We start from the raw sequence: 255,468 nt of genomic DNA, 5'->3' as shown, positions 1-255,468 counted from the left end.
AGCACACCGCTCCAGCCCCTCCCCCAGCACACACACAGACCACTCCTCTTAATAAAGCACACCGCTCCAGGCCCTCCCCGTGCACACACACAGACCACTCCTCTTAATAAAGGACACCGCTCCAGCCCCTCCCCGTGCACACACACAGACCACTCCTCTTAATAAAGGACACCGCTCCAGGCCCTCCCCGTGCACACACACAGACCACTCCTCTTAATAAAGGACACCGCTCCAGCCCCTCCCCGTGCACACACACAGACCACTCCTCTTAATAAAGCACACCGCTCCAGCCCCTCCCCGTGCACACACACAGACCACTCCTCTTAATAAAGCACACCGCTCCAGCCCCTCCCCGTGCACACACACAGACCACTCCTCTTAATAAAGCACACCGCTCCAGCCCCTCCCCGTGCACACACACAGACCACTCCTCTTAATAAAGCACACCGCTCCAGCCCCTCCCCGTGCACACACACAGACCACTCCTCTTAATAAAGGACACCGCTCCAGGCCCTCCCCGTGCACACACACACAGACCACTCCTCTTAATAAAGCACACCGCTCCAGCCCCTCCCCGTGCACACACACACAGACCACTCCTCTTAATAAAGCACACCGCTCCAGCCCCTCCCCGTGCACACACACAGACCACTCCTCTTAATAAAGGACACCGCTCCAGGCCCTCCCCATGCACACACACAGACCACTCCTCTTAATAAAGCACACCGCTCCAGCCCCTCCCCGTGCACACACACAGACCACTCCTCTTAATAAAGCACACCGCTCCAGGCCCTCCCCGTGCACACACACAGACCACTCCTCTTAATAAAGGACACCGCTCCAGCCCCTCCCCGTGCACACACACAGACCACTCCTCTTAATAGTGCTTGGAGCTGCCTTTCACTCAGCTGCAGTTATTTATGATGTGGTTGTGTGGGTAACATCACACCCCAGTCCACTATAGCTTTGTGCTTTGTTGGAGCCACTCCTGTCTGGCTAGGGCTATTTCTACCTTCCTCCTCAACCCAACTGTGAAAATTGTGTCTTGTCAGATTTTGATTGTCACCTGAGGGGCAAAGAACTTGGGCCAGCTACACAGTCTCCTCCAATGTCATCCTTCAGGGGACACATGGAATCTATGCTTTGTACTTAATGACCCTGAAGGAAGGGAGAGGCCCAGAAATAAAGTAGCTGGATTGTTCCCAAGAAGACTTAGGCAAATTAAAAATATATGAAATGATCGTGTTCCTAACTCTGCAAAATAGAACCGTAGAGCTTTGCGCAGGCTTCATCTGAAAGCAGGTCTTTGGTGGAGTTGCTTTCTGCCTGGAACATGCAGCTGTGTGTTTGTGCTGGACCACAGGATTGAAAAATGATAATTGTGGAAAAAGAAAAAAGGGTTAAAAGGAAGCTTTGATAAAGAGTTTCTACAAAACATAACATCTAGAGACTTGTTGAAATACCATGAGGAGACTGTTCAGAACAAATCCTGACTTGCTCCATAGTGGTGAAACCTCAAAATGCACAGAAACATAATCCAACAAAAGGAATCTGATTTTAATTTGTGGAGCAAAAGCATAGGAAATGTTTCCTGAAAGCTCAATATGCATTCTCCTTACTGGTTATCTTGTGCCCTTCTGCCTTTTGTTTCTACCTGATCAAAGTTTTATTTCTGAGTGGAAAGTTTCTTCTATTTTAGGGAGGGGAGTTCTGGCTGTTGTAGTGGTTGTCTGAGATAAGAGGGTGAGGGAACATTTTCCTGTAACTCAAGCTCAAGGAGCTGGTCTATTAGTGGTGACTTTGGTTAGGATCCTTCAATTACAAAAATGAGTATTTTAAATGTAGGGAGCAGTGGTGGATAGCGTAATGATTATGCAAAGAGATTCTCATGCCTGGGGCACTAGAGTCCCATGTTCAATCCCCCACACCACCATAAGCCAGAGCTGAGTAGTGCTCTGGTGAGAGAGAGAGAGAGAGAGAGAGAAATTTAGGCAGTACTTTTCTTTCATCCAAAATACAATAATATCAAGGAGCAGATAACTACCCACAGAGAGCAGATGGGTGTGCCCATGGAGCTTCAGTGAGCTTGAGGCTCACACTGTGGGCACTGAGCCTGTGGCCCTGCCTTTCTGCCAGCCAGCCCTGTGTTTAGACCAGCACTCACTGTGTGGGGAACCACCAGTCACTAGTAATGTTATTGGCCAGAAAATCACCACCAACAACACCGTGACAGTGTCTCCCAGACTTCACAATCCTTTTCACATTCTGGTAGACAAGGCCAAATTGCAGTTGGACTTTATCCTGTAACTATTAGCCAATAACTAGCTATTTATCTCATTACAAAAACACTGGAAGCAGTCTACATTTTATAAATATCTGAATTCCTAGGAACAAGTAAGGTAAATTGACCTCTGAAGCAGTTGCAACATGGAATCCTTAACCCTCTGTGTGTGTGTGTCTCTCATCAAGGAAAAACACACCCAGTGATTTCATTGTAGCCGTGAGTGGAAAGATCAAAATGACAGCTCTTTCTATAATGTGCCAACTGACAGATGATTTTTCTCATCTACCCCTGGCTACAGGCACCTTGCAAAGTTGTGTGGTCTTTGCTCTGTAGGCTTGTGTGAATTCTGACAAGGTTTGGGCATAGACTAGTCAGATAAGATCCATTTGCTGTCCGGGAGGTGGTGCAGGATAGAGCTTTGAACTCTCAAGCGTAAGGTTCCGAGTTCGGTCCCTGGCAGCACATGTGTCAGAGTGTTGTCTAGTTCTTTCTCTCTCCTTCTATCTTCCTCATAAATAAATAAAATCTTTAAAAGAAGATTCATTTGCTCTGGGAAATGCAATTGTGAGAAATCTGAAAGTTTACACATAATTTTAATAGTAGCACAACTGCATATTTTAAAGTCACAGACAATTCTGAAATTAAAAACTTACTGACATTTCTACTGTCCCAAACAAGCAAAACAAACAGGAGTTAACAGATCTTGCCAGTCAGCTCTTGAATGTCTGTGATTAGTACCATATAAGAAAATCTTCAGAGATTTTGTCAGTACACATTTAGAGAATCTGAAACCTCAGTGTCTTATGGCAATGGGGACGACAACTTACTGTCTGTTGCCTCTCGGAGCCTGGGATCCCCAGTATTTTCCAGCCACACAGGACAGAGGGGCCAGTGGTGTGACCAGCAGTAGAGCCTCAAGTGTTGGGGCCTGCTTGGCCCTGATCTAGGCCCAGCAGACACTCCATAAGCATGGCTCGAGTTTTGCTGACGGTCACTAACTTCCTCAGAGTGACACAGCATTTCCTGTAGGCCGTGCCTAAATTCACCTCTGCCCTCCAGCTGATGATGCACTGATGCCACCTCACACCACCTCTAACGTCATCTCACCCTACCTTTCCATCCCTGCCTCTACCCCCTGCCTATAAAAAATGGCCTTTTCCTCAATAAAGCGAGTCACTGCCGTGACAGTACTCCCGACTTGGTGTGGTGTCTTTTCTCAAGTCTCTCCCTCCCACTCAGCCCCAGAAGGGGGGTCCGGTTGGTCCAGATCTCCCTCCTCGCGACTACCTGTCCGGGAGAACCCAACACTCAAGTACCTGAGGCCCTGGGTTCAACCCTCAGGTGTCCAGTGGGAGCAACCAAGACAAAGGACAAGTGCAGGCCATGGGATAGTCCCTCCCTCTTCCTGTCCTTCCTCCCCTCCTTCCTCCCTCTCTCCCTCCCTCCTCCCCTCCCTTACTCCCTCTCTCCCTCCCTCCTCCCCTCCTTCCTCCCTCTCTCCTTCCCTCCTCCCCCCTTACTCCCTCTCTCCCTCCCTCCTCCCCCCTTACTCCCTCTCTCCTCCCTCCTCCTCTCCTTACTCCCTCTCTCCCTCCCTCCTCCTCTCCTTCCTTCCCTCCCTTACTCCCTCTCTCCCTCCCTCCTCCCCTCCCTTACTCCCTCTCTCCCTCCCTCCTCCTCTCCTTTCTCCCTCTCTCCTTCCCTCCCTCCTCCCCTCCCTTACTCCCTCTCTCCCTCCCTCCTCCCCTCCCTTACTCCCTCTCTCCCTCCCTCCTCCCCTCCTTCCTCCCTCTCTCCTTCCCTCCTCCCCTCCTTCCTCCCTCTCTCCTTCCCTCCTCCCCCCTTACTCCCTCTCTCCCTCCCTCCTCCCCCCTTACTCCCTCTCTCCCTCCCTCCTCCTCTCCTTCCTTCCCTCCCTTCCTCCCTCTCTCCTTCCCTCCTCCCCCCCTTACTCCCTCCCTCACTGAGCCAGGACTGGGCCCAGGAGCTGGTCCCACAGTGAGGCTCCTGTACCCAGGAAACCTTAGCTCAGTCCCTGGGGGACATGTAAAGAATTCCAAGAAACGTGTCTGGGTGTTAGTTTCTGAATACTTTATTACACGTGCAAAGTAAGGACAGGAAAAGGAGAGAGGAATCCTGAGAGTCTTTGGGCCCAGAGACCCAGACAAACGCAAGGTCAAATCACCAGGACCAAAGGCTACAGCCCTGCTCACCTCACACTCCTCCCCTTCATAGGTGCAGAAGGGAAAATGGGAACCTTCAATTAAAACTCCGCTTTGCAGGTGTAGACTCAGTGAGGACACCTCTGTGCTAGAAGAACATCCCAGCTCCACGTGTGAGACTCAGAAAAGCAGTCCCGGGGCCCCTTCCTGAATGTTCCCTCAACAGCACACAGGAGATTACAGGACAGGAGGTGAGCTGGCAGGGAGGAACTGGGGGGGGCAGCTCACCCAGACTGGGCCTGCTTTGCCATGTGCAAAACCATGTTTGAGCCTGGGGCCACTGTACTGAAGGAAGATTTGCTGCTGTTCTCTCTCTTTCTCTGTCTCTCCCTCTCTGCCTCCCTCCCTCCCTCCCTCCATCCCTCTGCCTCTCCACCTCTCTCCCTCTCCAGTTCTCTCTCCCTCTTCTTCTCTGTCTCTAAAATAAATAATTGCTAATTAATAAAATGTTCAAACAGCAGGAGCTAATACTGAGCACACGTTATAAGGAAATCCTGATGGAGTGAGTGTCAAAGTCCACACGAGAAAGTAGCGCAGTGGAGGAAAGCAGGGTGGAGGCAGCCAGCCCCTTGAGCTGTGCAGTGCCCGCCAGCCAAGGAAGCGGAGAGCCCTGTGGGAGGAGGGGCCAAGCTGCCGGGACAGTGGGAGGAGTGTGAGGGCGCCTGAAGGATGCAAAGCCGCATGCTTCCTGTCCGCCACCTCTAATGCAGCTTGTCCAGAGCTGAGCAGCAGGGCAGGGCTCCTCAGAGGAAGAACGGGAAGTGGAGGAAGACAGGTTAGAGCTGGAGAAGAAAGAACCCAGTAAGGGCCAGGCGGGCTCTGGGCCAACTGCTCAGACATCTTTCTTCAAGGAGTCCTGGGTGATCTCACCTGCAGGAAAGGAGCTCAGGTGAGACTTGGGCAGGAGACAGTGAGTGTGGCCTAGGGTTCTGGGAGGGACCGCGGGGGGTGGGGAGGAGAAGGGCCCTGGTGCTTGATGGGGAGGACCTGGATGGAGGTGAGCACCGTCTGTAGACGCCGGTCATGGGGAGGTAGGTAAAAGCGAACCAAGAAGTGACTAAGAAAGGTACATAATTAATGCTAATTGGGTTACAGAGTTTCCAGCCACTCAAACTGAATGTAGGTTGAAAAACCCAAGAAAATACATCATAGGAAGAAAAAAGGGCGACAAAATTTTGCCAGCTGCAAAATTATAGAATATATACTACATATGACCTTATTTACCGTTTCTTTCACTACAATTTCTTTTCACCACGAAGTTCCACCCAATCACAGCAACTTTTATAATACTCTCACTCACTCTCCTTTGGGAAGAAAGACAGTTGTTCATGGAGCACACCTGATTTAGGGTCATTGTACTCTCTCTTTACTCAGTTTAACCACATAGCTGACATTTTTCTTCACATGGAATCTTAATTTTTTACTTCCTCAACCAATGTTTTATCTTATAAAGAAGCTACTTTTGACAGCGTACCCAATTTATATTATACTATGTTCCTTTTGCTATTTTAATTTCTTTTTGTTTGTATACTTATGAGGTAGTTCCTCTTCCCTCTCTTGGCAATAGAATATTAGCTCTATGAAAGCAATTGTTTCTCTTATTTACTGCAAACGAGCCAGAGATGACCCGAACTGCCCCTGCGGCTACAGACAGACTATGAGCCACATAGTCAACGACTGCCACCTCTCCAGATTCAAAGGAGGTCTCGAAACTTTACATCAGGCTCAACCTGACGCTGTTGACTGGCTACGGAAGAAGGGCAAACGCTAGAAGAAAATGGGGAGGTAGAGACTGCACCAATGTGTCCACAGCTTGTGAACCCTCCTTGAACTGGGTGGGTGGCAGGGCACTTCCAGCACAGTGGGGCAGATGATCAGAGAGCACTAGAAATAGACCAGACCCCGGAGGACAGAAGGGTCCACACTTAGCCAGTGCAGGGCCTTTGGGCTGATTTCCTTTTATAACTTTTCATGGTGGGAAAGACTCATAGGTGACTGATGAAAGTGTCACCCATTAAGATAGAGAACCCTGGGAGTCGGGTGGTAGCTCAGCATGGCGCCAAGCACAGGGACTGGCATAAGGATCCCGGTTCGAGTCCCTGGCTCCCCACCTGCAGGGGAGTCGCTTCACAGGCGGTGAAGCAGGTCTGCAGGTGTCTTTCTCTCCCCCTCTCTGTCTTCCCCTCCTCTCTCCATTTCTCTCTGTCCTATCCAACAATGATGACATCAATAACAACAACAATAATAACTACAATAATAAAACAACAAGGGCAACAAAAGGGAATAAATAAATAAAAATAAATATAAAAAATTAAAAAGATAGAGAACCCCGATGAGATGAATGAATTATTTGAAGCAAACAACGTGTCAAGGCTGAATCAGGGAGAAATGGGAAGCTTGAGCATCCCCCAACTTTTTTGAATTTCTTTATTGGGGGAATTAATGTTTTACAGTCAACAGTAAATACAACATTTCATACATGCATAACATTTCCCAGTTTTCCACATAACAATACAGCTTTTTTAAAAAACAAATTCTTTTTTAAATATTTATTTTCCCTTTTGTTGCCCTGTTTTTTTTTTTAATCATTATAGTTATTGTTCTTAATGTCATCATTGTTGGATAGGACAAAGAGAAATGGAGTGAGGAGGGAAAGAAAGAGGGGGAGAGAAAGACAGACACCTGTAGACCTGCTTCACTCCCCTGCAGGCGGCGGGGGGGGGGGGGGGGGGGTTGTTTTCAAACTGACTAGCGCTTGGCGCCACCTGCGCTTAACCCACTGCACTATCATCCGACTCCCACAGCTTTTTTAAAACTATTTTTTAACTAGGCTATAGTGAGTTTCATCAAACCTGCAAAGACGATATCTAACCTACTTGTTTTAAAAAATATTCCAAAAGATCAATGAAAGAAGGAATCCTTTCTAACACTTTTATGAGGACACCATTACCCTGATAACCCAAGTGGGTGGCAGTGTCACAAGAGAAAGAGAAGGACAAACCATCTCCAAAGCACTAAAGCCCTGCAGCAAAATCTTACAAACTAAATTTAACACATTGACAGGGCCACACACCATGGTTTAACATCTGCTAATGTGGGCCAGGCAGGGAGCACCTAGTGGGCTCACATTACCTGAGCAAGGCCTCCTGTCCCAGCCCCTGGCCCTGCATGTGGGGTGGGGTGGGGTGGAGTGGGGGAGCTTCACAAGTCATGAAGCAGGGCTGCCTGTGTCTCTCTGTCTCCCTCCCTATCCTTTCCCTCTTAATTTCAGTCTCTATAAAAATATAAATAAATCAAAGAAAGAAATACACAGAGAGAGAGAGCCACACACACACAATACAAAGATTTCCCAGGCTCCTAAAACTGACTTGTCCCCGGAGAAGGCTTCTAAGGGGCGTTCTCAAGCCCTGTCCACCTTAGAGGGTCCCCAGGAGTTGAGGGCAACCCCCAGCCGCCCACCTGCCTGGCTGTTCTGGCCCAAGGTTGTTCAGGTCTCCACAGGAGGGACCTCCAGGGGCCGCTGGAACCCCTGTGGCTTTTGGAGAAGAAAGCAGTGAATATGCAGGCCCTAGCCTGCTGGGGCTGGAACTCTAGGAGTAAGGCCACAGGGAAACTAAATCGCCCTGAGGGACCGGCTCTAAAGACACCCCCCCCCCCACCTTTCAGCACAAAGCACAGTCAGCCTCAGCAGGAGCTCTGCTTGCAGACTGCTTGCTCAATCAAAGCTGTTACAAGTACCAGCTGCCATTTAATTTAGTTTTGTAATTGGCTTACCATGACTCACAACATGAAGATATGTAGGAGAGTCTCATAAACGTATTTGCACACTCAACTCACAACACTCTCCACTGAAAATCAGTTGACATTACCTTGAGATCTAACCCTAATCCTGACCCCTAACCCTAACCCACTCCTAGTCCTTAACCCATAGCCCCTAATCCCTAACCCCTGACACCTAGCCCCTAACCCTAACTCTAGCTCTAACCCATAACCTTAACTCCTAACCCTGACTTTAACCCTAGACTTTAAAATTAACTAATTGATTTTTTTTTATTGCTACCAGGGTCATTGTTGGTGTTCCTGCATGAGGAATCCACTACTCCTGGAAGCCACCCCTCTTTTTTAAATGTATTTGATAGAACAGAAAGAAATTGAGAGATCGAGGGAGAGAAAGAGAAGAGAGACACTGTAGCCCTAAACTTCCCCCTGCAGGTGGGGCATGGGGACTTGAACCCAGGTCCTTGTTCTAGGTAATGTGTGTGCTCAGCCAGGTGCGTCACCACCCAGCCCCTCCCTACCCCTCTGTTTATCCTCACACTTCTTCTCCCAGTCCTCTCGGATAACTACCATAGTTCTCACAGTCTGAATCAAATTGATTCTTATTATCATTTTTTCCCAGTTTTTTCTGTTTTAGTTACTCATTTTCCACGTGTGACTGAAACCATCCTATAGCTGTCTTTCACTTTCTTACTCCATTTACGTCATCTCTAGTTCTGTTCACTTAGTCCTGAAAGACACCATGTCATCTTTTAAAGAGCAGAATAATATTCCACTAAGAGTATAACACACAATTTCTTTAACCATTTTTTCTCTGGATGGACATTTATACTGGTTCGGTTTCTTGGGTATTATGAATACTGCAGCTGTGGGCACAGAGGTGTTGTGCTGTTTTGAAATAGTGTTTCCAGATAGATCTAAGTCTCTCTGGGCTTTTGGATCACTGCCACAGCACCAGTCTCCATTTCTGTTTTCTTTTTTAATATTTATTTATTTATTCCCTTTTGTTGCCCTTGTTGTTTTATTGTTGTAGTTATTATTGATGTTGTCGTTGTTGGATAGGACAGAGAGAAATGGAGAGAGGAGGGGAAGACAGAGAGGGGGAGAGAAAGACAGACACCCGCAGACCTGCTTCACCGCCTGTGAAGCGACTCCCCTGCAGGTGGGGAGCCGGGGGCTCGAACCGGCATCCTGGTTCTTGTGCTTTGCGCCACGTGTGCTTAACCCGCTGCGCTCCCGCCGGACTCCCAGCAGTCTCCATTTCTACTGACTCCTCTAACTCCACATCATGGTGTCCTCTGTTATAAAGGTAGTGAAGAAAGTCTAGTCAGGACAATAACCTAATTTACAAAATAATATCAGTGGAAGCATATATAGAGTCTGGAAACTCTCCAAAAGGAAAAGGAGAGAAGTATGTGATCACCATATTTAAAACAAAACGAGAAGAGGAAATTTGCATGAATGCAGAGTTTTTCTGCTATTGGCCCGAAGTCCCTTCCTATGTGACTCTGCTGAAGGGACTTGCTTGGTTTCTGGGATAGAATGCAGGGCTTTGAGAGTCATCTTCAATGGAAATAAATCAATTCTGGAAACAGTATTTATCAGAATCTGTTACACTTCAAAATACTTATATACACACCTGACCTAAAACAGTTCAGTCATTTTTTAACATTTTATTTATAAAATGGAGATATTGACAAGACCATAGGATAAGAGGGGTACAGTTCCACACAATTCCCACCACCAGAGCTCCATGTCCCATCCACTTCCTTGAAAGCTTTCTTATTCTTTATCCCTCTGGGAGTATGGACCCAGGGTCACTATGGGATACAGAAGGTGGGAGCTCTGGCTTCTGTCACCGCTTCCCCGCTGGACATGGGTGTTGACAGGTGGATCCACACCCCCAGCCTGTGTGTCTCTTTCCCTAGTGGGGCAGGGCTCTGGGGAGGGGAGGCTCCAGGACACATGGGTGAGGGTGTCTGCCCAGGAAAGTCAGGATGGAATCATAGTAGCATCTGGAACCCGGTGGCTGAAAAAGCAGTAAGATATAAAGCAGAGCAAATTGTTAAATAATCAGGAACCTAAAGGCAAGAATAGAGCAGATGAGATTTGGGGTCTCCATTTTGGAAAAATCTAGGTCTATTTTAGGTCTATTTCACGGGGCCTATGACTTTAGTAGTTTTTGCCTGAACCTGACAGCTAGCATGCAGGTGGACCAAAGTATTATCTGGGGAGATGGTGTCAGAGTTGGAAAAAGGGCCAGAAAGCTGGATCAGGGAAAAGAGTAGCTCCTAAACATGGGAAAAGTGCTAAATATTGTATATAGTGTACATAAATATGTTAACTATAAACCCCATCGATTAGTTTTTCAGTTTTTTAATTATCTTTGTTTTATTTATTGGATAGAGACAGTCAGAAATTGAGAGAGAAGGGGGTGATAGAGACAGAGAGACAGAAAGATGCTGCAATACTTATTCACCATTTGCAAAGCATTCCTCCTGCAGGTGGGGACCGGGGGTTTGAACCCTGGTCCTTGCACATTATAACATGTGCGCTCAACCAAGTGCACCACTACCTGGCCCCTAAACATTTCACTTATTTTAAGAGAAAGTCTGTCCAGAGATGAATTCCCAGTGTGCTTCCAAAGACAGACTCTTTGATGCACTGGGCTGTGGGTGGGAGGAGGGAGCATTTGGGATGAAGTGGGCTGACCCGGGTGGAGGGTGTGTTGGGCCCTGCCAGGTGTCTCAGCATGTCTCCCTCTTGCTCTTCACCAAGACCTTTCTGGGTGATTCTCTGGGCACTTCCCCGCTAGAGGGTCTGCACGGATGCCTCCCCAGACTGCAGGGCACCCACTGCTACTGTTGCAGAAATCATCCCCAAACATGAGACCAGAGCAGGCTGTGGTGAATAGAGAGGTTTCATACACCGGTGGGCAAAAGATGTGGGTCTCTCCAGGAAGTTCTCGGCCCCAACAAAGGAACAGCACGTCTATAGTCACACAGCTTGGTTACAGAGAGTGCAGACACGGGCACACTGCAGGCACATGATCTTGGTTACAGAGAGAGTGCAGACACGGGCACACTGCAGGCACATGATCTTGGTTACAGAGAGAGTGCTGACACGGGCACACTGCAGGCACATGATCTTGGTTACAGAGAGAGTGCAGACACGGGCACACTGCAGGCACATGATCTTGGTTACAGAGAGAGTGCAGACACGGGCACACTGCAGGCACATGATCTTGGTTACAGAGAGAGTGCAGACACGGGCACACTGCAGGCACATGATCTTGGTTACAGAGAGAGTGCAGACACGGGCACACTGCAGGCACATGATCTTGGTTACAGAGAGAGTGCAGACGTGGGCACACTGCAGGCACATGATCTTGGTTACAGAGAGAGTGCAGACACGGGCACACTGCAGGCACATGATCTTGGTTACAGAGAGAGTGCAGACACGGGCACACTGCAGGCACATGATCTTGGTTACAGAGAGAGTGCAGACACGGGCACACTGCAGGCACATGATCTTGGTTACAGAGAGAGTGCAGACACGGGCACACTGCAGGCACATGATCTTGGGCCCTGGTGCTGGTTGGGCACAGGGGTCTTATCTCCCTGCCTAGGCTGGCTTCCTCCCTAGCTGTCCTGCTCAGCGATGCGGAGAGAGGAGGCAAGGCCGCTGCAGTCAGGAAGGCTGTGAGGCCCATCAGGCGCAGAGGAAACACAGACAGGCCATATGTCCCTACATCACAGAGGAAAAGCAAATCTCTGTGGGGCACATAGACTAAAATACCTACATAGGGTGGATCAGGGGAGTGTGCTCTCTGTTCATCTCTTTATCCATTTCACTACTATTCAGTCAGCGTTCACTAGAGCACACATCACCCTGCATGAGGACTTGGTTTCAAGAATATCTTAGCATGTGCAGGGGGGACGCCTCCTAAGTGGTGAAGCTGGTCTGCAGGTCTCTCTCTCCCCTCCCTCTCAATTTCTTTCTATCTGTATCCCCCCCCAAAACACAGTGAATGAAATAAATAAAAAGGAAGCTTTCCTTAGAGAGAGGTGTGTATCTTGTGATTGACATGAAAATAGGGTCACTGAGCACTGAAATAGGAGCACTGAGACCTGTCCTCTGCTCCTCTGACTCTAAATGGGAAAGTACCCCAAATTAATAACTACAGCCAGGGCACATCTTCCATTTGATTTTATTCTACTATTCTTGGTTTATTTCAAGAAAATGAGCATTTAACACTGGAGATTCAGTTGGGGGAGAGTGATGTTTGTATAAATAGCATCGTTTACAATGAGCCACACGTGAGTGCATTGGATCGGACATTTGGATAGTGACAAACCATTTGGTCTTGGGTGTCTTTTCTGCACTTTGAGTAGGGTGTGAACATAGTGATGGCAACCGCATGGCTTGCACTGGAATCTGGGGTGTGTGTTAGAGAGAGACAGAGAGACGGAGATAGAGAGAGAGCTCCATTGTGCAGACTTGGAGGAGTGTGACTTTCTCAGCTGGTGCTTCTCATCTGGGTGGTGTGACAAAAGAGATGCTTGTGAGTGAAATTTCAGGTGAGAAACTCAACCTGTGTATCGCTTAGCACAGTGTCAGGACTGGGGAGGGGTCTCGGCAGGGCTGTTTAGTGCTGTGGCTCCTTCCTCCCTTCCTCTCTCTCTCTCTGCTTCCTTCCTTCTTTCCTTTCGTTCTTCCTTCCTTTCTTTCTTTTCTTTTCCCCAAAGATAGAGAAGGAAGCTAGATGAAATGTGAATAAGGACTGAGATTAAATAGGGGAAGAGGAGACAACAAGGAGGTGGCAAGAGGAGGGAAAGGCAAGGGGGAGGAGAGATGTGGTAGTGAGAGGGAAAAAGTGAGGCGAGGAGAGGAAGAGGCGACAGAAAGAGAAGAGAAGGTGGGTGGAGGGGTGAGGAGGCGGTGGAGGGCAGCCAGGGCCAGGCCTGTTTTCCAACTCGCAGCATCTGTTGCAGGGCTGCCCCCAAACATTGTGAAAGGCCCTTTCTCGGTAATGTTTGCTCTCCGGTAATGTTTGCTCTCCGGGAGGGTGCAGTGGTTTGCACTTCTCCAGATAATTGGCTACTTTGTGGGTGCACTTTCCTATGTAAATCAGTCATGTGTTGGAGTTGGGAGGTAATGCAGACCAGACCAGTCTCAGAATGGAGCACATGGAAGTGGTTCTTCTATTTCTTTTATTTCTAAAGCCAGGTAAGAGTGAAAGGCTTTTAAAAAACTTGAATTGATGAATTTTTTTTTCTAGGATGCATTAAAAACCAGAAGTTTGATAAGATTTTATATAGTATGTGTATTTAGAATTTTGATTCCTGGGATTCCCCATGCAGAATCTTAATTTCAGATGAAAGAATTCTTCAAGAAATAATTTTAATTTCCTGTATCTGGGGGAAATAATGAATGGTTACCACAGAGTAAGGAATGAAGTTTATTTCAATTTAAAAAACAGATAATGTGGCCAAGGACCCCCAACGGTTGGTCATTGCTTGGTTGTCCATCTGACTAACTGAGATTGTTTCTGTTAATGTGACTTATTTTCCTTGCTCTAGATTTACATGGTGAAGTCTCTCTTTTATGACATCCTATTATTATTATTATTTTATTATTATTATTAACTTTATTTTTAGCCTCAAGGGTTATCACTGGGGCCCAGTGCCGGCAATACAAATCCACTGCTCCTGGGAACCATTTTTTCCAGTTTTATAGGACAGGACAGAGATAAATTGAGAGGGGAGGGGAGATAGAGAGGGAGAGAGACAGAGACACATGCAGACCTGCTTTGCCACTTGTCTGGTGACCCTCCTGCAGGTGTGGAGCCAGAGGCTCGAACCGGGACCCTTGCCTGGGTCCTTGTGCTTCATACTGTCTGCGCTTAACTGAGTGTGCTCCTGCCAGCCCCGATCCTGCTATTTTTTTAATTCGAGAGACACTTTTATAATTAATTTATTATGAGAGAGAGAAGAGAGGCTGACTGGAGCCTACCTCTGCTCTGACGTATGGCAGGGCTGAAGTAGTGTTGGCTCATATACAGCAAACATCCCGGGAACCTGTTCACACCTGGTGAGATGTCCCCAGACTGTACCCCTGCCCCTCAGTGTCAGCCCCTCCGCCCAGCCCACTGGGACCTCTCTACCTGTGGCCCCCACGCCCCTCAGTTCTGCGCTCAGAACGCAGTGATTTGTTTGGTCTTAGTCTCTCCTGCTGCTGTACACAGTGACGACACCCTGTGGGGCTGGCCACCTCCTCGTGGCCTATGTCACCCAGCATCCTGCGTAGCTCCCTCTGTGCTCTTCAGATGGTGCCATCTCTTCATTTGCTTTTTTTGAAATAATTCTTTTAAAAACATCAATTTATTTGGACAGAGGAAAATTGAGATGGGAATAGGAGGTAGAGAGAGAGAAAAAAAAAAGACCTTCTTTTTTTTTTCTCCCCCCTCCAGGGTTATTGCTGGGCTCGGTGCCTGCACCATGAATCCATTGCTCCTGGAGGCCATTTTTTTTCCCCCTTTTGTTGCCCTTGTTGTAGCTTCGTTGTGGTTATTATTATTGCCCGTGTTGACGCAATTCGTTGTTGGATAGGACAGAGAGAAATGGAGAGAGGAGGGGAAGACAGAGAAGGGGAGAGAAAGACAGACACCTGCAGACCTGCTTCACCGCCTGTGAAGCGACTCCCCTGCAGGTGGGGAGCCGGGGGCTCGAACCGGGATCCTTACACCGGTCCCTGCGCTTTACGCCACATGCGCTTAACCCACTGCGACACCTCCCGACCCCCCAAAAAAGACCTTCTTCACTGCAAGTGAAGCTCCCCACCTGAAGGTGGGGATCAGGACTTAAACCTGGGGCCCTGTGTATGGCAATGTGTACTCAGCCAGGTGTGCCACCACCCAGCACTATACTCACCCAGGTGTGCCACCACCCAGCACTGCACTCACCCAGGTGAGCCACCACCCAGCACTGCACTCACCCAGGTGAGCCACCACCCAGCACTGCACTCACCCGGGTGTGCCACCACCCAGCACTGCACTCACCCGGGTGTGCCACCACCCAGCACTGCACTCACCCGGGTGTGCCACCACCCAGCACTGCACTCACCCGGGTGTGCCACCACCCAGCACTGCACTCACCCGGGTGTGCCACCACCCAGCCCTGCACTCACCCGGGTGTGCCACCACCCAGCCCTGCACTCACCCGGGTGTGCCACCACCCAGCACCCCACCACCCACATCCGTCTCTCATTTCCTTTTTTGGAAATAAATCTCCTTACAAGTGTTTTATTATCTTTATGTATTTGATAGAGACAACCAGAAGTGGAGAGTAAGGGGATAGAGAGAGGGAGAGAGACAGAAACTCCTGAAGCCTTTATTCACCTCTTATGCAGCCTCCCCTGCAGGTGGGGACTGGGGACTTGAACTTGAGTCCTTCTGCATTGTAACATGTGTGCTCAATCAGATGCACCACCACCTGTCCCTGAAATAATTATTCTTTAAATATTTATTTGTTTGGACAGAGAGAAATTGAGAGGGGAGGCTAGGTGTGTGTGGGGGGGAGACATCTGGAGCCTTGCTTCAGTTCAAGTGAAGCTGCCCGCCTGAAGGTGGGGATTGGGGGCTTGAACCTGGGTCCTGTGCATGGCAATATGTGTGCTCAGCTGGGTGCACCCGAGCCCCCTTCTCTCCATTTCCTGTCGTGAATATAGCAATCTTCTCAGCCCACTTGTCTTCCACTGGGCTCCTAGGTGGTCTCCACGTGTCATCAATCATTATCCCGGCACATCCGTGAGCACTGGTCTTCTGGGGCAAATGACTCTGTACTATTTAGGACCCAGCAGTGGCTTTGGTGGGCACATGGTAGGTCTGCTTGGACCTTCTGGGGAGGCGGTGAGGGGATCACTGCACGCCGTGCTCCACGGAGGCTGCAGCAGACTGTGCTCCCGCCCGCGTGGACAGTGGCCCTTCATTCTGTGACCCTTGGTACTTGCCGCTTAATGTGGTGTGAGGGAACCGCATGCAAGTGGTTCTTCTGTTTCTTTTATTTCTAAAGCCAGGTAAGAGTGAAAGGCTTTTAAAAAACTTGAACTGATGAATTTCTTTTTCTAGAATGCATTAAAAACCAGAAGCTTGATAAGATTTTATATAGTGTGTGTATTTAGAATTTTGATTCCTGGGATTCCCCGTGTGTGTGTGCGCGCTTGGTACTATGTGTGCTTAACCAAGAGCACTACCACCCAGCCCCCAAAAGGGATGTTTTAAAAGAGTATTTAAGAGAACACTCCAGTAATTCAAATGTCCTGTACTATAGTTACTCAGGTAATACAAAAAAATCCCTTACTTCATGGACTCTTGTGACATTCTCTGTGGGCACAATCAAATGTCTCTAAGTAAGGTTTTAAAAGTCTTTAATTGTTTTTTTTGAAATATTCTCTTATTATTTTTTAACTTATTTATTATTGGATAGAAACAGAAATTGAGAGAGGAGAAGGAGACAATGGAGAAACACTGGCAGCCCTGCCTCACCACTCATAAAGCTCCCCTACAGGTGGGGACCAAGGGCCTGAACCTGGGTCCTTGTGCCCTGTGTTGTGAGCACTTAACCAGGTGTGCCACCATCTGACCCCCTTCAAAGTGTTTCTTTTTAAAAAAAATATTTATTTATTTATTTATTTATTTATGTATTCCCTTTTGTTGCCCTTGTTTTATTGTTGTAGTTATTATTGTTATTGTTATTGATGTTGTTGTTGGACAGGACAGAGAGAAATAGAGAGAGAAGGGAAAGGCAAGGAGGGGGAGAGAAAGACAGACACCTGCAGACCTGCTTCACCGCCTGTGAAGCGACTCCCCTGCAGGTGGGGAGCCGGGGGCTCGAACCGGGATCCTTACGCCGGTCCTTGCGCTTTGCGCCACATGCGCTTAACCCGCTGCACTACCGACCGACTCCCTCAAAGTATTTCTTTAGAATCATTTTACCATCAGCCTGCTTTCTTAGATTCAATCACTGTGTCCTCTCTACCTCTTATGATCTCACTAGGGAGATATAATGGAAAGCACATTGTTGTCATTTTTTCTCGAATCTCCACATCTGGAGATTCCAGCATTGATGAGACCTAATCTTGCTGTTGAAGCCACTGCTCTTACACAGAGTGCGGCAAGACTAAGGTGCTCAGGCCACTCTCCACTACACCCACACAAGAGCCCCTACACTTCTGGCACGTCCAGGGCACCTGCAGGATGTTAGCCGGGCTGGGGGTGGCTGAGTCTGAGCCCCTGAGCCTGTCCTCAGGGTGTGGACAGGGCCAGAGGTGAATGTACTCTGCAGGGTGAGACTCGCAGGACGGGGCAGGGCCAGCAGGCCTTTGCAGTCTCTGGTGCAGCTTGTCCTTCCTCTGCTATGAACCAGCCAGGAGCCTTCTGAGGTCAGGGCACCTTTAACCGCTACTTGCTGCCACAGCTACTGTTTGGATCTGAGCCACCAGAACAGCTGACCTGTGTGTTATCTGATGTCTCCCTGGACTCCAGTCCACACACTGACGGTGCAGGGGCCTCCTCCTGACCCCTTAGTGTGCTGTGCCCTCCCCTCTGTGTTTACCTGGGATCAGTGTCCCCACATGCCAAGGCAGAGTGTACTTCCTTGCGCTCTGTGCCCTGGGCTCAGTGTCCCCATATGCCAAGGGACCCCATCTGCTCTGTGCCCTGGGCTCAGTGTCCTCACATGCAAAGAGACCCCTTCTGCTCTGTGCCCTGGGCTCAGTGTCCTCACATGCAAAGAGACCCCTTCTGCTCTGTGCCCTGGGCTCAGTGTCCTCACATGCCAAGGGAACCCTTCTGCTCTGTGCCCTGGGCTCCGTGTCCCCATATGCCAAGGGACCCCATCTGCTCTGTGCCCTGGGCTCAGTGTCCTCACATGCAAAGAGACCCCTTCTGCTCTGTGCCCTGGGCTCAGTGTCCCCATATGCCAAGGGACCCCTTCTGCTCTGTGCCCTGGGCTCAGTGTCCCCATATGCCAAGGGACCCCTTCTGCTCTGTGTGCCCTGGGCTCAGTGTCCCCATATGCCAAGGGACCCCTTCTGCTCTGTGCCCTGGGCTCAGTGTCCCCATATGCCAAGGGACCCCTTCTGCTCTGTGCCCTGGGCTCAGTGGCTCCATATGCCAAGGGACCCCTTCTACACTGTGCCCTGGGCTCAGTGTCCCCATATGCCAAGGGACCCCTTCTGCTCTGTGCCCTGGGCTCAGTTTCGCCACATGCAAAGGGACCCCTTCTGCTTTGTGCCCTGGGCTCAGTGGCCCCATATGCCAAGGGACCCCTTCTGCTCTGTGCCCTGGGCTCAGTGTCCCCACATGCAAAGGGACCCCTTCTGCTCTGTGCCCTGGACTCAGTGTCCTCACATGCCAAGGGACCCCTTCTGCTCTGTGCCCTGGGCTCAGTGTCCCCATATGCCAAGGGACCCCTTCTGCTCTGTGCCCTGGGCTCAGTGTCCCCATATGCCAAGGGACCCCTTCTGCTCTGTGACCTGGGATCAGTGTCCTCACATGCAAAGGGTCCCCTTCTGCTCTGTGCCCTGGGCTCAGTGTCCCCACATGCAAAGGGACCCCTTCTGCTCTGTGCCCTGGGCTCAGTGTCCCCACATGCAAAGGGACCCCTTCTGCTCTGTGCCCTGGGCTCAGTGTCCTCACATGCCAAGGGACCCCTTCTGCTCTGTGCCCTGGGATCAGTGTCCTCACATGCAAAGGGTCCCCTTCTGCTCTGTGCCCTGGGCTCAGTGTCCCCACATGCAAAGGGACCCCTTCTGCTCTGTGCCCTGGGCTCAGTGTCCTCACATGCAAAGGGTCCCCTTCTGCTCTGTGCCTTGGGCTCAGTGTCCTCACAAGCCAAGGGACCCCTTCAGCTCTGGGCCCAGCCTAGGACCTCCTCCACCATTATGCATCAGGACCTGAACCCCTCACCTCCACCCCACCCCAGAGTCCTTTACTTTGGTGCAGTACACCAACTCCAGGCCAAGTTCTGCTTTGTGTTTTCCATTTTGTTCTTATTTCTCAATTTCTGTCCATATTCATCCTTCGCTTTCTGGCTGATATCACTTCACAGAATTCCTTCAAGTTCCATCCAAGATGAGGTGAAGGTACTTCATTATTCTTCACAGCTGAATAGTATTCCATTATGTATATAGACCATGACTTACTCAGCCACTCATCTGTTGTTGGACATCTGGGCTGCTTCCAGGTTTTTAAACATTTTTTTTATATTTATTATTTATTTATTTTCCCATTTTTTGCCCTTTTTTTTTTATTGTTGTTGTTGTAGTTATTATTGTTGTTGTTATTGATGTCATCATTGTTAGATAGGACAGAGAGAAATGGAGAGAGGAGGGGAAGACAGAGAGGGGGAGAGAAAGGGAGACACGTAGAGACGTGCTTCACCACTTGTGAAGTGACTCCCCTGCAGGTGGGGAGCGGGGGGGGGGGGGGGGCTCGAACCGCGATCCTTATGCAGGTCCTTGCGCATCGCGCCATGTGCGCTTAACCCGCTGTGCTATCACCTGACTCCCTGTTTCCAGGTTGTGGCTATTACAAATAGTGCTGCTATGAACACAGGTACACACAGATCTTTCTGGTTGGGTGTGTTGGGTTCCTTAGGATCTGTCCCCAGGAGAGGAACTGCAGGGTCACAGGGCAGGTCCCCTTCTAGCCTTCTGAGAGTCTCCAGGCTGCTCTCCACAGGGGCTGGACTCACTGACATGCCCACCAGCATGAAGGAGGGTTCCTTCACCCCTAGCTGATGCCTTCTATTCCAATTTCAGCACCACTAGAGCAAACGACTGTGGTCCAGGAGTGCTACTATGGCAATGGGCAGAACTATCGAGGCTCGATGGCCACCACCGTCACAGGACGGACGTGCCAGTGCTGGTCCTCCATGACGCCACACCAGCATCAGAGGACCCCGGAAAACTACCCAAACGCGTATGTCTTTGGGTTCAGTGGGAGAGAAGTGCGGTGAAGTGAGGTTTCCTCTCAGGAGGCTGAGGCTGGAGCCAAAGTCGTCAGACCAATCTCTGGGCTCTAGAGATGAGCCAACGGATGTCAGGCATCACATTTTGAGCAAAAGTGTGAAAGAGAAGAAATGAGAAGTTGTCTGTCTCTGCATAGTCTTGTGGAATTGAGGAGGGTGGGGAGGGTGTGAAGGATGGAGTCACAGTGGTGGAGAGCCCAGGAGTGAGTGCCTGAGAGCTTGGAAAGTGTTCTCACCTCAGACCTGATGGAGGCCAATGCCATCTTTTGAATCTGAACATGTGTCATCCAGTCTTCGGTCCCTAAAGTGATTCTCATTGTGTCAGAGAACATGTTTACGCCTCATCTGCATCTATGATGCTGACCCCTCTGTCCCCTGAGCAGACGGCATCACTGGCTACCTAACACTCACCCGAGAAGAGGACCAGAGAGAGTGCTCTTGCTTCGAAGAGAAGTGCTGGCAAGCCCCGCAGGAAGGCCTTTTATTTGTGATAAATGGTGGTTTAAAAGATTACAAGGCAACAGGCTATAGTTTCACACCACACTCATCACCAGAGTCCTTTGCCCAGCCTCACAACAATAACCACCATCCTTCTCGCAAAGTCTTAGAGACACTGCATTTGCTTCCAGTATTTTTCTGCAAATTCATGTGTCATCAGTTCTGTTAATGCCAAGTCTTTAATCTCTTTACTTATTTTGCTAAGTACAATCACTTCCAGTTTCAGCCATTTTGTCCCAAAGGACATAATGTCATCTTTTTTGATTGCAGAGTAGTATTCCATGGAGTCTATATCACATAACTTCTAGATCCAGTCCAATTATAATGGAATTTATCATAACTCTTAGAAGGAGCTTGTGAAAATACAAAGACCTGCTAAATACAGTATTCTAACTACCCCAGAGCCAAGCACTGTGTAAGAATAAGCAGTCAGTCCTTTGCTAGATCAAAGCCCGAGAGTACAGGGCATCCTGGCTACTCCCACCTCCCTGACCTCTCACGTGTGTGCACTTTGCAGGGGCCTCACACACAACTACTGCAGGAATCCCGACGGTGACCCAAGGCCTTGGTGCTACACCACAGACCCCACTGTGAGGTGGGAGGCCTGCAACCTGACCCAGTGCTCAGAACCTGAGCCCAGTGTCACAGTGTCTGCAGTGACGACCCTCAGCACCATGGCACCTGCTCCCCCCCCGCCAGGTGAGTGGACTGAGCAGAGACCTACCTCTGTGGGACTGGAGTGAAAGGAGATAAAGACTTTAGGGACATGGAGCCTGGGCTGCTGCAGGGTCTCATGCTGGTTGAAGCTGTGCGTGTGAGGGAGTCTGCATATGCTGGCAGGTTAACAAAACTCTTGGTTTGGGGCTAAAATGCATCAGGGGCTTCTTGGGATTTATCAACTCAGGGCTGTGAAGATGGGTGAATCTGAGGCTAGAAAGGTTGACATGAAACCAAACACACCCATCCAAAAAGATTTGTGTACACCTATGTTCATAACAGCACAATTTGTAATAGCCACAACCCGGAAGCAACCCAGGTGTCCAACAACTTGAGTGGTTAAGTAAGCTGTGGTCTAGACACAAATGGAATACTATGCAGAAGAATGATGGCCTTAGATGGAGCTTGAAGGAATCCTGTAAAGTGAGATCAGCCAGAAAGAGAAGGATGAATATGTACAGAAATTGAGAAATAAGAACAGAATGGAAAACAAAGCAGAACCTGGCCTGGAGTTGGTGTATTGCACCAAAGTAAAAGACTCTGGGGTGGGGCGGAGGTGAGGGGTTCAGGTCCTGGTGCATTATGGTGGAGGAGGTCCTAGGCTGGGCCAAGAGCAGAAGAGGGAGCTGTTGGCAGGAGAGGACACTGAACCCAGGGCACAGAGCCAAAGGGGACGATCTTTGGAGGGGTGTGGTGCAGGTAGGCAAGTGGTACATTATATAAAGGAAGCTCTCGCCTCCCCTTATGAAGAGCAGGAGGGTTGGGAGGCCACAAACAATCCCGGCTCCTCTCTGCTTCCTTCACCTCTGGGGTGGGGTCCGAACTCCTATCACTATGGCAGCTTGTCTGCCAGACAGCAGTCCAGGGCTCTGTGCCATGCCCAGGGAGACCGATTCTCCCCTATGTCTGCATGGAATGTAGGGGTTCTGTGACTTTACACTTTTCAGGACTCAAGATGGCAGTACTACGATGAGCACTAAATGTAGTCAAGTCCCTCTCCGTAGCTTCAGGTTCCTCCCCAGTGCCAGATGGCAGCTTCAACAATCACACTCCTGTCACTTTTGGCTAGACCCGAACTGTGTCCCATCTTTGTCCCCTTGAAGCTGAGACATCAGATGGCCCCATCCTGCTTGTGCATGCTGCGTTTTTGTGCATGGGGCACAGGGAGACTCCTTCCTGATGAATGCCCTGTGGGTGACATGTCTCATGTATCTGCCATGTTCTGTCTTTCAAGTGCACTTAGAAAAGAATACTAATACTTCCTATGCTGCAGCCACCGTGAAATTTAACTTCAGTTCATATCCCATAAAATCTAAAGTGTTGCACTGACCATATGTCTGCTCCTGATGCTGCCTTTCTCTTCTCCATCAGGAAAATGTCATTATTTGACTACATCTGAACTTTTTTGAGTTGAGTAAAAATTTCTAAATGATACTTAAAAAGAAATTTCAAAGATGTTCCTTAAATGTTTGATTTTTGAATACTTTCTTTGAACCACAACATTATTCTAAATATCTGATGATTCCTGTATCTGGCGCTCTTGGTATTGGTGATGTTCTCTAGTGCTTGGCTTTTTAGCAGTTTGATTGTGCTATGAGTTTATTTGAATTATTTATTTTTTTACTATTGGGTAGAGGTAGAGAGGGTGAGTGAAAAGGAGACATACGCATGCAAGCTTCATCAATGCAGAGCTTCCCTGCAGGAGGGGTCCAGAGGCTTGATCTCAGGTACCTGCGTGTGTGAGTCACTGCAAAACCCACTCATGCTCATTAGGCTGATGGGTGAAGCTGGCAGTTACACCGAACATTGTAAGATGCTTTTAGAAGACTGCAATAGCTTTTCTACTCTCCCGTCATTCCTATCTTGACTTCATTCTTCTTCTTTTTTAGTTTGCTTCTTTTGTTTTTCATCAGGGTTATAAGTGGTGCTTGATATCTAAATGAAGACTCCACTGCTCAGTGGTCATTTCTATTTTACTTTGATTTTTTAGTAGATATCAGGTGCACTACTACAAAAACACAAGTCTGTTGGCCTTTTCAGCTGCTCTAGTCCTTCATTGTCCACCTCCAGTGATCCATCAGACAGTGTAGACCCAATTCTGGAAGTCCCTTCTGCCTGGAAGTCTTACAGTAGGCATGGAGCCTGCTAGAGTTGCCTTTTGTGCAGGCACAGAGCCAGAGTGCTCAACTAGCTAACTCCCCAGGCCTTGTATGGAGTTTCTGCTGCCAGATCAGTGGCCTGAGTACCTCTTATGTCCAGGGGTAAGAGGCCAGTAGTTCCCTGACTTTCTGAAGCCACCACTGTCTTCTACCACAGAGCTGCCAGCATGGGCCTGGTGGCCAGAACTCAGGGCCTCTTCTGTGCATGGCTTCTGACCCGTGGTCCCGGTCACCTCCTGGCCCATTGTCTGAGCACCCAGCTGAGGGGACTCGACTTTGTTGGAAGTCCCAGCTGCATGGTGGAGAGCCCAGGCTGGCTCACTAATCACCAATTCATGTTGTTTTGCTGAGCCACTTTGTGTCTCCTCTTACTCCGTGGCTCTGCCTGTAGAAGCCCAGCCTCAGGGGTGTCCAACTGACTTCAAGGTGCTTGGGTTTGAGCCCACCTGACTTCCCGGGTCACGAGGCTTTTCCCCATGGAGTTTTCTCTTCTCCAGCCACATTGTAGTGCTTCCACGCATGCGCACGTACACACACACACACACACACACACACACACACACATGGTGGTGCGTTCTTTCCATGCCTTGACAGATTCCTTGTCATCTTGCGTCTCAGTCAAAACGGTGTCTGCCCAGTGATTTCTGCGTCTGCCCATCCCATAGCATCAGCTTCTGGAAAAGTCCGGTGGTCAGGGTCTCTGTCCATTGTCCTTTATGTCATGTTCCATTTTCTGCGGACAGACTGGATTTTTCACACATGGGCCCCTAGTCTCGACATATTGGGGTGCAGCGCCTAGGGCACCATGTCTCCATTGCATTCTGTGCCATTCTGTGTGAAAGCCTGTGGTACGTGATTCAGTCGCTCAGTTGACTGAAGACCTGGCTCCACACAGCAAGTTGAGTGCTCAGTGTATGCAGAGACCAGCAGACCTGGATGTACTTTGTGAACACCACAAAGGGGAACTCAGTGAGCGAGCGAGGGGATGATGGAGAGGGGATATTCTCCACTGGAAGGGGGCTTTCTTGAAGGTGTTCAGCAAGGAGACACCTTCTGACAAGAATTACCCGTACTGAAATGTCCAAACACAGGGTGAAGGGAAGACAAGAACCATGCTTCCAATGATTCTGCTTTCTGCTCAGGCTTCTCTGATTTCTATATGGGAAAGAGAGAGAGAGAGAACAGGAATGAGAGAGAGATATAGAGAGAAAGGAGAGAAAGGAAAAGATGAATGCTTTGTTGTGCTATGTTTCCTTCATGCAAACACAACGTCCTCACTTTCTGCCCTAACAGGTCAGTGCCTGGAAGGCACCGGTGAGAACTACAGGGGCAGCGTTGCTGTGACTGTCTCTGGGCACACCTGTCAGCGCTGGAGGGAACAGAGCCCTCACAGCCACAGTTGGACCCCGGAAAACTACCCCACCAAGTAGGTGTCCCCATGGTTCTACGTCCCAGCGTGAGGTGGTGATTGGGATGTTTATCCATTCTCTGGACGTAGCCTATCGCCTGTGGCCAAGACCTATCTGCAGACAGGAGACGAGAGCATGAGTTGGGGACAGCACAGTAGCACCCTGTGCCGCCACCGCTGGCCATGACCCCAGTACCCCTAGGTCTTTCATAGAAAAGTCAGTCCGCAGGACGGGCTTCTGCTCTCCTCACCAGGGAATGGCAGGAAGGAGTCCCGCCTGGCCTGCTTCTGCTTTGACAGGGGACACAGCAAACGAGTCATGATGTGGAAGGTTCTCTGAGCACACGCGAGGCACTCTTGACACACATGAATAGGGCCCATGGGTATCAGGTGACACTGACACAGCAGTGAGGCGTTGTGTCTCATGTGCACAGCCCAGCACGTTGTCCAGCTCAAAGCAACTTCCCTCCCTTTTGAGTCCAATGTCAGGGGACACCTGTGTGGGATGGTGGTAAGAAACCTGTTGAAGTTGCTCAGCTGAGGAAGAACCCACAGTTGTTGTGTCTTCAGCTCCATGAAGAAGTGCCCATTTCTGGTCCCATCCCCACACACCAGGCTGCTGAGGGCAGGGAGCACCATGACATCCCAAGAACCAGGCACCCAGTAGAGCTGATGGCTGTGTCAAGAAGCCAGCAGGGAGACCTGTTCCCTAGGCTTCTTGGCAAGCCCGAGTCCTGATGCCTTCCTTTTCAGGAATCTGGATGGAAACTACTGCCGTAACACTGGAGGAGAGGTTGCCCCTTGGTGCTATACCACCAACAGTGCCGTGAGGTGGGAATACTGCAGCATCCCCGCCTGTGAGTCCCCTACCCCTCCCACGGAGCAGCAAGTTGTCCCAGGTAAGGAAGGCCCTGAGACTCTCCCCAGGGCCACCCATGCTGTCTTGATGCTGCTCCTTCACTGGGCTGGTCTTTCTGGGGGAGCTCTCTTGATGTGTCCGCTGTGTTGTGAGCAGAACGTGGGCAGTTCCGGCTCACAGCTCTCTGGAGGTTGACGTGAGTTTCCCTGTTCAGAGAGACTCCTGGGCAGTGCTTCCTGTGCTCTTGTGCAGAATGTGTCTGTGATTTTGCCAGCTGGGGTGCTCAGGGAAGGTCACCGAGTGCAAATCTTCTAGAGCAGTTTGCTCCTTCTGTATCCACTGTGTCTGTCCTCCTGATCTGCTTTGTATTGGCTGGTGAGAAGGCTGTGCTGATGGCTACGTCTTAGCTGAGGCCTTGAGATTCTCTCTCTTTATTGTCTCTCTCTCTGTATGTCTGTGTGTGTGTGTGTGTGTGTGTGTGTGTGTGTGTGTCTATTTCTCTGTCCCTCTAACTCCCTTTCCAAGAAGGCTTGCACACAGTGTGATTGTGGCTGGCCACTGAGAAAACTGACATTTTCTTTGACAAGAAGCACCCCTTTTTTCATGACCGGACAAGGGCCTAGGTGTGGAAGAGAGGCAGGGAGGCTCTCCTGGGCCATGCCTTTTGTCTCTTCCCAGGCTTCATACTTTCCACCTTTGCAAAGATCTCCTTGTTCTGGTGTCCTCTCTCCCCACAGACATAACCATGTTGCTCTCCGACCCAACAGGTCAGTGCTTGGAAGGCACCGGTGAGAACTACAGGGGGAGCGTGGCTGTGACTGCCTCTGGGCACACCTGTCAGCAGTGGCGGGCACAGAGCCCTCACAGCCACAGCAGGACCCCAGAGAACTACCCCACCAAGTAGGTGCCCCCACGTTCTCCCTCACAGTCAGTCCCTTGTCCGTGGGATCTTTCCTCTAGAGTCATTGTATTCCTGTGACCTACAACCAAACCATCTGGCCTGGGACTGTGCAGACAGACAAAGTGGAACACAGCAGGAATCTGCAACAGCACTGTTTGTGAAAGTGCTTTGCCTTCTTATACCCCTCAGCTCCCTAGCAAACCCCAGCCCTGGATCCCCAATCATTTGTGATCAACGCCAGTCCCAGAGAGAACCCCGTTCTATTGAGGAGGGGTACCTGACACTGGGCCCTATCAGCGAGCTGTTTTATCAAGTGCCACAAGCAGTAGAGTGATGGAGCCTGGAGACACTCTGAATTTAGAGTGGCACACTTCCAGGACATTACTAGGACTCACGATGACCGTGAGGTGGGAGGAGTATGGAAATGTGACATTGTCTTTCCACAGCACAGCACAGCACAACACAGCACAGCACAGCACAGCGCAGCGCAGCACAGCACAGCACAGCGCAGAACAGCACAGTACAGCTCAGTACTCTAAGCAGCCCAGAATCACACTCTTCCCTTTGTGAGCCTAAATCTAGAGGTGACTCTGTGTCACCATTGTGTGAAATGTGCTGGAATTCCTCTGCTTAGGAAGACTGCGTGGGTATATGCTTCTGTCTTTGCACAGTATGTGCTGGAAATGGTGTGTTAGGGAACATGGTGCAATGAAGTCAACATCCACAGAGTGAGGAATGGTATTGAGATGGTAGATAAGAAAGAAGAAAGGAAACGGGAAAATGAAAAAGGCAAAAGCTGGTCGTGTTGTGTAACCCTCTCGGCAAACCTGATCACGGCCCCTCCGTCTTCAGAAATTTGGTTGGAAACTACTGCCGGAACCCTGATGGAGAAATTGCCCCATGGTGTTATACCACCAACAGTGCTGTGAGGTGGGAATACTGCAGCATCCCTGCCTGTGAGTCCTCAAGCCCACCCACAGAGCCCATGGTTGTCCCAGGTAAGAAGGGTTGTGAGATATTGCTGGTGGCCTGCAGTGCTCCCTGGAGGGCCAATCTTGCTGTCTTCACATTCCTACTCCTTCTTCTTCTCCTACTCCTTCTTCATCATCATCTTCTATTTCTTCTTCTTCTCTTCTTCTTCTTCTTCTTCTTCTTCTTCTTCTTCTTCTTCACCTTCTCAATCTCCTCTTCCTCCTCCTCTTCTTCCTCTTCCTCCTCTACCTTCTCTTCCTCCTCCTCCTCCTCCTCCTCCTCCTACTTCTTGTGTAGGATGGCCCTTTTAGAATCACTGTGTGGATTTGATGGTTCTGTTCTGGTCAAAGTAAGCGTTCCGGGCTTACCAACTTTCGTTGCTATTTGTTGATGTTGGCGTTATGGTTGAGAAGAGTTTCCTGGGGAATAGTTCACGTGCTCTTGGCAAGAACATATCTTCTGCTATTTTTTCTCTGCTGGGGTAAAGTTTTGGCTAGAACTTGGGTGCCAGCACACTGTAAGGTAATATGTTTGCCCCACTAGGAGTGACACTTCTGGGCCTCAACATCTTTTTTTCCATTGCAGCAAAGTCCAGTCCATAGTCAGCTTTACAGCTGCTCTAGTCCTTTGTTGTCCACCTCCAATGACCCATCAGATAGTATAGACCCAATTCTGGAAGTCCCTTTTGCCCGGAAGTCTCACAGTAGGCATGGAGCCTACTAGAGTTCCCTTTTGTGCAGGCACAGAGCCAGAGTGCTCAATTAGCTAACTCCCCAGGCCTTGCAGGGAGTTTCTGCTGCCAGATCAGTGACCTGAGTACCCCTTATGTCCTGGGGTAACAGGCCAGTGGTTTCCCCGATTTGAGCCCAGGCAGGCTCAAGGTCACCAGTTCATGTTGTTTTGCTGAGCCACTTTGTGTCTCCTCTTACTCCGTGGCTCTGCCTGTAGAAGCCTAGCCTCAGGGGTTTCCAACTGACTTCAGGGTGCTTGGGTTTTGTGCCTACCTGACTTCCCGGGTCACGAGGCTTTTCCCGATGGAGCTTTCTCTTCTCCAGCCACATTGTAGTGCTTCCACGCATGAGCACGTACACACACACACACACACACACACACACACACACACACACACACACATATCACAAAGACACACACACATCACAAAGACACACACACATATACACATTCATGGTGGTGCTTTCTTTCCATGCCTTGATCGAGTCTTTGTCATCTCTGCATCTCAGGCGAAGTGGGGTCTGCCCAGTGTTCTCTGCCTCTGCTCATCCCATCCCCTGCTAGAAGACTCCGGTGGTCAGGGTCTCTGTCCATTGTCCTTTATGTCATGTTCCATTTTCTGCGGACAGACTGGATTTTTCACACATGGGCCCCTAGTCTCGACATATTGGGGTGCAGCGCCTAGGGCACCATGTCTCCATTGCATTCTGTGCCATTCTGTGTGAAAGCCTGTGGTACGTGATTCAGTCGCTCAGTTGACTGAAGACCTGGCTCCACACAGCAAGTTGAGTGCTCAGTGTATGCAGAGACCAGCAGACCTGGATGTACTTTGTGAACACCACAAAGGGGAACTCAGTGAGCGAGCGAGGGGATGATGGAGAGGGGATATTCTCCACTGGAAGGGGGCTTTCTTGAAGGTGTTCAGCAAGGAGACACCTTCTGACAAGAATTACCCATACTGAAATGTCCAAACACAGGGTGAAGGGAAGACAAGAACCATGCTTCCAATGATTCTGCTTTCTGCTCAGGCTTCTCTGATTTCTATATGGGAAAGAGAGAGAGAGAGAACAGGAATGAGAGAGAGATATAGAGAGAAAGGAGAGAAAGGAAAAGATGAATGCTTTGTTGTGCTATGTTTCCTTCATGCAAACACAACGTCCTCACTTTCTGCCCTAACAGGTCAGTGCCTGGAAGGCACCGGTGAGAACTACAGGGGCAGCGTTGCTGTGACTGTCTCTGGGCACACCTGTCAGCGCTGGAGGGAACAGAGCCCTCACAGCCACAGTTGGACCCCGGAAAACTACCCCACCAAGTAGGTGTCCCCATGGTTCTACGTCCCAGCGTGAGGTGGTGATTGGGATGTTTATCCATTCCCTGGACGTAGCCTAGCGCCTGTGGCCAAGACCTATCTGCAGACAGGAGACTAGAGCATGAGTTGGGGACAGCACAGTAGCACCCTGTGCCGCCACCGCTGGCCATGACCCCAGTACCCCTAGGTCTTTCATAGAAAAGTCAGTCCGCAGGACGGGCTTCTGCTCTCCTCACCAGGGAATGGCAGGAAGGAGTCCCGCCTGGCCTGCTTCTGCTTTGACAGGGGACACAGCAAACGAGTCATGATGTGGAAGGTTCTCTGAGCACACGCGAGGCACTCTTGACACACATGAATAGGGCCCATGGGTATCAAGTGACACTGACACAGCAGTGAGGCGTTGTGTCTCATGTGCACAGCCCAGCACGTTGTCCAGCTCAAAGCAACTTCCCTCCCTTTTGAGTCCAATGTCAGGGGACACCTGTGTGGGATGGTGGTAAGAAACCTGTTGAAGTTGCTCAGCTGAGGAAGAACCCACAGTTGTTGTGTCTTCAGCTCCATGAAGAAGTGCCCATTTCTGGTCCCATCCCCACGCACCAGGCTGCTGAGGGCAGGGAGCACCATGACATCCCAAGAACCAGGCACCCAGTAGAGCTGATGGCTGTGTCAAGAAGCCAGCAGGGAGACCTGTTCCCTAGGCTTCTTGGCAAGCCCGAGTCCTGATGCCTTCCTTTTCAGGAATCTGGATGGAAACTACTGCCGTAACACTGGAGGAGAGGTTGCCCCTTGGTGCTATACCACCAACAGTGCCGTGAGGTGGGAATACTGCAGCATCCCCGCCTGTGAGTCCCCTACCCCTCCCACGGAGCAGCAAGTTGTCCCAGGTAAGGAAGGCCCTGAGACTCTCCCCAGGGCCACCCATGCTGTCTTGATGCTGCTCCTTCACTGGGCTGGTCTTTCTGGGGGAGCTCTCTTGATGTGTCCGCTGTGTTGTGAGCAGAACGTGGGCAGTTCCGGCTCACAGCTCTCTGGAGGTTGACGTGAGTTTCCCTGTTCAGAGAGACTCCTGGGCAGTGCTTCCTGTGCTCTTGTGCAGAATGTGTCTGTGATTTTGCCAGCTGGGGTGCTCAGGGAAGGTCACTGAGTGCAAATCTTCTAGAGCAGTTTGCTCCTTCTGTATCCACTGTGTCTGTCCTCCTGATCTGCTTTGTATTGGCTGGTGAGAAGGCTGTGCTGATGGCTACGTCTTAGCTGAGGCCTTGAGATTCTCTCTCTTTATTGTCTCTCTCTCTGTGTGTCTGTCTGTCTGTCTGTGTGTGTGTGTGTGTGTGTGTGTGTGTGTGTGTGTCTATTTCTCTGTCCCTCTAACTCCCTTTCCAAGAAGGCTTGCACACAGTGTGATTGTGGCTGGCCACTGAGAAAACTGACATTTTCTTTGACAAGAAGCACCCCTTTTTTCATGACCGGACAAGGGCCTAGGTGTGGAAGAGAGGCAGGGAGGCTCTCCTGGGCCATGCCTTTTGTCTCTTCCCAGGCTTCATACTTTCCACCTTTGCAAAGATCTCCTTGTTCTGGTGTCCTCTCTCCCCACAGACATAACCATGTTGCTCTCCGACCCAACAGATCAGTGCTTGGAAGGCACCGGTGAGAACTACAGGGGGAGCGTGGCTGTGACTGCCTCTGGGCACACCTGTCAGCAGTGGCGGGCACAGAGCCCTCACAGCCACAGCAGGACCCCAGAGAACTACCCCACCAAGTAGGTGCCCCCACGTTCTCCCTCACAGTCAGTCCCTTGTCCGTGGGATCTTTCCTCTAGAGTCATTGTATTCCTGTGACCTACAACCAAACCATCTGGCCTGGGACTGTGCAGACAGACAAAGTGGAACACAGCAGGAATCTGCAACAGCACTGTTTGTGAAAGTGCTTTGCCTTCTTACACCCCTCAGCTCCCTAGCAAACCCCAGCCCTGGATCCCCAATCATTTGTGATCAACGCCAGTCCCAGAGAGAACCCCGTTCTATTGAGGAGGGGTACCTGACACTGGGCCCTATCAGCGAGCTGTTTTATCAAGTGCCACAAGCAGTAGAGTGATGGAGCCTGGAGACACTCTGAATTTAGAGTGGCACACTTCCAGGACATTACTAGGACTCACGATGACCGTGAGGTGGGAGGAGTATGGAAATGTGACATTGTCTTTCCACAGCACAGCACAGCACAGCACAGCACAGCACAGCACAGCACAGCACAGCGCAGCACAGCACAGCACAGCGCAGAACAGCACAGTACAGCTCAGTACTCTAAGCAGCCCAGAATCACACTCTTCCCTTTGTGAGCCTAAATCTAGAGGTGACTCTGTGTCACCATTGTGTGAAATGTGCTGGAATTCCTCTGCTTAGGAAGACTGCGTGGGTATATGCTTCTGTCTTTGCACAGTATGTGCTGGAAATGGTGTGTTAGGGAACATGGTGCAATGAAGTCAACATCCACAGAGTGAGGAATGGTATTGAGATGGTAGATAAGAAAGAAGAAAGGAAACGGGAAAATGAAAAAGGCAAAAGCTGGTCGTGTTGTGTAACCCTCTCGGCAAACCTGATCACGGCCCCTCCGTCTTCAGAAATTTGGTTGGAAACTACTGCCGGAACCCTGATGGAGAAATTGCCCCATGGTGTTATACCACCAACAGTGCTGTGAGGTGGGAATACTGCAGCATCCCTGCCTGTGAGTCCTCAAGCCCACCCACAGAGCCCATGGTTGTCCCAGGTAAGAAGGGTTGTGAGATATTGCTGGTGGCCTGCAGTGCTCCCTGGAGGGCCAATCTTGCTGTCTTCACATTCCTACTCCTTCTTCTTCTCCTACTTCTTCTTCATCATCATCTTCTATTTCTTCTTCTTCTCTTCTTCTTCTTCTTCTTCTTCTTCTTCTTCTTCTTCTTCTTCTTCTTCTTCTTCTTCTTCACCTTCTCAATCTCCTCTTCCTCCTCCTCTTCTTCCTCTTCCTCCTCTACCTTCTCTTCCTCCTCCTCCTCCTCCTCCTCCTCCTCCTCCTCCTCCTCCTCCTCCTCCTACTTCTTGTGTAGGATGGCCCTTTTAGAATCACTGTGTGGATTTGATGGTTCTGTTCTGGTCAAAGTAAGCGTTCCGGGCTTACCAACTTTCGTTGCTATTTGTTGATGTTGGCGTTATGGTTGAGAAGAGTTTCCTGGGGAATAGTTCACGTGCTCTTGGCAAGAACATATCTTCTGCTATTTTTTCTCTGCTGGGGTAAAGTTTTGGCTAGAACTTGGGTGCCAGCACACTGTAAGGTAATATGTTTGCCCCACTAGGAGTGACACTTCTGGGCCTCAACATCTTTTTTTCCATTGCAGCAAAGTCCAGTCCATAGTCAGCTTTACAGCTGCTCTAGTCCTTTGTTGTCCACCTCCAATGACCCATCAGATAGTATAGACCCAATTCTGGAAGTCCCTTTTGCCCGGAAGTCTCACAGTAGGCATGGAGCCTACTAGAGTTCCCTTTTGTGCAGGCACAGAGCCAGAGTGCTCAATTAGCTAACTCCCCAGGCCTTGCAGGGAGTTTCTGCTGCCAGATCAGTGACCTGAGTACCCCTTATGTCCTGGGGTAACAGGCCAGTGGTTTCCCCGATTTGAGCCCAGGCAGGCTCAAGGTCACCAGTTCATGTTGTTTTGCTGAGCCACTTTGTGTCTCCTCTTACTCCGTGGCTCTGCCTGTAGAAGCCTAGCCTCAGGGGTTTCCAACTGACTTCAGGGTGCTTGGGTTTTGTGCCTACCTGACTTCCCGGGTCACGAGGCTTTTCCCGATGGAGCTTTCTCTTCTCCAGCCACATTGTAGTGCTTCCACGCATGAGCACGTACACACACACACACACACAAACACACATATCACAAAGACACACACACATCACAAAGACACACACACATATACACATTCATGGTGGTGCTTTCTTTCCATGCCTTGATCGAGTCTTTGTCATCTCTGCATCTCAGGCGAAGTGGGGTCTGCCCAGTGTTCTCTGCCTCTGCTCATCCCATCCCCTGCTAGAAGACTCCGGTGGTCAGGGTCTCTGTCCATTGTCCTTTATGTCATGTTCCATTTTCTGCGGACAGACTGGATTTTTCACACATGGGCCCCTAGTCTCGACATATTGGGGTGCAGCGCCTAGGGCACCATGTCTCCATTGCATTCTGTGCCATTCTGTGTGAAAGCCTGTGGTACGTGATTCAGTCGCTCAGTTGACTGAAGACCTGGCTCCACACAGCAAGTTGAGTGCTCAGTGTATGCAGAGACCAGCAGACCTGGATGTACTTTGTGAACACCACAAAGGGGAACTCAGTGAGCGAGCGAGGGGATGATGGAGAGGGGATATTCTCCACTGGAAGGGGGCTTTCTTGAAGGTGTTCAGCAAGGAGACACCTTCTGACAAGAATTACCCGTACTGAAATGTCCAAACACAGGGTGAAGGGAAGACAAGAACCATGCTTCCAATGATTCTGCTTTCTGCTCAGGCTTCTCTGATTTCTATATGGGAAAGAGAGAGAGAGAGAACAGGAATGAGAGAGAGATATAGAGAGAAAGGAGAGAAAGGAAAAGATGAATGCTTTGTTGTGCTATGTTTCCTTCATGCAAACACAACGTCCTCACTTTCTGCCCTAACAGGTCAGTGCCTGGAAGGCACCGGTGAGAACTACAGGGGCAGCGTTGCTGTGACTGTCTCTGGGCACACCTGTCAGCGCTGGAGGGAACAGAGCCCTCACAGCCACAGTTGGACCCCGGAAAACTACCCCACCAAGTAGGTGTCCCCATGGTTCTACGTCCCAGCGTGAGGTGGTGATTGGGATGTTTATCCATTCTCTGGACGTAGCCTATCGCCTGTGGCCAAGACCTATCTGCAGACAGGAGACGAGAGCATGAGTTGGGGACAGCACAGTAGCACCCTGTGCCGCCACCGCTGGCCATGACCCCAGTACCCCTAGGTCTTTCATAGAAAAGTCAGTCCGCAGGACGGGCTTCTGCTCTCCTCACCAGGGAATGGCAGGAAGGAGTCCCGCCTGGCCTGCTTCTGCTTTGACAGGGGACACAGCAAACGAGTCATGATGTGGAAGGTTCTCTGAGCACACGCGAGGCACTCTTGACACACATGAATAGGGCCCATGGGTATCAGGTGACACTGACACAGCAGTGAGGCGTTGTGTCTCATGTGCACATCCCAGCACGTTGTCCAGCTCAAAGCAACTTCCCTCCCTTTTGAGTCCAATGTCAGGGGACACCTGTGTGGGATGGTGGTAAGAAACCTGTTGAAGTTGCTCAGCTGAGGAAGAACCCACAGTTGTTGTGTCTTCAGCTCCATGAAGAAGTGCCCATTTCTGGTCCCATCCCCACACACCAGGCTGCTGAGGGCAGGGAGCACCATGACATCCCAAGAACCAGGCACCCAGTAGAGCTGATGGCTGTGTCAAGAAGCCAGCAGGGAGACCTGTTCCCTAGGCTTCTTGGCAAGCCCGAGTCCTGATGCCTTCCTTTTCAGGAATCTGGATGGAAACTACTGCCGTAACACTGGAGGAGAGGTTGCCCCTTGGTGCTATACCACCAACAGTGCCGTGAGGTGGGAATACTGCAGCATCCCCGCCTGTGAGTCCCCTACCCCTCCCACGGAGCAGCAAGTTGTCCCAGGTAAGGAAGGCCCTGAGACTCTCCCCAGGGCCACCCATGCTGTCTTGATGCTGCTCCTTCACTGGGCTGGTCTTTCTGGGGGAGCTCTCTTGATGTGTCCGCTGTGTTGTGAGCAGAACGTGGGCAGTTCCGGCTCACAGCTCTCTGGAGGTTGACGTGAGTTTCCCTGTTCAGAGAGACTCCTGGGCAGTGCTTCCTGTGCTCTTGTGCAGAATGTGTCTGTGATTTTGCCAGCTGGGGTGCTCAGGGAAGGTCACCGAGTGCAAATCTTCTAGAGCAGTTTGCTCCTTCTGTATCCACTGTGTCTGTCCTCCTGATCTGCTTTGTATTGGCTGGTGAGAAGGCTGTGCTGATGGGTACGTCTTAGCTGAGGCCTTGAGATTCTCTCTCTTTATTGTCTCTCTCTCTGTGTGTCTGTCTGTCTGTCTGTCTGTGTGTGTGTGTGTGTGTGTGTGTGTGTGTGTCTATTTCTTTGTCCCTCTAACTCCCTTTCCAAGAAGGCTTGCACACAGTGTGATTGTGGCTGGCCACTGAGAAAACTGACATTTTCTTTGACAAGAAGCACCCCTTTTTTCATGACCGGACAAGGGCCTAGGTGTGGAAGAGAGGCAGGGAGGCTCTCCTGGGCCATGCCTTTTGTCTCTTCCCAGGCTTCATACTTTCCACCTTTGCAAAGATCTCCTTGTTCTGGTGTCCTCTCTCCCCACAGACATAACCATGTTGCTCTCCGACCCAACAGGTCAGTGCTTGGAAGGCACCGGTGAGAACTACAGGGGGAGCGTGGCTGTGACTGCCTCTGGGCACACCTGTCAGCAGTGGCGGGCACAGAGCCCTCACAGCCACAGCAGGACCCCAGAGAACTACCCCACCAAGTAGGTGCCCCCACGTTCTCCCTCACAGTCAGTCCCTTGTCCGTGGGATCTTTCCTCTAGAGTCATTGTATTCCTGTGACCTACAACCAAACCATCTGGCCTGGGACTGTGCAGACAGACAAAGTGGAACACAGCAGGAATCTGCAACAGCACTGTTTGTGAAAGTGCTTTGCCTTCTTACACCCCTCAGCTCCCTAGCAAACCCCAGCCCTGGATCCCCAATCATTTGTGATCAACGCCAGTCCCAGAGAGAACCCCGTTCTATTGAGGAGGGGTACCTGACACTGGGCCCTATCAGCGAGCTGTTTTATCAAGTGCCACAAGCAGTAGAGTGATGGAGCCTGGAGACACTCTGAATTTAGAGTGGCACACTTCCAGGACATTACTAGGACTCACGATGACCGTGAGGTGGGAGGAGTATGGAAATGTGACATTGTCTTTCCACAGCACAGCACAGCACAGCACAGCACAGCACAGCACAGCACAGCACAGCGCAGCACAGCACAGCACAGCGCAGAACAGCACAGTACAGCTCAGTACTCTAAGCAGCCCAGAATCACACTCTTCCCTTTGTGAGCCTAAATCTAGAGGTGACTCTGTGTCACCATTGTGTGAAATGTGCTGGAATTCCTCTGCTTAGGAAGACTGCGTGGGTATATGCTTCTGTCTTTGCACAGTATGTGCTGGAAATGGTGTGTTAGGGAACATGGTGCAATGAAGTCAACATCCACAGAGTGAGGAATGGTATTGAGATGGTAGATAAGAAAGAAGAAAGGAAACGGGAAAATGAAAAAGGCAAAAGCTGGTCGTGTTGTGTAACCCTCTCGGCAAACCTGATCACGGCCCCTCCGTCTTCAGAAATTTGGTTGGAAACTACTGCCGGAACCCTGATGGAGAAATTGCCCCATGGTGTTATACCACCAACAGTGCTGTGAGGTGGGAATACTGCAGCATCCCTGCCTGTGAGTCCTTAAGCCCACCCACAGAGCCCATGGTTGTCCCAGGTAAGAAGGGTTGTGAGATATTGCTGGTGGCCTGCAGTGCTCCCTGGAGGGCCAATCTTGCTGTCTTCACATTCCTACTCCTTCTTCTTCTCCTACTCCTTCTTCATCATCATCTTCTATTTCTTCTTCTTCTCTTCTTCTTCTTCTTCTTCTTCTTCTTCTTCTTCTTCTTCTTCTTCTTCTTCTTCTTCCTCTTCTTCTTCTTCTTCTTCTTCTTCTTCGCCTTCTCAATCTCCTCTTCCTCCTCCTCTTCTTCCTCTTCCTCCTCTATCTTCTCTTCCTCCTCCTCCTCCTCCTCCTCCTACTTCTTGTGTAGGATGGCCCTTTTAGAATCACTGTGTGGATTTGATGGTTCTGTTCTGGTCAAAGTAAGCGTTCCGGGCTTACCAACTTTCGTTGCTATTTGTTGATGTTGGCGTTATGGCTGAGAAGAGTTTCCTGGGGAATAGTTCACGTGCTCTTGGCAAGAACATATCTTCTGCTATTTTTTCTCTGCTGGGGTAAAGTTTTGGCTAGAACTTGGGTGCCAGCACACTGTAAGGTAATATGTTTGCCCCACTAGGAGTGACACTTCTGGGCCTCAACATCTTTTTTTCCATTGCAGCAAAGTCCAGTCCATAGTCAGCTTTACAGCTGCTCTAGTCCTTTGTTGTCCACCTCCAATGACCCATCAGATAGTATAGACCCAATTCTGGAAGTCCCTTTTGCCCGGAAGTCTCACAGTAGGCATGGAGCCTACTAGAGTTCCCTTTTGTGCAGGCACAGAGCCAGAGTGCTCAATTAGCTAACTCCCCAGGCCTTGCAGGGAGTTTCTGCTGCCAGATCAGTGACCTGAGTACCCCTTATGTCCTGGGGTAACAGGCCAGTGGTTTCCCCGATTTGAGCCCAGGCAGGCTCAAGGTCACCAGTTCATGTTGTTTTGCTGAGCCACTTTGTGTCTCCTCTTACTCCGTGGCTCTGCCTGTAGAAGCCTAGCCTCAGGGGTTTCCAACTGACTTCAGGGTGCTTGGGTTTTGTGCCTACCTGACTTCCCGGGTCACGAGGCTTTTCCCGATGGAGCTTTCTCTTCTCCAGCCACATTGTAGTGCTTCCACGCATGAGCACGTACACACACACACACACACACACACACATATCACAAAGACACACACACATCACAAAGACACACACACATATACACATTCATGGTGGTGCTTTCTTTCCATGCCTTGATCGAGTCTTTGTCATCTCTGCATCTCAGGCGAAGTGGGGTCTGCCCAGTGTTCTCTGCCTCTGCTCATCCCATCCCCTGCTAGAAGACTCCGGTGGTCAGGGTCTCTGTCCATTGTCCTTTATGTCATGTTCCATTTTCTGCGGACAGACTGGATTTTTCACACATGGGCCCCTAGTCTCGACATATTGGGGTGCAGCGCCTAGGGCACCATGTCTCCATTGCATTCTGTGCCATTCTGTGTGAAAGCCTGTGGTACGTGATTCAGTCGCTCAGTTGACTGAAGACCTGGCTCCACACAGCAAGTTGAGTGCTCAGTGTATGCAGAGACCAGCAGACCTGGATGTACTTTGTGAACACCACAAAGGGGAACTCAGTGAGCGAGCGAGGGGATGATGGAGAGGGGATATTCTCCTCTGGAAGGGGGCTTTCTTGAAGGTGTTCAGCAAGGAGACACCTTCTGACAAGAATTACCCGTACTGAAATGTCCAAACACAGGGTGAAGGGAAGACAAGAACCATGCTTCCAATGATTCTGCTTTCTGCTCAGGCTTCTCTGATTTCTATATGGGAAAGAGAGAGAGAGAGAACAGGAATGAGAGAGAGATATAGAGAGAAAGGAGAGAAAGGAAAAGATGAATGCTTTGTTGTGCTATGTTTCCTTCATGCAAACACAACGTCCTCACTTTCTGCCCTAACAGGTCAGTGCCTGGAAGGCACCGGTGAGAACTACAGGGGCAGCGTTGCTGTGACTGTCTCTGGGCACACCTGTCAGCGCTGGAGGGAACAGAGCCCTCACAGCCACAGTTGGACCCCGGAAAACTACCCCACCAAGTAGGTGTCCCCATGGTTCTACGTCCCAGCGTGAGGTGGTGATTGGGATGTTTATCCATTCCCTGGACGTAGCCTAGCGCCTGTGGCCAAGACCTATCTGCAGACAGGAGACGAGAGCATGAGTTGGGGACAGCACAGTAGCACCCTGTGCCGCCACCGCTGGCCATGACCCCAGTACCCCTAGGTCTTTCATAGAAAAGTCAGTCCGCAGGACGGGCTTCTGCTCTCCTCACCAGGGAATGGCAGGAAGGAGTCCCGCCTGGCCTGCTTCTGCTTTGACAGGGGACACAGCAAACGAGTCATGATGTGGAAGGTTCTCTGAGCACACGCGAGGCACTCTTGACACACATGAATAGGGCCCATGGGTATCAAGTGACACTGACACAGCAGTGAGGCGTTGTGTCTCATGTGCACAGCCCAGCACGTTGTCCAGCTCAAAGCAACTTCCCTCCCTTTTGAGTCCAATGTCAGGGGACACCTGTGTGGGATGGTGGTAAGAAACCTGTTGAAGTTGCTCAGCTGAGGAAGAACCCACAGTTGTTGTGTCTTCAGCTCCATGAAGAAGTGCCCATTTCTGGTCCCATCCCCACGCACCAGGCTGCTGAGGGCAGGGAGCACCATGACATCCCAAGAACCAGGCACCCAGTAGAGCTGATGGCTGTGTCAAGAAGCCAGCAGGGAGACCTGTTCCCTAGGCTTCTTGGCAAGCCCGAGTCCTGATGCCTTCCTTTTCAGGAATCTGGATGGAAACTACTGCCGTAACACTGGAGGAGAGGTTGCCCCTTGGTGCTATACCACCAACAGTGCCGTGAGGTGGGAATACTGCAGCATCCCCGCCTGTGAGTCCCCTACCCCTCCCACGGAGCAGCAAGTTGTCCCAGGTAAGGAAGGCCCTGAGACTCTCCCCAGGGCCACCCATGCTGTCTTGATGCTGCTCCTTCACTGGGCTGGTCTTTCTGGGGGAGCTCTCTTGATGTGTCCGCTGTGTTGTGAGCAGAACGTGGGCAGTTCCGGCTCACAGCTCTCTGGAGGTTGACGTGAGTTTCCCTGTTCAGAGAGACTCCTGGGCAGTGCTTCCTGTGCTCTTGTGCAGAATGTGTCTGTGATTTTGCCAGCTGGGATGCTCAGGGAAGGTCACCGAGTGCAAATCTTCTAGAGCAGTTTGCTCCTTCTGTATCCACTGTGTCTGTCCTCCTGATCTGCTTTGTATTGGCTGGTGAGAAGGCTGTGCTGATGGGTACGTCTTAGCTGAGGCCTTGAGATTCTCTCTCTTTATTGTCTCTCTCTCTGTGTGTCTGTCTGTCTGTCTGTGTGTGTGTGTGTGTGTGTGTGTGTGTGTGTCTATTTCTCTGTCCCTCTAACTCCCTTTCCAAGAAGGCTTGCACACAGTGTGATTGTGGCTGGCCACTGAGAAAACTGACATTTTCTTTGACAAGAAGCACCCCTTTTTTCATGACCGGACAAGGGCCTAGGTGTGGAAGAGAGGCAGGGAGGCTCTCCTGGGCCATGCCTTTTGTCTCTTCCCAGGCTTCATACTTTCCACCTTTGCAAAGATCTCCTTGTTCTGGTGTCCTCTCTCCCCACAGACATAACCATGTTGCTCTCCGACCCAACAGGTCAGTGCTTGGAAGGCACCGGTGAGAACTACAGGGGGAGCGTGGCTGTGACTGCCTCTGGGCACACCTGTCAGCAGTGGCGGGCACAGAGCCCTCACAGCCACAGCAGGACCCCAGAGAACTACCCCACCAAGTAGGTGCCCCCACGTTCTCCCTCACAGTCAGTCCCTTGTCCGTGGGATCTTTCCTCTAGAGTCATTGTATTCCTGTGACCTACAACCAAACCATCTGGCCTGGGACTGTGCAGACAGACAAAGTGGAACACAGCAGGAATCTGCAACAGCACTGTTTGTGAAAGTGCTTTGCCTTCTTATACCCCTCAGCTCCCTAGCAATCCCCAGCCCTGGATCCCCAATCATTTGTGATCAACGCCAGTCCCAGAGAGAACCCCGTTCTATTGAGGAGGGGTACCTGACACTGGGCCCTATCAGCGAGCTGTTTTATCAAGTGCCACAAGCAGTAGAGTGATGGAGCCTGGAGACACTCTGAATTTAGAGTGGCACACTTCCAGGACATTACTAGGACTCACGATGACCGTGAGGTGGGAGGAGTATGGAAATGTGACATTGTCTTTCCACAGCACAGCACAGCACAGCACAGCACAGCACAGCACAGCACAGCGCAGCACAGCACAGCACAGCGCAGAACAGCACAGTACAGCTCAGTACTCTAAGCAGCCCAGAATCACACTCTTCCCTTTGTGAGCCTAAATCTAGAGGTGACTCTGTGTCACCATTGTGTGAAATGTGCTGGAATTCCTCTGCTTAGGAAGACTGCGTGGGTATATGCTTCTGTCTTTGCACAGTATGTGCTGGAAATGGTGTGTTAGGGAACATGGTGCAATGAAGTCAACATCCACAGAGTGAGGAATGGTATTGAGATGGTAGATAAGAAAGAAGAAAGGAAACGGGAAAATGAAAAAGGCAAAAGCTGGTCGTGTTGTGTAACCCTCTCGGCAAACCTGATCACGGCCCCTCCGTCTTCAGAAATTTGGTTGGAAACTACTGCCGGAACCCTGATGGAGAAATTGCCCCATGGTGTTATACCACCAACAGTGCTGTGAGGTGGGAATACTGCAGCATCCCTGCCTGTGAGTCCTTAAGCCCACCCACAGAGCCCATGGTTGTCCCAGGTAAGAAGGGTTGTGAGATATTGCTGGTGGCCTGCAGTGCTCCCTGGAGGGCCAATCTTGCTGTCTTCACATTCCTACTCCTTCTTCTTCTCCTACTCCTTCTTCATCATCATCTTCTATTTCTTCTTCTTCTCTTCTTCTTCTTCTTCTTCTTCTTCTTCTTCTTCTTCTTCTTCTTCTTCTTCTTCTTCTTCTTCTTCTTCCTCTTCTTCTTCTTCTTCTTCTTCTTCTTCGCCTTCTCAATCTCCTCTTCCTCCTCCTCTTCTTCCTCTTCCTCCTCTATCTTCTCTTCCTCCTCCTCCTCCTCCTCCTCCTACTTCTTGTGTAGGATGGCCCTTTTAGAATCACTGTGTGGATTTGATGGTTCTGTTCTGGTCAAAGTAAGCGTTCCGGGCTTACCAACTTTCGTTGCTATTTGTTGATGTTGGCGTTATGGCTGAGAAGAGTTTCCTGGGGAATAGTTCACGTGCTCTTGGCAAGAACATATCTTCTGCTATTTTTTCTCTGCTGGGGTAAAGTTTTGGCTAGAACTTGGGTGCCAGCACACTGTAAGGTAATATGTTTGCCCCACTAGGAGTGACACTTCTGGGCCTCAACATCTTTTTTTCCATTGCAGCAAAGTCCAGTCCATAGTCAGCTTTACAGCTGCTCTAGTCCTTTGTTGTCCACCTCCAATGACCCATCAGATAGTATAGACCCAATTCTGGAAGTCCCTTTTGCCCGGAAGTCTCACAGTAGGCATGGAGCCTACTAGAGTTCCCTTTTGTGCAGGCACAGAGCCAGAGTGCTCAATTAGCTAACTCCCCAGGCCTTGCAGGGAGTTTCTGCTGCCAGATCAGTGACCTGAGTACCCCTTATGTCCTGGGGTAACAGGCCAGTGGTTTCCCCGATTTGAGCCCAGGCAGGCTCAAGGTCACCAGTTCATGTTGTTTTGCTGAGCCACTTTGTGTCTCCTCTTACTCCGTGGCTCTGCCTGTAGAAGCCTAGCCTCAGGGGTTTCCAACTGACTTCAGGGTGCTTGGGTTTTGTGCCTACCTGACTTCCCGGGTCACGAGGCTTTTCCCGATGGAGCTTTCTCTTCTCCAGCCACATTGTAGTGCTTCCACGCATGAGCACGTACACACACACACACACACACACACACATATCACAAAGACACACACACATCACAAAGACACACACACATATACACATTCATGGTGGTGCTTTCTTTCCATGCCTTGATCGAGTCTTTGTCATCTCTGCATCTCAGGCCAAGTGGGGTCTGCCCAGTGTTCTCTGCCTCTGCTCATCCCATCCCCTGCTAGAAGACTCCGGTGGTCAGGGTCTCTGTCCATTGTCCTTTATGTCATGTTCCATTTTCTGCGGACAGACTGGATTTTTCACACATGGGCCCCTAGTCTCGACATATTGGGGTGCAGCGCCTAGGGCACCATGTCTCCATTGCATTCTGTGCCATTCTGTGTGAAAGCCTGTGGTACGTGATTCAGTCGCTCAGTTGACTGAAGACCTGGCTCCACACAGCAAGTTGAGTGCTCAGTGTATGCAGAGACCAGCAGACCTGGATGTACTTTGTGAACACCACAAAGGGGAACTCAGTGAGCGAGCGAGGGGATGATGGAGAGGGGATATTCTCCTCTGGAAGGGGGCTTTCTTGAAGGTGTTCAGCAAGGAGACACCTTCTGACAAGAATTACCCGTACTGAAATGTCCAAACACAGGGTGAAGGGAAGACAAGAACCATGCTTCCAATGATTCTGCTTTCTGCTCAGGCTTCTCTGATTTCTATATGGGAAAGAGAGAGAGAGAGAACAGGAATGAGAGAGAGATATAGAGAGAAAGGAGAGAAAGGAAAAGATGAATGCTTTGTTGTGCTATGTTTCCTTCATGCAAACACAACGTCCTCACTTTCTGCCCTAACAGGTCAGTGCCTGGAAGGCACCGGTGAGAACTACAGGGGCAGCGTTGCTGTGACTGTCTCTGGGCACACCTGTCAGCGCTGGAGGGAACAGAGCCCTCACAGCCACAGTTGGACCCCGGAAAACTACCCCACCAAGTAGGTGTCCCCATGGTTCTACGTCCCAGCGTGAGGTGGTGATTGGGATGTTTATCCATTCCCTGGACGTAGCCTAGCGCCTGTGGCCAAGACCTATCTGCAGACAGGAGACGAGAGCATGAGTTGGGGACAGCACAGTAGCACCCTGTGCCGCCACCGCTGGCCATGACCCCAGTACCCCTAGGTCTTTCATAGAAAAGTCAGTCCGCAGGACGGGCTTCTGCTCTCCTCACCAGGGAATGGCAGGAAGGAGTCCCGCCTGGCCTGCTTCTGCTTTGACAGGGGACACAGCAAACGAGTCATGATGTGGAAGGTTCTCTGAGCACACGCGAGGCACTCTTGACACACATGAATAGGGCCCATGGGTATCAAGTGACACTGACACAGCAGTGAGGCGTTGTGTCTCATGTGCACAGCCCAGCACGTTGTCCAGCTCAAAGCAACTTCCCTCCCTTTTGAGTCCAATGTCAGGGGACACCTGTGTGGGATGGTGGTAAGAAACCTGTTGAAGTTGCTCAGCTGAGGAAGAACCCACAGTTGTTGTGTCTTCAGCTCCATGAAGAAGTGCCCATTTCTGGTCCCATCCCCACGCACCAGGCTGCTGAGGGCAGGGAGCACCATGACATCCCAAGAACCAGGCACCCAGTAGAGCTGATGGCTGTGTCAAGAAGCCAGCAGGGAGACCTGTTCCCTAGGCTTCTTGGCAAGCCCGAGTCCTGATGCCTTCCTTTTCAGGAATCTGGATGGAAACTACTGCCGTAACACTGGAGGAGAGGTTGCCCCTTGGTGCTATACCACCAACAGTGCCGTGAGGTGGGAATACTGCAGCATCCCCGCCTGTGAGTCCCCTACCCCTCCCACGGAGCAGCAAGTTGTCCCAGGTAAGGAAGGCCCTGAGACTCTCCCCAGGGCCACCCATGCTGTCTTGATGCTGCTCCTTCACTGGGCTGGTCTTTCTGGGGGAGCTCTCTTGATGTGTCCGCTGTGTTGTGAGCAGAACGTGGGCAGTTCCGGCTCACAGCTCTCTGGAGGTTGACGTGAGTTTCCCTGTTCAGAGAGACTCCTGGGCAGTGCTTCCTGTGCTCTTGTGCAGAATGTGTCTGTGATTTTGCCAGCTGGGGTGCTCAGGGAAGGTCACTGAGTGCAAATCTTCTAGAGCAGTTTGCTCCTTCTGTATCCACTGTGTCTGTCCTCCTGATCTGCTTTGTATTGGCTGGTGAGAAGGCTGTGCTGATGGCTACGTCTTAGCTGAGGCCTTGAGATTCTCTCTCTTTATTGTCTCTCTCTCTGTGTGTCTGTCTGTCTGTGTGTGTGTGTGTGTGTGTGTGTGTGTGTGTGTCTATTTCTCTGTCCCTCTAACTCCCTTTCCAAGAAGGCTTGCACACAGTGTGATTGTGGCTGGCCACTGAGAAAACTGACATTTTCTTTGACAAGAAGCACCCCTTTTTTCATGACCGGACAAGGGCCTAGGTGTGGAAGAGAGGCAGGGAGGCTCTCCTGGGCCATGCCTTTTGTCTCTTCCCAGGCTTCATACTTTCCACCTTTGCAAAGATCTCCTTGTTCTGGTGTCCTCTCTCCCCACAGACATAACCATGTTGCTCTCCGACCCAACAGATCAGTGCTTGGAAGGCACCGGTGAGAACTACAGGGGGAGCGTGGCTGTGACTGCCTCTGGGCACACCTGTCAGCAGTGGCGGGCACAGAGCCCTCACAGCCACAGCAGGACCCCAGAGAACTACCCCACCAAGTAGGTGCCCCCACGTTCTCCCTCACAGTCAGTCCCTTGTCCGTGGGATCTTTCCTCTAGAGTCATTGTATTCCTGTGACCTACAACCAAACCATCTGGCCTGGGACTGTGCAGACAGACAAAGTGGAACACAGCAGGAATCTGCAACAGCACTGTTTGTGAAAGTGCTTTGCCTTCTTATACCCCTCAGCTCCCTAGCAAACCCCAGCCCTGGATCCCCAATCATTTGTGATCAACGCCAGTCCCAGAGAGAACCCCGTTCTATTGAGGAGGGGTACCTGACACTGGGCCCTATCAGCGAGCTGTTTTATCAAGTGCCACAAGCAGTAGAGTGATGGAGCCTGGAGACACTCTGAATTTAGAGTGGCACACTTCCAGGACATTACTAGGACTCACGATGACCGTGAGGTGGGAGGAGTATGGAAATGTGACATTGTCTTTCCACAGCACAGCACAGCACAGCACAGCACAGCACAGCACAGCACAGCACAGCACAGCGCAGCGCAGCGCAGCACAGCACAGCACAGCGCAGAACAGCACAGTACAGCTCAGTACTCTAAGCAGCCCAGAATCACACTCTTCCCTTTGTGAGCCTAAATCTAGAGGTGACTCTGTGTCACCATTGTGTGAAATGTGCTGGAATTCCTCTGCTTAGGAAGACTGCGTGGGTATATGCTTCTGTCTTTGCACAGTATGTGCTGGAAATGGTGTGTTAGGGAACATGGTGCAATGAAGTCAACATCCACAGAGTGAGGAATGGTATTGAGATGGTAGATAAGAAAGAAGAAAGGAAACGGGAAAATGAAAAAGGCAAAAGCTGGTCGTGTTGTGTAACCCTCTCGGCAAACCTGATCACGGCCCCTCCGTCTTCAGAAATTTGGTTGGAAACTACTGCCGGAACCCTGATGGAGAAATTGCCCCATGGTGTTATACCACCAACAGTGCTGTGAGGTGGGAATACTGCAGCATCCCTGCCTGTGAGTCCTCAAGCCCACCCACAGAGCCCATGGTTGTCCCAGGTAAGAAGGGTTGTGAGATATTGCTGGTGGCCTGCAGTGCTCCCTGGAGGGCCAATCTTGCTGTCTTCACATTCCTACTCCTTCTTCTTCTCCTACTCCTTCTTCATCATCATCTTCTATTTCTTCTTCTTCTCTTCTTCTTCTTCTTCTTCTTCTTCTTCTTCTTCTTCTTCTTCTTCTTCTTCTTCTTCTTCTTCACCTTCTCAATCTCCTCTTCCTCCTCCTCTTCTTCCTCTTCCTCCTCTACCTTCTCTTCCTCCTCCTCCTCCTCCTCCTCCTCCTCCTCCTCCTACTTCTTGTGTAGGATGGCCCTTTTAGAATCACTGTGTGGATTTGATGGTTCTGTTCTGGTCAAAGTAAGCGTTCCGGGCTTACCAACTTTCGTTGCTATTTGTTGATGTTGGCGTTATGGTTGAGAAGAGTTTCCTGGGGAATAGTTCACGTGCTCTTGGCAAGAACATATCTTCTGCTATTTTTTCTCTGCTGGGGTAAAGTTTTGGCTAGAACTTGGGTGCCAGCACACTGTAAGGTAATATGTTTGCCCCACTAGGAGTGACACTTCTGGGCCTCAACATCTTTTTTTCCATTGCAGCAAAGTCCAGTCCATAGTCAGCTTTACAGCTGCTCTAGTCCTTTGTTGTCCACCTCCAATGACCCATCAGATAGTATAGACCCAATTCTGGAAGTCCCTTTTGCCCGGAAGTCTCACAGTAGGCATGGAGCCTACTAGAGTTCCCTTTTGTGCAGGCACAGAGCCAGAGTGCTCAATTAGCTAACTCCCCAGGCCTTGCAGGGAGTTTCTGCTGCCAGATCAGTGACCTGAGTACCCCTTATGTCCTGGGGTAACAGGCCAGTGGTTTCCCCGATTTGAGCCCAGGCAGGCTCAAGGTCACCAGTTCATGTTGTTTTGCTGAGCCACTTTGTGTCTCCTCTTACTCCGTGGCTCTGCCTGTAGAAGCCTAGCCTCAGGGGTTTCCAACTGACTTCAGGGTGCTTGGGTTTTGTGCCTACCTGACTTCCCGGGTCACGAGGCTTTTCCCGATGGAGCTTTCTCTTCTCCAGCCACATTGTAGTGCTTCCACGCATGAGCACGTACACACACACACACACACACACACACACACACACACACACATATCACAAAGACACACACACATCACAAAGACACACACACATATACACATTCATGGTGGTGCTTTCTTTCCATGCCTTGATCGAGTCTTTGTCATCTCTGCATCTCAGGCGAAGTGGGGTCTGCCCAGTGTTCTCTGCCTCTGCTCATCCCATCCCCTGCTAGAAGACTCCGGTGGTCAGGGTCTCTGTCCATTGTCCTTTATGTCATGTTCCATTTTCTGCGGACAGACTGGATTTTTCACACATGGGCCCCTAGTCTCGACATATTGGGGTGCAGCGCCTAGGGCACCATGTCTCCATTGCATTCTGTGCCATTCTGTGTGAAAGCCTGTGGTACGTGATTCAGTCGCTCAGTTGACTGAAGACCTGGCTCCACACAGCAAGTTGAGTGCTCAGTGTATGCAGAGACCAGCAGACCTGGATGTACTTTGTGAACACCACAAAGGGGAACTCAGTGAGCGAGCGAGGGGATGATGGAGAGGGGATATTCTCCACTGGAAGGGGGCTTTCTTGAAGGTGTTCAGCAAGGAGACACCTTCTGACAAGAATTACCCGTACTGAAATGTCCAAACACAGGGTGAAGGGAAGACAAGAACCATGCTTCCAATGATTCTGCTTTCTGCTCAGGCTTCTCTGATTTCTATATGGGAAAGAGAGAGAGAGAGAACAGGAATGAGAGAGAGATATAGAGAGAAAGGAGAGAAAGGAAAAGATGAATGCTTTGTTGTGCTATGTTTCCTTCATGCAAACACAACGTCCTCACTTTCTGCCCTAACAGGTCAGTGCCTGGAAGGCACCGGTGAGAACTACAGGGGCAGCGTTGCTGTGACTGTCTCTGGGCACACCTGTCAGCGCTGGAGGGAACAGAGCCCTCACAGCCACAGTTGGACCCCGGAAAACTACCCCACCAAGTAGGTGTCCCCATGGTTCTACGTCCCAGCGTGAGGTGGTGATTGGGATGTTTATCCATTCCCTGGACGTAGCCTATCGCCTGTGGCCAAGACCTATCTGCAGACAGGAGACGAGAGCATGAGTTGGGGACAGCACAGTAGCACCCTGTGCCGCCACCGCTGGCCATGACCCCAGTACCCCTAGGTCTTTCATAGAAAAGTCAGTCCGCAGGACGGGCTTCTGCTCTCCTCACCAGGGAATGGCAGGAAGGAGTCCCGCCTGGCCTGCTTCTGCTTTGACAGGGGACACAGCAAACGAGTCATGATGTGGAAGGTTCTCTGAGCACACGCGAGGCACTCTTGACACACATGAATAGGGCCCATGGGTATCAAGTGACACTGACACAGCAGTGAGGCGTTGTGTCTCATGTGCACAGCCCAGCACGTTGTCCAGCTCAAAGCAACTTCCCTCCCTTTTGAGTCCAATGTCAGGGGACACCTGTGTGGGATGGTGGTAAGAAACCTGTTGAAGTTGCTCAGCTGAGGAAGAACCCACAGTTGTTGTGTCTTCAGCTCCATGAAGAAGTGCCCATTTCTGGTCCCATCCCCACACACCAGGCTGCTGAGGGCAGGGAGCACCATGACATCCCAAGAACCAGGCACCCAGTAGAGCTGATGGCTGTGTCAAGAAGCCAGCAGGGAGACCTGTTCCCTAGGCTTCTTGGCAAGCCCGAGTCCTGATGCCTTCCTTTTCAGGAATCTGGATGGAAACTACTGCCGTAACACTGGAGGAGAGGTTGCCCCTTGGTGCTATACCACCAACAGTGCCGTGAGGTGGGAATACTGCAGCATCCCCGCCTGTGAGTCCCCTACCCCTCCCACGGAGCAGCAAGTTGTCCCAGGTAAGGAAGGCCCTGAGACTCTCCCCAGGGCCACCCATGCTGTCTTGATGCTGCTCCTTCACTGGGCTGGTCTTTCTGGGGGAGCTCTCTTGATGTGTCCGCTGTGTTGTGAGCAGAACGTGGGCAGTTCCGGCTCACAGCTCTCTGGAGGTTGACGTGAGTTTCCCTGTTCAGAGAGACTCCTGGGCAGTGCTTCCTGTGCTCTTGTGCAGAATGTGTCCGTGATTTTGCCAGCTGGGGTGCTCAGGGAAGGTCACCGAGTGCAAATCTTCTAGAGCAGTTTGCTCCTTCTGTATCCACTGTGTCTGTCCTCCTGATCTGCTTTGTATTGGCTGGTGAGAAGGCTGTGCTGATGGCTACGTCTTAGCTGAGGCCTTGAGATTCTCTCTCTTTATTGTCTCTCTCTCTGTGTGTCTGTCTGTCTGTGTGTGTGTGTGTGTGTGTGTGTGTGTGTGTCTATTTCTCTGTCCCTCTAACTCCCTTTCCAAGAAGGCTTGCACACAGTGTGATTGTGGCTGGCCACTGAGAAAACTGACATTTTCTTTGACAAGAAGCACCCCTTTATTCATGACCGGACAAGGGCCTAGGTGTGGAAGAGAGGCAGGGAGGCTCTCCTGGGCCATGCCTTTTGTCTCTTCCCAGGCTTCATACTTTCCACCTTTGCAAAGATCTCCTTGTTCTGGTGTCCTCTCTCCCCACAGACATAACCATGTTGCTCTCCGACCCAACAGATCAGTGCTTGGAAGGCACCGGTGAGAACTACAGGGGGAGCGTGGCTGTGACTGCCTCTGGGCACACCTGTCAGCAGTGGCGGGCACAGAGCCCTCACAGCCACAGCAGGACCCCAGAGAACTACCCCACCAAGTAGGTGCCCCCACGTTCTCCCTCACAGTCAGTCCCTTGTCCGTGGGATCTTTCCTCTAGAGTCATTGTATTCCTGTGACCTACAACCAAACCATCTGGCCTGGGACTGTGCAGACAGACAAAGTGGAACACAGCAGGAATCTGCAACAGCACTGTTTGTGAAAGTGCTTTGCCTTCTTACACCCCTCAGCTCCCTAGCAAACCCCAGCCCTGGATCCCCAATCATTTGTGATCAACGCCAGTCCCAGAGAGAACCCCGTTCTATTGAGGAGGGGTACCTGACACTGGGCCCTATCAGCGAGCTGTTTTATCAAGTGCCACAAGCAGTAGAGTGATGGAGCCTGGAGACACTCTGAATTTAGAGTGGCACACTTCCAGGACATTACTAGGACTCACGATGACCGTGAGGTGGGAGGAGTATGGAAATGTGACATTGTCTTTCCACAGCACAGCACAGCACAGCACAGCACAGCACAGCACAGCACAGCACAGCACAGCGCAGCACAGCACAGCACAGCGCAGAACAGCACAGTACAGCTCAGTACTCTAAGCAGCCCAGAATCACACTCTTCCCTTTGTGAGCCTAAATCTAGAGGTGACTCTGTGTCACCATTGTGTGAAATGTGCTGGAATTCCTCTGCTTAGGAAGACTGCGTGGGTATATGCTTCTGTCTTTGCACAGTATGTGCTGGAAATGGTGTGTTAGGGAACATGGTGCAATGAAGTCAACATCCACAGAGTGAGGAATGGTATTGAGATGGTAGATAAGAAAGAAGAAAGGAAACGGGAAAATGAAAAAGGCAAAAGCTGGTCGTGTTGTGTAACCCTCTCGGCAAACCTGATCACGGCCCCTCCGTCTTCAGAAATTTGGTTGGAAACTACTGCCGGAACCCTGATGGAGAAATTGCCCCATGGTGTTATACCACCAACAGTGCTGTGAGGTGGGAATACTGCAGCATCCCTGCCTGTGAGTCCTCAAGCCCACCCACAGAGCCCATGGTTGTCCCAGGTAAGAAGGGTTGTGAGATATTGCTGGTGGCCTGCAGTGCTCCCTGGAGGGCCAATCTTGCTGTCTTCACATTCCTACTCCTTCTTCTTCTCCTACTCCTTCTTCATCATCATCTTCTATTTCTTCTTCTTCTCTTCTTCTTCTTCTTCTTCTTCTTCTTCTTCTTCTTCTTCTTCTTCTTCTTCTTCTTCACCTTCTCAATCTCCTCTTCCTCCTCCTCTTCTTCCTCTTCCTCCTCTACCTTCTCTTCCTCCTCCTCCTCCTCCTCCTCCTCCTACTTCTTGTGTAGGATGGCCCTTTTAGAATCACTGTGTGGATTTGATGGTTCTGTTCTGGTCAAAGTAAGCGTTCCGGGCTTACCAACTTTCGTTGCTATTTGTTGATGTTGGCGTTATGGTTGAGAAGAGTTTCCTGGGGAATAGTTCACGTGCTCTTGGCAAGAACATATCTTCTGCTATTTTTTCTCTGCTGGGGTAAAGTTTTGGCTAGAACTTGGGTGCCAGCACACTGTAAGGTAATATGTTTGCCCCACTAGGAGTGACACTTCTGGGCCTCAACATCTTTTTTTCCATTGCAGCAAAGTCCAGTCCATAGTCAGCTTTACAGCTGCTCTAGTCCTTTGTTGTCCACCTCCAATGACCCATCAGATAGTATAGACCCAATTCTGGAAGTCCCTTTTGCCCGGAAGTCTCACAGTAGGCATGGAGCCTACTAGAGTTCCCTTTTGTGCAGGCACAGAGCCAGAGTGCTCAATTAGCTAACTCCCCAGGCCTTGCAGGGAGTTTCTGCTGCCAGATCAGTGACCTGAGTACCCCTTATGTCCTGGGGTAACAGGCCAGTGGTTTCCCCGATTTGAGCCCAGGCAGGCTCAAGGTCACCAGTTCATGTTGTTTTGCTGAGCCACTTTGTGTCTCCTCTTACTCCGTGGCTCTGCCTGTAGAAGCCTAGCCTCAGGGGTTTCCAACTGACTTCAGGGTGCTTGGGTTTTGTGCCTACCTGACTTCCCGGGTCACGAGGCTTTTCCCGATGGAGCTTTCTCTTCTCCAGCCACATTGTAGTGCTTCCACGCATGAGCACGTACACACACACACACACACACACACACACACACACACACATATCACAAAGACACACACACATCACAAAGACACACACACATATACACATTCATGGTGGTGCTTTCTTTCCATGCCTTGATCGAGTCTTTGTCATCTCTGCATCTCAGGCGAAGTGGGGTCTGCCCAGTGTTCTCTGCCTCTGCTCATCCCATCCCCTGCTAGAAGACTCCGGTGGTCAGGGTCTCTGTCCATTGTCCTTTATGTCATGTTCCATTTTCTGCGGACAGACTGGATTTTTCACACATGGGCCCCTAGTCTCGACATATTGGGGTGCAGCGCCTAGGGCACCATGTCTCCATTGCATTCTGTGCCATTCTGTGTGAAAGCCTGTGGTACGTGATTCAGTCGCTCAGTTGACTGAAGACCTGGCTCCACACAGCAAGTTGAGTGCTCAGTGTATGCAGAGACCAGCAGACCTGGATGTACTTTGTGAACACCACAAAGGGGAACTCAGTGAGCGAGCGAGGGGATGATGGAGAGGGGATATTCTCCACTGGAAGGGGGCTTTCTTGAAGGTGTTCAGCAAGGAGACACCTTCTGACAAGAATTACCCGTACTGAAATGTCCAAACACAGGGTGAAGGGAAGACAAGAACCATGCTTCCAATGATTCTGCTTTCTGCTCAGGCTTCTCTGATTTCTATATGGGAAAGAGAGAGAGAGAGAACAGGAATGAGAGAGAGATATAGAGAGAAAGGAGAGAAAGGAAAAGATGAATGCTTTGTTGTGCTATGTTTCCTTCATGCAAACACAACGTCCTCACTTTCTGCCCTAACAGGTCAGTGCCTGGAAGGCACCGGTGAGAACTACAGGGGCAGCGTTGCTGTGACTGTCTCTGGGCACACCTGTCAGCGCTGGAGGGAACAGAGCCCTCACAGCCACAGTTGGACCCCGGAAAACTACCCCACCAAGTAGGTGTCCCCATGGTTCTACGTCCCAGCGTGAGGTGGTGATTGGGATGTTTATCCATTCCCTGGACGTAGCCTATCGCCTGTGGCCAAGACCTATCTGCAGACAGGAGACGAGAGCATGAGTTGGGGACAGCACAGTAGCACCCTGTGCCGCCACCGCTGGCCATGACCCCAGTACCCCTAGGTCTTTCATAGAAAAGTCAGTCCGCAGGACGGGCTTCTGCTCTCCTCACCAGGGAATGGCAGGAAGGAGTCCCACCTGGCCTGCTTCTGCTTTGACAGGGGACACAGCAAACGAGTCATGATGTGGAAGGTTCTCTGAGCACACGCGAGGCACTCTTGACACACATGAATAGGGCCCATGGGTATCAAGTGACACTGACACAGCAGTGAGGCGTTGTGTCTCATGTGCACAGCCCAGCACGTTGTCCAGCTCAAAGCAACTTCCCTCCCTTTTGAGTCCAATGTCAGGGGACACCTGTGTGGGATGGTGGTAAGAAACCTGTTGAAGTTGCTCAGCTGAGGAAGAACCCACAGTTGTTGTGTCTTCAGCTCCATGAAGAAGTGCCCATTTCTGGTCCCATCCCCACACACCAGGCTGCTGAGGGCAGGGAGCACCATGACATCCCAAGAACCAGGCACCCAGTAGAGCTGATGGCTGTGTCAAGAAGCCAGCAGGGAGACCTGTTCCCTAGGCTTCTTGGCAAGCCCGAGTCCTGATGCCTTCCTTTTCAGGAATCTGGATGGAAACTACTGCCGTAACACTGGAGGAGAGGTTGCCCCTTGGTGCTATACCACCAACAGTGCCGTGAGGTGGGAATACTGCAGCATCCCCGCCTGTGAGTCCCCTACCCCTCCCACGGAGCAGCAAGTTGTCCCAGGTAAGGAAGGCCCTGAGACTCTCCCCAGGGCCACCCATGCTGTCTTGATGCTGCTCCTTCACTGGGCTGGTCTTTCTGGGGGAGCTCTCTTGATGTGTCCGCTGTGTTGTGAGCAGAACGTGGGCAGTTCCGGCTCACAGCTCTCTGGAGGTTGACGTGAGTTTCCCTGTTCAGAGAGACTCCTGGGCAGTGCTTCCTGTGCTCTTGTGCAGAATGTGTCCGTGATTTTGCCAGCTGGGGTGCTCAGGGAAGGTCACCGAGTGCAAATCTTCTAGAGCAGTTTGCTCCTTCTGTATCCACTGTGTCTGTCCTCCTGATCTGCTTTGTATTGGCTGGTGAGAAGGCTGTGCTGATGGCTACGTCTTAGCTGAGGCCTTGAGATTCTCTCTCTTTATTGTCTCTCTCTCTGTGTGTCTGTCTGTCTGTGTGTGTGTGTGTGTGTGTGTGTGTGTGTGTCTATTTCTCTGTCCCTCTAACTCCCTTTCCAAGAAGGCTTGCACACAGTGTGATTGTGGCTGGCCACTGAGAAAACTGACATTTTCTTTGACAAGAAGCACCCCTTTATTCATGACCGGACAAGGGCCTAGGTGTGGAAGAGAGGCAGGGAGGCTCTCCTGGGCCATGCCTTTTGTCTCTTCCCAGGCTTCATACTTTCCACCTTTGCAAAGATCTCCTTGTTCTGGTGTCCTCTCTCCCCACAGACATAACCATGTTGCTCTCCGACCCAACAGATCAGTGCTTGGAAGGCACCGGTGAGAACTACAGGGGGAGCGTGGCTGTGACTGCCTCTGGGCACACCTGTCAGCAGTGGCGGGCACAGAGCCCTCACAGCCACAGCAGGACCCCAGAGAACTACCCCACCAAGTAGGTGCCCCCACGTTCTCCCTCACAGTCAGTCCCTTGTCCGTGGGATCTTTCCTCTAGAGTCATTGTATTCCTGTGACCTACAACCAAACCATCTGGCCTGGGACTGTGCAGACAGACAAAGTGGAACACAGCAGGAATCTGCAACAGCACTGTTTGTGAAAGTGCTTTGCCTTCTTACACCCCTCAGCTCCCTAGCAAACCCCAGCCCTGGATCCCCAATCATTTGTGATCAACGCCAGTCCCAGAGAGAACCCCGTTCTATTGAGGAGGGGTACCTGACACTGGGCCCTATCAGCGAGCTGTTTTATCAAGTGCCACAAGCAGTAGAGTGATGGAGCCTGGAGACACTCTGAATTTAGAGTGGCACACTTCCAGGACATTACTAGGACTCACGATGACCGTGAGGTGGGAGGAGTATGGAAATGTGACATTGTCTTTCCACAGCACAGCACAGCACAGCACAGCACAGCACAGCACAGCACAGCACAGCACAGCGCAGCACAGCACAGCACAGCGCAGAACAGCACAGTACAGCTCAGTACTCTAAGCAGCCCAGAATCACACTCTTCCCTTTGTGAGCCTAAATCTAGAGGTGACTCTGTGTCACCATTGTGTGAAATGTGCTGGAATTCCTCTGCTTAGGAAGACTGCGTGGGTATATGCTTCTGTCTTTGCACAGTATGTGCTGGAAATGGTGTGTTAGGGAACATGGTGCAATGAAGTCAACATCCACAGAGTGAGGAATGGTATTGAGATGGTAGATAAGAAAGAAGAAAGGAAACGGGAAAATGAAAAAGGCAAAAGCTGGTCGTGTTGTGTAACCCTCTCGGCAAACCTGATCACGGCCCCTCCGTCTTCAGAAATTTGGTTGGAAACTACTGCCGGAACCCTGATGGAGAAATTGCCCCATGGTGTTATACCACCAACAGTGCTGTGAGGTGGGAATACTGCAGCATCCCTGCCTGTGAGTCCTCAAGCCCACCCACAGAGCCCATGGTTGTCCCAGGTAAGAAGGGTTGTGAGATATTGCTGGTGGCCTGCAGTGCTCCCTGGAGGGCCAATCTTGCTGTCTTCACATTCCTACTCCTTCTTCTTCTCCTACTCCTTCTTCATCATCATCTTCTATTTCTTCTTCTTCTCTTCTTCTTCTTCTTCTTCTTCTTCTTCTTCTTCTTCTTCTTCTTCTTCTTCTTCACCTTCTCAATCTCCTCTTCCTCCTCCTCTTCTTCCTCTTCCTCCTCTACCTTCTCTTCCTCCTCCTCCTCCTCCTCCTCCTCCTCCTCCTACTTCTTGTGTAGGATGGCCCTTTTAGAATCACTGTGTGGATTTGATGGTTCTGTTCTGGTCAAAGTAAGCGTTCCGGGCTTACCAACTTTCGTTGCTATTTGTTGATGTTGGCGTTATGGTTGAGAAGAGTTTCCTGGGGAATAGTTCACGTGCTCTTGGCAAGAACATATCTTCTGCTATTTTTTCTCTGCTGGGGTAAAGTTTTGGCTAGAACTTGGGTGCCAGCACACTGTAAGGTAATATGTTTGCCCCACTAGGAGTGACACTTCTGGGCCTCAACATCTTTTTTTTCCATTGCAGCAAAGTCCAGTCCATAGTCAGCTTTACAGCTGCTCTAGTCCTTTGTTGTCCACCTCCAATGACCCATCAGATAGTATAGACCCAATTCTGGAAGTCCCTTTTGCCCGGAAGTCTCACAGTAGGCATGGAGCCTACTAGAGTTCCCTTTTGTGCAGGCACAGAGCCAGAGTGCTCAATTAGCTAACTCCCCAGGCCTTGCAGGGAGTTTCTGCTGCCAGATCAGTGACCTGAGTACCCCTTATGTCCTGGGGTAACAGGCCAGTGGTTTCCCCGATTTGAGCCCAGGCAGGCTCAAGGTCACCAGTTCATGTTGTTTTGCTGAGCCACTTTGTGTCTCCTCTTACTCCGTGGCTCTGCCTGTAGAAGCCTAGCCTCAGGGGTTTCCAACTGACTTCAGGGTGCTTGGGTTTTGTGCCTACCTGACTTCCCGGGTCACGAGGCTTTTCCCGATGGAGCTTTCTCTTCTCCAGCCACATTGTAGTGCTTCCACGCATGAGCACGTACACACACACACACACACACACACACACACACACACACACACACACACACACACACATCACAAAGACACACACACATCACAAAGACACACACACATATACACATTCATGGTGGTGCTTTCTTTCCATGCCTTGATCGAGTCTTTGTCATCTCTGCATCTCAGGCGAAGTGGGGTCTGCCCAGTGTTCTCTGCCTCTGCTCATCCCATCCCCTGCTAGAAGACTCCGGTGGTCAGGGTCTCTGTCCATTGTCCTTTATGTCATGTTCCATTTTCTGCGGACAGACTGGATTTTTCACACATGGGCCCCTAGTCTCGACATATTGGGGTGCAGCGCCTAGGGCACCATGTCTCCATTGCATTCTGTGCCATTCTGTGTGAAAGCCTGTGGTACGTGATTCAGTCGCTCAGTTGACTGAAGACCTGGCTCCACACAGCAAGTTGAGTGCTCAGTGTATGCAGAGACCAGCAGACCTGGATGTACTTTGTGAACACCACAAAGGGGAACTCAGTGAGCGAGCGAGGGGATGATGGAGAGGGGATATTCTCCACTGGAAGGGGGCTTTCTTGAAGGTGTTCAGCAAGGAGACACCTTCTGACAAGAATTACCCGTACTGAAATGTCCAAACACAGGGTGAAGGGAAGACAAGAACCATGCTTCCAATGATTCTGCTTTCTGCTCAGGCTTCTCTGATTTCTATATGGGAAAGAGAGAGAGAGAGAACAGGAATGAGAGAGAGATATAGAGAGAAAGGAGAGAAAGGAAAAGATGAATGCTTTGTTGTGCTATGTTTCCTTCATGCAAACACAACGTCCTCACTTTCTGCCCTAACAGGTCAGTGCCTGGAAGGCACCGGTGAGAACTACAGGGGCAGCGTTGCTGTGACTGTCTCTGAGCACACCTGTCAGCGCTGGAGGGAACAGAGCCCTCACAGCCACAGTTGGACCCCGGAAAACTACCCCACCAAGTAGGTGTCCCCATGGTTCTACGTCCCAGCGTGAGGTGGTGATTGGGATGTTTATCCATTCCCTGGACGTAGCCTATCGCCTGTGGCCAAGACCTATCTGCAGACAGGAGACGAGAGCATGAGTTGGGGACAGCACAGTAGCACCCTGTGCCGCCACCGCTGGCCATGACCCCAGTACCCCTAGGTCTTTCATAGAAAAGTCAGTCCGCAGGACGGGCTTCTGCTCTCCTCACCAGGGAATGGCAGGAAGGAGTCCCGCCTGGCCTGCTTCTGCTTTGACAGGGGACACAGCAAACGAGTCATGATGTGGAAGGTTCTCTGAGCACACGCGAGGCACTCTTGACACACATGAATAGGGCCCATGGTTATCAGGTGACACTGACACAGCAGTGAGGCGTTGTGTCTCATGTGCACATCCCAGCACGTTGTCCAGCTCAAAGCAACTTCCCTCCCTTTTGAGTCCAATGTCAGGGGACACCTGTGTGGGATGGTGGTAAGAAACCTGTTGAAGTTGCTCAGCTGAGGAAGAACCCACAGTTGTTGTGTCTTCAGCTCCATGAAGAAGTGCCCATTTCTGGTCCCATCCCCACACACCAGGCTGCTGAGGGCAGGGAGCACCATGACATCCCAAGAACCAGGCACCCAGTAGAGCTGATGGCTGTGTCAAGAAGCCAGCAGGGAGACCTGTTCCCTAGGCTTCTTGGCAAGCCCGAGTCCTGATGCCTTCCTTTTCAGGAATCTGGATGGAAACTACTGCCGTAACACTGGAGGAGAGGTTGCCCCTTGGTGCTATACCACCAACAGTGCCGTGAGGTGGGAATACTGCAGCATCCCCGCCTGTGAGTCCCCTACCCCTCCCACGGAGCAGCAAGTTGTCCCAGGTAAGGAAGGCCCTGAGACTCTCCCCAGGGCCACCCATGCTGTCTTGATGCTGCTCCTTCACTGGGCTGGTCTTTCTGGGGGAGCTCTCTTGATGTGTCCGCTGTGTTGTGAGCAGAACGTGGGCAGTTCCGGCTCACAGCTCTCTGGAGGTTGACGTGAGTTTCCCTGTTCAGAGAGACTCCTGGGCAGTGCTTCCTGTGCTCTTGTGCAGAATGTGTCCGTGATTTTGCCAGCTGGGGTGCTCAGGGAAGGTCACCGAGTGCAAATCTTCTAGAGCAGTTTGCTCCTTCTGTATCCACTGTGTCTGTCCTCCTGATCTGCTTTGTATTGGCTGGTGAGAAGGCTGTGCTGATGGGTACGTCTTAGCTGAGGCCTTGAGATTCTCTCTCTTTATTGTCTCTCTCTCTGTGTGTCTGTCTGTCTGTCTGTGTGTGTGTGTGTGTGTGTGTGTGTGTGTGTGTGTCTATTTCTTTGTCCCTCTAACTCCCTTTCCAAGAAGGCTTGCACACAGTGTGATTGTGGCTGGCCACTGAGAAAACTGACATTTTCTTTGACAAGAAGCACCCCTTTTTTCATGACCGGACAAGGGCCTAGGTGTGGAAGAGAGGCAGGGAGGCTCTCCTGGGCCATGCCTTTTGTCTCTTCCCAGGCTTCATACTTTCCACCTTTGCAAAGATCTCCTTGTTCTGGTGTCCTCTCTCCCCACAGACATAACCATGTTGCTCTCCGACCCAACAGGTCAGTGCTTGGAAGGCACCGGTGAGAACTACAGGGGGAGCGTGGCTGTGACTGCCTCTGGGCACACCTGTCAGCAGTGGCGGGCACAGAGCCCTCACAGCCACAGCAGGACCCCAGAGAACTACCCCACCAAGTAGGTGCCCCCACGTTCTCCCTCACAGTCAGTCCCTTGTCCGTGGGATCTTTCCTCTAGAGTCATTGTATTCCTGTGACCTACAACCAAACCATCTGGCCTGGGACTGTGCAGACAGACAAAGTGGAACACAGCAGGAATCTGCAACAGCACTGTTTGTGAAAGTGCTTTGCCTTCTTATACCCCTCAGCTCCCTAGCAAACCCCAGCCCTGGATCCCCAATCATTTGTGATCAACGCCAGTCCCAGAGAGAACCCCGTTCTATTGAGGAGGGGTACCTGACACTGGGCCCTATCAGCGAGCTGTTTTATCAAGTGCCACAAGCAGTAGAGTGATGGAGCCTGGAGACACTCTGAATTTAGAGTGGCACACTTCCAGGACATTACTAGGACTCACGATGACCGTGAGGTGGGAGGAGTATGGAAATGTGACATTGTCTTTCCACAGCACAGCACAGCACAGCACAGCACAGCACAGCACAGCACAGCACAGCACAGCGCAGCACAGCACAGCACAGCGCAGAACAGCACAGTACAGCTCAGTACTCTAAGCAGCCCAGAATCACACTCTTCCCTTTGTGAGCCTAAATCTAGAGGTGACTCTGTGTCACCATTGTGTGAAATGTGCTGGAATTCCTCTGCTTAGGAAGACTGCGTGGGTATATGCTTCTGTCTTTGCACAGTATGTGCTGGAAATGGTGTGTTAGGGAACATGGTGCAATGAAGTCAACATCCACAGAGTGAGGAATGGTATTGAGATGGTAGATAAGAAAGAAGAAAGGAAACGGGAAAATGAAAAAGGCAAAAGCTGGTCGTGTTGTGTAACCCTCTCGGCAAACCTGATCACGGCCCCTCCGTCTTCAGAAATTTGGTTGGAAACTACTGCCGGAACCCTGATGGAGAAATTGCCCCATGGTGTTATACCACCAACAGTGCTGTGAGGTGGGAATACTGCAGCATCCCTGCCTGTGAGTCCTTAAGCCCACCCACAGAGCCCATGGTTGTCCCAGGTAAGAAGGGTTGTGAGATATTGCTGGTGGCCTGCAGTGCTCCCTGGAGGGCCAATCTTGCTGTCTTCACATTCCTACTCCTTCTTCTTCTCCTACTCCTTCTTCATCATCATCTTCTATTTCTTCTTCTTCTCTTCTTCTTCTTCTTCTTCTTCTTCTTCCTCTTCTTCTTCTTCTTCTTCTTCTTCTTCGCCTTCTCAATCTCCTCTTCCTCCTCCTCTTCTTCCTCTTCCTCCTCTACCTTCTCTTCCTCCTCCTCCTCCTCCTCCTCCTACTTCTTGTGTAGGATGGCCCTTTTAGAATCACTGTGTGGATTTGATGGTTCTGTTCTGGTCAAAGTAAGCGTTCCGGGCTTACCAACTTTCGTTGCTATTTGTTGATGTTGGCGTTATGGTTGAGAAGAGTTTCCTGGGGAATAGTTCACGTGCTCTTGGCAAGAACATATCTTCTGCTATTTTTTCTCTGCTGGGGTAAAGTTTTGGCTAGAACTTGGGTGCCAGCACACTGTAAGGTAATATGTTTGCCCCACTAGGAGTGACACTTCTGGGCCTCAACATCTTTTTTTCCATTGCAGCAAAGTCCAGTCCATAGTCAGCTTTACAGCTGCTCTAGTCCTTTGTTGTCCACCTCCAATGACCCATCAGATAGTATAGACCCAATTCTGGAAGTCCCTTTTGCCCGGAAGTCTCACAGTAGGCATGGAGCCTACTAGAGTTCCCTTTTGTGCAGGCACAGAGCCAGAGTGCTCAATTAGCTAACTCCCCAGGCCTTGCAGGGAGTTTCTGCTGCCAGATCAGTGACCTGAGTACCCCTTATGTCCTGGGGTAACAGGCCAGTGGTTTCCCCGATTTGAGCCCAGGCAGGCTCAAGGTCACCAGTTCATGTTGTTTTGCTGAGCCACTTTGTGTCTCCTCTTACTCCGTGGCTCTGCCTGTAGAAGCCTAGCCTCAGGGGTTTCCAACTGACTTCAGGGTGCTTGGGTTTTGTGCCTACCTGACTTCCCGGGTCACGAGGCTTTTCCCGATGGAGCTTTCTCTTCTCCAGCCACATTGTAGTGCTTCCACGCATGAGCACGTACACACACACACACACACACACACACACACACACATATCACAAAGACACACACACATCACAAAGACACACACACATATACACATTCATGGTGGTGCTTTCTTTCCATGCCTTGATCGAGTCTTTGTCATCTCTGCATCTCAGGCGAAGTGGGGTCTGCCCAGTGTTCTCTGCCTCTGCTCATCCCATCCCCTGCTAGAAGACTCCGGTGGTCAGGGTCTCTGTCCATTGTCCTTTATGTCATGTTCCATTTTCTGCGGACAGACTGGATTTTTCACACATGGGCCCCTAGTCTCGACATATTGGGGTGCAGCGCCTAGGGCACCATGTCTCCATTGCATTCTGTGCCATTCTGTGTGAAAGCCTGTGGTACGTGATTCAGTCGCTCAGTTGACTGAAGACCTGGCTCCACACAGCAAGTTGAGTGCTCAGTGTATGCAGAGACCAGCAGACCTGGATGTACTTTGTGAACACCACAAAGGGGAACTCAGTGAGCGAGCGAGGGGATGATGGAGAGGGGATATTCTCCACTGGAAGGGGGCTTTCTTGAAGGTGTTCAGCAAGGAGACACCTTCTGACAAGAATTACCCGTACTGAAATGTCCAAACACAGGGTGAAGGGAAGACAAGAACCATGCTTCCAATGATTCTGCTTTCTGCTCAGGCTTCTCTGATTTCTATATGGGAAAGAGAGAGAGAGAGAACAGGAATGAGAGAGAGATATAGAGAGAAAGGAGAGAAAGGAAAAGATGAATGCTTTGTTGTGCTATGTTTCCTTCATGCAAACACAACGTCCTCACTTTCTGCCCTAACAGGTCAGTGCCTGGAAGGCACCGGTGAGAACTACAGGGGCAGCGTTGCTGTGACTGTCTCTGGGCACACCTGTCAGCGCTGGAGGGAACAGAGCCCTCACAGCCACAGTTGGACCCCGGAAAACTACCCCACCAAGTAGGTGTCCCCATGGTTCTACGTCCCAGCGTGAGGTGGTGATTGGGATGTTTATCCATTCTCTGGACGTAGCCTATCGCCTGTGGCCAAGACCTATCTGCAGACAGGAGACGAGAGCATGAGTTGGGGACAGCACAGTAGCACCCTGTGCCGCCACCGCTGGCCATGACCCCAGTACCCCTAGGTCTTTCATAGAAAAGTCAGTCCGCAGGACGGGCTTCTGCTCTCCTCACCAGGGAATGGCAGGAAGGAGTCCCGCCTGGCCTGCTTCTGCTTTGACAGGGGACACAGCAAACGAGTCATGATGTGGAAGGTTCTCTGAGCACACGCGAGGCACTCTTGACACACATGAATAGGGCCCATGGGTATCAAGTGACACTGACACAGCAGTGAGGCGTTGTGTCTCATGTGCACAGCCCAGCACGTTGTCCAGCTCAAAGCAACTTCCCTCCCTTTTGAGTCCAATGTCAGGGGACACCTGTGTGGGATGGTGGTAAGAAACCTGTTGAAGTTGCTCAGCTGAGGAAGAACCCACAGTTGTTGTGTCTTCAGCTCCATGAAGAAGTGCCCATTTCTGGTCCCATCCCCACACACCAGGCTGCTGAGGGCAGGGAGCACCATGACATCCCAAGAACCAGGCACCCAGTAGAGCTGATGGCTGTGTCAAGAAGCCAGCAGGGAGACCTGTTCCCTAGGCTTCTTGGCAAGCCCGAGTCCTGATGCCTTCCTTTTCAGGAATCTGGATGGAAACTACTGCCGTAACACTGGAGGAGAGGTTGCCCCTTGGTGCTATACCACCAACAGTGCCGTGAGGTGGGAATACTGCAGCATCCCCGCCTGTGAGTCCCCTACCCCTCCCACGGAGCAGCAAGTTGTCCCAGGTAAGGAAGGCCCTGAGACTCTCCCCAGGGCCACCCATGCTGTCTTGATGCTGCTCCTTCACTGGGCTGGTCTTTCTGGGGGAGCTCTCTTGATGTGTCCGCTGTGTTGTGAGCAGAACGTGGGCAGTTCCGGCTCACAGCTCTCTGGAGGTTGACGTGAGTTTCCCTGTTCAGAGAGACTCCTGGGCAGTGCTTCCTGTGCTCTTGTGCAGAATGTGTCCGTGATTTTGCCAGCTGGGGTGCTCAGGGAAGGTCACCGAGTGCAAATCTTCTAGAGCAGTTTGCTCCTTCTGTATCCACTGTGTCTGTCCTCCTGATCTGCTTTGTATTGGCTGGTGAGAAGGCTGTGCTGATGGGTACGTCTTAGCTGAGGCCTTGAGATTCTCTCTCTTTATTGTCTCTCTCTCTGTGTGTCTGTCTGTCTGTCTGTGTGTGTGTGTGTGTGTGTGTGTGTGTCTATTTCTCTGTCCCTCTAACTCCCTTTCCAAGAAGGCTTGCACACAGTGTGATTGTGGCTGGCCACTGAGAAAACTGACATTTTCTTTGACAAGAAGCACCCCTTTTTTCATGACCGGACAAGGGCCTAGGTGTGGAAGAGAGGCAGGGAGGCTCTCCTGGGCCATGCCTTTTGTCTCTTCCCAGGCTTCATACTTTCCACCTTTGCAAAGATCTCCTTGTTCTGGTGTCCTCTCTCCCCACAGACATAACCATGTTGCTCTCCGACCCAACAGGTCAGTGCTTGGAAGGCACCGGTGAGAACTACAGGGGGAGCGTGGCTGTGACTGCCTCTGGGCACACCTGTCAGCAGTGGCGGGCACAGAGCCCTCACAGCCACAGCAGGACCCCAGAGAACTACCCCACCAAGTAGGTGCCCCCACGTTCTCCCTCACAGTCAGTCCCTTGTCCGTGGGATCTTTCCTCTAGAGTCATTGTATTCCTGTGACCTACAACCAAACCATCTGGCCTGGGACTGTGCAGACAGACAAAGTGGAACACAGCAGGAATCTGCAACAGCACTGTTTGTGAAAGTGCTTTGCCTTCTTATACCCCTCAGCTCCCTAGCAAACCCCAGCCCTGGATCCCCAATCATTTGTGATCAACGCCAGTCCCAGAGAGAACCCCGTTCTATTGAGGAGGGGTACCTGACACTGGGCCCTATCAGCGAGCTGTTTTATCAAGTGCCACAAGCAGTAGAGTGATGGAGCCTGGAGACACTCTGAATTTAGAGTGGCACACTTCCAGGACATTACTAGGACTCACGATGACCGTGAGGTGGGAGGAGTATGGAAATGTGACATTGTCTTTCCACAGCACAGCACAGCACAGCACAGCACAGCACAGCACAGCACAGCACAGCACAGCACAGCACAGCGCAGCACAGCACAGCACAGCGCAGAACAGCACAGTACAGCTCAGTACTCTAAGCAGCCCAGAATCACACTCTTCCCTTTGTGAGCCTAAATCTAGAGGTGACTCTGTGTCACCATTGTGTGAAATGTGCTGGAATTCCTCTGCTTAGGAAGACTGCGTGGGTATATGCTTCTGTCTTTGCACAGTATGTGCTGGAAATGGTGTGTTAGGGAACATGGTGCAATGAAGTCAACATCCACAGAGTGAGGAATGGTATTGAGATGGTAGATAAGAAAGAAGAAAGGAAACGGGAAAATGAAAAAGGCAAAAGCTGGTCGTGTTGTGTAACCCTCTCGGCAAACCTGATCACGGCCCCTCCGTCTTCAGAAATTTGGTTGGAAACTACTGCCGGAACCCTGATGGAGAAATTGCCCCATGGTGTTATACCACCAACAGTGCTGTGAGGTGGGAATACTGCAGCATCCCTGCCTGTGAGTCCTCAAGCCCACCCACAGAGCCCATGGTTGTCCCAGGTAAGAAGGGTTGTGAGATATTGCTGGTGGCCTGCAGTGCTCCCTGGAGGGCCAATCTTGCTGTCTTCACATTCCTACTCCTTCTTCTTCTCCTACTCCTTCTTCATCATCATCTTCTATTTCTTCTTCTTCTCTTCTTCTTCTTCTTCTTCTTCTTCTTCTTCACCTTCTCAATCTCCTCTTCCTCCTCCTCTTCTTCCTCTTCCTCCTCTACCTTCTCTTCCTCCTCCTCCTCCTCCTCCTCCTCCTCCTCCTACTTCTTGTGTAGGATGGCCCTTTTAGAATCACTGTGTGGATTTGATGGTTCTGTTCTGGTCAAAGTAAGCGTTCCGGGCTTACCAACTTTCGTTGCTATTTGTTGATGTTGGCGTTATGGTTGAGAAGAGTTTCCTGGGGAATAGTTCACGTGCTCTTGGCAAGAACATATCTTCTGCTATTTTTTCTCTGCTGGGGTAAAGTTTTGGCTAGAACTTGGGTGCCAGCACACTGTAAGGTAATATGTTTGCCCCACTAGGAGTGACACTTCTGGGCCTCAACATCTTTTTTTCCATTGCAGCAAAGTCCAGTCCATAGTCAGCTTTACAGCTGCTCTAGTCCTTTGTTGTCCACCTCCAATGACCCATCAGATAGTATAGACCCAATTCTGGAAGTCCCTTTTGCCCGGAAGTCTCACAGTAGGCATGGAGCCTACTAGAGTTCCCTTTTGTGCAGGCACAGAGCCAGAGTGCTCAATTAGCTAACTCCCCAGGCCTTGCAGGGAGTTTCTGCTGCCAGATCAGTGACCTGAGTACCCCTTATGTCCTGGGGTAACAGGCCAGTGGTTTCCCCGATTTGAGCCCAGGCAGGCTCAAGGTCACCAGTTCATGTTGTTTTGCTGAGCCACTTTGTGTCTCCTCTTACTCCGTGGCTCTGCCTGTAGAAGCCTAGCCTCAGGGGTTTCCAACTGACTTCAGGGTGCTTGGGTTTTGTGCCTACCTGACTTCCCGGGTCACGAGGCTTTTCCCGATGGAGCTTTCTCTTCTCCAGCCACATTGTAGTGCTTCCACGCATGAGCACGTACACACACACACACACACACACACACACACACACACACATATCACAAAGACACACACACATCACAAAGACACACACACATATACACATTCATGGTGGTGCTTTCTTTCCATGCCTTGATCGAGTCTTTGTCATCTCTGCATCTCAGGCGAAGTGGGGTCTGCCCAGTGTTCTCTGCCTCTGCTCATCCCATCCCCTGCTAGAAGACTCCGGTGGTCAGGGTCTCTGTCCATTGTCCTTTATGTCATGTTCCATTTTCTGCGGACAGACTGGATTTTTCACACATGGGCCCCTAGTCTCGACATATTGGGGTGCAGCGCCTAGGGCACCATGTCTCCATTGCATTCTGTGCCATTCTGTGTGAAAGCCTGTGGTACGTGATTCAGTCGCTCAGTTGACTGAAGACCTGGCTCCACACAGCAAGTTGAGTGCTCAGTGTATGCAGAGACCAGCAGACCTGGATGTACTTTGTGAACACCACAAAGGGGAACTCAGTGAGCGAGCGAGGGGATGATGGAGAGGGGATATTCTCCACTGGAAGGGGGCTTTCTTGAAGGTGTTCAGCAAGGAGACACCTTCTGACAAGAATTACCCGTACTGAAATGTCCAAACACAGGGTGAAGGGAAGACAAGAACCATGCTTCCAATGATTCTGCTTTCTGCTCAGGCTTCTCTGATTTCTATATGGGAAAGAGAGAGAGAGAGAACAGGAATGAGAGAGAGATATAGAGAGAAAGGAGAGAAAGGAAAAGATGAATGCTTTGTTGTGCTATGTTTCCTTCATGCAAACACAACGTCCTCACTTTCTGCCCTAACAGGTCAGTGCCTGGAAGGCACCGGTGAGAACTACAGGGGCAGCGTTGCTGTGACTGTCTCTGGGCACACCTGTCAGCGCTGGAGGGAACAGAGCCCTCACAGCCACAGTTGGACCCCGGAAAACTACCCCACCAAGTAGGTGTCCCCATGGTTCTACGTCCCAGCGTGAGGTGGTGATTGGGATGTTTATCCATTCCCTGGACGTAGCCTATCGCCTGTGGCCAAGACCTATCTGCAGACAGGAGACGAGAGCATGAGTTGGGGACAGCACAGTAGCACCCTGTGCCGCCACCGCTGGCCATGACCCCAGTACCCCTAGGTCTTTCATAGAAAAGTCAGTCCGCAGGACGGGCTTCTGCTCTCCTCACCAGGGAATGGCAGGAAGGAGTCCCGCCTGGCCTGCTTCTGCTTTGACAGGGGACACAGCAAACGAGTCATGATGTGGAAGGTTCTCTGAGCACACGCGAGGCACTCTTGACACACATGAATAGGGCCCATGGGTATCAAGTGACACTGACACAGCAGTGAGGCGTTGTGTCTCATGTGCACAGCCCAGCACGTTGTCCAGCTCAAAGCAACTTCCCTCCCTTTTGAGTCCAATGTCAGGGGACACCTGTGTGGGATGGTGGTAAGAAACCTGTTGAAGTTGCTCAGCTGAGGAAGAACCCACAGTTGTTGTGTCTTCAGCTCCATGAAGAAGTGCCCATTTCTGGTCCCATCCCCACACACCAGGCTGCTGAGGGCAGGGAGCACCATGACATCCCAAGAACCAGGCACCCAGTAGAGCTGATGGCTGTGTCAAGAAGCCAGCAGGGAGACCTGTTCCCTAGGCTTCTTGGCAAGCCCGAGTCCTGATGCCTTCCTTTTCAGGAATCTGGATGGAAACTACTGCCGTAACACTGGAGGAGAGGTTGCCCCTTGGTGCTATACCACCAACAGTGCCGTGAGGTGGGAATACTGCAGCATCCCCGCCTGTGAGTCCCCTACCCCTCCCACGGAGCAGCAAGTTGTCCCAGGTAAGGAAGGCCCTGAGACTCTCCCCAGGGCCACCCATGCTGTCTTGATGCTGCTCCTTCACTGGGCTGGTCTTTCTGGGGGAGCTCTCTTGATGTGTCCGCTGTGTTGTGAGCAGAACGTGGGCAGTTCCGGCTCACAGCTCTCTGGAGGTTGACGTGAGTTTCCCTGTTCAGAGAGACTCCTGGGCAGTGCTTCCTGTGCTCTTGTGCAGAATGTGTCCGTGATTTTGCCAGCTGGGGTGCTCAGGGAAGGTCACCGAGTGCAAATCTTCTAGAGCAGTTTGCTCCTTCTGTATCCACTGTGTCTGTCCTCCTGATCTGCTTTGTATTGGCTGGTGAGAAGGCTGTGCTGATGGCTACGTCTTAGCTGAGGCCTTGAGATTCTCTCTCTTTATTGTCTCTCTCTCTGTGTGTCTGTCTGTCTGTCTGTGTGTGTGTGTGTGTGTGTGTGTGTCTATTTCTCTGTCCCTCTAACTCCCTTTCCAAGAAGGCTTGCACACAGTGTGATTGTGGCTGGCCACTGAGAAAACTGACATTTTCTTTGACAAGAAGCACCCCTTTATTCATGACCGGACAAGGGCCTAGGTGTGGAAGAGAGGCAGGGAGGCTCTCCTGGGCCATGCCTTTTGTCTCTTCCCAGGCTTCATACTTTCCACCTTTGCAAAGATCTCCTTGTTCTGGTGTCCTCTCTCCCCACAGACATAACCATGTTGCTCTCCGACCCAACAGATCAGTGCTTGGAAGGCACCGGTGAGAACTACAGGGGGAGCGTGGCTGTGACTGCCTCTGGGCACACCTGTCAGCAGTGGCGGGCACAGAGCCCTCACAGCCACAGCAGGACCCCAGAGAACTACCCCACCAAGTAGGTGCCCCCACGTTCTCCCTCACAGTCAGTCCCTTGTCCGTGGGATCTTTCCTCTAGAGTCATTGTATTCCTGTGACCTACAACCAAACCATCTGGCCTGGGACTGTGCAGACAGACAAAGTGGAACACAGCAGGAATCTGCAACAGCACTGTTTGTGAAAGTGCTTTGCCTTCTTACACCCCTCAGCTCCCTAGCAAACCCCAGCCCTGGATCCCCAATCATTTGTGATCAACGCCAGTCCCAGAGAGAACCCCGTTCTATTGAGGAGGGGTACCTGACACTGGGCCCTATCAGCGAGCTGTTTTATCAAGTGCCACAAGCAGTAGAGTGATGGAGCCTGGAGACACTCTGAATTTAGAGTGGCACACTTCCAGGACATTACTAGGACTCACGATGACCGTGAGGTGGGAGGAGTATGGAAATGTGACATTGTCTTTCCACAGCACAGCACAGCACAGCACAGCACAGCACAGCACAGCACAGCACAGCACAGCGCAGCACAGCACAGCACAGCGCAGAACAGCACAGTACAGCTCAGTACTCTAAGCAGCCCAGAATCACACTCTTCCCTTTGTGAGCCTAAATCTAGAGGTGACTCTGTGTCACCATTGTGTGAAATGTGCTGGAATTCCTCTGCTTAGGAAGACTGCGTGGGTATATGCTTCTGTCTTTGCACAGTATGTGCTGGAAATGGTGTGTTAGGGAACATGGTGCAATGAAGTCAACATCCACAGAGTGAGGAATGGTATTGAGATGGTAGATAAGAAAGAAGAAAGGAAACGGGAAAATGAAAAAGGCAAAAGCTGGTCGTGTTGTGTAACCCTCTCGGCAAACCTGATCACGGCCCCTCCGTCTTCAGAAATTTGGTTGGAAACTACTGCCGGAACCCTGATGGAGAAATTGCCCCATGGTGTTATACCACCAACAGTGCTGTGAGGTGGGAATACTGCAGCATCCCTGCCTGTGAGTCCTCAAGCCCACCCACAGAGCCCATGGTTGTCCCAGGTAAGAAGGGTTGTGAGATATTGCTGGTGGCCTGCAGTGCTCCCTGGAGGGCCAATCTTGCTGTCTTCACATTCCTACTCCTTCTTCTTCTCCTACTCCTTCTTCATCATCATCTTCTATTTCTTCTTCTTCTCTTCTTCTTCTTCTTCTTCTTCTTCTTCTTCTTCTTCTTCTTCTTCTTCTTCTTCTTCTTCACCTTCTCAATCTCCTCTTCCTCCTCCTCTTCTTCCTCTTCCTCCTCTACCTTCTCTTCCTCCTCCTCCTCCTCCTCCTCCTCCTCCTCCTACTTCTTGTGTAGGATGGCCCTTTTAGAATCACTGTGTGGATTTGATGGTTCTGTTCTGGTCAAAGTAAGCGTTCCGGGCTTACCAACTTTCGTTGCTATTTGTTGATGTTGGCGTTATGGTTGAGAAGAGTTTCCTGGGGAATAGTTCACGTGCTCTTGGCAAGAACATATCTTCTGCTATTTTTTCTCTGCTGGGGTAAAGTTTTGGCTAGAACTTGGGTGCCAGCACACTGTAAGGTAATATGTTTGCCCCACTAGGAGTGACACTTCTGGGCCTCAACATCTTTTTTTCCATTGCAGCAAAGTCCAGTCCATAGTCAGCTTTACAGCTGCTCTAGTCCTTTGTTGTCCACCTCCAATGACCCATCAGATAGTATAGACCCAATTCTGGAAGTCCCTTTTGCCCGGAAGTCTCACAGTAGGCATGGAGCCTACTAGAGTTCCCTTTTGTGCAGGCACAGAGCCAGAGTGCTCAATTAGCTAACTCCCCAGGCCTTGCAGGGAGTTTCTGCTGCCAGATCAGTGACCTGAGTACCCCTTATGTCCTGGGGTAACAGGCCAGTGGTTTCCCCGATTTGAGCCCAGGCAGGCTCAAGGTCACCAGTTCATGTTGTTTTGCTGAGCCACTTTGTGTCTCCTCTTACTCCGTGGCTCTGCCTGTAGAAGCCTAGCCTCAGGGGTTTCCAACTGACTTCAGGGTGCTTGGGTTTTGTGCCTACCTGACTTCCTGGGTCACGAGGCTTTTCCCGATGGAGCTTTCTCTTCTCCAGCCACATTGTAGTGCTTCCACGCATGAGCACGTACACACACACACACACACACACACACACACACACACACACATATCACAAAGACACACACACATCACAAAGACACACACACATATACACATTCATGGTGGTGCTTTCTTTCCATGCCTTGATCGAGTCTTTGTCATCTCTGCATCTCAGGCGAAGTGGGGTCTGCCCAGTGTTCTCTGCCTCTGCTCATCCCATCCCCTGCTAGAAGACTCCGGTGGTCAGGGTCTCTGTCCATTGTCCTTTATGTCATGTTCCATTTTCTGCGGACAGACTGGATTTTTCACACATGGGCCCCTAGTCTCGACATATTGGGGTGCAGCGCCTAGGGCACCATGTCTCCATTGCATTCTGTGCCATTCTGTGTGAAAGCCTGTGGTACGTGATTCAGTCGCTCAGTTGACTGAAGACCTGGCTCCACACAGCAAGTTGAGTGCTCAGTGTATGCAGAGACCAGCAGACCTGGATGTACTTTGTGAACACCACAAAGGGGAACTCAGTGAGCGAGCGAGGGGATGATGGAGAGGGGATATTCTCCACTGGAAGGGGGCTTTCTTGAAGGTGTTCAGCAAGGAGACACCTTCTGACAAGAATTACCCGTACTGAAATGTCCAAACACAGGGTGAAGGGAAGACAAGAACCATGCTTCCAATGATTCTGCTTTCTGCTCAGGCTTCTCTGATTTCTATATGGGAAAGAGAGAGAGAGAGAACAGGAATGAGAGAGAGATATAGAGAGAAAGGAGAGAAAGGAAAAGATGAATGCTTTGTTGTGCTATGTTTCCTTCATGCAAACACAACGTCCTCACTTTCTGCCCTAACAGGTCAGTGCCTGGAAGGCACCGGTGAGAACTACAGGGGCAGCGTTGCTGTGACTGTCTCTGGGCACACCTGTCAGCGCTGGAGGGAACAGAGCCCTCACAGCCACAGTTGGACCCCGGAAAACTACCCCACCAAGTAGGTGTCCCCATGGTTCTACGTCCCAGCGTGAGGTGGTGATTGGGATGTTTATCCATTCTCTGGACGTAGCCTATCGCCTGTGGCCAAGACCTATCTGCAGACAGGAGACGAGAGCATGAGTTGGGGACAGCACAGTAGCACCCTGTGCCGCCACCGCTGGCCATGACCCCAGTACCCCTAGGTCTTTCATAGAAAAGTCAGTCCGCAGGACGGGCTTCTGCTCTCCTCACCAGGGAATGGCAGGAAGGAGTCCCGCCTGGCCTGCTTCTGCTTTGACAGGGGACACAGCAAACGAGTCATGATGTGGAAGGTTCTCTGAGCACACGCGAGGCACTCTTGACACACATGAATAGGGCCCATGGGTATCAGGTGACACTGACACAGCAGTGAGGCGTTGTGTCTCATGTGCACATCCCAGCACGTTGTCCAGCTCAAAGCAACTTCCCTCCCTTTTGAGTCCAATGTCAGGGGACACCTGTGTGGGATGGTGGTAAGAAACCTGTTGAAGTTGCTCAGCTGAGGAAGAACCCACAGTTGTTGTGTCTTCAGCTCCATGAAGAAGTGCCCATTTCTGGTCCCATCCCCACACACCAGGCTGCTGAGGGCAGGGAGCACCATGACATCCCAAGAACCAGGCACCCAGTAGAGCTGATGGCTGTGTCAAGAAGCCAGCAGGGAGACCTGTTCCCTAGGCTTCTTGGCAAGCCCGAGTCCTGATGCCTTCCTTTTCAGGAATCTGGATGGAAACTACTGCCGTAACACTGGAGGAGAGGTTGCCCCTTGGTGCTATACCACCAACAGTGCCGTGAGGTGGGAATACTGCAGCATCCCCGCCTGTGAGTCCCCTACCCCTCCCACGGAGCAGCAAGTTGTCCCAGGTAAGGAAGGCCCTGAGACTCTCCCCAGGGCCACCCATGCTGTCTTGATGCTGCTCCTTCACTGGGCTGGTCTTTCTGGGGGAGCTCTCTTGATGTGTCCGCTGTGTTGTGAGCAGAACGTGGGCAGTTCCGGCTCACAGCTCTCTGGAGGTTGACGTGAGTTTCCCTGTTCAGAGAGACTCCTGGGCAGTGCTTCCTGTGCTCTTGTGCAGAATGTGTCCGTGATTTTGCCAGCTGGGGTGCTCAGGGAAGGTCACCGAGTGCAAATCTTCTAGAGCAGTTTGCTCCTTCTGTATCCACTGTGTCTGTCCTCCTGATCTGCTTTGTATTGGCTGGTGAGAAGGCTGTGCTGATGGGTACGTCTTAGCTGAGGCCTTGAGATTCTCTCTCTTTATTGTCTCTCTCTCTGTGTGTCTGTCTGTCTGTCTGTGTGTGTGTGTGTGTGTGTGTGTGTCTATTTCTTTGTCCCTCTAACTCCCTTTCCAAGAAGGCTTGCACACAGTGTGATTGTGGCTGGCCACTGAGAAAACTGACATTTTCTTTGACAAGAAGCACCCCTTTTTTCATGACCGGACAAGGGCCTAGGTGTGGAAGAGAGGCAGGGAGGCTCTCCTGGGCCATGCCTTTTGTCTCTTCCCAGGCTTCATACTTTCCACCTTTGCAAAGATCTCCTTGTTCTGGTGTCCTCTCTCCCCACAGACATAACCATGTTGCTCTCCGACCCAACAGGTCAGTGCTTGGAAGGCACCGGTGAGAACTACAGGGGGAGCGTGGCTGTGACTGCCTCTGGGCACACCTGTCAGCAGTGGCGGGCACAGAGCCCTCACAGCCACAGCAGGACCCCAGAGAACTACCCCACCAAGTAGGTGCCCCCACGTTCTCCCTCACAGTCAGTCCCTTGTCCGTGGGATCTTTCCTCTAGAGTCATTGTATTCCTGTGACCTACAACCAAACCATCTGGCCTGGGACTGTGCAGACAGACAAAGTGGAACACAGCAGGAATCTGCAACAGCACTGTTTGTGAAAGTGCTTTGCCTTCTTATACCCCTCAGCTCCCTAGCAAACCCCAGCCCTGGATCCCCAATCATTTGTGATCAACGCCAGTCCCAGAGAGAACCCCGTTCTATTGAGGAGGGGTACCTGACACTGGGCCCTATCAGCGAGCTGTTTTATCAAGTGCCACAAGCAGTAGAGTGATGGAGCCTGGAGACACTCTGAATTTAGAGTGGCACACTTCCAGGACATTACTAGGACTCACGATGACCGTGAGGTGGGAGGAGTATGGAAATGTGACATTGTCTTTCCACAGCACAGCACAGCACAGCACAGCACAGCACAGCACAGCACAGCGCAGCACAGCACAGCACAGCGCAGAACAGCACAGTACAGCTCAGTACTCTAAGCAGCCCAGAATCACACTCTTCCCTTTGTGAGCCTAAATCTAGAGGTGACTCTGTGTCACCATTGTGTGAAATGTGCTGGAATTCCTCTGCTTAGGAAGACTGCGTGGGTATATGCTTCTGTCTTTGCACAGTATGTGCTGGAAATGGTGTGTTAGGGAACATGGTGCAATGAAGTCAACATCCACAGAGTGAGGAATGGTATTGAGATGGTAGATAAGAAAGAAGAAAGGAAACGGGAAAATGAAAAAGGCAAAAGCTGGTCGTGTTGTGTAACCCTCTCGGCAAACCTGATCACGGCCCCTCCGTCTTCAGAAATTTGGTTGGAAACTACTGCCGGAACCCTGATGGAGAAATTGCCCCATGGTGTTATACCACCAACAGTGCTGTGAGGTGGGAATACTGCAGCATCCCTGCCTGTGAGTCCTTAAGCCCACCCACAGAGCCCATGGTTGTCCCAGGTAAGAAGGGTTGTGAGATATTGCTGGTGGCCTGCAGTGCTCCCTGGAGGGCCAATCTTGCTGTCTTCACATTCCTACTCCTTCTTCTTCTCCTACTCCTTCTTCATCATCATCTTCTATTTCTTCTTCTTCTCTTCTTCTTCTTCTTCTTCTTCTTCTTCTTCTTCTTCTTCTTCTTCTTCTTCTTCTTCCTCTTCTTCTTCTTCTTCTTCTTCTTCTTCTTCGCCTTCTCAATCTCCTCTTCCTCCTCCTCTTCTTCCTCTTCCTCCTCTATCTTCTCTTCCTCCTCCTCCTCCTCCTCCTCCTACTTCTTGTGTAGGATGGCCCTTTTAGAATCACTGTGTGGATTTGATGGTTCTGTTCTGGTCAAAGTAAGCGTTCCGGGCTTACCAACTTTCGTTGCTATTTGTTGATGTTGGCGTTATGGTTGAGAAGAGTTTCCTGGGGAATAGTTCACGTGCTCTTGGCAAGAACATATCTTCTGCTATTTTTTCTCTGCTGGGGTAAAGTTTTGGCTAGAACTTGGGTGCCAGCACACTGTAAGGTAATATGTTTGCCCCACTAGGAGTGACACTTCTGGGCCTCAACATCTTTTTTTCCATTGCAGCAAAGTCCAGTCCATAGTCAGCTTTACAGCTGCTCTAGTCCTTTGTTGTCCACCTCCAATGACCCATCAGATAGTATAGACCCAATTCTGGAAGTCCCTTTTGCCCGGAAGTCTCACAGTAGGCATGGAGCCTACTAGAGTTCCCTTTTGTGCAGGCACAGAGCCAGAGTGCTCAATTAGCTAACTCCCCAGGCCTTGCAGGGAGTTTCTGCTGCCAGATCAGTGACCTGAGTACCCCTTATGTCCTGGGGTAACAGGCCAGTGGTTTCCCCGATTTGAGCCCAGGCAGGCTCAAGGTCACCAGTTCATGTTGTTTTGCTGAGCCACTTTGTGTCTCCTCTTACTCCGTGGCTCTGCCTGTAGAAGCCTAGCCTCAGGGGTTTCCAACTGACTTCAGGGTGCTTGGGTTTTGTGCCTACCTGACTTCCCGGGTCACGAGGCTTTTCCCGATGGAGCTTTCTCTTCTCCAGCCACATTGTAGTGCTTCCACGCATGAGCACGTACACACACACACACACACACACACACACACACACACACATATCACAAAGACACACACACATCACAAAGACACACACACATATACACATTCATGGTGGTGCTTTCTTTCCATGCCTTGATCGAGTCTTTGTCATCTCTGCATCTCAGGCGAAGTGGGGTCTGCCCAGTGTTCTCTGCCTCTGCTCATCCCATCCCCTGCTAGAAGACTCCGGTGGTCAGGGTCTCTGTCCATTGTCCTTTATGTCATGTTCCATTTTCTGCGGACAGACTGGATTTTTCACACATGGGCCCCTAGTCTCGACATATTGGGGTGCAGCGCCTAGGGCACCATGTCTCCATTGCATTCTGTGCCATTCTGTGTGAAAGCCTGTGGTACGTGATTCAGTCGCTCAGTTGACTGAAGACCTGGCTCCACACAGCAAGTTGAGTGCTCAGTGTATGCAGAGACCAGCAGACCTGGATGTACTTTGTGAACACCACAAAGGGGAACTCAGTGAGCGAGCGAGGGGATGATGGAGAGGGGATATTCTCCACTGGAAGGGGGCTTTCTTGAAGGTGTTCAGCAAGGAGACACCTTCTGACAAGAATTACCCGTACTGAAATGTCCAAACACAGGGTGAAGGGAAGACAAGAACCATGCTTCCAATGATTCTGCTTTCTGCTCAGGCTTCTCTGATTTCTATATGGGAAAGAGAGAGAGAGAGAACAGGAATGAGAGAGAGATATAGAGAGAAAGGAGAGAAAGGAAAAGATGAATGCTTTGTTGTGCTATGTTTCCTTCATGCAAACACAACGTCCTCACTTTCTGCCCTAACAGGTCAGTGCCTGGAAGGCACCGGTGAGAACTACAGGGGCAGCGTTGCTGTGACTGTCTCTGGGCACACCTGTCAGCGCTGGAGGGAACAGAGCCCTCACAGCCACAGTTGGACCCCGGAAAACTACCCCACCAAGTAGGTGTCCCCATGGTTCTACGTCCCAGCGTGAGGTGGTGATTGGGATGTTTATCCATTCCCTGGACGTAGCCTATCGCCTGTGGCCAAGACCTATCTGCAGACAGGAGACGAGAGCATGAGTTGGGGACAGCACAGTAGCACCCTGTGCCGCCACCGCTGGCCATGACCCCAGTACCCCTAGGTCTTTCATAGAAAAGTCAGTCCGCAGGACGGGCTTCTGCTCTCCTCACCAGGGAATGGCAGGAAGGAGTCCCGCCTGGCCTGCTTCTGCTTTGACAGGGGACACAGCAAACGAGTCATGATGTGGAAGGTTCTCTGAGCACACGCGAGGCACTCTTGACACACATGAATAGGGCCCATGGGTATCAAGTGACACTGACACAGCAGTGAGGCGTTGTGTCTCATGTGCACAGCCCAGCACGTTGTCCAGCTCAAAGCAACTTCCCTCCCTTTTGAGTCCAATGTCAGGGGACACCTGTGTGGGATGGTGGTAAGAAACCTGTTGAAGTTGCTCAGCTGAGGAAGAACCCACAGTTGTTGTGTCTTCAGCTCCATGAAGAAGTGCCCATTTCTGGTCCCATCCCCACACACCAGGCTGCTGAGGGCAGGGAGCACCATGACATCCCAAGAACCAGGCACCCAGTAGAGCTGATGGCTGTGTCAAGAAGCCAGCAGGGAGACCTGTTCCCTAGGCTTCTTGGCAAGCCCGAGTCCTGATGCCTTCCTTTTCAGGAATCTGGATGGAAACTACTGCCGTAACACTGGAGGAGAGGTTGCCCCTTGGTGCTATACCACCAACAGTGCCGTGAGGTGGGAATACTGCAGCATCCCCGCCTGTGAGTCCCCTACCCCTCCCACGGAGCAGCAAGTTGTCCCAGGTAAGGAAGGCCCTGAGACTCTCCCCAGGGCCACCCATGCTGTCTTGATGCTGCTCCTTCACTGGGCTGGTCTTTCTGGGGGAGCTCTCTTGATGTGTCCGCTGTGTTGTGAGCAGAACGTGGGCAGTTCCGGCTCACAGCTCTCTGGAGGTTGACGTGAGTTTCCCTGTTCAGAGAGACTCCTGGGCAGTGCTTCCTGTGCTCTTGTGCAGAATGTGTCCGTGATTTTGCCAGCTGGGGTGCTCAGGGAAGGTCACCGAGTGCAAATCTTCTAGAGCAGTTTGCTCCTTCTGTATCCACTGTGTCTGTCCTCCTGATCTGCTTTGTATTGGCTGGTGAGAAGGCTGTGCTGATGGCTACGTCTTAGCTGAGGCCTTGAGATTCTCTCTCTTTATTGTCTCTCTCTCTGTGTGTCTGTCTGTCTGTCTGTGTGTGTGTGTGTGTGTGTGTGTGTCTATTTCTCTGTCCCTCTAACTCCCTTTCCAAGAAGGCTTGCACACAGTGTGATTGTGGCTGGCCACTGAGAAAACTGACATTTTCTTTGACAAGAAGCACCCCTTTATTCATGACCGGACAAGGGCCTAGGTGTGGAAGAGAGGCAGGGAGGCTCTCCTGGGCCATGCCTTTTGTCTCTTCCCAGGCTTCATACTTTCCACCTTTGCAAAGATCTCCTTGTTCTGGTGTCCTCTCTCCCCACAGACATAACCATGTTGCTCTCCGACCCAACAGATCAGTGCTTGGAAGGCACCGGTGAGAACTACAGGGGGAGCGTGGCTGTGACTGCCTCTGGGCACACCTGTCAGCAGTGGCGGGCACAGAGCCCTCACAGCCACAGCAGGACCCCAGAGAACTACCCCACCAAGTAGGTGCCCCCACGTTCTCCCTCACAGTCAGTCCCTTGTCCGTGGGATCTTTCCTCTAGAGTCATTGTATTCCTGTGACCTACAACCAAACCATCTGGCCTGGGACTGTGCAGACAGACAAAGTGGAACACAGCAGGAATCTGCAACAGCACTGTTTGTGAAAGTGCTTTGCCTTCTTACACCCCTCAGCTCCCTAGCAAACCCCAGCCCTGGATCCCCAATCATTTGTGATCAACGCCAGTCCCAGAGAGAACCCCGTTCTATTGAGGAGGGGTACCTGACACTGGGCCCTATCAGCGAGCTGTTTTATCAAGTGCCACAAGCAGTAGAGTGATGGAGCCTGGAGACACTCTGAATTTAGAGTGGCACACTTCCAGGACATTACTAGGACTCACGATGACCGTGAGGTGGGAGGAGTATGGAAATGTGACATTGTCTTTCCACAGCACAGCACAGCACAGCACAGCACAGCACAGCACAGCACAGCGCAGCACAGCACAGCACAGCGCAGAACAGCACAGTACAGCTCAGTACTCTAAGCAGCCCAGAATCACACTCTTCCCTTTGTGAGCCTAAATCTAGAGGTGACTCTGTGTCACCATTGTGTGAAATGTGCTGGAATTCCTCTGCTTAGGAAGACTGCGTGGGTATATGCTTCTGTCTTTGCACAGTATGTGCTGGAAATGGTGTGTTAGGGAACATGGTGCAATGAAGTCAACATCCACAGAGTGAGGAATGGTATTGAGATGGTAGATAAGAAAGAAGAAAGGAAACGGGAAAATGAAAAAGGCAAAAGCTGGTCGTGTTGTGTAACCCTCTCGGCAAACCTGATCACGGCCCCTCCGTCTTCAGAAATTTGGTTGGAAACTACTGCCGGAACCCTGATGGAGAAATTGCCCCATGGTGTTATACCACCAACAGTGCTGTGAGGTGGGAATACTGCAGCATCCCTGCCTGTGAGTCCTCAAGCCCACCCACAGAGCCCATGGTTGTCCCAGGTAAGAAGGGTTGTGAGATATTGCTGGTGGCCTGCAGTGCTCCCTGGAGGGCCAATCTTGCTGTCTTCACATTCCTACTCCTTCTTCTTCTCCTACTCCTTCTTCATCATCATCTTCTATTTCTTCTTCTTCTCTTCTTCTTCTTCTTCTTCTTCTTCTTCTTCTTCTTCTTCTTCTTCTTCTTCTTCTTCTTCACCTTCTCAATCTCCTCTTCCTCCTCCTCTTCTTCCTCTTCCTCCTCTACCTTCTCTTCCTCCTCCTCCTCCTCCTCCTCCTCCTCCTCCTACTTCTTGTGTAGGATGGCCCTTTTAGAATCACTGTGTGGATTTGATGGTTCTGTTCTGGTCAAAGTAAGCGTTCCGGGCTTACCAACTTTCGTTGCTATTTGTTGATGTTGGCGTTATGGTTGAGAAGAGTTTCCTGGGGAATAGTTCACGTGCTCTTGGCAAGAACATATCTTCTGCTATTTTTTCTCTGCTGGGGTAAAGTTTTGGCTAGAACTTGGGTGCCAGCACACTGTAAGGTAATATGTTTGCCCCACTAGGAGTGACACTTCTGGGCCTCAACATCTTTTTTTCCATTGCAGCAAAGTCCAGTCCATAGTCAGCTTTACAGCTGCTCTAGTCCTTTGTTGTCCACCTCCAATGACCCATCAGATAGTATAGACCCAATTCTGGAAGTCCCTTTTGCCCGGAAGTCTCACAGTAGGCATGGAGCCTACTAGAGTTCCCTTTTGTGCAGGCACAGAGCCAGAGTGCTCAATTAGCTAACTCCCCAGGCCTTGCAGGGAGTTTCTGCTGCCAGATCAGTGACCTGAGTACCCCTTATGTCCTGGGGTAACAGGCCAGTGGTTTCCCCGATTTGAGCCCAGGCAGGCTCAAGGTCACCAGTTCATGTTGTTTTGCTGAGCCACTTTGTGTCTCCTCTTACTCCGTGGCTCTGCCTGTAGAAGCCTAGCCTCAGGGGTTTCCAACTGACTTCAGGGTGCTTGGGTTTTGTGCCTACCTGACTTCCTGGGTCACGAGGCTTTTCCCGATGGAGCTTTCTCTTCTCCAGCCACATTGTAGTGCTTCCACGCATGAGCACGTACACACACACACACACACACACACACACACACACACACATATCACAAAGACACACACACATCACAAAGACACACACACATATACACATTCATGGTGGTGCTTTCTTTCCATGCCTTGATCGAGTCTTTGTCATCTCTGCATCTCAGGCGAAGTGGGGTCTGCCCAGTGTTCTCTGCCTCTGCTCATCCCATCCCCTGCTAGAAGACTCCGGTGGTCAGGGTCTCTGTCCATTGTCCTTTATGTCATGTTCCATTTTCTGCGGACAGACTGGATTTTTCACACATGGGCCCCTAGTCTCGACATATTGGGGTGCAGCGCCTAGGGCACCATGTCTCCATTGCATTCTGTGCCATTCTGTGTGAAAGCCTGTGGTACGTGATTCAGTCGCTCAGTTGACTGAAGACCTGGCTCCACACAGCAAGTTGAGTGCTCAGTGTATGCAGAGACCAGCAGACCTGGATGTACTTTGTGAACACCACAAAGGGGAACTCAGTGAGCGAGCGAGGGGATGATGGAGAGGGGATATTCTCCACTGGAAGGGGGCTTTCTTGAAGGTGTTCAGCAAGGAGACACCTTCTGACAAGAATTACCCGTACTGAAATGTCCAAACACAGGGTGAAGGGAAGACAAGAACCATGCTTCCAATGATTCTGCTTTCTGCTCAGGCTTCTCTGATTTCTATATGGGAAAGAGAGAGAGAGAGAACAGGAATGAGAGAGAGATATAGAGAGAAAGGAGAGAAAGGAAAAGATGAATGCTTTGTTGTGCTATGTTTCCTTCATGCAAACACAACGTCCTCACTTTCTGCCCTAACAGGTCAGTGCCTGGAAGGCACCGGTGAGAACTACAGGGGCAGCGTTGCTGTGACTGTCTCTGGGCACACCTGTCAGCGCTGGAGGGAACAGAGCCCTCACAGCCACAGTTGGACCCCGGAAAACTACCCCACCAAGTAGGTGTCCCCATGGTTCTACGTCCCAGCGTGAGGTGGTGATTGGGATGTTTATCCATTCTCTGGACGTAGCCTATCGCCTGTGGCCAAGACCTATCTGCAGACAGGAGACGAGAGCATGAGTTGGGGACAGCACAGTAGCACCCTGTGCCGCCACCGCTGGCCATGACCCCAGTACCCCTAGGTCTTTCATAGAAAAGTCAGTCCGCAGGACGGGCTTCTGCTCTCCTCACCAGGGAATGGCAGGAAGGAGTCCCGCCTGGCCTGCTTCTGCTTTGACAGGGGACACAGCAAACGAGTCATGATGTGGAAGGTTCTCTGAGCACACGCGAGGCACTCTTGACACACATGAATAGGGCCCATGGGTATCAGGTGACACTGACACAGCAGTGAGGCGTTGTGTCTCATGTGCACATCCCAGCACGTTGTCCAGCTCAAAGCAACTTCCCTCCCTTTTGAGTCCAATGTCAGGGGACACCTGTGTGGGATGGTGGTAAGAAACCTGTTGAAGTTGCTCAGCTGAGGAAGAACCCACAGTTGTTGTGTCTTCAGCTCCATGAAGAAGTGCCCATTTCTGGTCCCATCCCCACACACCAGGCTGCTGAGGGCAGGGAGCACCATGACATCCCAAGAACCAGGCACCCAGTAGAGCTGATGGCTGTGTCAAGAAGCCAGCAGGGAGACCTGTTCCCTAGGCTTCTTGGCAAGCCCGAGTCCTGATGCCTTCCTTTTCAGGAATCTGGATGGAAACTACTGCCGTAACACTGGAGGAGAGGTTGCCCCTTGGTGCTATACCACCAACAGTGCCGTGAGGTGGGAATACTGCAGCATCCCCGCCTGTGAGTCCCCTACCCCTCCCACGGAGCAGCAAGTTGTCCCAGGTAAGGAAGGCCCTGAGACTCTCCCCAGGGCCACCCATGCTGTCTTGATGCTGCTCCTTCACTGGGCTGGTCTTTCTGGGGGAGCTCTCTTGATGTGTCCGCTGTGTTGTGAGCAGAACGTGGGCAGTTCCGGCTCACAGCTCTCTGGAGGTTGACGTGAGTTTCCCTGTTCAGAGAGACTCCTGGGCAGTGCTTCCTGTGCTCTTGTGCAGAATGTGTCCGTGATTTTGCCAGCTGGGGTGCTCAGGGAAGGTCACCGAGTGCAAATCTTCTAGAGCAGTTTGCTCCTTCTGTATCCACTGTGTCTGTCCTCCTGATCTGCTTTGTATTGGCTGGTGAGAAGGCTGTGCTGATGGGTACGTCTTAGCTGAGGCCTTGAGATTCTCTCTCTTTATTGTCTCTCTCTCTGTGTGTCTGTCTGTCTGTGTGTGTGTGTGTGTGTGTGTGTGTGTGTGTGTCTATTTCTCTGTCCCTCTAACTCCCTTTCCAAGAAGGCTTGCACACAGTGTGATTGTGGCTGGCCACTGAGAAAACTGACATTTTCTTTGACAAGAAGCACCCCTTTTTTCATGACCGGACAAGGGCCTAGGTGTGGAAGAGAGGCAGGGAGGCTCTCCTGGGCCATGCCTTTTGTCTCTTCCCAGGCTTCATACTTTCCACCTTTGCAAAGATCTCCTTGTTCTGGTGTCCTCTCTCCCCACAGACATAACCATGTTGCTCTCCGACCCAACAGGTCAGTGCTTGGAAGGCACCGGTGAGAACTACAGGGGGAGCGTGGCTGTGACTGCCTCTGGGCACACCTGTCAGCAGTGGCGGGCACAGAGCCCTCACAGCCACAGCAGGACCCCAGAGAACTACCCCACCAAGTAGGTGCCCCCACGTTCTCCCTCACAGTCAGTCCCTTGTCCGTGGGATCTTTCCTCTAGAGTCATTGTATTCCTGTGACCTACAACCAAACCATCTGGCCTGGGACTGTGCAGACAGACAAAGTGGAACACAGCAGGAATCTGCAACAGCACTGTTTGTGAAAGTGCTTTGCCTTCTTACACCCCTCAGCTCCCTAGCAAACCCCAGCCCTGGATCCCCAATCATTTGTGATCAACGCCAGTCCCAGAGAGAACCCCGTTCTATTGAGGAGGGGTACCTGACACTGGGCCCTATCAGCGAGCTGTTTTATCAAGTGCCACAAGCAGTAGAGTGATGGAGCCTGGAGACACTCTGAATTTAGAGTGGCACACTTCCAGGACATTACTAGGACTCACGATGACCGTGAGGTGGGAGGAGTATGGAAATGTGACATTGTCTTTCCACAGCACAGCACAGCACAGCACAGCACAGCACAGCACAGCACAGCGCAGCACAGCACAGCACAGCGCAGAACAGCACAGTACAGCTCAGTACTCTAAGCAGCCCAGAATCACACTCTTCCCTTTGTGAGCCTAAATCTAGAGGTGACTCTGTGTCACCATTGTGTGAAATGTGCTGGAATTCCTCTGCTTAGGAAGACTGCGTGGGTATATGCTTCTGTCTTTGCACAGTATGTGCTGGAAATGGTGTGTTAGGGAACATGGTGCAATGAAGTCAACATCCACAGAGTGAGGAATGGTATTGAGATGGTAGATAAGAAAGAAGAAAGGAAACGGGAAAATGAAAAAGGCAAAAGCTGGTCGTGTTGTGTAACCCTCTCGGCAAACCTGATCACGGCCCCTCCGTCTTCAGAAATTTGGTTGGAAACTACTGCCGGAACCCTGATGGAGAAATTGCCCCATGGTGTTATACCACCAACAGTGCTGTGAGGTGGGAATACTGCAGCATCCCTGCCTGTGAGTCCTTAAGCCCACCCACAGAGCCCATGGTTGTCCCAGGTAAGAAGGGTTGTGAGATATTGCTGGTGGCCTGCAGTGCTCCCTGGAGGGCCAATCTTGCTGTCTTCACATTCCTACTCCTTCTTCTTCTCCTACTCCTTCTTCATCATCATCTTCTATTTCTTCTTCTTCTCTTCTTCTTCTTCTTCTTCTTCTTCTTCTTCTTCTTCTTCTTCTTCTTCTTCTTCTTCTTCCTCTTCTTCTTCTTCTTCTTCTTCTTCTTCGCCTTCTCAATCTCCTCTTCCTCCTCCTCTTCTTCCTCTTCCTCCTCTACCTTCTCTTCCTCCTCCTCCTCCTCCTCCTCCTCCTACTTCTTGTGTAGGATGGCCCTTTTAGAATCACTGTGTGGATTTGATGGTTCTGTTCTGGTCAAAGTAAGCGTTCCGGGCTTACCAACTTTCGTTGCTATTTGTTGATGTTGGCGTTATGGCTGAGAAGAGTTTCCTGGGGAATAGTTCACGTGCTCTTGGCAAGAACATATCTTCTGCTATTTTTTCTCTGCTGGGGTAAAGTTTTGGCTAGAACTTGGGTGCCAGCACACTGTAAGGTAATATGTTTGCCCCACTAGGAGTGACACTTCTGGGCCTCAACATCTTTTTTTCCATTGCAGCAAAGTCCAGTCCATAGTCAGCTTTACAGCTGCTCTAGTCCTTTGTTGTCCACCTCCAATGACCCATCAGATAGTATAGACCCAATTCTGGAAGTCCCTTTTGCCCGGAAGTCTCACAGTAGGCATGGAGCCTACTAGAGTTCCCTTTTGTGCAGGCACAGAGCCAGAGTGCTCAATTAGCTAACTCCCCAGGCCTTGCAGGGAGTTTCTGCTGCCAGATCAGTGACCTGAGTACCCCTTATGTCCTGGGGTAACAGGCCAGTGGTTTCCCCGATTTGAGCCCAGGCAGGCTCAAGGTCACCAGTTCATGTTGTTTTGCTGAGCCACTTTGTGTCTCCTCTTACTCCGTGGCTCTGCCTGTAGAAGCCTAGCCTCAGGGGTTTCCAACTGACTTCAGGGTGCTTGGGTTTTGTGCCTACCTGACTTCCCGGGTCACGAGGCTTTTCCCGATGGAGCTTTCTCTTCTCCAGCCACATTGTAGTGCTTCCACGCATGAGCACGTACACACACACACACACACACACACACACACACACATATCACAAAGACACACACACATCACAAAGACACACACACATATACACATTCATGGTGGTGCTTTCTTTCCATGCCTTGATCGAGTCTTTGTCATCTCTGCATCTCAGGTGAAGTGGGGTCTGCCCAGTGTTCTCTGCCTCTGCTCATCCCATCCCCTGCTAGAAGACTCCGGTGGTCAGGGTCTCTGTCCATTGTCCTTTATGTCATGTTCCATTTTCTGCGGACAGACTGGATTTTTCACACATGGGCCCCTAGTCTCGACATATTGGGGTGCAGCGCCTAGGGCACCATGTCTCCATTGCATTCTGTGCCATTCTGTGTGAAAGCCTGTGGTACGTGATTCAGTCGCTCAGTTGACTGAAGACCTGGCTCCACACAGCAAGTTGAGTGCTCAGTGTATGCAGAGACCAGCAGACCTGGATGTACTTTGTGAACACCACAAAGGGGAACTCAGTGAGCGAGCGAGGGGATGATGGAGAGGGGATATTCTCCACTGGAAGGGGGCTTTCTTGAAGGTGTTCAGCAAGGAGACACCTTCTGACAAGAATTACCCGTACTGAAATGTCCAAACACAGGGTGAAGGGAAGACAAGAACCATGCTTCCAATGATTCTGCTTTCTGCTCAGGCTTCTCTGATTTCTATATGGGAAAGAGAGAGAGAGAGAACAGGAATGAGAGAGAGATATAGAGAGAAAGGAGAGAAAGGAAAAGATGAATGCTTTGTTGTGCTATGTTTCCTTCATGCAAACACAACGTCCTCACTTTCTGCCCTAACAGGTCAGTGCCTGGAAGGCACCGGTGAGAACTACAGGGGCAGCGTTGCTGTGACTGTCTCTGGGCACACCTGTCAGCGCTGGAGGGAACAGAGCCCTCACAGCCACAGTTGGACCCCGGAAAACTACCCCACCAAGTAGGTGTCCCCATGGTTCTACGTCCCAGCGTGAGGTGGTGATTGGGATGTTTATCCATTCTCTGGACGTAGCCTATCGCCTGTGGCCAAGACCTATCTGCAGACAGGAGACGAGAGCATGAGTTGGGGACAGCACAGTAGCACCCTGTGCCGCCACCGCTGGCCATGACCCCAGTACCCCTAGGTCTTTCATAGAAAAGTCAGTCCGCAGGACGGGCTTCTGCTCTCCTCACCAGGGAATGGCAGGAAGGAGTCCCGCCTGGCCTGCTTCTGCTTTGACAGGGGACACAGCAAACGAGTCATGATGTGGAAGGTTCTCTGAGCACACGCGAGGCACTCTTGACACACATGAATAGGGCCCATGGGTATCAAGTGACACTGACACAGCAGTGAGGCGTTGTGTCTCATGTGCACAGCCCAGCACGTTGTCCAGCTCAAAGCAACTTCCCTCCCTTTTGAGTCCAATGTCAGGGGACACCTGTGTGGGATGGTGGTAAGAAACCTGTTGAAGTTGCTCAGCTGAGGAAGAACCCACAGTTGTTGTGTCTTCAGCTCCATGAAGAAGTGCCCATTTCTGGTCCCATCCCCACACACCAGGCTGCTGAGGGCAGGGAGCACCATGACATCCCAAGAACCAGGCACCCAGTAGAGCTGATGGCTGTGTCAAGAAGCCAGCAGGGAGACCTGTTCCCTAGGCTTCTTGGCAAGCCCGAGTCCTGATGCCTTCCTTTTCAGGAATCTGGATGGAAACTACTGCCGTAACACTGGAGGAGAGGTTGCCCCTTGGTGCTATACCACCAACAGTGCCGTGAGGTGGGAATACTGCAGCATCCCCGCCTGTGAGTCCCCTACCCCTCCCACGGAGCAGCAAGTTGTCCCAGGTAAGGAAGGCCCTGAGACTCTCCCCAGGGCCACCCATGCTGTCTTGATGCTGCTCCTTCACTGGGCTGGTCTTTCTGGGGGAGCTCTCTTGATGTGTCCGCTGTGTTGTGAGCAGAACGTGGGCAGTTCCGGCTCACAGCTCTCTGGAGGTTGACGTGAGTTTCCCTGTTCAGAGAGACTCCTGGGCAGTGCTTCCTGTGCTCTTGTGCAGAATGTGTCTGTGATTTTGCCAGCTGGGATGCTCAGGGAAGGTCACCGAGTGCAAATCTTCTAGAGCAGTTTGCTCCTTCTGTATCCACTGTGTCTGTCCTCCTGATCTGCTTTGTATTGGCTGGTGAGAAGGCTGTGCTGATGGGTACGTCTTAGCTGAGGCCTTGAGATTCTCTCTCTTTATTGTCTCTCTCTCTGTGTGTCTGTCTGTCTGTGTGTGTGTGTGTGTGTGTGTGTGTGTGTGTGTCTATTTCTCTGTCCCTCTAACTCCCTTTCCAAGAAGGCTTGCACACAGTGTGATTGTGGCTGGCCACTGAGAAAACTGACATTTTCTTTGACAAGAAGCACCCCTTTTTTCATGACCGGACAAGGGCCTAGGTGTGGAAGAGAGGCAGGGAGGCTCTCCTGGGCCATGCCTTTTGTCTCTTCCCAGGCTTCATACTTTCCACCTTTGCAAAGATCTCCTTGTTCTGGTGTCCTCTCTCCCCACAGACATAACCATGTTGCTCTCCGACCCAACAGGTCAGTGCTTGGAAGGCACCGGTGAGAACTACAGGGGGAGCGTGGCTGTGACTGCCTCTGGGCACACCTGTCAGCAGTGGCGGGCACAGAGCCCTCACAGCCACAGCAGGACCCCAGAGAACTACCCCACCAAGTAGGTGCCCCCACGTTCTCCCTCACAGTCAGTCCCTTGTCCGTGGGATCTTTCCTCTAGAGTCATTGTATTCCTGTGACCTACAACCAAACCATCTGGCCTGGGACTGTGCAGACAGACAAAGTGGAACACAGCAGGAATCTGCAACAGCACTGTTTGTGAAAGTGCTTTGCCTTCTTATACCCCTCAGCTCCCTAGCAAACCCCAGCCCTGGATCCCCAATCATTTGTGATCAACGCCAGTCCCAGAGAGAACCCCGTTCTATTGAGGAGGGGTACCTGACACTGGGCCCTATCAGCGAGCTGTTTTATCAAGTGCCACAAGCAGTAGAGTGATGGAGCCTGGAGACACTCTGAATTTAGAGTGGCACACTTCCAGGACATTACTAGGACTCACGATGACCGTGAGGTGGGAGGAGTATGGAAATGTGACATTGTCTTTCCACAGCACAGCACAGCACAGCACAGCACAGCACAGCACAGCGCAGCACAGCATAGCACAGCGCAGAACAGCACAGTACAGCTCAGTACTCTAAGCAGCCCAGAATCACACTCTTCCCTTTGTGAGCCTAAATCTAGAGGTGACTCTGTGTCACCATTGTGTGAAATGTGCTGGAATTCCTCTGCTTAGGAAGACTGCGTGGGTATATGCTTCTGTCTTTGCACAGTATGGGCTGGAAATGGTGTGTTAGGGAACATGGTGCAATGAAGTCAACATCCACAGAGTGAGGAATGGTATTGAGATGGTAGATAAGAAAGAAGAAAGGAAACGGGAAAATGAAAAAGGCAAAAGCTGGTCGTGTTGTGTAACCCTCTCGGCAAACCTGATCACGGCCCCTCCGTCTTCAGAAATTTGGTTGGAAACTACTGCCGGAACCCTGATGGAGAAATTGCCCCATGGTGTTATACCACCAACAGTGCTGTGAGGTGGGAATACTGCAGCATCCCTGCCTGTGAGTCCTCAAGCCCACCCACAGAGCCCATGGTTGTCCCAGGTAAGAAGGGTTGTGAGATATTGCTGGTGGCCTGCAGTGCTCCCTGGAGGGCCAATCTTGCTGTCTTCACATTCCTACTCCTTCTTCTCCTACTCCTTCTTCATCATCATCTTCTATTTCTTCTTCTTCCCTTCTTCTTCTTCTTCTTCTTCTTCTTCTTCTTCTTCTTCTTCTTCTTCTTCTTCTTCTTCTTCTTCTTCTTCTTCTTCTTCTTCTTCGCCTTCTCAATCTCCTCTTCCTCCTCCTCTTCTTCCTCTTCCTCCTCTACCTTCTCTTCCTCCTCCTCCTCCTCCTCCTCCTCCTCCTACTTCTTGTGTAGGATGGCCCTTTTAGAATCACTGTGTGGATTTGATGGTTCTGTTCTGGTCAAAGTAAGCGTTCCGGGCTTACCAACTTTCGTTGCTATTTGTTGATGTTGGCGTTATGGTTGAGAAGAGTTTCCTGGGGAATAGTTCACGTGCTCTTGGCAAGAACATATCTTCTGCTATTTTTTCTCTGCTGGGGTAAAGTTTTGGCTAGAACTTGGGTGCCAGCACACTGTAAGGTAATATGTTTGCGCCACTAGGAGTGACACTTCTGGGCCTCAACATCTTTTTTTCCTTTGCAGCAAAGTCCAGTCCATAGTCAGCTTTACAGCTGCTCTAGTCCTTTGTTGTCCACCTCCAATGACCCATCAGATAGTATAGACCCAATTCTGGAAGTCCCTTTTGCCCGGAAGTCTCACAGTAGGCATGGAGCCTACTAGAGTTCCCTTTTGTGCAGGCACAGAGCCAGAGTGCTCAATTAGCTAACTCCCCAGGCCTTGCAGGGAGTTTGTGCTGCCAGATCAGTGACCTGAGTACCCCTTATGTCCTGGGGTAACAGGCCAGTGGTTTCCCCGACTTGAGCCCAGGCAGGCTCAAGGTCACCAGTTCATGTTGTTTTGCTGAGCCACTTTGTGTCTCCTCTTACTCCGTGGCTCTGCCTGTAGAAGCCTAGCCTCAGGGGTTTCCAACTGACTTCAAGGTGCTTGGGTTTTGTGCCCACCTGACTTCCCGGGTCACGAGGCTTTTCCCGATGGAGCTTTCTCTTCTCCAGCCACATTGTAGTGCTTCCACGCATGAGCACGTACACACACACACACACACACACACACACACACACACACACACATCACAAAGACACACACACATCACAAAGACACACACACATATACACATTCATGGTGGTGCTTTCTTTCCATGCCTTGATCGAGTCTTTGTCATCTCTGCATCTCAGGCGAAGTGGGGTCTGCCCAGTGTTCTCTGCCTCTGCTCATCCCATCCCCTGCTAGAAGACTCCGGTGGTCAGGGTCTCTGTCCATTGTCCTTTATGTCATGTTCCATTTTCTGCGGACAGACTGGATTTTTCACACATGGGCCCCTAGTCTCGACATATTGGGGTGCAGCGTCTAGGGCACCATGTCTCCATTGCATTCTGTGCCATTCTGTGTGAAAGCCTGTGGTACGTGATTCAGTCGCTCAGTTGACTGAAGACCTGGCTCCACACAGCAAGTTGAGTGCTCAGTGTATGCAGAGACCAGCAGACCTGGATGTACTTTGTGAACACCACAAAGGGGAACTCAGTGAGCGAGCGAGGGGATGATGGAGAGGGGATATTCTCCACTGGAAGGGGGCTTTCTTGAAGGTGTTCAGCAAGGAGACACCTTCTGACAAGAATTACCCGTACTGAAATGTCCAAACACAGGGTGAAGGGAAGACAAGAACCATGCTTCCAATGATTCTGCTTTCTGCTCAGGCTTCTCTGATTTCTATATGGGAAAGAGAGAGAGAGAGAACAGGAATGAGAGAGAGATATAGAGAGAAAGGAGAGAAAGGAAAAGATGAATGCTTTGTTGTGCTATGTTTCCTTCATGCAAACACAACGTCCTCACTTTCTGCCCTAACAGGTCAGTGCCTGGAAGGCACCGGTGAGAACTACAGGGGCAGCGTTGCTGTGACTGTCTCTGGGCACACCTGTCAGCGCTGGAGGGAACAGAGCCCTCACAGCCACAGTTGGACCCCAGAAAACTACCCCACCAAGTAGGTGTCCCCATAGTTCTACGTCCCAGCGTGAGGTGGTGATTGGGATGTTTATCCATTCCCTGGACGTAGCCTATCGCCTGTGGCCAAGACCTATCTGCAGACAGGAGACGAGAGCATGAGTTGGGGACAGCACAGTAGCACCCTGTGCCGCCACCGCTGGCCATGACCCCAGTACCCCTAGGTCTTTCATAGAAATGTCTGTCCGCAGGACGGGCTTCTGCTCTCCTCACTAGGGAATGGCAGGAAGGAGTCCCGCCTGGCCTGCTTCTGCTTTGACAGGGGACACAGCAAACGAGTCATGATGTGGAAGGTTCTCTGAGCACACGCGAGGCACTCTTGACACACATGAATAGGGCCCATGGGTATCAGGTGACACTGACACAGCAGTGAGGCATTGTGTCTCATGTGCACAGCCCAGCACGTTGTCCAGCTCAAAGCAACTTCCCTCCCTTTTGAGTCCAGTGTCAGGGGACACCTGTGTGGGATGGTGGTAAGAAACCTGTTGAAGCTGCTCAGCTGAGGAAGAACCCACAGTTGTTGTGTCTTCAGCTCCATGAAGAAGTGCCCATTTCTGGTCCCATCCCCACGCACCAGGCTGCTGAGGGCAGGGAGCACCATGACATCCCAAGAACCAGGCACCCAGTAGAGCTGATGGCTGTGTCAAGAAGCCAGCAGGGAGACCTGTTCCCTAGGCTTCTTGGCAAGCCCGAGTCCTGATGCCTTCCTTTTCAGGAATCTGGATGGAAACTACTGCCGTAACACTGGAGGAGAGGTTGCCCCTTGGTGCTATACCACCAACAGTGCCGTGAGGTGGGAATACTGCAGCATCCCCGCCTGTGAGTCCCCTACTCCTCCCACGGAACAGCAAGTTGTCCCAGGTAAGGAAGGCCCTGAGACTCTCCCCAGGGCCACCCATGCTGTCTTGATGCTGCTCCTTCACTGGGCTGGTCTTTCTGGGAGAGCTCTCTTGATGTGTCCGCTGTGTTGTGAGCAGAACGTGGGCAGTTCCGGCTCACAGCTCTCTGGAGGTTGACGTGAGTTTCCCTGTTCAGAGAGACTCCTGGGCAGTGCTTCCTGTGCTCTTGTGCAGAATGTGTCTGTGATTTTGCCAGCTGGGGTGCTCAGGGAAGGTCACCGAGTGCAAATCTTCTAGAGCAGTTTGCTCCTTCTGTATCCACTGTGTCTGTCCTCCTGATCTGCTTTGTATTGGCTGGTGAGAAGGCTGTGCTGATGACTACGTCTTAGCTGAGGCCTTGAGATTCTCTCTCTTTATTGTCTCTCTCACTGTGTGTCTGTCTGTCTGTCTGTGTGTGTGTGTGTGTGTGTGTGTGTGTCTATTTCTCTGTCCCTCTAACTCCCTTTCCAAGAAGGCTTGCACACAGTGTGATTGTGGCTGGCCACTGAGAAAACTGACATTTTCTTTGACAAGAAGCACCCCTTTTTTCATGACCGGACAAGGGCCTAGGTGTGGAAGAGAGGCAGGGAGGCTCTCCTGGGCCATGCCTTTTGTCTCTTCCCAGGCTTCATACTTTCCACCTTTGCAAAGATCTCCTTGTTCTGGTGTCCTCTCTCCCCACAGACATAACCATGTTGCTCTCCGACCCAACAGGTCAGTGCTTGGAAGGCACCGGTGAGAACTACAGGGGGAGCGTGGCTGTGACTGCCTCTGGGCACACCTGTCAGCAGTGGCGGGCACAGAGCCCTCACAGCCACAGCAGGACCCCAGAGAACTACCCCACCAAGTAGGTGCCCCCACGTTCTCCCTCACAGTCAGTCCCTTGTCCGTGGGATCTTTCCTCTAGAGTCATTGTATTCCTGTGACCTACAACCAAACCATCTGGCCTGGGACTGTGCAGACAGACAAAGTGGAACACAGCAGGAATCTGCAACAGCACTGTTTGTGAAAGTGCTTTGCCTTCTTACACCCCTCAGCTCCCTAGCAAACCCCAGCCCTGGATCCCCAATCATTTGTGATCAACGCCAGTCCCAGAGAGAACCCCGTTCTATTGAGGAGGGGTACCTGACACTGGGCCCTATCAGCGAGCTGTTTTATCAAGTGCCACAAGCAGTAGAGTGATGGAGCCTGGAGACACTCTGAATTTAGAGTGGCACACTTCCAGGACATTACTAGGACTCACGATGACCGTGAGGTGGGAGGAGTATGGAAATGTGACATTGTCTTTCCACAGCACAGCACAGCACAGCACAGCACAGCACAGCACAGCGCAGCACAGCGCAGAACAGCACAGTACAGCTCAGTACTCTAAGCAGCCCAGAATCACACTCTTCCCTTTGTGAGCCTAAATCTAGAGGTGACTCTGTGTCACCATTGTGTGAAATGTGCTGGAATTCCTCTGCTTAGGAAGACTGCGTGGGTATATGCTTCTGTCTTTGCACAGTATGTGCTGGAAATGGTGTGTTAGGGAACATGGTGCAATGAAGTCAACATCCACAGAGTGAGGAATGGTATTGAGATGGTAGATAAGAAAGAAGAAAGGAAACGGGAAAATGAAAAAGGCAAAAGCTGGTCGTGTTGTGTAACCCTCTCGGCAAACCTGATCACGGCCCCTCCGTCTTCAGAAATTTGGTTGGAAACTACTGCCGGAACCCTGATGGAGAAATTGCCCCATGGTGTTATACCACCAACAGTGCTGTGAGGTGGGAATACTGCAGCATCCCTGCCTGTGAGTCCTCAAGCCCACCCACAGAGCCCATGGTTGTCCCAGGTAAGAAGGGTTGTGAGATATTGCTGGTGGCCTGCAGTGCTCCCTGGAGGGCCAATCTTGCTGTCTTCACATTCCTACTCCTTCTTCTCCTACTCCTTCTTCATCATCATCTTCTATTTCTTCTTCTTCCCTTCTTCTTCTTCTTCTTCTTCTTCTTCTTCTTCTTCTTCTTCTTCTTCTTCTTCTTCTTCGCCTTCTCAATCTCCTCTTCCTCCTCCTCTTCTTCCTCTTCCTCCTCTACCTTCTCTTCCTCCTCCTCCTCCTCCTCCTCCTCCTCCTACTTCTTGTGTAGGATGGCCCTTTTAGAATCACTGTGTGGATTTGATGGTTCTGTTCTGGTCAAAGTAAGCGTTCCGGGCTTACCAACTTTCGTTGCTATTTGTTGATGTTGGCGTTATGGTTGAGAAGAGTTTCCTGGGGAATAGTTCACGTGCTCTTGGCAAGAACATATCTTCTGCTATTTTTTCTCTGCTGGGGTAAAGTTTTGGCTAGAACTTGGGTGCCAGCACACTGTAAGGTAATATGTTTGCGCCACTAGGAGTGACACTTCTGGGCCTCAACATCTTTTTTTCCTTTGCAGCAAAGTCCAGTCCATAGTCAGCTTTACAGCTGCTCTAGTCCTTTGTTGTCCACCTCCAATGACCCATCAGATAGTATAGACCCAATTCTGGAAGTCCCTTTTGCCCGGAAGTCTCACAGTAGGCATGGAGCCTACTAGAGTTCCCTTTTGTGCAGGCACAGAGCCAGAGTGCTCAATTAGCTAACTCCCCAGGCCTTGCAGGGAGTTTGTGCTGCCAGATCAGTGACCTGAGTACCCCTTATGTCCTGGGGTAACAGGCCAGTGGTTTCCCCGACTTGAGCCCAGGCAGGCTCAAGGTCACCAGTTCATGTTGTTTTGCTGAGCCACTTTGTGTCTCCTCTTACTCCGTGGCTCTGCCTGTAGAAGCCTAGCCTCAGGGGTTTCCAACTGACTTCAAGGTGCTTGGGTTTTGTGCCCACCTGACTTCCCGGGTCACGAGGCTTTTCCCGATGGAGCTTTCTCTTCTCCAGCCACATTGTAGTGCTTCCACGCATGAGCACGTACACACACACACACACACACACACACACACACACACACACACACATCACAAAGACACACACACATCACAAAGACACACACACATATACACATTCATGGTGGTGCTTTCTTTCCATGCCTTGATCGAGTCTTTGTCATCTCTGCATCTCAGGCGAAGTGGGGTCTGCCCAGTGTTCTCTGCCTCTGCTCATCCCATCCCCTGCTAGAAGACTCCGGTGGTCAGGGTCTCTGTCCATTGTCCTTTATGTCATGTTCCATTTTCTGCGGACAGACTGGATTTTTCACACATGGGCCCCTAGTCTCGACATATTGGGGTGCAGCGTCTAGGGCACCATGTCTCCATTGCATTCTGTGCCATTCTGTGTGAAAGCCTGTGGTACGTGATTCAGTCGCTCAGTTGACTGAAGACCTGGCTCCACACAGCAAGTTGAGTGCTCAGTGTATGCAGAGACCAGCAGACCTGGATGTACTTTGTGAACACCACAAAGGGGAACTCAGTGAGCGAGCGAGGGGATGATGGAGAGGGGATATTCTCCACTGGAAGGGGGCTTTCTTGAAGGTGTTCAGCAAGGAGACACCTTCTGACAAGAATTACCCGTACTGAAATGTCCAAACACAGGGTGAAGGGAAGACAAGAACCATGCTTCCAATGATTCTGCTTTCTGCTCAGGCTTCTCTGATTTCTATATGGGAAAGAGAGAGAGAGAGAACAGGAATGAGAGAGAGATATAGAGAGAAAGGAGAGAAAGGAAAAGATGAATGCTTTGTTGTGCTATGTTTCCTTCATGCAAACACAACGTCCTCACTTTCTGCCCTAACAGGTCAGTGCCTGGAAGGCACCGGTGAGAACTACAGGGGCAGCGTTGCTGTGACTGTCTCTGGGCACACCTGTCAGCGCTGGAGGGAACAGAGCCCTCACAGCCACAGTTGGACCCCAGAAAACTACCCCACCAAGTAGGTGTCCCCATAGTTCTACGTCCCAGCGTGAGGTGGTGATTGGGATGTTTATCCATTCCCTGGACGTAGCCTATCGCCTGTGGCCAAGACCTATCTGCAGACAGGAGACGAGAGCATGAGTTGGGGACAGCACAGTAGCACCCTGTGCCGCCACCGCTGGCCATGACCCCAGTACCCCTAGGTCTTTCATAGAAATGTCTGTCCGCAGGACGGGCTTCTGCTCTCCTCACTAGGGAATGGCAGGAAGGAGTCCCGCCTGGCCTGCTTCTGCTTTGACAGGGGACACAGCAAACGAGTCATGATGTGGAAGGTTCTCTGAGCACACGCGAGGCACTCTTGACACACATGAATAGGGCCCATGGGTATCAGGTGACACTGACACAGCAGTGAGGCATTGTGTCTCATGTGCACAGCCCAGCACGTTGTCCAGCTCAAAGCAACTTCCCTCCCTTTTGAGTCCAGTGTCAGGGGACACCTGTGTGGGATGGTGGTAAGAAACCTGTTGAAGCTGCTCAGCTGAGGAAGAACCCACAGTTGTTGTGTCTTCAGCTCCATGAAGAAGTGCCCATTTCTGGTCCCATCCCCACGCACCAGGCTGCTGAGGGCAGGGAGCACCATGACATCCCAAGAACCAGGCACCCAGTAGAGCTGATGGCTGTGTCAAGAAGCCAGCAGGGAGACCTGTTCCCTAGGCTTCTTGGCAAGCCCGAGTCCTGATGCCTTCCTTTTCAGGAATCTGGATGGAAACTACTGCCGTAACACTGGAGGAGAGGTTGCCCCTTGGTGCTATACCACCAACAGTGCCGTGAGGTGGGAATACTGCAGCATCCCCGCCTGTGAGTCCCCTACTCCTCCCACGGAACAGCAAGTTGTCCCAGGTAAGGAAGGCCCTGAGACTCTCCCCAGGGCCACCCATGCTGTCTTGATGCTGCTCCTTCACTGGGCTGGTCTTTCTGGGAGAGCTCTCTTGATGTGTCCGCTGTGTTGTGAGCAGAACGTGGGCAGTTCCGGCTCACAGCTCTCTGGAGGTTGACGTGAGTTTCCCTGTTCAGAGAGACTCCTGGGCAGTGCTTCCTGTGCTCTTGTGCAGAATGTGTCTGTGATTTTGCCAGCTGGGGTGCTCAGGGAAGGTCACCGAGTGCAAATCTTCTAGAGCAGTTTGCTCCTTCTGTATCCACTGTGTCTGTCCTCCTGATCTGCTTTGTATTGGCTGGTGAGAAGGCTGTGCTGATGGGTACGTCTTAGCTGAGGCCTTGAGATTCTCTCTCTTTATTGTCTCTCTCTCTGTGTGTCTGTCTGTCTGTGTGTGTGTGTGTGTGTGTGTGTGTGTGTGTGTCTATTTCTCTGTCCCTCTAACTCCCTTTCCAAGAAGGCTTGCACACAGTGTGATTGTGGCTGGCCACTGAGAAAACTGACATTTTCTTTGACAAGAAGCACCCCTTTTTTCATGACCGGACAAGGGCCTAGGTGTGGAAGAGAGGCAGGGAGGCTCTCCTGGGCCATGCCTTTTGTCTCTTCCCAGGCTTCATACTTTCCACCTTTGCAAAGATCTCCTTGTTCTGGTGTCCTCTCTCCCCACAGACATAACCATGTTGCTCTCCGACCCAACAGGTCAGTGCTTGGAAGGCACCGGTGAGAACTACAGGGGGAGCGTGGCTGTGACTGCCTCTGGGCACACCTGTCAGCAGTGGCGGGCACAGAGCCCTCACAGCCACAGCAGGACCCCAGAGAACTACCCCACCAAGTAGGTGCCCCCACGTTCTCCCTCACAGTCAGTCCCTTGTCCGTGGGATCTTTCCTCTAGAGTCATTGTATTCCTGTGACCTACAACCAAACCATCTGGCCTGGGACTGTGCAGACAGACAAAGTGGAACACAGCAGGAATCTGCAACAGCACTGTTTGTGAAAGTGCTTTGCCTTCTTATACCCCTCAGCTCCCTAGCAAACCCCAGCCCTGGATCCCCAATCATTTGTGATCAACGCCAGTCCCAGAGAGAACCCCGTTCTATTGAGGAGGGGTACCTGACACTGGGCCCTATCAGCGAGCTGTTTTATCAAGTGCCACAAGCAGTAGAGTGATGGAGCCTGGAGACACTCTGAATTTAGAGTGGCACACTTCCAGGACATTACTAGGACTCACGATGACCGTGAGGTGGGAGGAGTATGGAAATGTGACATTGTCTTTCCACAGCACAGCACAGCACAGCACAGCACAGCACAGCACAGCGCAGCACAGCATAGCACAGCGCAGAACAGCACAGTACAGCTCAGTACTCTAAGCAGCCCAGAATCACACTCTTCCCTTTGTGAGCCTAAATCTAGAGGTGACTCTGTGTCACCATTGTGTGAAATGTGCTGGAATTCCTCTGCTTAGGAAGACTGCGTGGGTATATGCTTCTGTCTTTGCACAGTATGGGCTGGAAATGGTGTGTTAGGGAACATGGTGCAATGAAGTCAACATCCACAGAGTGAGGAATGGTATTGAGATGGTAGATAAGAAAGAAGAAAGGAAACGGGAAAATGAAAAAGGCAAAAGCTGGTCGTGTTGTGTAACCCTCTCGGCAAACCTGATCACGGCCCCTCCGTCTTCAGAAATTTGGTTGGAAACTACTGCCGGAACCCTGATGGAGAAATTGCCCCATGGTGTTATACCACCAACAGTGCTGTGAGGTGGGAATACTGCAGCATCCCTGCCTGTGAGTCCTCAAGCCCACCCACAGAGCCCATGGTTGTCCCAGGTAAGAAGGGTTGTGAGATATTGCTGGTGGCCTGCAGTGCTCCCTGGAGGGCCAATCTTGCTGTCTTCACATTCCTACTCCTTCTTCTTCTCCTACTCCTTCTTCATCATCATCTTCTATTTCTTCTTCTTCCCTTCTTCTTCTTCTTCTTCTTCTTCTTCTTCTTCTTCTTCTTCTTCTTCTTCTTCTTCTTCTTCACCTTCTCAATCTCCTCTTGCTCCTCCTCTTCTTCCTCTTCCTCCTCTACCTTCTCTTCCTCCTCCTCCTCCTCCTCCTCCTCCTCCTCCTACTTCTTGTGTAGGATGGCCCTTTTAGAATCACTGTGTGGATTTGATGGTTCTGTTCTGGTCAAAGTAAGCGTTCCGGGCTTACCAACTTTCGTTGTTATTTGTTGATGTTGGCGTTATGGTTGAGAAGAGTTTCCTGGGGAATAGTTCACGTGCTCTTGGCAAGAACATATCTTCTGCTATTTTTTCTCTGCTGGGGTAAAGTTTTGGCTAGAACTTGGGTGCCAGCACACTGTAAGGTAATATGTTTGCGCCACTAGGAGTGACACTTCTGGGCCTCAACATCTTTTTTTCCTTTGCAGCAAAGTCCAGTCCATAGTCAGCTTTACAGCTGCTCTAGTCCTTTGTTGTCCACCTCCAATGACCGATCAGATAGTATAGACCCAATTCTGGAAGTCCCTATTGCCCGGAAGTCTCACAGTAGGCATGGAGCCTACTAGAGTTCCCTTTTGTGCAGGCACAGAGCCAGAGTGCTCAATTAGCTAACTCCCCAGACCTTGCTGGGAGTTTGTGCTGCCAGATCAGTGACCTGAGTACCCCTTATGTCCTGGGGTAACAGGCCAGTGGTTTCCCCGACTTGAGCCCAGGCAGGCTCAAGGTCACCAGTTCATGTTGTTTTGCTGAGCCACTTTGTGTCTCCTCTTACTCCGTGGCTCTGCCTGTAGAAGCCTAGCCTCAGGGGTTTCCAACTGACTTCAGGGTGCTTGGGTTTTGTGCCTACCTGACTTCCCGGGTCACGAGGCTTTTCCCGATGGAGCTTTCTCTTCTCCAGCCACATTGTAGTGCTTCCACGCATGAGCACGTACACACACACACACACACACACACACACACACACACACATATCACAAAGACACACACACATCACAAAGACACACACACATATACACATTCATGGTGGTGCTTTCTTTCCATGCCTTGATCGAGTCTTTGTCATCTCTGCATCTCAGGCGAAGTGGGGTCTGCCCAGTGTTCTCTGCCTCTGCTCATCCCATCCCCTGCTAGAAGACTCCGGTGGTCAGGGTCTCTGTCCATTGTCCTTTATGTCATGTTCCATTTTCTGCGGACAGACTGGATTTTTCACACATGGGCCCCTAGTCTCGACATATTGGGGTGCAGCGCCTAGGGCACCATGTCTCCATTGCATTCTGTGCCATTCTGTGTGAAAGCCTGTGGTACGTGATTCAGTCGCTCAGTTGACTGAAGACCTGGCTCCACACAGCAAGTTGAGTGCTCAGTGTATGCAGAGACCAGCAGACCTGGATGTACTTTGTGAACACCACAAAGGGGAACTCAGTGAGCGAGCGAGGGGATGATGGAGAGGGGATATTCTCCACTGGAAGGGGGCTTTCTTGAAGGTGTTCAGCAAGGAGACACCTTCTGACAAGAATTACCCGTACTGAAATGTCCAAACACAGGGTGAAGGGAAGACAAGAACCATGCTTCCAATGATTCTGCTTTCTGCTCAGGCTTCTCTGATTTCTATATGGGAAAGAGAGAGAGAGAGAACAGGAATGAGAGAGAGATATAGAGAGAAAGGAGAGAAAGGAAAAGATGAATGCTTTGTTGTGCTATGTTTCCTTCATGCAAACACAACGTCCTCACTTTCTGCCCTAACAGGTCAGTGCCTGGAAGGCACCGGTGAGAACTACAGGGGCAGCGTTGCTGTGACTGTCTCTGGGCACACCTGTCAGCGCTGGAGGGAACAGAGCCCTCACAGCCACAGTTGGACCCCAGAAAACTACCCCACCAAGTAGGTGTCCCCATAGTTCTACGTCCCAGCGTGAGGTGGTGATTGGGATGTTTATCCATTCCCTGGACGTAGCCTATCGCCTGTGGCCAAGACCTATCTGCAGACAGGAGACGAGAGCATGAGTTGGGGACAGCACAGTAGCACCCTGTGCCGCCACCGCTGGCCATGACCCCAGTACCCCTAGGTCTTTCATAGAAAAGTCAGTCCGCAGGACGGGCTTCTGCTCTCCTCACCAGGGAATGGCAGGAAGGAGTCCCACCTGGCCTGCTTCTGCTTTGACAGGGGACACAGCAAACGAGTCATGATGTGGAAGGTTCTCTGAGCACACGCGAGGCACTCTTGACACACATGAATAGGGCCCATGGGTATCAGGTGACACTGACACAGCAGTGAGGCATTGTGTCTCATGTGCACAGCCCAGCACGTTGTCCAGCTCAAAGCAACTTCCCTCCCTTTTGAGTCCAGTGTCAGGGGACACCTGTGTGGGATGGTGGTAAGAAACCTGTTGAAGTTTCTCAGTTGAGGAAGAACCCACAGTTGTTGTGTCTTCAGCTCCATGAAGAAGTGCCCTTTTCTGGTCCCATCCCCACGCACCAGGCTGCTGAGGGCAGGGAGCACCATGACATCCCAAGAACCAGGCACCCAGTAGAGCTGATGGCTGTGTCAAGAAGCCAGCAGGGAGACCTGTTCCCTAGGCTTCTTGGCAAGCCCGAGTCCTGATGCCTTCCTTTTCAGGAATCTGGATGGAAACTACTGCCGTAACACTGGAGGAGAGGTTGCCCCTTGGTGCTATACCACCAACAGTGCCGTGAGGTGGGAATACTGCAGCATCCCCGCCTGTGAGTCCCCTACCCCTCCCACGGAGCAGCAAGTTGTCCCAGGTAAGGAAGGCCCTGAGACTCTCCCCAGGGCCACCCATGCTGTCTTGATGCTGCTCCTTCACTGGGCTGGTCTTTCTGGGGGAGCTCTCTTGATGTGTCCGCTGTGTTGTGAGCAGAACGTGGGCGGTTCCGGCTCACAGCTCTCTGGAGGTTGACGTGAGTTTCCCTGTTCAGAGAGACTCCTGGGCAGTGCTTCCTGTGCTCTTGTGCAGAATGTGTCTGTGATTTTGCCAGCTGGGGTGCTCAGGGAAGGTCACCGAGTGCAAATCTTCTAGAGCAGTTTGCTCCTTCTGTATCCACTGTGTCTGTCCTCCTGATCTGCTTTGTATTGGCTGGTGAGAAGGCTGTGCTGATGGCTACGTCTTAGCTGAGGCCTTGAGATTCTCTCTCTTTATTGTCTCTCTCACTGTGTGTCTGTCTGTCTGTCTGTGTGTGTGTGTGTGTGTCTATTTCTCTGTCCCTCTAACTCCCTTTCCAAGAAGGCTTGCACACAGTGTGATTGTGGCTGGCCACTGAGAAAACTGACATTTTCTTTGACAAGAAGCACCCCTTTATTCATGACCGGACAAGGGCCTAGGTGTGGAAGAGAGGCAGGGAGGCTCTCCTGGGCCATGCCTTTTGTCTCTTCCCAGGCTTCATACTTTCCACCTTTGCAAAGATCTCCTTGTTCTGGTGTCCTCTCTCCCCACAGACATAACCATGTTGCTCTCCGACCCAACAGGTCAGTGCTTGGAAGGCACCGGTGAGAACTACAGGGGGAGCGTGGCTGTGACTGCCTCTGGGCACACCTGTCAGCAGTGGCGGGCACAGAGCCCTCACAACCACAGCAGGACCCCAGAGAACTACCCCACCAAGTAGGTGCCCCCACGTTCTCCCTCACAGTCAGTCCCTTGTCCGTGGGATCTTTCCTCTAGAGTCATTGTATTCCTGTGACCTACAACCAAACCATCTGGCCTGGGACTGTGCAGACAGACAAAGTGGAACACAGCAGGAATCTGCAACAGCACTGTTTGTGAAAGTGCTTTGCCTTCTTACACCCCTCAGCTCCCTAGCAAACCCCAGCCCTGGATCCCCAATCATTTGTGATCAACGCCAGTCCCAGAGAGAACCCCGTTCTATTGAGGAGGGGTACCTGACACTGGGCCCTATCAGCGAGCTGTTTTATCAAGTGCCACAAGCAGTAGAGTGATGGAGCCTGGAGACACTCTGAATTTAGAGTGGCACACTTCCAGGACATTACTAGGACTCACGATGACCGTGAGGTGGGAGGAGTATGGAAATGTGACATTGTCTTTCCACAGCACAGCACAGCACAGCACAGCACAGCACAGCACAGCACAGCGCAGCGCAGTGCAGCGCAGCACAGCACAGCACAGCGCAGAACAGCACAGTACAGCTCAGTACTCTAAGCAGCCCAGAATCACACTCTTGCCTTTGTGAGCCTAAGTCTAGAGGTGACTCTGTGTCACCTTTCTGTGAAATGTACTGGAATCTTCTGCTTAGGAAGGCTGCGTGGGTATTTGCTTCTGTCTTTGCACAGTATGTGCTGGAAATGGTGTTTTAGGGAACATGGTGCAATGAAGTCAACATCCACAGAGTGAGGAATGGTATTGAGATGGTAGATAAGAAAGAAGAAAGGAAACAGGAAAATGAAAAAGGCAAAAGCTGGTCGTGTTGTGTAACCCTCTCGGCAAACCTGATCACTGTCCCTCCGTCTTCAGAAATTTGGTTGGAAACTACTGCCGGAACCCTGATGGAGAAATTGCCCCATGGTGTTATACCACCAACAGTGCTGTGAGGTGGGAATACTGCAGCATCCCTGCCTGTGAGTCCTCAAGCCCACCCACAGAGCCCATGGTTGTCCCAGGTAAGAAGGGTTGTGAGATATTGCTGGTGGCCTGCAATGCTCCCTGGAGGGCCAATTTTGCTGTCTTCACTTTCCTACTCCTTCTCCTTCTCCTTCTTCATCATCATCTTCTATTTCTTCTTCTTCTCTTCTTCTTCTTCTTCTTCTTCTTCTTCTTCTTCTTCTTCTTCTTCTTCTTCTTCTTCTTTTATCCTCCTCCTCCTCCTCTTCCTCCTCTGCCTCCTCCTCCTCCTCCTCCTCCTCCTTTTCCTCCTCATCCTCCTCGTCCTCCTCCTTCTTCTTGTGTAGGATGGCCCTTTTAGAATCAATGTGTCGATTTGATGGTTCTGTTCTGGTCAAAGTAAACGCTCCGGGCTTACCAACTTTCGTTGCTATTTGTTGATGTTGGCGTTTTGGTTGAGAAGAGTTTCCTGGGGAATAGTTCACGTGCTCTTGGCAAGAACATATCTTCTGCTATTTTTTCTCTGCTGGGGTAAAGTTTTGGCTAGAACTTGGGTGCCAGCACACTGTAAGGTAATATGTTTGCCCCACTAGGAGTGACACTTCTGGGCCTCAACATCTTTTTTTCCTTTGCAGCAAAGTCCAGTCCATAGTCAGCTTTACAGCTGCTCTAGTCCTTTGTTGTCCACCTCCAATGACCCATCAGATAGTATAGACCCATTTCTGGAAGTCCCTTTTGCCCGGAAGTCTCACAGTAGGCATGGAGCCTACTAGAGTTCCCTTTTGTGCAGGCACAGAGCCAGAGTGCTCAATTAGCTAACTCCCTAGGCCTTGCAGGGAGTTTGTGCTGCCAGATCAGTGACCTGAGTACCCCTTATGTCCTGGGGTAACAGGCCAGTGGTTTCCCCGACTTGAGCCCAGGCAGGCTCAAGGTCACCAGTTCATGTTGTTTTGCTGAGCCACTTTGTGTCTCTTCTTACTCCGCGGCTCTGCCTGTAGAAGCCTAGCCTCAGGGGTTTCCAACTGACTTCAAGGTGCTTGGGTTTTGTGCCCACCTGACTTCCCGGGTCATGAGGCCTTTCCCCATGGAGCTTTCTCTTCTCCAGCCACATTGTAGTGCTTCCACGCATGCGCACGTACACACACACACACACACACACACATACACACACACACAAAAACACATCACAAAGACACACACACATCACAGAGACACACACACATATACTCATTCATGGTGGTGCTTTCTTTCCATGCCTTGATCGAGTCTTTGTCATCTCTGCATCTCAGGCGAAGTGGGGTCTGCCCAGTGTTCTCTGCCTCTGCTCATCCCATCCCCTGCTAGAAGACTCCGGTGGTCAGGATCTCTGTTTATTGTCCTTTTGTCATGTTCCATTTTCTCTGGACAGACTGGATTTTTCACACATGAGCCCGTAGTCTCAACATACTGGTGTGAGTGCCTGGGCACCGTGTCTCCATTGCATTCTGTGCCATTCTGTGTGAAAGCCTGTGGTACGTGATTCAGTCGCTCAGTTGACTGAAGACCCTGCTCCACACAGCAAGTTGAGTGCTCAGTGTATGCAGAGACCAGCAGACCTGGATGTACTATGTGAACACCACAAAGGGGAACTCAGTGAGCGAGCGAGGGGATGATGGAGAGGGGGTATTCTCCACTGGAAGGGGGCTTTCTTGAGAGGTGTTCGTGGGATGGAGACTTAGCAAAGAGACACCTTCTGACAAGAATTACCCCTACTACAATGTCCAAATCAGAGGGTGAAGGGAAGACAAGAACCATGCTTCCAATGATTCTGCTTTCTGCTCAGGCTTCTCTGATTTCTGCATGGGAAAGAGATAGAGAACGGGAATGAGAGAGAGAGAGAGAGAAGAAAGAAAAGAAAAGATGAATGCTTTGTTGCGCTATGTTCCTTCGTGCAAACACAACGTCCTCACTTTCTGCCCTAACAGGTCAGTGCCTGGAAGGCACTGGTGAGAACTACAGGGGCAGCGTAGCTGTGACTGTCTCTGGGTACACCTGTCAGCGCTGGAGGGAACAGAGCCCTCACAGCCACAGTTGGACCCCGGAAAACTACCCCACCAAGTAGGTGTCCCCATGGTTCTACGTCCCAGCGTGAAGTCGTGATTGGGACGTTTATCCTTTCCCTGGACGTAGCCTAGCACCTGTGGCCAAGGCCTATCTACAGCAAGGAGACGAGAGCATGAGTTGGGGACAGCACTGTAGCACCCTGTGCCGCCTTCGCTGGCCATGACCCCAGTACCCCCAGGTCTTTCATAGAAAAGTCTGTCCGCAGGACGGGCTTCTGCTCTCCTCACTAGGGAATGGCAGGAAGGAGTCCCGCCTGGCCTGCTTCTGCTTTGACAGGGGCCACAGCAATCGAGTCATGATGTGGAAGGTTCTCTGAGCACAGGCGAGGCACACTTGACACACAGGAATAGGGCCCATGGGTATCAGGTGGTACTGACACAGCAGTGAGGCGTTGTGTCTCATGTGCACAGCCCAACACATTGTCCAGCTCAAAGCAACTTCCCTCCCTTTTGAGTCCAACGTCAGGGGACACCTGTGTGGGATGGTGGTAAGAAACCTGTTGAAGCTGCTCATCTGAGGAAGAACCCACAGTTGTTGTGTCTTCAGCTCCATGTAGCAGTGCCCATTTCTGTTCCCATCCCCACGCACCAGGCTGCTGAGCGCAGGGAGCACCATGACATCCCCAAAACCAGGCACCCCGTAGAGCTGTTGGCTGTGTCAAGAAGCCAGCAGGGACACCTGTTCCCTAGGCTTCTTGGCAAGCCCAAGTCCTGATGCCTTCCTTTTCAGGAATCTGGATGGAAACTACTGCCGTAACACTGGAGGAGAGGTTGCCCCTTGGTGCTATACCACCAACAGTGCCGTGAGGTGGGAATACTGCAGCATCCCCGCCTGTGAGTCCCCTTCATCCTCAGAGCGTTTGGATCCCCCAGGTATGCAGCTTGTTGAAAGATTCCTTGTCATCCCAATGCTTTCTTCATGTTTTCCTAAAAGGAAATCACATTCTAGATCATTGATACTTTCATTCTGTTCTGATCATGCATAATTTTCTACGTTTTCTTTATTTCTAATATTATAATTTTATTCTTTTTTTCCACCCCAGGGTTGTTTTTGGGGCTCAGTGCATGCAGTATTTTTCCATGCTCCTGATGGCCGGTTTTTCCATTTCTGTTTTTGCTGCATAGGATAGAGAGAAGTTTTGAGAAGAGGGAAAGAGTGAGAGGGGAAGAGAAAGGTAGGCACCTGTAGACCTGCTTCACCACTTGTGAAGTGACCCCTCTGCAGGTGTGGAGCTGGGAGCTCTAACTGGGATACTTGCTCCAGTCCTTGTGTTTGCAGCAAGTGTGCTTAACCTGCTGTCCTACCGCCAGCCCGACTCCCACTATAAGTGTATTCTTTAATAAAAAATCTTGGAGATTTTTTATGCTTTAAGAAACTGCTGTCTTCTATTATTGTTATTGACTATTCCAGAAAGATTAACATGATTATTGCTCTGTGAACCATATATTGCTCTTTGAATTTCTGTCATCTTTTTTTTGATCCCTGAGAGAGGAGTCATCGTGGGACCATATTCCTCTCTGTTTAGTGCTTGCTTCATACATTCTGGACTTCTATATATAATAAGTTGTATAGAGGGTGCCGGCAGTGGCACAGTGGGATAAGCCAGATGGCTTGTGGTGTGAGGATGGGCGTAAGGACCTGGGTTTGAGCAGGTCTGTAGGTGTCTTTCTCTCCCTCTCTCTGTCTTCCCCTCCTCTCTTAATTTCTCTCTTTTCTATCCAGCAACAGTGACAGTAACAACAACAACAACAACAACAACAACAATTATAATAAACCAAAATCAGCAATGATGAACAAGGGCAACAAAAGGGGAAAAAATGGCCTCCTGGAACAGTCGATTCATAGTGCAGTCACTGAGCCCCAGTGATAACACTGGAGGCAAAAAAAAAACCAAACTACTGTGCATTCAGGAATAAACCACCAATTTCCTTATGTAGTTTTCTTTATCAATAGAAGCATTCCATATAGTGATGTCTACCTTTGCACATCTCTCCTTACATTGCCCTAGTATTACATATTATGACAGTGTTTACAAAGCTAAAATCTCTATGCTTGAAAACTTGAGGCTATCAGGGATGAATGCAATTTGAGTGTGGAGAAACTGGGAGCTCAACATGGTTTTTACCAAAATGGGACTTTCTAGAGTGTACGTTCCTACTTTTTTCATGGGTAAATATGCAGTTCCTATTATTCTGAATAGAATCGACTAGGAGATAGTGCAGGACAAACAACTGATGCTACTGAAGAACACTTAACAAAGTGAGGTGTATCTCAGAGAGATTCAGTCTGAACAGAAAGAGATGGTCATCATGTGCAGTCAGAGGTTCAAAAGTCCAAGTATTCACTCTTCCACACTCTTACTCATTAGATCAGTGTCTGGAAGAAAATGGTGCAAACTATCGAGGGAACATGGCTGTCACTGCATCTGGGCACATCTGCCAGCACTGGAGGAGACAGAGTCCTCACAAGCATGAGTACACAACAGAAAACTATCCCTCCAAGTGAGTTCTTCACAGGCCTCATTCCACTTCTTTTTTTAAAATTAATTGATTTATTATAAAATGGAAACACTGACAAAACCCTAGGATAAGACGGGTACAATTCCACACAGTTCCCACTGCCAGAACTCCGTATCCCATCCCCTCCCCTGATAGCTTTCCTATTCTTTATCCCTCTGGGATTATGGACCCAGGGTCATTATGGGATGCAGAAGGCAGAAGGTCTGACCTCTGGAATTGCTTCCCCACTGAACATGGGCATTGACAGGTCAATCCGTATTCCCAGTCTCTCTCTTTCCCTAATGGGGCAGTGCTACTCAGTGGGCAATTCCATGACCTTGGACATTGTTTCATGTAGCTTGAGAATGTCACACTCATGTTTTCTGCATGAAAACTGGTCAGTTCCTACCCGAAAGAACAGGAATACAGAATTGAATTTGTTAGACCACTGGGTCACCTTGCGGGAGTGTCCCCAAACAAGCTATATAATAATCTACTCATAGTGCATTATATCTAGATAATGCTCACTGATTAGTCACTACTCAGGTTTTCTTTCTTTTCCTTTCTTTTTTTCTTTATTCCTTTCTACCAGGATTATTGCTAGGGAACCAATTTTTTTCTTCTTTTTCTTTTCTTTTTCTTTCTATTATACTTGATAGGACAGAAAGAAATTGAGAGGGCATTGGACATGGAACTCTGGTGATAGGAACTGTGTGGAATTGTTCCCCAAGATCTTATCCCACAATCTTGTCAACCATTATTAAATCAAAAAAATAAATAGAAGATCATCAACAGTAAGAGAATAAATGAGACTGATGTAAAGATCTGTAAACTAGCTTTCTTGACAACCACAACATATAATAACTCCTTTTCAGGAATTTGGTTGGAAACTATTGCCGTAACCCCGATGGTGAAATAGCTCCATGGTGTTATACCACCAACAGTGCTGTGAGGTGGGAATACTGCAGCATCCCCGCCTGTGAGTCCCCTGCTGCATCCGCAGAACCATTTGTTGTCCCAGGTAAGAAGGAGCACGTGAGCTTCCTGAGCACCACCAATACCACCTTCACTTTTCTCCTGCAGTGGGATCACTCTTTAGAATAGCTCTGTTTTTACTTTCATTTAATGCTGATGAGACAAATGCTCTGTGATTTGACTGCTTTTTAGCTGGTTGATTGATGTCCTGATTCAGAAGATATTCCGGGATCTTTAATGGTCTTGGATGAATGTGTCTTCTGCTGCTGTCAGGTTGAGTGTTCCAGAGGTTTCATAGTTGAAGTTAACTGCGTTTTGTGTCCCTTCTGTTTTTCTCTGGATTTATGTTCTCTTTGTATTGATTCCTGGGAGAGAAGTATAAATATCTTAACTATAGCTGTGTGGTCATCTCTTTATTTTTGGTTTTGTGCATGTTTCCTGTATTCTGGAGCTCTGGTCAAATGCAGACATACTGAGGATGGCAGTGTCTTCAGGAGGAAACCACACTTTTCCTCATATGTAATGCCCTCCATTACTAGTGGAAATAGTCTTCCTTCTAAAGTCTGTTTTTGCAATCATTGCTCCCTTCCTCTGAATTAGTGCTAGTATACCATTAATGTCTTTGTAGACTTTTAAAAAAGTTTTTAAATTAATTAATTTATTTTCCCTTTTTTTGCTCTTTTTCTTTTTCATTGTTGTTGTAGTTATTATTGTTGTTATTGATGTTGTCATTGTTGTATAGGACAGAGAGAAATGGAGAGAGGAGGGGAAGACAGAGGGGGGAGAGAAAGATAGATACATGCAGACCTGCTTTACCGCCTGTGAAGCGACTCCCCTGCAGGTGGGGAGTCGGGGGCTCGAACCAGGATCCTTATGCTGGTCGGTCCTTGTGCTTTGTGCCACATGCGTTTAACCTGCTGTGCTACCGCTCAATTCCCTCTTTGTAGACTTTTAATGATGATTTCTAAGTCATTTTTGTTCAGTGGACTTGCTGGCCTAATTGAGGTTAAATCATCAACCAAGTTGTTATATTTGTCTTTGATTTGTGTTTCTCCCTCATTTTATGCTTAATTTATTATTATTATTATTATTATTATTATTATTATTATTATATTTTGCCTCCAGTTGCTGGTGCTCAGTGTTGACATTACAAATTCACTGCTTCTGGTGGCCTTTGTTTCTCTATTTTTAATAGGATTGAGAGAAATTGAGAGAGGATGGGGAGATACAGAGGAGGAGAGAAAGAGAGACACATGCAAACCTGCTTTACTGCTCATGAAGTGGACCCCTGCAGGTGTGGAGCAGGGAGCTCAAATCTGGGTCCTTGTGCTTGGTGATGTGCACGTTATTGGATGCACCACCACCTGCCCCTTATTTAATTATTTTTATACTTTGAAGTCTTTGTAGCTCCACTTTGTTCTGACAACCCTATATTGGGATTCAGAAGCTTCTCAGTCTTTCCATATCAGCATCTATTTCATTTTAACCATCTCATATCTTCAATAATATATTGATTTATGGAAGTCAGGTGGTAATGCAGTGGATTAAGTGCATGCAGTGTGAAGCACAAGGACTGGCGTAAGGATCTTGATTCGAGCTCCTGGCTTCCCACCTGCAGGGGAGTCGCTTTACAGTGAAGCAGGTCTTCAGGTGTCTGTCTTTTTCTCCCCCTCTCTGTCTTCCCCTCCTCTCTCCATTTCTCTCTGTCCTATCCAAGAATGACGACATCAATATCAACAACAATAAAAAACAAGAGCAACAAAAGGGAATAAATAAATATTTTAAAAAATATTAATTAATTAATTAATTTACAAAGAGGAAACACTGACAAAACCATAGGATAAGAGGAGTACAACTCCACACAATTCCTACCACCAGAACTCCATATCCCATCCCCTCCCTATTGTTTAACCCTCTGGGAGTATGGGCCCAGGGTCATTGTGGAATGCAGAAGATCTGGCTTCTGTAATTGCTTCCCTGCTCAACATGGGCATGGACAGGTAAATCCATACTCCCAGCCTGTCTCTCTCTTTCCCTAGTGGGGCAGGGTTCTGAGGAATCAGAACTCCAGGACACATTGGTGGGGTTGTCTGTCCAGGGAAGTCTGGTTGGCTTTATGTTAGCCTCTGAAACCTGGTGGTTGAAAAGAGAATTAACATGTAAAACCAAACAAATTGTTGACTAATCATGAACCTAAAGGCTGGAATAGTGCAGATGAAGAGTTGGGGGGGGGGGGGGCCTCTGTTTTGTAGATATCTAGTAGGCCTATTTTAGTTATATTCCAAAGAGCCCATGACTATACTAGTTTTTTTTCCCCATGAGCCTCAAATCTGATATGCAGATGGATCATTGTTATCATCTGGGGAGATGATGTCATGGCTGGAAAAAGGACCAGAAAGGTGGATCAGGGAAGAGAGTAGCTCCCAAATATGGGAAATGTATATAAATATTGACTGTTATTCCATAGAACCCACTGCAGTTCCTAGTTTTGCCCTCTTTCTCTTTCGTGTCCTGACCTGGAGAAGACCTGGAGAAGGGCTGGCGTGCATAGTGGGAGATGGCCATTTTGTTAGCTCCATGTGGCCTAAACCCACTGTGCTTCTCACCCAACTCTGGGGCATCTGCATCAATAAAGAATTGTATTACCACACCACCACGAGTTCCTCGTCTCTCTCTTTGGTTAACCTACCCCGGCATTTTGGCACCCAAAGTGAGGCTCGAACCCACGCCCCTGAGATTAAGAGTCTCATGCTCTACTGACTGAGCTAGCTGGGCTAGCTATGCACGCCAGCCCTTCTCCAGGTCGGGATGCGGAAAAGAAAGAGCGAAACCAGGAACAGCAGTGGGTTCTATGGGATAAAAATGGAATTGGCAAGTCAGGAACGGGATTGGCTAGGAAAGGTGGTGGAAAGAGGCAAAAGGCATGCTGGGAAGGTGGAAGCATCCTTAGCAACTATTGCGATGGTTTTAACTGAATTAGCAATACCCTGAGGGGATAACATGGTGGGGATCTTTCAGGCAAAACAATGATTATGTAAATAGACCATAGTGTCAGCAATGGAGCATGGGGAGGGGGCTGGTTTTAAGGTCTGACACAGGAAAGTGAGCCTGCCCTAGAGGTTCCAGGACTGGGGAAAATATAGACTCTATAGAGGAATCAGGAGGTTCCTGCTGTCTTAGGGTTTAAGAAGACAATAGATAGTTATTGCTGTAATCACATTATTTGGCAATTGGGTTAACTTTGAAATATCCCATTGTTAGGATTTGCTGTATCATACACAACATCACCATAATTTACATTCTTTGACATTATTTGAATATAGTTGTGCCGTATAGAGTAATGCCACTGGTTGCTTCTGTTCTCCCTCATCTAAGCTTTTCAGAGAGTCAACATATCAAATACTCAGCCTATGGTCTGTGCATTAAAAAGTTTGAGACATTCAATCAAATTTTCCCTCTCATATTAAATAAATAGTGATTTATATGACTACACATTAATAGGAGTGTACATAAGCACCATTCCCACCACCAAAAGACTGTGTCCTATCCCATTCTCACCCCTCCCATCCCCCCCTGCCCCATGAAGCCAAACATCCACCCTCACCCTCAACTCAGGGTTTTTACTGTGGTTCCTTAATCCAAATTCAGTCAAATCCTGCTTTGAGTTAATATATTGATTTTTAATACACAACTATTTTGTAATAAATAAATATATTTTGCTGCCACCATGGTTGTCACTAGGTTTCAGTGGCCTCATGGTGAATCTAATGCTCCCAGTAGTCATGTTTGCTGTCTTTCTATTTGATAGCACATAAGTTAAGAGAGATGGGGCATATGGAGAAGGGAAGGGAGAGACCTGCAGCCTTGCTTCACCACTTGTGAAGCTTCTCCCCTGTAGGTGGGGACTGGAGGCTTGAACCTGGGTCTTTGAACATGGTAACATGTGCGTTCAACTGCCTATATCACCATCTAGTTCCCTACACAAGATCATTCTCAGATGTATTTATAAATTTCTTTCCTTGAACTTTGTGCATGTTTCCTGTATTCTGGAGCTCTGATTAAGCTCCAAAAAGTATCACCTTTTCCCCTCTATCTGGTTTGTGCTTTCTTTAAAGTACTGAATGTTGATGGACATTCAGTCTTTTACTTTGTAAAGAACTGGATCCTGGGGTCAGGTGGTGGTGCACTAAGTTAAGCACACATAGTATGAAGCACAGGGACCTGAGCAAGGATCCCAGTTTAAGCCCCCGGTTCAAACACCCAGTTCCCATATACAGTGGTGAGGGGTGACTGGATGGTGAAGCAGGTCGGCAGGTGTCTGTCTTTCTCTCTCCCTTTCTATTTCCCCTTCCTCTCCCAATTTCTCTCTGTCCTATCCATTAAAAAAACTGACTCGTTAGGGTTTTAAATTATAGTTGACCATGGTTTGGGGCATGTGAAGTGGGTAGAGTCATGGTGATCTTGTTATCTATAACTACAAGATCCAAGAAAAGAGAAAAATTGATTATCTACTCCATTGTCACCAAGTATGGAGTTGTTTCTAAACCCTTCTTTGCAGACAGAGGCTCAAGAAAGTCATGCATACCTATATGGTGTGCGTTCATGTGTGTGTGTGTGAGAGAAAATAGTTTTCAAGTGGACAATTCTTAGGGAATGATGGAAAACAACAGAGGCTGATGACCCTAACCTTCATTGTCTTTCCCCATGCATCTGGGTGCCCTACATTAAAAGGGTTGATGTTGAAGAATTCATTCCCCTACTTGACTAACAGCCAACAAATTCTGACCCAATAGATCAATGTTTGGAGGGAAATGGTGAAGACTATCGAGGAAACATGTCAGTGACTGCATCTGGACACACCTGTCAGAGATGGAAGGAACAGACCCCTCACAAGCATAAGTACACCCCAGAAAGCTATCCCTCCAAGTAAGTCTCTCATGGGTCTCCTACTCTTCTGATGCATCCCACTGAGTCTGACTCTATTCCAGTCACCACAGGAACTTAGTATTCATGTAAAGGTAAATCAGCAGGCTTGTGGATGATTGCTTTATATTATTGGAAATAGGAACTTCTGATTGTTTTTCTTTCAGGAATCTGGCTGGAAACTACTGCCGTAACACTGGAGGAGAAGTTGCTCCATGGTGCTATACCACCAACAGTGCCGTGAGGTGGGAATACTGCAGCATCCCCGCCTGTGAGTCCTCTGCTGCATCCACAGAGCATCTGGTTGTCCCAGGTAAGAAGAGTTGTGTGTGTTTTCTTTTGGCCCCTGTTGCTGTCTTTACTTTTCTCCTTTAATGGGCTTACCTGCTAGAGTAAATTTCTTACTTTTTTAAATTTTATTTTTTTCTTTATTGGGGTATTCATGGTTTACAGTTGACAGTAGTTTATACATGAGTAACATTTCTCAGTTTTCCACCTAACAGTCTACCCCCCACCCCGGTAGATTTTTTTCCCCCACAGATCCTCCTCTGCTATCATGTTCCAGGACTTGAACATTTCACCCCACACCACAGAGTCTTTTACTTTGGTGCAGTACAGCAATTCAAGTCCAGATTCTGCTTTGTTTCCCACTTCTGTTATTATTTTTTCAACTTCTGTCTGTGAGTGAGATCATCTCATATTCATCCTTTTCTTTCTGGCTTATCTCACTTAACAAGATTCCTTTAAGCTCCATTCAAGATGAGGTGAAGATGAGGACCATCATTCTTAATAGCTGAGTACTTTTCCATTGTGTATATAGACCACAACTTACTCAGCCACTCATCTGTTGTTGGACACCTGAGGAGTTGCTTCCTGTTTTGGGCTATTATAAATTATGCTTCTATGAACACAGGTATACACAGATCTTTTTGGATGGTTGTGTTTGCTTCCTTAGGGTATATCCCAGAAGAGAAATTGTAGGGTGATAGAAGAGGGAAACTGAACCACTATACTTCACTACACAAAAAGTAAATTCTAAACGAATCAAGGACTTAGATGTTAGGCTAGAAACTATCAAATACTAACAGAAAAATATTGGCAGCACTCTTTTCCATCTAAATTTATAGGCTTCTTCAATTGCAAAGAAGACTTTAACAAAAGTAAATCAATGGGACTACATCAAATTAAGAAGCTTCTGTACAGCAAAAGAAATGACCACCCAAGCAAAGAGACTCCTTACAGAATGGGAGAAGATATTTGCATACCATACATCAGACAAGAGGCTAATAAATAAAATATATTAAAGAGCTCACCAAACTCAGCAACAATAAAAAACGATCCCATCCAAAAAATGGGAAGAAGATATGAACAGAATATTCACCAAAGAAGAAATCCAAAAGGCCAAAACACATATGAAGAAATGCTCCAAGTCATTGATTTTCAGAGAAATGTAAATAAATCCAACAATGATATATCATTACACCCCTGTGAGAATATCATACATCAGAAAGCACAGTAACATCAAATGCTAGAGAGGCTCTGGGGACAAAGGAGCCTCCTGCACTGCTGGTGGGAATGTCAGTTATTCCAACCCTTGTGGAGAGCAGTCTGGAGAACTCCCAGAAGGCTAGAAATGGAAGTTGAAATATTGACAAGACTATAGGATAAGAGGCATACATTTCCACACAGTTCCCACTACCAGAACTCCATATCCAATCCCCTCCCTTGATAGCTTTCTCATTCTTTATCCCTCTGGGAGTATGGACCCAGGATCATTGTAGGGAATGCAGAAAGTGGAAGGTCAGGGCATGGCAGTATGGAAGAACCTTTTTTTTTTTTTTATGCCAGGAACTTCTAAGCTCTAGCTTGTTGTGGTGCTGGGAACCTTTGGTGTCTCAGACAGGAAAAAAATTTTACATAACCACTACACTATCACTTCAGCCAAGAACTATGCTACTTACTTAATTTTTACCATATGTGAGTGAGAGATCAGTGAGGAGAAAGAAAGTCTGATTTACTCCACATTGCTGTGTGCGGAAGGGGCACACAGAAGGAAGAAGATATGGTCTTATAGACAGAGGTCCAAGGTTGTCAACTACTTTATGAAAAATTTCATTAATTTTCAAAACTCTCAAATCTGATTGGAAGAGTGGAAGATAAAGATGAAGATGAAAATGTTCCCTGCATCCTTTAGCCCTTGCCCCTTTCCTGACTTCTGTTCATTCTACCTTTGAATCAAGTCTTTATTGCACTTTCCCCATTCAAGTAGTAACTCCACTAATACTTGATTTAACAGATCAGTGCCTGGAGGGAAATGGTGAAAACTACCGAGGGAACATGTCAGTGACTATATCTGGGTATACTTGTCAGAACTGGAGAATGCAGACCCCTCATGGGCATGAATACACCCCAGAGAACTACCCCTCCAAGTAAGTCCCTCACAAATTGCATTCTCCGTCTGATAGTATGCAATGGGAAATCCTACTGATTTGCTTTATGTCAGTTATCATGAGAATATATCATTCATACATGTTGGGTGGAGACTGGACATATTGTAAGCAATGGAAGAGAAAACAGCAGTATACTTGCTACATCAAAGATTCACAAATTGAACTTCAGCACTAATAACAAATGCATCGTCTGTGATTGTTAGATATACCAACTCTCGGGTAATATGTCTAAATGCACAATTTTTGGATTGAGGGAAATCAGGAAATTGGTGTTGATAAAACCCCATTAAGTGCACATTCTGGGTATACTTCTAGAGGAGTTTCCATTCTATGGCTAAAGCACTTCTCTTCATGACTTGAATGCTTACACATGAAAGTCAAAGTTGGAAATCATCTGCTACCATCTTCTCAATGAAGGAGTCACTGTCCAACAATTTGAATGGCTTATTTTCTTGAGTCTTAAGCCATCATGAAAGATGCTTCAGGACTGAATCAAGAGATGGATATATGTCATATTTATATTTAAAAAATCATAATGGAAGTTTACTCTGCTTGCTTAACACTTCACCTGACATTCATTTTGAATAGCTGAATATAATGACTAGATCTGACTTCAATATCACCCTAAACAGTCTGCCAGTAGAATAGAGTTGAATAGCTATCAACATTAATGCAATAGTGTTAATATACAAATAAGTAAACAAGCATTTAACCATTTTTTTTTTACCTTCTTCAAATGCTGGCCTCATAATTATTTTCTTTTTTTAGAAATTTGGTTGGAAACTACTGCCGTAACACTGGAGGAGAAGTTGCTCCATGGTGCTATACCACCAACAGTGCCGTGAGGTGGGAATACTGCAGCATCCCTGCCTGTGAGTCCTCTGCTGCATCCACAGAGCATCTGGTTGTTGCAGGTACAAAAATCTATGAGAGCAGTCACTATCTTCCCTTTTCTGTTCTGTGATATCACCTGCTAGTGTAGCTTTGTTGATATTTAGTTTGTTCTCCTCAGACTATGTATTTTGTAGTTTTACCAGTTTTCAGTTGGTAAATTTGGCTTCCTCATTCACTAGGGGAAATCCTTTTATTTAATTTTATTTTACATTTATTTTACTATTTTTTATTATTTATAAAAAGGAATCACTGACAAAACCATAGGATAAGAGGAGTACAACTCCACACAATTCCTACCACCAGTACTCCGTATCCCATCCCCTCCCCTGATAGCTTTCCTATTCTTTAACCCTCTGGGAGTATGGACCCAATGTCATTGTGGGATGCAGAAGGTGGAAGGTCTGGCTTCTGTAATTGCTTCTCCGCTGAACATGGGCATTGACAGGTCAATCCATACTTCCAGCCTGTCTCTCTCTTTTCCTAGTGGGGTGGGGTTCTGAGGGATCAGAGCTCCAGGACACATTGGTGGGGTCATCTGTCCGGGGAAGTCTGGTTGGCATCATGCTAGCATCTGGAACCTGGTGGCTGAAAAGAGAGTTAACATGAAAAGCCAAACAAGTTGTTGACTAATCATCAAAGTTGTTCAAGTGCCCATCAGAGAAGAGTGAAATAGAAGAAAATCTGATGTTCCATCTAGCTGTTGCTCATGCCCAGTCATCTTTTTAAAAAAAAGAATTTATTTATGTATTACTGAGAAATATAGGGAGAGAGAGAGAGAGTGAGAGAGAGAGGGAGAGACAAAGAACCTGACATGACTGGTACATGTGCTGCAGGGACTGAACTTGGGATGTCATGCTTGAAAGGTCAATGCCTTACCCATTGCTCCACCTCCCGGACCACCCCAGGCATCTTCTTGTTGAAAAATCATTTGTTGTAATTTATTTTCCTTATTAAAATAACAATCCATAACCTTCTGACCCAACAGATCAGTGTCTGGAGGGAAATGGTGAAAACTATCGAGGTAGCATGGCTGTGACTGCATCAGGACACAGGTGTCAGCGCTGGAGGGAACAGAGACCTCACAAGCACAGTAGGACCCCAGAGAACTATCCCTCCAAGTAAGTCCCTACCTGTCTCCATATTGATCTCACAATATATAATCTGGAAATTTCACCAGCTAGCCTTTAATTCTGATAGCATAAGAACATAACATGGCCATATCCTACTCAAAGAGATGGAAATAGCACTAAACTAAAACATGCTAGAATATCTAATTTTTCAAACTTGTTTTCCCACAATGGCAGTGCCAGTATTCTTAGAAATTTTAGATTTACTTATTCTTGGGCTTCAACCCTAGCTTCCTATATCAGTAACTCTTGGAATAAACCCACAAGCAATCTTTCAGAAATCCCTCCATCAGACCTGGACAGGCATGCCAAGTTGGGTGCACATATTGTCATGCACAAGGTCTTGGGTTCAAGCCCCTGCTTTACACCTGCAGAGGGAAAATTCACCCATGGTGAAGCAGGTCTTCAGGTATCTACCTTTTTATCTCCCTCTCTACCTTCGCCTTCCATCTCAATTCCTCTCTGTCCTATCAAATAAAATAGAAATAAAGAAGATACCCATGCATTAAATGCACATTAAAATTCACACATTTTTCATTTCATGACTGGAACACTTGCTTTCCTTGGCTAGGGTGGACACTGAGAAAGAAAGAGTGTGGAAACTATCCATCACTTTTCTTTCTTTTTCTAAAGACATTATGACTTTTTGTGACACCTGCACTTAACCCACTGTGCTACCACCCAGCTACATTATGACTTTAAAAACACTTTTAATTTAGTTTTTATTATATTTATTGGATGGAGATAGCAAGAAGTTGAGAGGGAAGGGAGAGATAGAGAGGGAGAGAGACACCTGAAGACCTGCTTCACCACTCGTGAAGCTTTCCCCCTACATGTGGGCACGTGTCGGGCTGGCTTCGCGGGTGGAGACAGACGACCAGGGACTCATGGCTGAGCTGTAGGCAGTATCTCTTTATTCATGCAGGATGCAGCACAATCTAAGCCGAGCTAAACTAAACTAAAAACTGAAACTAAAACGAACAATCCTGTCCTTATATATACTTTCCAAGTAGTCTGTGAACAGGATGTGACGTAGAGAGGGTGGAGAGAAAAGTGACTGGTGAAAATCAGGGTGTGACAAGGAGAGGGGGCAGAGCAGGCGAGAATTCTACCACTGAACCACCAATGCCCTGGAGGGAGGGTGGTGCATAGTTAGTGATTTATGTAAATAGACCGCAGCTTTGAGTGGGATCAAACCAATCCCATACAGGCATACCGGTGCTTAGTTATGTAAATAGACTAGTGTTAAGCAGGGGGGATTAAACCAAATGAAACAGAAGGGGTTTTTAGAAGCAGAATTAGAAGCATACCAACAGGCACGGGGACTTGAACCTGGGTCCTTGTGCCCTGTAACATGTGTGTTCAACCAGGTGCGCCACTACCAGGTCCTCACTTTTCTAACATATAGGAAAGTACCACACACAGAGAAAATGAGTTTTATAATTCTAAACCATCAAATATTATGTTCCAAGATATTTTCACCATTTATGCCATCATTGTATTAAATCTCACAGAACTTGCGCTTCTCGCATATGACCCAACATGGCACCCAGTTTAGATGACTGTACAGTGTGGATGGGGTCTGGGCTCAGTGTTACCATGTGACTGCATGCCAACAGGAAAGATGTAACAGAGTTCTGAAACATCAAAATAACAAAGAATACTAATATACAGGTAGATAAGCAGGTACCTGATCACTTAATTTTAACCTCCAAAGATAGATTTATAATTACTTTCTTTTCAGAAATTTGATTGGAAACCTGTGTCGTAACCCTGATGGAGAAGTGGCCCCTTGGTGTTATACCACCAACAGTGCCGTGAGGTGGGAATACTGCAGCATCCCCGCCTGTGAGTCCTCTACTCCACCCACAGAGCCTCTTGATCTTGTAGGTAAGAAGGGTCATGAGAGCCTTCAAGGGCCCCCAAAGCTGCCTTCAATTTTCTCCTTCAATGAGATCACCTTCACAAACAGCTTTTTACTGCCATTCTTTTTATTCAGAATAAGGCTATATAATTTCAATATTTTTTTAATTTATTTTTTATTTAAGAAAGGATAAATTAACAAAACCATAGGGTAGGAGGGGTACAACTCCACACAATTCCCACCACCCAATCTCCATATCCCATCCCCTCCCCTGATAGCTTTCCCATTCTCTATACCTCTGGGGTGTGGGTTGCAGAAGGTGGAAGGTCTGGCTTCTGTAATTGCTTCCCCACTGAACATGGACTTTGACAGATCAGTCCATACTCCCAGTCTGCCTCTCTCTTTCCATAGTAGGGTGAGTCTCTGGGGAAGTGGAGCTCCAGGATGCATTCATGGAGTCTTCAGTCCACGGAAGCCTTAATTGGTTAAGTTCTTTTCTTTTTTTAAAAAAAATTTATTTATAAAATGGAAACACTGACAAAACTACAGGATAAGAGGTGTACAATTCTCATCACCAGAACTCTGTATCCCATCCCCTCCCCTAATAGTTTTCCTATTCTTTAACCCGCTGGGAATATGGATCCAGAGTCATTATAGGGTGTAGAAGGTGGAAAGTCTGGCTCCTGTAATTGCTTCCCTGCTGAGCGTGGGCATCTACAGATCAATCCATACTCCCAGTGGGGCAGGGCTCTGGGGAAGCAGGGCTCCAGGACACATTGGTGGGGTCATCTGCCCAGGGAGGTCCGGTTGGCATTAAGCTAGCATCCAGAACCTGGTGGCTGAAAAAAGAGCTAACATATAAAACCAAACAAATTGTTGACTAATCATGAACCTAAAGGCTGGAATATTGCAGATGGAGATTTGGGGGTCTCTGTTTTGGAAATAGCTAGTAGGTCTATTTTAGGTATATTCCAAAGGGCCCATGACATTATTAGTTTTTGCTTGAACCTGACATCTGATATGCAGGTGGACCCAAGTTATTGTCTGGGGAGATGATGTTATGGGTGGAAAGAGGGCTAGAAAGCTGGATCAGAGAATAGAGTAGCTCCCAAATATGGGATAAGTGTATAAATATTATTGGATGTAAACCCCATTGATTTGACCTGGGGCCCATATTCAGCTTCAGATCCTATGTAATGTCTGCATCCCTGTAGGTCCGAACATGCATTCTGTGGTCATGAGAAGGAATATCCCAAGTTGCACCTATTTCAGGACCCATCTTCCTCAGGTGGTAGATGGAGTATGTTACCCAACCTCCCTTCAGAGAATGGGACATTCTCTACCGTTATTGATCCACATTGAGGGCAAAACCTTATGAGGGCCCCCAAAGGGGTCCATTATGTTGTTCCTGATGGAGATGACCAGTGACAATGGAGAGAGGAATCTGTTAGAGGTCTAGGCCCATCATGTCTGTGTGGGAATCCCAGGACTCCTGGACTAGGGCCCCAGCTGATGGGGTGGCCTGATAGCAACTAAAGTCATCATTAAAGTGTGCCAGTCTCTTGCCCTTACTCAGCTTTTGTAGTCCCTACTTTGATAAGGTTAGCTTTGGAGTGACTGAGGGAAATATAATAGGAAGTAGGTGGGGAGGATATCTATGTTTAAGTAGAAACTATTTCATTAGGCACTCTATGGTGTCTTTTTAGGTCTTTATACTTGCTTGCTGCATATATTGACTCACTGCAGACTATTGTGCACTTTTGCTTTCAGGTATATATTTGCCCTAATTTATGGATACATGTGAACATCTGTCCTATCTCATGGGACCTGGTCTGTATCTAGGTTTTGAGGCTTTGTTATGAAGTGAACCACCAGAAATGGAATTAAGGTGTCCTCTGAGAAAGGAAAGGTCTCACTGGAGTAATGAGGCTGAAGGGTTGACATTCCCTGCCTGACATCTCTGGACACATTCCAAAGTGAAGCATGCTGAGCATTGAATAGGCTGGGATCAGAAGATGCAGTGTCAGTTGGTATGAATTGAGAGAAGTATGCAGGAAGGTGAGCTGCACCCTAGAGGTTCCAGGACTGGGGAAAATATGGGCTTTATAGAGGATGCGGGAGCTTCCTGCTCTTTGGGGGTTTAAGAAGGCAGTAGATAGTTATTGTTATAATCCAATTATTTGGCAGTTGGTTAACTTTGAAAATCCCATTGTTAGGATTTGTTGTATCATATACAACCTCACCAAAATTTATGACCTTTGATGTTATTTATATTTATCTGTATCTTATAAAGTATTGCCACCGGTTGCTTCTGTTCTCCAGGTCTAAGCTTTTAGGACAGTCAACATTTCAAAGACTCAGCCTATGGTCTGTGCATTAAAAACCTTGAGACATTCAATCAGTTTTTCCCCTCTCATATTAATTACATAGTTATTTATATGATTACAAGTTAATAGGATTGTACATAAACACCATTCCCACCACCAAAAGACTGTCCCGTCTGGTCCTCTCCCCCCCCTCCTCCCAGTGAAGCTGAACATCCACCCTCACCCTCCACCCAGAGATTTTTACTTTGGTGCCCTACTCCAAACTCACTCAGATCTTGCTTTGAGTTTCCCTCTTTGTTCTTCTTTCTCAACTTTTGTTTATGAGTGGGATCATCCCATACTTGTTTTTGTCTTTCTGACTTAGCTCACTTAATATAATTCCTTTTAGCTCCATCCAAGATGGGTCAGAGAGGGTGGGTTCATTGTTCTTAATAGCTGTGTAGTATTCCATTGTGTATATATACCACAGCTTTCTCAGCCATTCATCTGTTGTTGGTCACCTGGTTTGATTCCAGGTTTTAGCTATTATGAATTGTGCTGCTATGAAAATAGGTGTAAAATTTGTTTCTATAGTTCAGAATAGGGGGTTCTCTTGGATGGTCTTGCAAGTGATCTTAAAAAAAAAAGTGACTCCTGTTGTTATTTGGTAAATTGTTCCCGAAAGTTGTTAGGATGAAATAGTTAGTGCTATGTGCTCCTTTTCCATTTCTTTGGTGTTTTGTCACTTCTTTTTATCAATTTTTGAGAGCTGGATGGTGATGCCTTTACTTTAGGGCAGATTTACCTCTTTCTCTACTTGCTTCATATAACCTAGATTTCTACTTCAGGCATACATGAATGTTATGCTTTTGCAGAATAATTCACCCTTTCTACTCCCGTGTTTGTTCCTTGTGAGAAAACATCTATCTGAGCATGCCAGGCTTTTTGCCTACCACAGATCCACACAACCCATGGCCTAATTACACTGCAGGGTGAACAACTTCTGTTAACTTCTCAAATTCTGACAGATACCTATAGGGCCCAAATCCAACACCAGGTCAACTGCAATAGCATGATAAGTAACTAGAGGTGAATGAGAAGGGATGCGACTTATTGGCCCTTACAGCAATATATCTGCTAGGATCCCATTGGGGTGCTAGTTAGAAGAAATCTCGAAGTATTGTAAGCTTGGTAGAAGAGCTATGATGGCCATGCTATTTGTTGTCTCTGCCCTTCCAGGGATGTTTCTGTTTCCATTTTAGTTCCCTTTGTTATTGAACCAATTATGCCTTATGCTGACACTTCAAGCTATTTTGTAATTCCTTTGCTATATTATGTAACTAACCAATAAAAGACTAAGAACCCCAATGGTCAGGGACACACTATTTACCATCTTCGTAAAGGATAGCAAGGGTGTTAGCCACACTGACTTTACAAAGAACAAACTTTGAGTCTTTGTGCATTTATTTGATTGTGTGATTCTATGTGGAGATTGCAGTCATGGGGAATCACAGGTATAATGATCACTGTTCCTATTAGTGAAAATAGTCTACATTCTAGAACCTTTTCTGGCTCTTGTGAATATAGCCACTACTCCAGTGTTGTTGTTTTCACACAATAGCTGTTCCCCCCTTTTCATTTTTAATTTCTAAATTATTTAAAAATATTTTATTTTATTTTATTTATTTAGTATTGGATGGAAATAAAAGAAAATTGAGAGGGAAGGAGAGATAGAGAGGGAGAGAGACTGAGAGACACCTGCATCCCTGCTCACCACCTATGAAGCTTTCCCCCTGCAGATGGGGGCCAGGGGCTTGAACCTGGGTTCTTACACATTGTAATGTGTGCACTTAACCAGGTGTGCCACTGCTTGGCCCCTTAATTTCTAAATTCTATACATGTAATGAAATTTTTGAGCACTTGTTTGGAGGTTCTAGCAGGGGAGCACAGCTACTCGTATACCCTCGACCGAAGACCGGTCCGTCTCTATTCAGGGAAGGCTGTCCTCTTCGACCGAGCATGCAGCTTTGGGAGGGATGCACATGGAGCAGTGAGGGAGGAAGGGGACACCCACCTAGTCAGCCAGATCAGCCGAATCAACCCTGGCAATCAATGGGGTGACAGATGTCACAGCCAGATCACCCTCACATCCATAATGAAATTCTTGATCTAACCAGATTGAAATTGATCACCAATGTAGTTCTTCTACTTGTCCAAGAATCATCAGTATTCAAGTATTTAATTTTTATTGATTTAATAATGGTTCACAAGATTGTAGGAGAAGACAGGTACAATTCCATACAGTTCCTACCACCAGAGTTCCATATCCCATCCCCTCTATTGGAAGCTTTCCTATTCTTTATCCTTCTGGGAGTATGGACCCAGTATCTTTATGGGATGCAGAAGGTGGGAGTTCTGGTTTCTGTAACTGCTTCTCTGCTGGACATGGGTGTTGGCAGGTGGACCCACACCCCCTGCCTGTCTCTCTCTTTCCCTAGTGGGGCAGGGCCCTGGATAGGGGAGGTTCCAGGACACACTGGTAAGGTCATCTGCCCAGGGACATCAGGTTAGAATCATAGTTGCAACTGCAACTTGGTAGGTGAAAAAACAGTAAAATATAAAGAAGATATAAAGAAGACATAAAGAATAACTAATTGTTTAATTATTCTTTATATAAAGATATAAAGAAGAACTAATTGTTTAATCATCAGGTACCTAAAAGTAAGAATAAAGCAGATGGGATTTGGGGTCTCCATTTTGGAAAAAGCTAGTGGCTCTATTTTAGGTTTACTCCAAGGGGCCCATGACTTTACTAATTTTTGCCTGAGCCTGATAGCTAACATGCAGGTGGGCTAAAGGTATTGTCTGGGGACATGGTGTCAGAGTTGGAAATAGGACTAGAAAGCTGGAGAAGATAGAAGAAGCTAGAGCAGAGAGAAGCTCCCAAATATGGGAACGTATCTAAATATTGTCAATTGTATACCCCATCAATCTTATCTGGGACTCATATCTATTCATATTCATCCCATGAGATAGAGCACATGTGCATATGTATCCATAAGTTAGGGGAAAATATACACCTTAAAATAAAAGTGTACAGTAGTTTGCAGTGGCTCAATAAGTTGCAATAAGCAAGTACAAAGACCTAAAAAAAAAAAAGACACCATAAAGTACTTAATCAAATAGTTTCCACTTATACCTATATACCCTCCTCACCTACTGTGGGGCCTTGCATAAGCCGAGGTCAAGTGTGGCCCAGGACCCCTGGATGCCTGGGAGGTAAAGGCCTTCTGTCAGTCTCCCGGGGGTGTTTCGCCTCTATGGGTTGAGCAAGAGGGAACCTGCCAAATGGGGCCCAGCCCCCATGAGTCTCCTTCGGGCAGGGGCCCACATCTCCTCTGTGCTAGCTGGCAGTTTCACTTCCTCATTCTCCAAACTAGCTTGACCACTTACCCAACGGTTACTGAGAAGACCCTCACCATTTCTCTATCTCCTGCTGTCTTGACCATATAAGGTACCCCTTAACATTCCTGACCATATAAGGCTAGGCCATAGCCACCCTGTTCTTCCCCCACACCAACCTATAAAAACTCTTGCTTGAAAGACAATAAATGTACTACTCATAGGCAAATAGTGTCCTGGGGTGATCCTTGGCTTCGTCTCTTGGAAAGACCCCCAGTGTACTCACTCCTGCTGCCCTTGGTCTGGCCCCTTCAGCCCCCTCCTGTGATGCACAACAGAGTGGGTCAGCTGACTCAGCCAGACTAAGAAGCGGGGTCCTTGTCAGGACCCTGACAACCTACTACCTATTTCACTTCCCTCACTCAAAGTCCAACCATGTCAGATAAAAGGAAGGACGACAAATGCTGGATAAGGGCAAGAGACCAGCACACTTTAATGATGGCCCTTTTGGTCACTACCAGGTCACCCCATCATCGGGGCCCTAGTCAGGGAGTCCTGGGATTCCCACATAGATATGATGGGCCTAGACCTCTAATGGATCCTATTCTCCACCATCACTGGTCACTTCCAACAGGAACAACATCATAAACCCTCTGTGGGCTTCTATAGGACCTTGCCCTCATAGTGTAACACATCAATGGTAGTGACTGCCCCACTCTCTGAAGGGAGACTGGGTCAAATGCTCTGCCACTTGAGGAAGACGGGTCCTGAAATGAGTGTAGCCTAGAATTTTCCTAGTTATGACCATGGAAAGCAGCTCAGACCTATCGGGATGCAGAAATTACACAAGTATTTAATGTTAATGACTAGAGAAGAAGACAGATTGAAGTTACTCCCTACTTCCATTACCCTTTTCCAGGCCTCTGTGATGTCTACTTTTGAGAAAGTCTTCATTGTAATTTCTTTTCCCCATTTAAGTAATTAGCAAACACTTTTAACCCCACAGATCAGTGCCTGGAAGGCACAGGTGAAAACTACAGGGGGAACATGGCTGTGACTGCCTCTGGGCACACCTGTCAGCGCTGGAGGGAACAGAGTCCTCACAGCCACAGCAGGACCCCAGAGAACTATCCCACCAAGTAGGTCTCCTACGGGTCTTATTCCCATCTGGCACCACACAATGGAAAGTATCTCTGACTTAGCCCTCGATCTTGTTGTCATAGGAATGTAGAATCCATGATCCTAGGAGAAAAATCAAGCCTAATTGTAGGAAAGGGAAAGGAAATAGAAAATTGCTAGCACATGGCTATGCAGTGCAGTGCAGGCCACCCTCAGAACAGCAGTAGCAATGTAGTTACATCTTGTGCATCTGCTCATTCTTGAACTACAAATCCTAAAGTCATAACTACAGGGGTAGATTTATTCAGCAACATTTCCCCTAGAAATATTTATTCATTTTTCAGTTTTATTAATGACTTAACAGTATTTTGCAAAATTATATTTCAAAGGTATGATTCTCCACCCATACATGTTTAGTGTAAATCACCACATTCTACACCAAAGCACTTAGATCCCCCAGCCCACCAAATAACCATAGTTTCTCCAAAGTCCAAGAGCCATTGTGGGTAGCATTAGTTTTTATGAGTCCATTTGCTTTATCCATCTACATTTACATATGAGTTAAGCCATCCAGTAGTTGTGCTTAACCTCTCTATTTCACTTGGCATGGTCACTCCCTGCCCCTGTCCCATCACTTTATTCATAGTGATGCAATCTCATCTTTTTAAATTTCAGAATAGATAGTATTAAATTTATGTTCCAAAACTTCTTTATCCATTCATCTATCTCTCCTTGGGAATTTAGGCTTCTTACATAGCGTAGTTGTTATGACTAGTGGAACTGTGAACATGGGGGTGCATCTACCCTTCTGAGTTTGTGTTTTCGTGCCCTTGGATATATGCTCAAGTGGTATTATCCAAAATCATTTCTTAAAGCCCCCCACCTCCCACATAACACTAAACTTATAGTAAGGCTAAAGAAACTTTGATTTCAATGATTTCAAACTTAGAATGAAGACTCTTTTGGGCACTAAAGCAGGAAAAATATTCATCTCACTTGCAATATGTTACACAATGGGCACTACAGAAACAAAAACCTCTTTTTCTTGAGTCTATACCATCACGAGTATATTTAAAACATTTCTCTAGAAAATTACTGTGTACCACAACGCCTGGGAATTTTGTAGTATCCATTCTAATTGCTCAAATTTCCACATATTAATCATTTTTTAAAATTGCTGAGCACTGATTAGATATGGTACCACCTGGACCCTGAGTCAAGCTGTCAATGGAATTGGTTAAAAGAGAATGAGACAGAAATACAGTAAGGAATGTTACTACAAAGTAATAAGCAAGCACCTGACCCATGTACTTGATACCCTAGAAGTGAACTCACGTTCCCTCCCTCTTCAGGAATCTGGTTGGAAACTACTGCCGTAACCCCGATGGAGAAGTTGCCCCTTGGTGCTATACCACCAACAGTGCCATGAGGTGGGAATACTGCAGCATCCCCGCCTGTGAGTCCCCTACCCCTCCCACGGAGCATCTGGTTGTCCCAGGTAAGAAGGGTCATGAGAGTTTCCTGAAGACCATCATGCCATCTTCACCTTTTTCCTTCAGTAGAATTATCTTCTAGTGGTCTGGGAGGTGGTTTAGTGGATAAAGCACTGGACCCTCAAGCATGAGGGCCCAAGTTCAATACCCAGCAGCACATGTATGACCAGAGTGTACAGGTTCTTTTTCTCTTCCTATCTTTCTCATAAATAAATAAATAATCTAAAAAAAAATAAAAGAATTATTTTCTAGGGTAGGCTCATTAGGTTTACTGATGCTTTCATTATATTCTGGCCACAACATATGCTGTATAACTTCACTGACTTTTCTACTGGTTGAAATTGGTTTCAAAGTTCAGAAAAGGGTTGGGTCTTCTTTGGGGATTTTCCATCTATATGTGGCAAAGCTTTAGTGTTGTAAGGTGGACTGTTCCAGAAATAACAGATCCAATGATTTAGTGTTCTGTAGTTTATCTGTACTCTCCCTGGTGATTCTCATCTGTTATATTGATTTCTAAGAGCAGAGTGATAATATGTATAACCTTATATATTCACTTATGTTGATTTTTCTTTGATCAAGTGTGTACTTTACATACCTTGGAACTCTGATTTAGGCAGATAAACAGCTAGGCTGTTGCTTGTATTTTTTTAATTTTTAAAACATTTATTTATTCCCTTTTGTTGCCCTTGTTGTTTTATTGTTGTAGTTATTGATGTTGTTGTTGGATAGGAAAGAGAGAAGTGGAGAGAGGAGGGGAAGACAGAGAGGGGGAAAGAAGTCACTTGTGAAATGACTCCCAGACAGGTGGGGAGCCAGGGGCTCAAACCAGGATCTTTATTCCAGTCCTGCGCTTTGCACTTTGCTTTCCACTTCTTTGTATCTTTTTCAATTCCTTTGAGTAGTGACTCATAATTTCAGTATACAAGTCTTTCACTTCTTTGTTTAGGTTTATTCCTAGATATTTTATTGTTTTTGTTGCTATATAGATATTTTATTGTTTTTGTTGCTATAGTAAAAGGAATTGATTTCTGGATTTCATCTTCTTCTAACTTAGTGTTTGAATAGAGGAATGCCACTGACTTTTGAATGTTAATTTTGCTGACACTTTACTGTATTGCCTGAAGATTTCCAAAAGCTTCTTGCTGGATTCCTTAGGTTTTTCTATGTATATTATCATGTCACCTGCAAATACGAAGAGCTTTACTTCTCTTCCAATCTGTATGCCTTTAATTCCTTGCTCCTGCCTGATTGCTATGGAAAGAACTTCCAATACAATAATAATTGTGATAGTGGTCAGCCATGTCTAGTACCTGATCTGAGGAGAAATGCTTCCAGTTTTTCCCCATTGAGTATGATGTTGGCTGTAGGTTTGTTATATATATTCCACTATCTTCAGGATTTTTCCATCTTTTCCCATTTTTTGTAGTGTTTTGATCATAAAGGGATGTATTTTGTCAAAGGCTTTCTCTGCATCTATTGATATGACCATGTGGTTTTCGGTCTTGTTTTTATTGATGCTGTGGATCACATTAATTGATTTATGTATATTAAACCAACCTTGCATCCCTGGGATAAACCCCACTTGTTCATGATGAACAATCTTTTGAATATACTGCTGTATCTGGTTGGATAGAACTTTGTTCTATACTTTAACATCTATGTTCATCAGAGATATTAGTCTGCAGTTTTCTTTTCTGATTGTGTTCCTGTCTGCTTTTGGTATCAGAATGATGTTTGCTTCATAGAATCTGGGAGGGAGTATTCCAGTGTCTTCAATCTTCTGGAAGACTTTTAAAAGTAGAAGTATTAGTTCTTCTTTGAAGAATTTGTCAAATTCATTTGTAAAACCATCTGGTCCAGGACTTTTATTCTTGGGAAGGCTTTTTGTAACTATTTCAATTTTATTAGCTGTGATGGGCCTGTTCATATTATCTAATTTCTCTTTATTTAATTTTGAAAGTTCATAGGTATCTAGGAAATCATTCGTTTTCTCCAGGTTCTTTAGCTTGGTGGCATATGGTTGTTCATAGAATCCTTGCATGATATGTTGAATTTCTGTGGTGTCTGTTGTGATATCTCCTCTTTCATCTACAATCTGGTTCATTTGGGTCTTCTCCCTTTTTTGTTTTTTGAGTCTGGCTAAAGGTTTGTTGATTTTGTTCACTCTTTCAAAGAACCAACATTTACTTTCGTTGATCTTTGTATGCTTTTCTTATTTTCAATGTTATTTATTTCTGCCCTAACTTTAGTTATTTCTGTTCTTCTGATTGCTTTAGGGTTCCTTTGTTCTTCTCCTTCTAGGTCTTTAAGATGTGTAATCAGGCTGTTTATATGTGCTTTTTCTTGTTTCCTAATGTGTGCTTGTATGGCTATGAACTTCCCTCTCAGTACTGCCTTAGCTGTGTCCCAAATATTTTGATAGCTTGTGTCTTCATTTTCATTGAACTCTCAAAACATTTTGATTTCTTCCTTTATTTCCTCTTTGACCCAGTAGTTGTTAAGTAGTGTACTGTTGAGCATCCACATTTTGGGACTATTACTAATCTTCTGTTGATTGTTAAATGTTAGTTTAATTCCACTGTGGTCTGAGAAGATGATTGGGATGATTTCATTGCTTTTGAATTTTCTGATGCTGTCTTTATAGATTCAAGATCCCAGATTCAATCCTCAGCACTACAATAAGCCAGAACTGAACAGTGTTCTGGCAAGAAAAGAAAAAAAAAAGTTGGATCATGGATATGAGGATCAGAGACTTGGGAGATAAAAAAAAAAGTGTTAATTCCTGCCCTATGAGACTGAGAAAATGACTTTCTAACATAAGGTCCATGAACCTGGAGAAGATCCTCAGACATAATCTTTAACACAGAGCCAAAGCAAGTCAATGTATTCTGAATGGATCAACAGTTTTAAAATATTCAATTTAGAGGAGGAGGAGTGAGCAAAGACAGATGTATGCTTCTTGCTAGCATAGCTCTTTCCCAGGCATCATTGCCTTCTATCTTTGAAAAGGTCTTCACTGTGGTTTCTCTTTACATTTAAAGCAATAATCTTACAACTTTCTGCCCCAATAGAACAGTGCCTGGAGGGAAATGGTGAAAACTATCAAGGAAACATGGCCATAACTGTATCTGGACAGCCCTGTCAAGGCTGGAGGAAACAAACCCCTCACAGGCATGAGTACACCCCAGAGAACTACCCTTCCAAGTAAGTGCCCCACTGGCCTCCTTGTCTGTTCAACACCATGCAACAGGAAATCCCACTGACTTGCCTGGAGTTTTGTTATAATAGTAATGAGCATTTGTATATTATGTAATTAAAACTTATCATAGCCTAAAAGGGAAGGAAAACAGATTACTTAACTCACTACAACACAAGTTTGCGAAGTATGTTTTTCCATACAACATCATAAGCATCCTTGGGAATGTGTATACCTGCCCATTCTTGGGCCTTTGTCTACATATTCTAATTAGTAAATCTAGGAATAAGTCCCATTTATAATGTTACATAAGCCCCCACTAAAAGCACACTAAGGTTGATAACAATTCCATAGGAATAGGATACTTGTGTTCCATTTCTAGGATAAATACATGAAAGGGAGGAATAGTGTAGAAATTGCCTTTTCTTTCTATAATAACTCTCCTGCACAGAGTAAAGTATGATTTCTTGATTCTAAACTGTCATGCAATGTATTTTATGATGTGTCATCCATCTTCTAATTATGTGAAATGTAAGGGGTTAAGTTTTATTAATTAAAATGCTACCTGTAATTTGGTGTCATAATTGTTGAGTTTCAAATGGATCTGAATCCATTATCATGATGAACTAACAATGTCAATAGAATCATGACAAATTAAGACAATGATAATTGTTGATGCAAAGTCTATAATATCTGGCTCACTGATTTACCCTTCTTGGAAATCCAGACTCATGATCACTTCTTTTTTCAGGAATCTGTTTGGAAACTACTGCCGGAACCCTGATGGAGAAATTGCCCCATGGTGTTATACCACCAACAGTGCTGTGAGGTGGGAATACTGCAGCATCCCCACCTGTGAGTCCTCAAGCCCACCCACAGAGCCTATGATTATCCCAGGTAAGAAGAGTCATGAGAATTACCTGAGCAACACCAATGCTATCTTCACTTGTATCTTCCAGTGATACTGCTTTGTAAAATACCTTTGTTGATACTCTCTGGTCAGAAATCGTTATCATTTCAGTAATTTCCAGTTGTTTGAAGCTGGTATTATGATTCTTAAGATAATGATTTTATTTTAGAATATTCCAAGTGCTTTTAGCAAGATGATGTCTTCTGTTCTTGTCAGGTGGAGTACCCATCCCATACTGATCGTTCAGTGGCAGTAATGCAGTGGGGGCAAAAGCTTAAACTGGGGTCACATACATGGCAAAGCAGCACACTATCAGAGTCAACTATCTCACTCATCTGAGTTTTGTGCAAACTTTTAAGTATTGCTAGGCAATGGGCCACTTAGGACTGCTGTGTTAAGGAAGAAACCCCTCTATTTTTCTGATACAATATGTATGAATAAATAACTGTTTAATTGACCAAAATATATTTGATACTTTTAGGGATATTTTATAGAATCAGACTTCATTCTGGTGTCATCCTTCTATGAATAGCAATTCTTGAACCATCGTATATTTCACTATTGGGGGATGAAGAGCTCTGAAGATATCTACCCATGTCTCCACTCAGTTTTCTTGTTTCCTTACTGCTTTTCTGCCTGGTTGTTCTATCTGCCTGAGAGAGTGGGGAGTTAAAATCCCTACTGTCATGTGCTGCTAGTGGTGTACTTCTCCGGTGTCTCAGTAACTGCTTTGCCTGCTTTTCTGTCCCCTCATTTGGAGCATAGATATGTACTGTTGTGAGCTTCTCGTGGTTGACTGATCCAAGATGATATAGTTTCCAATAATCGTTTACTGTTTTAATTATTTTGTGCCCCGACCAGCAGGGCGGTGAACAGGGGCTAGGAACCCAATGAGACCTGAAATGATAGGGACACGAGACACGAAGAATGACAGCAAGACAGGTTTCTGATCAAGCTGCAAAATTTTATTGTGAACACAGGCATTATAAGGCTTTGGGGAAGGAGAGGGAATGCTGGAGGAGGGGGAGGGGGAGCAAGCTTCAAAGCAGAATGTTCCTTGCAACAAATGGTGGAAACCAAGCTGTGTGTTGACTCACTTATGTTGACTCACTTGATTACTGATAAATGGTTTACCTAAGGGGAAATGGCCTGCCCAGGGGGGAATTAACACTTGTCTTGAGGGGTTCCCGTTGTCTCAAAGCTTATCATCTATAAAGCAGAGAAATGGCTCCTGGCAATTTTGAAGTACATTGTAACAGATTTAAGTATGACTGACTCTGCTTTTATTCTTTATTCTTTGAGGGACATTGGCTTGTATGATGGTTTTTCTATCCTTTCACTTTGAGTCTGTTTCTTTCCTCCTGTCAGTATCATGTGGTTGGGTTATGCTTCTTAATCCACATTCTTATTCTGTGCCTTTTGATGGGTATCTTTAGACCATTAACATTTAATGAAACTTCATTTTTTAAATGTTTCAGTACCATTATTTTATGTGGGTCTTAGAGAGAGAGAGAGAGAGAGAGAGAGATGTGTGTGTGTGTGTGTGTGTGTGTGTGTGTGTGTGTGTGTGTGTTTGCTTTTATAAGAGTCCCTTTAGAATTTCCTGTAGAGGGATTTAGAATTTAGAATTCCCTGTAGTGGTGTGCCAGGTTAAGAATGCACATTAAGAACCTAGGTTTGAGCCCCAGGCCCCCCACCTGCAGTAGGGAAGTTTCCTGGGTGTGAGGGCAAGTGATGCAGATGTCTTTCTCCCTCTCTGTCTCTCCACTCTCATGTTATCTCTATTCCACTAAAAATAAAAAGGAAAAATGGCTTCCAGGACAGTATATTCATGGTGTAGGCACCAAGCCCCAGTGATAACCCTGGAAGCAATTGAAAAAAAAAAGACAGTGAGACATAAAGCAGAACAAATTGTTTAATAATCAGGAACCTAAAGGTAAGAATAGAGCAGATGGAACTAAGCATCTTTATGTGAGAAGAAACTAGGAAGTGTATTTTAGGGGCCCATGACTACTAATTTTTGCTAGAGCCTGACAGCTAACATGCGGATGGGCTGAAATTATAGTCTTGGAAGATGGTGTCAGAGTTGAGAATAGAACTAGAATGCTGAATTAGAGAAGAGAGTAGCTCCCAGATATAGGGAGAGTATATAATTACCATTAATTATAAACCCCATAGATCTGACCTAGGGCCTATATCTATTCACATTTAGCACAGGAGCCTGTGTGACGTCTGTATCCCTGTCAGTCTGAGTTCTTAGTCCATGGTCACAGCTGAGTAGAATGAATGCAACCTGATGTCTCTAGGCAGGGCATGCAAGGTCTGGTGCTTGCACTTAGGGGTTCATTGGCTTCAGAGTGCCAGCACAGGCTGGGTACCATCCTGCCGACTTCAGGTGGGGCATGTAGGGTCAGGAGGAGCACACTGTGGGGTTCAGTGGCTTGACAGGTCCTGGAACAAGCTAAACACAACCTGTCTGTCTTTAGGCAGGATGTTCAGGGTCTGGAAGGGTACATGAGGTAGTCCGACATCCCCATGGAGCCTGGTGTGGGCTGGACATGACCCAGATATCTCTTGGTGGGGCACATGGGGTCTGGTGGATGTGAGGGGCTTCTGGCATTCCAGAGGTTCCATTTGGGCTGGATGTCTCTAGGTGGAGGCTCTGTCTCAGGGTAGGGTTGTGGGTATGGTGGACTTGTGAGAGCAAATGGTGTTTGGCTGAGAAGTCTGGGTAGAGCACTCAGGTGGGAGACCACCAGAGTAGGTTTTCCAGAGATGCTGGGGGGATGTAGGCATGGAGAATAGGTGACCCAGAGAACTCAAAGGGTATTGAGACAGGAAAGCCTCCCACTGTTACTTCTATTGCTTAGTTTTGCAGAGAGACCAACGGGCTTCCCCTGTTATCAGTAGCCCTGAGTGATCCAAGGCCACTGAGCACTGTGAGGGAAGGAGCTGTGCCTTTCAGCTGTCTTTGTCTCTTCTCTTGTGTTCCGTGCACTTCTCCTCTGCTACCATCTCAAGGGTTACTCCTGTGTCACTTAGTTCATGTAGTTGGTGTAGCTGCAGCGTCTGTTGCCCCAGTTTCACAGAGAGTAATCCTGGCACTGCTAGGCAGTTGCCATTTTGGATCTTTTCTTATTTGTTATTATCAGAGTTCATTTTTAAATCCTTATTCCTAACTATGTGGACTTTCCCTTAAAGACATTTCTGTCCTTTCAGTGGCCTCTCTCTGTGTCTTTCTTGTTTGCCTTTAGCAAATAGACTACGTAGGTCACTTATTGTCTGTCACTCAGTGAATAATTGATTCCTTGCAAGGAGAGTAAGATAATATTTGTGGAAGAATCAAGAGCACATAGTGTGTGGAGGTGTGGGGGGTGCTTACTGACTCCTGCCCACCTGACTAAGTGAGTAAAAGAAGGAAGGAAGAAAGAAGTACCTATTTCACGAGCCTAGTTTTTGTGGGAATTCCTCAAGAGACATCTAAAACATGTAGTTGTAAGAATGTGGACTTCTTCTGAAAATAATTAACTATTTTCAAATGCCCAGTTCCGAGGAGTACTTGAAGACCAGATTCCTGCATTCAATACCTCTTCCCTGGAGTCTGTGTCTTCTGCCTTTGAAAAAGTCTTTATTGAGTTTTCTAATTCCTGTTCTAGCAATCTACTGTAGTAATACACTGACTTTCAACCCCACAGATCAGTGCTTGGAAGGCACCGGTGAGAACTACAGGGGCAGCGTAGCTGTGACTGTCTCTGGGCACACCTGTCAGCGCTGGAGGGAACAGAGCCCTCACAGCCACAGCAGGACCCCGGAGAACTACCCCACCAAGTAGGTTCCACATGGGTCTTCCACATGGGTCTTCCTTCTGTGTCTGACAGGAGTAAATCCTGTCACTTATTCTCAAAGTCTGTTATCATAAGGATATAGCATTCATGAATCCTGAAAATGAAGACAAGTCATGTCCAAGTAAGGCATAGGAAACCAAGAACTGAACTGAGTAGAAACCGGATTTGAAAAGTGAGGTTTCCCACAGCATCAACAAGATTCTCAGGAACATTTTTAGAATTTCCCATTCTTGAGCCCCACCTCATGCCACTAAGTTGGAAATTCTAACACACGGGACTGTGTTATTACAAGTCCCATACTCGTAATGCACACTGGTTAGGAGTACTTCTGTTCCAAGAGTGGGGTGCATATTCTCTGAGGCTGAATAACACTGAACAGACTCTGTTTGCAGATATGGCACAGTGACCACCAGAGCCATTTTCTTGAGTCTTAATCATCAAGGTATACATTGCAAGCTTCTATCTAAGAAAATAAAATACTATTAATTCCATGGAATCTCATGCCACCCTACTCCACATGCTCAGTTTTCACCTATCAGTTTCTGTTACTTGTGGTTATTGGCCAGATCTGGATTCAGCACCACCAGAGCCTGCATGCTAACCAAACAATATACATACCATGAATAAAACTAAAGCAAACAATGTAAAGATGAATAAGCAGCTGATCACTTCTTAAAAAATATTAATTTTTTAATTTATTCCCTTTTGTTGCCCTTGTTTTATTGTATTATTATTATCGTTGTGGTATTGATGTCATCGTTGTTGGGTAGGACAGAGAGAAATGGAGAGAGGAGGGGGAGACAGAGAGGGGGAGAGAAAGACAGACACCTGCAGACCTGCTTCTCCGCTTGTAAAGTGACTCCCTTGCAGGTGGGGAGTCGGCGCTCAAACCGGATCCTTAGGTGGGTCCTTGCACTTTGCGCCACGTGCACTTAACCCACTGTGCTACCGCCCGACTCCCAGCTCATCACTTTTTTAAGCCATCTTGGAAAAATAATTTGATTTTCAGGAATCTGTTTGGAAACTACTGCCGTAACCCTGATGGAGAAGTTGCCCCATGGTGTTATACCACCAACAGTGCCGTGAGGTGGGAATACTGCAAGATCCCATCTTGTAATTCCTCTTCTTCCCCCACAGAACCTTCAACTTCCCAAGGTAAGAAGAACATAAAAAATGCCTAATGACCCTCAGTGCTGCCTTCTCCTTCAGTGCAAGTTGCCTTCTGCAGTAGCTCTGTTGATTTCTTCCATTCTCGACTGGTCAGACTATGGGCTCTATGACTGATTTGTTATAAGTGAAGTTAGTCTCATGGTGCCGAAGAGATTATCCCATGGTATTTAGGTCTCTTATGTTGTTAGTTATCTTATGTCTGTGAAGATCAGTCAAGCCAAGTGACTTAGTGGTGTTTGGGCCTCTGTATACTGTTTTTGTGTGTTGGTGCCTAACTATAGATTGCTGAGAAAGGTATGCAGATGTCTCCAACTGTATCTCTTATGCTATTTGTTTCTTATTTTGCATGTCTTATGCATTATTCAGCTCTGCATTAATAAAGGGCACATTTAGTATTGTTTTGTCCTATTTTCTTTATGGAATGCCTATTCCTATTATTGGAAACATTTCTTGTCCTGAGTTTTTGCTAATGACAGCATGCTATTGTAGCTTTTGTGGACTGCTGATTGAGCTTTCAAAGCTCTTTTACCTCTAATGAAATTGGTAGCTTAATCAGGTTTGAATATAGCCAAGATAACTATTTCTACCTGCCCTATTTCAAATGTCTTTCTTCTTTACCCTTTTCTGCAATGTTATATTTATCAAATTTACCAGTATTTTATGAGCAGCATTTTCCCCCTTTTTTTAAATTAGGGGGTTAATGTTTTACAGTTGACGTTTGTAAATACAATAGTTTGTACATGCAGAACACTTCCCAGGTTTTCACATAACAGTACAACCCCCACTAGGTTCTCTGCCATCCTGTTCCAGGACCTGAACCCTCCCTTTTACTTTACTTTACTTTACTTTTAGTCTTTTACTTTAGTGCAGTACACCAACTTCACTCCAAGTTCTATTTAGTGTTTTCCTCAAACATGATTTCTTCAAGCTCCATCCAAGACGGCCTGAAAATGATGACATCACCATTTTTAATAGCTGAGTAGTATTCCATTGTGTATGGACACCACAACTTGATGAGCAGTACCTTTTAATGAGATGAGCAAATTTCTAATAATTTTAATATCTTCTCATAACTTAAAAAAAATTTTTTTTCATATTTATTTATTCCCTTTTGTTGCCCTTTTTTATTGTTGTAGTCATTGCTGTTGTTGTTGGATAGGACAGAGAGAAATGGAAAGAGGACGGGAAGACAGAGAGGGGGAGAGAAAGACAGACACCTGCAGACCTGCTTCACTGCCTGTGAAGCGACTCCCTTGCAGGTGGGGAGCCGGGGGCTCGAACCGGGATCCTTACGCCGGTCCTTGAGCTTTGTCTTCTCATAACTTTTACAATATTCATATTTGGGTCATACTGTGCTGTCAATTAATAATATCTGACTTGTTGTATCATATAAGAGATTATAATAGACCTTCTGTGTCATACTTTCATGAGAGTGTCCTATAACAGAAAACATTCACCTCTTCCTTGTTACAAATCTAAAAGGCAGTTATTCAAAATTTGTACTGAATGATCAGCCATGGGAAAATATATTCAAATGAAATTTATAATTGGTGTTTTAATGCTGTGTGCATTAATGAACATAAGAGAATTAATTAACTTTATTATTTATGTTGCTCTTCCATTTGTTTTTTGGATTACAATATTCATCCATTATCTATTCTGAGTGATATTTACCTTTAACCTTTTTAAAGCCATAAGTAAGTGTTTCTTGAGGGAGGTCTATGAAAGGAAAAGCCAACAGAGCTTCTTTCAGAAACTGTAGGTGTGATTGCTGATATGACATCGGTAGGTGATTTCTCTTGGCCCTAAAGAGTCATGATTGTGAAGAATGGGTGAGGTTTGGGCCTAAACTGAAATAAGTGATCATCATGTGGACGGGGAAGCTCCAAAGCACTCCATTCCTCTCTACTTCCTTGGCCTTGCTGTGAAGCTGTAAGACATGCAGATGTGTTTGGCAGGCAGCCATTGAATTCTCCGCCCCAGTGCTACAAGAGAGGGGTTCCTGTAATTTATCTTGACCAGTTTTGGACAATTTAAGTTGCTATGTTTACTAATGACTGAAAGGAGAACTCAGTTTTCTTCTAGTACAAGAACTACTGGACTCGTCCCTAATGCTGGAAAACCTTACCTGCTCAGGGAACACAGAGAACTCATGTTTGCTCTTTCCTATTGGCCAGAACTTGGTCTGTGTCCCATCTTGCTGTTTCTAGTAGACAAGATTGCAGCTTACCTAGTGTGCTCTCCTGTGTGCATTCCTTATCTTTGGTACATAACTGTGCAGAGATAAACCCTGGTCCTGGTCAGGACTGGGGACATAGCTCTTCAGCACATCCTCACTCCTTGCTACTGATGGTGCTTCAAATTTTTACTGTACTTGGAATACAATGCAAAAATTTACCACTAATAATCAGTTACTAATAAACTAGGCTTTCATTCATTCCTTCAACATTCCATACACACCTCTATAGATGGAACCCTCTTCCATTGTTGAGTGAGTTTCTTCATATTCACCATGTCTCTCAGAAATTTGTATCATTGGTATTTATAAGTGTGCTTGTGAAGTAACACATTTTGATGTCTATTATGTATGACTAGATGAACAAAGAGATATGAGAAACATCTAATCAGGGTTATTTTACTTCATGTCCTCATGAGATGGACTTATAGATAGGGTTTTAAAGTAAACTTAGACTGAAAAGGTTAGGAAAATTTTTACATCTCCTAAAATCATTGAAGAGTAGTATGTTCCATTCATACATCTTCCCCTTAATCCATGTGTGCGTTCTTAAAAAAAAGAGCATGTATTATAAATTTTCCTGCTAGTCAAGCACCAGACTTATCACCCTTTAACCCAACAGATCAATGCCTAAAGGGGAATGGTGAAAGCTATCAAGGAAACATATCTGTCACTGTATCAGGCTATACCTGTCAGCGCTGGAGGGAACAGACCCCACACAGACATGCTAGGACTCCAGATAACTACCCCTGCAAGTAAGTGCCCTCCTTTAAAAAGTTTAATTTATTTTCCCTTTTGTTGTCGTCGTTGTTGGATAGGACAGAGAGACATGGAGAGTGGAGGGGAAGACAGCGAGGGGAACAGAAAGACAGACACCTGCAGACCTGCTTCACTGCCTATGAAGTGACTCCCCTGCAGGTGGGGAGCTGGGGGCTAGAACCGGGATCCTTACGCCGGTCCTTGCACCTCGAGCCACCTGCACTTAACCCGCTACACTACCTCCTGACTTCCGTAAGTACCCTTCTTATGTCATTTCCTATCTGATACCAGAGAATGTGAAATCCTTTTGACTTTGCCTGTTTCATTTTACCTGTAGTAGTCTATGATTAAAGCACTCTTTTATTATTATTTTTATTACAGTGGGTTGCAAGGTATAGCTCTCTATCACACCCACCATCAAAATTCTGTGTCCCCACCCTCCCACTTCCCAAAGACCACCACCATAGTTCTTACAAGACTTAGATACTATTTGCTTGCTCTGTTTGTTTTCTTGCTTGCATGTTTTGGTAAGTTCATGAGCACTGGTTCCTTAGATTCTGTGTATGAGTCAGACTATCCAGTACTTGTCTTTCTTCTCTTTATTTATTTCACTAAGCAGAATCACCTCCAGCTCCATCCATTCTGTCTCAAAGGACACAATATCATCATTTTATTACTATTATTATTATTTCAGAGTAGTATTCCAAGGACTGTATATCTCCTAACTTCTTTAGCCAATCATCTGTCAATGGGCGTTTTGCCTGCACCCAGTCTTGTGCCACAGTGAATCATGGATGCATCTGTGAATATGGGGGAACCTCTCTCCCTTTGGATAAGTGTTGGCATGTCCTTTAGGTCAACAACTAAGTGGTATTAACGGGTCATAAAGTAATTCTGTTTTTATTTATCTAAGGACTTTCTATACCATCTTCCAGGGGCTGCAGTAGGTTCAACAGTAGTGTGGAAGAGTCCCTTTTTCTCCACAACTTCACCAGCACTTGCTACTTCCTGTTCTGTTGATGTAGCACATTCTCGCAGGTGTGAGGTGGAATCCCAGCACAGTCTTAGTCTGCATTTCTCTAATGAAAGGGAGCATTTCTTCATATGCATCGGGACCAGGTGTAACTGTTCCTTAGAAAGCTGCCCATTCAGTTATTTGGCCCACTTCTTAACTGGGTTATTTATTTTTTATTTTTATTTTTATTTTTTGTTGACCTGTACCAGTTCTTTACAGATGTTTGATAGCAATCATTTGTCTGATGTTGATGTTTAAGTATTTTCTCCCTGTTACTGGGTTCCCTGGTTATTCTTGTGTAGTTTGCTTTCAATGTTTAGAGGTCTTTAGTTTACATAGTCCCATTTATTTACTTGTTTTCATTTCACATGGACTTGAGTTTCCAAATATATGTTTGATGCTAATAACCTGAAAGTGCTTCACTGATATTTTATTGAATATGTTTTAGTGTTTTGATCTAACATCTAGATCTCTGATACATTTTGATTTGATTTTGGTGCATGGTGTTAATTGATGATCTTTCTTTCTTTCTTTCTTTCTTTCTTTCTTTCTTTCTTTCTTTCTTTCGCCTCTAGAGTCATTGCTGGGGCTCGGTGCCTGCACCATGAATCCACTGCTCTTGGAGGCTATTTTTTCCCTTTTGTTGCCCTAGTTTTTTTTTTTTACTTGTTGTGGTTATTATTATGGATGTTGTTATTGATGTTGTTTTTGGATTAGACAGAGAGAAATGGAGAGAGGATGGAAAGACAGAGGGGAAGAGGAAGATAGACACCTGTAGACCTGTGAAGTGACCCCCCCAGCAGGTGGGGAGCTGGGGACTCAAACCAGGATCCTTAAGCTGGTCCTTGCACTTGGCACCATGTGCATGTTGTGCTATTGCCCAACCCCTTCTAGTTTTATTTTTCTACATGTGGCCATCAAATTTCTCTAGAACCATTTGTTCAAGAGGTCATCTTTCCCCCATTGAATGGTTTTGGTCCCTTTGTCATATGCTAAGTGATTATATATGTGTGGGCTTATTTCTGGGCTAAAATGTTCTTACTGAAGCCTTGGAATGTCATGTTCAATGAAAGAAATTTAGCACTAGTTTTCTTATAAAACTGTTTCTCATGGGGAGTTCTTGCCAGCCCAGCAGTTTCTGACTATTCATAAATACGTTCAATTTGTAAGTTAATAAGACTTTCTCCAGATTTTCTAAATGAGAAACTTTGAGAGTGGGATGCATTCACAGTAATCTGTTTTGACTTACCTCCCATTCAAGTTAAGCTGAAGTGCTAGGATACTTCCAGGACTGGGCCAACTCCATTCCATACATTTGGTGGACACACACTGATGTAGGAATAGTGTGAAAATGTCGTGTGTACCTCCAATATATAGAACAGTGTTCAGCACAAAGCAATAGACCTGTGTTGTTAAGTCTCCGCAGAAAGAAAACATTTCAAAAATGTCCTCAGGAGAATCATCATATCATAACCCATGGAATTTTGCTTTGCTTATGTTTCCACTTTTTATACAGTTTTGAAAATTACTAACCACTGGTTATGTTAAAATATAGCATACCATAGCTTAAACGATATAGCGCTACAGTGTATTTTATAGTCACATCAACTTCATTTAAGAATAAGTTTGAATATAATAATAAACAGCCACCATTTTAGTTATTTAGCCTTTTTTGAGAACTATATTCATGATGCCTGTCATATGCTTTACATTGGTTTGTTCTAACCCTCCCCCGCCAAGAGAATTGGATCAGTCCAGTTAATTTCGCGGCCCGCTTGGCCCCGCCCCAAGGAACCCCGAGAGAGGGTTCCTGAGTTCGAGAGTGCCAGAGTTGGAGGGTTCCTGAGTTCCTGAGTTCGAGAGTTTCAGAGTTACAGAGTAAGAGGGAGTTCCTGAGTTCGAGAGTAAGAGAGAGAGTGCTTGCGCCGCCGCAAAGAGACAGCAGAGTTCTTTTTGGTGATTAGTTTGTCTTAGTTTATGAATCGTTGTTCCTGAATAAAGAAATACAGCTTCCCTGCCCAGCCGTTGTCTCCGCGTCTCTATTACCCGCCGTGAAGCAAGCCAGCCCGGCCAGAGCCTCCGAAATCTTAACAACAGATGCCTTCCTTTTCAGGAATCTGGTTGGAAACTACTGCCGTAACCCCGATGGAGAAGTTGCCCCTTGGTGCTATACCACCAACAGTGCCGTGAGGTGGGAATACTGCAGCATCCCCACCTGTGAGTCCCCTACCCCTCCCACGGAGCCTTTGGATTCCCCAGGTAAGTTAGGTGATGAGAGTTTCCTGTGGTTCTCCCATGCTCTCTTCACTTTTCTTCTTCAATGGTGTCACTTTATACCTTTGTTTACTTTCACTCTGCTGAGGCGAGAGCACATGCTCTATGGTTTCAGAAATACTCCCATCCTTGGGCTTCATGTGTGCTTAACCTGCTGCACTACTGCCCAGCCCCCCACCCCCAACAAAGGTGCTTTTATGGCTCAGAAGAAATCCCTCTAGAGACTATATTGTGCTGTTGGCAAGATATATCTTTTGATGAAGCCAGGTGGACAGCTACAGAAAGATCAGTGTGGTCTAGTCAGTTAATGTTATGTGAACCTTCTGTATCCTCTTTAGCTTTCTGTCTTCTGCATGTTGTATTTATGCCTGAGAGGAGTGACAGTGCCTCCAATTTTTTACTATGGGTTCACCTATTTCCTTGAGGTTTTGTGCTTTTTAAAAATGTATTCTGAAGTGCTTAGGTTAGCATACATATAGTTATAAAGGTTATGATTTCTCAAAGAAGTGATAATTTTATCCTACGTAATGTCTCATCTTACCTCTAGAAACATTCCTTGACCAGAAGTCAATTTTTCCTGATGTCTATTGCACCTCTGTTTTCAGTGCTATTTGTATATAATCTCTGCTTTCTCACCCTGTTAACTGAAATGTTTGACCATTTACATCTAATGAAAATATCATTCAATTAAAATTAACCACTAAGTTTTCTATTTCCACTATGTCAACTTAAAAATCACTTCAGTGTTCACTTTATTATTATTTATTTTTATTATTTTTATTGTTGTAGTTATTGTTGTTGTTATTGATGTCATCATTGTTAGATAGGACAGAGAGAAATGGAGAGAGGAGGGGAAGACAGAGAGGGAGAGAAAAAGATAGACACCTGCAGACCTGCTTCACCGCTTGTGAAGTGAGTCCCCTGCAGGTGGGGAGCGGGGGCTCGAACAGGGAGCTTGAACCGGGATCCTTATTCCGGTCCTTGCACTTTGCGTCATGTATGCTTAACCCGCTGTGCTACCATGTCGTGCTAGCTTCGCGGGCGGGAGAGAGAGATGACCAGGGACTCATGGCTGAGCTGGGAAGCAGTATCTCTTTATTGATGAGTGGAGATGAGGTTCAACAATCTAATCTCTTTTAATCACAACACAATTTTGTCCTGCATGTCTCTTGAGGCGGAAGAGTCAGGAACAAGAAGTACGTAGGATAGGGGGCAGGGAGAAGGGAAAAGTGTGAACCAGTGAGGATTAAACCAATGTCCTGGAGGCAGGGGAGTGCTTAGTTAAGAGTGGTTATGTAAATAGAATACATCGTAAGTAATACAAGCGAACCTAATGTGATGATCAAAACAGAAGGTCTTATAAGCAGGATTTAGAAGCATACCAACACTACTGGCTGACTCCCCATTGTTCACTTTTATGTCTTTGTTTTATTGATTTGGAATTTTATTGTATTTTATTGACATTAACCGCTTATAATTAAAACAATGCATTGTGTGTCTAGTCTTTATGCATGCTTACAGTATATGACTTTATTATTTATTTATTCACTTTTTTAGATAGGGACAGAGAAATTGAATAGGGAGGGGGAAACAGAGGGAAAGAAACAATTTTATTAGTGTGTGTGCTTAAGCAGATATGTCACTGCCTGGCCCTTCAGTGCATGTCTTTACATTCTGCCTCCATTATAATGGGATATTCTGATGTCCAATGTAACCTACAATGCTTTTCTATTAGATTAAGTAAGTGCAGCAAGTAAGTAGAAAGACCTTAAAAAGCCACCATAAAGTACTTAATCAAATATTTACTACTTAGGCCTAGATACCCTTATCTCTCATCCCCTAAACTTCCCTCAGTCACTTTAAGTCTAATCTTGTCAGATAAAGAATGAACCCTAAAGCCTGGATAAAGGCAAGAGACTGACATGCTCTATGTCGGCCTTTTTGGTCACTACCAGACCACCCCATCACCTGGTGCTCTAGTCAGGGAGTCCTTGGATGCTCACATAGATTGATGGGCCCAGACATCTAATAGATCCCTCTCTCCACCATCATTGGTCACTTCCTGCTGGGCTAGCTTCACGGGCATGAGAGAGACAACCAGGGACTCATGGCTGAGCTGGGATGCAGTTCAATCTTTATTGATGAGGAATTTAGTGCAAGCTATCTCTAATCACAATCCTGTCCCATATATATATATATGTCTCCTGAGGCGGAAGTGTCAGGTCAGAAGAGGATGTACGTAGGATAGGGGGTGGGGAGAAGGAAAAAGCGTGCAAACCAGTGGGGATTAAACCAGTGCGAACAAAACAATGATTATGTAAATAGACTACAACGTCAAGCAATGCAACAGAAGGGGTCTTAGAAGCAGACTTTAGAAGCAGACCAACAACTTCCATCAGAAACATTATCATCAGACTTCTTGTGGGGTCTCTCCAGGACCTTGCTCTCTGTGTAGAACAGCAATGGTAGAAACTTCCCCACTCTCCAAAGGAATGTTGGGTCAACCTACTATTCCACTTGTGGAAGATATCCTGAAATGAGTGCAGCCTAGAATGTTCCCATCTGTGATCATGGAATATGAGGCCAGACTATACGGGACTTCGAGGTCACACAGGCTCCTGTGCTAAATCTGAATGGATATGGGCACTGGGTCACATTGATGGGGTAAACAGTTAATGGTATTTGTATACTTTCCTTATATTTGGGAGTTGTTTGCTGTCCTATTCCAGATTTCTAGGCCTAGTCTCAACTGTGACACCATCTTCCCAGACAATACTTTTAGTCCGCCTGCATGTTAGCTACTGGGCTCAGGCAAAAATTACTAAAGTCATGGGCCCCTTGGAACATACCTAAAATAGACTTCCTGGCTTCTTCCCACACAAAGACCCCTAGATTATTCTGCTTTGTTCTTACCTTTGTGTTCCTGTTTAATAAACAATTTGCTCTGTTTTATATCTTACTGCCTTTCAGCCACCTAGCTACAGATGCTACCATGTTGCCATCCTGACTTCCTTGGGAAGATGACCTCATCAATGTGTCCTGGAACCCCACCTCTCCAAAGCTCTACCACATTAGGGAAAGACAGAATAGGCTGGGGCGGGGAGTGGGGGGATGAATCCATCTGCCAACATCTATGTCCAGCAGAGAAGACATTACAGAAGACAGAATTTCCACCTTCTGCACCCCATAAAGAGTGTTGGTTCATACTCTTAGAGGGATAAAGAATAAGGAAGCTTCCAATGGAGGGGATAGGATACAGAACTCTTGTGGTGGGAATTGTATGGAATGATACCCCTGTTATCTTATAGTCTTGTTAATCATTATTAAATCACTAATAAGAAATTAATAAACATTCTAGGGGCTGGGCAGTGGTGCACCTGATTAAGCATACACGTTACCATGTATAAGCATCTGGATTCAAGCCCCCAGTCCCCACTTGAAGGAGAGAAGACTCTGAAGTTGTGAAGCAGGGTTATAGATGTTTCTCTATCTCTCCCTCACGTCTCAATTTATCTTTGTCCTATCAAATACAGATTAATTAAACTGAATTAAATTAATAAGCATCCTATCTGGTGTCATATTTCTTTTATAAAATGTTTGGCGTTCCCAGAATGATGAAACCAGGACTTCAATAGAGCACTTCTACACACACACATACACACTTAAGAATTTCTAAAATTAGTAAGAAATAAAAGATAGAGTAACCATTATATCAATTTAGAAACTATACTACCAAGGGTGGGGGAGATATCATAACCCTTATGCAAACAGACACTCATGCCTGAGTGAGGCTCTGAGGTCCCAGGTTCAGTCTCCAAACACCGGCATCATCCAGAGGTGAGCAAAGCTTTGGTGGGGGGGAGGACATACTAACAGACTATTTATACAAATAAGAATCTAAAAAGAAAAAGAATAAACAACTTGACAAGTAATCCAAAATGTATGATTTGTAACATTTTCAGAATGTTTCAGGTCACCGGTTTGTCACCATCTCCATGACAAAACAAAGTCTATAGTTGCTCTGGATAAACAGAAATTTTCTGGGAGCTGGGGGGTGGGTAGCACAGCAGGCTAAGCACAGGTGGCACAAAGCACAAGGACCGGCGTAAGGATCCTGGTTTGAGCCCCGGCTCCCCACCTGCAGGGGAGTCACTTCACAGGCGGTGAAGCAGGTCTGCAGGTGTCTTTCTCTCCCCCCTCTGTCCCCTCCTCTCTCCATTTCTCTCTGTCCTATCCAACAACAACGACATCATCATCAACAACAATAAAAAACAAGGGCAACGAAAGGGAAAATAAATTAAAAAATAAATAAAACAGAAAATTTCTATTATTTTTATATATTTGTAAAGTGGGAAATATATTGTAGAGGGAGAAGTTATAGAAGTTACTGCCCAGAGACGGGAGTGGTTACAAGTGTGGCAGGAATGTTGGTGGAAGGACCACTCAGAGATGGGAATGGTTACAGGTGTGGCAGGAATGTTGGTGGAAGGACCACTCAGAGATGGGAATGGTTACAGGTGTGGCAGGAATGTTGGTGGAAGGACCACTCAGAGATGGGAGTGGTTACAGGTGTGGCAGGAATGTTGGTGGAAGGACCACTCAGAGATGGGAGTGGTTACAGGTGTGGCTTGGGAGGTGTAGGCAGGGTTTTGAGTTTATAGGCCAGAAACAGAGCACGTTTGGGCTTTCTCTCTCTCTTTGGCCCAGACGGCATTGTATAAGTCTTTCTCTACACTTACTCTTTCTCCTGGGACCACCATGTGACCATAAAGCTTGTGAGTCCTCTCTTTCTCTCTCTCTCTCTCCCTCTCTTTCCCATACATGTTTTCCTTTCAATAAAAGTTTAATTTACCTGAATAATCATGCTCTCTTATCAACTCACTGTTAAAATAAGACATGGCAAACTCTCAGAATGGGAACAGAGGCTGTCCTCTCTTAACCCTGTAACAAGACTTTAGAACATGTTGATAGCAGTAAGTGATGTACATTCATGTGTGTGCTCTTCAATTAAGCAATTCTTATGGGATACGTAAAGGTCCCCACGCTCCTTATAAGAACACATGACCAACTTGATTACAATAGACTTTCCCCAAGCCATGACTGAAGAATCCAAAGGCCAAGCCTTTCCCGCTACGAGACAAGTTCTCAAGATCTTCCCGCACAGTCATCACCGCCCAGCTATCATCCACATTGGTCTCCAGCTCCCACTGATTCTATGCTCGGAGAAACTAAGATGGAACTTTCGGAAAGCAAACTGGCGTCTGTTCAGTGATCTTACCAACAAATCTCTTCCTGCAATTCCAATTAACTCTATCCCCTCTGAAGATTCCTACAGGCGCTTCCGCCAAGCCATCTTCAAAGCAGCTTCCCAAGCCATTCCTCGTGGGAGACGTGCTAACTATACGCCTTGTCTTGATGCTGAATGCGAGCAACTACTAAAGCAGTATGATGAGTTGGGCGACCCAGATGTGGCTGACCATCTCATTGCCTCCCTGGATGCAGCACGCCAAGCCTGCTGGCAACAACTCACGGAAAGTCTGAACTTCACCCACTCAAGTAGGAAGGCCTGGAAGCTTCTTCACAGACTGGGTGCCGGTAGCCACCCCCCTTCCATCTCCCATCCTCCCATATCTCCAAACTCAGTGGCCAGTCACCTAACTCAAGTTGGACGTGCTAAGATCGACCCAGTCTGGAAAAGAGAAATTTCCCACAAGTGGTCATCCCACTTCCGGTTATCTTGTCCATCTCCAAAACTCTCTCCCTTTACACTGTCTGAACTGGAAGATGCTTTGAAGAGGGTTAAACCAGGAACAGCTGCTGGCTATGATAACATCACCCCAGAACTCATTCTTAACCTGGGTCCCGCGGCAAAGAAGTGGCTCGCTTCATTCCTGTCCCACATCTTGGAATCTGAGTCTATGCCCAAAGTTTGGCGTCGTGCGAAGATTATAGCGGTTTTGAAACCAAAGAAAGACCCAACACTGGCCGCCAGCTATAGACCAATTTCTCTCCTCTCCGTGTGTTACAAACTCCTTGAGAGGCTGCTTCTGTCACGTTATTTCTCATCTTACAGAGAAATTCCTATCACCCGCCCAAGCTGGTTTCCGCCCAGGAAGATCTACCTGCGAACAAGCCCTGGCCCTCTCAACTTACATTGAAAATGGATTCCAGAAGAATTTAAAGACAGGTGCTGTCTTTGTTGATCTCACAGCAGCCTATGGCACGGTCTGGCACCGTGGTCTCCTAGTCAAGATCTCAAGATGCCTGCCTCCATGGGTGGCCAACACTATATCGTTTCTCCTCCAAAACAGAAGATTCCAGGTGCATCTGGGTGACAAGTCTAGCAGATGGAGACCTGTCTCAAGTGGCCTCCCCCAGGGCTCTGTTCTGGCTCCTACGCTATTTAATATTTACATCAATGACCTCCCAGAAACTTCTTCAAGGAAGTTCATCTACGCCAATGACGTCTGCTGTGCAACTCAGGCATCCAAGTTCAACATCCTTGAGGAAACACTCACGAAAGACATGTCTCTGATATCTGATTACTGTAAAAAATGGCGACTAATCCCTAGCACTGCAAAAACGGTATCATCTGTTTTCCATCTACACCATGCCTCGGCCTCGCGTGAGCTTAATGTGCAGCTTGGCGGTACGAGAATCTGGCATGAAGCCCAGCCAGTCTATCTTGGAGTTACTCTCGATCACACTCTGTCATTTCACAAACATCTCATAAAAACTGCAGCAAAGGTGGGCGCGAGGAATCACATCATTGCAAGACTGGCCAGCTCCTCATGGGGCGCGAGCGCTTCCACACTACGATCATCATCTCTGGCATTATGCTATTCCACTGCAGAATACTGTGCCCCAGTATGGTTCCATAGCCCCCATGTCCACTTGGTCGATTCCAAATTATATTCCTCCATGAGGATAATTTCTGGAACCATCTGTTCCACCCTGGTTCCATGGCTGCCAGTTCTTAGCAACATCGCCCCGCCAGATATTCGTTGGGACGCGGCATCATCTAAGTTCATTTCCCACGTCTACGCTCGACCGGACCTGCCAATATACGCGGATATCTTCACCCACCCTGTCCAACGCTTGACGTCTCATCACCCAATCTGGTCCCCTATGCCTACACTGAACTTCTCTGTTCCAGTCTCTTGGAAACAGAGTTGGCAGTCAGCTGAGGTAAAGAACAAACACCTCATCACAGACCCCTGCGAGCGTCAACCCGGCTTTGACCTAGCACGTTATGATTGGGCCCTCCTCAATCGCTATCAAACAGGCCATGACTGGTGCGCCACTATGTTCCATCGCTGGGGAGCCAGAGACGACCCAAATTGCCCCTGCGGCTACAGACAGACTATGACCCACATAGTCAATGACTGCCACCTCTCCAGATTCAAAGGAGGTCTCGAAACTTTACATCAGGCTCAACCTGACGCTGTTGACTGGCTACGGAAGAAGGGCAAACGCTAGAAGAAGAACTGAAGAATCCTCTCTTTCCTGTCCTCCCCTCCCTGCTTGCCAGGTACACCTGGAACTTGTTATGCTATATATGCCTCACTGTCACCTACCTAGACACAGCTCTCTCACTTCTAAGAGTCATCCCTTACCAGCATTTCCCATAGTCTGTTCTTGTCTGTCAATCTCTCTGCATGATCTTTATACTATTTTACAATGTGAGACAATGAATCTGGGACCTCAGAGCCTTGAGCAGGACAGTCTTTGGACAGAACCACTCTGCCCCCCCTTTCCTACCTTCCTCTCTGTCTCTTTCTCCACTTTGTCCCTTTCTTGTTTAGGTACTTGGAGCCACTATGACAAAGCAAGAGTGTTGCTTAGACCCACCTTCTACCCCTCCCCTACTTCCTTCCTGTCAGGGAGTATTTGAGCATATTGATGAAGGGGCTGGCAAACTGGGAGCTCACCACTGGGCCAAATACATGAGGTTAGGAGGTCACCCAACCCCCAGGCTCCATGTAGGCTCTCTGAGTATCTCCTCAGGACCAAATCTTGTAGCAGATTTTCAGCTTCCTTTTGTTCTGAAGGAGCTAGGCCAGCAGGAGGGGGGGGTGGGGCTGTAAGTTTCTGCTGAAAGTCCTTTATTCTGTGAATGTAGTCAGACATCTTCACTGTGCCTTTCAGCAACACTCTAGTGAGTACCTGGAAAAAGCACAGGTGCCTTTTTGTGTACAGGCTTCAGAACTCCTTCCCTACCAGTGCTGGGGGTGCAGGACCAAAGCCCCCCCTGCACAGAAGTTCACAGCCAGTAACAAGACCTGAAAGAGGCCTGAGTGACACAGAGCTTCCTTCCAACTGAGACTCCTGAATGGCTCTGGGAAGCTTCCAGAATGTGATCTGTCCCCTGTGAGCACACAACTGAGATCTCCAGAGGCAACAGTAGCAGAGACATTAGCAGACCCAGAAGGCAATGGGCCTGGCTGCCTGTCTTTTACTAGGCCTTACAGTTTCATAAGAAACAAACAAACAAACAAAACAAAAACAAAAAAACAGCTCTACTTCCTAGAATTTCAGGGCCTTTGTTTTGGGATAACAGTTCATAGAGACAGACCATTGTTGTTATATTGGGTTGTTTAAAAAGAAATACTTTTGCTCTCAACTTTAATTTCTAGAATAATCAATAGTGTAGTTCTTATTAGAAATGTGAGAAACAAAATTAGATGTAGACAAGTCAGTTGAGCAAAGGAAAGCTTTAATCAGACAGATTATGACTGTTGCCAGCTATAGTAGCAGGGGATTGTGAGAGCCCTCCAGGTAAGCTGGAAAAGTTTTTATAGGGTCTTGGTTCAGGGTTATTTCTGGTGGAATGGGAACACTGGTTTTGAGAAAGTCTCTCAGATGTGTGTCCGATGCAGACAGGAGGAAGATTGAAATGCAGAATTCCAAGTAAGAATAAAATCCACAGTGGATGGATGGGCAGATCACAATCTGCATTTCAGCAAGCCTAGGTGATGCAGAGTGCAACCAGTGAGGTCGTAGCTTTCACTTTGTAACCAATCAAGTTGAATCTTTTGTCTTGTAGAATGTGACCAACCAGATTGTATCTTTCATTTTGTACTCACTTGCACCTTGGCAGCAGGACTGGGCGTGGAAACCTACCACTTTACATTTGCTGTTTGTGCCTTACCCTTGTACTTGCGCACACCTGTTAGTGCACCTTGTAACCAATCAAAATGTGCTTTTTCCAAGACCACCCTGTCACCAATCAGCTCATGCCATGCCCAGTTTGAAGGGGATATAAGCAGCCTTTTAAGTCGGTGCATACACTCTGACTCCAACGGCAGGCTGAAGTTTCTCCCTGCCTTCCACAGGCTCTCAGCCTTAGCCTCGTCCTTTGGAGCTGCTGCACCCTAGAGCTGTAATACTCGGAGCTGCACTGTGGATATTTCCCTAACAAGGTAAGTTCTCCCCGTATGCGTGAGGGGCCTGCATGGCCTTCAGCATGCATTTTCAGCCTGTTTGAGGGAGACAGGTTCTTCCCGTGGGGTCAGGACTCAGCAATGTTTCCTTCAGGTATGGCCTCTATCAGTCAGATCTCAGTAATGTTCTCAGAGATGCTAAAGAGCTTGAAGGAGTGTCGAGAGCAGAAATCTGCATTCTGGAGTCTGGGGTGGGAGGCTCAGTGGGCAGCACAAGGTGGCCAGACAGGTAGGCAGGCTCCTGTCCCAGAGTTTAGGGGGTGCACAGGAGTCACAGTGGGACAGTGTCTTCATAACTCCACGTGGGTTTCCTCACCCTGCTCAGTGTGGAGACTGTGGTAGCGAGTAATTTTGGGCAGAAGCTCTGGTGTGTGAACACCCAGTCGAGGTGGAAGGCTGGGAAGTGAATAGACCTTGGGTACTTTTATGTTCGCCCTTTGCCACCTGGACCTCTGCAAACAGACTCCTGCACCTTAGCTAACCCTCAGGGACGGGACCCCACCTAGAGCCTAGCACCCAAGCCTTCGCCATGGGAGCAGGGGATTTAACATTTAAAAAATATATATATATGTTTTGGTTATTACTGGGGTTTCACTATTTCAGACCTTTTTCTTTCAGGTGCATCACACCCACACACATACTCACTGGCCAAGGGAGAGAGGACAGAGAGCGAGGGAGCCCCCACAGAAAAGCCTGCCTCAGTGTCTTAGGGACTGGGCTTGAACACTCTGCACAGTGCTTTTACATTTATGAATGACACACTGGACTCAGGAAACTGCTGTTCTTTCCCCAAGGTGTTCCCCAGCTTGGCTCTTCCCATTCCCCTGCTTTCTGTCATTTTCTGGTAAGACTGGATTGGGAGTGGCATGGGGAGCTCAGCTGCATTCTGCTGAGTGTCCACAAGGCGGCAGCAAAGCCCATAGGTGACTGTAGAGATTTTGTGGAATGAGGAGAACTCAGGATTTGTGCCCCGTGGACAGCAAGGTTTGAATTGCACATAGACTCGCCCAGACCTCTGTCCTTTCCTGTGGGGTGGGGGGATCCCCCATTTGGCTTTGCAAGTGGATGGGGTTTCTCTCTCTGGGATGACGCTACTGGGAGCTTGTGAATCCCTGGGCTCAGCTGCATTCTGCTGAGTGTCCACACGGTGGCAGCAAAGCCCATAGTTGTGTGTAGAGACTTTGTGGAATGCTCAGGCTTTGTGCCCCGTGGATGCCAAGGTTTGAATTGCACATAGGATTCTCAGAACGTTTGTTCTTTTAAAAATTATTCATTGTGTTTATTTGTTATTGATGGACAGAAATTAAGAATTAAGGGGGAGAGAGAGAGAGGGAGACAGAGACACCTGCAGCTTGGTTTCACCACTCATGAAACTTTTCCCTGTAGTGGGGACCAGGGGCTTGAACCTGGGTCCTTGTGAAAAACATTTGTTAGTTTCTCTCGGGTGTGGGGATCCCCCATTTGGCTTTCCAAGTGGATGGGGTTTCTCTGTTGGTCTGGGAAGACCCCATTGAGAGCTTCTGAATGCCTGTGTTCAGATGCATTCTGCTGAGTGTCCACAAAAGGGCAGCACAGAGCAAGACTGAGCCTCATGAGTGGGGCCCTAAGAGCACTGGCCAAATGAAACTGCTGGCAGGGCTTCTGGGCGTGCCTAAGGAGCCTGGCCTATCAGAGTGCAGGCGGGCCTGTGGGCAGGCCTCCATGAGGAAGCTTGCCCATGAGAGCCCATAAAAGCAATCAGAGTCCTGTGGAAGAGCCTTGGTCACGGGCCTTATAGATGTTGTCCAATAAGCATGTAGAAAGAGCATTCTAGGTGGACCTTGAGCTTGCTGGCCAATCATCATCCAGGAGCACTGACCTTCCTGGGTGAAGCCAAGAAGCTCTGGCCAATGAGAGTCACAAAGGGCAAGCTGGCAGCGCCTCCAGCCCCTGGCTATATTGAGGGCGGGCAGGAGTTGCAGAGCTGGCCCTGGGGAATCTAGCCCCCTTCTGCTGAATGGCAGCAGGGTGCTGGAAAGAGTCCGAGTGCCTGGCAGTCACTCCATGACTCTAGCTAGACATTCTCTAGCTTTGCAACTAAAAGACTGGAATTTCTGCCCTCCCATGTATTCTGCTGCATGTCTCCAGGAAGCCAGCAAACCAGACAATTCAGGCGGTTGTTTCTAAGCACGTTTGGAGAATACAGGGTTCAGAATTCCTCCACAGTGCATTTGAACACGTGAATTGCACAGATTCAGCAAACATTACTTAGGCCTGTGAGGCATCAGGGACACTCTGGGGGCCAGCCAGAAGCTGACACAGTACTCAGGCCCTGGCACCAGTCCTGTACCAGCAAACAGGCCTTAGGATCAGCCATCAGGGCCAGTATAAGCCAGAGCTGAGCTTTGCTCTGTTCAAAATGGAGTAGAGAGAGAGAAGGAGGGGACACTTGCAGAAGAACATAGTGTTTATTTACTAATGAGAGTGCGGAGGGGGAGAGGGCCAGAGTATCATTCTGGTACATGGCTCGCAGATACAGTGCCAGAGATTAAAAACCAGGGGCATCCTGTTTCCTTTTATTTTTATTTTTTAGTTTTTATTCCACACAATTTCCGTCACTGGAACTCCATAGCCCATTCCCTCCCCTAATAGAGTTCCTATTCTTTAACCCTCTGGGAGCATGGACACAGAGTCAACTGTTTCCAATTGTTTATTTATAAAAAGGAAACACTGACAAAAACATAGGATAAGGGGGGGTACAACTCCACACAGTTCCCACCACTAGAGCTCCGTATCCCCTCCCCTCCCCTGACAGCTTTCCTATTCTCTATCCCTCTGGGAGTATGGACCCAGGGTCATTGTGGGATGCAGAAGGTGGAAGGTCTGGCTTCTGTAACTGCTTCCCCGCTGAACATGGGTGTGGGCAGGTGGATCCATACTCCCAGCCTGTCTCTCTCTTTCCCCAGTGGGGCAGGGCTCTGGGGAAGCGGAGATCCAGGACACATTGGTGGGGCCGTCTGTCCAGGGAAGTCTGGTTGGCATCATGCTAGCAGCTGGAATTCTAGCACTCACATGCTTGCTTGCTTTCTTCATTTAAACTAGCTATCAGGGTAATCACTCTCGCCCTGTGCCTCCATGATTCCAAATGCCCCTGCTGGATTCAGGAGAGGTATGTGTTGAGGGGTTGGGGTGGCTAGTGAGAGAGTGACAGACAACACAATCTGCTTCAGCAGTCGTGAAGCTTCTCCAGAGGCTTCCGTGAGTGTCTGCAGGGTGAGGGGTGGCTCTCTACCACGACCTAACACATTGTATGATGTGTGTTTTACACTGTGAGCCTTCTCCTGACCAGAGGCTTGAACCCAAGACTCTGTGCATGGGACCCTGTGTTCATATGGAGGAACTGGGGCCTCATATATGTGTAAGTTCACTCCTTTGGGTCACATTTAAAGAGTGTTTGTATGTAAATATGAGAGGAGTTTGCCAAGAGAAAGAACCAAAGCATCATTCTGGCACATGATATGGTGCATCAAACTCTGCAGGTCGGGACTTCAGCCCAATGTTCTAGCCGTTGTGCCACTCCTTGGGCCTCTGATGACTGTTCTCTCCAGAGGGAAAGACAGAGGGGAGAGTCTTTGCGCTGATGTCCCCTGGGACCACAGCATCTCCTCTGTGTGGCCAGAGCTGGGACCTGGGTGTTGAGCATGGCTGCATTCCTGGCTGATTTTTCTCTCGCCGTTCTGAGTCCTATAGTAGCTGCAAAGGGTTTATGATTTGGAGATATTACTAATTTATTTCTCAAAAAGCATTTTATTTTCAGTTACTATCAGAGTTTTAGAGGAAGCCTGGTGTGGTGCACCTAGTTAAACACACATGCTACCAAGTGAAAGTACCTGGGTTTGAGCCCCTGCTCCCTACCTACAAAGGCTTTGCTTCACAAGTGGTGAAGCAGGTTTGCAGGTGTCTACATTTCTTCCTACCTCCCCCTCTCAATTTCTGTCCTATCTAATAAAAATTAGGAAAAAAATAAAAACAAAAAGGCTGCCAGAAGCAGTAGATCCCTAGTGCTGGCACCAAGCCTCAACTGATAACCCTGGTGGCAAAAAAAAGTTTTAGATAGCAATAGGTAAACTGAGGTAGTCATAATGGAGTAGTACAGATAAAATGAGTGGGCTATATACATATGCAACGTGTTTGGATCTTAGATTTGTTTTGTTTTGTCAAAGCACTTCACACTTCTGACTTATGAGGGTGTGGGGGATTGACCAGAGAGCTCAGAGCCTCAAGCTTGAAAGTCTAACTGCATAATCATTCTATCTCTTACATACACCCTTAAAAACAAAATGTTAGCAGAATAGAAGGCCAAAGGAAAAAAAAAAAAACTTCCCAATACACGTAGCTGCATGAACTGATGCTATTATTTACACAAAACATAATTTCTAGTGACGTGACCTGGGCCAAACCCAGCAGTCTTCTATCCTGTTTCCACCTGGAAAGGTGATCAAAGCCGACCTCCCCAAGTGTCTCAGCTGGCTGGCTTTCTCCAGTGCTCCTCTTTGGAAACCAACTAAGCCAGAGTGTGTGTGTGTGGGGGGGGGCAGGGAGGGAAAAGGGTTGCTCAGCCATCGTGGTCAGTCCCCGCTGCCACCACCTTGTTCTGGCCAGTCCCCCAAATCATCTTTCTGACCCTGTGGTTTCAACCTCCACATCCTACTCTGTCTTTTGTTTTTTTCATTTTTTCTTCAACTTTAAGTCTGTCCCTAAACCATCGTCATCAAAACAAAATGAGTTGAGTTAAATTCTTAAAACATACTTTTACATTTTTAAGAAGTTCCTTTTTAAAAATTTTGATTTGACTGAGCAGGGTAATAGCCAGGAAGATAGAAAGACACCTGCAGCTCTGCCTTCAGTCAGAAACAAGGCCCAGGAAAGCAATAGCCCCTCAGCCCCTCTCCCTGTAGAGTCAGGGACACCTCACCTGCTTCCCAAGGACACACAGCCAGAGCTCAGAGCTTTGTGTGGTCTGTTTACATTTGGTGGCCCTTGGGACAGGGCCCCAGGGGGCTGGGAGAGCCTGTGGTCTGTGGGCACAGGTTAAGACCTCACAGCAGGGCATCCTCGCTGTCCTTGGCTTCACAGAGGCCTGGTTCCAGGCAGGGGTAGTGCTGGGAGGTCCTGAGCTTCCTCCTCCTGTCAGCCTGTAGGCAGAGGGCCAGGTGAGCCTTCAGTTCCTGCAGGCCTGTCACCTCTTCCAGGATGGTGGGAGTCATCTTCTGAGTCTCCTCGGTCCCCATAAAGTTTACCTCTCCAAGTCACCACGTGGGTCTTCATCCCAGTCACCATCCTGACCCAGAGCCCCTACCCAAGTGACAGGGAAGCTCCCAACACAACTCCCAGACAGCAGTCACAAGAGTACCCAATGCATACAGCCAGCCATTCCCCACAGGAGAGCTGTGAGGACCCCCCAACAGCCCTCTAGGGCCCCCAATTGAAAGCTCACAGCCTGGTCCTCATAATGGTCCTCACAAGAGGTTCCATTCTTTTCCTGGGTGGGCTGCACCCTGGTTTCCTGGGGGCTCTCCATTTCTGTATTGCTCACCAGGGCTGTAGCTCAGCATCTGAGACGCCCACCTGGGCTGGCAAAAGAGCTCACTGCATTGTGTGCTGCTTTGCCATGTGCACACTCCAGGCTCAAGCCCGGTTCCCACCATGTTGAGGAAGTTTTGGTGCTGTGGTCTGTGTCTGGTGCTGTGTCTACCAAAAAGAACACACCTCACCTAGAAGACACTGTTTTAGAGGTCGAGAGAGAGGAGAGATACCACAGCACCGCTCCACTGTTGAGGCTTTCTCTGTAAATGTTCTCATGCCTGGGGGCTCTGTCATGGGTCCTGCCTCTCACAACTGGGTGAGCTACCTTCCAGCTCCTGCCTTTTTTTTTTTTTAATCTTCACTGGCTTCTTCCTGACTCTTTAACCTCTTTTTAAATTTTTCTGTTATTTATGTATTCATTTATTAGATACAGAAACTGAAATGGAAAGAGATAGGGAGAGAGAAACACACCTGCAGATCTGTTTCACTGCTTGTGAAGTGAACCACCACTAGGCTCCCTCTTCCCTAACTTCTCAGTTAGAAAGTGACAGTGTGGGGCATGACACCAGAGTTCCAAAGCTTCCCCTATGTGATGACGTGGAGCTGGGTTCAAACCTGGGTTGCACATATGAAAAGCAGACACTATTCAAACTATTTTGCTGATCATACCTTCTTAAAAATAGTAATTAGAAACAAAAGTAAACTCCAAATGGATCAAGGACTTGGATGTTAGACCAGAAACTATCAAACTACTTAGAAGAAAACATTGGACTCTTCCCATCTAGGTTTCATAGGCATTTTCAGACTCAAGTCCAACTTCAAGGAAGACAAAAACCAGTGGGACTACATCAAATTGAAAAGCTTCTGCACAGCAAAAGAAATCACCACTCAAAGAGACCCCTCACAGAATGGGAGAAAATATTTACATGTCATACGTCAGACAAGAAGCTAATAACCAAAATGTAAAGAGCTCAAACTCATCAACAGAAAAAAAAATTGACTTCATCCAAAGGGGGAGGACATGAACTGAATATTTGAAGAGATGCAAAAGGCCAACAGACAGGGGAAAAAATGCTTCCAGTCATTGATTTTCAGAGAAATGCATATAAAGACAACCACTTCACCCCTGTGAGAATGTCACACATCAGAAACAATTACAAAAAATGCTGGAGAGGCTGTGGAGGCAAAGGACCCTCCTGCACTGCTGGTGGGAATGTCAATTGGCCCAAACCCTGTGGAGAACAGTCTGGAGAACTCAGAAGGCTAGAAGGGGACCTGCCCTATGATCCTGCAATTCCTCTCCTGGGGATAGATCCTGAGGAACCCAACACACTATTCCAAAGAGACCTGTGTATATGTATGTTCATAGCAGCACAATTTGTAACAGGCAAAACCTGGAAGTAACCCAGCTGTCCAACAACAGATGAGTGGCTGGCAAAGTTGTGGTCTATATGCATGTTGGAATACCACTCAGCTATTAAAAATGATTAAGCCACCCTCACCTCACCTTAAAACTGGAAGGAATCATGTTAAGTGAGATTAGCCAGGAAGAGGATGAATAGGGAGTAATCTCACTCATGGGCAATAGAGAAATAAATGAAGAGTAAACAAAGTAGACCTTGGACTTGGCACGATGTACTGAACCAAGTAAAGGAACTCTAGGGAGTGGGGGCTTTCAGGCCCTGGTACTGAGGGTGGAGGACCTAGGCTGGGGGTGAGTGTTTTGCAGAAAACTAATTTTACACATGGACCAACTGTATTTACTGTGAGCCATTAATTTCCAGTAGAAATTTTCAGGAAAAGTTATTAATGATTTGTTAGGAGTGGGAGATAGCTTATCCAGCAGAGTGCATGCTTAGCCATGTCAGGGCATCTGCTTGAGCCATGACACCACATGCGGAATACCAAGGCACTGAGGGCAGCTCCAGTGTTGGAGTGTCTCTATAATGGCATAGCTCAACTGCTTAGAAACCTACTGTGTCAAGCTGTGACACATCAAGTCCAGCCCCCAAAGCACCGGGGAAAGCTCTGGGACTATGTTATCTTTTCCCGTTGTTTTTCTCTCCATAGAAAAAACAATGCTGGCTCACAGCAGCAAAGCCCAGGTGATCAAAAGGTGTCAGTTGGGTAGCAGTGGAATCCTGCATGTGTGAGGTCACTTTGCTGAAAGAAAGCCGTCTCATGAGGGAGGGGAGAGCACTAGACATAGTCTGGGCTCATTGATGCAACTCCATTGCTCTGCCCACTGAGCCGGCACCCACTTTGAAGCACCGAGGACCACTTTGAAGCACACCCTTCCACCCCTCTGCTTCTCGGCCCCACCCCACCCCACCAGGCAAAGAGACCAATGGACTCATGCGCTGAATGCTCTGTGTTTATTGCTCCCTCATGGGATGTGGGGCAGGGCAGGCCTTTCCCAGACACTCAGCTTCTGAGTTCAAGGCCACAGCCTGTGTGGAAGGAAAACTGAACAGTGGAACCCCCAACACTTGCCCAGAAACCAACACTCCTTTTTTTTATAATGAAGTGCTGAGTCTGAGAACTTGAAGTCCCTTCCTGTGGTCAGGTGTGTGCAGAGAACGCCCATCTTCAGTATCTCCACCAGAACCTGTCCTCTTGACCCCAGGTGTACCAGTCTTCCCCCATCTCCAGCTGCGGCCTGAGCTGCTGCAGCTTGTCCAGCAGCTTCTGCATGGGTGCCGGGTTCTGCCAGACGCACAGCCTGGAGGCAGAGAGACCTGCTCCACCACTGGATTCTTTAGATTGCTCGCTTCTTAGAGAGACCCCCCGCAGCACTGCTCTGCCTTCCCAGAGCTGCCTGGCGCAACCCAGTGCCTCCCATGGGACCAGGGACACTCTTCTGGAGAGCTGGATCCCCATTCCCAGCCCCGCTTTCCTTACTGTTGAAGTAGCCAGAAGTGGAATGGTGGGGTTCCCTAGCAACTCTATCATTAGTATTTGGCTGGCAGCTGTTTTCCTTGTGTATGATCTTTCCAGGCTCGCCAGACCCAGGCACCTTCCCTCGGCCTGCACCCTGTGTGCTCAGCCTGCAACTCACAGCTGGGGAGGCCGCCCACTGAGCTGCTAGTGGCCTCCATGACACCTAGCCTCAGGCCACCAACCCTCAGGCACCCGAGGAAAAGCTGCTGCCTCCCACAGACAGGCCACACTCACCCCAGCCTCTGTAGGCTGCACGTGGAGCAGGCAAAGGCCTCACACAGCCTCTTCAGCCCAGCCTCTCCCAAGTCATTATGCAGCAGGTTCAGGCTGGTCAGGTGCTGGCTGTCTGCCAGGGCCTCGCAGCACTCAGCGGTCAGCCCACAGGCCTCCAAGCTGTGGGGACAGGGCAGTGTTGGTACAAAGGCCGCCAGCCTGTGGGAACAGGAGTCAACAGGAGCCCCCCACCAAGGCAACCCTGGTCCCTCCACCTGCAGCCTTGGGCTCTCACTGGGCTGCCTCAGAAGCAGATCTGGGCTTGCCTTGTGTGGTCCAGGATTGGGCCTGACCCGAACCACGGAAAGCTTCAGTTCTGTTATTTCTCGAAACACTACCTCTGCTTTTTATATTATTATTAATAAAAATATGAGGAGTCCTGGGCGCCAGCTCTCAAGTTTCTGGTTATAGAGAGAGAAACCAAAACTTTAAAAAAATGTCTTACAAACTTTTTTTTTTTTTTTTTTTTTTAAGATTGAGAGAAAGTGACAAAGGAGAACTACTAGCACACTGTCTGGCACATGTGCTGCCAGAGCCAAAGCTCAAGATCTCACCCCTGTAAGTCCATTGCCTTACTCACCTGGGTCACTAAAGGAACATTTATAAATTATTTTCCAGGGGACTGGGCAGTGGTGCACCATTAAGCATGCATCTTACCATGTGTAAGGACCTGGTTAGAGCCCCCACTCTCCACTGCAGGAGGGATGCTTCACAAGCAAGTCAACAGGTACTGCTCCCTCTCTATCTCCCCACTTTCTTCTCAATTTCTCTGTCACATCAAATACAAAATAGGAAGAAAGATAAAAATGGCCATGGGGAGCACTGGATTTGCATGCTGGCACTGAGATCCAGGAATTACAAAATCCTTGAGAAAGGGAGGGAGAGAGTGAGAGCAAGAGACACCAGGGTACCACTGAGCTCTGGGTCTGGTCGCATTGGAAGACTGAAGCTGAGACCTTTGGAGTCTGACATGCAAGTCAGTGCTCTCATGGTGGACCTATTTTCATTCCTAATGCAAGTCAGGACTGTAGTGACACATCACTCCACACCAGTGAGCATGACCTGTATCAAGAATCCACCAAAGTGCTCACACAAGTGTGGAGGAAACAGCATTTGTGCACTTGGGTGAAGATGCAGACTGACTGACACAGCCTTCAAGGAAGACAGATGGACACTTCTCAAAAAAACTGAAAATTGCACCACCATTCAGTACCACCATTTCACTCTTGGTGACTTATCTGAACAGAAACTCTGATCTGAAAAGGGACCTGCACACCTGTGTTCACTGTAGCATTAGTGACTCCATCTGAGACTAGTCAGCCAAGTACTGGGATGAGTGGGTTAGGAAGGTGTGGTCAACAGGCACGGGGGCTTTATTCAGCTCTAAGGAAAGCTGTGGCTCTGCATTTGCGGCAGCAGGGATGGAACTGGATTGGTAGTGCTAAATAAGTACCAGCTGGTTGCACTTATTTGGATTTTACAAACAGGAAGCAAAATAAAAATCAAGGCGACACAGCCTTGACTGCGGAACTGTAATGAGGTGGGGGAGGGCGAAGAGTAGAGGGCTTCAGTAGACAATGGCGGTTATGGGCATGGCATGGAGACACATTCAGAAGAGTCACAGAATTGTTATCTTTAAAGCACCCAGCCTTGTAAACCAGCTGGACTTTTGCAAAAAGTTAAAACCATGTGCTTTTTGGAGGCACTGAGTGGTTTGCAGCATGAGGTGGGAGTTCAGTTCCCAGAACTACATGTGCCAGAGTGATGCTCTGGTTCTCTCTCATCTCATCTCTCCACTCTATCCTAAGTGAGTGTTTAAAAATAGAGAACTTATTTTGGAAAAGCTAAACCAGTTCAAAACCACATTTGCAATGAGTCCCCAGGTGGTGCTGTGCCAGGGATGTTGGTGGTGACCTTGGTAGTGGTGGGTGGGCCTCCATTCTAGTGGGGAAGAATGGAAGAGGTAGAGAGAGCCTGAAGTCAGGGAATGAACAAAGGAATGGAGAAAGACTTGCTGAGAAAGGGACTCACCTAGAGCTGGAAAGCCCAGAAGAGACAAAGTGACAGGACAGGAAGGGTTGTCATGCGCTTGAGAAGCTGTGGGCGCTGCCCCGTGGGAGGAAGGATGTTGACACAGAAGCTAAGTAGATGGCCAAGAGTAGCCAGAGCCACTGGTCTGAGATGAGACGGAATGTTTGGGATCACAGTAAGGATTTTGGGTTTCTCCCAAGAGCCATGGAAAGCCTGCCACACAGAGAGGTACCTGGACCTATTACAGCCGAGTTCATGTATTGGGGGTGTGTGTTGAGTTATTGAGGGTGGACATTACCATTCTAGCACTAGGAAAGAGTGCACCAGATCAAGTAGGTAATGCTGTCTTAAAAAAAAAAAGGACTTGACTACAATTTAAAGTAGACGGTGGGCAGCCAGGGTCACAGCTCAGCTGGTGGAGCTCAGGACTTGCATCTAAGGCTCCTGGTGTGACCCCCCGCCCCCACACTGCAGACATTTGGTTAGTGCTCGGGCTATATAGTCACTTCTTCCCCTTCTCTCACGTGAAATACTCCAGTTAAGAGCAAGTGAGTGAAGCAGGTACTGAGTATCTAAAGTAGACTGGATTGCTAGTGGTGGCAGCAGGTCTATCAGTAGGGCTGGATCTATCAAGGAGATGGGGCACCAGAGAACAGGCAGTGGATCTGGAGCTAGGAGGGACCCAGAGTGACATTGGGTCTGGAGAGGGCCTGGGGTCTGCATTGTGAAGGCTCACCCCCCACCTTGCCTAGACTGAGGGAAGTGACCCAGGAACTTACCCAAGTCTCCTCAGTGAGCTGTGCTCCTGCCTCAGCCCCTTACACAGGGCTAGCACCCCAGCATCACCCAGTGCGTTGCCACCGAGATCCAGGCTCTTCAGGCGTTTGTTTTCTGTGATCACACAGGACAGTTTCTCGCAGCAAGCTTCAGTGAGATCACACCTCACCAGTCTGCAGGAGACAGAAAGGAGAGAGGGAGGACCTAAGCTTTTTGAGAGGACTGCAGGAGAAAAATGAATCACATTATGTACACTCGCCAAGTAGAGAATTCCCTCCTTTCCCAGTTTGTGAAGGACTTTCCTGTGAAGGCTGAGACCAGACCTCCTCTGTGGGCTCAGGGGAGGGCTGATAACAGTGGTGGGGAATCATCTGATGCAACAGCAAGTATCTTTGGAAAAAGAAATGGTCATGTCCTAACAGGTTTCCCACCTAGAGGTAGGATCAAGACCCTCCTTGAAGACAACAGAGACGAAGCTGGCCTCCCTGACAAAGGGGCAGTGCTGAGATGCAAGGACAGTAAGAGTCACGGAATTGCTAGTGCACTGGAGAACAGGACTTGTGAGATTGAGGCCTGGAGTTCTGTGCACCCAAAGTTGACATCAAGGTTCTGGCCTCCCCATACCTGTCTCTTGGCCATTCCACTGCCCCAAACCCCAACATGGGGAGAGGAAAGGCCCCAAACACAGCCACTTACTCAAGGTCCTGGAGGTGACAGCACGGTGTCTTCAGGGATGCACACAGAAGAGTCACCCCACCATCTCCCAAGGGGTTCACACTCAGGCTCAGATGTGTCAGGTGGCTTTTCCCCTGGAGAGCAATGGCAAGGAGGCCACAGGTGGTCTCATCCAAGTCACACTCATTGAGTCTGTGGGCAACACGGGCAGGCAGGTCAGGCTGCTTCTCCTCCATGACTGAGACTTCTGTGACCCTTTCCACTCCTTCTTTGGAAGGTTATGCTTCATTTAGGAAGGGCACTTGGAGAGCCAGCTCACTGAGGACACATGCTGAGCCGGTGAGCTCTGGATTTGATCCCCAGCACCAGCATGGGAGTTACCAACGTGTGGGAGGAAGCTCCAGGGCCACTTGGGCAGGTGCATAGCCTGGAGAATATTTACAACTATCATCTCTATCAGCCGTGGGTGTCAGTGTTCTGGGCTTTTCCAGACAGGAAGAGCAAGCCCGGCAGCAGCACCCACACTTCCTTCATATGCTGGGGACCAGGCTCAAGCCTGGGCTGCACATGGCAAAGCAACACACTATCCAAACGAGCCATTTTGCTGGCCCTTTTAAAAAAAATAAATTTAATTTTTATTAGTATTTATTTACTCGATAGGACAGAGAAAGTGAGAGAGGAGGAGGAGAGAGAGAGGGAGAATGAAGCAGGGACACCTGGAGCCCTACTCCACTGTTAGTGAAGCTCCTCCCACCCTGTAGGTTTGAGCCCCGGTCCTTGTTCATTGTAATGTGTGTGCTCAAATAGCTGTAACACAACCTGGCCTCCTACCCCTGCATTAAAAACTGCTTATTTAATAGGTAGAGCTGGAACATCACTCAGACACATACAAAACTGGGGAGCAAACCCATGACCCCACACATGAGAAATCACAGCATTACCCACTGTACCATTGCCCTGAATGCACTGGCCTTTGTTTGTGTCCTTTACTTAGCAATAGATAACAGCTCGCCCAACAGAATGCCTGCCTTACTAAATACGGTAGATAACAGCTCGGCCAACAAAATGCCTGCCTTACTAAATACGGTAGATAACAGCTCGCCCAACAGAATGCCTGCCTTACTAAATACAAGACCCTGGGCTAGAGTCCAGCACCACACAGGAAAGCCATGGACAGCAGAGGGAGCTCCATGGATGGTTCAGTCATGTTGTGGTGTCTCTTCTGTGTCTGGCTTCCACACCCCACCCCACTCTTTCTCTCTAGACAAAGTAAACATTGGTCCAAGCAGGCCACCCAACAGTATCACATATGGGTGAGGCCCTGACTCCCCCCATGGTGCCCCAGGACGACAGATTGGATATGGGTTGATAGGAGCATAGGACATGCATGCTTGAGGTCCTAGAGGTTGTGGCCAGAGTGGAGTTGTGCTCTGGTCTGTTTCATTGTCAAAAAACCAACCAATACAATTCTGAAATAAAGAATGTGTATGGAGTGGTGGCACATCCACTGAAGCACAACATCAATACCAGGTTCAAGCCCCCGGCCCCCACCTGCAGGAGGGAAGCTTTACAAGTGGTGAAGCTGTGATGCTGTTATCTCTGTCCCCATCTCCCCCTCTCCTCTCCATTTCTCTGTTCTGTCAATTAAAAGAAAGGGAATGGTCATCAGGAGCAGTGAATGCATCATGCAGGCACTGAGCTCCAGCAGTAACCCTTGTGGCAATAAACACGAATGGATAAATTAAGGAAAAAGTAGGCAGAACTGGCATTTTCCAGGCAGAAGTGGACTGAGGAGGGGATGGATACAGTCTCTTACTGGGTGACAGCCCTCAGACCCTTCCCCCTAGAGGAAAGGGTCCCACCCTTGGGGCAGTGGGCAGACTCACGTGAGCCTCTGCAGAGGGCAAGAGGGCAGACAGATGGACAGGCAGAGCAGGTTCATGCCATTGCTCCCCAGCTTGTTGTCAGACAGAGACAGGTGTGTCAGGCTGAGGTTTTTGGAGAGCCCAAAGGTGAGATCCTGGCAGGCAGAGGCTTGGAGGTCGCAGCTCCCCAAGCTGCAGGGAAAAGAGTGCAGGAAGAACTGAGGAGGGCTGGGGGATTTCTAAAGCATGTTTAAAGATTGCTTCATGTATTTATGATTGAGAGACGCGGGGAGTTGTATAGTCGACTAAGCAGTGAATTTGCAAGTATGACGTCTTGAATCCCACTCCTAGCATTTCACATGCTAGAGTGATGCTCTGGTTCTCTCAGTGAAAAATGAGAAAAATGAACAGTGACAAACAAGAGCACCACTCTGGTGTGTATGGTGCCAGGGACCTCATGCTTCCAGGTTCAGAGCCCTACACACTCCACACGCCTCTTTGGCCTCTTTTCCACCAGGACTTTTCTGGGACTGTGCACCTAGGAGATGCCGCCACTCCCTCCCAGCAGACTTTTCTCAGCTAGAGGGTGAGACACAGAAAGAAGAGATCACAGGATTTGTGAAGCTTCCCCCTTGCACAGTATTCCAGTGCGTGACCAAGGCCAGCCAGGGGCAGGAGCCTGGGAAAGTGTACTCTACCAGGCCAGTTCTCTTAGATCCATAGTTTTAAATGTCACTGAGGCTTTACACCTGCATGGTTTCAGTAGTTTTTTTTTGTTTTTTACTTTTAAAATTTGATAGAGACAGAAAGGAGTAGGGACACCATGCACCACTCCAATATTAATGGTGTTTCCCCAATGCCATGCACTGTGCCTCCATGTGGTGGATGTAACCCAGGTCCTCAGACATGATATAGCCCACACTCTATTAGGTGAGCCAACTCCGGGCTTCAAAACATGTTTTACACTAAAACATGTGGGCTGAGTGGTGTCACAGCTGGCTAGGCACATGTGTTACAGTAAAGGATCTGGGTTTAACCTCCCAGTCCCCATCTGCAGGAGGGAAACCTCTCCAGCATGAAACAGTGCTGCAGGTGTCTGTCTCTCTCCTCTAGCTCCTCTTCCCCTTTCAATTTCTAGCAATTCTATTCAGAGGTTCAGAGGTGCAACAACTTAGCGGTCTCCAGAGTACAGGATCTCATCATGAAAACCTGTGCCCATGACTACCACCCACTTGCCCCCGGCACTGTGTTCTCCTCTACCAGGCACTGCTTCTTTGGCCATCAGTTCCCAGTGCTACCTCCTGGATGTCTGTCTCCTGGACCTCACCCTGGGGCCTTTGCGCCGAGAGGCCACAAGTGTGCATTTTCTGCAGCCCATGCTAGTCCATCCTGGTGGATGTGACTTGGTGGAGCTGAGAGCCCTGTGGAGGGCCAGCTACTCACCCCAACCTCTGCAGGCAGCACTGTGAGGCCTGGAGGGAGGTGAACAACAGCTTCAGGCCCTTGGCCAACAGATTGTTTCCTGCCAGACTCAGAAAATGGAGGCTGGGGCTCCCGGTGATGACCTGAGAGATGAGGGAGCAGCAGTCTTCGGTCAGTCCGCAGCTATCCAGCCTGCAAGGACAGGAGAGGAGTGTGACCTTGTCTCCCTGCAGAGTTCCTCCCAACTCCTGGGTCTGGATCCTGGTAGGGTCAGTATCTCAGAATTCTTCCCATGGCACACCCCTCCCTTATTTTATGTTTATATCCATGAGGGAGCTGGTCGTACTTCACTGGTCACCCTCCTCTCCCATCTGTATCTAATTTGCAGCATCCTGGACATATATACTCGGGCGCGCGCGCACACACACACACACACACACACACACACACACACATGCACGCACTTGGTGTGCTGGGACCTGCATGTGTGTTAGCCCTGGGCAGCCTTCCATGGGCCATGCTTTCCTTTTTTATTTTAACCAGGTCACTACTGGGTACTGGCTCATGGTGATGCCAGGGATTGAACTTGGGAGTACAGAACCTCTGGCATCAAAGTTTTTGCTGAAACAGTATGCAGTCTCCCTGGGCCTCATTAATTCCAGAGGGAGAGGGAGGGGAGACACTCCATTACCAGCTCACCATTCCTGGTGATGGAGCTACCCTGGTGCTGTGATATTGGAACTCAAATCCAGGTTTTCATGTGGGGTAGGGCTATCTTCCAGCCACTGCACTGGGCTTCTAAACATGTGACTCTAAGGTTTGTTTACTTATAAGAGATAACACTGTGGCATGCTAGATTCCTGGGATCAAAATCAGGATCTCTTCATTAACCTTATACACAACCACTGGGTTACTTCCAAAGTCTATAGTTGGTTTTTTGGGGTGTGTGTGTGTGTGAAAAAAATAGATCCATCAAGCAAGATCTGTGTACACTTGTGTTCACAGCAGCACAGTCTGTAACAGCCTTAACTTGGAAGCAACCCAGGTGTCCAACAACAGATGAGTGGCTGAGAAAATTGTGATCTATACAATGGAATACTACTCAGCTATTAAAAATGATGAAATCACCTTCAGCTTATTTTGGATGGAGCTTGAAGTAGTGTTAAGTGAAATATGAGGTAAACCAGAAAAATAGGATAGGTATGGATGATCTAAGTCATGGGCAGAGCTTAAGACAAAAAAGGGGAAAGCATAAAGTATAGTTGGATTTTTGTTTGCACAGGTAAGCAAAACATTTATGTGGTTAAGAATTTTTATTATTCATTTTCCCAAACACTAAAATAACATAGCCTAGTAATTTAGTGCATGTTATAAACTAGTATTTACATTCTATATTGCAAAAATGAATGTCTTACTTCAGGAATCCTTAAACTGACTCAAGTGAGCTTTATCAAAGTTCTCTATAAAATGTACTGGAAATTGTGCTCTGGCTTCATTTAAATGTAAAAATCTTTCTCAAAAGTTTTAAAGAGATTTGTTTAAACACCCATATTACCAAGCACAAAGACCTGGGTTTGGGTCTCTGCTCCTCATCTGTAGGGAAGACACTTCATAAGCAGTGAAGCAGGTCTGCAGGTCCCTCTCTTTTCCCCTCCTCACTCAATTTCTGTCCTATCTAGTAAAAATTATAAGGAAAGAAAAGGAAAAAAAGGAAAAAATGGCCACTGGGGGCAGGGGATTTGTGGTGCTGGCACTGAGCCCCAGTGGTAACCCTGGTTGCAATAAAATTTTTGTTTATTATGAAAATAGGACATAAAGAGACATGCCAAAAATACGGCTCACTCTGGCATAAGCCGGTGCCAGGGGTTGAACTGGGCTTCCAAGCATGAAAGTCCTGTGCTCAGCTATGCAGCTACAGCTGTCTTCACTTTGAGTGCACTTCTTAGTGACATGAAGTGAGCCTCTCACTATGGTGCAAGCATACCCAGACTTCTCTTCCCAACTGTTATAGTCACAACTTGCTATCAACTCTTATTTCAAGAGGAAAACAGTAAGAAGAAACACCTCTCATGAAGGCAGCACACATTCTCACCACTGACCTCAAAGACTCCAGCACACAGCTAGGGTGTTTCAGTGCCTCACATGCCATCTGTACATCTTCATACAGCAGGGGAGTGCCTTGCAGGTCCAGGTGCTTAATGTTATGGTTAGAAATAAGTGTCATCCAGAGACAGTTGAGACCAAGGGGTATCTGGGCATACTTAAACCTATGGAGAAGTAATGAAAAAAATGGGTCAGTGGGCATGGAGGTGGATCTGTGCTGAGAAAACTGCTAGGTGTAAGGCTCTCATTTGCATCCCCGGCTCTGCATGCACCAGAGTTATGCTCCGTTTCTCTCTGGGTCCAGGGGTATTGCACAGAGGGTAATGCAAAAGACATTCATGCTCCGGGCCATTTATCTGAGATCCCAGATCAATCCCCAGCACCACAGTAAACCAGGGAAGAGCTGGTACACTGGGGATTGAACCCCAGGCCTCTGGGAACTCGCGCGTGCAATCTGCTAACTACTCTAATGGACTGAGCTATCCTCCTGGTCAAATCAAGTAAGTCTTCAAATGAAAATGCTGGAACTAACTTAAACTTTGAACAGTTGGGCCATTGGGCTGAGGAAGTGAAAAAGCATAGAGCTGAGAGCAAATTCGAGCCCTGGTTTTATCTCCAGCACTGCATTAAAACAAAGAGGGTATGACAGTGACACACCCAGTTGAGTGCTCACATTACCATGGACAAAGACCAGGAATGGAGCTTGGGGGGCAGTCCCAACATGCAGGGTCAAGTTCAGCAAAGCCATGGTGGTGTCTGTTTCTTCCTCCCTGTATATCACCTCCTCTCAATTTCTGTCCTGTCGATCAAGAAGAGAGGAAAAATGGCCACCAACAGAGAAGAAAAAAAAGGAGAAAGAGTGGCTGTGAAGTGGTCCAGTGGTAGAGCACAGAATGTGCATTTCTGAGGTATAAAGACTGAGCCCCAGCATGGATATGCCAGAGTGGCACAGTGTTCTCTCTCTCTCTCTCTCTCTCTCTCTCTCTCTCTCAATAAACTTTAAGAAAACATGGGTGAAGGAAATACTGTAGAAGTAGCATGTCAGCTTCATCCCCAAGATCCCAGAGGCTCCATGTTTAACCCCAGCACCCCCATACGCAAGAGACCAACAGTGCTCTGGTCTTTCTAGTGAAAATAAAATATTTTTAAAGGAAATATAAGTGAAAGACTGATGTCATTTATCTTTTTTTTTTTTTTTACAAGAGCATTGCTCAACACTGGCTTATAGTGGGTCTGGGAATTCAACGTGCTGCCTCCAGTGCCTCAAGAATGAAGCCTGTTTTGCTGCCCAAGGCACTATTCTCCTTGGCCCTACCTGTATCCTGTGCTTTCCTTGTCACTCTTATTTCTCACATTTGCACTCATTTCATTTCCAAAGTTTTAAAAGAGTCAGATAGCTGCACATGAAAGGAATATATATAGCTAGAAACTAGAGCACCATTCTGAGGAACAAACCAGGAGCCTAAAGCATGCAAGTCTCATGTTCTGCTAGATGAGATGCCACCCCCTTCCTGTGACTAGATGGGGGAAGGATGTGCAGTGACTGATGGAGAAGCTGAGCTGGGTGCAAACCTTAAGGTGAACCATGCATTCTTCAATGTTCTGGGGTCTCCAAGGCCCTTAAAAGCCAAGTTTAAGGCAACAATTCAGGAAAGAAGAGTGGGAGGGGAAGAAGACATTTGTGACCAAGTGGTATGGAGGAAAGAGTCGTAAGAACAGTCTCTGTTAAGTAGCACCAGAACACTTGCCTCCTGGGTGCCTGGCTCAGTATCCTGGCATCTGCACCAGACCTAGCAATGACTAGGCTTTCAAATATGTCACATTACTAGACCAACAGCAAGGAAGACTGTTTTGAAGGGCCCACGACTGGGCATACACTTTGATCTCTGCCACTTGTCAGAAAAGATCTTGTCTTGCATTCTCCTGTCCTAACCAACTCCTACTCATCCTTTAAGATCCAAAGTGAATGATCCTCTTCAGTGGCTCCTCCATTCAGTTTTCCATCACTGCTGGAAAAGTTCCACAGTAGCCATGACCCCAGGGGACCTGTGGGTGGAGGGGAGCCCTGCAGAGAACATGAGCCGGGGACCAAGTAGACTTACGTCAGTTTCTGGATCTTGCAGGTAGCCTGACACAGCTTTGCACAGAGGACCTTCATGGCCCCTTCTGTCAGGATGCTGCTGCTGAGGTCAAGTTGGTGGAGTTCTGAGTTGGTACCAAACATGGAGCAGAGCTTCTCCCAGGACTCAGCCACAGAGTTCTTTTGCAGCCTAGTGGTGAGAGAGATAAGCATGTCACTTCTGCAGGATGGACTTTACCTGAGAAAGGGCCCTACACATCAGAGGAAAAGAAGTGGGTCTTCAGGATTGAGTGTAGTCTAGCTGGTGAGACTGAGTCATTTTTACATGTATCACTTTGCAGGTTTTTCTTTCTGCATCCTCCTTCTGGAACATTCCATCTCCAAGGAGGTACTCTAAGGTGATGTGGGCTCACTAGCTCTGGAATCAGATTACACTGAAATTGGAGCCTTTTCTTACATTTAAAAAATAGTCAGAGGACTCTGGAAAACTGAAAGTAAGACTACCATACATTCTCTGGCATTTATCCCACTAGGTAGGGCACAAACTTATTGTATGTGAAGCTCTGGGCTCAAGATGCTGGTGATGCTCAAATGCTGGTGATGCACAGGAGTGCTATGGGTGGCACTGAGGGACTCCTGGGATGGGATAACCACTCTGCATTTATCTTTACCCACCTCAAAAAATAAAGACTGTTAAGTGCTTATTTTTCCTGGTATACAAAAACACATTATAATGCAGCAATCCCACTTCCGGGTCTAGTGCAATGACAGCTGAGATCAAGACCCAGAAAAGGCAGATCCAGGAATGGCCCAAGTGTCTGTCAACAGTATCCTATGCCTGTGAGGTGGCACAGTAGCTAAGAGTGATGGACTACCAAAGCCTGAGATCTCCAGTTGAACCCCTTGTGTCACATGTGCAAAAGTGATGCTCTGATTCTATCAATATTTTTAAAAATTTTCTCCAGGCCCAAGAAGTATCACAGTTGCTAGCACATTGAATTAAAAAATATGAGGTCCTGAGTTTGACCACAGGCAACCTATGTACCAGAGTGGTGCACTGGTTCCCTTTCAGTCATAATGAAGTCTTTAGAAAATAAAAAGTAAATTCTTTGCACATGTGAGATAGTCCTATGTAGTGAGTGGGGAGATAGTGCAGTGGTCACTTGCAGAATTCACATGTGTGAGGGCCTGAGTTTGATCTCATTGAATATGCCAGAGGGATGCTACAGTTCTCTATCACACAGTCTCAGTAAATAAAACCAGGTTCAGGCAGTGGTACACCTGGTTAAGAGCACACATTACAGTGTACAAGGACCTGGGCTCAAGCTTCTGGTGCCCAACCTGCAAGGGGAAAGCTTCATGAATGAAGCAGGGCTGCAGGTGTCTCTGTTGCTCTCTCTCTCTATCTCCCCTCCCTTTGAACACACACACACACACACACACACACACACACACACACACACACCTTGAACAGAGGAGTGCGCTCTACAGCACAACAACTTGCATTCAGAAGGTCCCATTTGATCCCTTTTCACTGTACATGCCAGGATGATTCTCTCCCTTGCCCTCTGCATATAATCTTTCTTAAAAAGTGCTGGGAGATAACTAGACCACCAACTGCAGGTCTGTGGTCAGAGGCCCCAGATTCAGTCCTTGGCACCACCTACTTAGAGCTGAACAGTAAAAGTACTGTTCAGCTGGTGCTCTGGTCACTGGTCTGTCTCTCTTTATGTACATATATAGAAAGATATAATATACGTCATGTATATGGTAGATAGATCTGAACAGATGTTCATGCTTGAGGCTCCAAAATCCCAGGTTCAGTTCCCAGCACTGCCATAAGCCAGAGCTGGACAGTGCTCTGGTCAGAAAAGAAACTTGTCTGGGGCCAGGGGGTGGCGCACCTGGTTGAGCACACCTGTTACAGTGCGCAAGGATCGGGGTTCGAGTCCCGGCTCCCCACCTGCAGGAGGGAAGCTTCATAAGTGGTAAAGTAGGGCTGCAGGTGTCTCTGTCTCTCTCTCCCTCTCTATCTTCCCCTTCCTCTCAATTTCTCTGTCCTAGCCAGTAATAAATAAAAATATTTAAAAAAAGAAAAGAAACTTGTCTACATAAGATGTAGAAACCGACTTTCTAAGGGAAGCACTGTGGCCTTGGGGCTCTCACCTTGAGATTCTGTTAGTCACGTCCAGGGGGTAGAACACCCTCACTTCCAGGCGGAGCTTGCTCAGGTGTGGGCAGTGCTGCAGACAAAAGGCCACCACGTGCAGGTCGGCTGGCAGCAAGAGGGTTTGCCACAGCTCCTGGAAGCCGCTCAGCGCTGAGCGCACGAAGTTGGGGTTCTGAGTCTCAAATAGGCAGTAGAAGGCTTCCAAGACGTCGGTGTGGGCGGCGGCCCTGTGGCCCAGCAGGGACACGCAGTGTTGCAGGTCCCAGCGCACCCTGGGGCTCAGGGGCCGGCCCAGCACAGTCTCCAGGGTCTGTGTCGCCTCCTCGTTCATGAGGCTGTACAGGAACCGCACCATGGGAAGCAGGTGGTCGACGTGGCAGTGAGGGTCCAGAGGCTGGGCGTTGACACCCAGAAGCTGCGGGTCGGGGTCTCTCAGCGGCTCCACCTCGTCCAGGACAAAGTGTAGGGCTGTGAGCAGCGGCTGCAGGCCAGGTGGGAAGGAAAAAGTGGAGACGCCCTCTGGGCTTCGCTGGGGCACGAGCACCTGGGTGCCCAGCAGGTCCTGAAGGTGTTCGGGGCTCAGCCCGCGTGCTTGCACCATCTCCCTGGGGAGCTCCAGGCGCCCGGCCTGCAGCCCCGCGGCCGCCAGCCTGCACAGCGCCACCAGCTTGGCCCCCTTGTCTGCGCTCAGGCGCTGCTGCTCCGACGCCCCCAGCCACAGCCTGCTCAGAGCCAGGCCTCTGCCCAGCCTCCAGAGGGCCTGTCTGGCCGGGGTCCATTCGCCCAGGCTCCAGATGGCTTGTGTGGCTGGAGTCTGTCCGCCCAGGGCCTGGTTCTGCGGGGCCCCCGGCACCTGGCTGGCTGGCGCACACTCAGCAGAGACCCCCTCCGCGGCGCCTGGCTCTGTCTGGGGCTGCTCTTCCAGCTGGCCAGCACACAGCTGCCCTGCCCACAGGAAGCGGGGCGCTTGTAGCCAGGGCCCGAGCGCCGGCAGGGCCCCGTCCCCCACGGTGAGCAGCAGTGAGCACTTGGGGAGCAGCGCCTTGCAGAGGAGCTCCCGCAGCAGCACCCACACCGGGACCCGCTCCGTCCAGTCGGTGCACATGCACCCTGCCCGGGCCTCCGCCTCTTCCCCCAGCGCATCCGCCAGGCCGTCCAGGCCGTCCACTACCAGCAGCATCAGCTCGGGCTGAGCCAGGATGTCCGGCAACGGGGCACCAGGCCACTCCGCACAGAGGAGCTCAGCCAGGCTGCTCTCCTCGCTGGGCTGCAGGGCCCCGAGGCGCAGGAGGAGCACGTAGGAGAACAGGTCCTGGTACAACTCGCCCTGCAGCCAGCACAGCTGCACCGCCCTGGCCAGCGCCCACTCCCCGCAGCTGGGCATCCCGTGCAGGACCACCGTGTGGGGCCGGAAACCGCTGAGCTCTGGGCTGAAGGCTGCAGCCAACACTTCCTTCTCTAGGATGTCGCAGGCAAGCTGTGTGAGGTCCTGCTGTCCCTCCAGTTTCGTGGCGAACTTACTCATCATGTGGATCTTGTACTGAGACTGCTTCTCCTCCAGACCTACATTCGGAAGGGAGCGCGAAAACCAGAAGAATGTCAGTTTCAGTAGAAAACAAAACCCACCGGTCTCCCAGATTCACGTACATTATAAGGCTGTTATAATCTGAACTGCCTGGTACTACAACAAAAATCCTGACAAGTGTCATCTTGAGCCCTCTTGTGGGCCTCTCCAGGACCTCGCCCTCACCAAAGCAGCAGTGGTGGTGGGGACTCCCCACTCCCTGAAGGGAGGCTGGTCAGCCTGCTCTGCCACTTGAGGAAGACGGGTCCTGAATGAGTGCAGGCTAGAATGTTCCCAGCTGTGACCATGGACTAGGAGCTCACACTGACAGGGACTCAGAGGTCACACAGGCTCCTGGGCTGAATATGAACACATGTGGACACTAGGTCAGGTTGATGGGGTAAACAGTTAATGGTATTTATACACTTTGTCCATATTTGGGAGTTACTCTCTGCCCCAATCCAGCTTTCTAATCCTATTCTCAACTCTGACACCATCTTCCCTGACAATACTTTTAGTCCACCAGCATGTTAGCTATTGGGCTCAGGCAAAAATTACTAAAGTCACAGGTCCCGTGGAACATACTTAAAATAGACCTCCTAGCTTCTTTCCATATGAAGACCCCCTAGTTTCATCTGCTCTAGTCCTACGTTTGGATTCCTGTTTAGTAAACAATTTTTCCTGCTTTATATTTTACTGCCTTTAAGCCACCAAGTTGCAGATGCTACTATGATTTCATCCTGAATTCCCTGGGTAGATGACCTTACCAATATGTCCCAAAGTCTCACCTCTCCGGAGCTCTACCCCACTAGGGAAAAATAGAAACCGGCTGGGGGGATGAATCCACCTGTCAATGTCCATGCTCAGCAGAGAATCAATTACAGAAACGAATCCTCCCACCTTTTGCACCCCGTAAAGAATTTTGGTCCACACTCCCAGAGGGACATGCAGGGAAGTTTCCAGTGCAGGGGAGGGGACACAACTCTGGTGGTGGGAACTGTATGGAATTGTGTCTCTTATCTTACAATCCTATTAATTGTTATTAAATCTCTAACAATGAGTTTAAACAATGACCAGTGGAGTAGAGTTAGGAGCCCAGACATCAGCCCCCATCCCTATTGACATCTAATTTTTGATAAGGGGCCCCAAAATATTAGGGAAAGATAAATCTCCAACAGATAGTGCTGGGAAAAGTGGGCTGAAAATTGAATGAAACTGAACTACTTCATTTCACCATGCACAAAAGTAAACTCCAAATGGATCAAGAATTTGCATATTAATCCAGAAACCATTAAATATTTAAATAAAAACATCTGCAGAACTCTTTTTGACTTATGTTTTACAACTGTATTCAGTGACTCAAATCCATTTGCAAGGAAAACAAAAATAAATGAGTGGACTACATCAAATTGAAAAGTTTCTACATAGCAAAGAATATACCAGTCAAATAGAAAGACTCCTTACAGAATAGGAAAGTATCTTTTTTATTAACATACAGTTAGTAACCAAAATATACAAATCGCTTAACAAACTGACCACCAACAACAGATAATCAAAAACAATCCCATCAAAGGTGGAGAAAGGATATGGACAGTATTCACTTAGGAAAAGATTCAGAAGACCAAGAGACATGAAAGAATGCTCAAGGTCACTGATCACTAGAGAAGTGCAAATAAAGACAATGAGATGCCACTTCACTCCTGTGAGAATGTCACACATCAGAAATGACTGACAACAAATGCTGGAGAGGTTGTGGGGACAAAGGACCATCCTTCCCTACTGATGGGAATGTAAATTGATCCAACCCCTGTGGAGAGCACTGTGGAGTACTCACAGAAGACCCAACCCCTATGGAGAGCACTGTGGAGTACTCACAGAAGATCCAACCCCTGTGGAGAGCACTGTGGAGTACTCACAGAAGATCCAACCCCTGTGGAGAGCACTGTGGAGTACTCACAGAAAATCCAACCCCTGTGAAGAGCACTGTGGAGTACTCTCAGAAGATCCAACCCCTGTGGAGAGCACTGTGGAGTACTCTCAGAAGATCCAACCCCTGTGGAGAGCACTGTGGAGTACTCTCAGAAGATCCAACCCCTGTGGAGAGCACTGTGGAGTACTCTCAGAAGATCCAACCCCTGTGGAGAGCACTGTGGAGTACTCTCAGAAGATCAACCCCTGTGGAGAGCACTGTGGAGTACTCTCAGAAGATCAACCCCTGTGGAGAGCACTGTGGAGTACTCTCAGAAGATCAACCCCTGTGGAGAGCACTGTGGAGTACTCTCAGAAGATCAACCCCTGTGGAGAGCACTGTGGAGTACTCACAGAAGATCAACCCCTGTGGAGAGCACTGTGGAGTACTCACAGAAGATCAACCTCCTGTGGAGAGCACTGTGGAGTACTCACAGAAGATCTAACCCCTGTGGAGAGCACTGTGGAGTACTCTCAGAAGATCCAACCCCTGTGGAGAGCACTGTGGAGAACTCTCAGAAGATCCAACCCCTGTGGAGAGCACTGTGGAGTACTCTCAGAAGATCCAACCCCTGTGGAGAGCACTGTGGAGAACTCTCAGAAGATCCAACCCCTGTGGAGAGCACTGTGGAGTACTCTCAGAAGATCAACCCCTGTGGAGAGTACTGTGGAGTACTCTCAGAAGATCCAATCCCTGTGGAAAGCACTGTGGAGTACTCTCAGAAGATCAACCCCTGTGGAGAGCACTGTGGAGTACTCTCAGAAGATCAACCCCTGTGGAGAGTACTGTGGAGTACTCTCAGAAGATCAATCCCTGTGGAGAGCACTGTGGAGAACTCTCAGAAGATCAATCCCTGTGGAGAGAGTACTGTGGAGAACTCTCAGAAGATCAACCCCTGTGGAGAGAGTACTGTGGAGAACTCTCAGAAGATCAACCCCTGTGGAGAGAGTACTGTGGAGTACTCTCAGAAGATCAACCCCTGTGGAAAGAGTACTGTGGAGTACTCTCAGAAGATCAACCCCTGTGGAGAGAGTACTGTGGAGCACTCTCAGAAGATCAACCCCTGTGGAGAGCACTGTGGAGTACTCTCAGAAGATCAATCCCTGTGGAGAGCACTGTGGAGAACTCTCAGAAGATCCAACCCCTGTGGAAAGCACTGTGGAGAACTCTCAGAAGGCTAGAAATAGACCTACCCTATGACCTGGCAATTTCCTTCCTGAGGATATATCCTAAGGACACAATCAATCAAAAAAGATCTGTATACTTGTGTTCATAGCAGCACAATTTGTAATAGTCCTGAACTTGGAAGCAACCCAGCTGTCCAACAATAGATGAGTGACTAAGAAAGTTGTAGCATATATAATGATGGACTGCTACTCAGCTATTAAGAATGATGAAGTTACCTCAGCCTGGAACCTCGGAACTTCAGACATGAAGGTCTGCTGTGCAAACTGTTGTGCTAGTCCCCCGCCTCCTGACCCTTTTTCTCTTGGTCTCTACATTATCCCAGGAAGGTAGAGAAGTATGGCTTCTAGGAAGTCATTCTAGGTATCCGCAGTCCTCTAGCTCAGAGTTTACAGCTCCAAATCCTGTCTTCTAAGTTTCCCTGGGTTTCCCAGAAGGTAGAGGCCTGCCTGCTGGGAGGCACTATATGTGAAACCCAGGTCTCCCCACCCAATGGGGGCATGATCAAGCCCTCCATTCTTCTCCCCTCAGATCTGCTCAAAGTCCCACTCACTTTTCATCTTCTCCCTGGCCACCTCAGTGAGCAATGACAGGTTCATCTGCTCCAAAATGCTGCTGGCTGTCGCCCAGACCAGTGATGCTGGGCACTGCTGGTGTAGGATAGAGGCCAGTTTCTCTGCGTGGGCATTCTGCACATCTTCCCATGTGAAGGTCTGTGGCAGCCTGAGGGCTGCCTTGCTCTCTCTGAGCAAGTGTTTGAAGGTCTGGAACTCTTCATGGCTCAGCTGCTGGAAGCACCACAGCATCCCACATCTGGAGAAGGGTGATGGCACTGCTTCCTTCATCATGAGACCAGGAGCAAGGATGGGACCAGGCTGGGAAGCAAATGGATCCTGTGGCAAAATTCAAAAAAATATCTGGGCATCTGGGCTGAGGAGACAACATAATGGTTATGCAAAAGCATTCCTATCTGATGTGCTAAAGGTCCTAATTTCAGTCACCAGCACTACCTTGAGCCAAAGCTAAGCAGTGGTCTGATTAAAAAAAAAATCTGAACACCTGAGAGACCCTCAGTGCCACAGTGGTTGAGCACAGTACTTTCATGCCCTAGTTCCTGGCACTATTCAGTACCAAGCCGAGTGGTGCTCACTCACCTGTAATTAAAAAAGAATCTGGGGGCTGGGAGCTAGCTCATAGCACACCATGTGTGAAATCTCAGTGCCACATGGGGCACCATGGGTAGCAATGCAGGAGCTCTATGGATGGTGAGGCAGTGCTTTGGTGAGGTTAACCTCACTTTCTTTTTTTAAAGATAGAAATAGAGACAGGAAGGCATTAAGAGTTAAGAAAAATCACAGCACAAAAGATTCCTTCAGTATGCCAGGGGATGGGCTTGAACCTCCATTGTACAATGGCAAAGCAGTGCACACTGTCCAGTTGCACTGTCATGTTGACTCTTAACTTTCAATAAAAACAACTACATTAAAAAATATCTGAGGTTGGCACATAGCTCACTTAGTGCATTTCCTTTGCCCCACTGGATGTGGGTAGTGTGAATGCAGTGATGTCTTTTCCTCACGCCCTCTCCTTCTCTCCGCCTGAAAGTTGGCCCAGATTGGTGAAGCCCTGATGAAAAAATGGGGAGATGATCAAATTCAAGTATTTCTCCCTCTTTCTTCAAAAGTCCCGAGAGGAGTTCAACTCAGCCCACTATCTTCCAGGGATTTGAAATCACCAGGCAGTTTGATATCACTTTCTTTTTTTTTACTCACCTCTTGTTTTTATGTTGTTAAGGATGTATTTTTATGAGAGGGAAGAGAAACCAGAGCACTGCTTAGGTTTGGTATATGCCAGTACCAGGTTAAGAACCTTGGAAGTCTTTAATTCTGTAAATTTATTTCACATGAGATAAGCCAGAACAGCTCAGGTATCAAACTCCAAGCATGCAAATCTGTGCTCTATCTGATAAGCAATTTCCCTAATAGGAAGGATCAAGGTATTGACAATTGTAGATTACTTTTGAATTTTTTTTCAAACCGAAGTACTTCTCTGGTCTGGCTATTGGTGATGTTAGAAATCAGATGTTGGCCCTCTCTCACAAGTGGTGTGTTCCACCTCTTCCTTCTACTTTCTGCTCTCTTTCTCTCTCACTGGCTATATGAGGAGAGATCCTGCTGTCTGTATGCCTGGTTCCCAAGTGCTTCCGATCTGGGGGAAGTCAAGTCCTCTTAGATTCCATGGCCTGACCCCTCCCTCCCCTCAGAGTTGAAGGGAAAGCCCACAGGTTGCAAAGCTTGCTCAGCCCTTGGGTGACTTTCAGGACAGCTGAGCCCCCTTATTCCTGATATGAATTCACAGAACCACAGAAAAGGGGTGCACAAAATCAAAAGAGAAATAATTGGAAGCAGTATCTAAGAAAAAACCTTGTCACTAGAAAATAAAACTTCTGGGAAAAGAATCCATAGCCCCAATAAAAGACAGGGTGGCTGCCTCCCATCTTGAACCCCTTTGGAAAGTATTGTACTTTACTCATCTGTAATTTTTATATGTTTCCTGCTGCCTTACAAAATAAAATAGGGGGCCACTCGGGCATCGGGATGGTGAGCCCTGTGCTCTGTAGCACTGTGTTGTAGCACTGAGAGCATCTCCCCTGCTTGATAAACTGATTTTCATAATGTTTCTCTAGACAGCCAAGCAGCAGCACACAGGACTTACATGCCAGAGGTACCAGGCCCTGGCACCATCATAACTAAAACTGAGGAGTTCATCAAGAAACCACACACGTGAAAATATACTCGGTAATCTTACAGTCTTGGAACTTACAATTAATCACTAATGAATGGGAAAGCCATGCCCGCCAATTCACACCCTACACAGATGTCTCTATACTCTGTACTCCACTCTATTGTGTATGTTCTTTCCTTCCTAAACCTTCATGACAACTTCTCAATCCAAAAGAGACCCTAGTGGCAGATGATAGGTTTAGCAGGCATGGACCCACAGACACTGTGCAGAGACATGCACAGGGAGTGGGAGATGGAGCTCACCTCCTCCCTAGAAAGGCTGGGGGAGACTTGGGAGAAAGGGCCAACAACCTTCACCAGGACTCTCCCAGCCCACAGACACTGTGCAGAGACATGCACAGGGAGTGGGAGATGGAGCTCACCTCCTCCCTAGAAAGGCTGGGGGAGACTTGGGAGAAAGGACCAACAGCCTTCACCAGGACTCTCCCAGCCCACAGACACTGTGCAGAGACATGCACAGGGAGTGGGAGATGGAGCTCAGCTCCTCCCTAGAAAGGCTGTGGGAGACTTGGGAGAAACGACCAACAGCCTTCACCAGGACTCTCCCAGCCCACCTGCCTCTGTGCCTCTCCACAGCTGCCCTGAATGTTCCAAAGACTCTGCAGGTTTCAGGCTCTGCAGCCTCTAGACCTATGATTAACTGGATTCAGTCCAAGGTGCCCTACCCCATCCCACATCATTGAACTCTCCTAGGACTTGCTTTTCTCCCTGTGAACAAGACAAAGACACACTCCCACAGACATATGCAGAGGTAAGCAGCACCTTCAGAAGCTGGGTAGGATTAATGTATTTTATCAAAGCATTATATAATTTTTGGCTTATAATGGTACCAGGGATTGGTGCAGGGACCTCAGAGCCTCAGGTACGAGTTGCTGTGTAAACCACGGTGCCCTCCCCATCCCATTGTCTTAGCATACTCCGAACCTGGACCAGATAAGGATGACCTGAGGGGGCACTGACCTGAACCCCCAAGCAACCAGACATAGAAAGCTGGATCTGTCTTCAAAATGGAGATTGATAAGTGGTGAAGCAGTGTGAAGGTCTCTGTCTTGCCTTTTCCTCTCAATTCTTTCTGTCTCTATCCAATAAATTAATAAAATACAATAAAAGCAGTAGTAGGATAACTCAGTATTTTGAACTTACTGTTGGTTTTAGAAATAGATGTTTAGATTCAAGCCCTGACCAGGACTGGAAAGACACAGAAGAAACAGGACATACTCACCACGGGATTCCTGGGCCACAGCCGCCAAGCCAGAGGTGGCTCCTGCAGGCTGCTTTGAGAGTGCCCGGACCTGTGACGTAGCAGCCACCCATTGGCCACCTACTAGAGGAGCAGCAGCTGACACCACACCTGTGCGCATGCTGGCTACTGGCCCACCTGAAACCTTGGAAGCCACAGGTGGTCCCTGGGTCCCTAGCCCCAGGCTCTCTCAGTTCCTTGTGGGGAGGTTGGCACACAGAAGCCAGTGCCCACTTGTGCTGGGGAGATTCACACTGGGTGTGTAAGACTTCAAGCAGAGGCTCTGAGACCCTAGGCTCTGTCCCTGGTGCTGCTCTGAACCAGTGCTGAACACTACTCTGCTAAAATAAAGTAAAATAATAAAGCAGTCTGGTTATAAGATAAATCATTTAAAAAAGGAAAAGAAGGGGCCGGTTGGTGGCACGCCTAGTTGAACGTGCATGATGCAGAACAGTCTGTTCTGCAGGAACAGAGCCTTGTAGGTCTCAGGCTCGGTGTTTGCAGCCCTGTGCCAGGCTACACCTCCCAAACAGAAAATTGGCTTGAAAGATGAGGGCCTCTGCCCTCAGCTCTCCCTGTCTCCTTCAGTGCATCTGTGAGCCTTCCCAATGTGAGTTAAACCATGATCTTCAAGTCTGAATTTCCTCACTGCACACTGTTCACTTTTTTAAAAAGGTATTTGTGGAGACTTGGCTATCAAGCTGCTTTGGCATATAGACTAAACTTTGCTTCATCCCATCAATACCTTTTAAAAGTATATTGCTGCATTTTAGGGGCTTTTGGTGCTGTGGTCTCTTCTAGTCCCTCTATCTGCCTGTCTGTATTTATATACAAAGAAAGAAATAAATAAAGATGAAAAAATATTTATCAAAGGAGGACCAGAGAAGCCAGAACAGCTATCAGATCTGGAAGGCACAGGGAGCCAAGCTAGGATCTCACCGAGGCAAGTTTTGCTGTCCACCACTGAGCCTGCTTCTTGTCTTCTATAGGTCATTCCAAAGATCTGAAATATCTATTACTTTCATTTTTGTTTATGATTATTAGTGGAGTACAGAATTGGCAGGTTACGATGCAGTTTCTCACTGCCCTGACCACCAAGGTTCTGTGTCCCCACCCTCCTGCTGCCCAAAAAGTAAATTATAGCCATAGTTTGTCCCCCCTTTTTTTGGGAAATCATGTTACTGATTGAAGGTGAGTGACAGGAAGGAGGGGAAGGTCCCCTACAAGCTTCATTCTGAGGGTCTTGGACTGTTAACTTAGAAGAATTACAAAAAGAGAATGTCATGTTTTAGGGAGTTGAGAATTTATTCAGAGAGAATGGAGATATTTGGGAGGAAAGTACATACCATAGAGGCATGTAGAATGAGAGAGAGAGAGAGAGAGAGAGAGAGAGAGAGAGAGAGGAGAAAAAGAAAAGTGGTGGCACACCTGGTGAACACATAAGTTACAACATGAAAGGACCTGGGTTCAAGCCCCCAGTCTCCACCTGCAGGGGGAAAGTTTCACAAGTGGTGAAGCAGGGCTGCAGGTGTCTCTCTTTCTTTCTATCTCCCCTCCTCTCAATTACTGGCTGTCTCCAATAAATAAAGATAATTTAAAGAAAAAGGAGAGAGAAGTGGTAAAGGGGGTTCAGATATCTTTTTCTCCCAGCCTTTATGATTGCTTCTGATGACCCAGAGACAAGGTGCTCTAGTCTTAGTTGTCAGATATGATGTCTACATCCATCTGCATTTTATGGCCTTACAATCAGAGAGGAGAGTTTAGTATAGTAGGGTTCTCTGGCTACTTTTGGCCATTTCCTTTTTGCTTTTTATATTTATTGATTGCCACCAAGGTTATCACTGGGGCTCAATACCTGCACTACAAATCTATGGACCCAGTGGCCACTTTTTCTACCTTATTTTGATTTCACAGGACAAAGAGAAATTGAGAGGAAAGGGGCAGATAGAGAGGGAGAAAGAGCAGACCTGATGCACAACTAGTGAAGCACCCCCCATGCATGTGGGGAGCAGGGGCTTGAGCTTGTGTCCTGATGCATGATGATGTGTGCTTAACTGGGTGCAACACTGCCTGTCCCCCTGAAACACAAGGATTTCTTGTGTTTTTAGATCCATCACACAACCTGGGTGATGTAGAGCAGGGGGGCAGGCATCAGGGCTGTGTCCTCCGTCCTATGAGATGCCAGGATGTAACCCAGAGCCTCCCACATGCAAGGCTTGTGCTCTGCCCAAGTCACCTCAGGGACTCAGATCCGAGTATCAGCTGGGCCTTGATTCAATCTCCCACCCCATGCTTAGTGCTCCTGAGAGCTGATAATAGTGTGAGGGTGAGGGAGGGACAGAGAGTGGGACACCACAGCACTGTCCCCTTTGGGTTGTAAGTTACAGGTTGCACCAGTGTTACCACCCTGCCTGCTCCTGAAATCCTGTTTTTTTAATTTTATCATTTATAAAAATATTTTATTTGTGTGGATAGAGACAGAAGTTGACAGAGGAGTTGTGGAGATAGGGAGACAGACACACAAACACCTGCAGCACTGATTCACTGCTTGTGAAGCTTTCCCCCTGCTGGTGGGGACCAGTGGCTTGAACCCATGTCCTTGAACATTTTAGCATGTGGTCTCAATTGGGTGTGCTACCTCCTGGCCCCTATTTTTTTTTTTTAACAGAACACTGCTCTGCTCTGGCTGATGGTGGTGCTAGGAATAGAGCCTGGAACTAAGAATCCTCAGCTATGAGGGTCTCTTTGCATAGCTACTGTGCTGTCTCCCCCACTCTGATGAGTCTCAGCAGGCCAGATTGACAAGACTCAATTCTCCTTAACACTCCTCCCCACCTGCTAGACATCTGCTTCCATGGTAGTGAAGCAGGTATGCAGGTGTATATCTTTTCCTCCTCCTTCTCTCTCTCTCTCTCTCTCTCCTCCCTCAATTGTTATCTATTATATTTAGTAAAAAGTAGAAAGAAAGAAAGAAAGAAAGAAAGAAAGAAAGAAAGAAAGAAAGAAAGAAAGAAAAAGGGAAAAAAGTTGCTGGGAGCAGAGGATGCAGTGCTGGCACCCAGCCCCAACAATAACCTGGTTGACAACAAAGAACACTATATATTTTCTTTGATCATAAGTTTTACATTAAATGTAAACTTGTTTTGAAATTCAAGGTCATAAAGAGTTATTACTGATAGAACTTATCACACTCCTTTCCCTCTTTTAAAAGTTTTTGGCATTACTTCATGCTGACTTTTTTTTCAGATAGAAAAAGAGAGAAAGGGATCTGGGTGGTGGTGCACCCAGTTAACACACATACTCCCAAGCTCGAGGACCCAATCAAGGACCCAGGTTGGAGCTCCTGCTCCCCACCTGCAGGAAGTCCACTTCAGGAGTGGAGAAGCAGGTCTGCAGGTGTCTATCTTTGTTTCTCTCTACCTACCCATCCCCTCTCAATTCCCCTCTGTTCTGATACAAATTAGAAAGGAAAGAAAAAGGCCTCTGAGAACAGTGGGTTTGTAGTGCTGGCACTGAACCCCAGTGATAACTCTGGTGGCAAAAAAAAGCACAAACACACAGTGCTGTAGCTTCACAGTGTGATGGGGACTGGGCTTGAACTGGGTGGTTCTGATGACAAGGCAAGTTTACTGTCCCAGTTAGCTACCCAGACAGCCCACATTTTATCCATTTTGAGTTAATGATATGCCATTTGTTTATGCCCTGATTTCATTTGTCTGTACTTTGCTAGTAAATTATCTGGTGAGATTGGAGGTAAGTAAACTACATCCACATGGATATTGCTTTCATTACCCAAATCATTGGCTATGAATGGAATTGGGTATTTTTTGTAATTAGTTCATTTTCATAAATTTCTGTACATACTGGTATTATAATACTTCAGTAGTTAATATTTTGTATTTGGAAATATCTCATGGCTTGATTTTGTTTTTTAAGATAGACTGTTGCAGATTATTCCATATTCAGAGTCTCTTATTTGGTGTAAATGTTTAGATCTCCTTATGTGTCTTTTAATCAGGAAACTGGAAAGTTTTGTAGCAATTATCTGGAATCAGCAGATATTAAATTATGTTCTGTGGGCATTTTTTTAATTTTATGAGCATGATAGCTTAACACTTATTTAGGGAACATGTGATTCCTTTATGAAATATTTCATAATTTTTAGTGTGTGAGGGAAGTGTATTGATGGTACAGTTATTTTACATTTGTGAAGTACAAAGTTTGATTCTTGGCACCATAAACATTACAGTGAAGCTCTTAAGTTATTCAATAGATTTTGTGATAAATACATACTTTTATTAACATTGTCTTTATTTTAAATGTGTACACTTTCACAAAATCATCTCTAGCTAGTTCACTCCAAATAATTTTGAATTTTTAGGAGGATATATAAGATGATGTGACAGTGGTCTGTAAATAGGCAGTGCTATGTTTTCTCTGTCTCCCTTTGTGTGTATGTGTAAGACTGTCATATCTTTCCTCAGTTCTTTGAATAGAATTTTGTCGGCTTTCTGGTGGGGTGATCTCCAGGAGAAAGATAATGGACTGGTTCTTTCTTGCTCATGCAAGGAATGACATGAAATAAAGACACAGGGGAAATTGCAGCGTGCTCAGATCTCATTTATTATCATGTAATCAAGAGTGTAAATAGAAAACCAAACAAAGAACATATTTCAAACATGTCAGGAATTACAAGTTTATTAAAGGTCAGCTTGCCCCTATGGTAGGGGGCTGGCATGACAGGGATCGATGAGATACATAAAGTTCAAGACAGTTATTCTCCATGATGCAGGCAACTTAATTATCCAAAGGTATTTGAGAGAAACATAGGGGTTAAGGCAGCAGGGTGAGATAGGGTAAAGATAACCAGAGCGTGGTAGGTATCAAAGCTATAAGGAAATAAAGTTTGGTGCTTCACTGACTGTTGTCAGGGAGGTGTGTGATGGAGTATGCTTTCTCTAGTGATCAGAAGTGGGGTGGTTGTGTGAACTCTGGGTGACTGTGAACTTTGAATGAACTGTAAGGCAGGCAACCATGTGGCCTGCAGTTAATGGAGAAGGGTATTGAAGTTTCTGTGTGCTTGAGAGTCAAAAAGGGAAGAACTCAGTCTGAGAGATGGTTTCTCCCCTTTGCTCACCTCGGTTGAGAGAGACTAACAAAAGGGTATCTTCTCAGACCTCCATCCAAGTATGGGAGGGAGTCCTCCCTAAGCTCTATCAAGCTTACACATAGCCCCAACAGAATTTCGTTTATATTTTATGGCATTATTCTTTGTGATAAATTTTCAATAAAAAAGCACAGAGTAGGCAGGTGGTGACACACTTGGTTGAGAACATGTTAGCATTTGCAAGGATCTGAGATTAACCCCCCCAGTCCTCATCTGCAGAGTGGAAAACTAGATGAGTGGTGAAGCAGTGTGCAGGTCTCTGACTTGCCTTTTCTCATTTTTGTGCTGTTTCTATTGAATAGATCAATCAATAAATACAATTTTGAAAAAGCAGTAGTAGGGAGACTTAGTATCTTGAACTTTCTATTGATTTCAGAAATAGATGTTTAGATTCAAGCCTTGAACATGTTATATATCAAATTGCATTAGGCTTTATTCAAATTTTTTAGGTGATTTTTAAAAATTAAAACAATTTTTCTGTATTGGGGGATTAATGTTTTACTGTTTAGTTTCTGTTTTTTTTTTCTCCTCCAGGGTTATTGCTGGGCTCGGTGCCTGCACCATGAATCCACCGCTCCTGGAGGCCATTTTCCCCCCTTTTTGTTGCCCTAGTTGTTGCAGCCTCGTTGCGGTTATTATTGCCGTTGTTGACGTTGCTCTGTTGTTGGATAGAACAGAGAGAAATGGAGAGAGGAGGGGGAAGACAGAGAGAGAGGGGGAGAGAAAGACAGACACCTGCAGACCTGCTTCACCGCCCATGAAGCGACTCCCCTGCAGGTGGGGAGCCGGGGGCTCGAACCGGGATCCTCACACTGGTCCCTGCGCTTTGCGCCACGTGCGCTTAACCCGCTGCGCCACCGCCCGACCCCCTGTTTAGTTTCTTAATGTGTATCAATTGATAAAATAACTTGTTTTCCTTTATAATTATTTATTTTGAAACTATTTTAGAATTATGATTTATTTTTCCTCCAGGATGATTGATGAGGCTTGGTGCCGGCACTACAAATCCACTGCTCCTGGTGGACACATTTAACAATTTTTAAAAATTAGACAGTACAGAGGAAAACAGAAAGGAAGGGGAGATATAGAGGGAGAGAAAAAGATAGGATCCTCTCTTCCCCTCCAAGTCACTCATGACAACGTAAGTGCCTCCACATGTTCCTCTCCTTTTCCTTCTCTCTCTCTCTCTCTCTCACTCTGGGCGCTGATGGAGCTGGAGCTCAAAGCCCTCTGATCTTCCTCCTGTCACTCCTCCCCTGCTGGGAGTCTGGATCAAGGTTGTTTGGGGGTACAGAAGGTAGGAGTTCTGGCTTCTGGAATTGCTTCTCCACTGAAGATTTCGATCCATACCCCCAGCCTGTTTCTACCTGCCCCTGGTGGGACAGATAGAAGAAAGCTAGAAAGTCCATTTTAGGCATGTTCGTGGGTGCACACAACTATGGTAATTTTGCTTGAATTTGGTAGCTAGCCTGAATTTGGATAAGAATATTGCCTGAAAGAATAGTGTCAGCATAGAGAAAAGGGCTAGAAAGTTGGATTAGGGTAGTGAGTATCTCCCATTCTTAAAAAAAGAAATTCTGTGCCTAAAATGAACTATTTCCCTCTATCCATTTGACCCAGGGCCCATATATATATATATATATATATATATATATATATATATATATATATATATAGTTCATATTTACATTTAGCACCAGAGTCTGTGTAATCTCTAAGTCCCTATTGGTCTGAGCTTGCAGCTCATGGTCACAACTGGGAACATTGCAGGCTGCACGTATTTCAGGACCAGTCTTTCTGGAGTGGCAAAGTAGGATACTCCAGCCTCCCTTTGGAGACTGGAGCCATCTCTAACATCATGGCTTTATGCTGAGGACAAGGTCCTCAGAGGGCCCACAAGATGCAATCCTTGATGGAAGTGACCAGTAGTGGTGGAGAGAGGGATCCCTTAAAGGTCTAGGCCCATAATATGTGTATAGGAAGCCAAGGATTCCCCAACTAGGGCCCCAGAAGATGAGGTGGTATGATATTGGGCCATTATTAAGTGGGCCAGTCTCTTTTGCTCATATCCAAATTTCGTAGTCTTCCCTTTATCTGATTATCTTAGACTTTGTCTCAGTTGTTTAGGCATTGAGTATCATTTGCTGAGCCCAGCCAGAATTTGTGTGTCCTTTTACTTACATTTAACTTTACCTCAGCAAACTTCTCCAGGGACAGGCTCTGTTCTCCAGGTTGAGGATTTTTTTCTCCTTGAGTGAGGTCTATTTTTTTAAAATATTTATTTATTCCCTTTTGTTGCCCTTGTTGCTTTATTGTTGTAGTTATTGATGTCATCACTGTTGGATAGGACAGAGAGAAATGGAGAAAGGAGGGGAAGACAGAGGGGGAGAGAAAGATAAGACACATGCGGACCTGCTTCACTGCTTGTGAAGTGACTCCCCTGCAGGTGGGGAGCCGGGGGCTCGAACCAGGATCCTTACGCTGGTCCTTGTGCTTTGTGCCACATGCACTTAACTTGCTTCCTTCCTTAATTCTTTTCATCTTTTCACCGGCACTGCTGAGTTGTGTCTTCTAGTGGTGTGGGAGATTCAACCTGGGTCCTTAGGAGAGGCAGGCATGGGATTTTGCAGAACCTTTAAGCCATTATCTCTCCAGCTCTATTATTTATTTAGAGTGAAATACAGAGTGAGAAAGGGAGAGGAGACAGACAGACAGACACCACTGCATCACTCCACCTTCCACTGAGTTCCCCTGGCCACCCAGCTGCTCTTTAAGGCTCAGCTCAGCTGTCCCCTCCTGCAGGAAGCCCTTCCTGACTGACTGCCAGTCTAGGTCAGGTTCCTCCTAGGCAGGGGAGCCAGCTGAGACACCCCAAATGCCTGGAGGGCTCTTAGTTGGAGGCAGGCATAACTCAATCTTTACTTGTTGACCTGTATGGTTACTGGATATTTTGTAGCACTAGCTAGCTAGCTAGGCCAAGTCTCTACCACTTAGGGGATGACTCCTTTTGGCCTCTAGCCACAGGTTTTTCTTCTTCAAATTCCACTGATGGGTGTCTTAGGCCCAGGCCCTAGTCTAGCTGGCATGTGGCCACAGGTTTTGCTGCTAATTCCGGGGAGGGTGGTAAAGCCAGTGGCGCCGGGGTCCCATGAGGGGGCTTCTGCATCCCGTGAGGGGACCCCCACTCTCTGGTGTGTTTGTCCACTGCCCCGTGGTCTCGGGGTCTTTCTCCTTTTCTGAGAAGCTTGTGGTCTGTATTTCTTCATTGAAAAGCACTTTCCATCCTTGTAAAGAGGGAAAAGGCTCTAGAGAAGCAACCAGACCCAGGAGGAGCAGGGATTGAACCTGAGATCACATACTCAAGACAACTGCACCATCTCCCCAACTTCTATATTATTATCATCATTACCATTAGCATTATTATTTTACCAGAGCACTGCTCAGCTCTGGCTGATGCTCAGTTCTGCTTTGAGGCATTGAACCTGGGACCTGAGAACCTCAGGCAGGAGAGTCTCTTTGCATCACCATCATGCTGTCTCCCTCGCCCACCATTATTTTTAAGCACAGTGATGCCCAGTATTTGAATATATAAAGCTTACACTAGGAATTGATGAATTCGTCTATTCAGATGCATTCTACGCTGTGTCCACAAGGCGGCAGCAAACACCACAATCCCGAGTTTCTAAGTGTTTTGTGGGAAGGAGAGCTCAGGTTTTGTTCACAGTGCATTTCATTTAAAAATTTATTTATTTATTTATTTATTTATATATTTATCTATTTACTTATTTATTATGAGACAGAGACAGAGAAGATGAGAGGCGAGGGGAGATAGGGAGAGAGACAGACACAGCCCTGCTTCACCACTTGTGATGCTTTCCCCCTGCAGGTGGGGAACAGGGGCTTGAACCTGGGTCCTTTTGCACTGCAGTGTGTGTATTTAGCCAGGTGTGCTGCTCCCTGACCCCTCACAGTGCATTTCTTCAGGATTTTTTTAAATGAGTTTCGATGTCTGGCGTAAGAATCCTGGTTAGAGCCCCAGCTCCCCACCTACAGGGGAGTCGCTTCACAGGCGGTGAAGCAGGTCTGCAGGTATCTGTCTTTCTCTCCCCCTCTCTGTCTTCCCCTCCTCTCTCCATTTCTCTCTGTACTATCTAACAACGACGACAATAATAACTACAACAATAAAAATAACAAGGGCAACCAAAGGGAAAATACATAAATAAAATTTTAAAATTTAAAAAATTAAAAAAGAGGTTCCATGTAAACATATATATTATTCTCTAAAACTAGTCTTTTTCTTAGTCAGATGCATTCTTGTCCATAAGGTGGTATCAAAACACCACCATATATTTTTTTCTGCCTCCAGGGTTATCACTGGGGCTCGGTGCCTGCTCTTCTAATCCACTGCTCCTGGGAGCTATTTTTTTCCCTTTTGGTGCCCTTGTTGTTTATTGTTGTCATTGTTGTTATTATTATTGTTGCTGTCATTTTTTTGGCTAGGAAAGATAGAAATTGACAGAGGAGGGGAAGACAGAGGGGAAGAGAAAGACACCTACAGACCTGCTTCACTGCCTGTGAGGTAACCCCCCTGCATGTGGGGAGCTGGGGGCTCAAACCGGGATCCTTATGCCAGTCCTTGCACTTTGTGCCAAGTGTGCTTAACTCACTGTGATACTGCCCAGCCCCCATCTGGTTTTTTCTAAGCATTATGAGTAATAATGGCTTTTTGCACAGTGGATTTTAAAAGGCGAATTGCTCAAATTATTCTCAGACCATTGTTTTGTCTTTTCCCTATGTCATATTGAGTATCTGGTGTCTAGAATATATTAATTTACATTCGATGAGCATCTTTCTTTAGTTAGGCACCTGGTAGATTCCAGGGTTCATGACTGCTGTTTTGTTTTTGAATTTAGAGGTGAGAGCCAGTGAGGGAGCAATGTGGACAAGGATACATGAATGCAGATGAGAGAGAGAGACCACAGCATGGCTCTGCCTCTCGTGAAGCTTCCTCTGTGCAGGTTTTCTCATATGGTGACTTGTGTTTCAAGAACTTTTACACTCTTGTCTGTCTTTTTTCTTACTTCCCATTGCCACGCGGGTTATCAATTGGGATCTGTTACTATAGGATGAACCACTAGTCCTGGTGGCCATATTTCCACTTTTTCAAATTTGACAGGACTGAAAGAGAAGAGAGAGAACTGTATCCTGGTGTCGGCAGCTGTACTGTCACTCATGAACCTTCCCCAATGAAGTGGGCTTTTAAAAAGCATCGCCTGGAGCATACTTACTAAGTAGGTAAGTTTTCAGGTCAAATATCAGCACTTTCCCTTACTGTTTCTAGTTGTGTATAAAAATACTTGCCAGGTTTATTTGCCTTTTAATACAAGAGATGAAAGCATTGACTTTTTTTTTCATGGGCATGAAATTCCTGATGTAAAGAGCTTGAGACTCCATGAGGGGCGGTGTAGAGAGGGAGAGAGAGAACATCATTATTAGAGGGTATGTTAGAGATGCACTTCAGACTGGGACTCAGGTGAGGGCAGGGCCAGTGCCCGAGCTGCTCAGAATCTGCTCCTGTTGCCAGGGCTGCTTTATGCGCCTTCAGCCAGACAGCTCTAGAAGCAGAGTGACTCGAAGCTGACCTTTTAAAAAATTAATATTGATTCATTTTTATTAGTGATGTACTAATGATTAACAAGATTGTGATATAATAGGGGTACAATTCACAGTACTCATCACCAGAGTTCTGTGTCCTGTCCCTTCCATCGGAAGCTTCCCTATTTTTTTAAGATTTTATTTATTTATTAATGAGAATGATAGGAGAAAGAGAAAAAACCAGACATCACTCTGGTTCATATCCTGCTGGGTTCTGAACTCAGGACCTCATGCCTGAGAGTCCAATGCTTTATCCACTGAACCAGCTCCCGGACCATTTCCCTATTATTTATCCCTCTGGAAGTATGGACCAAAGTTATTTAAGGGGGGTAGAAGGTGGAAGGTCTGACTTCTGTAACTGCTTCTCTGCTGGACATGGGTGTTGGCAGGTGGATCCACACCCCCAGCCTGTTTCTGTCTTTTCTAGTTGGATAGGGCTCTGCAGAGTGGAGGTTCTATGACACATTGTTTCTGTCGCCTGCCAGGGGAGGCCTGTAGGGGTGTGGGGGTGAAGCTTCATGAGTGGTGAAGCAGGGTGGCAGGTGTCTCTCTGTCTCTCTCCCTCTCCATATTCCCCTCTCCTCCCAATTTCTGTCTCTATAAATGAATAAATAGATTACAAAACATATATTTCAAGAAGGATGTAGTCCTTTCTTTCCCCAGCAGTAATACTTTTAAAGATAAAGAGAAGCATCCAGGAAGAGTGAGACCACAGCCTGGAAGCTTCCTTCACTGTGGTGTGGGCCAGGCTGGAGCCTGCATGGCACACCTGGAGACGCAGCACACCAGACAAGTGAACTGTTGTACTTATGAGGTCAAATCGTTTTGAAATGTGAATTTCCTTCTTCTGTCTAGGCAATATCTTAGTCTGTGGCTACAAGGCCTGCCAAACTAGGAGCAGAGCTCTGGGCCAATAAGCCGGGGTCAAGAAGTCAGCCAGCCTGCAGGCTCCTGGAGGGATTCCTGAATATTTCCTCAGAGCCCAAGGTGTAACAGGTGTTTCCAATTGCCTTTGTTAGCAGCAGCCAGGTGCTCAGGTGAGGGGCGGGGCTGCGATCTCCACTGGAAGCTCCTGACTCAGCCAATGGAGGCACACATTTTCCTTTTATCTCTCCATAGCAAGGGCCCGGGGAGTTTCTGGTTCCTGCACGCAGAGCGACTTTGCATGGGAGACTCATGGATGCCCTCTTCTGGGAATCTCTCTGAGTGTGATGTGTGGACACCTGGACACCATATGTCGGGCCTGTGAGAGGCCACAGGAGCAATTTCCTTAGCAGAAGCCAAAGGGTAGGTGTAAGGGGCCCCATTTATTTGCTTATTTATTGATTGATTTAGTCAGGTATCCCTTAGGGAGTATTTTATTCTGCTTGGATGATTTGATTTATAAGTGAAGAGAACTTTTGATGCACAGTTCATTTCTTGTCATGAATACTAAACATTATCTTACATTGTTCATGATAGTGATATCCAGTGCAAAATGGATTTGAATTCCATGGCTCTACAGAATTGTCACTATTTTACACAAAATGTTTTTTAACCTCAACAAATTACTGTTCTTTATTGGGGGATTCTTCTTCTTCTAGCGTTTGCCCTTCTTCCCTAGCCAGTCAACAGTATCAGGTTGAGCCTGATGTAAAGTTTTGAGACCTCCTTTGAATCTGGAGAGGTGTCAGTCGTTGACTATGTGGGTCATAGTCTGTCTGTAGCTGCAGGGGCAGTTTGGGTCATCTCTGGCCCCCCAGCGATGGAACATAGCGGCGCACCGGCAATGGCCTGTTTGATAGCAATTGAGGAGGGCCCGATCATAACGTGCTAGGTCAAAGCCGGGTTGACGCTCGCAGGGGTCTGTGATGAGGTGTTTGTTCTTGACCTCAGCTGACTGCCAACTCTGTTTCCAAGAGTCTGGAACAGAGAAGTTCAGTGTAGGCGTAGGGGACCAGATTGGGTGATGAGACGTCAAGCGTTGGACAGGGTGGGCGAAGATATCCGCGTATATTGGCAGGTCCGGTCGAGCGTAGACGTGGGAAATGAACTTAGATGATGCCGCATCCCGACGAATATCTGGCGGGGCGATGTTGCTAAGAACTGGCAGCCATGGAACCCGGGTGGAACGGATGGTTCCAGAAATGATCCTCATGGAGGAATATAATTTGGAATCGACCAAGTGGACATGGGGGCTGCGGAACCATACTGGGGCACAGTATTCTGCAGTGGAATAGCATAATGCCAGAGAGGATGATCGTAGTGTGGAAGCGCTCGCGCCCCATGAGGAGCTGGCCAGTCTTGCAATGATGTTATTCCTCGTGCCCACCTTTGCTGCAGTTTTTATGAGATGTTTGTGAAATGACAGAGTGCGATCGAGAGTAACGCCTAGATAGACTGGCTGGGCTGGGGGATTAATGGTATACAATAAACAAATGTAATAGTGGTCACAGGAGTAATATTTCTCACTTTTCCTTTATTTCTGTACATTACTTAAATTTTTCTTACTAGGAGACAGTCAGAAACTGACAGGGCAGTGGCCAAGCAGGAAGAGAGCAAGAGAGACAGCTGCAACTCTGATTTGCCACTAGCTGAGTTTTCCCTGGTTGGGTAAGTGGTGACAAGGGGCTCAAAACGGGGTCCTGGAACATTGTTCCCTGGGAGCTCAACCAGGTGTCCCTCCACCCAGGGTCCCTTCATTGTCCATGTAACTATATAACCACTCTAGGTACTTCTCTGCCTTCATATGGCAGAAACTTAACACTTCCCCCCTCCACATAAGAAACTTTGATCTTTTACTTTGGTGTGCAATACAGCAACTCCAATCCAGGTTATTTCAGGAAAAATGTGTGTGTGTGTGTGTGTGTGTGTGTGTGTGTGTGTGCGCTTGTTTATGTGTGTGTGTGTTTGAATGTTCATTATCACTGGTGTTTCTTTATTCCTGCCTCAGAGTCTTAGGAACTGGGTTGTGCTATGACAAAGGAAGTTTACCCTGCATAAGTGTTTTTACCAAGTATGATCGACACATTGGATTCTGGACACTGTTGTGCATTCTCCCAGGTGGTCCTCACCTTGGTTCTTCCCTTTGCTATTCCCATGCTGTGTGTAATTTTCTGTGAAGACTCAATTGGGAGTGGCATGGGGAGTTCAGCTGCATTCTGTGGTGTGTCCACAAGGTGGCAGCAAAACCCATAGTTGAGTGTAGTGATTTTGTGGAATGAGGACAACTCGGGATTTGTGACCCTTCGACATCAAGATTTGCATTACACATAGACTCCCCCAGACCTCTGTTCTTTCCTGTGGGGTGGGGGGATCCCCTATTTGGCTTTGCACGTGGATGGGCTTTCTCTGTGTGGGGAGAATCCATTGGGAGCTTGTGAATCCCTGTGCTCAGCTGCATTCTGCTGAGTGTCCACAAGAGGGCAGCACCAGAGTGGGACTGAGGCTCCTGGGGGCAAGTGCCCTGGAGGCAGTGGCCAAGGAGAGTGGTAGCAGGGTTTCAAAGAGCCTGTGCAATCATATCACAGGCACTGTCCAGACAGCAGGCCTCAGAAAACAGCCCAGCAATGAGCCCAGATAGAAGGTGTGGGGGTGCATGTTTGCAGAAACAGGTCAGTTGGGGCTGGGCAGAAGGTCCCTGGGGGCGGGCTTTAGAGCCAGTGCCCAATGAGCATGAGGGGATGGCTTAGTGGGCGTTCCGTGAGAGTGATGGCTAATCACAGATCAGGAGCAGGGACCTTCAAGGGTGTGACCCAAGAGATGGCCTATCAGAGCACAGGCAGTGTTGCAAGGGTGGGCCTCAGAGAGCAGGCCGCCAATGAGAGCCCAGGTGCCTGCTCTGGCAGGGGCGTGCCTCTGAAAGTTGGCCAAACAGGGCAGACCTTCCAGAGGCTCTCCAGTGAGCTAGTGGGGCGGCATTGTGGGTGGAGCACCAGAGGGCTGGCCAGTCACAGGCCAGGAGTGGTGACGACCTTCCTGGGCATGTCCTAGGGACTGACCTATCAGAGGGCGGGCCTCAGAGCAGCCTGCCAATGGGAGCTGGGAGACAGGTTGTTGGGGGGTGTATCTATGGGACAGCAGGCCAATCAATGTCTAGCAGAAGTGGCTTGTGGGTGGGCCTTCCAGAGGCTGTCCAATGAGCGTGCTGGCAGGGCCGTGTAGGTGGTTGCAAGGCCGCTGGCCAGTCACTGACTAGGGCCACTGATCCTCCTCCTGGGCGTGCCCAAGGACATTGGCCAATGAGATTGCTGACAGGCACACTGACTGTGTCCTAGGCCTCTAGCCTATCAGAGCCTAGGTGGCGACCTGTGGACGGGCCTTCTGAAGGAAGCCAACTAATGGGAGCCCAGAGCTGGTCTCTGGTGGGCGTGCTTCCAGGAAGTGCAAAGCAGAGTCCAGCCCAGGGCCCTCAGGGCCAGGCCTTGCAGACGCTGTCCACTGAGCTTGTAGGGAGGGCTCCATGGGCCTTTCTTGGCAATGGTTTCCAGTCACCCATAAGGAGCACCAGAGCGCCCCCCTTCCCAGCCCCTGGGTGCAGACAAAGAGCCGTGGCCAATGATGGTCAAGAATGGGCAGTGTCTCCAGCCCCTGGCCATGTGGAGGGCTGGCAGGAGATGCAGAGCTAGCCCTGGGCAATCCAGTCCCCTTGTGCTGAATGGCAGCATGGTGCTGGAAAGAGTCTCATTGACTGCCATTGATTCCATGGCTAGGTCTCTCCCTAGCTTTGGAACTAAAAGACTGGAATTTCTGCCCTCCCATTGTTTATTATTCTGCTGCATGTCCCCAAGAAGGCAGCAAGACAACACAATTCAGGCGGTTGTTTCTAAGCATTTTTTGGACAACATGGGTGCAGAATTTCTCCACAGTGCATTTGGACATGTGAATTGGACCGTTTCAGGAAACATTACTTCCACCTGTGATGCTCCAGGGGGCCCTCTGGGGGCGGCTAGAAGATGACTCAGTCCTGAGGCTCTGGTATTAGCATTGCACCAGCACACAGATGTCAGTATCTGACGTCAGTTCTAGTATAAGCCAGACTTGTATGTTGTCTACACTGTAGCTCTCCTTGGCCCTTGGTCACTTTTCTTCTTTTCAGATGTAAAGACACTGAGAGGGAGAGGTCTTTGTCCCCGGCTTGCACTGGGAACTAGCACCTGCCATGTGTTGCCGGACCAGGAAGCCTGGTGTTGTGCATGGCTATGCAGATACTTTCCTGGATGAGTTCCTTCTTGAACCTTTTTTGTTTGGTCCTGTAGGAGCTGCATATAGCTTAGGATTTGGAGATATTACTAGTTTTGACAATTCTTTTGATGTTCAGTTTCCCTCCAGCTTTGAACAATCAATTTTTTGAATGTGATATAGAATTGATTGTAGTCTAATGACTACCATCCGTGGACTAGATATATATGCAAGTAGATATATATGCAACAGGATATCTTCTCATATCCATGCCTGTACCTCTCTTAGAATATATATATCGGGAGTCAGGTGGTAGCGCAGCAGGTTAAGCGCACGTGGAACAAAGCACACGGACCGGTGGAAGGATCCCGGTTCAAGCCCCCAGCTCTCCACCTGCAGGGGAGTCGATTCACAGGCGGTGAAGCAGGTCTGTAGGTGTCTGTCTTTCTCTCCCCCTTTCTGTCTTCCCCTCCTCTCTCCATTGCTCTCTGTCCTTTCCAACATTGATGACATCAACAGCAATAATAACTACAACAATCAAACAAGGGCAACAAAAAGGAAATATATATATATATATATCCTGAATGGCCTTGATGCAGTTAGCACTTTTGGCTTTCACAACAAAATTTAAAAAGAAGAAAGGAACTTTTGATGCAGAATACATTTTGTGTCACAAATAATGAACATTGACTTACATTGTTCATGATAGGAACACCCAATGTCCTATGGATTTGAATTGCATGGTTCTAAAGAATTATCCCTAATTTCATTTTACTTAAATTTTTTTAACCTCAATAACTTACTGTTCTCTATTGGGGGATTAATGGTTTATAATTATAAGTAAAATGAAATTGTTGGCACATGGGTAATATTTCTCAGTTTTCCTTTATTTAAAAAATTATTTAAATTTTCTAATTTCCTAGATTGAGACAGTCAGAAAATGAGAGGGCAGGAGGCAAATGCAGAGGAATGGGGACAGAGAGGCACTCTCAGCACTGATTTTCCACTGGCCCAGCTTTTCCCTGGCAAGTGTGGCCAGGGTACTCAATGCAGAGTCCTTGCATATTGTTGCCTGGCCACTCAAAGAGCTGCGTCTCCAGCCAGGACCTCTCAGGTTTCCATGTGACTATCTAACTCCACAAAGCCCTCCCTCTGCCTTCATGTTCTAGGATGTAAACACTCCCCCCTCTAGCTCAGTGTCTGTCATTTGATTTTGGTGCATCTGTTGCATCACAGGTGCAATACTGTTTGCTGAATCTATGTAGTTCACATGTTCAAATATACTGTGGAGGAATTCTGCACCCTGTATTCTCCAAAAATGTTTATAATCTACCTCCTAAATTGGGCTGTTTTGTTACCTTCTTGGGGACACGCAGCAGAATCCATGGGGGGGGGGAGGGCAGAAACCTCACAGTCTTTGTGCTACAAAGCTAGAGAGACCAGCCATGGAATCACTGCCAGGCACTGAGACTCTTCCCAGCCTGCTGCCACTCAGCAGAAGGGGCTGCATTCTCCAGGGCCAACTACAAAACTACAGCTGCTGCATGATTTCCAGGGACCAGAGACACTGCCAGCTTGCCCTTTTTCAACTCTCATTGGCCAGGGCTGTTTGCATCCACCCAGGGGCTTGGAAGGGTGGCCTGTGAGTGCTCCTGGTGGGTGACTGGTAACCATTATCCAGCGCCACCACAGCGCCCTCCTCACCAGCTCATGGTAGAGCTTCTGCTAAGCCCGCCCTTGAGGGCCCTTGGCTGGACTCTGATTCTCCATTCACGGCAAGAGTCTCCAAAGGCCACCTCTGGGCTCTCATTGGTGGGCTTCCCTCAGAAGGCTCACCCACACATCTCTCCCCATGCTCTGATAGGCAGAAGGCATATGACAAGCCCAGTACCCCTGCCAGCAACCTCATTGGTCAGTGTCCTTGGGAAGGTCAGTGTTCCTGGTCAGTGATTGGCTAGCAGTCATAAAAACTCGAGTTGTCATCTCTCATTGGCACGCTGCACTCTGAGGTAAGCCCACTGCCTTGCTGTGATAGGCCAGTTCTAAGGGCACACCCAGGAAGGTCACTGCTTCTAGCCAGTGATTCGTCAGTTATCTGGGGCTCCACCTTTGACATTCATTGGATGACATCTGTAAGGCCTGCCCCTGAAGCACTGCCACTGGACCCTGATGGGCTTATTTTCAGAGACATCTTCCCCTCCTCTGGACAATGCCCGCACTCTAATAGGCCAGAGTGTTTGGGCACGCCCAGAAACACTGATAGTCTCATTGGCCAGTGCCTCTAGAGCACCGCCCCCAAGCCTCAGTCTCACTTTTATGCTGCCCTCTTGTGGACATGCGGCAGAATGCAGCTGAATGGGAATTCAGAAGCTTCCAAAGGAGTCTCCTCAGAACAATTGTGAAAACCCATCCACTTGATCAGCGAAATGGGGGATCACCACTCTGAGAGGAAACAACAAATGGTCCAGGAATCCTATGTGTACTTCAAAACTTGACAATCACGGGGCACAAATCCTGAGCTCTCCTCATTCTACAAAATCTCTACGATGATTCAAAACGATGACCTTTGCTGCTGCCTTGTGGCCACACAGCAAAATGCAGCTCCAGCTCCCATACAGCATCTCCCAGAAAGAATGAGAATGGGAAGAGCCACATGGGAACACCCTGGGTAAAGAAAAACACTTCCCTGCGTCAAGTCTGCCATTCACATATGCAAAGCCAGTGTGCAGTGCGAACTTGCCTTGAGATGGCACAACCCAGGTTCAAGCCCAGTCCCTAGACACTGAAGCTGGCTTTTCTGCTGGAGGCATCCTCTCTCTCTCTCTGTCTCACTCATACTCTCAGATCTCTTCCTTGACATGTGAATGTGTGGGGGATTAATCTAGTGTTTTATTAACTATTGGATAGACACAGATTTCCACAGATGAGAATAGTTTAAGGTAGGGGACTGGGTCACAGATGTCTGATTCGCAGAGTGCCTAAGTTAAATATTTTACATGTTACCCTTTCTAAAAAAGATCACAATTCAATTCTGAACAAGATTACAGGGCACAGAGGGTTCATGTTCTGTGCTCAGCACTGACCAATACAAGGCCAAAGTCTTTGTCTTTCTTTCTTTCTTTCTTTCTTTCTTTCTTTCTCTCTTCCTTTCCTTTATTTCTGGCAGGGTGATTACTAGAGTTCCGTACCTGGATGATGAGTTCAGTCCCCCTGATGCCCAAATGTTCTTTTCTTTCCTTTTTTATTCTTTAATATGCTTATTGGGTAGAGCAGAGAGGAACTGATTCCCTTTTTACCTCCAGGTTCCAGGGATGAGTCCCCAGGTGCTGCTGCTCAGGGCCCTTCTGCTGGCCACCCCTTCTCTAAGGCCCTGGATCTGCCATTCAGCTTAGAGCCAGCCCTCCTCCTTCCCACCTCAGTGTCCCTATCCCATTAGAGCAACGAGTCTTCTCAGCACAGGTAAAGTGAGGGGAAACTCTAGCTCACCTAAGCACTGTGTTTTCCTTATGTCTGTCTAGTTTTAAGGGTTTATAACAGCAATGACCACACCAGTGTAAATATGGCAAAGCAAACTGTGGAACTTCCAGGGTTCAGAAATAGAGTGCTTAGATTTTCATGACTTCTTATGAGAAAAGTTCTATCCACATGCGTGACGAGGTCAAACAGCTTTTGAAAATTGAAGTTTCTCCCATGCAGGCAATATTCTAGTCTATTGACAGAAGGCCTGGAAAACTAGGAGCACACCTATGGGCCAAAAACATGGGGTCATGAGGTCATCCAGCCTCCAGACTTCTGGTGGGTTTCATGAATATCTCTGCAGAGCCAAAGCTTGAAACAGATTTTTTAAATATTTATTTTATTTATTCCCTTTTGTTGCCCTTGTTGTTTTATTGTTGTAGTTATTATTGTTGTCATTGTTGGATAGGACAGAGAGAAATGGAGAGAGGAGGGGAAGACAGAGAGGGGGAGAGAAAGATAGACACCTGCAGACCTGCTTCACCACCTGTGAAGCGACTCCCCTGCAGGTGGGGAGCCGGGGGCTCGAACCGGGATCCTTATGCCGGTCCTTGTGCTTTGCGCCACCTGCGCTTAACCCGCTGTGCTACCGCCCGACTCCCCTCGTAACAGATTTTTCAAATAGCTTTTGTACTGCAGGAGGCAGGCCATCAGGTGAGGGGTGGGGGGGCTGTGATTTCTCCTGGAGGCTCCTGATTCAGTCAGTGGAGGTCCACATATTTCCCATGCCTTTCAGTAGGAACAGCCTGCCTGAGAGGACTGAAAGAATCTAGATCCTGCATGAAGAGCTACCTCACATCTGAGACTAAGCACGTTCTCTTTAGGGAATCTCTCAGAGTGACATCTGTGGACTCCTGGACACCATCAGTCCCCTGTGATAGGCTAGAGGAGCAATTGTCTTAGGAGAATACAAAAGGTACATGTAGGGGGCAGGTTAACCTTCTATTATTAGGACAGACAGAGTTTCTGCACACCCCCAAGAAAAAGAAAGAAAAAATTAAAAAAATAAGCAGACAAATAATAGAAAAACACCTATGCCTGTGTACTTAGTGGTCTTTCAATCTGGAGTTCTGAACAGTTGACTGAGAGGCTGGAGGCACAGTGGGTGGCACAAGGTGACCAGCCATGCTGCTGCCCCTGAATTTTGAGGGGTGCACAGAATCCAGGGGGCAGTGTCTAGGTAGCTCAAGGTGGGCTGCCATCAGGCAGTGCTGTGTGGAGATGCCCTCTGAATGGGGAGTGGCTCTGGGTGGGAACTCTGAATTCTGTTCAGCCACAGTCAGTGTGGGAGGCTGGGTAATGAGCACATCAGGCAATTTCCTGTCATCCCTTTGCCACCCGCACCTCTGAAAACACAGACTGATGACACCGTCACTGAGCCTCTTAGCACCCAACCGTCAGCTATGGGACGAGTTGTTCCAGTTGGGCTAAGCATCTCTTGCTCTATTTTAACTATTATTTTTTCTTTCTTTCTTTGCTCAGCTCTGGATGGTGGTGGTACAGAAGATTGAATCTGGGACATGGGGGCCTCAGGAATGAGAGTCTCTTTACGTATCTATCCTGCCATTCCCTCAGACCTTCCAGCCAGAGTATGGAATCCTGTTTTGTTCCTGACCTCCTGGTTGTCTGTAGGTAGGTTCTAGGTGAGGGTGGCCACCTAGCAGCTGTGCTTAGCGATTAGAGTTGAGCTGTGCATCAACACACATGCATCTGTTGTGGTCTGACAGATGCTGGGATGGACCTAGGAGCCTGTGGTGACCAGAGCCTGGAGTGAGTGCCAGCTCCTTGGGAGATGTGGGCAAAGTTATCAAACACAGAGCTTGGTGTTCAGTCTCTCCCAAGTGGTGACCATGAAATGGGAAGGTGGAAACTGCTACTATTGTATTGATGAGGTACTCAATTTACCTGTGTGTTTTTCACTGTCTTAACTCTTTTCTTTTTCTTGAGAGAGAGAGAGCCAAGAACTACTCCATGTGACATCTTCCATGTGCTAGAGGTCTACATTTTCCTCATATAATGTGTGCTCATTCCTTTAGAAAGGTCTTTATTGGGCTAGGGCCAAAGCCCTCTTGGATATTATACTGCTGCTGCTTTACCATCTGTACAAAACACGTCTTAACCTATTATTAGTCACAACTTTGCAGGAGGTTCTGTTGCAGTGGTATCTCCCAACATGAATCTCTGCTAGTTTCTTTCTCTTTCTGTCTTTCTCACACTCTCTTTCTCATTAATATTTTATTTATTTATTTATTTTACTGAGAGACACCAAGTTTTTATAAAATATACTGCAATTTATGAATTTTTGACCAGTGTATTTGATCTTAATTCAGAATTATCACATATTTACCTGAATCCAATTTCATAACCTCTTTGCCACATACCTGGACCAGGGTTTTACTACATTTTGAAAAAAAAAAAAGGAGACTCAGAAGTAGTAGGTGTGACTTAGAGAGAAAGAGAAGGTAGGGCAATAGGAACGCTGCACACAGAGACCTACCGGAAGACTGCTCAGCTCCAAATTATGGTTGTGTTGGGAATTGTACCTGGGGTTCTGGAGCTTTTGTGAGTCTTTGGCATGACCATTATATTATCTCCCAAGATCTGTGCCTGACTTTCTCTAAGAAATTATAATGTGGTCCAGGAGGTGATACAGAGGATAAAGCATCCAATTATCAACCATGAGGTCCCAGTTCAATCCCCAGCAGCACATGTCCCAGAGTGATGTCTGGTTCTTTCTCTTTTCCTATTTTATTATGGATAAATAAATAAATTGTTAAAAGAAGAAATTATAAATAAGGTGTATATATCCATCTATTTATCAAAGGAGATAAAGAACACGCAGAGTAGCAGGCAGGTCCAGAAGTGCTGGGATAAAACCTGAAAGTTCACAGAGAAGAGTCAAGCAGACCATCACCGAGCTTGTATAAAATTAGACTGCAATTTAAGAAATGTTGACCAGTGTATTTAATCTTAAGTCACAATTATCACATATTTACCTGACTCCAAGTTCATAAGCTCTTGGCCACATACCTGGTCCAAGGTTTAACTACATTTGGAAAAAAAGGAGGGATATGGGGAGTCAGGCAGTAGCGCAGCGGGTTAAGTGCATGTGGTGCAAAGCACAAGGACTGGCTCAAGGATCCCAGTTCAAGCCCCCAGCTCCCCACCTATAGGGGAGTCACTTCACAGGTGGTGAAGCAGGTCTTCAGGTGTCTGTCTTTCTCTCCCCCTCTCTGTCTTCCCCTCCTCTCTCCATTTCTCTCTGTCCTAGCCAACAACGAAGTCATTAATAACTACAACAATAATAACTACCATCAAAGAAGGGTAACAAAAGGAAATATGTAAATAATTATTTTTAAAAAGTAAAGAAAATCATAAAAAGAGGGAGACTCAGAAGTAGTAGGTGTGACTTAGAAAGGAAGAGAAGTTAGAGAAATAGGAAGAAATGGGTATATATATATATATATATATAGAGAGAGAGAGAGAGAGAGAGAGAGAGGGAGAGAACTACTGCATTTTCCAATAAATGAAGTGGAGAACCAAAACTCTGCTGGTGGAAAAGGTGTATCATTATACTCCTGAAATAGTTTTATAGATCAATATTACATCACTAATAACAGAAATAATTTTCCTGCTTGGTATTACTTAATCCATTACTAAGGGCTGCAAGAAAATGAGCACAGGAATTCAGAAGCTCCCAATGGAGTCTTCCTAGAACAATAGAGAAACCCCATCCACTTGGAAAGCAAAATGGGAGACCACCACACCCAAGAGGAAAGAATAAACGTTTTAGCAATCTTACGTGCAATTCAAACCTTGCCATCCTTGCCATCCATAGTGCCAATGCCTGAGATCCCCTCATTTCACAAAATGCTTACACAGAACTACAGGGGTTGCTACCACCTTGTGGCTACACAGCAGAATGCAGCTGTACTCCCATTTGGCAACCCCCGATGGAATCTTCTCAGAAAATGACAGAAAGCAAAGGCAAGGGAAAGCCAAGTTGGGGAATGAATTAGGGAAAGAAAGACAGTTTGGTGAATCCAATGTGCCATTCGTTCACTCAAAAACACTTGTTCAGAGGGAACTAGCAAGGCCAGGCAGTGGCACACATGGTGAAATGCACACATGACAGAGTGAACTTGCCTTGTCATGGGCACAACCCAGGATCAAGCACAGTCCCTAACACATTGAGGTAGGCTTCTGAGCTGTAAAGATATATATAATTTGCAAAGAGCATTCACTTATTTATGAATGAGAGAAGGGGAAAGAGGAGGAGAGTAATGGAGAATCTCTCTGGACTGTGTGGTTCTAAGGATCAAACTCAGGGGACCTCACACATGCAAGTCTTGTGATTTGGCCACAACTTCTTGCTTCACAAGCTATACAGCAGGTCTAAAGGTCTCTCTCTTTATTTTAATTTAATTACACACACACACACACACAAAGAGAGAGAGAGAGAGAGAGATATTGAGAGAAATACCAGGGTACTACTCAGCTCTGGCTTATGAGGGTGCTGGGAATTGAACTTGGGACATTAGAGTCTCAGGCATGAAACTATTTTGCAAAACCATTATGTTCTCTTGCCAGCACTCTCTCCATTTCCTTCTTGCCTTTCAATTTCTCTCTATCCTCTATCAAATAAAACTAGTTATCTCTATCAAGTAAAACTAGAAAGAAAAGAAAAAATAGCTGCTGGCAGTGGGAGAGGTTGGCACTAAGCCTCAGAGATAACTTAACCCTGGTGGAAATAGAAACAAATAAGTAAACAAATACACACATATATACATAATAAGGCCAGGTAATGGCACATATTACAGTGCACAAGGATCCAGGTTCAAGCTTGTGATCCACACCTGATGGGAGAAAGCTTTATAGGAGTGGAAAATCATTGCTGTGGATATTTCTCTGTCTCTTCTATGTTCCCCTCCCTCCCCTCTCAATTACTATCTCTCTCCAATAATAAAACTGAAAACATTTGTTTAATATGTTAAATAGTCAAAATTCGATGCTTAGTGGGTCAGGAGATAGCTCCTGGGGAGAGTGTATGCCCATCCATGTACACCCTCCAAGAGAGGAACAAGAGAGGCCTCAGTGCTGTGCTGTCTCTCCCTGTGAGCATCCCTGTATCTGTATATCTGTGTCTGTATCTGACACCAAAACAAACACAAACACAGATGACCAGAGTGCTGTCTCCACACAGAGGGTCACCCAGCTCTTGCTGCTCCAGCACTCATGAGAGTTACTGTCTGGGGGACTCAGAGATAGACAGGAGTCCCCTCCCTGCTCCTGGTCCTTAAGGGAATCCCAGCAGCCTCTTTGCAGTGTGTATGGCAGCAGAGAAACTGGCCCAGTGATGGGACACACCTGGATCATCACTCGTGATTGGAACAAGAAGACCTGTGTTGCAAGCAAAGAAGCTCTGACAAATATCCTTCCTTCCTTCCTGACTTCACATTGTTTTAGGACAGGACAGGAGAGACAGCACTACTGTTTTGAACAGACATTACTACCTGAGGCTCTGAGGACCAGGTTCAATCCCTAGAACTATACTCAGCAAGAGCTGGTCTCTCTCTCTATCTCTCATTTAAACCATAGGTTTAAAAGAATAATATTTATTTTATTATATTTAATAATACTTAATTATATTTATTGGTTTTGCTTCGAGTTTCTGGGGCTTGGTTCTGGACTACAAATCCACTGCTTCTGGTGGCCTTTTATGTATTTATTTAATTCTATAGGACAGAGAGCAACTGAGAGGGGTGGGGGAAATGGAGAGATGGAGAGACAGATAGCTGCAGACCTGCTATATCATGACTCATGAAGCATTCCCCTGCAGGTGGGGAGTGGGGGATCTGAACCCATGTCCTTGAGGATATCCTTTTGCTTCATACTTTGTGTGGCTAACCAGGTGCACCACCACCCAGTCCCATATTTATTATATTTGTTTATTTCAGATGTGATAGAATTTTAGGAGAGCGAGCCGTCAGTCTTTTCTGCTGAGGATGGAATGTGGAGCTAGGGTGTGCAAACCCTGCGTTCTATCCACTTAATTGGTTCCAAACTACTCATTTTCTTTCTTTTTGCTTTTTCCTTCCTTCCTTGGTTGATTTTTTTCTTACCAGAGAACTGTTCAGCTCTTAGTCAGTCTCTTCCTCACCCTCACCCTCTATGCTATGTCCCTGCCCCTCCCTTTTCCCCTCCCCTGGTGGCATCCTTGGGTGGGGATGGCTGGCAGATATGGTGGTCTATCTGTACGGGGTCAGAGGGAGGAATTCAGCCAGGTCAGGGGAGGGAATCTGCTGGGGTCCAGGTGAGGGTCTGAGTGGTGCTATGGCAGGCATCCTTCCCATCCTGTGCCCCAAGACTGGCCGGGGCCCAAACCCCCTCCCTGCAGCCTGGCCTATTGGGTTCTACCTTGGTCCAGCCTGTGGGAGCCCAGCTGCGGTTGTTGGTGGGGTGGAGCCGTGGCTGGCTGCCCTGAACTGGATTCCAGCCTCAGAGGCCAGCAGCCTCCAGGCGGTGGGTAAGGCCTAGTCTGTGGGGAGCTAGGAGAGCTGGCATGTCCTTGCCTTGAGCCTGCATCACCTGGCTCACCTGGGCTCAACAGTGTTTACCTGAGCTCACCTGGCTCATCTGTAGGGGTTATGGAGTGCTGAGGTCTGAGTGGTAGGGGCTCAGTGTGGGAGGCATGAGTTGAGGTGCTGGATCAGGCAATGGGGTGGGGAATCTCATTGGCATTATTAAGCCTTATTATTATCCATTTTTTACCAAAGCACTGCTCAGCTCTGGTTTATGGCAATGCAGGTGATTGAGCCTGGGACTTTGAAGCCTCAGGCATGAGAGTCTCTGCATAACCATTATGACATCCCCCCTGCCCTCTCCTTGGCATTATTAAACAGATGTGGGGGGCCAGTAGACCACCCACCAGCCAGAGTGATAGGAGTGGGGGCAGCTTGGGTTGGGCTGCTGACTTCTCCCCTCGCCCCTTCCCACCTGCAGACTATGTCTACTTCCAGAACTACTCCAGAAACTCTTACCTCACCTGCAGACTATGTCTACTTCCAGAACTACTCCAGAAACTCTTACCTCACCTGCAGGATCTAGGAGCTCAGAAAGGTAAGAACCCTTTGCACGAGGCTGGGCCCATCAATTTCAGTTACTGCAGCCTCAGTAGATGCCAAACACTGCAGGTGAGTGTCGTTAGAGTTCGGGGCTCCAGTAGGCCGGGCCAGCTTTGCAGCGGTAGACAGAGACTCGAAGACACATGGTTGAGCAGAGAAGCTGTATTTCTTTATTCAGGAGCAACGATTCAAAAACTAACCTAAACTAAACACCACACAGATCTGTCCTGCATCCTTCTCCGGCAGCAGCGGCAGGAACTCAGGAATTACATAGGGTCAGGGCGGGGAGAAGGGAGAAGCACAAAAAGGCAGACTAAACCACAATCTCCTGGAGGCGGGGGTTCGGGGGGGGAGTGAGACCAAACCAATGTCAAGCATACCAACAGGTGAGCTCATTCAGGAATTGAAGGGTTTCTTGTCAGTAGGCTGCATACTTTGTGGGACTCAGGGCTGACTTCCTGCAGGCCTGGGGCTGCACCCATCTGCACTCGTTCCCAGAGCCATTTACTGCAGGCACCTACTCATTGTGCAATTAACCTGGTGCACTATGACCTGGCCCGTTATTTATTTATTTGTCTTTTTTATATAATAAAGGCAGAGAGAAATCAAGAGGGGGAAAATAGTGAGGAAGATAGGGACAGAGAGACACAACACTGCTTCAACACCTGTCAAGTTTTCTTCTATACAGGTGGGGACCAGGGGCTTGAACCTACTGCATTATAATATATGCAATTGACTGGATGTGCCACCACTCGGACCCCCTTTTTTTAGTTTATAAAATTTACTTATTAACATTTACTTATTATTAAAAAAAGAAAACAGAGCAGAGAGACCCCTATAACAGCCCTACTTCCGCAGGAATGGAAGCACTGCCAGTCCCTGGGACTCCAGGGCCAGCTCCTGAACTTCTGCCAGCCCTCCAAATGGCCAGGGACTGGAGGCAATGCCAGCTTGCCCTTCCTTTACTCTCATTGGCCAGGACTGTCTGGCTCCACCCAGGGACTGGGAGGGTCTGTTCTCTTCCTGGGTGATTGGCAGCTAATATCCAGGAACATCTATAGTGCCCTACCCACAAGCTCATTGTTAGGACTCTGTGAGGACACCCCGCCCAGCACTTCTGCTTGACTTTTATTGGCTGGTTTCCAGAAACAGCCCCCCCAGAGTAGGAACCTGGGTTCTCATTGGCCAGCTTCTCTCTCTGAGCCCCACCCTAAGACCACTCTTGTCCTGATTGTCCAGTCCTTAGGGACTGCCTAGGAAGCTCAGTACTCTTGGTTCATGAAAGGCCAGAAGTCTGAAGGACAGCCTACCCAGCCCTCCCCTCATGCTCATTGGGCAGTGTCTCTAAGGCCTGCCCCAGAAGCCCCTTTGATGGACTTTGATTGGCTTGTATCTCTAAACAATTCACCCCATAGCACGTGTCTGGACTCTCACTGCTGGGCTGTTTTCTGAGGCCTGCCTTCTGGACAATGCCTGCACTGATAGGCAAGGCTCTTTGGGCATGCCCAGAAGCCCTGCCAGTAATCTCATTGACAAGTGCCCTTGGGTAGCCTCCAGGAGTCTCAGTCCTGCTTTTGTGCTGCCCTCTTGTGGACTTGCAACAGAATGCAGCTGAGTACAGGAATTCAGAAGCTCCCATTGGAATCTTCCTAAAACAATAGAGAAACTCTATCCACTTGGATAGCAAAATGGGAGACCACCACACCCAAGAGATAAGAACAAATGTTTTAGCAATCCTATGTGAAATTCAAAGCTTGATATCCATAGTCGCCAATGCCTGAACTCCCCTCACTTCACTAAATGCTTACACATAACTGCAGGGTTTGCTGCCACCTTGTGGGCACACAGCAGAATGCAGCTGGGCTCCCATTCGGCAACTCCCAATAGAATGTTCTCAGAAAATGACAGAAAGCACAGGCATGGGAAGAGCCACGTTGGGGAATGAGTAGGGAAAGAAAGACAGTTTGGTGAATCCAGTGTGCCATTCATTCATGCAAAAGCACTTGTGCAGAGGGAAATGCACACATCGCAGAGTGAACTTGCCTTATCATGGACACAACCCAGGATCAAGCCCAGTCCCTCACACACTGAGGCAGGCTTCTGAGCTATGAAGATACGTACATTTGCAAAGAGCATTCCCTATTTATGAATGAGAGAATGGGGGAGAGAAGGAGAGCAGCAGAGCATGTCTCTGGACCGTGTGGTTCTGGGGGTCAAACTCAGGGGACATCATACAGGCATGTCTTGTAATTTAGCCACAACTTCTTGCTTCACAAGCTAGACAGCAGGTCTACAGGTCTCTCTCTAGCTTTTATTTTTTATTTTATTTTTAACGACAGAGAGAGAGAAATACCAGGGCACAACTCAGCTTGGCTTATGATGGTGCTGGGAATTGAACTTGGGACATCAGAGTCTCAGACATGAAATTTTGCATGATCATTATGCTGTCTCCCCAGCCCTCTCTCCCTTTCCATTTCCTCGTTGCCTTTCAATTTCTGTCTATCCTATCAAATAAAACTAGAAAGAAAAGAAAAGAAGTAGCTGCTGGCAGTGGGATTGGTTCTCACCAAGCCTCAGAGATAACTCTGGTGAAAGTAGAAATAAGTAAGTAAGCAAAAAAATTAATACATACAGAATAAGGCCAGGTGATGGCACATGGTTAAGTGCACACATTATAGTGCATAAGGATCCAGGTTCAAGCTTGTGATCCACACCTGATGGGGGAAAGCTTTATAGGAGTGGAAAATCAGTGCTGCGGATATTTCGGTCTGTCTCCTCTATGTTACCCTCCCCTCTCACTAAGAACACTTGTTTAATATCTTAAATAGTCAGAATTCCATACCTGTGGGTCAGGAGATAGCTCCTGGGGAGAGTGTATGCCCATCCATGCACACTCTCTGAGAGTCACCAGAGAGGCCTCAGTGCTGTGCTGTCTCTCCCTGTGAGCATCCCTGTATCTGTATATCTGTGTCTGTATCTGACACCAAAACAAACACAAACACAGCTGACCAGAGTGCTGTCTCCACACAGAGGGTCACCCAGCTCTTGCTGCTCCAGCACTCACGAGAGTTGCTGTCTGGGGGACTCAGAGATAGACAGGAGTCCCCTCCCTGCTCCTGGTCCTTAAGGGAATCCCAGCAGCCTCTTTGCAGTGTGTATGGCAGCAGAGAAACTGGCCCAGTGATGGGACACACCTGGATCATCACTCGTGTTTGGAGCTGTGTTGTACTCAAGGAGTCTCTGACAAAGATCCTTCTTTCCTTCCTTTCTTCCTTCCTTCCTTCCTTCCTATTAATTTTAGGACAGGAGAGAGAGAGCACAGTTGTTTAAACAGACTTTCCTACCTGAGGCTGCAAGGACCAGGTTCAATCCCCAACACCACAATCAGCAAGAACTGCACTCTCTGTATCACTCATTTAAGCCATAGGTTTAAAAGAATAATATTTATTTTATTATATTTAATATTTATTGTACTATATTTATTTGTTTTGCCTCCAGTTTCAAGGGCTTGGTGCTGGCACTATGAATCCACTGCTTCTCATGGCCTTTAATTTGTTTATTTTTTTAATCCCATAGGACAGAGAGCAACTGAGAGGGGTGGGGGAGATGGAGAGATGGAGAGACAGATAGCTGCAGACCTGCTATATCATAACTCATGAAGCATTCCCCTGCAGGTGGGGAGTGGGGGATCTGAACCCATGTCCTTGAGGATGTCCTTTTGCTTCATACTTTGTGTGGCTAACCAGGTGCACCACCACCCAGTCCCATATTTATTTTATTTGTTTATTTCAGATGTGATAGAATTTTAGGGGAGAGAGAGCTCACTTTACACAGTCCATTGAGCACTTATTACATGCCAGCTCTCTGCCAGGGTGAGAGCCATCACCTGGCCTGTCTTCCTTGCACCCCATCCCCACGAAGCTCTAACCAGTGAGCAGGCAGAGAGGGATAGCCTTGCTGGGACAGTGTTTAGGACACAGAGTAGGAGGTCTCTGTAGAGGAAGGAGGCCAGTGAGGTCCAGATAAGATCCATTGGGGCCACTTGCAGCCGGCACGGCCTGCACTCTACCTTGGTGGCCCTGTGGCCATCACACTTCTACACCCCGTCCAGAACCCCCTCATGGCCTTGCATGGGAGCAGGTAGGGCACTGATGGGAAGGTGGCCTGGGCGCTGGGGTGTGTCTTAGACCAGGTGGGGAAGATGCATGTGGGCTCAGGAGGGGCTGGGGTGGAGCCCTCTCTTCCTGGAGCTTGCTGGGTCCAGTGACCTTGCTCACTCAGACCTCCCTAGCCCAGGTCCTGCCTCCCCACTCCGTGTCAGCCCCACCCTTGGTTTTTTTTTTTTTTTGGAGGTGGGAGGGGTATTTGCCTTCTGTAGCTAAGGCAGCCAGGAGCCAGAGCAGGCTGTTCCCAAGAGTCAAGCCCTTGGAAGGGTTTGTATTTGCACTGTCACTACCTCTAAGGGGGCAGGGGTAGAGGGAACTACAGCCACCCCATCATCCTACTATCGCTATGTGCTTCCAGTCCACACTAGATCTTAATGAGAATCCTTGATACTTTGTGGGAGCATCTGCAAAGGTCTGTACCTTTGGTTGTGCATCTGCCTGAGGCTGGAGACCAGGCTTGCAGGCAGGCGGCAGGCCCCTAGGGGCCAGCTGGGGGCTGTAGGCGGGGCTGGGAGCGGCCACATTCAAGGTGAATCCTCAAGGCCAGCTGCCGGCCCCTCCCCCGCCGCCTGCACCTGGGCCAATGGCGCGGCACCGGCGATGCCACGTGGGCGCGGGCCCTCCCGGAACAATCATCCGCACGCCCCGGTCCTTCGCCTGCACCGCGGGCTGCTGCCTGTCCACCCTCCTCCGCCGAGCCGTCGGTCGGCCCCCGCACGGCCTCTCCCTGCCGTCCCACACCCTCTCCTGCGCCGCCTCTCCTGCCCGGTGGTGGCGGGTCCTCTCCAGGTGTCCCGGCGGAGGCTTCCCCCCACCGCCCTCCGCTCCCTCTTGGCTCTGGCGCCCCCTCCTCCGTGGCCCACGTGGAGTTCCGGGCGCTGCGCTCGGCCCATGCCCCCCGGCTTCCACCCTCTCGGCCCGCTGCGGAACACGGACACCCCCTTTTATTTTTTTTTCAAGGTGGCGGAGAGCCCGGACTGGAGCGGGAGGTGAGTGTCCAGGGCGGGGCGGAGCTGGGGCGGGAGGTCCTCTGAGCCACCAGCTTTCGGGGTGACTCGGCGGCGCGGTGGCCCGAACTTGGGGCCCATGAAGCCTGCGCCGGGCCCTGGGCGGCCACGCGGGGTGAGTCGGGGCTGCGCTTGGCCGGGACAGAGGTCGGGGGCTTCCGACACCTCCCAGAGGGATTGAGCGGGGTCTCAGGAGCTGCTCTCCGGCCACGGCCAAGGTCCCCGGGGGAGAGGGGGCCCCCCCGCACCGCACCGCACCTCCCCCAGCGGAGGAGCACGCGGCTGATATCCCGCCCGTCGTCCTAGGAGCTTGTGGGGCCCCTGAGCTCAGCTCTGCATGCGGGGCGACTGGAAGGGGCGCACCCGGCGGGCACGCGTCCCCTGGACCCCGAGGCTGGGCTGGGAGGCTGTCCCCAGGGCATGGGCGCTCAGGTGCGCAGAGCCATCTATGCTGAACCCCCCTCCTCGTCCCCAATGCCCCACCCGCAGCCCCGCCATGCTTCTGGGGGCGCTTATACCCGCCAGGGATTAGGGAGACTGATCTGGCCTCGCCCCCTCCCCCTATCCACCCCGTGGGCTAGGTGAAGCCGCATCTGCCTGGCTTCTGCCTGGCTGCTTGAAGCTGGGGATTAAATGCTCCGGCTTCTCCGGGTGCTGGGTGGCGGCTGTGTGTTGTGCCTCCACCTACCCCACCCCTCGGTCACAGACTCTGAAGGGCGCCACTGTGATCAGGGCCAGCGAGGGGGTGGTTTCTCATCCAGGTGGCACCTGCTGACTGTGGACTAGAAGCCTCAGGCAGGAGCCCCTGGCCTGCTTTTGCCATTAGGCCCCCTTCCAGTCTCCTGTCCTGTGGTTGTGAGAGAGCAGGGGAGGGACAGGCCATAGAGCTGTGTCCTCCAATCTGTGTGATTCCAGTATGTAATCTAGAGCCTCCCACATGCAAGCTCTGCACTCTGCCTGCAACACTACAGGGACTCAGGCCTGGTCACCTCAGCCCAGCCTTCGTGCTGTCGCCCACCCCACATTCAGTGTTCCTAAGAGTTTATTTATTTATTAAATTATTTATTTTTTATTATCTTTACTGGTTAGAAACAGTCAGAAATCAAGAGGGAAGGGGGTGATAGAGAGGGAGAGAGACAGACACCTGCAGCCCTGCTTCATCCCTCATAAATCTTTCCCCCTGCAGGTGGGGACCAGGGGCTTGAACCTGGGTCCTTGCGCATTATAATACATGCGCTTAACCTGGTGTGCCAACACCCAGACCCCCCAAGAGGTTATTTATTTATTTTTTAAAAATTATATATATTTTTAATATTTATGTATTCCATTTTGTTGCCCTTGTTTTATTGTTGTAGGTATTGTTATTGATATCATTGTTATTGGATAGGACAGAGGAGGGGAAGACAGAGAGGAGGAGAGAAAGACAGACACCTGCAGACCTGCTTCACCGCTTGTGAAACGACTCCCCTGCAGGTGGGGAGCCGGGGTCTCAACCCGGGATGCTTAGGCTAGTCCTTGCACTTTGCGCCACCTACTACCGCCTGACTCCCCCCAGAGAGTTTATTATAGTCTGAGGGATAAGAAAGGGGTAGAGAGGCAGGGACACCACAGCACTGCCTCCTTTGGGTTTTAAGTTGCAGGTTTCACCACCTTTACCACTTTCCCTGCTCCTTAAATCCTGTTTATTGTGTAGTCTTAATTTTACATTATTCTTTTTAAAATACGTCATCTATTTGGAAGGGATGGATGAGTTGTGGTGATAAGAGACCTGTAGCACTGTTTGCCCCTGCTTGTGAGTACTGGGGCTTGAACCCAGGTCCTTGTGCATTGTAACATGTGTGCACCACTCTCCTTCCCCTGCTGTATTTTTTTACCAGAACACTGGTACACCCCAGCTCGTGGTGGCATGGGGAATAGAGCCTGAGACTTTGAAACCTCAGACATGAGATTTTTTTTTTTTTGCCTCCAGGGTTATTGATTGGACGCAGTGCCTGCATCACAAATCCACTGCTCCTGGAGGCCATTTTTTCCCTTTTGTTGCTCTGGTTCTTTTATCATTGTTATTATTATCACTGTTATTGATGTCGTTGTTGTTGGGTAGGCCAGAGAAATGGAGAAAGGAGGGGAAGACAGAGAGGTGGGAGAAAGATAGACACCTGCAGACCTGCTTCACTGCCTGTGATACAACTTCCCTGCAGATGGGGAGCTGGAGGCTTGAACCGGGATTCTTACACTGGTCCTTGTGCTTTGTGCCACATGCACTTAACCCTCTGCGCTACCGCCCGACCCCCTAGATAAGAGATTCTTATTACATCAGCACTGTGCAGTCTGGATTTGTTATATATATATATGTATATTCATATATATATATACATATATATATTCATGAGAAATGATAGGAGAGAGAGAAAGAACCAGACATCACTCTGGAACATGTGCTGACAGGGATTGAACTCAGGACCTCATGCTTGAGAGTCCAATGCGTTATCCACTGTGCCACCTCCCGGACCACTATGGTGATATTTTATATAGTTTAAAATATTTGTTACTTTTAAAATCTTTTATATATATATATATTTATTTATTTTACTGGAGAAGCTAGCAACAAATACAGAGGAAGCAACAGATGAGGCCAGCAGTGCTCATTTCTAGTTGGTGGTGGTGCTGTAAATTGAACCTGGGAACTCTACCTGTAACACAAACCCTAAAATTATTCATTAAGAGGTGATCAGAGGCCCAGACTGACACCCTGAATCTTATGATGCTGGACCTTGTGTTTTAGAGTTCAAAGCATTATACACTGTTTAATCAACCCAACCACTTTTTTCTGAAACAATAATGGCTGTAAAGAGTCATGAAGTTCAATCTCTGAAGTTCAGTCCCCAGCACCACCTTAAAGCAGAGCTAAACCTTGCTCTGGTGCTTCTGTTTATTCCTCTATCTCTCTCATTAAAACTAATAAAATATTTTCAAAAGAGTATTTTAGTTTATGTTTTCTGTACTCTAATATTCTTTGTGGTATTAATGAATTGTATTTGACTTTCATGGTACTGGCTAAGTGTTAGGTTATTAATTAATTATGTATTAAGAGATGTTACCGTTTCTCAGGGTAAGGATTGTGCATTAAAGCCTAGCATAAATTTGTGTTATTTATCTTTTTTTTGGCTTCAAGGTTATTGCTGGAGCTTGGTAACTGCACTGATTCTGGAGGCTATTTTTCCCTTTTGTTGCCCTCATTGTTTATCGTTGTTATTACTGTTGTTGTCATTACTGTAATTGTTGGATAGGATAGAGAGAAATTGAGAGAGGGGAAGGTGGGAAGAGAAAGATAGACACCTGCAGACCTGTTTCACGGCTTGTGAAGTGACCCCCCTGCAGGTGGGGAGCAGGGACCTCCAACTGGAATCCTTACACCAGTCCTTGTGCTTTGCACCATGTGTGCTTAACCCACTGTGCTACCACCCAGCCCCCAAATTTGAATCATTTGTTATAATTGCAGTGAATATCCTGTGCTAGGATTTTGAACAGAATATTATTCCTAATATGTAAAGGTCATATGTCAAAGAGGTACATTTTACAGTTAATAGGGCATTGTTCTGTCACAGGAATGGACCCTAAGTGACTTAAGAATTTACTGAGGAATTTTTTTTCTGTTCTTTAAATCTTTATTCATTTGAGGTTCTATATACAATCACATGCAAGTTTGTTTGAAAACTGTTTCAAAACCAATGTAAAATACAGAGCTGTAAATTTTATGCTTTTAAGAATGTAATTTTCTGAGTCTTTATTTTACTTCATATATTTTTTCTCTTAGGAGGCTAGTGGATTATAATTCTGTTGTTAGCACGTGGGCCAAAATTTTCATCTTACCATGATAGGTGTCTGTAAAGCATGTCGCAGCACAGCCCAGGTCTTAATCTGTTCTAATATGGCTCATTTGTGATTGGAGAAACCCCAGTGGTGGCTGCATTAATAATCCCACTAGAGGCATCTTTGACACCAGACTTTGACTGCAGACAGGGTTACACATAGCTCCAGTTAAACTTCTTTTTTAATTTTTTATTGGGGGATTAATAGTTTACAGTTGACAGCAAAAACACAATAGTTTGTACATGCATAACATTTCCCAATTTTCCACATAACAGTTCAACCCCAACTAGGTTCTCCTCTGTCATTATGTTCTTGTGAAAAATTTAATTAGGTAGTGGTGAGTGTTGCTAGCCAGAATTGTGATCATCATCCAGGTAGATTCTAGGGATGTTGTCATGGTACTCTGCTATGTCCTTTTATACACCATTAACTTTAGCTAAGCCCTCTTTACCAGGGACAGGGTCTTCTCTCCAGGTAGATTTTTTTTCTCCTTGGGTGAGGTCTATTCTTCAGGGCATGCGGGAAGTCTTTTCAGGGTGGTTTGTTCTTCATGCAAGTGCTGTGACTCCTATGCCTCGGGAAGAATTTCTAGAGTCTTGTGGAGGAATTTTGCAGTGCTGAGTTTGGCGTATCCTGCATGGCCCTCAGCTTCTCTGATGTTTTCTATATTTGTTGGCTTTCTTTCTGCAGACTTGGCATGTGCTCTTTGCTAACAGTACTTCTTTTTTCATGAATTCATGTACTGCACAATGTGGAGGTGCTTGTGAAGGTAAGAAATGTGAAATAGTGGGATGGGGGTGTGAGAAAACTCAGGAAAACGCCAAGGTAAAGTTGGGAAAACCTTTCTGAGCCTGGATGATCACTAAGCAAGGGATCAATATAGTAATGCACCATAGGACTTAATGGTTATATGCTAACTATATTTTTATCTACTTAACACATGTATAAATATCGTACACACAACTTACACACTGTAGCATGTACTAAAGGAATACTGGAGGGTTGCATTAGTTTTACCTTGCTTATAGACTTAATGTTTTGTTCAATCTTGTGATTTCTATTTGTGTGACCTTTTTTGGTATTATGATTTGAGTGTTTACAAATTTTTAAACATTTATTTTCCCTTTTGTTCACCTTATTTTTTATTGTTGTAGTTATTAGTGTTGTTATTGATGTCATCTTCGTTAGATAGGACAGAGTGAAATAGAGAGAGGAGGTGAAGACAGAGGGAGAAAGATAAACATGCATAGACCTGCTTCACCACCTGTGATGTGACTTATCTGCAGTTGGGGAGCTGGTCACCACCTGGCCCTCTGATTGTTTTGAATCTAAGGGAGATTCTATTAAACCAGAGCCTATAACTAGTTCTAAGTATTCTTCCTTATCCCCTTTTTTCTCTCAGATAAGTGGGTAAGTATACACATTGAAGTGCACAAGGTTCCAGGTTCCCTACCTTCAGGGGGGAACTTCATGCATGTTACAGTAGGGCTGCAAGTGTGTCTCCGTCTCCCCCTCTTCTCCCATTTTTCTCTGTCTCTATCCTATAATATATAAATAAAAATGTTACATCACACCCATGCGCACATACAAGTCACATGCAGATGAAGAGAAGAGGGGAGAGAGACAGAGATATAGCCTACAGCACAGAAACCTAAGTGTGTTAGGGACTGGGAAAAGCAAGTTCACTCCGTAATGTGTACATTTCACCTTGTGCGCGACTGCCTGGCCTAGCAAATTCCCTCTAGATCAAGTGCTTTTTCAGTAATGAATGGCACATTGGTTTCACAAAACTCTTTGCCTAAGTCCTTCCTGAACTTTGCCTCTTCCCATGCCTATGCTTTCTGTCATTTTCTGAGAAGATGCCATGGGGAGTTGCCGAATGGGAGCTCAACTGCATTCTGCTGTGTGTCCACAAGGAGGCAGCAAACCCTGTAGCTCTCTGTAGGCATTTTATGAAATGAGGGGAGCTCAGGCATTGTTCACCATATATGTCAAGGTTTGAATTGCACATGGGATTCCCAAAACATTTGTTGTTTTCTCTTGGGTGTGGTGGTCCTCCATTTGGCTTTCTGCAGTGGATCAGATTTCTCTATTGGTCTGGAATGATTCCATTGGGAGCTTCTGAATTCCTGTGCTCAGCTGCATTCTGTTGCATGTCCACAAGAGGGCAGCACAAGAGCAGCACTGAAACCCCTTGGAGGCTCCCTAAGGACACCTTCCACTGTGATGCTTCTAGGGATGCCCAAAGAGCCTTGTGTATTGGAGTGCAGGCATTGCCCAGAGGGCAGTCCTCATGAAATAACCCAGGAATGAGAGCCCAGATAGGTTCTCTGGGATGCATGCTTAGAGAAACAAGCCAAGTCCAGCAGAGGGGCTTCTGGGGGCAGGCCTTAGAGACACTGCCCAATGAGCAAGATGGGAGGGCTTTGTAGGCAGTCATTGAGACTGCTGGCCAATCATGAGCTGAGATCACTGTCCTCACTTGTATTCTGTGGCATGACATGTGTAGCAAAACAGCACAATTCAGTCAATTGTTTCTAAGCATTATTTGGATAATACAGGGTGCAGATTTCATCCACAGTGCATTTGAATATATGAATTTCACAGATTAAGCAAACTTACACTTATGATGTGCCATAGACTCCCTGTGTCTCATAGGAAGTGAGATATATCTGAGGCTCTGGCACCAGCCCTGCATCAGCAAACAGTTCCCAAGATCAATTATGAGTGCTACCATAAACCAGAGCTGAGATGAGCTCTGCTCAAAATGGATTGGAGAGAGTGGAATCAGAGATAGCTCTTGTTAAATTTCTTTTTAATTTTTTTATTAGGGGGATTGATGCTTTACAGTTCACAGCTAAATTCAATAGTTTGCACACGGATAAAATTTCCCAGTTTTCCAAATAACAATTCAACCCCCACTACGTCCTCTCTGTCATCTGTTCTTGTAAGCACTGCTGGCTAGAATTCTGTTGGTTTGCTTGTCATGGTACTCTGACACCATTTGTTGTGTCCTTTTCTACACAGTTAACTTTAGTTCAGCCACCTTCTCCAGTGTGAGACACTTTTCTCCAGGTAGAGGATTTTTTTCTCCTTGGGTGAGGTCTATTCCTTCGGGCATGTTGTAGTCTTTTCAGGGAGGAGGTTTGTTCATGAAAATTCTACGACCCTTCTGCTTGGGGAGTAATTTCTAGAGTTTTGTGGAGGCATTTTTTTCAGTGCTGAGTTTGACATGTCCTGCATTGCCTTCAGATCTCTGATGTTTTCTGTTTGTGCTTTCTTTTTCTTGCCGTGCAGTCCTGGCTAACAGGAGTTAGTTCTGTTTTAATGACTTCTCATCTGTATCAATGTGGAACTACTTGACAAGGTAAGAAATGTGGAAAAGTCAGGTGAGGGTGTGAGAAAACTCTGAAAACACCAAGGGAAAGTTGGGGAAACCTCTCTGGGCCTGGATGATTGCTAAGCAAAGGGTCATAGTAACGATGCACCGTAGCATAAAGTAGTGACATGCTAAGTATATTTTTTCAATAATCAACAACAGATTTATAGATATTGTACACAGACATTACAAACTGTAGCACGTACTAAAAGAATACTTCAGGGATCCAATTGCTCTACCTTGCTTATATATTTATAAATTTTTGTTTCGTACTGTGATTCCTGTGTGTATAACATTTCACGGGATTGTAGTTTAAATTTCTTTTTTAAACACTTTCTTTTCCTTTTTATTATTAAAATTTGTTTTATGTATTATATCATAAAACAGAAGTTGATAGGGGAGGGTGAGTAGAAGGACAGAGAAATACCTACAGCCCTTCTTCAACACTCATCAAGCTCTTTCCCTGCTGGTGGGGACCAGGGTATTTAATTGTGTTCTTGTTCACTGTAATGTTTGTGCATAACCAGGTGTGCCACAAACTACCCCCCTAAGTTTCTTACTTATAATAACTGCTATTTAAACTGTTACTTTATTTATTATGTGATGTAGAGATATTCAGAAGGGTGGTGGAGGTAGATAGAGGGAGATACAGAGATACCTGCATTGCTACTTCACCTACTTCACTAACTTCTCCATATATGACCTACAAACTTGCTTTACTCATCAACAATGTATCAATAGGGGTTTGTCTTTCAAATTGAGTATAATTGTATGTATGAGTTTCAAAGTTTAATCCTTCACTTAGTCATTCAGAGTCATACTCTGGCTTTTTTTTCTGCTTACCTCTCTGGAAAAAGAGAACATCATTGTAGTTCTGTATATCAATTTAAGGCGAGATCAGGCGTGTTCAGAGTGATATGGCCATAGAGTGTATATCAATTTCTGATCCTCATGCATATTATATCATCTTTCACTTATCACCACTTGGTCTACTCCATATCAGTAAATATTTTTAAAAACTGGCATTTTTTGTGATTTAGAGTCTATTGATAAGAATATAATTGTGAAAGTATTTTGTCATTATGGAGTTGATTTCAGAGTGTCTTTGTTATTGTGTTCAAAGGAAACAAATTATTGTGTATTCCTTTTTTTTCCTTTCTAACACATTTCTTATTAGATGATATGATCTGTGGTTGATCAACATAATTGCTTTTACTCATACAGTCTGGTTTATTTAATTTGCTATTGCTATGGGTAGAACGTGCTTAGCAGAAAAAATGATATTTGCATTAGTATTTGTACAAATGTTATGAATTTTCTTTTTCAAATCTTTATTTAGAAAATGGAAATACTGACTAGACCATAGCATGAGAGGGCTATAATTCCATGCAGTTCCCAACAACAGCACTCAGTATCCCGTACCCACCCTTGCTAGCTTTCCTAATTTTTTTCCTCTTAGAGTTTGGAGCTGGGATCATTATGGGGTGTGGAAAGTGATTTTTTTCCTCCAGAATTATAGCTCGGACTTGGTGCCTGAACCATGAATGCACTGCTCCTGGAAGCTATTTATCCCTCTTTTTGTTGCCCGTTTTTTCATTGTTGTGCTTATTGTTGTTGTTATTGGTGTTGTTGTTTGATAGGACAGAGAAATTGAGAGAGGGTGAGAGAAAGATAGACACCTGAAGACCTGTTTCAGTGCTTGTGCAGTGATGCCCTGTAGGTGGGGATCCGGGGGCTCGAAATGGGATCCTTGTGCCAGTCTTTGGTCTTTGCACTTTAGACCATGTGTGCTAAACCCACTTCCTTACAGTCTAACTTCCAAAAAGGTGCATTTTCTACTTTGTACCTTGTGCATCATACTATGTGCCCTTATCCAGGTGCACTAGTGCCCCACTACCTAAAGTACCATTTTTATAAGGAAAAGTTTAAATAATATTGAATTTATTTTAATGAGAGAAATTCAGAGAGAAAATTATAATTGGATAGAGAGAGACAGACACAGTACTGAGACCAGACACTGATAATCTCTGGCTGATGATAATTCTGGAAATTGAACTAGGGACTTTACTGCATCACATACATATTAGTGATTGGGTTTTTTGAAGTTTATTCTCTTTAAAGTGTATACATTTGAGTGCAAAAGCTTTCAGGTTGGAGTCCCTGATGGCCGCAGGGAGAAATCTCACCTCTCAACTTCTTTCTGTCTCTATCCAATAATCAATAAATGAAAACATGAGAGTACGCCTATGCATACCTACACTCACGTTCCAATACAGAGATTTGAGTGTGAGGGAGTGCCCCATCACAAAAACCTGCCTCAGTGTCTTGGGGACTGGGCTTGAACCTGGTTTGTGCCATGACAAAGGAAGTTCACACTGCACAAGTGCTTTTGCATGTATGAATGGCACATTGGATTCTGGATACTGTTGTTCGTTTTTTCTCTAAGGCGACCCTCACCTTGTTTCTTCCCATTCCCATGCTTTGTGTATTTTTCCATGAAGAGACTCCATTGGGAGTGGCAAGGGGAGCTCAGATGTATTCCTTTTATGTCCACAAGGCAGCAGCAAAGCGCAAAACTGTGCGTATAGATTTTGTGGAATGAGGAGAGCTCGGGATTTGTCCCCCATGGATGTCAAGGTTTGAATTAAACATAGACGCCTCTAGACATCTGTTCTTTTCTCTTGGCTATATGGATCTCCCTTTTGGCTTTCCAAGTGGATTGGGTTTCTCCATTGGGAGCTTGTGAATTCCCGTGCTCAGCTGCATTCTGCTCAGTGTCCACAAGAGGGCAACACAAGAGCGGAGCTAAGGCCAAGGATAGTGGTGGCAGTGTTTCCGGGCATTCCCTAAGAGCCTAGCATATCAGCGCAGGCACTGTGCAGGGGGTGGGCCTCAGAAAGCAGCCCACCAGTGAGAGCTCAGATAGGAGCTGTGTGGGTTGTGTTTGCGGAAACAGGCCAGTCAGGATCCAGCAGAAGTTCCTTGGGGAGGGCTTTAGAGTCAGTGCCCAAAGAGTATGAGGAGAGGACTGTGTGGGTGTACCTCTAAACTGCTGGCCAATCACAGAACGGGAACAGTGACCTTCAGGGGTGCGACCCAAGAGCTGGTCTATCAGCACATGCAGGGTTGTGAGGGAGAAAGATACCTGCAGCCCTTCCTCACCATCAATGAAGCTTTCTCCCTGCAGGTGAGGAGCAGGGTATTGATCTGTGTTCTCGTTCACTGTTTTTTTATATGCATAACCAGGTGTGCCACAGCCTGACCCCCTAATTTCTTTATAACAACTGCTATTTAAAATACTCTCATCATTATGTGATAGAAATAGAGAAGTGGGGAAGGTAGAAAGAGAGAGAGACACACACAGACACCTGCAGCCCTGCTTAACCACTTGTGATGCTTTCCCCTGCAGAGGTGGACCCATGTCTTTGCACAGTGTTAATGTGTGTGCTTAACCAAGTGTACCACCACCTGCCCTTCTGATGTATTAATATAACTTCTCTGAATATGAGCTATAAAAGTGTTTTATTCATTAATACGTCATGTATCAATAGGTCTTTGAGACTGAGTACAGTTCTTATCCGTATAAGGTTCAAAGTTCAATCCTTCATTAGTCATTCTGAGTCATACTCTGGCTTTTCTTTCTCTTTACTTCTCTGGAAAACCAGAACATCATTGTAGTTCTGTATATCAATTTCATAACCTCATACATACATGCTCTATTTTATTCTACTTATCACCACTTGGACTACTCTAGGTCAGTAAATATTTTTAAAAATTGTCTCTGGCTTTTTCTTGTGATTTAGAGACTATTGAGAAGAATATAATTTTGAAAATTGTCATTTTAGAGTTGATTCCACAGTGTCTTTTCTACTGTGTTCTAATAAAACAAATTATTGTGCATACTGGTTTTTCCTGTATAACTACATTTTCCTGATTATGATTTTAACAAGTTAATTGTATCTGATGATTGGCTTTGAGGTTGATAAATAGACATATCTGCTTTTCTTATTTAGTCCATTATATTTTATTTCCCATTGGTATGGGTTGAACATGCTTAGGAAAGAAATGGTATTTGCAATTGGCTTTGTAGAAATTTAACGCACTTTTTATTTATAAAATGGAAATATTTTGACAAGAATATAGGACGAGAAGGGTATAATTCCACACAGTTCCCAACACTAGAAGTCAGTATCCCATCCCCTTCCTTCATAGCTTTCCTAATCTTTATCCCTCTAGGACTATGGAGCCAGGATCACTATGGCGAGCTGAAGATGCATTTTCTACTTTTACCATTAGTTATTATATTTTAAAATAACATTGGATTTTACATTTTAACATTGAAGGGAACTTTAGAAGCTCCATACATTTCCAGTCACAAATACTACACACATATAGTGAAGGCTGGGGTTGTCTGGGATCAGTGGGCATGAGATGCTGCCTTACAATCTCTACAACCCAGGTTTGAACCTGTCATGAATGAACACAGCCTAGGGGGTTTTTGACTTCTGGTCTCTTTCCAAGACTTCTTTTTCTCTTCTCGCCTTCTCTGTCTCTGACTCTCACATGCTCTCACTCACTCTGTCTGCACTCATTAATATTTTACTTACATACTTATTTTACATACAGGCCCAGATATACAAAGAGAGTTCCCAGAGCACTGCTGAGCTCTGGCTTGTTGTGTTGGCGATTTCACCTAGGCTACTGGAGCCTCAGCTTTGTAAGTCTCTCTTGGCACAAGCCATACTCTGTCTCCTCATATCCATGCCAGTATCTCTCAGAGTGTATAATAAAGATATACATACATATATATACATATATATATCTATCTGTCATTTTTAGAATTGTCGACCTCTGTATTTGATCTTAATTCAGAATTGCCACATTTATAACAGACTCCTTTTTCATAAATAATTGGCTACATAGTTGGAGGGGGATTCACTACAAATATAAGTAATAGAACCTTCCAGTAGCATTTCCAATAGCCTTTCTATCAGCATCCTTATTGTAATTATCATAGCACAGAACTTGCCTCTATTTTCTTGTGTAAGCTTCAATACGTATTGCCTTTGTTTTCATTCTCTGGAATTCTTAATTTGCTTGGACCCTGAGGTGTCAGGGAATTTTTGAAGCAGCCCTCTGTTTCTCAGCAGATGGTTTCTATGTTTCTGCTGTCATCAGGTCTTCTTGTGGTGTTTGTTTTCATTTTTTAATTTTTTTTCAAATCCTCCAGATCATCCAAATTTATTTGCATATTTATGTATTTATTTAGTCATATATCACATGAGGGGTCATTTCTTCTGCTTGATAGATTTTATCTTATACTAGAGGGGAACTTCAGAAGCACAATACATTTCCTGTCACAAATTCTACACACATATGTGAAGGCTGGGGTTGTCTGGGGTCAGTGGGCATGAGATGCTGCCTTACAATCTCTACAACCCAGGTTTGAACCTGACATTAATGGACACAGTGCAGGAGGTTTTTGATTTCTGGTCTCTTTCCAACTCTTCTATTTCTCTTCTCGCCTTCTCTGTCTCTGACTCTCACATGCTCTCACTCACTCTGTCAGCACTCATTAATATTTTACTTATATACTTCTTTTACTGAAAGACCCAGATATACAAAGAGAGTTGCCAGAGCACTGCTGAGCTCTGGCTTGTTGTGTTGGCGATTTCACCTAGGCTACTGGAGCCTCAGCTTTGTACGTCTCTCTGACACAAGCCATACTCTGTCTCCTCATTTCCATGCCAGTATCTCTCAGAGTTTATAATAAAGATACACATACATATATATACACATATACATACACATATATTTATACATATATCTGTCATTTTTAGAATTGTCGACCTATGTATTTGATCTTAATTCAGAATTACCACATTTATAACAGACTCGTTTTTTGTTAATAATTGGCCACATAGTTGGAGTGGGATTCACTACAATTATAAGTTATAGAACCTTCCAGTGGCATTTCTAATAGCGTTTCTATCAGCATCCTTATTTTAATTATCATAACACAGAAATTGCCTCCATTTTCTAGTGTAAGCTTCAATATTTATGCCTTTGTTTTCATTCTCCAGAAATCTTAATTTGCTTGGACCCTGAAGTGTCAGGGAATTTTTGAAGCAGCCCTCTGTTTCTCAGCAGATGGTTGCTATGTTTCTGCTGTAATCAGGTCTTCTAGTGTTTTTTTATTTTTATGTTTTTATTTTTTCAAATCCTCCTAGATCATCCCCATTTATTTGCATATATATTTATTTATTTAGTCAGATATCTCATGAGGGGTCATTTCTTCTGCTTGATAGATTTTCTCTTATACTTGAAGGGAACTTTAGAAGCTCCATACATTTTCTGTCGCAAATACTACACACATATGTGAAGGCTGGGGTTGTCTGGGATCAGTGGGCATGAGATGCTGCCTTACAATCTCTACAACCCAGGTTTGAACCTGTCATGAATGGACACAGTTCAGGAGGTTTTTGATTTCTGGTCTCTTTCCAACTCTTCTATTTCTCTTCTCGCCGTCTGTCTCTGACTCTCACAGGCTCTCACTCACTCTGTCTGCACTCATTAATATTTTACTTATATACTTCTTTTACTGACAGGCCCAGATATACAAAGAGAGTTCCCAGAGCACTGCTGAGCTCTGGCTTGTTGTGTTGGAGATTTCACCTAGGCTACTGGAGCCTCAACTTTGTAAGTCTCTCTGGCACAAGCCATGCTCTGTCTCCTCATATCCATGCCAGTATCTCTCAGAGTGTATAATAAAAATATACATACATATATATACATATATATATATATCTGCATTTTTAGAATTGTCGACCTATATATTTGATCTTAATTCAGAATTACCACATTTATAACAGACTCCTTTTGCATAAATAATTGGCCACATAGTTGGAGGGGGATTCACTACAAATATAAGTAATAGAACCTTCCAGTAGCATTTCCAATAGCCTTTCTACCAGTATCCTTATTGTAATTATCATAGCACAGAACTTGCCTCCGTTTTCTAGTGTAAGCTTCAATACGTATGCCTTTGTTTTCATTCTCTGGAAATCTTAATTTGCTTGGACCCTGAGGTGTCAGGGAATTTTTGAAGCAACCCTCTGTTTCTCAGCAGATGGTTTCTATGTTTCTGCTGTCATCAGGTCTTCTTGTGGTGTTTGTTTTCATTTTTTAATTTTTTTTTCAAATCCTCCTAGATCATCCCCATATATTTGCATATTTATTTATTTATTTAGTCATATATCACATGAGGGGTCAATTTTTCTGATTGATAGATTTTGTCTTATATTAGAAGGGAACTTTTGACCCAAAATACATTTCTTGTTGCAAATAGTACACACATATGTGATGGCTGGGGTTGTCCAGGGTCTGAAGGCATGAGCTTCTGTCTTACAATCTCTACAACCCAGGTTTGAACCTGTCATGAATGAACACACTGTAGGAGGTATTTGACTTCAGGTCTCTTTCCAACTCTTTTATTTCTCTTCTCGCCTTCTCTGTCTCTGGTTCTCACATGCTCTCACACACTCTGTCTGCACTCATTAATATTTTACTTATATACTTACTTTATTTATTTATTTAATTAATTAATTTATTTATTCCCTTTTGTTGCCCTTGTTGTTTTATTGTTGTAGTTATATTGCTGTTGTTGTCGTCGTTGGATAGGACAGAGAGAAACGGAGAGAGGAGGGGAAGACAGAAAGGGGGAGAGAAAGATAGACACCTGCAGACCTGCTTCACCGTCTGTGAAGCGTCTCCCCTGCAGGTGGGGAGCCGGGTTTCTAACCGGGATCCTTATGCCGGTCCTTGTGCTTTCTGCCACCTGCGCTTAACCAGTTGCTGCGCTACTGCCCGAATCCCTACTTATATACTTATTTTACATACAGGCCCAGATATACAAAGAGAGTTCCCAAAGCACTGCTGAGCTCTGGCTTGTTGTGTTGGCGATTTATCATAGGCTACTGGAGCCTCAGCTTTGTAAGTCTCTCTGGCACAAGCCATACTCTGTCTCCTCATATCCATCGAAGTATCTCTCAGAGTTTATAATAAAGATATACATACATATATATACCCATATATATATACACATATATTTATATATATATATCTATCATTTTTAGAATTTTCGACCTATGTATTTGATCTTAATTCAGAATTACCACATTTATAACAGACTCCTTTTTCATAAATAATTGGCCACATAGTTGGAGGGGGATGAACAATTATAAGTAATAGAACCTTCCAGTAGCATTTCCAATAGCGTTTCTATCAGCATCCTTATTGTAATTATCATAGCACAGAACTTGCCTCCATTTTCTAGTGTAAGCTTCAGTAAGTATGCCTTTGTTTTCATTCTCCGGACATCTTAATTTGCATGGACCCTGAAGTGTCAGGGAATTTTTGAAGCAGCCCTCTATTTCTCAGCAGATGGTTTCTATGTTTCTGCTGTCATCAGGTCTTCTTGTGGTTTTTTAAATTTTTTTTCAAATCCTCCTAGATCATCCCCATTTATTTGCATATTTATTTATTTATTTTATCAGATATCTCATGAGGGGTCTTTTCTTCCTCTTGATAGATTTTCTCTTATACTTGAAGGGAACTTTAAATGCACAATACATTTCCTGTCGGAAATTCTACACACATATGTGAAGGCTGGGGTTGTCTGGGTCTGTTTGCATGAGAGCTGCAGCTTTATAATCTCTACAACCCAGGTTTGAACCTGTCATGTATGAACACAGAGTGGGAGGTTTTGAACTTCTGGTCTCTTTCCAACTCTTCTATTTCTCTTCTCCCCTTCTCTGTCTCTGGCGCTCACATGCTCTCACTCACTCTGTCTGCACTCATTAATTTTTTACTTATATACTTATTTGACTTACAGGCCCAGAAATACAAAGAGAGTTCCCAGAGTACTGCTGAGCTCTGGCTTGTTGTGTTGGCGATTTCACATCGGCTACTGGAGCCTCAATATTGTAAGTCTCTCTGGCACAAGCCATACTCTGTCTCCTCATATCCATGCCAGTATCTTTCAGAATTTATAATAAAGATATACATATATATACATATATAAACATATATATATCTGTCATTTTTAGATTTGTCGACATATGTATTTCATCTTAATTCAGAATTACCACATTTATAACAGACTCCATTTTCATAAACAATTGGCTACATAGTTGGAGGCAGATTCAGTACAATTAAAAGTAATAGAACCTTCTAGTAGCATTTCTAATAGCTTTTCTATCAGCATCCTTATTGTAATTATCATAGCACAGAACTTGCCTCCATTATCTAGTGTAAGCTTCCAATACATATGCCTTTGTTTTCATTCTCTGGACATCTTAATTTAATTGGACCCTGAAGTGTCAGGGTATTTTTGAAGCAGCCCTCTGTTTCTCAGCAGATGGTTTCTATGTTTCTGCTGTAATCAGGTCATCTTGTGTTTTTTTATTTATTTATTTATTTTGTTCAAATCCTTCTAGATCATCCCCATTTATTTGCATATTTATTTATTTATTTATTACTTAGATATCACATGAGCGGCCATTTCTTCTGCTTGATATATTTTTTCTTATACTTGAAGGGAACTCTAGACACACAATACATTTCCTTTCAGAAATACTACACACATATGTGAAGGCAGGGGTTGTCTGGGGTCTGTGGACATGAGGGCTGCTGCCTTACAATCTCCACAACCCAGGTCTGAACCTGTCATGAATGAACACAGTGTGGGAGGTTTTGGACTTCTGGTCTCCTTCCAACTCTTCTATTTATCCAGATACTACACACTACTACAACTACTACTGCACTGTTTTTGACAGTGACATCCAATGCACAATGGATTAGTATTGCATGGCTCTAGAGAATGTTCACTATTTTACCTACAATGTTTTTAACACAACAAATATTTATTCTGTTTTTCTTGGGGGATGAATGGTTTACAGTCAATAGTTACATGTAATAGTGGGCACGGGGGTAATTTTTCCCACTTTCCCTGTATTTCTGTACATCATTTGTAACTTATTTAGGAGATGGAAACAGTCATAAATTGAGAGATCAGGGCCCAAGCAGGAAGAGAGACAGAGAGACAGCTGCATCTCTGATTTGCCACTCTCCCAGCTTTTCCCTAGCTGGGTAAATGGTGACCAGGTGCTCAAAACGGGGTCCTGGGCTTCCACATAGTTCCCTGGCAGCTCCACCAGCTGTCCCTCCAACCCATGCTCCCTTCGTTGTCCATGTAACTATCGATCTGCTCTAGGCACTTCTCACCTTCATATGCCAGAAACTTAACACTTCTGCCCTCCACCCATGAAACTTTGACCTTTTCCTTGGGTGCAAAACAGCAACTCCAATCCAAGTTATTTCAGGGAAAAGTGTGTGCGTCTCTGTGGGAGGGTGTGTGTGTGTGTGTGTATGTGTGTGTGTGTGTGTGTAAGTGTGCATAAGTGTGTTTCAGTTATGATTACCGCTGTTGTTTCTTTATTCCTGACGCAGGGTCTTAGGAACTGGGTTGTGTTATGAAAAAGGAAGTTTCCACTGCACAAGTGGTTTTTCAAGTATGAATGGCACATTGGATTGTGGACACTGTTGTGCATTCTCCCAGGTGGTCCTCAGATGGGTTCTTTCCTTTGCTATTTCCATGCTGTGTGTAATTTTCTGGGTAGACTCAAAGAGGAGTGGCATGGGGAGCTCAGCTGCATTCTGCTGTGTGTCCACAAGGTGGAAGCAAAGCCCATAGTTGAGTGTAGTGATTCTGTGGAATGAGGAGAACTCTGGGATTTGTGGCCCGTGGACAGCAAGGTTGAAATTGACATAGAGTGCCCTAGACATCTGTTCTTTCCTGTGGGGTGGGGGGATCCCCCATTTGGCTTTGCAAGTGGAAGGGGTTTGTCTCTTTGTCTGGGATGACTCTACTGGGAGCTTGTGAATCCCTGTGCTCGGCTGCATTCTTCTGGGTGTCCACAAGAGGGCAGCAGCAGGGCGGGACTAAGGCTCCATGGGGCAAGTGCCCTGAGGCACTGGGCTAGGAGAGTGGCGACAGTGTTTCTGGGTGTGCCCCAAGAGTATGGCCAGCCTAGCGCAGGCAGGCAGTGTCCTAAGGACGGGCCCAGACAGGAGCTGTGGGGGTCGAGTTTGCAGAAACAGGGCCTTCAGAGGATGGCAGAAAGTCCCCGGGGTCGGGCCTCAGAGCCCGTGCCCAATGAGCCTGAGGGGAGGGCCCAGTGGGTATTCATAGAGTCAGCTGGCCAATCAGAGAGGAGGAACATCACCCTCAGGGGCGTGAAGCAAGAGCTGGCCAATGAGAACAGAGGAGAAGTTGCGAGGGCGGGCCTCAGAGAGCAGCCCACCAATGAGAGCCTGGGTGCTGGCTCTGGGTGGGCGTACCCCTGGAGGTCAGCCAATCAGGGTCCAGCGGAAGTGCCTGGGGGGCGGGCCCTCGGGAGGCTGTCCAATGAGCGCCTCGGGCCGGCCTCATGGGTGGAGCCCTGGAGGCCGGCCAATCATGGGGCAAGTGTGGTGACCTTCCTGGGCGTGCCCTAGGAACTGGCCTATCAGATTGCGCCCCTCGGACAGTAGCCCACCAATGGGAGCCAAGAGAAGCCTTGCTGGGGGCGTGTTCCTGGGATACCAGGCCAATCAGAGTCGAGCGGAAGTGGCTGGTGGCGGGCCTGCCAGTGGTTGCCCAATGAGTGTGCTGCAGGGCTGTGTGGGCGGTGCTCAAGGCCTCTGGCCAATACTGACTAGGGGCCCTGACCATCCTGGGCGTGGTCAGGGAAACTGGCCAATGAGATTGCTGGCATGGCTTCTGGGTGTAGCCTAGGCTTCTGGCCTATCAGAGCTTGGGTGGCGCCCTGTAGGCGGGCCTTCTTTAGGAAGCCCACCAATGGGAGGCCAGAGCTGGCCTTAAAAGTCTGGCCATGCTTTCAGGAATTGCGAAGCAGGGTTCAGCCCAGGGCCTTCAGGGCCCGGCCTAGCTGAAGCTGTCCACTGCGCATGTGCATAACTCAGTTTGTGCCTGTGCCTGTGTGGATGCGTGCGTGTGTGTGGCCGTGAGTGTGTGTGTGTGTGTGTGTGTGTGTGTGTGTGTGTGTGTGTGTGTGTGTGGGAGAGAGAGAGAGAACCACAGAATCACTGTGGCATAGGTGATTTTGTGCAAAACACTTGGCACATTATGATTTACAGCTGAATATTGACACCATTGTAGTGCTCCTTGGCCCTTGGTCACTTTTCTTCTTTTCAGATGTAAAGACACTGAAGAGGGAGAGGTTTTTGCCCTGAGGCTCGGCCTGGGACTAGCACCTGCCCTGTGTGTGTTGCCAGACTAGGAAATTTGTTGTGGTGCCTGTCCATGTAGAGAGACTCCTGGATGAGTTCCTTCTCGAACCTTTTTAGCTCTGTCCCATAAGAGCTGCATATAGGTTATGATTTGGAGATTTTACTCCTTTGGAGAATTCTTTTCCTGATGCACAGTTTCTCTCCAGGTTTTAGCAATCAATTGTTTGAATGTCATATCGCATCCATTGTAGAAAATGACTACATCAGTATATATATATATATATATATATATATATGTATCATGTAGATGTCTGTAAATATTTTAGCTAGAGCCATGCACAGCTCTGGATTAGGGTAGTAATGGGGATATTATTTAGTCAGATATCACATGAGGGGCCATTTCTTCTGCTTGATAGATTTTCTCTTATACTTGAGGGGAAATTTAGATGCACAATACATTTCCTGTCTGAAATACTACACAAAAATGTGAAGGCTGGTGTAGTCTGGGTTCTTTGGGCATATGAGCTGCTGCTTTACAATCTCTACAACCCAGGTTTGAACCGGTCATGCATGAACACAGTGTAGGAGGTTTTTGACTTCTGGTCAAGCAACATATCAAAAAGATTGTTCATCATGACCAAGTGTGATTCATCCCAGGAATGCAAGGATGGTTCAATATCCGTAAGTCAATCAATATCATTCACCACATCAATAAAAGCAAAGCCAAAAACCACATGATTATTTCAGTAGTTGCAGAGAAAGCCTTTTACAAAATCCAACACACGTTCATGCTCAAAACTCTACAAAAAATGGGAATAGATGGGAAATTCCTCAAGATAGTGGAGTCTATATATAGCAAACCTACAGCCAACATCATACTCAATGGACAGAAGCTGAAAGCATTCCCCCTCAGATCGGGGACTAGACAGGGCTGTCCACTGTCACCTTACTCTTCAACATAGTATTGGAAGTTCTTGCCATGGCAATCAGGCAAGAGAAAGAAATCAAAGGAATGCAGATTTGAAGGGAAGAAGTCAAGCTCTCACTATTTTCAGATGATATGATAGTATACATAGAAAGACCTAAAGAATCCAGTAGAAAATAACTGGAAGTTATTAGGCAATATAGCAAGGTATCAGGCCACAAAATCAATGTACAAAAATCAGTGGCATTTCTTTATGCAAACACTAAATCTGAAGAAGACATCCAGAAATCACTCCCATTTACTGTTTCAGCAAAATCAATCAAATACCTAGGAATAAAGTTGACCAAAGAAGTGAAAGACTTGTAGGCTGAAAACTATGAGTTGCTACTCAAGGAAATAGAAACTGATACCAAGAAATGGAATGATATCCCATGCTCATGGATTGGAAGAATAAATATCATCAAAATGAATATTCTCCCCAGAGCCATATAAAAATTTAATGCAATACCCATCAAAGTTCCACCAAGCTTCTTTAAGAGAATAGAACAAACACTACAATCATTTATCTGGAACCTGAAAACACCTAGAATTGCCAAAACCATCTTGAGGAAAAGAAACAGAGATGGAGGCATCACACTCCCAGACCTTAAACTATATTATAAAGCCATCATCATCAAAACAGCATGGTACTGGAAGAAAAATAGGCACACAGACCAGTGGAACAGAATTGAAAGCCCAGAAATAAATCCCCACACCTATGCACATCTAATCTTTGATAAGGGGGCCCAAAGGATTAAATGGAAAAAGGAGGCTCTCTTCAATAAATGGTGCTGGGAAAACTAGGTTGAAACATGCAGAAGAATGAAATTGAACCACTTTATCTCACCAGAAACAAAAATCAACTCCAAATGGATCAAAGACCTAGATGTCAGACCAGAAACAGTCAAATACTTAGAGGAAAACATTGGTAAAACACTTTCCCACCTACACCTCAAGAACATCTTTGATGAATCAAACCCAATTGCAAGGAAGACTAAAGCAGAAACAAACCAATGGGACTACATCAAATTGAAAAGCTTCTGCACATCCAAAGAAACTATTAAACAAACAGAGAGACCCCTCACAGAATGGGAGAAGATCTTCACATGCCAGACATCAGACAAGAAACTAATCACCAAAATATATAAAGAGCTCAGCAAACTTAGCACCAAAAAAGCAAATGACCCCATCCAAAAATGGGCAGAGGGTATGAACAAAACATTCACCTCAGAGGAGATCCAAAAGGCTAACAAACATATGAAAAACTGCTCTAGGTCACTGATTGTCAGAGAAATGCAAATTAAGACAACACTAAGATACCACCTCACTCCTGTAAGAATGGCATACATCAAAAAGGACAGCAGCAACAAATGCTGGAGAGGATGTGGGGACAGAGGAACCCTTTTACATTGCTGGTGGGAATGTAAATTGGTCCAGCCTCTGTGGAGAGCAGTCTGGAAAACTCTCAGAAGGCTAGACATGGACCTTCCATATGATCCAGTAGTTCCTCTCCTGGGGTTATACCCCAAGGACTCCATAACACCCAACCAAAAAGAGGTGTGTACTCCTATGTTAATAGCAGCACACTTCATAAAAGCTAAAACCTGGAAGCAACCCAGGTGCCCAACAACAGATGAGTGGCTGAGAAAGCTGTGGTATATATACACAATGGAATACTATGCAGCTATCAAGAACAATGAACCCACCTTCTCTGACCCATCTTGGACAGAGCTAGAAGGAATTATGTTAAGTGAGCTAAGTCAGAAAGATAAAGATGAGAATGGGATGATCCCAGTCATCAACAGGAGTTGAGTAAGAAGATCTGAAAGGGAAACTAAAAGCAGGACCTGATCAAATTGTAAGTAGGGCACCAAAGTAAAAACCCTGTGGTGAGGGGTAGACATGCAGCTTCCTGGGCCAGTGGGGAGTGGGAGTGGGTGGGAGGGATGGGTCACAGTCTTTTGGTGGTGGGAATGGTGTTTATGTACACTCCTAGCAAAATGTAGATATATAAATCAGTAGTTAATTAATATGAGAGGGGGAAAATCAGTTGTATGTCTCAAAGTTTCTCAAAACACAAACTGAATCTTTTTAATATATAGGCTGTGTATTTGATATGCGGATTCTCTCAAAAGCCTAGACCAAGTAAATTAGAAGCATCCAATAGCACAGCTATATACAAGATACTGGATACTGTACAGCAAACCATAACAAAAGGACTTTTCAAAGTTAACCCAATTAACAAATAATGTGATGATAACATTAACTATTGACTGTCTTTTTGAACCCTAAGACAGCAGGAACCTCACATCTCCACTATAGAGCCCCTACTTACCCCAGTCCTGGAACCCTTGGATAGGGCCCACTTTCCCGTATGCGTCTCCCAATCCATACCAAATAATATTGCAGCCACCGATCACAACCTAACCAACGCAATGATTGCCACCTCAACATGCTTCACCCCAGACTGTGTCCGGAGACTTCACGTGTGGAATGACAACCCTTCACCTTCATTACTCGGGTGAGACCTTTCCTTTTATAGTACACTCTAATTTCATCTCAGGTGGTTCACTTTCTAACAAAGTCCCATAACCTAGATATACACCAGTTTCTGTGAGAGAGAGCTTATGTTCACACGTATCCATAAACTACTGCAAAATATATACCTGAAGCAGAAGTACACTAGAGTTTGCAGTGAGTACCTCCCTAACACTTCCAATCCACTATTCCAATCTTGGGATTCATGATTGCTCAACAATTTGTTTGGCTTCATATCTTAACTCTCTTTTCAATCACCAGGTTCCAGATGCCACCAGGATGCTGGCCAGGCTTCCCTGGATTGAAGACCCCACCAATGTGTCCTGGAGCTCAGCTTCCCCAGAGACACACCTTACTAGGGAAAGAGAGAGGCAGACTGGGAGTATGGACCGACCAGTCAACGCCCATGTTCAGCGGAGAAGCAATTACAGAAGCCAGACCTTCTACCTTCTGCAACCCTCAATGACCCTGGGTCCATGCTCCCAGAGGGCTAGAGAATGGGAAAGCTATCATGGGAGGTGGTGGGTTATGGAGATTGGGTGGTGGGAATTGTGTGGAGTTGTACCCCTCCTACCTTATAGTTTTGTTCATTAATCCTTTCTTAAATAAAAAATTAAAAAAGAATAAACTACATATACTAGAAAAAAAAGATATATACATATATATACATATAAATATATCTGTCATTTTTAGATTTGTCGAGCTATGTATCTGATCTTAATTCAGAATTACCACATTTATAACAGACTCGTTTTTCTTTAATTATTGGCCACATAGTTGGAGGGGGATTCACTACAATTATAATAGAGCCTTCCAGTAGCATTTCTAATAGTGTTTTTATCAGCATCCTTATTGTAATTATCATAGCACAGAACTTGCCTCCATTTTCTAGTGTAAGCTTCAATACTTATGCCTATGGTTTCATTCTCTGGAATCTTAATTTGCTTGGACCCTGAAGTGTCAGGGAATATTTGAAGCAGCCCTCTGTTTCTCAGCAGATGGATTTTATGTTTCTGCTATAATCAGGTCTTGTGGTTTTCGTTTTTATTTTTTTCAAATCCACCTAGATCATCCACATTTATTTGCATATTTATTTATTTATTTAGTCAGATATCACATGAGGGGTCATTGCTTCTGCTTGATAGATTTTATCTTATACTTGAAGGGAACTTTAGACGCACAATACATTTCTTTTTGGAAATACTACACACATATGTGAAGGCTGGGGTTGTCTGGGGTATGTGGGCATGAGAGTTGCTGCTTTACAATCTCTACACCCAGGTTTGAACCTGTCATGAATGAACACAGTGTAGGAGATTTTTGACTTCTGGTCTCTTTCCAACTCTTCTATTTCTCTTCTCACCTTGACTCTGTCTCTGACTCTCACCTGCTCTCACTCACTCTGTCTGCACTCATTAATATTTTACTTAGATTCTTATTTTACTGACAGGCCCAGATATACAAAGAGAGTTCCCAGAGCACTGCTGAGCTCTGGCTTGTTGTGTGGCGATTTCTCATAGGCTACTGGAGCCTCAACTTTGTAATTCTCTCTGGCACAAGCCAGACTATGTCTCCTCATATCCATGCCAGTATCTCTCAGAGTTTATAATAAAGATATACATATATATATATATATACATATATATATCTGTCATTTTTAGAATTGTCGACCTATGTATTTGATCTTAATTCAGAATTACCACATTTATAACAGACTCCTTTTTCATAAATAATTGGCCACATAGTTGGAGGGGATGCACTACAGTTAGAAGTAATAGAACCTTCCAGTAGCATTTCTAATAGCATTTCTATCAGCATCCTTATTGTAATTATCATAGCACAGATCTTGCCTCCATTTTCTAGTGTAAGCTGCAATACGTATGCCATTATTTTCATTCTCCTGAAATCTTAATTTGCTTGTACCCTGCAGTGTTGGGGAATTTTTGAAGGAGCCCTCTGTTTCTCAGCATATGGTTTCTATGTTTCTTCTGCCATCAGGTCTTCTTGTGGTGTTTGTTTAATTTTTTAATGTTTTTCAAATCATCCTAGATCATCCCCATTTATTTGCACATTTATTAATTTATTTCGTCAGATATCACATGAGGGGTCATTTCTTCTGATTGATAGATTTTCTCTTATACTTGAAGGGAACTTTAGAAGCTCCATACATTTCCTGTCGCAAATACTACACACATATGTGAAGGCTGGGGTTGTCTGGGATCAGTGGGCATGAGATGCTGCCTTACAATCTCTACAACCCAGGTTTGAACCTGTCATGAATGAAAATAGTGTAGGAGGTTTTTGACTTTTGGTCTCTTTCCAACTCTTCTATTTCTCTACTCGCATTCTCTGTCTCTGACTCTCTCATGCTCTCACTCACTCTGTCTGCACTCATTAATATTTTACTTATATACTTATTTTACATACAGGCCCAAATATGCAAAGAGAGTTCCCAGAGCACTGCTGAGCTCTGACTTGTTGTGTTGGCGATTTCTCATAGGCTACTGGAGCCTCAACTTTGTAATTCTCTCTGGCAAAGCCATACTCTGTCTCCTCATATCCATGCCAGTATCTCTCAGAGTTTATAATAAAGATATACATACATATATATATACATATATATATCTGTCATTTTTAGAATTGCCGACCTATGTATTTGATCTTAATTCAGAATTACCACATTTATAACAGACTCCTTTTTCAAAAATAATTGGCCACATAGTTGGAGGGGATGCACTACAGTTAGAAGTAATAGAACCTTCCAGTAGCATTTCTAATAGCATTTCTATCAGCATCCTTATTGTAATTATCATAGCACAGATCTTGCCTCCATTTTCTAGTGTAAGCTGCAATACATAAGCCTTTGTTTTTATTCTCCAGAAATCTTAATTTGCTTGGACCCTGAATTGTCTGGGAAGTTTTGAAGCAGCCCTATGTTTCTCAGCAGATGGATTCTATGTTTCCGCTGTCATCAGGTCTTCTTGTAGTGTTTGTTTTATTTTTTTATTTTTTTTCAAATCATCCTAGATCATCCCCATTTATTTGCATATTTATTCATTTATTTCCTCAGATATCACATGAGGGGTCATTTCTTCTGATTGATAGATTTTCTCTTATACTTGAAGGGAACTTTAGAAGCTCAATACTTTTCCTGTAGCAAATACTACACACATATGTGAAGGCTGGGGTTGTCTGGGGTCTGTGGGCATGAGATGCTGCCTTACAGTCTCTACAAGCCAGGTTTGAACCTGTCATGAATGAACACAGTGCAGGAGGTTTTTGACTTTTGGTCTCTTTCCAACTCTTCTATTTCTCTTCTCGCCTTCTCTGTCTCTGACTCTCACAAGCTCTCACTCACTCTGTCTGCACTCATTAATATTTTACTTAGATTCTTATTTTACTGACAGGCCCAGATAGACAAAGAGAGTTGCCAGAGCACTGCTGAGCTCTGGCTTGTGTTGGCGATTTCTCATAGGCTACTGGAGCCTCAGCTTTGTAATTCTCTCTGGCACAAGCCATATTCTGTCTCCTCATTTCCATGCCAGTATCTCTCAGAGTTTATAATAAAGATATACATATATATACACATATACATACACATCTATTTATATATATATCTGTCATTTTTAGAATTGTTGACCTATGTATTTGATCTTAATTCAGAATTACCACAATTATACAGACTCCTTTTTCATAAATAATTGGCCACATAGTTGGAGGGGGATTCACTACAACTATATGAAATAGAATCTTCCAGTAGCATTTCTAATAGTGTTTTTATCAGCATCCTTATTGTAATTTTCATAGCACAGAACTAGCCTCCATTTTTTTAGTGTAAGCTTCAATATGTATGCCTTTGTTTTCATTCTCTGGAAATCTTAATTTGCTTGGACCCTGAAGTGTCAGGGAATTTTTGAAGCAGCACTCTGTTTCTCAGCAGATGGTTTTGATGTTTCTGCTGTAATCAGGTCTTCTTGTGGTGTTTAATTTTTAAAAATTTTTTTCAAATCCTCCTAGATCATCCCAATTTATTTGCATATTAACTTATTTATTTCCTCAGATATCACATGAGGGGTCATTTCTTCTGATTGATAGATTTTCTCTTATACTAGAAGGGAACTTTAGAAACACAATACATTTCTGTTGCAAATTCTACACACAAGTGTGATGGCTGGGGTTGTCTGGGGTCAGTGGGCATGAGATGCTGCCTTCCAATCTCTACAACCCAGGTTTGAATCTGTCATGAATGGACACAGTGCAGGAGGTTTTTGATTTCTGGTCTCTTTCCAACTCTTCTATTTCTCTTCTCGCCTTCTCTGTCTCTGACTCTCTCATGCTCTCACTCACTCTGTCTGCACTCATTAATATTTTACTTATATACTTATTTTACTGACAGTCCCAGATACACAAAGAGAGTTCCCAGAGCACTGCTGAGCTCTGGCTTGTTGTGTGGCGATTTCTCATAGGCTACTGGAGCCTCAACTTTGTAATTCTCTCTGGCACAAGCCATACTCTGTCTCCTCATATCCATGCCAGTATCTCTCAGAGTTTATAATAAAGATATTCATATATATATATATATATATATATATCTGTCATTTTTAGATTTGTTGACCTATGTATTTGATCTTAATTCAGAATTACCACATTTATAACAGACTCCTTTTTCATAAATAATTGGCCCCATAGTTGGAGGGGGATGCACTACAATTATAAGTAATAGAACCTTCCAGTAGCATTTCTAATAGCATTTCTATCAGCATCCTTATTGTAATTATCATAGCACAGATCTTGCCTCCATTTTCTAGTGTAAGCTTCAATACCTATGCCTTTGTTTTCATTCTCTGGAAATCTTAATTTGCTTGGACCCTGAAGTGTCAGGGAATTTTTGAAGCAGCCCTCTGTTACTCAGCTGATGGTTTCTATGTTTAATCAGGCCTTCTTGTGGTGTTTGTTTTTATTTTATTATTTTTTTTCATATCCTCCTTGATCATCCCCATTTATTTGCATATTTATTTATTTATTTAGTCAGATATCACGTGAGGGGCCATTTCTACTGCTGGATAGATTTTCTCTTATACTTGAAGGGAACTTTAGACGCACAATACATTCCTGTCGGAAATACTACACACATATTTGAAGGCTGGGGTTGTCTGGGGTCTGTAGGCATGAGATGCTGCCTTACATCTACAATCCAGGTTTGAACCTGTCATGAATGAACAAGGTGTAGGAGGTTTTTGACTTCTGGTCTCTTTCCAGCTCTTCAATTTCTCTTCTTGCCTTAACTGTCTCTGACACTCACATGCTCTCACTCACTCTGTCTGCACTCATTAATATTTTAATTATGTACTTATTTCACATACAGGCCCAGATATACAAAGACAGTTCCCAGGGCACTACTGAGCTCTGGCTTGTTGTGTTGGCGATTTCACATAGGCTATTGGAGCCTCAACTTTGTAAGTCTCTATGGCACATGCCATACTCTGTCTCCTCATATCCATGTCAGTATCTCTCAGAGTTTATAATAAAGATATACATACATATATATACACATAAACATATATATATCTATAATTTTTAGAATTTTCGAAGTATGTATTTGATCTTAATTCAGCATTAACACACTTAAAACAGACTCCTTTTTATAAATAATTGGCAACATAGTTGGACGGGGATTCACTACAATTACAAGTAAAAGAACCTTCCAGTACCATTTCTGTTAGCCTTTCTATCAGTATCCTTATTGTAATTATCATAGCACAGAACTTGCCTCCATTTTCTAGTGTAAGCTTCAAAACGTATGCGTTTCTTTTCATTCTCTGAATTCTTAATTTGCCGGGACCCTGTGTGTCAGGGAATTTTTGAAGCAGCCCTGTGTTTCTCAGCAGACGTTTTCTATATTTCTGCTGTCATCAGGTCTTCCTGTGGTCTTTGGTTTTATTTTTTATTTTTTTCAAATCCTCCTAGATCATTCCCATTTATTTGCATATTTATTTATTTATTTAGTCCGATATCACATGAGGGGTCATTTCTTCTGCCTGATAGATTTTCTCTTATAATTGAAGGGAACTTTTGATGCACAATACATTTCCTGGGGCAAATACTACACACATATGGTGAAGGCTTGGGTTGTCTGGGGTCTGTGGGCATTAGAGCGGCTGCCTTACAATCTCTACAACCCAGGTTTGAACCTGTCATGAATGAACACAGCCTAGGGGGTTTTTGACTTCTGGTCTATATCCAAATCTTCTATTTCTCTTCTCGCCTTCTCTGTCTCTGACTCTCACAGGCTCTCTCTCACTCTGTCTGAACTCAGTAGTATTTTACTTATATCCTTATTTTATTGACAGGCCCAGATATACAAAGAGAGTGGCCAGAGCACTGCTGAGCTCTGGCTGGTTTTGTTCGTGATTTCACCTAGGCTACTGGAGCCTCAGATTTGTAAGTCTCTCTGACTTAAGCCATATTCTGTCTCCTCATATCCATGGCAGTATCTCTCAGACTTTATAATAAAATTATACATCCATATCCATATATAAATATACATATATATATCTGTCATTTTTAGAATTGTCAACCTATGTAATTGATCTTAATCAGAATTAACACATTTACAACAGCTTCCTTTTTCCTTAATAATTGGCCACATAGTTGGAGCAGGATTCAATACAATTATAAATAAGAGAACCTTCCAGTAGCATTTCTAATAGCATTTCTATCAGCATCCTTATTTTAATTATCATAGTACAGAACTTGCCTCCTTTCTCTAGTGTAAGCTTCAATACCTATGAGTTTCTTTTCATTCTCCTGATATCTTAATTTCCCTGGACTCTGAAGTGTCTCGGAACTTTTGAAGCAGCCCTTGATTCTCAGCAGATGGTTTCTATGTTTCTGCTGTAATCAGGTCTTCTTGTGCTTTTTGTTTCTATTTTTCATTTGTTTCAAATCCTCCTAGATAATCCCCATTTATTTGCATATTTATTTATTTATTTATTTATTTAGTCTTATATTACATGAGGGGTCCTTTCTTCTGCTTGATAGATTTTTCTCTTATAATTGAAGGGAAGTTTACACTCACAATACATATCCTGTCGTAAATACTACACACATATGGTGAAGGCTGGGGTTGTCTGGGGTCTGTGGACAGGAGACTGCTGCCTTACAATCTCTACAACCCAGGTTTGAACCTGTCATGTATGAACACAGAGTGGGAGGTTTTGGACTTCTGGTCTCTTTCCAACTCTTCTATTTCTCTTCTTGCCTTCTCTGTCTCTGACTCTCACAGGCTCTCACTCACTCTGACTGCACTCATTAATATTTTACTTATATATTATTTGACTGACAGGCCCAGATATACAAAGCGAGTCACCAGGGCAGAGCTGAGCTCTGGATTGTTTCGTTGGCGATTTCACCTAGGTTTCTGGAGCCTCAGCTTTGTAAGTCTCTCTGGCACAAGCCATACTCTGTCTCCTCATAGCCATGCTAGTATCCCTCATAGTTGATAATAAAGATACACATACATATATGTACATATTTATATACATATATATAAGACATTTTTAGAATTGTTGACCTTTTTATTTGATCTGAATGCAGAATTACCGCATTTATAATAGCCTCCTTATTCATAAATAATTGGTCACATAGTTGGAGCAGGATTCACTACAATTATAAATTATACTTTATAATTATACAATTATAAATTAAACTTTCCAGGAGCATTTCCTATAGCCCTTCTATCAGTATCCTTATTGTAATTATCATAGCACAGAACTTGCCTCCATTTTCTAGTGTAAGCTTCAAAACGTATGCCTTTGTTTTCATTCTCTGGACATCTTAATTTCCTTGGATCCTGAAATGTCAGGGAATTTTTGAAGCAGCCCTGTCTCAGAGGATGGTTTCTATGTTTCTGCTGTAATCAGGTCTTCTTGTGGTGTTTGTTTAATTTTTAAATTTTTTTCAAATCCACCTAGATCATCCCCATTTATTTGCATATTTATTTATTTATTCATTTCATATTTCATATCTATATCTCATATTTCATATTTATTCATTTCATATTTCATATTTATATTTCATCTTTCATCTTTCATCTTTATTTATTTATTCATTTCTTCTGCTTGTTATATTTTCTCTTAACTTGAAGGAAACTTTAGAAGCTCAATACATTTCCTGTCGCAAATACTACACACATATGTGAGGCTGGTGTTGTCTGGGGTCTGTGGGCATGAGATGCTGCCTTATAATCTCTACAACCCAGGTTTGAACCTGTCACTACTGAACATAGTGTAGGAGGTTTTTGACTTCTGGTCTCTTTCCAACTCTTCTATTTCTCTTCTTGCCTTCTCTGTCTCTGACTCTCACAGGCTCTCACTCACTCTGTCTGCACTCATTAATATTTTACTTATATACTTATTTTACATACAGGCCCAGATATACAAAGAGAGTTCCCAGAGCACTGCTGAGCTCTGGCTTGTTGTGTTGGCGATTTCACCTAGGCTAGGGGAGCCTCAACTATGTAAGTCTCTCTGCACCAGCCATACTCTGTCTCCTCATATCCATGCCAGTATCTCTCAGAGTGTATAAAAAATATATACATACATATATATATACATATACATATACATATATACACATATATATACACATATATATATCTGTCATTTTTAGAATTGTTGACCTATGTATTTGATCTTAATTCAGAATTATCACATTTATAACAGACTTGTTTTTCATTAATAAATGGCCACATTGTTGGAGGGGGATTCACTACAAATATAATTAATAGAACCTTCCAGTAGCATTTCTAATAGCGTTTCTATCAGCATCCTTATTGTAATTATCATAGCACAGAACTTGCCTCCATTTTCTAGTGTAAGCTTGAATACATATGCCTTTGTTTTCCTTCTCCAGAAATCTTAATTTTTGGACCCTGAAGTGTAAGGGAATTTTTGAAGCAGCCCTCTGTTTCTCAGCAGATGGTTTTTATGTTTCTGCTGTAATCAGGTCTTCTTGTGGTGTTTGTTTTTATTTTTTTATTTTTCTTCAAATCCTGCTAGATCATCCCCATTTATTTGCATATTTATTTATTTATTTAGTCAGATATCACATGAGGGGCCATTTATTCTGCTTGATCTATTTTCTCTTATACTTGAAGGGAACTTTAGACACACAATAGATTTCCTCTCAGAAATACTACACACAAATGTGAAGACTGGTGTTGTCTGGGGTCTATGGGTATGAGAGCTGCTGCTTTACAATCTCTACAACCCAGGTTTGAACCTGTCATGAATGAACACAGTGTAGGAGGTTTTGGACTTCTGGTCTCTTTCCAACTCTTTTATTCCTCTTCTCGCCTTCTCTGTCTCTGACACTCACATGCTCTCACTCACTCTGTCTGCACTCATTAATATTTTATTTATATACTTATTTGCCTTACAGGCCCAGATATACAGATAGTTTCCAGAGCACTGCCGAGCTCTGGCTTGCTGTGTTGGCGATTTCACATAGGCTACTGGAGCCTCAACTGTGAAAGTCTCTCTGGAACAAGCCATACTCTGTCTCCTCATATCCATGCCAGTATCTCTCAGAGTGTATAATAAAGACATACATACATATATATACATATATATATCTGTCATTTTTAGAATTGTCGACCTATGTATTTGATCTTAATTCAGAATTACCACATTTATAACAGACTCATTTTTCATAAATAATTGGCCACATAGTTGGAGGGGGATTCACTACAATTATAAGTAATAGAACCTTCCAGTAGCATTTCTAATAGTGTTTTTATCAGCATCCTTATTGTAATTATCATAGCACAGAACTTCCCTCCTTTTTCTAGTGTAAGCTTCAATATGTATGCCTTCATTTTCATTCTCCAGAAATCTTAATTTGCTTGGATCCTGAAGTGTCAGGGAATTTTTGAAGCAGCCCTCTGTTTCTCAGCCGATGGTTTCTATGTTTCTGCTGTAATCAGGTCTTCTTGTGGTGTTTGTTTTCTTTTTTTCTTATTTTTTTCAATTCCTCCAAGATCATCCCCTTTTATTTGCATATTAACTTATTTATTTCCTCAGATATCGCATGAGGGGTCATTTCTTCTGATTGATAGATTTTCTCTTATACTAGAAATGAACTTTAGATGCAGGATATTTTTCCTGTCACAAATACTACACACATATGTGAAGGCTGGGGTTTTCTGGGGTCTCTGGGCATGAGATGCTACCTTACAGTCTCTACAATGCAGGTTTGAACCTTTCATGAATGAACACAGTGCAGGAGGTTTTTGACTTTTGGTCTCTTTCCAACTCTTCTATTTCTCGTCTCGCCTTCTCTGTCTCTGACTCTCACATGCTCTCATTAACTCTGTCTGCACTCATTAATATTTAATTTTATAGTTATTTTACTTACAGCCCCAGATATATAAAGAAAGTTCCCAGAGCACTGCTGAGCTCTTGCTTGTTGGCGATTTCACTTAGGCTACTGGAGCCTTATCTTTGTAAATCTTTCTGGCACAAGCCATACTCTATCTCCTCATATCCATGCCAGTTTCTCTCAGATTTTATAATAAAGATATACATACACATATATACACATATACATATATATCTGTCATATATAGAATTGTCCACCTATGTATTTGATCTTAATTCAGAATTACCATATTTATAACAGAGTCCTTTTTCATAAATAATTGGCCACATAGTTGGAGGGGGATTCACTACAATTATAAGTAATCCAACCATATATATATATATATATATATATATATATATCTGTCATATATATGTATATGTGTATATAGAAATATATATACATATATATGTCATATATGTGTATATATATGACTTATATATATATGTCATATATATCTGTCGAACTATATATTTGGTCTTAATTCAGAATTACCACATTTATAACAGACTCCTTTTTCAAAAATAATTGGCCACATAGTTGGAAGGGGATTCACTACAATTATAAGTAATAGAACCTTCCAGTAGCATTTCTATTAGCATTTCTATCAGCATCCTTATTGTAATTATCATAGCACAGAACTTGACTCCGTTTTCTAGTGTAAGCTTCAATACGTATGCCTTTGTTTTCATTCTCCGGAAATCTTAATTTGCTTGGACCCTGAAGTGTAAGGGAATTTTTGAAGCAGCCCTCTGTTTCTCAGCAGATGGTTTCTATGTTTCTGCTGTAATCAGGTCTTCTTTTGGTGTTTGTTTTCATTTTTTAAATTTTTTTCCATTCCTGCTAGATCATCCCCATTTATTTACATATTTATTTATTTATTTATTTATTTAGTCAGATATCACATGAGGGGTCATTTCTTCTACTTGATAGATTTTCTCTTATACTTGAAGGGAACTTTAGAAGCTCAGTACATTTCCTGTCGGAAATACTACACATATATGTGAAGACTAGGTTGTCTGGTGTCTGAGGGCATGAGATGCTGCCTTACAATCTCTACAACCCAGGTTTGAACTTGTCATGAATGAACACAGGGTTCAGCAGAGGGCACTCAGGGCCCAGCCTTGCAGAAGCTGTCCACGGCTCATGTGCATAACTCAGTTTGTGCCTGTGCCTGTGTGGATTAGTGCGTGCGTGTGTGTGTGTGTGTGTGTGTGTGTGTGTGTGTGTGTATGTGTGTGTGGGAGAGAGAAAACCTCAGAATCACTGTGCACAGGTGATTTTGTGCAAAACACTTGGCACATTATGATTTACTGCTCAATATTGACACCATTATAGCTCTCCTTGGCCCTTGGTCACTTTTCTTCTTTTCAGATGTAAAGACACTGAGGAGGGAGAGGTATTTGCCCTGAGGCTTGCACTGGGAACTAGCAGCTGCCCTGTGTCTGTTGCCAGACTAGGAAACTTTTTGTGGTGTCTGTCCATGTAGAGAGACTCCTGGATGAGTTCCTTCTCGAGCCTTTTTCGCTCTGTCCTGTAGGAGGTGCATATAGCTAATGATTTGGAGATTTTACTCCTTTGGACAATTATTTTCCTGATGCACAGTTTCTCTCCAGGTTTTAGGAATCAATTTTTTGAATGTCATATCTCATCCTTTGTAGGAAATGACTACATCAGTGTCCATATATATATATATATATATATATATACACACATATATATATACTTACATATATATATGTGTATATATATATATATCATGTAGATGTCTGAAAATATTTTTAGCTAGAGCCCCGCACAGCTCTGGATTAGGGTAGTAATGGGATTACACCTGGCCTTTCTGAGCCACAGTCATTGGAGACATCTCAGAGAGCCATTCATATTCCTCTTATCACTCTACAAATCTCTCTTCACACAAACTACCGCTGCCAAATCATCTTCTTCCCTCTTGCTCTTTTTGTCCACCGAGTCCAATCCCAAAACTGTAAATCAAAGAAGAAATAGACATAGTGCAGTTCCCTGCACACAGGACAGGCTGAGGCTGGACCAGGGAGATGCAATACGCCAGCCTGCATCTTGGCTGGAGCATCAGTAAGACGACTTCCAATTTGGAGAGGTGAGGGCAGTTTTGGAGAGTGGGTTTCAGGCCAAGTGTTGCTTCTCAGAGTGGCTAAGACCTAGATGTTCTAAGTGTTACCTTTCCTCACAAACATAAAATAGCAATGCCACTTGTAAGAAGTATGCATGGGCATGGAGGGTTTGTCTTCAGTGCTCTGGCACTGATCAACACAGGGCCAGAATTTCAGTCCTTGTCTGTCTCTGTCATTCTGTCTCTCTGACTGTCTCTACGTGCCTTCTTCACTGGGCCCTTACTGGAAGTAGGTGCATGCATCGTGAACTCAGTCTTTCTGGTGTTGAAATTTTCCTTTCTTTGCCCTTTGGATTATTTAGTCTCCTGCACATGGTGTAGTACAGAGGGGAACTGCGGAGACAGCGTTGCTGCTGCAGGATCCAGGCATATGTCCATCTCCAGATGCAGCTGTCTAGGCCCTCTAGCTTGACTCCCATTCTCCAGGTCCCTGAGGTTGACACAGCCTAAATGCATCCCTCCTCTCCTTCCTGCATAGCGTCATTGTCCTTATTCCATGAGAGCCCAGGTCAAGAGAAGTGAAACTCTATCCCCCTGGCACACACATTGTGCTTTCCCTCTATTAAGCCGAATGTAAAGGATCTGTGGTACTCATGGCCACACCAGTGTCCAGATTTTCCACGCAAAATGGAAGCTTCCAGGGTTCAGAAAGAGGGTGTTGTGATGGCTGTGAAATGTCTTCTCCAAGTGCCTCATGGGGTTTCCAATCCTTTTGAAACCTGAAGTTCTTTCGTGTCTAGGCAATATTCTCACCACTGGCCAGAAGGCCTGCCCTACTAGGAGCACAGCTATCTCGGGGTCAGGAGGTCCGCCAGCCTGCTGCTCCTGGAGGATTCCTGAGTATGTCCTCAGGGCCCAAGTGTAAAAGGTGTTCCCAATTGCCTTTATTAGCAGCAGCCAGGCCATCAGGTGAGGGCGGGGCTGTGATCTCCACTGGAAGCTCCTGACTCAGCCAATGTAGGCACCCATCTTCCTTTTGTCTCTCCATAGCAAGGGCCCTGGGATCTTCTGGTCCTGCAAGCAGAGAGACTTTGTATGGGACACTCATGCATGTCTACTTCTTGGAATCTCTCTGAGTGTGATGTGTGGACACCAAGACACCATGGTAGGGAGGTGAGCCCACAGGATAAATTCCCTTAGCAGGGCCCAAAGGGTAGGTGTAAGGGGCCGGGTTCATCCACTATTGTTTGGTCAAAGCTGGCTACCTTGCCACCCATGCTCTGAGACTACTATAGGTGAGTTCTGAGCACACACAGATACACACACACACACACACACACACACACACACACACACACACACACACACTACTGTCAGGTCTGGTAGTACATCATATGGTGAAGGCTTGGGCTGTCTGTGGTCTGAAGGCATGAGAGCTGCTGCCTTACAATCTCTACAAGCCAGGTTTGAACCTGTCATCAATGAACACAGTGTAGGAGGTTTTTGACTTCTGGTCTCTTTCCAACTCATCTATTTCTCTTCTCGCCTTCTCTGTCTATAAAGCTCACATGCTCTCACACACTCTGTCTACACCCATTAATATTTTACTTATATACTTATTTTACTGACAGGCCCAGATATACAAAGAGAGTTGCCAGAGCACTGCTGAGCTCTGGCTTGTGTTGGTGGTTTCACCTAGGCTACTGGAGCCTCAGCTTTGTAAGTCTTTCTGACACAAGCCATATTCTGTCTCCTCATTTCCATGCCAGTATCTTTCAGAGTTTATAATAAAGATATACATACATATATATATATACATATATACATAAATATATATATGTCATTTTTAGAATTGTGGACCTATGTAGTGGATCTTAATTCAGAATTACCACATTTATTTTTTTAATATTTATTTTATTTATTTATTCCCTTTTGTTGCCCTTGTTGTTTTATTGTTGTTGTCGTCATTGCTGGATATGACAGAAATGGAGAGAGGAGGGGAAGACAGAGAGGAGGAGGGAAAGATAGACACCTGGAGACCTGCTTTACCGCCTGTGAAGCGACTCCCCTGTAGGTGGGGAGCCGGAGTTCGAACCGGGATCCTTATGCCGGTCCGTGTGCTTTGCACACCTGTGCTTAACCCGCAGGTGTTAAATTACCACATTTATAACAGCCTACTTTTTCATAGATAATTGGCCATATAGTTGGAACATGATTCACTACAATTATAAATAATAGAACCTTCCAGTAGCATTTCTAATGGTGTTTTTATCAGCATCCTTATTGTAATTATCATAGCACAGAACTTCCCTCCTTTTTCTAGTGTGAGCTTCAATACGTATGCCTTTGATTTCTTTCTCTGGAAATCTTAATTTCCCTGGACCCTGAAGTGTCAGGGAATTTTTGAAGCAGCCCTCTGTTTCTCAGCAGAAGGTTTTTATGTTTCTGCTGTAATCAGGTCTTCTTGTGGTGTTTGTTTTTATTTTTTAATTTTTTTCAAGTCCTCCTAGATCATCACCATTTATTTGCATATTTATTTATTTAGTCAGGTATCACATGAGGGGTCATTTCTTCTGCTTGATAGAATTTCTTTTATAATTGAAGGGAACTTTTGATGCACAATACATTTCCTATGGCAAATACTACACACATATGGTGAAGACTTGGGTTGTCTGGGGTCTGTGGGCTGCCTTACAATCTCTACAATCCAGGTTTGAACCTGTCATGAATGAACACAGCCTAGGGGGTTTTTGACTTCGGGTCTATTTCCAACTCTTCTATTTCTCTTCTCGCCTTCTCTGTCTCTGTCTCTCACAGGTCCTCACTCACTCTGTCGGCACTCATTATTATTTTACTTATATACTTATTTTACTGACAGGACCAGATATAAAAAGAGAGTGGCCAGAGCACTGCTGAGCTCTGGCTTGTTTTGTTGGTCATTTCACATAGCTACTAGAGCCTTAGCTTTGTAAGTCTGTCTGACACAAGCCATATTCTGTCTCCACATATCCATGCCAGTATCAGA

General features: G+C 47.1%; 2 protein-coding genes across 2 annotated transcripts; one reads left to right on the top strand and one right to left on the bottom strand.

Annotated features, from left to right (window-relative positions):
• The first annotated feature begins 13,446 nt into the window (after positions 1 to 13,446).
• Positions 13,447 to 148,560, top strand: LOC103127856 (uncharacterized). The gene is made up of 92 exons (XM_060205114.1): positions 13,447 to 13,512; positions 20,107 to 20,266; positions 21,331 to 21,512; positions 24,983 to 25,115; positions 25,851 to 25,996; positions 26,724 to 26,856; positions 27,710 to 27,855; positions 29,741 to 29,873; positions 30,609 to 30,904; positions 31,494 to 31,626; positions 32,485 to 32,630; positions 34,541 to 34,673; positions 35,409 to 35,554; positions 36,294 to 36,426; positions 37,285 to 37,501; positions 39,244 to 39,473; positions 40,209 to 40,354; positions 41,090 to 41,222; positions 42,076 to 42,292; positions 44,047 to 44,276; positions 45,012 to 45,307; positions 45,891 to 46,023; positions 46,897 to 47,042; positions 48,955 to 49,087; positions 49,823 to 50,118; positions 50,700 to 50,832; positions 51,696 to 51,841; positions 53,737 to 53,869; positions 54,605 to 54,900; positions 55,482 to 55,614; positions 56,478 to 56,623; positions 58,539 to 58,671; positions 59,407 to 59,552; positions 60,292 to 60,424; positions 61,288 to 61,504; positions 63,225 to 63,454; positions 64,190 to 64,335; positions 65,067 to 65,199; positions 66,073 to 66,218; positions 68,093 to 68,225; positions 68,961 to 69,256; positions 69,836 to 69,968; positions 70,832 to 70,977; positions 72,884 to 73,016; positions 73,752 to 73,897; positions 74,627 to 74,759; positions 75,613 to 75,829; positions 77,587 to 77,816; positions 78,552 to 78,847; positions 79,427 to 79,559; positions 80,413 to 80,558; positions 82,463 to 82,595; positions 83,331 to 83,476; positions 84,210 to 84,342; positions 85,196 to 85,412; positions 87,169 to 87,398; positions 88,134 to 88,279; positions 89,013 to 89,145; positions 89,994 to 90,139; positions 92,067 to 92,199; positions 92,935 to 93,080; positions 93,197 to 93,236; positions 93,651 to 93,944; positions 94,783 to 94,928; positions 96,831 to 96,963; positions 97,699 to 97,844; positions 97,961 to 98,000; positions 98,417 to 98,710; positions 99,559 to 99,704; positions 101,612 to 101,744; positions 102,480 to 102,625; positions 103,347 to 103,479; positions 104,347 to 104,492; positions 106,398 to 106,530; positions 107,266 to 107,408; positions 108,905 to 109,037; positions 109,910 to 110,055; positions 114,803 to 114,935; positions 115,100 to 115,245; positions 117,229 to 117,361; positions 118,151 to 118,296; positions 119,262 to 119,394; positions 121,148 to 121,293; positions 127,982 to 128,114; positions 129,447 to 129,592; positions 132,659 to 132,791; positions 133,535 to 133,680; positions 137,389 to 137,521; positions 138,548 to 138,693; positions 141,567 to 141,699; positions 144,832 to 144,977; positions 147,963 to 148,560. The coding sequence occupies exons 1-92, from the start codon at positions 13,464 to 13,466 to the stop codon at positions 147,968 to 147,970; spliced, it is 14,535 nt and encodes a 4,844-aa protein (XP_060061097.1). The 5' UTR covers positions 13,447 to 13,463; the 3' UTR covers positions 147,971 to 148,560.
• A 13,977-nt stretch (positions 148,561 to 162,537) lies between these two features.
• Positions 162,538 to 181,899, bottom strand: NLRP5 (NLR family pyrin domain containing 5). Its single transcript, XM_007538745.3, has 10 exons — positions 181,608 to 181,899; positions 176,333 to 177,899; positions 174,189 to 174,356; positions 172,083 to 172,250; positions 170,005 to 170,175; positions 168,583 to 168,753; positions 166,718 to 166,888; positions 166,024 to 166,194; positions 163,175 to 163,333; positions 162,538 to 162,722 (listed from the first exon to the last, which is right to left on the bottom strand). The coding sequence occupies exons 1-10, from the start codon at positions 181,897 to 181,899 to the stop codon at positions 162,590 to 162,592; spliced, it is 3,171 nt and encodes a 1,056-aa protein (XP_007538807.2). The 3' UTR covers positions 162,538 to 162,589.
• Between the last annotated feature and the right edge of the window lie 73,569 nt (positions 181,900 to 255,468).

Source organism: Erinaceus europaeus, chromosome 13 (assembly GCF_950295315.1).
Source record: "Erinaceus europaeus chromosome 13, mEriEur2.1, whole genome shotgun sequence".
Lineage (NCBI taxonomy): Eukaryota > Metazoa > Chordata > Mammalia > Eulipotyphla > Erinaceidae > Erinaceus > Erinaceus europaeus.
The sequence above is the reverse complement of the archived record's forward strand: the minus strand, read 5'-3'. Positions and strand labels throughout refer to the sequence as shown.

What these genes read in the sequence shown, in the direction of transcription:
- NLRP5 (XM_007538745.3), bottom strand. Translation starts at nt 181,899, where the DNA reads ATGAAGGAAGCAGTGCCATCACCCTTCTCCAGATGTGGGATGCTGTGG. An exon ending in GGCCAGGGAGAAGATGAAAA is followed by an intron (nt 177,900 to 181,607) that starts GTGAGTGGGACT and finishes TTCCGAATGTAG; the next exon opens with GTCTGGAGGAGAAGCAGTCT. An exon ending in TGCAGCCTACAGAGGCTGGG is followed by an intron (nt 162,723 to 163,174) that starts GTGAGTGTGGCC and finishes CTCTGCCTCCAG; the next exon opens with GCTGTGCGTCTGGCAGAACC.
- LOC103127856 (XM_060205114.1), top strand. Translation starts at nt 13,464, where the DNA reads ATGGAGCACATGGAAGTGGTTCTTCTATTTCTTTTATTTCTAAAGCCA. An exon ending in CCAATCTTGCTGTCTTCACA is followed by an intron (nt 61,505 to 63,224) that starts TTCCTACTCCTT and finishes GGAATGAGAGAG; the next exon opens with AGATATAGAGAGAAAGGAGA. An exon ending in CCAGAGAACTACCCTTCCAA is followed by an intron (nt 132,792 to 133,534) that starts GTAAGTGCCCCA and finishes TTCTTTTTTCAG; the next exon opens with GAATCTGTTTGGAAACTACT.